This window comes from Prionailurus bengalensis, chromosome D3 (assembly GCF_016509475.1).
Source record: "Prionailurus bengalensis isolate Pbe53 chromosome D3, Fcat_Pben_1.1_paternal_pri, whole genome shotgun sequence".
Taxonomy (NCBI): Eukaryota; Metazoa; Chordata; class Mammalia; order Carnivora; family Felidae; genus Prionailurus; species Prionailurus bengalensis.
The window spans coordinates 34,518,874-34,742,200 of NC_057356.1; the positions used below are offsets into that span (position 1 = coordinate 34,518,874).

Genomic DNA, 223,327 nt, shown 5'->3' on the forward strand with positions numbered 1-223,327 from the left:
CCAAAAACAGGAAAACAATATTGCTTCGATATTGTTGACTAGCCCATAGACCTTCTTGCAATTTCTCCAGTTTTCCCATTAATGTCTTCTGACTTGTCCAGGGTACAATTCAGGTCCCCATCTTGCATTTAGCTGTGATCTCTCCCTCATCTCCTCCAAACTGGGACAATTCCTCAGTCTTTTTTGACTTTCATAACCTTGATATTTTTGAAGGGTATTGGCCAATTATTTTCCAATGCCCCACATTTGGGGTTTGTCTGATTTTTTTTCCTGATTGGGTTGAGGTTCTGCATTTTTAGCAAGGATACTGCAGTAGTGATAGCCGGCCCTTCTCAGTGCACTCAGTCAGATGTCCATAATGCCAGTTTATTCCTGGTTTTCACAACTTTGTTCGTGTGGTTAAGGTGGTGTCTCCCAGGTTCCTCACTGGAAAGTTGCTATTTTTCCCTTTGTGATAAGTATCTTGTAACAAGACACTTTGAGACATTGCAGCCGCAGTTTCTAATCAAACTTTCACTCGTATATTTTAGTATCCATATGAGTCTTGCCTGGAACCAGAGACTATCTGTTTCCATCATTCCTTCCACATTTGCTCACTGGAATCTGCTGGAAGGAACAACTGTCCCTTTCCCATCATTTCTTTACTTATTCATCCACTTATTTATCTAAGTATGGACCCATGGAAATTTATTTTATTATAACCCACTATTATCATCATTTATATTGTTGATCACCTTGTCCCACATTTGGCCAGTGGGGGCTCCTTCAGGATCATCATATATTTTCCCTGCTAAATCCCTGAAGGTCCTGATCTTGGGACCTTGGTTAGAAACCAAGATTGGCTCCTAGATGTGCTCATGCTACTGGAATGTCATTGCCTTCAGGCCCTTTCATGGACAAAGCTAGGAAATCCATATAGTTTCTATCTATCTATCATCTATCTATCTATCTATCTATCTATCTATATCTATCTATCAATCATCTATCTATCTATCTACATCAAAAATGATGATCATACCGATGCCTTCCATCCCAATCTAACATCCCAGAGTTCGTTCTAGACTTCTTCCTCCTTATTTGCAACTTCTTTCATGTAAGATAGTAGGAGACCTAACTCTCATTACCCACAATAAATGTACTTACTTGCTCAATCCTCGAATGGACGTAGAGGAATCTCAGAATCGCTAACCCATACCTCTGTGAAAAACAGATTTACTGACTAGGGCAGGGTATTTCTGTACAGTTCATATTGTCTTTTACTTTATAGTAAAATTATACTTTATAGTATACAGTCAGCATACTGTTTTCCAAGGTTACTTACGTGTTTTTTTTTTCTCACTTCCTTCACTATGGTTCTATTATTCACTATGATTGTATTATTCACTTATAATACACTTAAATTCATTTTTACTGTTTGTATTCCATTTTGCCTCTCCTCTTTGCTTCAATTACTAATTTTGGGGTATGTGAAGCATGGATATGCTTCTTAGAGTCAAAAAATATTCTTTTTTTCGTCCTTTGGCATAAGGAGCAGATACATGTGTATTTTCTAATATAACCCTCACTTTCACTTGAAGGGCTAAATATTATATTCTTTTTCATACTTCGCTTTTTTCACATAGTATATCCTGGAAATCACTCCATATCAGTTCATAGAGAGCTTCCTCACTCTTTTTTACGGCTGCATAGTACTCCACAGGGCAGATACTATCAACTGCTCTCCTTTGTATGAGTAGTTAGGCTGTTTCTGATATTTTGTGATAAGCAACCAAGGCTTCAGTGAACAACCTTATATATATATATATGTCTTTTCATATTGTTGGAGGTCTGGAATTTGACCTAAAAACTCAAATGAAATTTTTAGATCAAAGGTAATTCTATGTATAGTTTTAGATGTTGACAAATTCCCTTCCCTTTTGCTTTGTTTCCCCCCCTCGAAAGCTATGTGTTTCAAAGATTACTTCAAAACCAGCATATTTTTAATTATCTGATTGATAGCCCCTGCTCCCAAACCTTTTCAAATCAAGTTAAGACTTGGGATGGGGAGGTTGCGGCAAGATGGCGGCTTAGGAGGACGCTGGGCTCACCGCACGTCCTGCTGATCACTTAGATTCCATCTACACCTGCCTAAATAACCCAGAAAACCGCCAGAGGATTAGCAGAACGGAGTCGCCGGAGCCAAGCGCAGACGAGAGGCCCACGGAAGAGGGTAGGAAGGGCGGCGAGGCGGTGCGCGCTCCACGGACTGGCGGGAGGGAGCCGGGGCGGAGGGGCGGCTCGCCGGCCAAGCAGAGCCCCCGAGTCGGGCTTGCAAAAGCGGAGGGGCCGGGCGGACTGTGTTCCGACAGCAAGCGCGACTTAGCGTCTGGGAGGTCAGAAATTAACAGCTCTGCTCGGAAAGCAGGAAGGCTGGAGGACAAAGGGAGGGAGAGCTGCTGAGCCCCCTGACAACAGAGCTCAGTTTGGTGGGGAACAAAGCCGCTCGCCAGCGCCATTTCCCCCGCCCATCCCCCAGCCGAAATCCCAAAGGGAACCGGTTCCTGCCAGGGAACTTGATCGCTCCGCGCAAACACCCAACTCTGCGCTTCGGCGGAGCCAAACCTCTGGCAGCGGATCTGACTCCCTCCCGCTGCCACAGGGCCCCTCCTGAAGTGGATCACCTAAGGAGAAGCGATCTAAGCCTGCCCCTCCTGCCCCCGAGCACCTTGCCTACCCACCCCAGCTAATACGCCAGATCCCCAGCATCACAAGCCTGGCAGGGTGCAAGTAGCCCAGACGAGCCACACCACCCCACAGTGAATCCCACCCCTAGGAGAGGGGAAGAGAAGGCACACACCAGTCTGACTGTGGCCCCAGCGGTGGGCTGGGGGCAGACATCAGGTCTGACTGCGGCCCCGCCCACCAACTCCAGTTATACACCACAGCACAGGGGAAGTGCCCTGCAGGTCCTCACCACACCAGGGACTATCCAAAATGACCAAGCGGAAGAACTCCCCTCAGAAGAATCTCCAGGAAATAACAACAGCTAATGAGCTGATCAAAAAGGATTTAAATAATATAACAGAAAGTGAATTTAGAATAATAGTCATAAAATTAATCGCTGGGCTTGAAAACAGTATACAGGACAGCAGAGAATCTCTTGCTACAGAGATCAAGGGACTAAGGAACAGTCACGAGGAGCTGAAAAACGCTTTAAACGAAATGCATAACAAAATGGAAACCACCACAGCTCGGCTTGAAGAGGCAGAGGAGAGAATAGGTGAACTAGAAGATAAAGTTATGGAAAAAGAGGAAGCTGAGAAAAAGAGAGATAAAAAAATCCAGGAGTATGAGGGGAAAATTAGAGAATTAAATGATACACTAAAAAGAAATAATATACGCATAATTGGTATCCCAGAGGAGGAAGAGAGAGGGAAAGGTGCTGAAGGGGTACTTGAAGAAATCATAGCTGAGAACTTCCCTGAACTGGGGAAGGAAAAAGGCATTGAAATCCAAGAGGCACAGAGAACTCCCTTCAGACGTAACTTGAATCGATCTTCTGCACGACATATCATAGTGAAACTGGCAAAATACAAGGATAAAGAGAAAATTCTGAAAGCAGCAAGGGGTAAACGTGCCCTCACATATAAAGGGAGACCTATAAGACTCGTGACTGATCTCTCTTTTGAAACTTGGCAGGCCAGAAAGAATTGGCACGAGATTTTCAGGGTGCTAGACAGAAAAAATATGCAGCCGAGAATCCTTTATCCAGCAAGTCTGTCATTTAGAATAGGAGAGATAAAGGTCTTCCCAAACAAACAAAAACTGAAGGAATTTGTCACCAATAAACCAGCCCTACAAGAGATCCTAAGGGGGACCCTGTGAGACAAAGTCCCAGAGACATCACTATAAGCATAAAACATACAGACATCACAATGACTCTAAACCCGTATCTTTCTATAATAACACTGAATGTAAATGGATTAAATGCGCCAACCAAAAGACATAGGGTATCAGAATGGATAAAAAAACAAGACCCATCTATTTGCTGTCTACAAGAGACTCATTTTAGACCTGAGGACACCTTTAGATTGAGAGTGAGGGGATGGAGAACTATTTATCATGCGACTGGAAGCCAAAAGAAAGCTGGAGTAGCCATACTTATATCAGACAAACTAGACTTTAAATTAAAGGCTGTAACAAGAGATGAAGAAGGACATTATATAATAGTTACAGGGTCTATCCATCAGGAAGCGCTAACAATTATAAATGTCTATGCACCGAATACTGGAGCCCCCAAATATATAAAACAATTACTCATAAACATAAGCAACCTCATTGATAAGAATGTGGTAATTGCAGGGGACTTTAATACACCACTTACAGAAATGGATAGATCATCTAGACACACGGTCAGTAAAGAAACAAGGGCCCTGAATGAGACATTGGATCAGATGGACTTGACAGATATATTTAGAACTCTGCATCCCAAAGCAACAGAATATACTTTCTTCTCGAGTGCACATGGAACATTCTCCAAGATAGATCATATACTGGGTCACAAAACAGCCCTTCATAAGTTTACAAGAATTGAAATTATACCATGCTTACTTTCAGTCCACAATGCTATGAAGCTTGAAATCAACCACAGAAAAAAGTCTGGAAAACCTCCAAAAGCATGGAGGTTAAAGAACACCCTACTAACGAATGAGTGGGTCAACCAGGCAATTAGAGAAGAAATTAAAAAATATATGGAAACAAACGAAAATGAAAATACAACAATCCAAACGCTTTGGGATGCAGCAAAGGCAGTCCTGAGAGGAAAATACATTGCAATCCAGGCCTATCTCAAGAAACAAGAAAAATCCCAAATACAAAATCTAACAGCACACCTAAAGGAACTAGAAGCAGAACAGCAAAGGCAGCCTAAGCCCAGCAGAAGAAGAGAAATAATAAAGATCAGAGCAGAAATAAACAATATAGAAACTAAAAAAACTGTAGAGCAGATCAACGAAACCAAGAGTTGGTTTTTTGAAAAAATAAACAAAATTGACAAACCTCTAGCCAGGCTTCTCAAAAACAAAAGGGAGATGACCCAAATAGATAAAATCATGAATGAAAATGGAATTATTACAACCAATCCCTCAGAGATACAAACAATTATCAGGGAATACTATGAAAACTTATATGCCAACAAATTGGACAACCTGGAAGAAATGGACAAATTCCTGAACACCCACACTCTTCCAAAACTCAATCAGGAGGAAATAGAAAGCTTGAACAGACCCATAACCAGCGAAGAAATTGAATCGGTTATCAAAAATCTCCCAACAAATAAGAGTCCAGGACCAGATGGCTTCCCAGGGGAGTTCTACCAGACGTTTAAAGCAGAGATAATACCTATCCTTCTCAAGCTATTCCAAGAAATAGAAAGGGAAGGAAAACTTCCAGACTCATTCTATGAAGCCAGTATTACTTTGATTCCTAAACCAGACAGAGACCCAGTAAAAAAAGAGAACTACAGGCCAATATCCCTGATGAATATGGATGCAAAAATTCTCAATAAGATACTAGCAAATCGAATTCAACGGCATATAAAAAGAATTATTCACCATGATCAAGTGGGATTCATTCCTGGGATGCAGGGCTGGTTCAACATTCTCAAATCAATCAACGTGATACATCACATTAACAAAAAAAGAGAGAAGAACCATATGATCCTGTCAATCGATGCAGAAAAGGCCTTCGACAAAATCCAGCACCCTTTCTTAATAAAAACCCTTGAGAAAGTCGGGATAGAAGGAACATACTTAAAGATCATAAAAGCCATTTATGAAAAGCCCACAGCTAACATCATCCTCAACGGGGAAAAACTGAGAGCTTTTTCCCTGAGATCAGGAACACGACAAGGATGCCCACTCTCACCGCTGCTGTTTAACATAGTGCTGGAAGTTCTAGCATCAGCAATCAGACAACAAAAGAAAATCAAAGGCATCAAAATTGGCAAAGATGAAGTCAAGCTTTCGCTTTTTGCAGATGACATGATATTATACATGGAAAATCCGATAGACTCCACCAAAAGTCTGCTAGAACTGATACAGGAATTCAGCAAAGTTGCAGGATACAAAATCAATGTACAGAAATCAGTTGCATTCTTATACACTAACAATGAAGCAACAGAAAGACAAATAAAGAAACTGATCCCATTCACAATTGCACCAAGAAGCATAAAATACCTAGGAATAAATCTAACCAAAGATGTAAAGGATCTGTATGCTGAAAACTATAGAAAGCTTATGAAGGAAATTGAAGAAGATTTAAAGAAATGGAAAGACATTCCCTGCTCATGGATTGGAAAAATAAATATTGTCAAAATGTCAATACTACCCAAAGCTATCTACACATTCAATGCAATCCCAATCAAAATTGCACCAGCATTCTTCTCGAAACTAGAACAAGCAATCCTAAAATTCATATGGAACCACAAAAGGCCCCGAATAGCCAAAGGAATTTTGAAGAAGAAGACCAAAGCAGGAGGCATCACAATCCCAGACTTTAGCCTCTACTACAAAGCTGTCATCATCAAGACAGCATGGTATTGGCACCAAAACAGACACATAGACCAATGGAATAGAATAGAAACCCCAGAACTAGACCCACAAACGTATGGCCAACTCATCTTTGACAAAGCAGGAAAGAACATCCAATGGAAAAAAGACAGCCTCTTTAACAAATGGTGCTGGGAGAACTGGACAGCAACATGCAGAAGGTTGAAACTAGACCACTTTCTCACACCAGTCACAAAAATAAACTCAAAATGGATAAAGGACCTAAATGTGAGACAGGAAACCATCAAAACCTTAGAGGAGAAAGCAGGAAAAGACCTCTCTGACCTCAGCCGTAGCAATCTCTTACTCGACACATCCCCAAAGGCAAGGGAATTAAAAGCAAAAGTGAATTACTGGGACCTTATGAAGATAAAAAGCTTCTGCACAGCAAAGGAAACAACCAACAAAACTAAAAGGCAACCAACAGAATGGGAAAAGATATTCGCAAATGACATATCGGACAAAGGGCTAGTATCCAAAATCTATAAAGAGCTCACCAAACTCCACACCCAAAAAACAAATAATTCAGTGAAGAAATGGGCAGAAAACATGAATAGACACTTCTCTAAAGAAGACATCCGGATGGCCAACAGGCACATGAAAAGATGTTCAGCGTCGCTCCTTAGCAGGGAAATACAAATCAAAACCACACTCAGGTATCACCTCACGCCAGTCAGAGTGGCCAAAATGAACAAATCAGGAGACTATAGATGCTGGAGAGGATGTGGAGAAACGGGAACCCTCTTGCACTGTTGGTGGGAATGCAAATTGGTGCAGCCGCTCTGGAAAGCAGTGTGGAGGTTCCTCAGAAAATTAAAAATAGACCTACCCTATGACCCAGCAATAGCACTGCTAGGAATTTATCCAAGGGATACAGGAGCACTGATGCATAGGGCCACTTGTACCCCAATGTTCATAGCAGCACTCTCAACAATAGCCAAATTATGGAAAGAGCCTAAATGTCCATCAACTGATGAATGGATAAAGAAATTGTGGTTTATATACACAATGGAATATTACGTGGCAGTGAGAAAAAATGAAATATGGCCTTTTGTAGCAACGTGGATGGAACTGGAGAGTGTGATGCTAAGTGAAATAAGCCATACAGAGAAAGACAGATACCATATGGTTTCACTCTTATGTGGATCCTGAGAAACTTAACAGGAACCCATGGGGGAGGGGAAGGAAAAAAAAAAAAAAAGAGGTTAGAATGGGAGAGAGCCAAAGCATAAGAGACTGTTAAAAACTGAGAACAAACTGAGGGTTGATGGGGGGTGGGAGGGAGGAGAGGGTGGGTGATGGGTATTGAGGAGGGCACCTTTTGGGATGAGCACTGGGTGTTGTATGGAAACCAATTTGTCAATAAATTTCAGAAAAAAAAAAAAAAGACTTGGGATGGGTAGATGAACCTGGACTTCTTGGCAACGGTTTTAGACCAACCTTGGACCCCACTGCTAGATCCCTTCATCTCCTTTCCCTGCAGTTTATCTATCCTTGCTGACCCCAAAGCCTTGCAGAGGGGGGGCTACAGGACAAAAGCAAGAGAAGTATACCCTGGGATTCTCATCTCCACCGTGTTTTTTTTTTTAATTATCTTCTCTGAAGTGTGCACCCATATACTGAGCTAACCAATGATGTGTAAACCAAGTTTGAGCTCTTTCCTCTTCTTGAGCTGGTTGTACAGAACCTCCACATGGCCACGGATGTGAGCTGGTGGTGGGGCGCTGGGGCATCTACCACGAGTGGCGTGGAGTTTGAGCTCCCTGTTCAGACAATCTAATGGTACTCTTCTTCCTGCTTGGGCTCAGTCCCAGCGTATCACGCCCATCTTTCGTAATGAACTGCTGCAGGGCCCGTCCAACTTTACGACGTGGTGGATCTGACAGAAATCTTTATGACAGCTCCTAAGGGGCAGTCCCAGGTGTATAGTCACCGGGTGTCCCAGTGACACACCGGGATCTGTTTTTCAAAAAGTGTTGGAATATCTGCCGCAGGTGATATGATCACGCCCCAAAACACCAGGGCTTGCCATCAGCTGTGTGACTGCCTCTTCTCCCACCACTGACACCTCCAACACCATAGACTCTGCTGGATCCTATGGGCCACGTGGCAAGGCTTGGGGCCCCACTCAGAGCTGGAGGCCTTTCTCCTGTGTCATCTGAGCCAGAGCAGTATTCTCGATGTGGAGTGCGTTACATCCAGAAGCCAGACAGACATACCAGGCACTGTGCTTCTGCCTCGTGGTAGGGGATGCAAAAACAAGAATTTATCTTCTAATCCGGAGAACGTATCTCAGCGCCCATCTGATCACTGGACCCCTGAGAACTTTCCTGAATGACAGGTCCCTGAATTTCCAGCATCCTGTCAAGGCCTTCAGGACACTAGCTTTTCCTGCTGTCCTGCTCCATCACACGTCATCAATGTCATGGATCACTGGCATACAGGATGTCCAGGCACTTCCTATTTCTTCATATGGTGTTATAACAGAGGATGGAAAACTTCAAAACACCCTGGAACAGAACAGTCAGTGAATGTTGCTGCCTATTCCACCTGAATACAGGTTACTGTTGGGTTGTTACTGGTTTTTTTTCCCCCAGAATGGAAAAGAACATATTTGCCAAATCACTGGCCATATAATATGTACCTGAAGCCTTATTAATCTGCTTTAGCATCAATACTGCTTCTGTCCGGCAGCCTCAATGGAACTACAGCTTGGTTTAGCTTGTGGTGTTCTACCATCCGTTTTCTGCAGGTGCCAGACTGGCTCTTCAAATGAAGATGTGATAGGAGAGACCACTACCCTGTATCCTTTCAGGCTTTAACACAGGCATGAATCTCTGTGATGCAATATTGCCCTGATTTACCATTACGACCTGGGGAATGGGGGCAGTTTAATAGGTTCATCCCTAGTCTTACCCAGTGCGATGATTCTTACCCCACCGGTCAAGGACCCAAAATTGCCAATTTTCCCCCCACACATTAGTAAACTTTGTTCTGTCTTTTATCAAGGGATAACGAACTCCATTATGGGATTAAATATCTTGTATTTCAAATAGACCTTTTGGGACATGCATTCTATTACCTAATTTACAGTGAGATTGGTAAACATAATCTGGTTACAGTTTCTAAAAATTTCTTAAACAATATGATTTTAAATTTCTGGTGCAGCCCAATGATCTACTTAGAAAAGACATAGTAAGTGTGTTGCTAGGGTGGCACTCAAATGCTAAGATCTTGTACATTCTGACCAAGTCTCTTGAAGTCAAGGCAACCCAACTCTGCATGTCTGCCCCATTCACCAGTGGTTGTCCCAGGTGATGGCCTCCTCCACTCCACACACCCTCCACATGTCATCTCACCCGAGCCAATCTTGTCTCGATGCCCAGTAACCACATTTTGACTTTTATACCCCCTGATCACCCCTATGGTTTGGGCAACTTCTATAGTCCCCTCCTGGTTTCTTGGGTCTCATTGTTAGTGCTTCATTTTCAGCTGTATAGGCATCTCTGCTGCCTGAGACGAGAGAGACCTCTACTCTCAGCCCTTGACCTTCAGGAACTCCCTATTCGCTTGCTGGTCAGCTCAAGCCCTATCCCTCCTGGAGAGGAGACATTTGGACATGTTTCACTTGAATTATTGAAAAGGCATTGAATCTCCATCCCAGGGGATAAACTAGAGTTATCAAGAGTGCGTATTTAAGCAAGTCAATAAAGAATAGGAGAATCCTAAGAATTAAAAATCAATTTATTGATTTTAATTACAAACACAGGAGTTTTCCATTTCATGAACACCTCTAAGTAGGCTTCCCAGAGGACAGCCTATGGGCTCTGAATATTCCCTGCATTCAGAACAGTTCACCCATTGGCTATGAGTAGAGCTCATTACTGACATGTATACCTATCTTTCTGCCTTCAACATGAACACCAGTGGTAAACATGCATAGTATCTGAACCTCACATGATAAATCTCGTGTGTGTGTGTGTGTGTGTGTGTGTGTGTGTGTTTAAGAACATATGAAAAAAAATCAGTACACAGATGGGGCCTGTGGAGTATGAATGATGGCAGCTGGTATCCAACCTATACAACTACCAACTTTATTTTAGCATTTTTCTATGGATATGTATACATCTGAAACTTGCGATCCCGAATGGAGTAGAATTATAATTTGGATTTGTAAATACTTTTTTAAAAACCTCAGATGCCAAAACAGAGATTAGTTGAAAGTAAGCATCTTTATCGTAGGAGTACTTTGGGGCTCACAGAAAGAGATCACATTTATTAGGGAAATGAACATAGGGAGATTAAGAAATCTGATTTAAGGGAAATCTTCTTTAAAGCCTTCCCAGGGAGGCAGCTCACCTCATCTGCCATTTCTAAACTAAGAATCATTAGCTAACTGGTGACTTCCTTCTGTACCTTCCTAAAGTCGGTGAAAGATATTGATCTCTGAGTCATTATGCTTGCATTTAGCTTTGCCTTTCAAACACCAAGGCATTGCGGCCTTCCTGGGGCACAGGAGAGAGAAGCAGCCCTTCTTTCCATCTTCCTCAAGCCCCACTAGGGCAGTGGCTCTCCAGAGGCCAGCGACCCATCAGGGGCATTTAGGAAAAACAGCAACAAAGACCTGCAGAACCGCTCTGTGCCCTTCTCCGTTCTTCCCCAAGCCAGATCTCCCTCTTCCTTGAAATCACCATCTCAGCCCAAGAGAAGATGACTCTCAACTTGCATGTGTAAAAGTAAGACACTTCTAACCGATGTGTGGTAGAACAATCCTGTTTTCTTCCAGTGCTCGCAATTCACGTTTGTTCATTTCAGTCACTGCTTGTCTTTACCAACCTTAACGTCCTCGTGCTTATCATTGTCAAATATCAGCCTTTTCGTTTTCAAGTAAGTCATCTTTTTTCCATCCTGGAATTTGCAAATCCTTACTTTCCCAAACCTTGAAGCTATAGGGGCTTTCTCTCGCTCCCTGCTATCTTGATCCCAACAATGGTCATTGTTGCTCCGGGCAACTATTTTTACTGTGGGTGTTAAAGGATCTCCTGGCTAAAGTGCCACTATTCTTCGAAAATCTGAAGATTCCTCCTGTACCTTTTGGCTTATTTTTTTCAGTTAACTTTTATCTCCATTGACTGTGCCATCCCGCGGTTCTCTTATACGAGCTGGGAAACTTCAAAATCTGCCAAAAATCACAAGAGAATTCTCTAGGCAACAGTATGGAAAAAGTTGTAAATATTTATTGAATGTGATTTATTTGAAATAAACATTTCTGCCTCAAAAAGGTACCCAAGTGTTGAGCACCCAACGAGTATTTTATGTAGACCCTCCACCGTTAAATCGAATTGCTCACACTTAGAGAAAAATAAAGTCCAAAAGCTTCACTTAGAAAAACAGACCCCAACACTGTCTTCTTTGCATCTTTCCGAGCATCTGCTTCGTAAGTGTTTTGTATTCTCTTTTGATTATATTCCATATGACATCTTGGGCGAAACTCACATGTCATCGTTTGTCATTTGAGCAAGCCTCCAAGTTATGACTTAGTTCACAGAGTGGTGTTTAGTTCTTAAGGAAATCAGATCGGATTAAAATGAAGTGAGAAGGCATGTTTAAAAGGAATTTGGTATGTGCATTTGATACGCCTTTTCTCATTGGGTTGAGTTTTTCATAGGAATTCATAAGTTGGGATAAGGGTGATTCTAACTGCGTTTTTAGGGTAGTTCCCGGTCTAGTTGCAGTGGCACCAAATGTGACCCCATGATGTGGGTATGCTTGTCTGGACAGCAAATCTTCCTTCCTCCCACTTGCCATGTAACCGGCTTAGCTCTTGTGGTTTCATGGCACTGTCCCTGTTCCAGGGTTACAGAGCGACCCAGACCTGATCAGTCAGAGTACCCCATATCCGCCAAATACACAGAATGGTTCAGGGATTCTCACATGACCCAGCCAATCAGAGAGAGTCTTTCCAGGGACATTTATTTGGAGTCATGAGGAAACAGACTCACTGTTCATCTGTGATTATGAGCCATGGAAGCAATCAATGATAAAACCCAAATGAGCAGCAGAATTGAGAGGTGGAAAACACCAGTGTCCTGATGATGTTGTTTGAACCTCCACATACCCCGGAAGTAGTTTGACCCCCCCTTAGAATTTCCGGTTTCAAAATCCAATACACTCTCCATTTTTGCTGGAGCAGGTTTGAGTTGGGTCTCTGTCACTCGCCAGCATAAAATGAAAACATCCCCCACGACCTCCTCAACCACTTAGGCACTTGATCTCCAAACAGAAGAACTTCTCAAGATTTAGTCTCTAAGACTGTAACATAAAGCTGGGAAGGCCCAGGGTGCTCAACTAGAACACAAAGCCCCAGGTTAAGTTCTGCATTTGTAGACGCTGCCTGAGTATCCTTGTCCTTGAGCCGCATGCTTACTCCCTCTTATTTCAGTTCTCCCAGATTTTGTTTAAGAAATGTTTTAATGTTTATTTATTTTTGAGAGAGAGAGAGACAGAGCATGAGCAGGGGAGGGGCAGAGAGAGAGGGAGACACAGAATCCGAAGCAGGCTCCAGGCTTCTGAGCTATCAGCACAGAGCCCCACGCAGGGTTGGAACCCACGAACTGGGAGATCATGACCTGAGCTGAAGTCAGGCGCTTTATGGACTGAGCCACCCAGGCACCCCTAGAGTTAGTCTTAATAATCTTTACTGTTCTTGTTAGGACTATTGCCAGATACTTTATTTTCTGTCACTGTTGTAAAGGAGACCTTTTTCCATAATGATACCCAATCACTTATCATTGAATCAAAAGGAAGCGTTTTTTTTTTTTTTTTTTTTTTTTTTTTTTGAAGATTACCCTGAATACTGCCACTTTGTTGAATTTTCTTACCAAACCAAACAGGTTTTCCACTGAATCTTGTTAGGGCTCTAGTTCGATTATCATCATTCGCAGCCAATATGATTATCTAGAATCTTCTTTCTCATTAGTAATGCTTCTTATTTCTCCTGCATGCTCAGTATTAGAGGTTATAACAATTGCTTGGCTCATTTTTTTAAAGCGCATGACTCTTAATTAGCAAAACAGAATGTCCATACTCAAGCTTTGTGCCAGAGAACATGACTTTGACCTGGTTACTGTTTAACTCTTATCCAAACAATCCAGAGAAATGGTGCTTAGGGTGGGTAGTTTGAAGGACGTGAATCGATTCTCTGGTAGTTTAGATTTTGTTCCTGGATCAAATTAGATTGTCCGAGAGCCTCACATTTGCTCCACATTGTATTGGCCCCTCAGAATTGTGCTTTGTCTTCCTCCCTTGATTTATATCAGGAATAGTATAAAACCACCTGAAAAATCTACCACGATTATTTTCAAGGGTTTTCTTTAGGTCATTGTCCATGCCATCACGTAGTAACCTAAATATATAGAAAGACGCAGGATAGGGGCGCCTGGCTGGCTCAGTCGGTAGAGTATGCGACTCTTGACCTTGGGGTCGTGACTTTGAGCCCCATGTTGGGTGTACAGACTACTTAAATAAAGAAAACTTTAAAAAAAGATTTTTTTTTAAAGAGACCTATGATTAAAAAAAAAAAAAAATTCAATACTACAGTCCCAGAAATGGCTGTTGGCGTAACTCACTAATGTTAGATTTGGGAGTCCTTGGTCCTCCAAACTACACGGTCTAAAGTGCTGTGGGGCTAAGTTGTACAAATGGGGCTCTGGTAGCAGAGGGATTGGGTTAATTCACAAATGTCTTAGCAGATAAAGTTATATATGGAAAACAGGAACACATCGGAGAGAAATAAGTCAGAGGAAGGTCTCTCTACCAGAGGAAAAGAACAGATACAATGGATCATTAGCCGAAGTCCATTTATATGAAAATCAAAAGCTGCATACTTGTACACCCTGAATCCCAAATCCTCTCATTGGAAAGTGGTTTATGATCATAGCTTTGGCTTTTAGGAGAGATTAGTACCAGAAATAACTATATGAGAATTGTTTCTGAATTTATGACACAAAATGTTGTCGAGAACGTCATCCAGAAGTTCCCAGACGAAAGTGTTCATGCAAGAATTTCATTATGGGAAATCTTTGACTCCTTTTTCAAGTTCCAATGTTTTCTCCTTTGGGGCGCTGACATCTGGGTATCCCTGAGTTTCCCTTTCCTCACCCCTCCACGTGGCTAAGAGGCTCAGGACAAAATTTCCCACTCAAACAGAACGAGCCTTCAGATGACATCTTACCCATCTTCCTGGTTTTAATTTCCTTACTAATTTGTTTGCTTTATCATTAAAGCTTTTTGTAGGTCATCCCAAATGTTTTTGGAAAAAAGGCCAGGTATGCATGGCATTTTGTTTCTATTGTTAGGGGTTTGTTTTTCAGGGCTCAGAGGAGTCTACTAGGTTGAGATACTAAGGGGGAGTGACTGGGGCAGCCCCCTCCTACAGTCAACTTAAGATAGGGATTGCCACCACAACTGCGTAAAGGAAGCCACCCAGGTTCCTCGCCAGAGGACTGGAGAATGCATGCCCCACCTAGGGGAGGTAATGCCACTCAGCCTCTAAGAGGAGGTTGGTTTCTTGAGGTGATGCAAACCCAGATTGCCAGGTTTTACAATTTTTCAGGAAAAGCTAGAATTCAAGATTTTAAAGGGAATTCTGGTTTTTGAAATGTTGACAACTAGTTCAAATTCTTTAAAACACTTTGGACCCGCAGAAGACAGGATAGGATGGTGGCCGATGAGGAATAAGGGGAAAAAAGAGGAGTTGTTCCTTGGTGGGTAGAAGTTTTGGTTATACAGGATGGATAAGTTCTAGAGATTTTCTGTACAACATCGTGCCTACAGTTAACAACACAGTATCGTGCATTTAAAAATATGTTAAGAGGCTACTGGGGCACCTCGGTGGCTCAGTCGGTTAAGCGTCAGACTTCAGCTCAGGTCATGATCTCACGGTTCGTGGGTTCGAGCCCCGCGTCTGGCTCTGTGCTGACAGCTCAGAGCCTGGAGCCTGCTTCGGATTCTGTGTCTCCCTCTCTCTCTGACCCTCCCCCGTTCATGCTCTGTCTCTCTCTGTCTCAAAAATAAATAAACGTTAAAAAAATTTTTTTTTAATTTGTTAAGAGGTTAGACCTCATATTATGTGCTCTTACCATCACCACCACCACAACAAAAAAGACGACATACAAGGAAACCTCTGGAGGCGATGGGTATGTTTATTATCTTGATTGTGGTAATATCATAAGTCCATGCATATGTCCAAACTCATCAAATCGTATACATTAAATATTTGCTAGTATAGGTGTGCGTATCCCATACAGATTTTTCTTTTGTAAACACAAAACTCTGGACCAAGCCACCATCTGTGACCCAGACCTGGGCCTTTGGGCTCTGAGACATCTGGGAGCAGGTTTTAGAAACCCAGTTACCAGGAGACAAAGTAAGAAATCTGCCACCGGGGAGCTGATGTCATAATGGCACTGAGGATCACCCTGACTTTGACCTGAGTAATAAAGCGCTCGGTCTGAGAAACCAGAAGCTTTGGGCTCTGTCGAGGTTTTTGTGGGCGCGATTAGTAGTAAAAGGCCTGCACTCGAGATCTGGGAAGCTGGCTTTGAGCTTGGCTGTGCCAGCCACAAATCCCACGCGGGGTGGGTGAAGCCATGGGATTTCCAGAGCCCTCCAGAGCACTCCCTGCACCCAGAGGAGGTTAGGCATGATCTGTGGATCTTTCAAATTCTGTATTTCCCAAAGTCTCCTATCAGAAACCCCAAAAGATATGTGAGCATGAGAAAAGTAGTCTCCACTCATCTTTCAATCATGTACTTGTACCGAAGAACTGTCTAAATTTCCACTGTTGCCCCAAACACCAAATGAGCTGGATTTCCAAGGGTGAGTTCCCAAACAAATCGCAATACAAAAATACGAGACAGGTGGACTCCCAATCTCCACCAAAGGAAACTTTACTATCACCCTTTCCTACCAATGAAGACATGGTCACAGTAGGCTTCAGTGCCTTACCACTTTTCGAAAAGGTGGAGTTAATACTTAATAATTTATGAGCAGGGGGCCATTCAGACACACACTTTTGTTACGCCTCACCTTTTCTGGTAAATAAAAAAGCAATCACAAACTATCACGAGCCGACTGTCTACAATGCTTTCAGAATCCACAGTTACTTTAACTCTGCAATGATCGCTTCGAGTTTTTCTGTAACGGCGCCGCAAAATTCGCCCACCTTTTCTTCTTTCTTATAAAACTGAAAGGTTGGGATGCACATGATCTCAAGGTCCTTCACCAGCTCATCACACTCATCAGCATCCACTTCCAGGAACACCACGTCCTCGTACTTGACAGACAAGGAATGGAAAAGGGGCTTGATGGTCCTGCAGGGCCCACACCACGTGGCTGAGAAGTCCACGGCCACCAGCCTCTCCCCAGCCTCCTTAAGCGCCAACTCGAAGTCCTCCTTGCTTAGGATCATCTTCACCAAGTCCACTTCCAGAAGCTCCATTGACCCTGATGCCTTCAGGACGTCTCCTTCTATGGGCCGGATGGCTTCTTTTGAGGACTTGGGGATATCACCTTCCTTAGGCTGGATGCTGTCTTCTGAGCACTTGGTGTCACCCTCTCTGGGCAGGATGTTTTCTTCGGAGGACTTGGGGTTGGGGATGTGTTTGGACAGGGTAGATTTCACTAATAGCTTGGGGCTGTTGATCTGTTTAGACAGGAAAGGTTTTGCTGAGAACTTAGGGGTGTTGGCCTGTTTGGGCAGAATGGATTTTGCTAAGAACTTGAGACTGTTGCCCTGCTTAGGCAGGATGGTTTTGGCCAGGGACATGGGGATGTTATCCTGCTTGGGTGGGATGTTTTTTTCTAAGGAAGTAGACATTCCATCCTCCTGCAGCAGGGTGGTTTTTTCTGAGGAACTGGGGGTGTCACCGTGCTTGGGTGCAATAATTTTTTCTGAAGAATTGGAGCTATCAGCCTGCTTGGGTGGGATCCTTTCTTCTGAGGGATTGGGGGTATCACTCTCCTTGGGTAGAATGACTTTTCCTGAAAAATTTGGGGTGTCAGTCTGCTTGGGTGGGATGGTTTTTGCTGGGGAATTGGGGGTACCAGCCTGTTTGGGTGGGATGCTTTTTGCTGGGGAATTGGGGATATCAGCCTGTTTGGGTTGGGTGATTTTGGTTGGGAAATTGAGGGCATTGCCATGCTTGGGCAGGATCATTTTCGCTGAAGAATTGGGGATACTGCCATGCTTGGGTTGGATGATTTTTGCTGAAAACCTGGGGGTGTCAACCTGCTTGGGTGAGATGGATTTTGCTGAGAAACTTGGGATGTTAGCCTGTTTGGGTGGAATGGGTTTTGCTAAGGGATCGGAGATGCCAGCTTGCTTGAGCGGGATAATTTTTTCTGGAGAATTGGGGGTATCAGCCTGCCTGGGCAGGATCATTTTTGCTAAAGAATTGGGGATACTGCCCTGCTCGCGAGGGATGATTTTTGCTGAAAAACTGGGGGTGCCAGCCTGCTTGGGTTGCATGGTCATTGCTGAGAAATTGAAGATGTTACCGCCCTGTGCTGGTGGGAATATGACCTTGAGCTGTGGACCTTTGGATTGCTTTGCAGGCATGTGTTGTATGTTGTCGGCCTCCGAAGCCGAGGCCTTCTCCTGGATGTGTGCTGTGTCCAAGAATTCTGGGACCAGGGGAGTCACGTGGCTGGACAGGCCCTGTAATAATGGACTTTCTGAACAAAAAAGTAAATAAGTAAATATGCAAAAGAAGAAACAACAACAAAAATTCTTATCACGTACTCCAGGGAAGACCAATGCCATGGTTAGAGCCCACAAATGTAGTTTTGTGAATGACGCATCACTCTGAAAAATCACATTCAACAGAAGGCCAAGCGGCACGTGATTACGCGTATCTTTTGGTAGAGTTGTTTTTTTTTTAAACTACAACTTTTCTCTGCTTTAATACTGCGCTCTGCTCCTTGAGCACGTAGGTCCCTAAGGTGACCTCCCCCCCCCGCCCCCGCACCCCTACCTCCCCCTCCCGCCTTACCATTAGCATCACCTTGATCGGCTTCTTGTTTCTCTGGACTCATGTTCGGATCTTCCGGGGTTCCAGCTCTATCACTTTCCACTTCCTGTTCCTTGTCCATATCCACTCAGACTTCACACGTGCCTCAGAGTGGAGACGAGGCTGTACCCTCCAACTTTCTCCAGCCTCTCCTGCCTGACATCATAATATGAGTAACGACTTGCATTCGGGTGGTACTCACGGCTGGCTTTCCTTCTTTGTACTCAGAGCAGTAGTATTCGAGAGTCTCGTGACAGCCTTGGTTATGGTGGCCGTGCCGTGTGTTAGGCTGTGCCCGGTGCCTGATGTGCATTCATAGGCATTATTTCCTATAACACAACAAACCACTGAGGTAAGTACCATTATGATCCCCGCCTTACAAACAAGAATATTGAGCCCTGGAGAAGTTATGTAACTTGCTCAAGGTCACAAAGCCAGGAGATGGGCGGGTTCCAAGCCTGCTCCCCGAACGCTACGCCGAACTGTGCCATTTGCCAAATCCCTGCCCAGCATGGTAACTCGAAACCACCTTTCCTACAACCTTCCTCTAGGACTCTCCGGCTCCAGCTGTCCCTTTCTGACTCACCCGCTCTAACCATCTAAGTGTTTCCTCCTAATCACGTTACCCTCCTCTGCAAAGTCCTGCCTGACCGTCAGGTGTTCGATTTGACTATTTGGAAGGGAGTAGATTATGACGCAGAGAAATTCCCTGAGAAGAGGTGAAAACGTCACACCTTCCATCCCAATAGATGGGGAGCCAAGAGAACAGGTACATAGATGTGTTCAGAGGGAAGCTGACAGCAGAGGAATATTTGCCTGGGCTCCGTTGGGGAGGCCAGGAAATACCCACATTCACATGGACTGCTCATCGACATGGCAGCGTGGGTCACTGGCAGAGGGTGTGACTGGATTCTTGGGCCTGGCGCAGGCTCCTGGCCCCACAGCCTGCTGTACCCATGCCAGGGATCTGGAAATCCTGCACAGCCAGTGCCGGGGACGCGAGCGTCCCGCGAAGACCGGCAGACCTATAGGAGCCTCGAGGAAGAAGCGAGAAGCCACTATGAAGGGGGATTTGTCATGAGAGGGCAACGACTGGAGTGACAGGTCCAACCAGTGGGTGAGAGCACGGTGCCCCAACCCCTAGATGGGCCCGGTGGTCCTCAGCAGTCCTGAGTCGAGGCAGCAGGCCAGACTAGCCACTTTACATGCCGAATCGGAGCCAGAGGGCCGGGCCACAACTGGGCTGCACGGCCCTGTGCACCCAGATATTGTGGAGAAAGGGGAGGAATTGGAAATACTGAGCTGCTACCAGAATGAGAAAGCGTGCATCAGGCTGAAAGTCCACAAGCAGGCAGATTGAATTCCTGCCCCTCCCTCCTCGAATCCCCATCGAGACAAGGCTCGTGGAGGAAGGAGATCCACTGTAGGAAATTTTTAAAGCCATAGTATATTTGCACATCTTCATGAAAGTGAGGAGATCTGTGACCATGGTACATTCATACTTGGGGACCTGAGCTGTGTTTTAGGTTTGGCAGAGCTGTTCGAATTATTTCTCCTCTTCAGTCTGAAGTTCAGATGGATTCCAAGCAACCGGAAATATCAACGCCTCTGAATCATTTTCATTCAACTTGTCATAAAATGTATCTTTTTCCCTTAAAATGTATTTTCTCCTTTAGCACAAGCTGGCCCCCAAATTGCTCCTGAACCCTTATGTCAGTGGTGGTTCTGTGAGGGAAACAATACATCAGCTATTCTAGGCATAGAAAGATTTATCTAATTATAACGTAGCTGGAAAGGCTGCCTTTGGGCTAGATATCCTGGAATAATTCCTAGAAAAATGAGCAGGGCTTCAGACCTGGCCTGTCAGGGGGTGCGACCTTCATGATATCAGGAAGGCAGGAATCAGAAAGTTGCCGCTAAAATGGCTGACTTCAAGACCTTTCTGTTCCAGCTGCCAACCAAGGGTGAGAGAGCCACCGCTCCAACTCCCTCTCAGCTCAAAACTAGGGCTGAACTGGAAAGCTAGGGCAGAGGGAGGACAAAGTTGCAAGATGATGGCTTCCTTCGCGTGCGGGTCCACCTACTGGTGGAATCGGTTTTGAATCCAGAACCCTAGGGGAGGCCAAAAAATGTGGTCTTCAGATTTCCAGCCTCTGCAGTGCAGGCAGCCACACTAGAAGTTGGAATAAACACTGCATGGAAATTCATTTCCACCCCACGCTCGCCATGACGACACGACAGTCTAGTTTTTACACACTAGGCTGGCACAACTTTTTGGTTTTACAATTACAAAAATAATACATATTCATGATACAAACGTGAGGAAACACACGAATAAAAAAATAAGATTGGCACTCAAAGTGCCAATCTTCAAGGATCACCGTTATCAACACTGTGATGTATATTCTTGTCTTTCTTGGATTTATACTACCGTAATCCTTGTCATGGAAGAATATATTTTGAATCCTCTCTTTTGGATTTTGAACCTCCAGAACAGTGAGACATACATTTCTGTTGCTTAAGCCACCCAGTCAGTGGTATAACAGCCCTAGCAAACTAATATGGCAGCCATAGACGTGGGCATGGCTGTGTCATAATAAAACTTTATTTACAAAAACAGGCAGGTGGCCAAAGGACATAGCTGGCCAATCCCCGCCCCATATAATCATTTTTAATGATTGACTAATGTTCTTTTTAAAGGATGAACTACAATTTACTTAAATCATTTCATATTGATGGATATAAAGGTTGTTTTTATTATTTGCCGGTGTGAGCAATACAACAATAAGGATTTATAGATAAATGTGTTCACATATTCTTAATTATTTTCTTAGAATACAATTCTAGAGGGGCACCTGGGTGGCTCAGTCAGTTAAACGTCCGACTTCAGCTCAGGTCATGATCTCATCGTTCATGGGTTCGAGTCCCATACTCGGGGTGGGGATTATGCTCCATCTCCTTGAGGGAGGGGTATCTACATAATTTTATTTGGAATTTCTCTGTTTGGGAGGTTTGTCTCTCCCATCCTCCATTTATTTGTTCCATTCATTTATTTACGTTAGTGTCGACTCATGGACATTTGTTTTATACCTTGGGTTATAATCCACAACTATGAACTTTATTTGTTGCTCACATCCTCTCAGCTTTGACCACTGAGAACTCTTTCATTTGGCTCCCGTGTCCTTTTGATTTACACACACCTGTAGTTTTGTTTGTTGAGCATGTCCTTGCCTTCTGGAACTACAAGATGCTCCAGCTCATTCTATAGATTCACTGCCATATCCCCAGAATCGTCCATTTCTTTAATGAGCCCTGCTTCCTTTTATTGCAGAATGGTGTTTAGAAAACAAAATCTGAGCTGGGTGTGCTTGTTGATACTGGGTGCCATTGCCTTTAGACTCAGTGAGCATAACTAGGAACTGGATATAGATGTAACTAACCTGTGCACACACACACCTTTATTGCTATTTCTATGTCAGTATCTGTATTAAGCGAACTATGAGTTCATATTGATGTCCTTGACTTTAATTCAGTACCACATGGTTCATTGTAGCCTTTCCCCCAAGCTTGTCTGTAAACTTCTATTCCAAAAGTGACTTGGTCCCCACTGTCTGCCACTCATTTATTTATTTGTCCAATTCCAGTAGACACATATAATGGTTTCAGAATGGTTAACCTGTCCCTCCATGGTAAACAGCTTCATCACCTAGAACACAGCGCTTTTGTACGGTTCCTTTTGTCTTTATAGGCTTATCGTTTCTAGTCATTTCCAAAGTTACTTAGGTCGGCCTCTTCCCCCCCACCCCCACCCCTTCAATGAAATTATGCCATACATTTGTAGTAGGTATTTTCTTTTGTCACATTCTGCATTTCATTCTGGGATCCCCTACCCTCTGGACTGAATTTTTTTCCAAATTTGCATACATTAAGGTTCACTCTGTGCATTGGAGTCCTCTATGTTTGACAAATGAGTGTTATTATTATTCATCACTACAGGACCATACAAAATAGTTTCACTGCCCTAAAAAAAAAATCTGTGCTTCACCTAGTCAACCCTCACCCTCTTGCAAATTCATGGCAGCCACTGATTTGTCTCTGTAGCCTTGCTTTTTCTAGGATGTCACATAAATGGGATCATATAATTTGTAGCCTTCTCAGATTGACTTCTTTCGCTTAGCAATATGTATTTAAGATCCCCCATGCTGATTTTTGTGTCAATGGTTTGTTTCTTTCGACCACTGAACAGATAATAAAGCATTTTAACTAAACTATAGGAGGCAGATCTAAGACAAGAATTTGAGCACAGGTATTTATTTGGGACATGATCCCAGGAGACATTGGTAGGGCAGGGGGGGGAATCAAGCCAGCTGTCACTGTGCGCACTAGGGGTCACTCCCACTGGGGACTGGGGGAGAGTACAAAGCATACCTCAAGCGATCCTTCCTTCCTTTTGGGTGCTCTTTCCGGGAGCATCAAGTCTGGCATTTGTGCTTGCCCGTGCACTTGCTCTACCTGTCCCCTGCAGGGGCACCTGAGCCACCGGAGAGAGATGCAGGTGTTTGCAGTAAGTAGTCATTTGAGAATAGGGATGAGAGCTAACAGGCTGTGCATGGAGCAGGGCATCCTGTTCAGCTGGAAGGCGACGCTGCACAAAGCAGCTGTAACTGAGGAGTAGACAGAAGGGAGTAGGGAGAGAAGGTTTCCATCTTCGGTGGGGTGCACACTGTCTTCTCTGGGCATCTAGAGCTCCAGAAAATGAGCCCAAAATAGGGTCAAGGGCTGGCACTCAGAAAGAATCAGCTGGATGTCATTGCCATGTGCCTTTGGTGGCAACCGTGATATGAGGCAGTCTTGCAATTGCTTTCTGGAGCCACTGCCACCTTGGCAGAGACCCAAGGGTCTCAGGGGCCTGGGTTCAGATGGCCAGAGGGGGCTAGAGCAGGATGGGGGAGGGAAAGGATGAATAAGCATGTGAAACGGGGAGCACAGTGAAGAGACCCAGAAGCCCCCCATAGAAGAAAGAGCTCCATGGCCAGAGAAATGCTATTGGGACTATTCTGGGGATCCAAGTGCATGCACAGGTGTGCGTGTGTGTGTGTGTACCCACCATAGTGAAAACACCAATTAATACAACTTCATAATATTTTATAATACACTGGCAGATATTATTCAGTTCCACATTTGTTGAGTATTTACGTAGGACGCAAATGAGGCTATCCACCAGGGATAAAGAAACGAGCAGACCCCGGGGGCTACCTCCTTAGGGCATTTGTTGTAATGAGGAAAGCAGACACCACAAAATGGGGTTTCTATTCCAAAACGTAAGCAAGACCGTTTATTCAGATATACATGTATATGCATCTGTATGTATTAATATATGTAAATATATAAAATAAAGAGAAAACTTGGCTTTGAAGGCCCTGCCTAACACCCACTATACTAATTGCTTTGAGCAGGTAAAGGGAGAGGAGAAATGGGTTTGAGAAAAAGATCAAAACGGACTTCAGCTTTGTCTATTATATTCAATTTCATTTTGCTTAATTAAATATGTGTGTGCCTGTATATCACAAATGCTTCGAAATCAAATGTTAATATTTGTTAATTCTATATGGTGGGCACTCATACGTGGGTTTGTTGCATTAATCTTTGAGATGTTCTGTAAGACTTCACGTCAAAGAGGCGGGACACCAGCTGGGAGTTATTGCATGTCCTGATGCGGGGCAGTAAGGGCCACCATGGGCCATGAGGATGACATCTTTCATGCAGGTGGCTCATGCTGCAGCGACATGTCAGCTCCTTAAGAACAGGCACCTCTGAAGGGATTTAACTAGAAGGTTCAACTACAGTTTTATGTGGTTCTAATCATATAGTTGTTAACTGATAGAGACTATTACTTCAATAGAGGCGTGTTCATTCACACAGAGTCACTCTGTATTAAGAATTATTTTGTAATCAGATCAAAACAGCATGTTTATTGTATGCCTGGTGCTAAAATAGAAGAATGCTTGGGGACCCTGGGTGGCTCAGTCGGTTGAGCATGTGACTTCGGCTCAGATCACGGTCTCGCAGTTCATGGGTTCGAGCCCCGCATCCAGCTCACTGCCATTAGTGAGCCCGCTTTGGATCCTCTGTCTTCCTCTCTCTCTGCTCCTCCCCCACTCATGCTCTCTCTCTTAAAAATAAATAAACATTAAAGAAAAAATATGTATATATATAAACAAGAATGCTTATCGTCATAAAAGCCTTCATTTCAGTACTGGTTGCTCTAAGCAAAAAGGGATCTACGTCTTACATTTCCATCCTATTTTTTGTCGTCGATGTGACCGCTTTAAGTATTTTTCCCTAAAGAGATCAGAAAGCAATCAGTTGGACAAGTCATTATACAGAGCTGGATTCGGTGTCTCTTGAATTTTACCAGGCTCACCCACGATATCCTATTACCTTTAGAACATCCCCCAAATCTGAAAGAAGTTGTTGTGGGCTCATGTAAAATAAATAAAGCCATAAATCCATTTAAACATCTATTAGAAAATTGTTTTTTACCTGGTTTCTCAGTGTCATAATAGCAAACATTGGGAAAACTCCTAAGACGTTCTAAGTGTTTGTGTGGATTGGTAAATTGCTTACTATTCCTTCTATTTTTCTAGAGTATCCAAAATGTCAAGAATGGACATTTTTTAATGGGAAAGAACTTAATTTCTTAAAGACCAAGCAAATGCTCTTCTTTTCTACCTCCAAATGACTGGGCATACAGAGGATTTGTCATGAACCATCAGTATTTTACCTAAGGTGGATCTTATGCCTTTGTACCTGGCTCTCTGAGTTCAGTACCCCATTCATTCCCCATCAGTTCTAGACACAATGCTATCTATGTTTTGTTCAAGGAAGAGTGGATTATTGGCTTTACTCAGCCCCTTTGTTCTGGTATTTAACGCTCAACACTTTTATGGTTGGAGAGACTTTTTGCATAACGTTAAAAGCTCTCCTGTGTGAGTATTTACTAAAAAACTCTGGAGATGCTTTGGTAAGATTCAGGTTAGTTGTCAGTTTGATGGTGTTTTAATACCCATAGGCTTCTCAGAGACTTTAAACATGCACATGACCCCAGCTCATCACTCCTAGGGCAGGGGCTTTGCTCTGTTATACATGGTTCCTTGGATCTCACAATACCCACCTTCTAAAGGAAGCCAGACAAGCAAGCCAGTGGAATGGCACCCTCAGCAGAGCAGAGCAAAACAATGGCTCCCATTGAACATGTCTCAGCACATTAATTGTGGTTTTGGCGCTCAGGTCCCCGGGAAGGGCCCAAGCTCACTCTCACCATAAGTGAGTGTGGTATTCTGTGGGCTCTTACTGAATGGATGGAGAAAGACATGAATGGGTTACAAGATGGATAATAAGAAACGATCAAAGGTTTACATTAAAACCGTTAACTTAAAATACACTTTTGCTCAAATTATGTTTATTAGCATCTGGCAGACCACCATCTCTAGCTTGGCTTCTGAAGAGAGTAACAGGAAAGTGGCCAAGGAAATTCTCCCCATAAGACTTTTCCAACCCATCCATACCAGGAACAAAATCAGAACACTGCAAGTAAGTGAAATGAAAAACTGAAATGTCACCCCCCGACACATCGTCCTGGCCACCCATCCCTTCCTGTCAGCACCACACATTTAGTGAAGTGATGTCACATGGCAGAAATCCATAGATCCCGCCTAATCCAAGTGTAAGATAAGATAAGAGAGATTGCCTTGGCATCTTCGGTTGGTGGCCTGGTTTGCAATGCAGCAGGCACTCAAGAAAAACTTGCCTGTGAGTTTCCCTTCCTTCCCGACCCTCCTGATTAACTTCCTGACCCTCTGCTACAGCACTGAGTGTGGAGAATTAAAATAAGTTAATACCGGACTCCATGTTTAGCGCAAAAAGCGTACTACCCCAGGGGCGCCTGGGTGGCTCAGCCGGTTGAGCATCAGACTTCGGCTCAGGTCATGATCTGGGCTATTACTCCCCCGGGGGAAGAGGTGAGAAAGCTCCCTGAAACCAAGTGGTGCACTGCCAGGAGAGAGGAGCAAACAGAGATGGCCTTTTTGGCAGGGAAAGAGGGGCCGTGCCACCATGCGGTGAAGGTGGGCAGGAGAGGGCCCCGGCCCATGCTGGGCAGAGACAGGGGCTGGGCCCAGATGAGAGGGGGTATTTCAGCACGTGTCACGGAGTTGGAATGTTACTGGATCTGCAGTAGGGCGTCGCACAAAGGTGTGAGGAAATGCCACGATCTGATCTGTACTTTAGCAGTTTCACGGGCAGCATATGCCGCAGACTTGAGGGCCAAGGACAGAATTCAGAGATCTGTTAAGAAGCCATCGCAAGAGCTGAAAGAGAATATATCAAAAGCCGACACTCGGAGAGGGGAAAGAGAGCTAAAAGGCTCAAGAAATTCCAGAAATAGAATTTCGATGGTTTGGCACATGCCTAGGAGAAGCTGACACGGACTCTCACGTTTGAGGCCTGAGCCACCGAGAGACTGTGGCGCAGGAAGCGGACAGGGGACCAGGTGGAGGAGGCTGTGCGTGCCCGACGGGGCATCAGGACACCACGCGGGCACCCATGGGGCAGCTGGGAATCGAATTCTGCTTGATCTCCGGAAAGAAGCCAGACCAGACTACGACTCAGAAGCCAAACACCTGGACACAGTAGTTGCAATCCTAAAATTGGATGAAATCATAAAAAAGGGGGACACATGGGGTGGAATCAGGACGAGTTCGCAGAAGGGACCTGCAAGGGAATCTTGGCCAAAGAAGGGGCGAACCGCTGGAGGGGAGGTCAACAGCCTCGAGTTCCTACAGGGATGCAGGGAGAGTGAGGAGACAGAGGTCAGCAGTGGGGCCAGGAGGTAGGTCGTCCCTCCATAACCTTTGAAAGGGCAGACTTCCGAATCCCAAATTCCAAATTCGGGTGAGGAGTGAATAATAGAAGATCGAGATTCTCTTTTTAAGGATTTCATTAATGCAAGGCAAGAGTAGCTTGGGGGGGGGGGCAAGGAAAATGGATGACAGCTGATCAAATGGGTAGATGTAAGTTGACCAGAGGTGGGAAATCGTGCAGGCGGGCTTTAAGACAGAAGAAGAAAAGAAAAAAAAAAAAAAAAAAAAAAAAAAGCATGGGACATGCTTTAGAAGTGAGTTGGGATCTTTTTCCAAGGGATGAGGAAAAGAGAGAGAATAGGTACAAATGGAGAGAAAATGCGAGGTGAAGGAGAGCAGAGGAAGCCTGGCCACTCTCGGGTCGTCCAGGCCCCCTTGGGGACACCATTTTGCGCCAGCTTCTCAGGCGCATATTCAGGGCAACATCAGAGTCGCGGGGCCTTGATGCAAAAGTCATTTCAAAAGGCCAGTTAAGAACTTCAGTCAGGGCTGAGCAAATGGTGTCAATATCGAGGTCAGGGATACAGAAAAGATAAATCCCCGAGCTGCCTGAGAGGTGGGGGTCAAGGAGAGCCACACCTGCAGTTCGGGATCAGATAATAGTTCCCTGAAATTAGCAAATCTCACTGATGGAGTGTTTCAGCTCTGGTAGCCTGAGCTGGTTAACCCTGAGCTCCCCCAGCCTGCACTCCCTCCCGAGGTGCAAGGATTAGAGTGTGGGCCTCCGCAGGGATGGATGTCACCCAGCCTACTGACTAGAAAACTGAGAGCCAGGAAGGGCTCCATGCTCCTTCCATACAGATGAGAATAACTGTGCATGCTTCTCAGATTTGTAAGTTTATTTATTTATTTTTGAGAAGGGGGGGGTCAGGGAGGGAGAGAGGAAGAGCATGCACCAGCAGGGGAGGGGCAGAGAGAGAGAGAGGGGCGGGGGGGGGGGCAGGGGAGAATCCTAAGCAGGCTCCACACTGTCAGCACAGAGCCCGACGCAGGGCTCGATCACACGAACCGTGAGATCACGACCTGAGCAGAAACCCAGAGTCAGACACTCAACGCGCTGAGCCACCCAGGCGCCCCTCAGATTGGTTTTAAGGCTGAAAGGAGATACAACTTGAAAGTATTTCGTTTAGGAGAAGGATTCAATGAGTGTAGATTTCCTTTCCTTCAATCCTTTTTGTTTTTGTGTTTTAATTTTTTAATGTTTTATTTTTATTTTTGAGAGAGAGAGAGAGATTGCAAACAGGGGAGGCACAGAGAGAGACGGAGACAAGGAATCTGAAGCAGGCACCTGGCTCTGAGCTGTCAGCACTGAGCCCAACACAGGGCTCGAACCCACAAACCGTGAGATCGTGACCTGAGCCAAAGGTCATCGTGACCTGATACTTAACTGACTGAGCCACCCAGGCGCCCCTTCTTTCAATCTTTTGTATTTATGGTACTTACAATGACAGCAAAGAAAGGAGAAAATAGAAGGTGGCCAAAAGCTCCAGTTATAAAGAATTAAGTCCTGGGCATATGACACGGTAACCATCGTTTATAATACTGTATCATATATTCGAAAGTTGCTAAGCGAATAGATCTTCAAAGTTCTCATTTTTTCTTGTGAAAAACAATTTGTACCATGTGTGGTGATGGCTGTTAAGTAGAGTTATTATGGCGGTCATTTCGCAATGTATACAAACATTGAATCATTATGTCCTGTCCCAGGAACTAATGTCACAGGTCAATTTTACCTCAAAAAGTATTCTTTTTCATTTTTTTTATTAAATTTTTTTTTAACGTTTATTTATTTTTGAGACAGAGAGAGACAGAGCATGAACAGGGGAGGGGCAGAGAGAGAGGGAGACACAGAATCTGAAACGGGCTCCAGGCTCTGAGCTGTCAGCACAGAGCCCGACGCGGGGCTCGAACTCACAGACTGCGAGATCATGACCTGAGCCGAAGTCGGCCGCTTAACCGACTGAGCCACCCAGGCGCCCCTCGTTTTTTAAAATTAAAACACGAGAAAAGACGAACCGTAGCTAACGTTTGACTTCTGTGTCTCTTACTGGTCTATGGTCTTGGGCAATTTAGTTACCCTCCTGTGCCTCAGTTTCCTCATGTGTAGAATGGAGGTGATAACAGAAATGGAAGAACGATAAAGAGGGTTGTAAAAATAAAAAGAGGCAATGGGATGTAAAACGCCGAGGACCATATCTGGCACATGGCCAGTCGCTATATCCATGTTAGCTGTTACTGGTTTTGAGCATTTGGTGCTGGGATGGTAAGAAGTGCTTTCTGTACAATGAAACCCCTGCAGCCCTGCGAGTGGAGACGGCAGCTGCCTGGGAGCTGCCAGATAGGAAGGCCTCTCACACGCGCTCTCACCGAATCCTCGTGACGCACCCAAGAGGCAGGTACGAAGGGCTCTCCGTACCTTACGTGACACCTGTGCCCAGGTGTTGGCAGGATTCCGAATTTTGTTTGGATTTTTTATAAAAATCCTGGGGCGCCTGGGTGGCTCTGTCGGTTGGGCATCCGACTCCGGTTCAGGTCATGATCTCGCGGTCGGTGAGTTCGAGCCCCGCGTCGGGCTCTGTGCTGACGGCTCAGAGCCTGGAGCCCGTTTCAGATTCTGTGTCTCCCTCTCTCTCTGACCCTCCCCCGTTCATGCTCTGTCTCTCTCTGTCTCAAAAAAAAATGAATAAACGTTTAAAAAAAATTAAAAATCCAGCGGAGTCAGGGATGGGATCCTCTAAGCAACCAGTAGTATTTCTGCAACTAAAGGTGTAGATATGCACCCCTGGTTGGATAAATACTCAACGACAAATGGCATCTCATCAGTTCGGATCTAGTTCTACTCCAGATGAGTCCGTACCAAACTTAGAAAAAAAACCTCTCCGCTCGTGAAGCTCTTTGGACTCCAGGATTGTGGACAAGTGTGCATAGGAATTATTTTCTGCATCTTGCGTACGAGGAAGCCGGGGCTCAGCGACATTAATCTGCTAAACATCCCACTGCCAGCACACAGAGCTGGGGGTCGGACTCGGGGGACTAGACCTCTTGATCTTAATCTCCACACCACATGGCTCCAGGGAAAGGAACAAACAGAAGAAAATGACAACTTCACAAATCCAGGGCAGAGGTCGAAGCCAATGGCAATAATCATGGCTACCAGGCGTCTGGGCTAAGTGCCTTACACAACAATTTCACTTAGTGTTGACACCGAATCCGCGATGTGGGCACTATCCCCGTTTTTCAGGTGAAAACTGAGGCTCAGAGAAACCAAGTAACTTGTTCAGGATCTTATGATGAGTAAGGGGTGGGCTGATTCCGAGCCCCGGTTCCTACCCCTGTGGTCACCATGCTTTCCCCAGTCAAGCCTCCCTGTCTGCCTTCAACAGAATGTCTTCTTCTCATTCCTGCCATTCTTGGTTTTCTCGTCCTTTCCCTTATGTCGGTTTCCTCTTTCATAAGCTTGGAAATTGTATACATCTGAATGGGCTCATTCAGCACCGGCTCATGGTAGCCCTCAACAAATACTTGTTGGATAAATGGATGGATGGATGGATGGATGGATGACTTTACCAAGACAGCTGTGATGAGGTACTTACCCAGGAACTCCTGAATTTTCTGTCCCACCTCCCCAACACCCACCTTCCATCTTGCTAGAGGCTGGACCAGAATGACCTTGTGTCCCAATGTGCCTGAGACTATCCAACTTAATCCTGTTGTACCAGCTTGATATTGACAGCATCCCCTTCACTCTCAATAAAGTCTGCAATAAAACAGAGGATTTTGGAACTCAAAAGGGAAAGGCTTGAGAAAGCTAGTGTAAAGTTATGGCCTGCTTCCCCCCACTCCTACACCCCCTGGGCTATGGGAAGGGAGCAGCGGAGAAGCTGAGATAGCTTACATGCAGACACAATCTGGGTGAGGTGGGCCCAGCACCAGCTTCCCACTGGCCTCCCAGAAAGGGACTGAGAACTGTGCTCCCCACCCAGGCAGTCATCGGGGTCCCCAGCAATAGAGGAGGAATGCTGGCAAAGCCCACCCGACACAGTCCAGGCTGCTGCCCTACCAATCTCTGAGGACCCCAGGGGAGCTCATGCTCTCATCCAAAATCTTCCCAGGACCTTTAAGCGGGGTGCAGAAGCAGACTGGAGGGGGCCAGGTGCACAAGGGGGACAGAGAAAGACCTCTGTGTTGGCCAGACAGTGAGACCCAGAAACACTACAGCAGCTCTCTGGGAGCTTAGATGCATCCTTAACACGTCACCCACCCTTGGGAGCACGTGAAGGTTAAATCGTGACAGTGCGCTTAAGCCCACAGTGACGGAAGCCAGAGTTTATGGGGTAAAACTAGCTGGATGATCATATCCAGCTTTCCACATTAGACAGAACAGGGGCTCAAGGTAGAAATGAAGTTATTACAGAAAAAGCAAGAGTACATTTTCATGCCTCTGACTCTTGTAGCCGGTAACGCTGATTTTTAACACTGTAATTTTTAAGGGTTACGGTATTCTATTTTGTGGTTACAATTTATTCGATTTCCTATCATAGGACATTTGCATCATTCCAAGTTTTCATTATTAATAAACGATACTGGGACAAACACTAGTGAATAAATCTGCACTAACCAGCTAGTACATCGTGAGGTCCCTTGAGCAGTGGATGGAGAGGTCCACCCGGTGAGGAAATGGGGCCTCCTGCCTCCCTCCTATTAGGGAATCGGTGAGGGCTTCAGATGCTGCAGCCCCAGCCAACATCTCAAATTCACCTGTTAAAGACCCTGCACCTAGAACCACCCAGCTAAGCCGTTCCCAAATCCTGCCCACGGAAACTGTAAGAAACAGGTGTTTATAGTTGGGGCACCTGGGCGGCTCAGTTGGTTAAGTGTCCGACTCGATTTTGGCTCAGGTCACCATCTCACAGTTCGTGAGGTCGAGCCCCACGTTGGGCTGCCCACTGACAGCGTGGAGCCTGCTTGGGATTCTCTCTCTCTCCCTCTCTCTCTCTCTCTGCCTCTCCCCAGTTTGCACTCTCTCTCAAAATAAATAAATAAACTTAAAAAAATAGGTGTTCATTGTTTTAAGACGCTAAGTTTTGGATGAATATGTTATGCATTAATAGGTAACGTATGTGTGTGTTATATATATAATACATACATATACACATACATATGCACATATATAAATACACATACACACAAACACAAGTACATATACTGAAATTAATTCCTACAAATAGAAGAACAGGATTAGTGGGTCATAGGATGTAGTCTTTCAAATGTCTCAGATACACACTGTCAAGCCACTTTGTAGAAGACTTATCGATTTATGCTCTGACCAGCATGAGAGTGCCCGTCTCCAGTACACCTGCCCATGCTTGGTATTATCTGTCTAGTGCTGTGTCAATAAACACCGGAATAGAGGAGAGAAGGTAGCTTCACATACGTGCAAGAAGCCAGTGGAACGTCATGTTGCTGCACTGTCTTAAAACTTCAGGGAAGACGCTCCTGGAGACAGATGCTCATTAAGTTAGGATGACTCCCTCCTCTTCTAACCAGCAAGCCTTGCTCTTGGGATGATGCTTGTCTGAGCAGGAAATGTTTAAAGACTACTTACAGTAGCCCCAGGCCATACTCGGCTAAGGATAGCTCTAGACTTTTTGCCCTCGTTCTCCAGAGCCCATAAATAACCAGAGTTGTTCTGTAGAAACGTAAAAGGTGCCTCAGTGCACAACTCCTCAGACCGTGCGCTCTATTAAGTAAACCCCCAAGGTGGGACACAGCGAAAGCGAGGGAGCAAGGAGAGAAGGGAATCTCCGTGTAGAATGTTACCGACACAGAAGGCCAAAATTTGGCGGCTAAATCCAGCAATCCATCGGATTGTTCTAAAACGTTTCCCCAAACTGCCATGAATAGGCAACGACTTCCTAGCCAATGAGAAAGAAAGACTCTTCTTCCTGACAAAATTGGAACACCAGGTCTCTTGGTGATGGCGGTTTTTGTTTGGTTTCTTGTTTGATGATATTTTGAAGGCAGCTTTCCAAGCACGCGCCTTGGGGAAACTTGAATGCTGAGAAAGTGGGGCACTACTTTCCTCCCTCTTCACACTCTGTTCCAGGTCCATCCACGAATCGAACAAAGCTTTGCCTGGAAGGCACCGGATGTACAGGTGTGCAAAAAAAAAAAGTCCGCGTGTCTGGCGGGCAGGCGGGGGTAGCCGAGACAGTGGAAGGGGGGGGCATACGTAAGCCTCAGAAAACGTCCTGAGAACATGAAGTTGGCAAGGACACTTAGGAATTCTTTCCAGCCTGTTTACAAAGTCAACCTAATCCTTCTTTGCTTCTTGGCTCCATAGCCTTTCCCTTTGAAAAAAATTAACACGGCAAAATGCACTGATAAAGCACATACCTTGAAATTACCAGACGCTACCATTTTGTCATACTGGCTTCAGAGTCTTCTATCATGAAGCAGATAAAAATTACTGCTCGTTTATTGCCCTTCGTTCCCTTCCCTGATGCTGTTTGCTTGCCTGCCTCCCCAGAGGTAAGCATGATAGAGAAATCGGTGTTTTTCCTTCTAATGCCTCCTTTACACACACACACACATTCACAAACAACATACATTATTGTTTTTGTGTCAATTTAGATGCTTGTGTACTTCTTCAGCTTGCTTTATTGACTCATTCAGGCCACAGCTCTGTTGCTCAGGCTGTGTACTGCATAGCTCCTGAAGGTCTTTCACACAGGCCACGGTGAGAGTGTTTCCCTTGGGAGTGTGCAGTATGTAGCCCCACACTCCACATCCTGGTTTTTTTTTTAATTTTTTTTTTTAATTTTTTTTTTCAACGTTTATTTATTTTTGGGACAGAGAGAGACAGAGCATGAACAGGGGAGGGGCAGAGAGGGAGACACAGAATCGGAAACAGGCTCCAGGCTCTGAGCCGTCAGCCCAGAGCCTGACGCGGGGCTCGAACTCCCGGACCGCGAGATCGTGACCTGGCTGAAGTCGGACGCTTAATCGACTGCACCACCCAGGCGCCCCTTAATTTTTTTTAATGTTTCTATTTTATTTTTGAGAGACAGACATGTTTGTGAGTGGGGGAGGGGCAGAGAGAGAGGGAGACACAGAATCCGAACCAGGCTTCAGGCTCTGAGCTGTCGGCACAGAGCCCGACGCGGGGCTCGAACTCACGACCCGTGAGATCACGACCTGAGCCGAAGTCAGATGCTTAACCGACTGAGCCACCCAGGTGCCCCTCCACAATCCTGTTTTGAGATACATATTGATGTGTGAGAGGTCCTGCATTCATTTTCATTACCCTGTAGTTTTCATCGTGTGACCGTGCCACATTTTATTACTGATTTCCTTAGGGGAAGACACTTTGCTGTTGCAAACAGCGCCAGCCAACACCCTTCTACACGTCCTCGTGTGCACAGGTACGCAAATGTCTCCGGGGAATCGCCTTTCTCTATTCCGAGGTGACTGTGGTTTAAAGAAAACTACCCTGCTGGGCATTAGAAGACAAAGACAGAGCCGGTAAAACTTACAATATTTATTAGTATGAATCAGTGTGTGTTAAACTCAAAATAACAGATACAGTTGGGCGATGTTGAGGGCAATGGCTTACTATAGAATACAAGGTGGAGAGACCCTAATCGTCTGCCGCAGTGTCTTCTATATGTGAGAACTGGGTCCAGCCCAGACAGAAGCCCTTTTTAAAAACACGAGAAAAAGGAACGGTTTACACGGCAGAGCACTAACACTGGATCACTGGGTCTGCTTTCAACGATGGCGGTTGAAAGAGCGCCCTGGACACCAAATGGGTCTGAATACAGCTCCGAGCCCTTTCGTTTACAAGCTGGCTTGTAATTCAGCCCGCTGTGAGCCCTGCAGAGCAAGGTGGCGTCCCGCCAGAGGGGCTCAGCTTCAGCCACCATACGCTGCACTCCTTGATCTGAAAGGAAAGATTTCTGTCATCCAACCCTCCCTCAGAAAATGAGTTCAGGGCTCATTGGGGGCACAGCCCTTTCGTTGGCTAGAAGTTAGTTTTAGGCCTTCAACCCTCTCTCGTCTGCAAGGTAACGTCCCATTCGGCACCCTGATGTACCATTTCAACCGTAAAATGGCAAGTCAATTATGTACCTACATAAAACGTTTGCATGACTCCAGCGCCATCGTGGGGGATCCCACGGGGAAAGAACCCCCGTGAGAACCCGTGCCTACACGGTACAACACATAGGCACGAGCCAGGCCCAGCCGGTGAAATGGATTACGTGTCGGTGGTAACAAATACAAAAATCATATTTACACATATACACGCCCGTGAAAGGAAAGAAAACGGAAGGAGAAAAGCAAAGTTTGGAAAATTATGTGAAGGGTTTCCATCACGTGAAACTTCTTGACGTTTTGGGCCTTTACGTAATATCACGTGGTTATAATTCAACTATCAGAACAGCCAGAACGTGATCGCGAGGCCAAAGAAAGTCGGAAAGCTTCGTTGTGGACAAAGCGCGAGCGTCTGTCTTCAGAGAAGACTCTGTGTTTGCATGAATGCTTGTGCCCAAGTGCCGTGTACTCTCTTCACCAACCGCTCGGAGTACTGATTATGTATCTATTGCCATCTGACTGGCCTGAATAGTTAAGGCGGTACAGAAAGGTAAAGGAGTGGTTCACACCCTCGATGTGCTTCTGGAAGAAAACCCTGGGCTCATACGTGGGTTGCTCGCTCGCTGCATGTGATTAACATCAGCTATTTTCATGCAAGCTGCAACCGCCGAAGGCCCAGACCAAGGCTGTGAACCCCACCGGGAGGTGTTAGCACCTTAGCTGGGCCACCAGAACAGCTGTCTAGAGACAGACCCAGGTTCTCAGGGACCACTGGATGAGGAAAGGCTCCACGACAAGCCCGCGTGCCACCTGGAAAGGGGTCGTTCCATCTGCAGCCCCAGTTGTTTAACTTTCAAAAGGGGCGCGACAGTCACTCGGGATTGACGATGTGGAGAAAACTCTAAAAAGCCCAGCAGGGGCCCTGCTGAGACATCCCAGTGCCACTGGCTACCAGTTTTTGAGGTGCCTGTCTGGGAGAGCTAAGAGGCCCTCTTGAACCAAAAGTAAGTTTCTCCAGCCTGCACATCCTAAGATGGTCACGCTACTTTTTGCCATCGGGGTGTGACAGTTGACGCTATCCGACTGACAGCATATTCTTGAGTTAAAAACAAAACAGAACACCTCAGTCTGCGATTCCCGCCTGTTTTCTTGATTGCAGTCCTCATAAATTAGCGTCAGCTTGGCCGCGGTCTCTCAGCGACTCTCGCTTTTTGTTGGCGGTGATCTCAGCACCTCTAACCTGTCTAGAGCAGGGTGGGCACAGCCATGACAGGACTCGGAAGCAGCAGCTCGCACTGGGTTCCTAGGAGTTTGAGGTCTTCTGTCCGCTCACAATCTCTCTCCTGGCTTTTACATTATAGGTTTTCTACTGAAGTTTGCTGGGTCTTGAATGTTCCTACCAAAAGAGGGAACCAGCCAGCCCTGTCACCAGGCTGCCTGATTACCCCCACGCAAGGCATGGATCCAAACATCCTTTAAGAATTTCCCTCCAATATAAGCCCTAATAGGAAGCCAAGGGCTTCTTGATCCCAGATATTGATGGACGTCCGAATGGTAATAAGATTTGGATTTCCAATGGAAATAGCTTTTCTTCCTTTCCATGCCTTCTCTCCCTTTCCTTCCATCGGATTCAGGCATCTTTAAGTAATTGAGCAGACAGGGCATCTAGAAGGGAAGGTTTTATGAAAGCCTACTGTCAGCTAATTAGCATTCCAGGGTGGGACCTCCAGGTAGCCCTAGCGCCCACCTGCCCAAGCCTGGCGTCTTCTAGAACGCTTTCTCCAATTCTGTAATGGCGGGGGTCTAGAATCTTAAGGTGCTGGTGCTCCCTCTGGCTGGCTTTCCTGTAACCTATTAATTGATATTATTCGGGGTGTGCCCTAAGACCTAGACTCGAACATCCCCTGGTTAATTTGCCCCCTAGATATGACGCCGTGACATACTGTCTTAGTAAAATCATAGTCTGTGCGTTAACCTTCCCTAAGAGGGTAGGCGTTTATTACTGCGGAGACGATCATACCAGACAGTGTCTGGAAAAATATTTATATCCTACATCTGTCACCGCTTACACGGTAACTACTTAAATGATTCTTTCAAACTAGGCCTCCCACTCCCAAAATTGCATGCGATATCTTAGTCAGATTTGGTGTGTTTATATATGACTGAAGGAAAACGGGCACCAAGTAAAAGAGATGTAGACAACAGTTTCTAATGCATCTTTCTCCACTTTCATCATGGCTCAAGTCTGTAGCTTGAGTGATGGGCCAATTACACTCCATTGAAAGGTAAATTAAATGAAATGAAATGAAATTAAATGAACCTTTCAGTGAAGGCTGGTCAGGAAACAGAGGCAATGGCACTGAAGAACTTAAAGAAATGGGGCTGGGGAGCACAGGAAATCAGAATGGATCACCACTTTGGACTCTCACACACATTAAGCCGATGTGGCTGCTGTACAAATTTAAGAATATTTTAAGGTTTTTAACAACAACAACAACAATACCAAATCAGTTGTGCTCGTGACCTAACACCCGTTCCCTCCCGTTTGCATTTCATGCACCAAAGGCCATTTTGTGGCAGTGTGGCGGATTTTTCTAGAAGCCTTTCCCAGGGACAGTTCCTGCCCCACCACTGCAGGTCTTCTGGGATGCCAAGCCAGCACCCCACTTCTGCCTATGTGGGGTGCCAGGCTGCCGAGAATGGGAGGTCGGCTCTGGCTTCTTCAAGTACTGTGGACCATGGCCCACGGGTCAGCAGCACCGCCGGCTGGCTTGCGTGGCTGGCTTCCCAAGTTTGATGGCTCCATTGTTTCCATTTTCATGGGGGTCCAAGGGTGGGATCTGGCGACCTGGAACAAAGAGGAGGCCAGGGTTGAGTTTCTTCACTCTAGTCGGTACCACATACGCATTGCGCCCCTGCTTCAACACCTCCCCCTAGTGTTTGGGTTGTACAGGGAGTAGAGGGGCCCGGGCTCTTTTCCCTCCCTCCCTCCCTCCCTCCCTCCTTGCCTCCTTGTTCTGCTGCATGAAGTTGGACTCCTGTCTAGGAAGTTGAGGAAAAACAGAAGCAGCCTCCTGAGAATGTGGATTTCCCTGGATCTGGAACCCCGTGCTCACCCAGCCACCTTCTCCACACCAGCAAGGGCCCACTGCTTCCTCTCCAGCCCTCCCACGGGTCTGTCCTACCGGAATGAGCTCCTGCATGGCAGCAAGGCTTCCACAGTAACTGTGAGGGCTCATCTTTTCTGCTTCTCCAAGTAGAACCCGACTGGGAATTGTAATCTTCCTAAGAATATCACCTGTTAACACCTAGCTCCCCATCCTGCATCCTGCCGTGTGCAAATAAGCTTATTCTTACTTAGTGTAATTTTAAGAAGTGTCCTAGAGTCTCTGCAAAGAAACACAACGTAAAGATTAAAAAGGCGATCGTGGAGGACGGGGAGGTGGTAGCGAAAGGGTATGTGGTTTCTTTTGGGGATGATAAAGATAGTCTCTTTTTTTAATGTTTAATTATTCTTGAGAGAGAGAGTGTGCACGCTCGCGCGTGAGTGGGGGAGGGGCGGGGGAGGCGGGGACAGAGGATCTGAAGTAGGGCTCCACCCTGACAATGGACAGCCCAACGCAGGGCCCGAAATCAAGAACCAAACCGCGAGATCCTGACCTGAGCAGAAGTCAGCCGCTCAACCGACTGAGCCACTCAGGCCCCCCGAGATGATAAAGATGTGCCAAAACTGACTGTGCTCTTAGATGAACATCTCCGTGAATATGCTAACAGCTACTGAATTGTACACTTCGAACTGATGAAAATGTATAGTATGTGAGTTTTAGGTCAATAAAGCGGCCTCTACAAAAGGCGACGGGATCCGGAAATAAAATTTGTTTAGAACCTCGCAGTTTGCAAAGATGTTCACAGACACTGTCTTCACTTAATCCTGGAGGTCGGCGTGATGGCTGTTAGTATCATTGTTTTACCAAGCTTCAGACATCTCCGGTTACATGCTGAAAGGCACATCCACAGCAAGCGGCGCGTGTGGCTCTTTAATTATAACCTACATCTTGATTTTCTGATGGGTCCCGAAGCCCGTGTCCTTCTAACTGCCCCGCGTTAGCCCTCCGTGCTACATTCCTAGGCCCCGTAAAAAGTAAAGCTTGTTCAGATGAGCTCATCAGCATATCAGTTCACTAAATAATCAGGGATTAGAAATGGAAGGGAAATCAGTTCCAAAGACAAAGTCCTTCAGTGCCAGTGGATGTTACCTGCGGACTATAAAGAGTCAAACTGCCTGGAAGAGGCAGAAAGAGTCGATGACAAAGATATTGATGTATTGCGCAGATCGGGTGATATGGCCACTCATCAAAGCCCGAGCAGAGAGGTTAAGGTCATTGGCAGTTGGCCCAAATCCGAAATCAATGGTAGAACTCTTCATCTCACTATGAAGCGGATGAGAAGATTCCAATAACTTCTGAAGCTACTACTCCAGTCAGTTCCCGGACAGCCGACCAAACTATGCAGAGCTATTGCACACGGGTCTCCAAACAGCTCAGTCCTGATCCAGAAGCAACTGAGAATGTCAGTACGTACTCTTCTCCTTTGGACACGCTGTGGTGTTTTTTTGTTTTTTTAATTAGTCATAATTAAAAGGAAGTAAACAAAATGCTCCTTCTAGTTTGTCAATCTTAAGCGATAGAGGGGAAAGTTCCCAACGACTACCCATAGCCTGATTTGTTTAGGTCAGATCTTGCCAATCAAGCGTTACTTCCTCCCCAAGAGGAAGCGCTGTGTTTGGGAGGAATGATGGTGCCCAGTTATATCATTATTTAAATGTGTAAGATTTCAGGTGCCTCCTGGATGTGTTCGGTGCTGCAACAGGGGCTTTTGCTTTTGCATCTGGAACGCTTGGGGCCAAGATTATAACTCTGATTGGTGGAAGCCGTTGCCCTAGTTAACTAAGACAAGTACCATTCACTGATTACTATTTTTGACAATATCAGAATCAACATCCTATGCCAACATCAACTTCAGGGTATTCTTCGGTTGTTACCTCTAAAGTCAGCAAAGTAGAATTACGCTATTAGCCCTCTCATCTTTGACTTTTTCCACATGCCTCATGCTGTAAGTTTGCGTAAGGTTTTTCCTATGAAATGCACCCCAAATACAAAAGAACCTTATGCATACAATACACATTGAAGTCACAAAGGTAGAGTGAAAATCTAGAGACAAAGGTAGAGTGAAAATCTAGAGACAAAGGGCATATGGAAGGCACAATGGGAATGAATGTCCGGGCAACCCATCCCCATCTGCCTTGCTCTGTCCTTCCTCCTCCCTCTTTCCTGCCTCCCACTTCTCTCCTCCACGGGCAGTAACCACGACAACGTTTAGAATACAAGGTTCAGGAGACCCACATCATGCCTCAAGCAGACTCCTTTGTTTTAAACTGTTAGCAGTGTTTTCGAATCAGTTGTTCAGCCTGGCTTCGTAGAGGCACCGGGTCCCATGTATCTTCAGAATATGCAAAATCTCACTGATTGGAACAAAGTATTTCTCAAAGACAGAGTTAGACTTCATTCTTCTCCTCTGATAAAAAGAGTGCTGAGATCTGAGAGGTGGTGTCGCGGTTACGTGAACTCGGACAAGCTAGTTAGTGTTTTCAAGACTTCCTTTCCTCGCCTATAAAAAGAATGTGAGACAGTAACTTGACAGCTGCTGTCCATATCCCTCCATGGCCACTACCAATGTGGGAGGAACTAATGGCAATAAACGGGGCCTGGGTGCCCCTCGGGTGGAGTCTGCATGGGGAGCAGAGCTCAGGTACTAGGAGCGGGACCCGTCCTGCTCTCCTACAAAACACAACCTGGGACGGGGCCACCCATCCCCGCTTCAAACAGTGAGAAGAAAGGAAATGCTTCCATTTTAGGGCAGAGGTTGAGGAAAGCTGAGTCATAACGACGAGGCAAGCACCTGAAAAAGAGAAGGAAGCCAATAGTGCTGTGAAAACACAAGAGCTCCGATCTTGTGATCGGAGTTATTTGGAACTTACTGAAAGGTGAAATGCACTTAGACAAAGGAATGGCTCTGGAAAACAGCCAAGGCATTTTGTACCAAGGTGATCACACAACTGAATCGGTATTAATTACATGGGCATAGAATAGGACAAATATATTAGAGACACAAACATCTGAAAAGGCCCTGAGCATCATCCTCTGTGGGTTTCCACTCTTAAAAATGTCCTTTGAGTACACGATCTCCGTAATGGGTCATCCTTGAGCAGAAATCCCAGGCCAGGGTGTTTATTTTAACAAGGTTCAGATTGTGTAAGATTCTGCTTGGGAAAAGTTCAAGGGCCGTTTTTTTGTTTTGGTTTGGTTTTTGGGTTTTTTTTTTTTTTTTGTCTTTTTTGAAATTCAGTTTTCCCGAAAGTTGACAGCCCAGAGGAAAAACAGGTTTTATAAACGGTTCCTCAGGAATGCGATACGTGAAAAAACAAATTGCAAGCCTATAAATGTGATCATGGCTCTGGACAGGGGACCGTAAACGCTTTCACACACAACAAAAATAAGACAGCGTGCTTGGCTACAGCTGTCCTTCCTTCTTGGGTGCAGGACGGGCCATTCCCTGCACGAGCCTGGAGGCCTCCCCGGTTAATTCTGCTGTTCACATTCTTCTCCCCTTTCATCGCAGTTTAGGATTTACTTGGCTCGGCCATTTTCTGTTGAGTGTGAGAGGTGCTGCCATAATTGCTCTCTAACTTCCATTTCCTGATCCTGATTTTCCGAATCATCCTGATTAGTAAACTGACCAACGGGACTTGAAAGTAGTTAGCCTTGATAATGGCCTTCAAGCCTCTCCAGTTAGAGAGGGGCGTCTCTATGGAACACTGCCCTTACAGTGGGGACAGGGGGGACACTCATGCCACTTGAGTCGTTCAAAACTGCCCTTTAACTGCTGTAAAGAAGATAATCTTGGAATTACCAGATGACCTTGAATGTCAGAGTCTAGACCCAAGAAATGAGCTAACATTCTATATAGGATCAGAATGACTCAGGAGACACAGAGTGAGTTTCGCCAGGAGGCTTGCAGGAAGTCCAGGTCAAAGATGAGGACAGCCTTGACCTTGGTGACATTAAGAGAAGTAGAGGAGCACCTGGCTGGCTTAGTTGGAGGCGTGTGGGACTCTCGATCCCAGGGTTGTGAGTTCAAGCCCTACATTGCTACATTGCGGGTAGAGGTTAAAGATTAATAAACAAATAAATATTAGAAAGAGAAGTAGGAAACAAGGATGGACGGGACTGCAGGAAGATACTTGGGAGGATGTGACAATTGACTGGCAGTAGGGTGGCGAGAGGGATAGAGAAAAGCAAAGATAGGGGCCCCTGGGTGGTTCAGTAGGTTAAGCTGTGCTCGCAGCTCAGAGCCTGGAGCCTGCTTTGGATTCTGTGTCTCTCTCTCTCTCTGTCTCTCTCCCTCTGCCCCTCTTCTGCTCTGTCTCTCTCTCAAAAAATAAATAAACATTAAAACAAAAAAAAAAAGAGAGAGAAAATCAAAGATAAATGTCTAGGCTGCTGAAGGAATGGTGACATTCACAGAGAGGGAAGAGGGGGAGGTCACCACTGGCTGTTAGACCAAGATGCCAGTTATCTTCAAAACGGGGAGGCCTAAGTTACTCGAAAATCATTAGGCTTCCTTACCATTCAAGGGCATCTTTCCCTTTTATTTTTCTTTTGAAATTAATAGACTCCATTGATTGAATAGTTTTAGGTTTACAGAAAAAGTTGAGCATATCGTACAGAAAGCTCCTAAGACTCCTCCCCCTCATTCCCAACTTTCCCCCTTTTAACGACTTGCACAACTGGGGAACATTTATTACGAGTGACGAACCACCATTGATTATTACGAACTAAAGTCCACAGGTTACATTAGGGCTCATTTGGGGCTCATTTTATCAACATCCTCTGGGTTTTGATAAATGCATAATGGTAGGCATTCACCGTGACACATAGAATAGTTTCACTGCCCTAAAAATCCTCTGTGCTCCATTATTCATCCCTCCCGCCTTCCCTCCGTGAGCCTGTGGTGACCACTGATCTTTCTACTGTCCCTATAGGTTTGCCTTTTCCAGAATGTCACGTAGTTGGAATCCTATAGTATGTAACCTTTTCGGATTGGCTTCTTATCACTTAGTAAGACGCATTTATTCATGCACATCTTTCTATGGCCTGATAGCTCATTTCTTATTACTGAAGGATTATTCCATTGAATAGGATACGTCCCCTCCATTTTTTTATTTTAACACTTAAAACATGACACAAAAACACAAGCCACAAGGGGTGCCTGGGTGGCCCAGTCAGTTAAACATCCAACTCTTGACTTTGGCTCAGGTTGTGATCTCACAGTTTGTGAGTTTGAGCCCCACATCAGGTTCTGTGCTGACGGGGCAGAGTGTGCTTGGGATTCTCTCTCTCTCTCTTTCTCTTTTTCTCTCTCTCTCTACCCTTCCCCTGTGTGCATGCTCTCTCAATCTCAAAATAAATAAGTAAATAAACAAACTTAAAAAAAAAAACACACCACAAGCCACAAGGGAAAAATCTAACAAATCAGACTTCATCAAAATTAAAAACTTCTGCTCTTCCAAAGACATTGTCAAGAAAATGAAAAGGTAAGCCACAATCTGAGAGATGATATTTGAAAAAACAAATATCTGATAACACGTATCCAAAATATACAAATAATCTTTAAAACTCAACAATAAGAGGGATGCCTGGGTGGCTCAGTCGGTTGAGTGTCTGACTTCAGCTCAGGTCATGATCTTACAGCTTGTGAGTTTGAGCCCCGCGTCGGGCTCTGTGCTGACAGCTCGCAGCCTGGAGCCTGCTTGGGATTCTGTGTCTCATTCTCTCTCTGCCCCTCCCCCACTTGTGCTCTGTCTCTGTCTCTCAAAAATAAGTAAATGTAACAAAAAAAAAACCCTAAAAAATTAAAAAAAAACCCTCAACAATAAGAAAGCAAACAACTCAATACAAAACAGGCAAAATTTAAACCAACACTTCACCAAAGAAGACACAAGGATTGCAAATAAGCACATAAGAAAGCACTCAACGTTGTTAGTCATTAAGAAGATGGGCATTGAAACCACAAGGAGAGGGGCGCCTGGGTGGCTCAGTTGGTTGAGTGTCTGACTTAGGCTCAGGTCATGATCTCGCAGTTTGTGAGTTCAAGCCCCACATGGGGCTCTGTGCTGACAGCTCAGGGCCTGGAGCCGGCTTCGGATTCTGTGTCTCCCTCTTTCTCTCTGCCCCTCCCCGTGCACATGCATGCATGCTCTCGCTCTCAAAAATAAATAAATAAACTTAAAACAAACAAACAACGACAAAAAGAAATTGCATGATTCCCTCATGGAGAGGCAATCTCTTGCGCAAGAGGCTTAAAATACATAGCAACTGATCACTCTGTGTGAAATTTATTTGCATCCTGATCCAGACAAACTGTAAAATGCAAACAAAGAAACCATTTAGGGCAAACATGAGCCATATTTGGCGATATTAATATGATAATGGTATTGTGATTACTAATGTAATAATGAAATTGTTATATAAAAAAAGTTACATTCTGAAAATATTTACAGGTGAAATCTGGAATTTCCTTCAAAATAATTCAGGTGGAGGAGAGTGAGGGGGAATGTGGGGGTAGAGATGAAATCAGCTTGGTTATGAGTGCATGCTGGTTCACTATGGTATTTGGTTTACTGATGTATATTTAACAAATTTTCCAAAATAAAGCCCGATTTAAAAACAATTTTTTTAAACATTTTTATTTATTTTTGAGAGAGAGACAGAGCACAAGTAGGGGAGGGGCAGAGAGAGAGGGAGACACAGAATCCGATGCAGGCTCCAGGCTCTGAGCTGTCAGCACAGAGCCCAACCTCAGGGCTCGAATCCACCAACCATGAGATCATGAGATCACGACCTGAGCCGAAGTCGGACTTACTTAACCAACTGAGCCACCCAGGTGCCCCAAAAGCAAAAGAGAGAGAGAGAGAGAGAGGAAGAGCACATGAGCAGGGGAGGGGCAGAAAGGGGGGGGGGGAGGAGAGAGAGAGAGAGAGAGAGAGAGAGAGAGAGAGAGACAACGCAAAGCAGGCTCCACGCTGTCAGCACAGAGCTGGAACCCACAAACTGGGAGATCATGACCTAAGTGGAAACCAAGAGCCAGCCGCTTAACCAACTGAGCCACCCAGGCGCCCCAAGTCTGATTTTATTTTTGGTTTTGTTCCTGTTCCCTGGAATCTCACCACCATGAAACAACCACTATTCACATTTTAAGCCTACGTATGTATCCCTCCACCTGTTGCCCAGGATACATTGTTTACTTACTATATACACTACATGGTTCAGACTTTATAAAATCAAGATATTATACGAACCAGTCTGTAACTTCTGTTTCACATTCAGCAATTTCTCTTTTCATGTCAGGAATACAGATATACATCATCATCTTACATCACTAGTTTATACTGGTGTATCGTGGTTGGCTTGTTGTTGTTGTTTTTTAAACGATTTCCCACCTTTGGGACGGTTAAGTCATTTCTTGTTTTTCACCATTATGAATAATGTTATCCTAAACTGCCATAGGCAATGAGCAGTGAGGCGGACTAGAAGTTGCAGGCATGGTTCCGGAGGCCCTGTCAGCCTTCTAACACCGGCTGCTTGCTTAGTAGCTCTGTGACCTAGAGCAGGTTACAGACCTCTCCAAGCCTTAAGGTCCGAGTGTGTAACACAGGGATGGCAACAGCGGCCTATTCCACAGGACAAATGGTGTACTGATGAGTTAATATACATGTAAGCAATTTCAACAATGGGGCAGAATGCGAACTTGCTAGGTGTCAGACATTACTGCTACATTTTGCACCCCTGATCAGTGTCTGCCTCGGAATCATCAGGACAAAAGATAACGCACGTTCAGGGCTTTTGATACCCCCATGTGTCCATATTCTGAAAACTACATTATTTCACAGACATCCCCTATTATTGCGGTCCCTAAATGAACTTTTTGGATGTAAGAAAGTAGACAGGAGATGGAGGTCTTTGTCCTTTCCTGCGACTTAATGGCCAAACTTACCTTCATTGGACAGCTTGCTACAGTACTATGAAATTTGCAAATGCTTTGTTTTGTTTTTAAATTTCTTTCTCCTGCTCCAAACAAAAAGTAACTACTGGAGAATTTCAAAAATCCAGAGCACTTAAAATAGCTAACACTCCGTGCAAAGAATGATCACAGAACAAAACCTGATCACTGCCCACAAGTCTCAACTTCCTGCCTGTCGAATGAACACTCTATTCGGATTTCTCCAAACCAATATGCTTGTACCTCTAATTATATTCACTTGTAAAAATATTTCTCACCTCGTTCTCAATCTGCTAACCAACCAACAAAAAACCTAGTTTGATGTCCACAGTGTCTCCAGATGTGATTTTCAGAAGAAAGCCTTGTGTTCTCTTGTCCATTCAAATTAACCAGAACAAAAGCACAGCTGTCTGGCCGAGGTCCCACCCCCAAACAGACCTTCTTCTGGTGAGCCTGCAGCCCCACCTCTTTTTGCCCTCAGGGAGAGTTAAAAACACCACCACCACCAACAAAATGGTATTGGAGTTGAAATGATTAAAATCCACAAACCAAAACTTGTGTTTCTCACACTCCAGAATCCAGTCGGCCAAGCTCGCAACAGATGCAGCCCCAAGAGAACCTGCTCATTGGCTGGCCGTCCTCATTCCAGGATCGGGGACCCAGGGAGCACGGAGCACACGGCTCTCTCCCTCGGCCTCCCAGCCCGGCCTGTTCCCCGTGTTACTGGCTCCACTTCTGAAAAATTTTTGAAATTCGCGTCCACGCCCCTCCCGGTCCCAGCCTCCTCTCTCCAGTGTGACTGCAGCGGCACCCTAATCGGGGAGCCATTTCCAACCTTCCTCCCCCTGTCCACTCCCCAAGGGTGATCGTTCAGCGTGTACTGGCTATGCCACACCCCCCTTAAAATCCTCGAGAGCCTTCCAGAATATCACCTCCTTCTTCCCAATGCAATGCCCGAGCAAGGACCTGGCTCCGTCTCCACCCTCCCCACCCGGGGGTGCCGGAGCTCGCCACCTGCCGTCCTGCGGCCTCCTTTCTGCTAAATGCAGCCCACTGCTTCCGGCCTCAGGAACTCAGCTCACGGTGCTCACTCGACTTGAGGCTCCTCCTGAGCTCTTTGCCCAAGTGGACTCTCCCCATTTTCCAGGTCCAGCTTCAAATCATTTCCCTGGGAAGATCTCCCCCACCGATCTCAAGTCCCCACCTGCCACTATTCCTGCAATCCTTGTTCTTTGGCTTCAAAGCACTTATTACAACGTGTCGTCATATACCCATTTGGCTCTCTGCCGACAGGTGTCATCCAACCTTAAGTCCCCGTAGAAGACTGACTGTGTTTCACTTGATCTGGTGACCACGCTGAATTACTACCTCCGGGAACATCATGAGGCGGGGAGGAAGATCCGAATTCAAAAAACCGAATTTGGCACTATCCTGTCTACGCGTCTTAGCTTCACGGGGAACACGACAGAGCAAGACCTGCTCGCGGAGAACTTGCATGAGGTGCACACCATGTTCTTTTAAGGCGCTCACTGAATTTAACCACTTAAAAGTGTTCAAGTGTCAGAACGACGGGGGAAACCGGAGGTAACCTCGGGAGCCACCCACGAGAGTTGGGGCAGGTGAAGACTTTGTGAAGGAAAAAGACATGAACTGGACCTTCGAGGAATTAAGGTTTGCAGGAAGGAGAAGAGAAGCATCGCATTGATGGCCGGAGAAAGCTAGTGGATGGAAGAGGAGATCGAGGCAAGGCCCGGAGCTCTGGATCCTGCCTTTCAGGATTACAGAGTCAGGCAGAGAGTAGTTGGCCAGAAGCGTTGGGTTTTCATTTGTGACACTGTAATGAGTAAACGGCAACAAGAATATTCTTTGTGCTTTCACACACCAACCGGCACACTCAAAGGTGCCACAATTTTCTCGGCCAAGAAGAATTATGTCTTAACTCAAAGAGGAAAACTGATGTTCAAATTAAAGGCATGAGACCTCAAGAAAGGAACAGAAACAGCTCTGGGGAGAAATGCATGGAAGGGAATGAGCCATATGCAGTGGGGCAAAGGAGATCCAAAAATGTCATCGAGGAGAGGGTCCCTGGAGGAATGCCAGTCAGAGCACAGTGTGGGGACATACCGTGTGCCAATCCCGCCCCCCCCCCCAAATAAAACAGGACAGCACCTTTACAGGCTCCTTTATAGGGTAGCTTTAGCCTTTGAAAACAGATAATATTTCGTGAAACAATTTCCTGTTAGTAAATACATTAACTCCTGCTCAGAAAACACAGTGGTCTCCTTTCTGCTTTATGAACACCCTGGGAACACAGAAGAGGAACGTTGGTCTCTTCGCCCAAGTCGATACGAATTAATTTTGCTTAAACACACCTTCTTAAAGGGCTTTTACTCTCACCACTTTTACCGTATCCTTTCTCCCAGGCACGTTTGTCTCTGGAACACTGCTTTGAGGAGCATACAAGTCAGCAATACCCCATTCTATTTTGAGCACAGGAGGATCACATGTAACACAAGTAGGAGCAGGAGAGAAAACATAAATGCAAAGTCGGCCGCAGTGTATTTAGTTGTACTTGGTACTGCATTTCAAGTCAACCTGTAATTAGGCTACAACACCCTGTTGTGAAGAAATTCACCCGAAGGAGTGAAGACGCCCCAGCGCTTACAGCACCTACCTACGAGGTCTTGCTGTGGGCCGAGTATCTAGAAGCTTCTTTGCTAAGGCAATTTTTTTTTTCTTTTTTGAGAGAGCGGGCGAGCAGGGCAGGGGCAAACGGGGGAGAGAGAGAGTAAGAGAGAGAGAGAAAGAATCTCAAACAGGTTCCGCAGCCCTCGTAGAGCCCAACGCAGGGCTTGATCTCACGACCCTGGGATCACAACCCAATCAAGAGTCAAAGGCTTAACTGACTGAGGAACCCAGGTGCTCTGTAAGGCAGTGTTAACCAAAGTATAATGAAACAGAAGCAAGAACTTGTTTCTTTGACCTGTAAGACGAAGTGATACAGCTGTTCTACGGCTTATACAGGAATTAATTATTGGAAGCCATCATTACCCACTGCTTTAAGCAAAACATTTGCTTTTTCTTAAATGAAGCGGACCACCAAGATCTTGGGAATTCCTTACTCAAAGTCCCCATCACCTTGAGCCATAAAGTCCTCCTAGGGGTGAACAGGTGTATACTGGCTGGACCGCCCAAAAAAATATCTTTCAAGTGGAGATGTTGACACTTTCGGCTTAGGCTTATTTTCTTCCTTGCAGTTCTTATTTTGCTCTTCGTTTTAATAACGATCTGTGTAAGCCTCAGGAAGTCTCCCAGCTCATGAAGAATCCTTAAGCTGACTCTCAGGTATGCACAGCGCTGTGTTTCCTTCACTGGGCACTGCTGGCCACACCATCTGCCTTCCAGGGCTAAAGCTGGGGGAAGGGCTCTAGAACATATAAGGAGCTGCACAAAGGGAAGGGGTCAATGTCATCGGGAGCTCTCTAGCATCACTAAGCAAAACCTTTAGCCCAAACAAAGTGCTGAATGGTCGCACCACTTGCCTAACACACCAGAAAAGCCAGACGCCGCCAGAAGAGAATGAGTTTGATCCGAGGGAAAATGAGGTTAATGGAATGACTTCAAGCCAAACTCTCTTAAGAGGCCGCCCAGCATTCCACAGCTACAGAGGACAGCTGAGCATTCCATCTATGGCCCATTTTCAGGACGGAGCAGGAGTCTGGGGATCCAGGGTTTCCAACATAAAATTACAGCCTACCACCCTCAAGTTCAACCACTAAGGTCAATGCACTTGGATTGACGCTATTTTGTTGAGAGGGTGAAATAACAGCGGGCGAACGAATCCTTCCGAAGGAGGACGGGAGGGAAGGTGACGTGGACCCCCATGAACACGTGAGGCTGGGCCGTGTAGGCCTTAGCTGTGCGTTCTTGCGCATTTCCGTATCATGTAAGTAACCCCAGTCAGAGTTCCCCATCTCCAGTGAATTCTCCACCAAGCCAAGAGAAACAAACACAATAATCCCTGCTGTGGGTTCTCAGAGCCTAAAGTAAGGAACCAAAACCAGTTAAAAGGAAATCAAATCCGTTCTGGGAAATGAAGGCCCCTCGGACGTTGAGAGCACCGCCAACTATGACCTCAGGCAGAAGAGAGATCAAACCGTCAGTTTCCCCTCTGGAATTCCCTTCTGGAATTGTCTGGGGCCAGATAAGATCTTTGGGAACAACTGCCAACTGTTCAGGGGTTCAACTTTTCATGAGGCGGGGACCCTGGGCCTCTGCACCTCAGTAAACATGGACGCCTCTGCAAAGTCCCCGATTATGCTCTGGAGGCATCTCAGGACAGTTTCTCAAGACAGCTGTCAGCAGGTAGCTCTCTGAGGGAACCCAGCGCAGACATCTTTACCAAAGAAGCTGTGAAGGGGAAATCTGGCCATCAGCTGGGAAACAGCTCTGAAATAAAGCTTACATATGGGGAACCAGCATAAAGGAAGAGAATTATAATGTGACCCTGAACAGGAGACAAAGAAGAGAGCGGACCTTCCACTAACTGATCAGAAATGAGAGAAACCTTTACAAAATCGACTGTCTGCCCAGTCCCCAATTTCTGGTTTTGAGGGGTGGAGACTCAGTTTTTGTTGATGACCCCCAGGCAAAAGAAATCACTAACTTATTTTTGGGTTTTTTGTTTTGTTTATTTTGTTTGCTAGAGTCCTTCCGTTTAATGCACGACGTTAGTCTTCTATACCTTATCGCTACTTATTTTATTTCTCTTCCCCTCAACATACGAACATAAAATGCTATCACATACACAACCTTTTTTAAGTTTATTTATTTTAAGACAGAGAGAGAGAGAGAGAAGAGAGAACCAGCAGGGGAGGGGCAGAGAGACGGGGAGACAGAGGACCTGAAGGGGGCTCTGCACTGACAGAAGAGAGCCTGATGTGGGGCTCGAACCCACGAACCGCGAGATCACGACCTGAGCCTAAGTTGGATGGCAACTGACGGAGCCACCCAGGTGCCCCATACTCAACCGTTTAATTAAAATGACTTATTTTGCAACAGAGGTACTTCGTTTTGATTCACAAAACACAGAATCAACAGGTCAAAGCACAGAGCTATAGAAATTCAGAATCGGGAGGCACATATAGGTCCAGACTCACGAGTACAGACTGAGACTTTTATGTCCGCGGCGTCAGACAAATTCACGCCGAGGGAAAGCCTGAGTGCAGCCCTCTGTGATTTTATGCTTTGACTCCCAGAAGCATACAAATGCAGGCAAAGCTGAAAATGCAGTTCAGGTACTTACTGATTCCTTGAAAGAGCTCTTCGATATTAATAGCATTTTTTGCACTTGTTTCAACCACGACAGCACCTATGGATTCGGCATATTCCTTAGCGTCCTTCAGGGGAACTTCCCTGGAAAAGAGGTCACACCCGGACAGAAATGAATGCTCATTTGTAAAATATAAATAACCCAACAGACCAACAAAAAGCTCACGTGGAAACAGCTCCTTTACTGTCCTGCAGGATGACTCGATTGCTCAGCAAGTATCGAAAACCTAGCATGGGGAGAACACTTTAAAATCTGGCCTCTGGCATCCCTGGAGGTTAAGATGTGCATGCATAAAATGCTGTCCCTGGTCACAGAGGGGAAGAATTCTAGATCATTAGAAAAACTCGTTATGAAGATGGCAGCATATATTCCAGCTTTCAGAGTTAGGGCTGATTGCAATTCTTTTCCCGTAAAAATGACTCATTATATATTTTCAAAATTTTGTGCATGCGTGTGCATGGTCCTGCACACACACATGCTTTTGTAGAATTTTTGCATGTTGTCTTTCACAAATCAGAGAGAGTATGTGACATGATTTGAAGGTCTGGTAATTGATGGGGTCATAGCTACAATGCAATATGACATAACCGGACTTTCACCCTTAAGAGGCTGTTCCTGCAAAGGACGTGAACTCTATATTTAAATGAATAATCCAGAAAGACATTTATTGATCTATTTTTAACGTGCAGATGCCGTGGCGGATCTGAAGGTTAAAAAGACACCGGTCCCATTCTCTAGAAGTTTAGTCATTTATTCAACAGGTATTTATTGCGCAGCTATTATATACCAGTCTCTCTGGTAGGTGCTAGAGAAAACAGTAATCCCCATCTTCCGGAACCTACCTGAGAGCAAAGACAAACATCCAGAGTTACTCTAACCCACAACACGGTAACATCTGCAATATGGGGATAATAAAGATGCAATAAAGCACTTCAGCATCATCGGAAGTGTACAGAAATACAGGAAGTACAGGAGTACAGGAAGCGATGCATTTCGATCGATGGAATCTGGGAAGATGAGTGGAGTGCGGCCAAGAAGGGCGTAGAACATGAATAAGAATTTGTGATGCCACCACCTGAAAAAGGCCCCAAGGCAGGGGAGTACCTCATCCCCCGATACTGTTAAAAATCAATTCTGCACCCAGCTCTGCCTTGGATGGAAAGGGTGGATTTGCAAGTGAATGGTCTCAATGGAGAGGAGGCCCTGAGATGGAAGGGGGTGGCCAGGAGGAACCACAGCAGATGGGCTAGAAGACACCCCACACCTGTCTCATGCCCAGCTGCCACTGGAGGACAGGAGGGCAACAGGGTCAGCACCACATTCTAGGGGAAAACGGTACACAAAATAGGCTACAGTGGGGAGTGAGGAGAAGAATTTGGAAGCCCCTCTCATACTGTGGCCGAGAGAAAATACAATGCTGGACTAGATGGATGGCTACAGAAAAGAAGAAACGTGGACAGAAAATCAAAACTGGGAGCAGGGTGACGAGACTGTATCCCTCTCCCACCTCCTTCCCGTTGCTTCACCCCCTCCAAATGCCTCCTGAATGGTTTTAACTGGCTTATAAAGTTACTGGGGAAATCGTCCTTGGCATTTAAATTCTTTGCGGACCCCAAATCATATGAGAGGAGGGCTTTTCGGGTGCCAGCTGGAGAAGGGCCCAAGGAGGCAGCCGTGGTAAAGGCAGCTGCCCTTGGATTCCAAACCAGAGAAAAAAAGCCTCTTGAGTCATGTCCCTTGGAATCTGTTCTTCCATAATCTTTCTTACCAAAGACCCACTGGGAAAAACCATGCTCCTGAATCTATACTCTCTATTGTTTTCAACATACAAGCCCCAGGCTGCTCACTAAGATTGAAGGGGGAAAAAAAAAGAAACTTGAGTTCTTTGATGGCAATGAATTTGACATTTAAAACATTCCAGAAAAGGGCTCTTCTGCCTTCAGGTTGGCATGTTACCCTAGTTTTCATTTCTTTCTGGCAGTCTTTATCAAACCACAAATAGAAGGGTGGGGCTCATCTCTGCCCAAAGGTGGTTTCAGGTAAGACAAGCCATGTCCTGCTAATGTCTACCTGGGGTACGGGTGATTTTGGCCAGCAAGGAAGCTTTGGAGACCCCTTAAGTGAGAGCAGATTACCAATACAGTTAAATGCTTCCTTAGCCCCCCTTTCCTGAGTCCCTTTGCGAGGGAAAGAGGAATAGCATAGTTTTTGCCAGGATTAAGGCAAGTGGCTATAACACACAATCCAAAATATCCGTCCTGAGCATAAGAGTAAAAGCTCACATGGGCTGATTATCTCACAGTCTACAACACCGGACCTTGAAATGGAGAGATAAGAAAAGTGTGTGCTCACATTCTTCCATGTTTAGAAATGGTCTCATGAAATAAATGATTCTTCCAAAGGGACACAGTGAACCAGGGGTGGAGGCAGGGTCTAATCGAAGACCCTCTGGCTCTGCCCCACTTGGCTCCCATCAGGCCTTGAGCAACATAACCACCCAACGGGCACCCGTGTTCCTGAGGCCATTCTTTCCATCACTATAGACAAAGAATATGTGAGGTTCAAAAGATCCTCACGCTGTAATACACTGGAGTCAAGGGTGGAGGCAAGGAAAGGGCATAGCCCATCCTAAAGAAGAGGTTCTTACTCTGAGGCTGGAGGGCCAGCGAAAGTCCTTCTAACAATGAACCGAGACCAGAAGGACCAACCACTCTTGGGTCTGTCAAAATATATTTCCTCTACAGTGATATAAAAAGAAATACGTATGTGCTCCTTCTTGCTTCTCGGCACAGAGTTCCCGAAACCAGGAAGTTTCCTATGTGGCAGGCGTGTCTTCTGTTATTCACAAAGGCCCCCCCTTATGCCACACCTGAGTTTCTTATAGGAAGGGGCCCCTAGGGAGCTTCAGATGGGGGCTGGCTGCCAAAAAGATCCAACCCCACGATTAGAGGGTTGAAACTCTCAGCGCCGCTCTCCAACCCTGGGGAGGGGAGAACTGGAGACGGATTCAATCCTGACTAAATAATAAAACCTCAGGGGAAACTCGCGAACACAGGCTCGGAGAGGTTTGAGTTGGTTGGTGAACACGTTGAGGTGCTGGGATGGTGACAACCCATACCCGGCTCTATTCTTCCCTTCCATTTGCCTGGTCCTGAGTTGTATCCTTTATAGGAACATTGGAATCCTAAGTCTCATGCTCCAGACTGAGAACTCTGTTCTAGTGAGTTATCAAAACCGAGGTGGAGGGGACATGGGAACCTTCAAACTGGTAGTCTGCTGGGCAGAAGTGGGGTTAACTTCTTAACCAAGGCCTGCATCTGGTGTGGGAAGTGGACGGGTGGGGACAGTCCTGTGGGACTGAGTCCTTCGTTTGCGGGATCTGTGCTAACTCCAGGGGGTTACCGTCAGAAGGGAACTGAATGGCAGGACACCCAGCTGGTGTCGGCAAATGGTGCTTGGAACAAACAGGTATAGCTACGGTCTGAAGAAGAACCTTACAACCGTGAGGATTTCCTTCCTCAGAGACTCTTGCAGGCTCTTAAAAGAGCAACCAACTGGGAACGCCTCCAGCTGCAGTTCAGCAGAGGCCCATTGCACGACCCTCAAGGCTGGAAGGCTGCCATCACTGGCCCGCGATAACGATTACAGGGGACTGTGGCATCTAGTGGCTTTTGTTCATTCTTTGCGGCAACTACTTATCAAGCGTCTGCCATATGCTGGGCATCGTGCTAGGCATTGGAACAGGTGAACGGAGACTAATTAATTTGCCCAACCCAAGGTTTCAACAGAGCTAGTCAATTTTGATGGAAAAGACTGTTTTTTCGACTTTCTAGACCAACCCGTGTACAGAATTGCGGACTCCTAGAAATCACCCACGAGAGTTATTGCACAGCAGCCAGGAAGTGTAGACTGGGAGTCCTCCCTGGGTGCCCCTCCCACCGCTGCTCCTTCGCCCTCTTTTCAGAGCTGATGGTTTTCTGCCTACCTTATATGTCAGCATCACATCACCCGGGGTTTCTTTCTTGACCATCTGCGGTCCTACCCCCACTGGAGAGCAGCCACAGGCAGGCCAAGTAGTCAGGATAGAGGTTAGGATGCCAAACCAGGCCTGGTTCCCTCTGGAGCCCGTGGGAGACATGCAGGGCAGAGAAAGTGGGAAAGCTGGCGACCATGGGGGAGGCTACTGTCCAGTTACCAGGAAAACACTAAATTCAAGGCACTGTCAGAAGACACGAGAGTCAGGGTCAGAACCAAGAACTGAGTGATGGGGAGAGACAGCAATACTGGCCAGGCTTAGGGGTAGAAACACACAAAAGGGGAGTCTTTCTCTAACCCATTTTGTATTTGAACGCGGTCCACACCAGCAACCTGTCACGTGTCTCGGGCCACAGCACTCAGAGGCTCTCCGTGGCAGGGGGGGGGGGCGGGGGGGTCAGGAAACAGCATTCTTGTGGGCTCCAGAGTTTCAACAGTCTGTGCTGCCCCACCAGGGTCCTTGTTTTGTTGTTCGTGATGTAACCTGGCAACATGGCAGCTGACTCATTTTCATTTCAGAGGTATTTAATTCTCCATGGTCCTCCTCCTTTGACGGCACAGACAGAGGAAGGCACGTACCCCCAGGAGTTCCTGCAGCCCTAACCGGAGAGGGAGGGGGATCAAACCAGCAGGCTAAAGGCAGAGTAATGCTCTATCCCCACTAGGGGTTCATTGGGAAGGTTCAGTTCCATGGGTTCCCCCTGAAAGTCAATGGATCCAGGCGACTTCCACTGAGCCTCCACGCCTGTGTCTCCCCCACCCCACACACCTGTGCCTCCCCTGCCCCAGGTCTTATGCCCCTCATTTCACCAGATGGGGCGAATGCTCTACAGCCATTCTACATGTTAAGAAATTTGATCTTGGGGTGCCTGGGTGGCTCGGTCGGTTAAGCGTCCGACTTCGGCTCAGGTCATGATCTCGCGGTCCGTGAGTTCGAGCCCCGCATCGGGCTCTGTGCTGACCGCTCAGAGCCTGCGGCCTGTTTCAGATTCTGTGTCTCCCTGTCTCTCTGCCCCTCCCCTGTTCATGCTCTGTCTCTCTCTGTCTCAAAAATAAATAAACGGGGGAGCCTGGGTGGCTCAGTCGGTTAAGCGGCCGACTCCGGCTCAGGTCACGATCTCACACTCCGTGAGTTCGAGCCCCGCGTCGAGCTCTGTGCTGACCGCTCAGAGCCTGGAACCTGTTTCAGATTCTGTGTCTCCCTCTCTCTCTGACCCTCCCCCATTCATGCTCTGTCTCTCTCTGTCTCAAAAATAAATAAACATTAAAAAAAAAAAATTTTAAATAAATAAATAAATAAATAAATAAATAAATAAACGTTGAAAAAAATTAAAAAAAAAAAAAGAAATTTGATCTTATAAAGTGCCCAACACAATACCTGGCACATAGTAAGTACTGTATCAACATTTCATTAACAAATCGTGACAAAGCTCCATCAGCAAGGATGGTGACACAGCACCAGTTTCTTAGAGAATGCCACCAAAAGGATCGAGGAAATGATGCAAGTGGAGGAAACAAGTAAACACGAGGCTCTAACTACTTCAGAGCTTGAAGGTCCTTCATGGGTTTATTTGAGTCAACCCCTGTACTTTACGACACAGGAAGGCCTCCAGGCCCGTCATCACTGTTCCACAGAAGAATGGGTAAATACAGGCTAGATCAGCCAACTCATAAGATACATTAAGTTTGATAAATTACCCCAAGATTAAGTTGTAAACATATTTTGTAAACATAAATCCAACACACTGGAAGCCCTTTCTGCATGAAAAAAATCTGACATTAATTCTAAGGAACCTGTATTCAAAGACAGCGAGCAACTTTTCGTAAGCCATGAATGTTTCTTGTTCTGTGACGTTCTTGTACATGTTTTCTAACCACTTTGGTTTGGATGGTTTGGATTTTTTTATTTATTTATTCATAAGTGCTCTTTGCATATGAAGAAACCTAGCCCTTTGTAATATATTTTCCACATTTCTTCAGCTTATCACTTGTGTTTAGATCTCTGCCACACAGTAGTTTTTATATAGTCAGATTTATTGATCATTTTCCTCTATGGTTTCTGAGTTTTGTATCATGATTAAACAGTTCATTACAATTTCAAGATTATTTTTAACAGTCATCTGCTTTCTCTAACTTTTATGGTTTTGTTATTTTACACTTAAATCCTTGTTCCAGGGGTGCCTGGGTGGCTCAGTCAGTTAAGCGTCTGACTTTGGCCCAGGTCATGATCTCACAGTTTTGTGAGTTCAAGCCTCGCGTCGGGCTCTGTGCTGACAGCTCAGAGCCTAGAGCCTGCTTCGGATTCTGTGTCTCCCTCTCTCTCTGCCCCTCCCCTGCTTGTGCTCTCTCTCTCTCTCTCTCTCAAAAGTAAATAATTATTTTTTAAAAAACCCTTGCTCCATTTTGAATTTATTTTTTTCTCGTTTCCCCTGATGACTAGCTAATTATTCCAAAACCATTAAATGATTTATCTCTTTTTATATTTACTTAAATATCATCTTTGTCACATACTGAATCTATGTATTTCACCCTATTTCTTGATTCTCTACTCTGTTCATTGATTTTCTGTCCAATTCTGTGACAATGTTATATTGTTTTATTATCGAATCATTAAAATAGATATCAACATCTGCTGGGATTAGTCCCTCCAATACTATTTTTATCTGTTTATTTTTTCTAGATGAATTTTAGGATCATTTTGTAAAACTTCTTGAATGTTGTTTTGGTAATTTGAGTGGAATCCCAGTAAATTCATGGTTTAATTTAGAGCAAACTGACATTTTTGCAGTATGAGTTTTCCTATCCGAGGAAAAAGTACACATTGTCATTTATTTAAATGTTTTATGTCCAACATAGACTGTTAAGTTTTATCTATAGAGTTCTTGTTCAATTTTTTGCTAAATTCATTCCTAGGATTTAAAATACTTCCAAATTTTAAAAACTACACACACACCAGAAAAGTTTATTTCTAGCTATTTGACATTTGTATTGCTAGCATAAAGAGAGTTTTAATGTCAAATTGATTTTCTAATTGGTTATTATTTGTACATAGGTGAAGAATAATTATGAGGTAGACAATCATGGTTTTCCTAATCCGGCTAGCGATTCAGAAACTTCCTATGAAAACGAGGATCACATGATTCATATATCAGATTGGCCAAGCTGTAACAGTTTAATATCTGCAGTGTTAGAGCAGAGAGAGAGAGAGAGAGAGAGAATGTGATGCTCATGCACTGTTGGCAGGCTGGCCATGTGATCTCAAAGAGCTCATGGAAGGTTAAATGCAGAAAAACCATATCCTCTAAGAAGTTTCCAGGTAGCTTAGAGCAGGTGCAGAAAACTCCTCATTTTCTTGGAAAATTAAACACATTAAAACAACAACAACAACAACAACACCCTTGATGCTACAAGCAAAGAGACAAAATGAGAATAAACACCCAAGATTCCTATAGTCTGTCACGTGCAATTCGGCCTTCTCTAGATCTCCCCAGAGGACATCTGTGAATCTTTCAGGGCCTTGTTTCTCAGGTGTGTTTTACAGACCGCCCATCTCGGTGATTATTTGGGGATCATTAGAAATGAACACCTCCCTGCCTCAGACCTACTGAACCAGAAGGTCTATTAGGCAAGTCCCAGAAATAAGCATTTGAGCAACTTTCCAACAGCTTCTTATGCATTCTATAGCTTGAGAACAACTCTTTCAGGGGGTGGACTATAAAATACTGAGTTTGGTATTTCTGCTGTCTATCCAATTCATAACCTGACACTCTTAAGTTACACGTTTGGAAATCTGTACTAAGATGACTAGACCAGGACATAATCAAATAAAAATGTTCAGACACTATTTTACAGGTGATACAATAAAAGAATAGTGGCCTCGTGAGCTCTTCCCCAAAGAAACTTTCTGGTGGTTCAGGTGGGTTCTAGAGTATATGTTCCATTTCTAAACTATCATAACAGCAATAACCAAGCGTTTCATATTCTGCCGAATTCCCGGAATAAAGCCATGAACATTTCACTTAAAAAGGTTTGCCCTAGGGGCGCCTGGGTGGCTCAGTCAGTTGAGCGTCTGACTTTGGCTCAGGTCGTGATCTCACAGTCCGTGGGTTCGAGCCCCAGGTCGGGCTCTGTGCTGACAGCTCAGAGCCTGGAGCCCATTTCGGATTCTGTGTCTCCCTCTCTCTCTGCCCCTCCCCCACTCTTTGTCTCACTCTGTCTCTCAAAATTAAATTAAAAAAAAAAAAAAAGGTTTGCCCTATATTGTTCCTCTCTCCCCCCGCCGCAGCCCCCTTCCAAGGTCAAGCTCAAGAGACCCATGAGTAAGTAGTGGGGCAGCAGTAAGCAGGACACAGTTGTTCAATGTCTGGTGGAATTCTTTTTTGTCAAAGCCATCCCACGTGTTTTAGGTATCCTCGCCAAAAGCAGTGGGAATCATTCACAACATTCCATCAGAATCCAGCAGAGAAGGGCTGCTGTCTGAGAAGGCTGCTGTGTGCCACGAGATGGTCTCAGCCCTCCCCATGCCCTCAAGCAGCCACTGAAATGAATAAACAGGGCATGTTAGGTCACATTAGCACATACTTTCTCTAAATAGGCAAGATATCTGTGTCACACGTAGACGAGGCAACCATTTTAGCAATAATCAACGCGGCAATAATTAAAGCAGTTTAAAACGCCAGTTCTTCTAGACAACCAGATTGGTTCCCCTGTGGAGTGCAACTAAAACCAAAATGAACTTGCTTTTAAAAAACGAAGACTAATTGCCACCTTCCCAGTAAATGCCTGACTGGACAGTAACACTTCATAGCGACCTAAGTGCTTACAGTTAAGCACTTGACATGTGTACCCTGGAAAGAATTTCTGTTCCCATGGGGCCTTGCTTCCTTATTAATGTGTATCCATAACTGCTATTCACCTGGGGCCAAATTCCTGGTGTCAAGTTCAAACAAGCAGTGTCAGGTTCTCGTCACAGACTTAAATGGATTGTTTCTCATGGAAAATGTCAGAGTGAGAACTGAATGAGAGCTGAGCAGAAAACATGGGTTTCTCTAGGGAGATCCGGCCATTCCTTTGCTTCTTAACATCCCTTTCTCCAGACAGAAACTTAGGCTAGTCCTGGGAAGCCAAAGAGAACCACAGGAAAAGTCTCTAGCTCCAAACCTCTGAGCAGAATATGATCAGCTGCCATTTTCCCTCGGTAGTTTGCAAATTATTCTCCCTCACGGATTTCTACTTGAACTTTTTTCAAGAACACTCGTTCTGGAGAGGACTATCAGGTTTAAAGCGGGGCTCTACACCATCGTAGGCGCAGGACCCGAGACAAGCACCTTAACCTTTGTGCCTCAGTTTCCTTATTGACAAGGAGGGAGAAGGAGAGTGACTCTTTCACTGGATTATGAAGATTAACATGAATTATTTATAATAGTGTGTGTGGCACAGAGTAAGAATTCAATTCCTGCTAACAATGATGATGGTGATAATGACCCTGTTTTCAGTCCACTGCCTAAGTAAACAGTACATAAACAGAAGTAAATATTGTGCCATTTGAAAGAAGTCATTGAGATGCTATAATTCTTAATGGAAGTGACATTTTGAAACTCTGAAACTTTGTGCAGCATGTAAAGGAAAAAGGAAAAAAAGATTATTGTGTCTTCTTTTTTTTTAAATTTTTTAAAAGTTTGTTTTTGAGAGGGAGAGAGAGAGACAGAGAGGGTGAGTGGGGGAGGGGCAGAGAGAGAGGGAGACACAGGATCCAAGCAGGCTCTGAGCTGTCAGCACACAGCCAGATGAGGGGCTCGAACACACGAACCGTGAGATCATGACCTGAGCTGAAGTCGGCGCTTAACCAACTAAGACACCCAGGCGCCCCAGATTATTGTATCTTCTAAGAAAATATCCAGGAACAAAAAGCTTACCTCTTTGTTTAATAATATATCTGTTAATAACTTTAGAAAACATCCTTCCCCTGCTCGCTAAAGAAGGTTAGAATCAGCCATGTGGTCCTGAATTAGGGTCCAGAAGCATCAATAGGAACTTATGTTTATCTTACTATAGATGCAGATGGACAGATACAGAAATAATTAGAGTTGACTTTTATACAACATGATTGGAAGTACACGGGTCCACTTATATGTGGATTTTTGGGTAAATACGGTATAGTACTTAAGAATGTATTTTCTCTTATGATTTTCTTAATAACATTTTCTCTTCTCTAGCTTGCTTTATTGTAAGAATACATACATAATACATAAATAAAATATGTGTTAATCACCTCTTTATTTGGTTGTTAAGGCTTACGGTTAACATCAGGCTATTAGGAGTTGAATCTTTGGAAAGTCAAAGTTATACGCAGGTTTTCAGGTGAATGGGGGGCTGGTGCCCCTGACCCACACATTGTTCAAGGATCAGATATGTGTGTACACTCAAGTTAGTCTGTATGCATGCATTTCCTAGCTCTGCTCACTGAAAGGTCCTAGAACCAATGACACCCAGTGGCAACAAGCCAAGGCAGCCCAGATCTTGGTTTGCAAATACCATTCTTCGATAAAAGGAACCAAAGCTCCTTGGAGAAATGGCTAATTCTAGGGCTGAAGCCTAAAATATGCAAGATGCGCCGATAATATCTTGTTGTGTCAGAAAGTAAGGAAGTGCTCAAAAACCAAAAGGATGAGCATATGTTAAAGGGACACAGAAGCCAACAGGAAGAGCTCCCAGTGGCCAAAGCTGGAAGAATTTGAGCCACAGATTAAATAACACAGCACTGCATTATAACCTAAAGCATCAACTAAATACCTATGAGTCCGTGCTGATATAAATAAATGATTGAATAAATCAGTTAAGTGGGTAGAGGTGACAAGTTTCACCTGCAGAAGAATTCCAAGCGATGTACGTGGATATTCCTTTCCCAAGGAGTGGGGCGTAATCCCTACCCCTTGCGTGTGAGCTTAGACTTTCTTCCAAAGAGTATAGTAAGGCAAGCGGATGGGTAACTTTACAGTGAAGAAACCTGACAACCAACACCTCAGCTTGGGTGACCAAGGTCAACAACACCAGTAGAAAGTGGTAAGTGGTAAGTAACGAAAATAGCACTTTACCACTGTGGTGTTTCTCCCCCGAGCCCCTAACCCCAGTCTAATCAGGAGAACAGCATCAGACAAACCCCAATGGAGAGATAGTCTCTAAAATACCTGACCAGGACTATTCAAAACTACCAAGGGCATCAAAAACAAAGGAAGTCTGAAAACCCGTCACAGCCCAGGGGAGCCCAAAGACACATGACAATTAAATGTATTATGATATTCTGGATGGAATCCCAGAACCAGAAAAAAGAAAAAAAAAAAAGGATATTAGGGAAAAGCTAATGAAATCGGAGTAAAGCATGAACTTTAATTAATAATGAAGTATCAATCACAGTTCCTTAGTTGTGACAAATGCACTGTAGTATAACAATAGGGGCAGCAGGGATGTGGGGCGTATGGGAACTCTCTGTACTACCTTTTTAACTTTTCTATAAATACAAAACTATCCCCAAATTAAAAATTTTTTTTAATTAGCCATAAAAACAAACACACACACACCCAACACACACCTCACCACATGGAGATTTAGGTCCTACCGCTCCCCTAACTGCCACCAGACTGCCACGTATCTCCTTCCAAACCAACCTCATGAGATCCTCTCCGGGGCCAACTATGACCATTGAGTGATGATAGACCATTTATCAAGGCTTATAATAAAGCTGTAAGAATTCAGTCAGCACGGTATTGGCATACAGATGGATAAACAGGCCAACGGAACAGAACAAAGAGCCCCCGAAACAGCCCCATTCAGGCGTGACACATGACCTGTGAGTGATATGGCATGCACATCAGTGGGAAAAAGTAGGCACTTTACTTACAACAAATACAGCTAACCAATGAATACAGCTTACAACTGGGATAACTCCGGCAGCATACACAAAGATCAATTCCAAGTGATTTAAAGACAGGTAGGGACATAAAACTAAGGTTTCTGTTTTTGTTTTTTTTTTTTAAAGATCATCAATATAGGAATGTCTTCACGATCTCAGGGATGGGGAAAGATATCTTAAATAAGACTCTTCCCTCAGGCAAAACACAAAAACAAAACAATAACAAAGGAAAAACATTGATAATTTCTATTACACAGGAATTGAAGCCCTCTGATAATGCAAAGCCAAAATAAAGAGTGGAAAGCCAAAACATAAATTTGAAGAAGCTATTTCAACACATACCTATGTGAAGGGAATAGCATCCTATATATAATATATACACATATGTATATACATATATATACATATTGTATATGTATATACATATATATATGTGTATATATATATATATATATATATTAAATCCCTTGAATAAACAAGATTAGGATAAAGAACAGAAAACAGAAAAGTGGCAAAGACTTGAATAGGCTCTTCACGTAAGAGGAAACTTGAATGGCCACTAAACATGTAAAAAGACGCCAACTTCTTTATTGGTAACTGGGGAAATGCAAACTGAAATTGCTCTCAGATGTCACTCCACGCCTCAACATCTTATGGCACCAAGACCTGGCAAGGACACGGAGCAACAGGAGGGCTCATGCACCACTAGTCCCCACTTTGGAAGACACTGGCATTACCCAGGAAAACTGAGCATGTGCACACCCTGCGACCAGGCACACTCTTACACAGCAGAATCTAGAGAAGTGCTTAAACATGGCACTATGAGATGTAGACGACTATCCAGGGGCTCCTGGGTGGCTCAGTTGGTTAAGTGTCTGACTTTGGCTCAGGTCATGATCTCGTGGTTCACGAATGAGTTTGAGCCCCACATCGGGCTCTGTGCTGACAGCTTGCTCAGAGTCTGGAGCCTGCTTTGGATTCCGTGTCTCCCTCTCTCTCTGCCGCTACCCGGCTCATGCTCTGTCTTTCTCTCTCTCTCTCTCAAAAATGAATAAGCATTAAAAAAAAAAAAACAAAGAATATCCAAGAAGTCATATTCACAGTAACACCACCACAGAAATAACACAAATATCCCTCAACCGTAGGATGGATAAATGGTGTCATACTCATAAACTAGAATAGCATACAGTGATGAAAATGTACCAAATCCAGCTAACATTCTTTGGGATGAATCTCCCGGGCATATTCACAGCAAGACGCAAGTCGTCACACAATACATACGGTGAGATTCCAGTTCAAAAACCAGAAAACCCAAATCTGTTACTACATGAGTGGTAAAGCATAGAGAAAACAAAGAAATGCTTATCCCAAAAGTCAGGGTTACTTCTAGAGGGAGAGAAGGATATATGGTTGGGGAGGAAAGCTTACTCAGAGTTACATGGCTGTTCATTTTATTCTTTAAAATTCCCATTTTCTTTAAATATACATCAATGTTTTACATATTCTTCATTAAGAATATTACTGAAAAAGAGAAAAATCCCAGATGTTCTCCCTCAGCTCTCTGGGGAGCTCAGCCTTCAGTTCCTTCCCTCCTGCTTCCAGACCAGCATCAAATGCAGGCCCAGCCACCTGCACAGCATCGGAAAGAGGTACAAACAAGGAAAGGCTCATCTCGGAGCACAAAACACACAATTTAACAGCACAGATTCTGCTCATCTCATGTAAAGAAAACACTGTGTGCATTTTAATGCTGGTCATGATGTTTCCAGACCTTTTGGCGGCTTTTGATGTTCACTGGCTTTTGTGCTTTTAGGATCTGAATAAGTTGGATTTTTATTATCCAGCATCTCAAGTTGTGTTTCTTGGTTAATATAATTTTAAACAAACTCCTATGCTCACTGTGGACCCACTATCAAGACTGGAACGAGTTTTGGAGTCACATATAAGAATTAAAAGCAATGTATATATTCTTAGCAAAACATATTTATTTCCAAATCTATTTTTATCTGCTAAAGAGCTCAAGTTTATCCAAAAATTTGAAACAACCAATGCCTGGCAATTCCGGAAATGGTTGATGTACTCGTGGGAAAGTCTAAAGGGGTATGAGGCTGGCAAACAGGTTTCATCTCTTTAACTGGTGGTAACCACAGGAAGCATTGTGTTAAGGAGCCCGGGGCCGCAACGGGATCAGGAGAAGACAGTGCCATGACCGACGGGCAACGGTGCCATGGGTACGAGAGATGGGCAAGGAGGAGGCAGAAGCGCCAGCACATCAAGCTCAAACCTCTCACTCTGCATACGTTTACACTGTGCATAAACTGTCCCCTCAGTATCCACCTGCCTTCCACCATTCCCCAGGCTAACGATCAGGTAGGTATTCTTCATGATCTCTCCCCCATAACACGTGCCAAACTCCCTCCCACCTCCACGCCTCTGGCTATTGTCTTCCCTTCCTGGAATTTCCTCCTCCTTGACTGATCCTTAACAGTGCAGTGGCATACTTCGTCGGTAAGCCTTTCCAAATCACTCCAGATGACCACAGACCCTCCTTTTCCTGAATTCTTTTGTCTGTTCTGCACCATAACATTTGGAGCTTTATTGAATGCAGTCTTGGGTGCCTGGGTGGTTCAGTCGGTTGAGCGTCCGACTTCGGCTCAGGTCATGATCTCACAGCTCGTGAGTTCGAGCCCCGCGTCGGGCTCTGTGCTGACAGCTCGGATCCCGGAGCCTGCTTCGGATTCCGTGTCTGCCTCTCTCTCTGCCCCAACCCACTCACTCATATTCTGTCTCCGTCTCTCTCAAAAATAAACATTAAAAAAATTTAAAAAAAATAAATGTAGTTTTGTATTGCTTGTTAGGTATTTTCCTCCCATGTGTACTACTCTTGGCTTTCCAAAGAGAAGTTAACAAGGAAAATACTTTCTTCTCCTTTTTTGTACTTCCCATAGAACTTTGCTGCACACAAAAAGCTACCAAAAATTATTTGTTAATCAAATGATTAAAAACTGATAGGACAAATTTCCTTCCTCCTAACACCCCCTAGTTTCACTTCTACTTCAGATGTTCTTTTCTTGGAGCACAACCTCTTCACTTCAGGAAGACTCTTGACTCAATGGGAGCGTCTCCACCAATCTCTCTTGGTGTTGCTCTTACAGATACCAGAGCTCAGAGACTATGGTTCCAAGAAGGGCAAGAGGACACTCAGTCCCTGATTATCTCCTGGGAGGACCTTTGGGTAGAAGAGCCATTCCCAGGTCTTTCAGAGCCCACCACCCTTGAGTAGAAGGTCTCTCCCGATCTCCAACCCCTTGTTTCTATCATCACTTTGGTTGGGTAACTTCCTACTGCTACCATTTGCAAGATAAAATATATTAAGCCTGAAGGGCCCTCTCCTGTCAACACGTCTCCTCCATGATCCCTCCTTCACCCTTTCTGATTTGTTCATAGCCTCAACGTACTGGTGAGGTGTGGGATTCCAAGGTAAAGCCAGTGGGAGACCCCTGAGCTTGAAGGATTGGTCAAATTAGAATCCATTAAAAGAAACCAAATGTCTAAATGATCAAGAAAGGAAAGGAGAGTTCTAATATGTGGCAGTCCAAGGGGGTTCACATACAAGGTCATGAGTTCAAAATCAGGGAAAGAAGACCGAGCAAAAGAAACAGGCCTGGGATCTACTACAAGGTAGGGGTAGGACAGAAGTAATTTCTCACAGGAAAGTACTTATTTTGATGGCTACAGGTCAAGGCTTGGTTATAAAGCTGACAGGGAAACGTGAAGGGGGTAATTCTGGCTTAGGGGTCAGGGGTAGAATAAGATAACCTCTTCTTCCTCTGAAGACTTGGAGGATCTCGCCCCCATTGCCAACTAGGAAGATGGTTCCTGAGATACCTGAAGCCCCTCTTGTGAAAGTGCCATAGTCAGGTGACCCTAATCATTTGCCCAAGCTGAAGTCAACCAACTATAGGCTGGATATGAAGAAGACCCACCATCCAGGAGGCGGCTGGGTACAAGGTGCTGACCTAAGCAGGAACCTGATGTTAATTAGATGGAGACAAACCCAATCATATCTCTTCTTCTGGTGACTCTCAGTGTGAGGGGGGCCAGAGAACTGGCCGTGCTTCTAAAGGGATGACAGGATGATGAGTCAGGGGTGCTGGATCCTGAAAGGTGAAGAACCACTGTTTCCATTCTCCCTGAGGTCTGGAGAGTGGGAGGGAGGCAGGTGTGGCCTGTACAGGCTGGACATGTGCCCAGCTAGTTCTAGGACTTCCTCATTCCCCCCTGTCATCAACCCTATCACCTAAGGCAATGCTTTTCCAAGGATGGTCCTTGGACCACTTGTAAAAGAACCACTTTACAAAATGCGTATATCCCCAGCCTTCTGATTATTGGATCAGAATCTCAGGAGCTGGATTCTGGAATCTGAATTTTTAACAGGTGCCCTCTATGATTCTTACGTTTGTGGAACTTTCAAAACTACTGAAGCAAGGTGACCTCTTTCTCTTTTTCCTTTCAAGACTCGTCTGCTCCAATTCTCTGCCAGGCCCAGGACAGGGCCATGCAGTCTCTTGTGGGCTCCCCAGACTTCCTGAGAAGGTTTCTTTTCTAGCTAGACCCCAGGCCAAATCTGCCCTCCTTCGAGCCACCTGGAATTAGCCCCATGCATCACTTGTTCAAAAACCCAGTGACCCACCACGACGTGGCACTCATGTCAGCGTTTCCTGCCACCCATGTGAGGCAAATTGCACAGCTCACTCTCTCTGCTCTGAGCTGCCCCTGTCCTTTTAGTTCGTGGGCCTCTCAGGTCGTGCATAATCAATTCAGCTGAGGTTCTCTTATTTTCTTGCAATTCTGTATTTCCCTAGAGTGTCCCCAACTTTGCAATCCCTACCTCAGCACGACCAGATGGTAGGGCCCAGGGGGTAAGGAGATGGGGCCTTGTTTCTTGGGCCCCATCAGGAACCGTATACTCTCCTGTGATCAGAGCTGTGATGAGAGCTTTTCTCCAAGGCACATGTTCACTGCAGGAAAGAAAAGTGACAACCAGCACTTACTGCATGGGCGGTCATACATACAGCATGGCCAATTCCAGTTTGCCTCCTTGCCTCAAAGAGGATGCATATGACTCCAATTTCACAGTAACCTGAGCACAAGGACATTTTGTCTAGAATTCATCAACATATTCAGGAAAATCTCACAAAGGTCAGGAGCCTAATAAAACAAGCTAGAAGGCCTGAATTCACTTGACCAGATGCTTCTGAATGCCTTTCACTCTGGGTAGTGTGGTCAGACCTTTATATCGTCTTCTGGAACACACAAGAATTCAAAACACAGTGACTGGATGGTCGGGTACCTCCTCCGTGAAGCACTTCTGTTCACAAACGTCTCAAGTGGGCTAAGTCAAATTCACAGCGTTAATTCCTTTTAAATTCCGCTACGCTCTCAAAACACGCCAGTGTTACCTCTTCTTCTGGACTCACAAGCTTACACAACCAAAGTCTGTTAGAGGACCCCGGCTCCACCTATATACACGCTCATACACGCATGTCAAATCTACGCATGGTCCCTCTCCAACCCCCCAGTGAAAAATAAAATAGAGCCTTCTGGCAATTACAGAAAGGCAAAGTGTTTTAGGATTAGCATAAAAGAAGGTCAAGCTCTAAATAAGGTCTGGAGTATAGAGAATTGGCTAACTCCCCAGAAAAATCATACCAGCAGGCACAATCTGGAGCAGCCAGACGGGCTGACCAAGAACCTGATTCCACTGCCATGGAAAAGTGTCAACAGCAGATGCCCATTAGGCCCTATCATTTACCAGACTATTCCTGTCCAGTGGGAGGCAGTTTACATTCTGAGCAAGGACTCCCTGCTTTCCTAAATGGGAGTTTTAACACAGTTAATCTGTTTTTCTTTTGCACCCTATGTGTGTTGGGAATGGTTGAATTCATCATTTAACCCAATGTGCTTATGAAACTTCAGTCCACCATATATAATATATACGATATGCATATATGTGGTGTGTGTGTATATATGTACACAAATCTACGTATATACCACTGCTCCAATATTTACTTATTATTTCTAACTAAATCAACCTTTTGTTCATTAATTTTTTTGAGATAATTATAGATCCACCCTGCAGTTATAAGAAACAGATTCCTTGTACACTTTGTCCAGGTTCAAATTGTAACATTTTGCAAAACTATAGTATAATATCACGAATAGGATACTGATATTAATACACTCTTATTCAGATTTTCCCAGTTTTATTGGTACTCATTTGTGTGCGTTAAGCTCTATACAATTTTTTTTAACTTTTTATGTTTATTTCTGAGAGACAGACACAGAGAGAGAGAGAGAGAGAGAGAGAGAGGGAGCATTAGTGAGGGAAGGGCAGAGAGAGAGGGAGACACAGAATCCAAAGCAGGCTCCAGGCTCCGATGCTGTCAGCACAGAACCCGATGCAGGGCTCGAACCTACGAATCGTGAGATCATGACCTGAGCCGAAGTTGGATGCTTAACCGACTGAGCCACCCAGGAGTCCCATAAGCTCTACACAATTTTAACCCCTGTGTAGGTTCACGTGTCCACCACTGCAGAGAAGAACACCAAATGGTTCCAACATCACAAGGATCTCCCGTGTTGTCCTTTTATAGCCACGCCCACTTTCCTCCCCATCCCCTGCCCACCAAAGCCCCTGGCAACCACTAATATGTCTTCTTTTTTTTTTTTTAACTTTATTTATTCATTTTGAGAAAGACAGAGACAGTGCAAGTGGGGGAGGCAGAGGGAAAGGAAGAGAGAGAATCCCAGCAGGTGCCCCACTGTCCGAGCAGAGCTCCAGGCGCAGCTCGAACTCACAAAACTAACTGCAACCAAGAGACAAGATGTTTCACCGACCGAGCCGCCCAGGCGCCCCTGCTAATATGTCCTCTATTTCAAAAATGTTCTCCTCTCAAAATCTCATATAAATGAAGTAATACACTATAAAACCTCTGAGATCAGCTTTATTCACTCAGCATCATTTCTCTGGAGGTTCATCCAAGTTGCCTGTACTTTGTTCCTTTTCACTGCCGCATACGATCCCATGGCACGGAAGTACCACATTGTGCTGAGTCATTCACCTTTCAAAGAATATCTGGGCTGATTCCAGTGTCGGGCCATCATAAAAAAAAAAAAAAAAAAGCTTCGGTGAATCCTCACGTGTGGGTTTTGTGTGAATGTAAATTTTCATTTGTCTGGAATAAGTACCCAAAGTATGATTGCTGGGCATATGTAATTGCATATTTAGTCTTAAAGGAAACTGCCAAACTGTTTTTCCAGAACGACTGTGCCATTTTACGGGCACCCCAGCAGCACAGGAGTGCTCCAGTGTTTCCCTGTCCTTGCCAGCATTGGGTCTTATCACTTTTATTCTGCCAATTCCGACAGGTCTGCCGATGATGCCGAGCACCTTTTCAGGCCCGTGCTGACCATCTTGATATTCTCTCGGGTGGGACGGACTCTCCCCATTTTCAAATTAGGGTTTTTTTTTTTTTTGTTTTTTTTTTTTTTTTAAATTTTTTTTTTTCAACGTTTATTTATTTTTGGGACAGAGAGAGACAGAGCATGAATGGGGGAGGGGCAGAGAGAGAGAGGGAGACACAGAATCGGAAACAGGCTCCAGGCTCTGAGCCATCAACCCAGAGCCTGACGCGGGGCTCGAACTCACGGACCGTGAGATCGTGACCTGGCTGAAGTCGGACGCTCAACCGACTGCGCCACCCAGGCGCCCCTCAAATTAGGGTTTTTAACTGTTAAGTCTCAGTGCTAATCCTTTGTCAGATACAGTTTGCAGATCATTTTTCCCAGTCTGCAGCTTGCTTTTCATCCTCTTCACGGGAGCTTTCGCGGAACAAGTGTTTTTGTTTTGTTTTGTTAATGTTTATTTATTTTTGAGACAGAGAGAGAGACAGAGCACAAGCAGAGACAGGGAGACACAGAATCCAAAGCAGACTCCAGGCTCTGAGCTGTCAGCACAGAGCCCGACGCGGGGCTCGAACTCACAGACCGCGAGATCATGACCTGAGCTGAAGTCGGACGCTCAACCGACTGAGCCACTCAGGCGCCCCCTACGGAACAAATGTTTTTATTTTGATGAGGTCCCGTCTACCAACTTTTCCTGACATGGAGGGTACTTTTGCTGTCAAGTCTCACAACTTTTTACCGAGTTCCAGATCCTCAAGATGTTCTCTTGGCAACTTTTCTAAAAGTTTTCTAGTTTGACTTTCTACATGAAACTCTAGGATTCATTTCAGAGTAATTGTTACATATGGTGTGAGGTTGGCTTGCACGTTCCCCTCCACTATGGCTATCCAATTATTCCAGCACTGTTTATTGAAAAAGCTATCCTTCCTCCATTGAATTACTTTCGCATCTTTGTCAACGATCAGTCGAGCATATTTATTTGCTGGGCTCTCTATTCTGTTTCGTTGATCTGTTTGTACATCCTCCTGCCAACACCACACTGTCTTGATTACCGTAGCTATACAGTAAGCCTTAATAGAGAAGACAGTGATTTCTTCCACTATATTCTTCTTTGTCAATGTCATTTTAGCTTTTCTAGTACCTGTGCCTTTCCATATAAGTTTTAGGACAAACTTGTTTCTGTTTACAAAGCAAAACAAAACAAAACAAAAAACCGACCCTTGTTAAAATCTTCATAGGGACTACACTGAACCTATAGGTAGATCAATTTACGGAGAACTGACATCTGTTCTATATTGAGACTTCCAACTCATCAACATGGTATGTCTCTCCATTTATTCAAGTCTTGTTTGGTTTCTTTTGTAAGAATTTTATAATTTTCAGCATACAGATCCCATATGTGTTTTATTAAGTAGATATCGAAGTATTTCATTTTCTTTGTAGCAACCGTCAAGAGTTTGTGTTTTTAACTTCAGTTTCTGCATATTCATTTTTAGATACAGAAATATAATTGATTTTTCTGTGTATACTGCATATCCTGAAACTTTGTTGAACCCAGTTATTAGTTTTGGAATTTTTTGGTATATCCCTTTGGAGTTTCCATGTAGACAATCATGTCATGTACATACATCAACTTTTTAAACATTTTGCAAAAAAATTTATATCATTATCACAAATGGAACACGAGCATCACTTGTCATAAAAATGTAATTCTAAAAAATAAGTACAATAAAGACAAAATATAATTAAATTCCAGCTAAATACAGTTGCCTGCGGAGGCCCTCAATGTTAAGCCTGAAAGCTTGCTCTTTCTCTTTCTCTCTCTCTCTCTCAAAGGAAGAATAGCAAATATAGGGGCGCCTGGGTGGCGCAGTCGGTTGAGCGTCCGACTTCAGCCAGGTCACCATCTCGCGGTCCGTGAGTTCGAGCCCCGCGTCAGGCTCTGGGCTGATGGCTCGGAGCCTGGAGCCTGTTTCCGATTCTGTGTCTCCCTCTCTCTCTGCCCCTCCCCCGTTCATGCTCTGTCTCTCTCTGTCCCAAAATAAATAAAAAACGTTGAAAAAAAAATTAAAAAAAAAAAAAAAGAATAGCAAATATAAAAATAGGTGTTGAAAATTTATTAGCCTCAAACTCATATGGAATATTCTCCAGGATCAACCATACACCAGACCATACAATAATCCTCAATACATTTAAAATAATTAAAATCATACAAAGTATGTTTTAAAATTACAATGGAATTAAATTAGAAACCATCAACAGAAATTTGGGAAACTGGGGCGCCTGGGTGACTCAGTCAGTTAAGCGTCTCACTCTTGATTTTGGCTCAGGTCATGATCTCACGGCTGGTGAGTTTGAGTTCCGCATCTGTGCTGTTAGCACAGAGCCTGCTTGGAACTCTCTCTCTCTCTCTCTCTCTCAATCTCTGTACCTCCCCAACTCACGTACACACACTCTCTCACTCAAAATAAATAAATAAACTTTAAAAAAGAAATTTGGGAAATTCACAAATACATGGAAATTAAACACTACACTACCAAATAAAAAAAAATGGGTCTGAAAATAAATTAGAAAATACTTTGAATTGTATAAAAACAAAAATACAACATACCAAAACATATGGGATGCAGCTATGGCAGTGCTTAGAGGGCAATTTATGGCTGTAAATGTCAAAATTAGAAAGGAAGATCTCAAATAAATATGCTAACTTCTACTTTGAAAAACTAGGAAAAAAAGGGAGCAAAGTAATCCCAAAGCAAACAGAAGGAAGGGAATAATGAACAGAGGGAAAATAAATGACATAGAAGAACAATGGAAAGAAATCAGTGAAACTAAATGTTGTTCTTTGAAAAGATTAACAAAACTGATAAACTTTTAGCTAACTGAGCAGGAAATAAAGGCTAAAATTTCTAAAATCAGGAACAGAGGCGTAGACATTACTACTGACCTTACAGAAATGAAAAGGATTATAAGAGAATACTGCACTACACAAACAAATGAGATAACATAAATAAAATGGATAAATTCCTAAAAACATACAAACTACTCTAACCCAAGACATAATAGAAAACCTGAGTATATCTACAGCAAATAAAGAAGCCGAACTGGTAATTAAAATCTTTCCACAAAGAAAAGCCTGGGTCCAGATGGCTTCACTGGTGATTTTATCAAACACTTAAGAATTAAGAAGTAACATCAATCTTTCACAAACTCTTCTAGAAAACAGAAAAGAACACTTTTCCACTCATTCTACAAAATCTACTGCTTTGATATATCAACATCAAACAAAGACTTCACAAAAAACACAAAAACTACAGACCAATATTCTCATGAATACAGACATAAAAATCCTCAATCAAATATGAGCAAGCTGAACCCAGCAGCGTATAAAAAGTGTCAGGGCTAAGTGGAATCTGTCCCAGGAATGCAGGGGGTTTAACATTCGAAAATCAATTAATGTAATACATTATGTTAACAGAATAAAGGACAAAAACCACATGATCACCTCAGAAGATTCAGAAAGAGCATTTCACAAAAATTCAACATTCATTCATAAGAAAAAAAAAACTCAACAAACTAGGAATAAAAGGGAACTTCCCCCACATCGATAAAGAGGACCTACATAACCCATACCACCAATATCCTACTTACTAAGAACAACTAAATGCTTTGCCCCTACAACCAGGAAGAAGACAATAATGTCCACTCTCACCATCTCTATTCAAATTGTATTGAGGGTCTAGAAAGGGTAATTAGACAAGGAAAAGAAATAAAAGATTTCTTTTACTGGAAAGAAAGAAGTAAGACTGTCTGTATTCACAGACAACATAATCTTGTATACACTAACAATGAACATACCATAAACAAAATTAACAAAACAGTCCCATTCACAGTAACATCAAGAACAATGAAACACTTAGGGACAAGGCTAACAAGGAAATGCAAAACTTGTACACTGGCAACTATGAGATATGGGTAAAGGATATTAAAGAAGACTTTAAATAAAATAGAAAGGCATCTTACAGTCATGGATCAGAAAACTTAATATTATTGAGATGCCAATAATCCCCACACTGTTCTAAAGATTCAACACATTCTCTATTAAAATCTCATTTGCTTTTTCACAGAAATTGAGAAGAGAATCCTTTTCACATGGAAATGGAAAAGACCCAGAATAGTCAAAACAGTCAAACCATCTTGAAAAAGAAAAACTAAATTGGAGGACTTATAAATATTTCGAACTTAGCAATCAAAATCACGCGGCATTAGCATAAGGAAGTATAGATCAACTAAATAGAATCAAGGGCCCGAAATAAGATTTTACATTTATCATCAACTAATCTTTGACAAAAGTGCCAAAAAAAATTCACTGGGAAAAAAGTTGTCTTTTTAACAAATAGTGCTGGGAATTAGATATTCACACAAACGATTAATTTGGACCTCCACCTCATAACACACACAATAATCAACTCAAAATAGATGACTGATATAAATGTAAGCTCTAAAATTACAAAATTCTTAAGAGAAAGCATAAGAAAAAAAAGAAGAAAGCGGAAGAGTAAATCTTTGTGATCTTAATTAGTCAATCACTTGAGCATAAGAGATAAAAGGGAAAAAAATCACAAATTGGTTGTTAAAGTTTTGTACTTCAAGAGACACAATAAAGATTGCAAAGATAACTCACAAAAAGGAAAAGAAAATATTTGCAAATCCTATATCTGATAAGGGACTTGTATTCATAATACATAAAGAACTACAACTCAATAGTAAAAAGACAAATAACTCAATTAAAAATTGGGCAGGGGATTTGAAGAGACATGTCTCCAAAGAAGATATACAAATGGTCAATAAGCAGATGGGAAGATGTTTAACATCATTAGTCATTAGAAAAATGCAAACCCAAGCCACATTGACACAACTTCACACCCATTAGGATGGCAATAATGCAAAAGACAGGTTAAAAACAGTGCTGGCTGAGAACATGGAGAAATCGGAACCTCATACATTGCCAGTAGGCATAGAAAATGGTGCAGCCATTGTGGAAAACAGTTTGGCAGTTCTTCAAATTGTTAAATACAAAGTTTCCGTGACACGGAAATTATACTCCTCGGAGTATACCCAAGAGAAATGAAAACATATGTCCACACAAAATTTGTCCATGATCGTTTACAGCAGCACTTTTTAAAGTAGCCAATGAGGCACCTGGGTGGCTTAGTCACTTAGTGACTGATTCTTGATTTCCTCTCGGGTCGTGATCTCACGGTTCGTGGGACCGAACCCCCTGTGTCCGGTTCTGTGCTGATCCGGGCCTGCTTGGGATTCTCCCGGTCTCTCTGCCCCTCCCCTGCTTATGCTTGCTGTCTCACTCTCTCTCTAAAAATAAAGTAAATAAATAAAGTAGCCCAAAAGTGAAAACAACTCAAATTTCAAGTTTCATTCAACCAGTGAATGAAAAAGTACAATATGGTACACCCACACAATGAAATATTATTCAGCCATAAAAATGAATGAAGTGCTAAAGCGTGTGACAACACAGACGAATTTCAAAACCATTATGGTAAGTGAAAGAAGCCAGTCACAAAAGACCACATAAGTGCATGACTCGATTTATAATACAAAATGTCCAGAAAAAGCAAATTTATAAAGACAAGAGAGTACATTAGTGGTTGCCAGGGGCTGGAAGGAGCTGGATGTTGGGAGAGACTGTAAATTGGCATGTTCTTTGCAGGGTGATGGAAATGTTCTAAAATTAGACGCGATGATGACTGTACAACCCTATAATTATACAAAAATTTATTGACCTGTACACTAAGAGACAGGTGGATTTTATGGTGTCTAAATGAGTTCAATGAAATATATTTATAAAGAAATTAAAATTTTAAATTACGTATTAATAAATATTTAAAAATCAAAAATTTATTAGATCCATCTAGTCTTCCTCTGTGACTTAATCCAACGAGCCTTTCTCATTGAGGGTTTGAAAGAGAATTGCAAAGGGAGTCATTTCCTTGCTGCATGATTCCAGTGACAAGTAGCATCTAACATAACTTTGCGTGTAACAAAGGATACAATATACTCCATACTTTAAACCACAACTGCAAGAGAAGTCACATTCCAACCTCACTGAGGCCAAACTAGAGGCGAAAGGGTACTTATCCACAAACCGGAACTAGTGGGACAGCAGGCCCATGATGTCACCACAGGATGTAGTACCTGGACGGTCTCCCACTGGGGATGGAGGGGCTGTGAGTGAATTTACAGTTCAAAGTGAGATGGATGGGTTCTGTTAGGTGGGACATTTTGAAAATTATATATATATATATATATACACACACACACACACACACGTATATGTATATATATATACACATATATATGTGTGTGTGTGTATGTATATATATATATATATATATATATATATATAGGCTTATATAGGCTGGCCACAAAGCAGAATGCCTTCTAAGGAGAATACTATACCAGTGCATTTTTAAAAGTGAATTCCTGGGGCGCCTGGGTGGCGCAGTCGGTTAAGCGTCCGACTTCAGCCAGGTCACGATCTCGCGGTACGTGAGTTCGAGCCCCACGTCAGGCTCTGGGCTGATGGCTCAGAGCCTGGAGCCTGTTTCCGATTCTGTGTCTCCCTCTCTCTCTGCCCCTCCCCCGTTCATGCTCTGTCTCTCTCTGTCCCAAAAATAAATAAACGTTGAAAAAAAAAAATAAAAGTGAATTCCTTTTAAAAGGAACGTACGGTACGTCTCCAGGTATGAGTAGCCAAGCCAACATGTCACAGACACGTTTTGTCTGACCAGGCTGTACTTTTCTAGGAGCTGCCCCTCTTCAAGACCACCTATCTCCCTATTCTCATGATTACGGGGGAAAAATCATCTTGTACCTCCCAAATCCCCTCTCTTGGCCACAAATGCCTTGTCATGATATGGGGAGATCCTTCCATTGGCAATTTAAACTAGAAACAGAGAGAGAGTGCCAGAGACTAAATATGGAGCATATCAAATGCCAAAGCTAAAGGCAGCCTTGCTTTTTTTTTTTTACCGTGGGGATACTAGCACCTTCCAATAAGTTCCCCTTTTCCTGAAAATAATTTCAAGTGGGACTCTGTTTCATGTCACCAAGAATCCTAAATAATCCCAGTCAACTTTAAATAACTGTCTGCTTAACTTCCACTCTATCAGTTCTGCCACAATACACAAAGCTTGGTACCATTACAGCCATGCTTTTGCTATAACTCAATGGTGTCAGATGATAGAACCTTCCCTAGCAAAACACGGTCTCTAGCCACCCGCCCTCCCCCAACCCCATGACAAAAGTTAGTGATTCTGTTGCAATTCTAGACAAGCAAGCTGTTTTAGGGTCACAGTAAAGAATGGAGAGATCTGACCCAAGTCTAGGGAGTTTAGACATTTGTCCAGTCCCCAGAAAAACAAATGATTAAGTGGTGTTTATGGCTGTTATTGTAAACCAACCTGATGCAATGTGATACAAAGTGTCTGAAATCCCAAAGAAACAGAGGGATTTGCCAAAGGCCATGTTAAGAGCTTTTACAAGATCTATTTCCATTGTTTATCAAACGTTGGCTGAATCACCCTTGGATTAGCAAAACCTGAGGCATGATGTCTTTGTCTTCATGAAGATCACCGACTGAATTGCTGAGAGTTGAATTAACCAGGGGAATACAGATAGATGATACAAATTGGCTCTTCCTTTTTTTTTTTTTTTTTTTAGTAGGCTTCACGCCCAGCTTGGAGCCCAATGTGGAGCTGGAACTCACGACCATGAGACGAAGACTTAAACTGGGATTAAGAGTAGGACACTTAATTGACTGAGCCACCCAGGTGCCACTCACTATTCCTTTTTATAGCATTTTTATTTAGTAAAAATAGCTAGCTTATCAGGCTCCATAGAGCTATCATCAAATCTCTAGTCCCTACAGACTGGGTCCCTGCAAATCTCATTTCTGGTTAAAAAAAAAAAAAAAAAAAAAAAGGTGAACAATCCAGTATCTCTGAGGGAAACCAAAGTGTTTGGTTTGATACATCACCTTAAGATTATACGGAGAACAGCCTTAACAACACAGGTATGACAGCTTTTTACATGCGGACATTCAGAGACGGAGGATGTTAACTATCCAAGAACAGTTTTTAATGTGTCTTACCTAATGTCTGAGAGATCACACTTGTTTCCAGCAATAGCCATTACAATGTTTTCTGGACCATGCTCCTTCAGCTCTTTCACCCATTTCTTCAGGGTATGAAATGAATCCTAAACCCAAAGTGTAAATCAATCATTGGAAAGACCCACCAACACAGTATTTCAACCAAGTAGAAATGTAAACTCAACCCAATTTAATAGACGAAAATATTTTCAGGAAACTCATGTACATTAACACCCCACCCCTGTCCTGGCACAAAACTTATTAGCTAAGTTACACTTAAATAACCTGTAGAACTTTCCTTTTCTAAAATTGAAACTTGATGAACTGAAGAAAGTCATGTTAGTAATTTTCTTCTATAAATAACATCAATTGAAAATTACAGCCTTGACTCAGCATGAAAAAGACTCAGTCATAGGACTAGACATGTTTGTGCTTATTTCAGGGAAGAAAAAGAATACACACACACGAGAGAGAGAGAGACACAGAAATCCTGATTTCCTTTCTGCCCTTACTCCCAACCTTCCTCCAGCAAACCAGCCAAGGTAGACAGCACATCTAGGTAGAAGTGGTCAGGAACTCATGGACGGTAACAGTGATGGATCATTAAACCAGCAGTCCTGTGCGCTGAGTCAGCACTCCAGGAGTGGAAAAAGAAAGTCAGCAAACCACTGCAGTTACTTGATGGATAGCCTAGATCCCCGACGTGATAACTAAAAATGTGGTATACTATATATATACAATACATACATAAACATTATCCTTGACATTTTAAGTAGTGTGATGGAAACACTAATAGAAAATAAGTATTCCATAATCACAAAACATGCAGAACTTAACCAAATCATTTTCCTCCACTTAAAAGGCTGACATTCTGGAGAGGGGTACTTGGCAGACATGACCTTGCCTCTACGAGCAGACGGTCAATTTGAAAAATGAATGATCATTGTTGTTTACTTAATTTGGTAGAAAAATTTGAAATGCTTCACTATATACAGGTGAATAAACTCAATAGATGGTGTTGATTATCCCTGGCTACCATGCTATGAAATCTCATTCCAGGCTCCTGGCATGACAAGCAGTCAAGTCTCTGTTTTGGTCTTTTGAAGACAGAGAATCAACACAAATGGGGCCGTTTTGAAGGGGACATTCTTACCTGTTTGGTAATATCATATACTATGACAGCTGCAGCGGATCCACGATAGTACATGGGAGCCAGTGAATGAAACTGTTTAAGAACAATGAATAGTTTTAGGCCAAAGTCAACACATTTCATGCAACTTCAAATTAAAATATAAAAGTTTCATCCTACATTATCCCTATAAGATCCCTGAACTCCCCTTAGAATTCTCCCAGGGTTCGTATTAGGCAATAAATTCTCCTCCTTGACTACACATGTGCTTGTGGCTTATAGACCATGAAATTCACTTTTGGGAAAAGGCCAAAAATACGTTTTACTTTAAATGTTACTCTTCTATGAATTTTCTTTTCTCCACTGCTCATCACTTATCTGATACGACGGATCCACGGACATCTCATTAGGATGACAGAGTGGTAAGAAAAAGATGCTTGCCAAGGGGAGGACAAGAAGAGACTGGCACAGATCACAAGACCCTCACTGAGCCTTTAATGAGGAACATTGATCCAGGACACCTCCCCAAGCCACCCTCAGCCTACACGGCTGCCATCCCTCAAATGAACACAGTGACACAGATGAGCTCCATTCCAAAATGTGAGCACATCAAGTCCCATTGGTCACTAGAACCCTTTATCTCTAAACATGATAGATAATTATGCTGAGGATACATACAGAGTCTACGAATATTTTGAAGGATAGATCTTTGGATACGTCTGGATACATCATGGAAAGGTTTTAAAAGCCAGTAAGAAAAAGATAGCTCAGGCGAAAAATGGTCAAAGGATACACGTAGCTAAATCTCCAAGGAAGAGATATAAATTGCCAGTAAATATTTTGAAACATTCAATTATAGTAAAAGAAATGAAAACAAAAGCAATGAAGAGGCATGTAGTAACTTATTACATATTAAAAAGATTTACTATATCCACAGTTGGTATGGATTCGGGCAGGGGAGCACTCTCATATGTTACCTGGGAATGCATTTGAAGACCTTCGTATAAAAAGACATTCAATATCACTAATCCTCAGGGAAACGCAAATCAAAATCACAATGAGATATCACACCTGTTACGATGGCTGTTATCAAAAAGAAAGGGGGGGGGGTGCTGGGTGGCTCAATCAGTTGAGCGTCCAGCTCCTGGTGTAGGCTCAAGTCATGATCCCAGAGTCGTGGGATTGAGCCCTGTGTCGGGCTCCGTGCTGAGTGCAGAGCTTGCTTAGGATTCTCTCTCTCTTTCCCTCTGTCCCTCCCTGACTCATGTGTGCATGCTCTCTCTCTTTAAAAAAAAAAAAAAGATAACAAGCATTGGTGAGAATGTGGAGAAAAGGGAAAAGGGAACCCTGATGCACTGTTGGGAATGTAAACTGGTGCAGCCAGTATTGAAAATAGTATGCAGGCAACACAAAAAACACAGAACTATATGATCCAGCAATCCCCCTTTTGGTTATATGCCTAAAGGAAATCTCTTCAATACCTTGAAGAGATATCTGCACTTCCATGTTCACTGAAGCATTATTTGCAATGGACAAGACATGGAAACAACCTAAGTGTCTATCGAGGAATGAAGAAAGGAAGAAAAGATGATGTGTACACACACACACACACACACACACACACACACAGTGGAATATTACCCAGCCTTAAAAAAGGAAATCCTGCCATTTGCAACAACATGGATGAATCTAAAAGATGTTATGCCAAATGAAATAAGCCAGATGCAGAACCAAAACAACCTGCATGATCTCACTTATACATGGGATCTAAAAAAGTCAAATAAATACATAGAAGCAGAGAGTAGAAAGGCGGTTACCAGGAACAGGGAGGGGAGGGGTTGGGGTGATGTTGGTGAAAGGTTACAAAGTTGCAGTTACATGGGACGAATAAATTGCAGAGATACAAGGCACAGCCTGATGCCTATGGTAAATTATAGTGTATTGAATCTGGAAATTTGCCAAGAGAGAAAATTTCAGGTGTTATCATCCTTTAACAAAGGGAAAAGGTAACTATGTGAGAAGATATATTAATTACTTTGACTGTCGTAACAATTTCACTATGTGTATGTACATCAAATCATGTTGTACACCTTAAATATATAATTTTTATTTAAAAAACAGAGAGATACTCTCTTCAAAAGCCGCTGTTGGTAATATATGCCAAAAGTTGAAATGTGCCTATTGTTCCGCCCACCAACGCCACTTAAAGGAGCTCATCACACACACAATGGCCCTCATCCCTGTGTTACACATGGGAGCAAATATTTGAAAACGACCTAACGGTTCATCACAGAGAATCCACTAATGGTGTCCGTATATAACAGAATATTCTGCAACAATTAAAATGATGGTGAGGGTTTTTATTTTTAGGAAACGATTACATACAGTTAAAGGGGGAAAGAAACAGTCTCGAAGCTGCTTATGAAGCATACTATGATTTAGAATAGAATGTGAGGTGTTCTGTCTATGTCTCCGGCTACAACAATGTTTCTCCAAATGTTCACAGTGGGATTTCTAGTGACTTGTACATTCTTCTCATGAGAGCCTGTAGAGCATAAATGTTTGCAATGATTTTCTTACATAGGTTTTTAAGTTGAAAAGAAAAAGCAACCATTTTTATTAGAGAGTAGGATAAGGAGCAGGGAGGGAAGGAAGAAGGATAGATCCTGAAGCTTTTCCAACAAAACCATCTCACTCATTCGTGTTGGTTTCCCACATAATACTTATCGCTGAATAAAGCCTTGCCAAATTGAAATGATCCTACTTGGAGATTTAAAGTACGTTAGTTCCCGAGGCATCCCTTGTAATGCGCTGTAGGGGGCTAGGGCAGCACTCTCCAGAGTGTGGAAGGAAACAGGCTCTTTCTCAACCCTCCCGCCCTGGTGCAAGCCTCCACCTTGAACAGAAATAGCCATGGGGCCTCTGTGGTTTTTCAGAAAAGGGAACGGGTTGAATGGAGCTCAGGATGAACCCAGGAGTTCCCAGCTGATGGGCCCTGGCCACTTGCCAGGACCCCCTGGAGGACAGCAGGCCATTTACCATGTGTGCCTTTCATATTCAGTGCCCAACACTGAGTGTCTGTTGTAATTGTTAGACATCACTAAATCTATTTTTAATCTGTCCTTTAGCAGTCCAATCCACATGTAGAGAATAAAGTTAGAATTCCTGCCCAAAGGGAGGATACAAGGAACGTATTTCTGAAACACTCCTGCTTTGCTAAGGGTTAAGAATGCATATAAAGTGTCCTTTTAGCCCAATTATATAAAACGCCCATTTTTTTTTCAATATAGCCTCCATAATAAGAAAGGTCCATATAAACACACCACGTAGGAACACAATCTGTATCTCAAAAATCAAGATACTTGTGGACTCAAGCACAAAGAGGAGCAAATCGTGGATATCTTCTTAAGACAGTTCATTTTCAGCTACAATACTATGAACTGAATCTAAAATGGTCACTGGTGTGCAGGTCTCATGAATTATTGAATAGATCTTTGTATATAATGCATTACTTGTTCTTTCCTTCCCCCAAATGGAATCATTTTGAAATAAATCTGTTGGTGAAGCCACTTAAATGACTTTATTGCCGGGGACTTGGGAGTTTTAATGAGTTAAAGGTTCAAGTCTCAGTTCTGAAACCCGATAATGCATTGACCAACGGATAATATTTGTGGAGGACAAAACGATAAATCACTTCTAGCCTACAATGTGTATACTCTTTCCCATACAAATATAAAAACAAAAGCACCACAATTAGCTTCAATACTCGACATGACATAACTCAATTTCCGTAGAGTCTGAATTAAGACTGATAAAAACACTTACATAAAAAGGTTCTTCCAGAAACAGTTTCCCGATCATGTGAGGTTGATATAATTTTTAAATCTCACCTTGAGAGGTTCTTTGAAAATGAGCATGACAGAAGCCAATTCAAAATCCCTTCTTTCTTAACTATCCAACAAAATATCTAGAATGCCAAATTAAAGGGCTCAGATAACTCTTTAATTATTTAGAAGCAGCGCGGGGAATTATGAAAAGCCAATCTGACTCTCAAAAGAAATGGCTGTGTATGTCCTTCGTGTGTGTGACTGTGTGTTTTTTAACTGTTGTATGTCCACAGAATAAGAGGGAGGGGAATGGTCTTCTTCAAGCTGCTCAGACTTAGCTTTTACAGATGTATGCTAACCTTGCCCCCACTTCCAGCAACTGGGAGAAGGATAAAGTGGGCATAATCTTTCTATAAAACAACCAGACAAGGAATATCAAGAGTCTTGAAAATGTTCATACACTGATTCAACAATGGCACTTCTGAAGGGAATGATCAGAGATGGGCACAGAGTAACCAAAATTCACTCCAGAATCATCAGTAATGCTGACAAATCGGAACCGATGTCAACGTCTAACGATCAGGGACCAGAAACGTAAATTTGGCTTAGCCATACAATGGACTTCCAGGCAGCAGTGAAATTTACATTTCTGAAAAAACAGAAGATGACACAAGAGGCAAGATAGAGCAGTCTGGTACTTCCCTAGGGTCTTCTGCAGAACCCTGGGCCCATGAGGTGCTTTTTGGGAAAAAAGGTTTCTTGGCCAAGTAAGTTTGACCAACGTTGTACATGATAACGCTTCCTCGGAGATTTACAACGTATTATTAGTGAGTGAGAAGCTCTGAAAATTAGTATAGTCAAGAAACCTATTTGTTTTGGTTTTAACTCAGAATTCTCAATTTTCTTTACCTTTTTCCAAGTAGCATTTTTTTTTTCAACGTTTATTTATTTTTGGGACAGAGAGAGACAGAGCATGAACGGGGGAGGGGCAGAGAGAGAGGGAGACACAGAATCGGAAACAGGCTCCAGGCTCCGAGCCATCAGCCCAGAGCCCGACGCGGGGCTCGAACTCACGGACCGCGAGATCGTGACCTGGCTGAAGTCGGACGCTTAACCGACTGCGCCACCCAGGCGCCCCCCAAGTAGCATTTTTTAACATCTCGAGACCAGGTATGCTCAGAACCCACCTTAAGGGCAAAGTACAAAAAGATCTAGACTCAAAGGGAGTCGAGACATCCATGCCTGGCTGCCTGACTCTGTTCTGGTTTCTTTATTCTGTAAACTGTGGGTAGCTGTGGGGGTTGGGGTGGTGGTGGTGATAACTAAGGTTTTTCCAGCTCTGTGATGACACTCACGGCCAAGGCAGGACAGAGTCTGGATGAAACCTCTTCCCTTTGCCCTGCTCTTGATTCTTCTGAGTGTTTTACCTATAACACAAATGTCCTTTCTTCCCATCCCACACCACCCTGTACGTGTGTACATTCACACACTACTCAGCACACAGTGGAAATTATTATTCCAGGAAATATCCAAATCCTCCAGACCACCCAGTCTGCTTCAGGCAAAATTCCTTAAATGCAGGTTTGTGGCATCATAAATTCCACAGCAGCAAAAAATCGTGCATGTCAAGAATGAGCAGTAGTGGAAAATCCATCAAGTTTCCAAACAAGGACAAGTTCCAGCTGGGCTCTGCCTCCCCAGATGAGAATTATCCAAGCCAGAGCGCTCTGGCATCAGGTCCAGGAACTTGTAGGGATTGGTTATGTGTTACGATGTTCAGAGAACAGTGTCCTTGGTGAGTCGCTTCAATGCAGCCCGGGAGTCAATGCTGTTCTGCCTCTGGTGCCAGCACAGGATCAGAAATTCTCACCATCCCACAGAACCCTGAGGCCAGGGACAGTCGAGGGCAGAAGCCAAAACATATCCCGTGGTTCATTAGGATTCAAACAAAGAGGGAAGTGGTAGAGGAAAATTCTTGACATTCCCAACATTCCCAGCTGGCAAAAGCTGAATGGAAAAACCATCGCTGAATGTTCTTTATGTGCCATTCAGAAGAATGTTTCTGATTTTTACACAGACCCTCTCTCTCCACAGAAAAGCAGAGGCCTATTTAATATGCCCACTCAGATGTCCTAAAACCCGTTAGCAGGTAAAGTTGAAAAGAAAAAGGGCTGGGAAATTATACAGCAGACTATTAACGATATGATTTCTGAAAACTGCCATTATAGGCAGCCCGTCACTTGTTTTGATGCGTCCAGATTTTTTTTTAATTTTAATAGGTTACATTACTTTTACAATGAGAAGGGATTTTTTTCCCCTCCCCTTCCTTCTTCTTTCTTTCATTTTGCCAATTAAAGTCAAACAGCGTCCTCAGCATTAGGGGATCAAAGTATTGAAGCCAAAGTATCAGAAGGAAGCTGGATTTGAGAGGTAACCTGACCTCCATGTGACTCCTTTTTGACAAGGTACAGTGCAAACCTTCTCTAGTAGACAATGAAACAACCCAAATCCAAACCTCTTTCCACAAAAAAAACGGTGTTGGTGGGGAGGGCATGGATTCGTGTTTTGTAAAAGACAAGGCAATGAACTAGGCTATTCTGATCCTTAGAAGAATGTAGGAGACAGAAGTCAAGGTCTTGAAATGATGCAGAAATACATTTTTCCCCACCCATGTAATACCCAACTGCAGAGAACCTCAGCTCTAATTCCTGTCTGTTAGCAAGCCAATGGAATTTCCTCAAAGTCCAGAACTCTGCCCCACCCTGTCCCTAAGTTATCTGTGTTTCTCATCACACACAGTCACCATTCATTTGAAGGAAATGCCACAAAGGTTGGTCATGGCTCTCCCTCTCTCTACTCTGCTCAGGTTGCTTTGGTCTCTCCCACCTGTGTGTAGCCTCCTGTTCACAGAAAACATCCCATCTTCGAGAGGCCTCCCTGCAGGATGGGACAGCAAGCCAACATCACCTGGGATTACGCCCAGAGCAGAAGACACTTTGCTCTGTGGGCCCCACAGTGGGGCCTAACCCAGTGCCCCCCGGCTGTCCCGAAGCCCTGCCACCACGGTGCCCGCAGGAAAGCCTGCCTTGCTGGGCACCCTTGAGGAGCTTCCCGAGTCTATGACAGCACCTTGCTAGAAAGGGATTAGAATCACACACTTGCAGGCGTGTGGTTTCATTCATCCCCAAAGCACCGGGCACCCAGGACTGTGTGCTGTGTTCACTGAGTGCAGCCTGAGTGCATCGTTCCTGGACTATCTGGAAGTTTCCATTACGGCATGTAAATACTGCAGTGGCCTCCATACTGGCCACACAGCACCCAGAGGGATCCTTTTTTTAACTTCCGAGTTGTGTTATTTACACATACCATCGAATCTATTTTTAACTTTTTAATTGTGGAAAATTTCAAACATACGCACCAGAAGAGAGCATGGTACAATGCGCTTCCAGATTCTCATCCCCTAGCCTCAAGATCACCCCGAATACATGGCCATGGGCATGTTTCCACCTCCCTTCCCACCCCGCCGCTAAAGCCTTCTGAAGCAAATACCTGACATCATATTATTTTAACTGTAAAGCAACTGACGTTTTTCTTCCAACTGTGTCACTTTTCAAAACCCTTCCAAAGTACTAAGCATTAAATCCAAACTGTGTCCTATGGTGTCACTAGGGCACTAGGCTCGTCTCCCCCGCCCTCTCTCTCCAGCCCCTGGCCTCCTCCCTGCTCCCTGAACATGCAGCCACGTGGAGCCCTCAAGCTTATGTCACATGCCTTCCCCAGCCTGGACCACCCTCCACTAGATATCCTCACTCCCTCACTTCATTCACACCTTTTTCAAGGGTCACCTCCCGTGCGACCCTTCCCCGGCCCCCTATCTGGGCCATAGCAGGGACTCAACAAATATGTAACGATGGAACACCTGTGATGAGTCCCTAATCCTGTGAAGGCAAGTTCACTGGATAAGACTGTTTCCATTTTACAGATGAGACAATAGGCTCAGAATGGTTACATCAACTGCCCACGGACACACAGCTCTTCAATGGTGTGACTAGACCTTGAACACAGTCTTCTGACTCCAAATTCCATGCGTCTTTCCATTTCTCAGTTGCTTCTCTGCAACGAAATGTTGCTTAAGTTGACGTAATGCAGATACGGGCTTACACACGTATTCACTCATTCAACAAGTATCTGCTGAACACGTGGTACATGACAGGTACTAAGCGATGGGGAAGCAGGAGTTGGCAGGTGGAATTACAGCCCCCAAAGATGTCCACACCCTAATCCCTGGGACCAGGAAATATGTTATGGTACATGGCAAGGGGGGGGGGGGGTTAAGACTGCTAATGGAATTAAGGTTGCTGACCAGCTGACCTTGAGCTGGGAAGATTATCCTCCATTATACAGTGTCCAGTGTCATCCTAAGCGTCCTTACAATTGGCAGAGGGAGGCAAGAGAGTCAGAGCATGGAAGAGCTTCTGCTGCCGGCCTTGAAGATGGAGGGAGGGACCACAAACCAAGGAATGCGGGCAGCCTCTGAAAAAGGCCAGGAACGGATTCTTCCCCGAAGCCTCCAGAAAGGAACACGGCCCTGCCTATGCCTTGGTTATGAGCCCGGTGACACTCTTCTCAGACTTGTGACTTTCTGAACTGTGAGCAAGTAAACTTGTGCTGTTTCGAGCTACCAAATGCGTGGTAATCTGTTACAGCAGCCATAGGAAACAAACAGAGAAGGGGAAGGACGGGGTGGAGTCAGGCCCACCTTCAAAGAGGCTGCTCTGGATTTCAGTATCTCCAAACAGGGAGCTCTGTGTTCTAAGCACACTCCAGCTATTCCTGCTTAGACACGTCCTTCTGGCCTTCAGGAGCACCCTCTTTTGTTATTAAATGAAGTCCATGTGCCTCATTTCCTTGTCAAGAATGGCATTCGCTGGCTTCATACACCCTTTGGTTTGTATCTTGACCAGACTTGGGAAATTAGGTGCATAAAGAAGTGAATAGGGACGGGGAGGGGCAGGAAGGCGAGGGTGAGGAGGGAATGGGGGAGTGGGGGGGAGGAAAGAGGAGAAAAACACAACCAGATACAGTGCTTCTTAGATTCTTAACAAGCGCAACCCCAGCCCCGGGGACGCCTGTCTCCGGCGCGCTGCCTGCAGTCCTGGCCCTCTGAGCGTCGGAGAACGGAAACTGGCCTCAACCCAGGAGGCAGAGACAATGCTTCATAATTAGAAGCTACTTAGGGCGTCCCAGACTAAAACACACTCCAGTAAAATGTCGTTGCCCGATTTGTGAAGCATCTTCATTTAGCGGCGTCACGGTCCCTCCCAGACCCTGTCCCCACGGAGGGGGCAGGGCAGGCCGCCCTGGAGGCCCAGAGAGGAGGGGGAGACACCCACCGGGGAACAAAGAACAACAGTGAGGTCTCTTGTGACAGAGAGGGTGTAGAAGGGGCAAGGGGCAGGGGCTACTTGCAGGCAGGGGCGGCCCAGCCTTGCTTTTTAAGATCAACGTAGGCTTGAGCCTCTACTCTCCACGCTTCCTGTCTGTTCACTTCCCGCTTCCGGTCCCTCACTTCCGGCTTTCCCAGCGCACTGGCTGAGGGCAGAAGTGCTTGGAGAGTTTCCCTCAGGGCTTACTACATTTATTTTAATATATGGACATGTCCTTCCTCTTTCCCTCCTGCCAGTGGCATTCTGCACCGAAACTCCTAATTTCCTAAATGACCCAACACCCCCAAATGGGAACCAGATATGCCGTTAAAGGCGGCTCTCTGGCTGCCCACACCTCTGCCGTCCGGTGCCCCTCTTCGAATGCCACAGTCACACTTCCTTGGGCAGTTTCTGTCACCAACTTTTATTTATTTTCTAAAGTTTATTTATTCTGAGAAAGACCAAGGGAGCGAGTGGGGGAGGGGCAGAGAGAAGGAGAGAGAGAATCCCGAGCCGGATCCACACTGACAGTGAAGAGCCCCCGCCCCGTGGGGCTTGAACCCACAAACCGCGAGATCATGACCTGAGCAGAAACCAAGAGAGGGATGCTCAACTGACTGGGCCACCCAGGCGCCCCTCTGTCACCAATTTTTAAATACCGCTGGACCTCTTCAGCCGTACCACTTTTAAATACGGTGATTCCTGAGGCTTCTTCTCAAAGCAGATGTGGTGGCACCGCCCTATCAGGAGCTGTTGACTTCATTTTTAACAGCATATGCCAGATTTGCAAGCTTCTGATGTTTCTCCTTGCCGCATAATCTTAATCTGGTTTTCCCTTCCCGGGAGTGTTAGGGGAGCAAAGGGTGGAGAGAAGGAATATTTCCCTTCTCAGGATCTCAATTTGCACTAATTAAAACACTGTTCTCTTGTGATGGGGAGAGGAAAGCAAAACCGGGTACTGACCCTCTTCCACTGCAGGTGAATTCCTACAAAAATCGTTCTCTAGTGAGTGGGTACAGGAAAAGGTGCAATAGAGTGAAGCAGTTTCCCTCCGGCAGTGGGTGAGGAGCAGATTCTGTGTGTTGTCGAATCAGATTCTGTGTTCTGTCGGCTCCTAGCCGGCGCCACTTGGAGCTGGGCCTGTATTTCCAGTGGCTGCAGGGCAAGCAGAGGAGAAACAAAGAGCAGCACATTCTGAGCTTCTGAGAGGCCCCATTCTTCAAGGACTTCCAAAGGTCAAAATTTCCTCTGACTTTAGCTGCAGTCTGTGAAAAGTGAACCATTTCCTTAACCACAGAGTCCGGGACCAAGGAAAGAATGAAAGATGGCAAAAAGCGTCTTTGGGTGTTTGTCCAGGCTGAACCCGACCTCCTCTATCGGCCGCCTTCATTCTGTTTTTCTGTCTCAGGGACCCACTGAGACCCAGCATTTCGGCCACGGCCCTGCCTGGCTGTGTCTCAGCTGTCTCTGCTCACATCGTCCAATCACCTAACCTTTCCAATTTGGTAGGTGCCGCAAAGGTCAAGCCAAAGGAGGTGAATAAGCATAATGTCTCAACAGAGCAGCTAAACCGTCAGCTCCTAGAGGGCATCAGCGTCACTTTGCCTTCTTCAGGTACCCAAGCTTCCGGGAAAACTTCGGACAGAAGGAACAAGGGAAGATTAAACAAATCGGGGTGGTGTAAATATATTTATTATATTATTTCCCGGAGTGCTTGAACTATCTCAAAATTGGAGGGAAAAAAATGTTTGTACACTCACTAGGAGAGTCACTGTAAGCCTTTGAATCAATGGGTGTCAGCATATCACTTTATCTTGAGTCAGTATGTATTAAGGAATAATATCTGGTCCTGGGTTAGATAATAGCGCTGATAAAAGCTAAACCAGCTGCAAATAATAATATTTTGAAGACAGATTCCTTCTTTTAAAAAAATAATTTAGTCAAGTAAAATACATTTCGAATGTAATGATAAGTTTGGTAAGTTGCAAGTGATAACTTCACAAATATAACCTTATGTACAGTTTTATGTGAACTTGTTATGCATTTTAACATTTCAAAGATTTAATATTTTATTCAGAATTTTTTCTTTAGGTACCATTCAGAGGTCAAGGCTGCATTTCCAGTCCACAATTAGAAATGAACAACAGCTTGTAACTTGCTTATCGCTTAGGACTTAAAGGTTTAAGGAGTAGGTAACCCTCAAATTCATCTACAGATTCAACACGATCCCTATCAAAATACAGCTGGGGGTTTTGCAAAAATGCACAAGCCGGTCCTAAAATTCCTCTGGAAATGCAAGGGATGTGGAATAGACAAAATAATCTTGAAAAAGAAGGACCAAGTTGAAGGACTCATACTTCCTAATTTCAAAACTTGCCCCAAAGCTACAGCAATCAGGGAAATGTGGTACTGGCAGAAGGGTAAAAATTAGATCAAAGAAACAGAATTGCATCCGGAATTAAACCCTCACATTTGTGGTCAACTGATTATCAACAAAGGTGCTGAGAAAACCAACTGGGCCAAGAATGGTCTTTTCAACAAATCGTGTCGGGACAGCTGATTTTGCACGATATCAATGTACAGAGTGAGGTGGAAAACCCTTCCTTGTAAGATATGCAAAAAGTAACAACAGATGGATCATAGAGCTGAAGGTAAGAGCTAAAACTATAGAACTCTTCGAAGAACATACGGGAGTAAATCCTTGTAGCCTTGAGTTCGGCAAAGACAAGTGGTGGGAATGTGGAGAAACTAGAACCTCATACATTGCTGGTAGGAACAGAAAATGGTGCAGCCACTTTGGAGAATAGTTTGGTAGACCCTCAAAATGCTAAATATAGGGTTACCACATGACCCATCAATTTCACTCCTAGATATGTTCCTAAGAGATTTTGTTTCGATTCGTAAACACAACTATCTATGCAAAAACTTATTTACTCATGAATGCTTGTAGCAGGCTTATTCATAATAGCCAAAAAGTGAAAATAACCTAAATGTCCGTCACTTGATGGAGGGATATACAAAATGTAGTGCATCCATACGATGGAGTATTAATCAGCCATGAAAAAGAAAGAAGCACTGATTCAAGTTACAATGTCGATGGACATCGATAACATTGTCCTAAGTGAAAGAAACCAGTCACAAACAAAACAAAACAAAACAAAACAGGCTGTATGATTCCATTTATATGAAATGTCCAGAGTAGGCAAATCTACAGGCAGAAAGCAGCCAAGGGCTGGGGGACTCAGGAAGAAGTGGGAAATGACTGTTAATGGGTTCGGGGTTTCTTTTGCGGATGATGAAAATGTTGTAAAATTAATTGCAGCAACACTTGCACAGTCAACATACTAGATCCCACTGAACTGTACACGTTAAATGGGTGTATTTATGGTCTGTGAATTACATCTCAATAAAACTGTATTTAAAAAAGGGAGGTAAGGGGCACCTGGGTGGTTCAGTCGGTTAAGTGTCCAACTCTTGATTTCGGCTCAGGTCCTGATCTCACACGGGATCTAGCCTCTCGCCAGGCTCTGCACTAACAGCACAGAGCCTGCTTGAGATTCTTTCTCTCCCTCTCTCTCTCTGCCCCTCCCCCACTCACACTCTTGCTCTCCAAAATCAACAAAATAAACTAAAAATTTTTTCTCAAAAAAAAAAACCAAAAACACTAGAGGTAGTACTCTACATGCTGATAATCCACACAGAAACAAATATAGACAAAAGCGTTTATCAGCTAATTTTATTTCTAACCACTAGAACTCCAGGATGGATTATCCAAAAAAAGATGAAAGCATGGCTCAACGGCTTCCGAGGTGAACTGGGCAATGAAAACAAGAAGCTTATGAGACTGAAGCACTGAGTGAGTCTAGAACAGGTGAGGAAGTGAACAAGAAAAGAGTTCCAGAGGAACAGGTAAACAGAGAATTTCACACCACAGCTATCTTCATTGGGCTGTTTTCAGAAACACAGAGAGGGACCACCTCAGGCACCAGGAAGTAATGAATATACAGCTCACCCCTGAACAACACGGGTCTGAACTACACAAGTCCGCTTAAATGCAGATGTTTTTGCAGTACAGAACTATGCACGCATTTTCTCCTACGATTTTCTTTTTTAAATTTTTTTAATGTTTTTATTTATTTTTGAGACAGAGAGAGACAGCATGAGCAGGGGAGGGGCAGAGAGAGAGGGAGACACAGAATCCGAAGCAGGCTCCAGGCTCTGAGCTATCAGCACAGAGCCGGACGCGGGGCTCGAACTCACGGAGTGTGAGATCATGATCTGAGCTAAAGTCAGATGCTTAGCCGACTGGGCCACCCAGGCGCCCCTTCTCCTATGATTTTCTAATACATTTTCTTTTCTCTAGCTTACTTTATTGTAAGAATACAGTATATTACATGTAACATACAAAATATGTGTTCGTTGACTGTTTATGTTATCAGTAAGGCTTCCAGTCAACAGTAGGCTATTAGTAGTTAAGTTTTAGGGGAGTCCAAAGCTATACATAGATTTTCAACGGCGAGGGGTCAACCCCCCTAACCCCCACATTGCTCAAGGATCAACTGTATTTTAAAAGCCACAGGGGGGCAAACGTTATTTCTATAATTTCAGATTTCTTAACAGGAAATTCATTTGGGGTAAAATACCATAGAGTGTGTAAAAGTAAAGTTCAGTGGGAAAAGATGGAGGTAGATGTCTGAAAAGAAGTTCCAGGCTGGGAGACGTTGAGCCTCCAAGGTACACAGAGCAAGAGAACCAGATGCCTACGGAAGACAAAATTACGACCACCAATTCTTCACTTCTCCATGAATTCATGCCCTGTTTATGCCAATGTAGTATTTGCACTTCCCCTAAAGGCCATGTTTCTATCTTTTGACTTTGGGCTCTGCCATGTGACTTGCCTTGGTCAACGGGATGTAGGCCATGTGACATGTGCCCATTCTAACCCTAGCATGAAGAGGCCTCACGTCTGCCCTTTGTCCCTCATGCTTCTGTATTGCCTGAGAAGAGCTTCCTCGGGGAGCTGTTGTCTCTCTAACCCCAGAATGAACAAGCAAGCGAAGTCCCCCCTGCCAGCGCACAGACCCACACCTCGAAACAGAGCCACCTCAGCAAGAGAGCTCTTGTAATATTTTTGTAACTTTTCTGCAAGTACAAGAATATTTTCAAATACGGAGATAAAAAAGAATTCACACACAACAAACGTGTCATTTTCAGTTAATAATCGTATTCTGAAGTCTACATAAAGTTGTATTTAAGATCATATTTAGAATTCTACAATAGCTCAATCTTTTATTAGATGATACTCTCTTACTCAGTCCCGTATAGTGTTCAATTTGTTCTTACTTGGCATTTCTTTCATTTCCAATGTTTTGTCAATTTTCTTAAATACCCAAAAGAGGGGCACCTGGGTGGCTCCATCAGTTGAGTGTCCGACTCTTGATTTTGACTCAGGTCATGATACCAGGGATTGTGGGATTGAGCCCCTCATCAGGCTCTATGCTGATCGTGGAGCCTGCTGGAGGTTTCTCTCTCTCTCTCTCTCTCTCTCTCTCTCTCTCTCTCCCGCTCTCACTCTGCCCCTCTCCCCTGTTCGCTGTCTCCCTAAAATAAATAAATAACCCCCAAAAGACAGTAGTAATAAATTATATAATTTCCTACACATATCTTTGCATCATGTCATTTTTACCATTAAGTTCAAAGCTCCATAATTCCTGGTAAATATGGGGGGGGGGCTATTTTTTAGTCTGTATGTGTGTTCTCCAATTTCATCTTAAAAAATATATAACGATGAGCTTGATTTCAGAAGTCAATCTATTTAACTTAAGATGTGTTAAGTAGAGTAAGGGGAGAGTTTTCATGCTCCCAAAAGAACTACCAATTCACCTTTGTGGAATTTGACCGTGGTGCATTTGAAGCCCAAATTTTATACATGCAGCCATTACGACTGAGGCACTAGGGCGGACAGACAGCCAACCCAAGCGAAACAAGAGAATAAGATGATGCTAATATCTGTTCATGTTAGGTTCTTAGAGTAATATTGCTCTGATGGATCAGATCAAGAAAATGAAGCCTGAAATTATTCCAAGACACCAACATTTTAAGGGAGTTATCTTATGGATTGTGATAGTGTTTTAAAGCAAAAACAGAATGACTTGGAAGCAGACAACTAGAACATGAAGGTTGCATTTCCTACTGATGAGGCATTTTTTTTTTTATTTTTTTTTATTTTTGGGACAGAGAGAGACAGAGCATGAACGGGGGAGGGGCAGAGAGAGAGGGAGACACAGAATCGGAAACAGGCTCCAGGCTCTGAGCCATCAGCCCAGAGCCTGACGCGGGGCTCGAACTCACGGACTGCGAGATCGTGACCTGGCTGAAGTCGGACGCTTAACTGACTGTGCCACCCAGGCGCCCCTGATGAGGCATTTTTAATAACAATGAGGATATTCTAGTTTATGTGGAAAAACAAAGAAGGGAGTCAAAAGGAAACCCAACGGGAAAGATGGATGTGCTGCCACATTGGGACAGAATCCCAAACCCAGACTAGTGGGAGATAGGAGGACGAAGCTGGGCAGATAAATTCCTTTCTCCCCTCTGGGACCACTTCCGCTCCTGTGTACATCCTTCCAGAGGCATCTGCTAACCTACTGTTGAGTCCTTGTCACAGCTTGGCATAAAGCAGAAGCCAGAACCACTCATTCCAGGAAGAAAGGATGAAAACCCCCAAAAGCCCGCACTGATACTACAACGCGGGCACGGCAGTGGCACTCTCGCCCCCTGGACACCCCTCTTGGTTGCAACAAACTGGAAGCACAAATCTTCCAAACGTTACGTTTCTAACAAATTGGACTCAGCAATCATCTGGTTAATTGAAAATGATTAAATTTTCAAACACTTTCTTACAGAGGCAGCCTACGGATTAGCATTTGCCATTGAAAGAATCCTAAGATGGCCGTCATATATGGTTGAATGAAAAGCATTATCAGGAATGAACACTCCCTTCTACGAAGAGAGGGAGGAGGAGAGTGATCCTTTTACATTTCCAGTGCTCTGACGGAAAAGTAATTTTTCAAGAGTACGAATTTGTGCCAAAATATAGTCCAGAGTTAATATTGTGTACGCGAGGCAGAACTTGGTTGAATCGTCCCGCAAGTAAACAAATACTGATGCAAAGCACTGCCCTGAGCATTATCCCCCTTTGAGGACACAGAAGTCTATGTCTTTATATTATGAAACCGTAAATCCAAAGAGATTTTGTTTGTTTAAAATTACACAGACTTAGTAGAAGAGCAGCAGATTTCTACACAGATAAGGAGGGATAATAAAGTGCACTGGACTCCAACAATTAATGAGACAGAACAAATAGCGTGAGGCACAAGCAGCAGCAGGGCATGTATTTTTAGCTCCAACATTAGGTAACGTCATTACAAGCACGATTAAATCCAGCAACAAGCTGCCAAAATGATTGAAAAATTGCCATCACTGGAGAGATGCGAGACCGCACGGAGGGACACCAGACAAGGACAGTCTGAGGATAACTAAATCAGGCCTTTGAGGGTTAGAGGGATCGATGACCACAAAGGCTGAACGGACATTTTTCACCCGCTCTCCACAAATCTACATTCTAAAAAGCATCCACCTGAAGTTATCATCCAAAACTCAGTCCCTCTTCCCTGAAGCACTACTATGGAATCAAACCTTGCACCTATAATACTAACCGTTATAATAATAGATAACACTCCGAATACATATAGCACTAACACAATAATACTACATATAATATGTAACAAGTATAATATAATAATCTATACAATACTATGCTTTTAAAATTACAGACATAGCAATATAGTCACAGATGCCTATAACCTCTAACAAATTTTAGGAAAAGCAATTAGAATAATTAGAAATATGATCATACGAAAAATTTTCTATTGCTATTTTGCTTTGAGATGGTCAGTGAGTCAAGCTACAAACTACAGTTGTCACTTTCGAGTATCAGATTTCATCAAAAGCAAACACTTGAATATTATATTAGAATAGGTAAGGAGGGGCGCCTGGGTGGCTCAGTCAGTTACACATCTGACTTTGGTTCAGGTCATGATCTCACAGCTTGTGGGTTCGAGCCCCACGTCAGGCTCTGTGCTGACAGCTCAGAGCCTGGAGCCTGCTTTGGATTCTGTGTCTCCCTCTCTCTCTCTGCCCCTCCCCCACTCACACTCTGTGTGTGTGTGTGTGTGTGTGTGTGTGTGTGTGTGTGTGTGTGTCTCTCTCTCTCTCTCTCAAAAAGTAAATAAACATTAAAAAATTTTTTAAAAAATTATAGGTAAGGAAATGTCAAATACTCTGTTTAGATCATACAGAAATCTCTCTTCAGGAATACCGTTGTTATCAAGTGAAAACAGCAGGTTATAAAGAACCATGACCCCTTTAATATGAAGTTATCAACACATATAGTGAGATATCTGAAGAATGATCATCTAATGTCAATAGTGGAAATTAGACTTCTTGTAGGGATCATTTCATAATGTATACAAATATCAAATCGCTACGATGTACACCTGAAATGAACAGAATATTGTACGTCAAGTATACCTCAACTAAAAAAATAAATTAAAAAAACGGTGCAAATATCTGGGTGGTGGGATTCTGGCCAACTTCACTTTCAGCCGCATGGCTCTTGGGTGATTTTTCTAGCGGAACAGAACTACAAAGCTCGGGACCCAGACTGCCGGATTCCTATTTCGGCTTTACGCCTAATTGGCTGTGTGATCTTGAACGAGTTACTTAACTTCTCCACCCCTCAGTGACTTCACCTATAAATAGGGATGAAAGTAGTCCCCACGTCAGAGTGCAGTGAGAGGGCTAAGTGCGTTATTAGTACACGGAAAACATTCGGAACAGGGCATGAAACATAGCAAGCCCTTAGGAATGACCCACCAATTGTAGAAACAGTAATACTTCTAATACAAAGCCAGCTATTTGTAAAAGTGAGTTATTATGCACATTAAAAGCAACTATTTCATGGCCAAAAGTACAAATGGGAGCAAGAAAGCCTCTGCTTCAGTTTAAATAACAACCAAAAAACCAAACCCCTCCCCCCCCAACCAAAAACCTAGCAGATCTACGTACTGCAAGTATGCATACATAGTATGTAAAGAGGTAGATACGTAAAGAAGAGATCCCTGAGCAGACATTTCTTCCTCGGATTCGTCACCTCATTTCGGGAGTCAGCATGCACAGCTGACCCACAGAGTTAAAGAGGTGCTCGTGGCAGCAGCTTCGTGTGTGCAAGTTGGTGCTCTCAATTTAGCAGCAAAATAGAAGATGTTCTAATGAGGTTAGCATTTGTAGGCCACAAGATTCGTCCTAATTAAGAAGAAAGAAATCTTGAACACCTGAGTAGCCTTAATCGACAAATGCTGGGACAGGGATTTATAGGAAGTGAAAATTATAGAAACGCACACTTGATTTGTTAGGAGCAGATAATGAAAATGCTGCATTATCCCGAACCCCGGATTCTCTTCCTTTGAGAGAGAGACAATCAACAGAATCAGTAAGTGAATTAAATAGCATATTAGCAGGTGGTAAGGGCTGCGGAGAAAAATGGAGTGGAGCAGGGAGTGAAAAGGGGGAAGTGATATTATTTAAACAGGGTAGGTAGAGAAGGTGACACGTGAGCTTGGACCATTTTACTATTTTACTCCGTGATCATTAGCTCCGATGAAAGTTTTGAGCAGCCTGAAAGCTCCCAGTGAAGGCAGGCTATTGGTAATCCCTGTGTGTCACTTACCCTGACCACCCTTTTCGACTTTGATAATATACACCCTAGTTATTATATGAATAATCCTATTATAGACAGTCTGTGCTGGTATTACCTCACTTTTTAAAATCTAAAAACACAAGGGGAACCTAGGTGGCTCAGCGGGTTAAGGGTCCGACTTGGGCTCAGGTCTTGATCTCGAGGTTGGGCTCTGTGTGAACAGCTCAGAGCCTGGAGCCTGCTTTAGATTCTGTGTGTGTGTGTGTGTGTGTGTCTCTCTCTCTCTGCCCCCCAGCCCCTGCTCATTCTCTCTCTCTCTCTCTCTCTCTCTCTCAAAAATAAACATTAAAATCTAAAAATATAAGCTTTTTAAATAATCTTCCCCATAAATATTTTCAGCACATAAAAGGAATTAAGAATAAGAGAGCAATAGCACTGCTAGGAATTTACCCAAGAGATACAGGAGTGCTGATGCATAGGGGCACTTGTCCCCCAATGTTTATAGCAGCACTTTCAACAATTGCCCAATTATGGAAAGAGCCTAAATGTCCATCAACTGACGAATGGATAAAGAAACTGTGGTTTATATATACAATGGAATACTACTTGGCAATGAGAAAGAAAGAAATCTGGCCATTTGCAGCAACGTGGATGGAACTGGAGAGTGTTATGCTAAGTGAACTAAGTCATACAGAGAAAGACAGATACCATATGTTTTCACTCTTATGTGGACCCTGAGAAACTTAACAGAAGACCATGGGGGAGGGGAAGGGGGGGGAAAAAAGTTACAGAGAGGGAAGGAGGCAAACCATAAGAGACTCCTAAAAACTGAGAATAAACTGAGGGTTGATGGGGGGGGGGGAAGGGGGTGATGGGCATTGAGGAGGGCACCTGTTGGGATGAGTACTGGGTATTGTATGGAAACCAATTTGACAATAAATTTCATATTAAAAAAAAAAGAATAAGAAACAAGTCATTGGCTGTTTCTAGTAAACCGATGTCCATTGGCCCATTGTGCAGTAAAGGAACCCAGATTTTCCTTGGGTAACTAAGCCTAGTAGACTTCCAACCAGTGTGGCTCAGGTGGGGCTGATGGCAGCCCTACCTCTAGGGGTAAGTGTATTACCTGGCTCTACAAATAGGAGCGCCAAATATCCCTTAAATGCTGCTACACAGCGTCAAGTTCAAGAGTGGAACACGTGACCCAAACCCGGCCCATGAGAACCCACAGGCACTGAAACATGGGGTGCAACTCGCGGAAAAGAGGTACTGTCCTTTGTGGGACTGCTCAGGTGGCAGAATACAGGCGTGGAGTCACCGACAGAGCCATCCTGGCCACCCTTGGGGAAGGGAAGGAGGTGAGTCTGCCTCAAAATGAAGCCAGTCTAGAGGTAAGCAAGCAAAGAAATATGAATGGAGTTGGGTGCCTCCGACAATACATTTGGAGGACTTGAACTCAGCCCTACCTCAAGAGAGCCACCCCCATACATCTTTTTCACAGTGGAAAAGCACATTTCCTTTTTTGCTTAAATCACAGAAGCTGGGTTCCTGGTCGCTTACAACCAAGAATCTTGCCAAATACAAATAAACCTTCAGGAACCAGGCTCAGTATTTTCCCTAGAAAGCCAACAACCACGTACACTTACCCGTTCCTGCCCAGCAGTGTCCCAGATGAGGAACTTATGAAGCTCATTTCCACAAGGCACAGTTTTGGTCATAAAAGATGCCCTGAAAAAGAGAATCAACATCTCCACGTTACCAGGTGCCCTTACAATCTTCACAGAGGCTCCTGGTTCAGACAAGTTAATCTTGCCTCAGCAAGAGGTCATAAGGTCCCTCCTGGGGCCACCAAGAGGAAAGAAGGGCTGTTAGAGTCTTATCACCCACCCCCGCCCCCAAATTCTACATTTTCTGTTAGTCCAACTGAACGTTTAGGTTAGGGAAGGAAAACTTCTTTAAAAAAGCAAAGAATGCATTCAAATCACTGTGTTTCCAAAAACATTGTCTTAAGATAATATGTCCAATTGTTCTAAGATAATATGCCCCCAATCTCAGGAAAAAAAATAAAACCTCAGATTTTAAAAACTTATTATCACAACAATGAAGAGTGACAAGGGCATCTAATATTTGGGCAAGTCACACTTTGGGCCTTGCAATGGCGCAAACAGAAAATCGCCTTATATATTCACCTATGCTACGCATCCAACACTAGCTACAACTAATAAAATACGATATCTCATTCCCACCCTGCTTCTATACACACAGGGATAAAGGCTGGTGGCTTACCAAATATATATGTTTTCTCCATTAAAAGAAAGAAAAAGGAAGGATTTGGAACTCTCAGTAGATAATGAAACACTTGATGCTTTCTTTTGTGTACTTCTTGTTAATAAACTTTTCCTTCATGTTCATGAAAGATGTAAAGATACAATACGTGGAAAGTTTACGCCCTTGACTTTTTTTTCTGTGAGATAAAGCTCCCCCTTCATCAAAAACTAACGAGTATCCCCAACAGTGGGGCAACCAGACGTGATAACCTCCTGACGTGATGAACGCCTCACCTGTGCAGCATTCTGGCCCAAACCATTTAACCCGAATTTAATCAGGAAGAAACAAATCAGGCAAATCCAGAATGCGGAGCACTGTGCAAGCATTCTACAACCGGCCCGAATGCTTCAATAAGTCATGAAAAGCAAACAGAAGAAAAGGCAGGGAGATTGTTCTACCATCTAGATTCAGAGAACACAAAGAGATAAAGCAACCAAATGCCTCTTGGCTGGATCTGGAATTAGGAGGGAAATAGCTTTGAAAGACATTTTTAGGACAATCGGAAACATTTATATTTAGACTATCTGTCATGTGTTATCATTAAATCAAAATTAATTGATTTATCACACCAGGTGTGATACTGGTGTCCTCATTATGTTCTTATTCCCAGGAGAGGCACAGTAGAGTTTTTAGGGTTAAGGTGTTAGGCTGTTTTTCTCTTGCGTCCCATGGCCCAGCCGACCACCGTTTCCAGTACGTAGTTCAGCCCTGCACCACTCAGCCCCCCTGCCAGTAAGGTTTCCTCAACTTCTCCGACTTTTCCCCAGGACTACGAGGCAAACTACACATGTCCCAGGCAGAAAAGCATATGTCCCTGCAATTCCCACACGACCCCCACAATACACACACACACACACACACACACACACACACACACACACACACGCGCGCGCGCCAGAAGTTAACAGTTCTATTTATCAACCTACGATCGCACTAAATGGAAATTCTAAGTATTTTTCTAAGTGATGTGACCCAATCTTACCAAAGCCACAACTGTCCCATGAGGTCTTCTCTTATAAAGTGCTTAAAATATGCAAGGACTACTAATAGGAGTAAACATATTTAAAAAATGGAAATACCTTTGTTACTTTTCCTATTATAAAAGCAGTATATGTACATCACAAAAATGAAACTCAAAAAATGAAAGCAAAGGAGGAAACAGAAATCAACTGCCATGTCAGCACCTAGCCACCATCAGCTAGTAAGTTGGTACACATCCAAATTACTTTTATACAATGTTTACTCCATAATTGATCATACTCTGTATACATTTTATTTCCCCTCCACTCTATGTATCATGGACCCCTTTCCATTTCTGTGAATATGGATCAACATCATTATCTAAAATGACAAAATATTCTTCTTTTTTTTTTAAATATTTATTTTTTGAGACAGCGAACAGGAGAGGTGCAGAGAGGGAGGGGACCGAGGATCCAAAGCAGTCTCTGAGATGACAGCGGAGAGCCCGGTTGTGGGGCTCAACCTCACAAACTGTGAGATCATGACCTGAGTTCAAGTCGAAGGCTCAACCAAATTGAGCCACCCAGGCACCCCTAAAATGACTAAATATTTTACACCATGTTATGGCTTTATCCACTACCCCCGCTGAAGATAATTTTCGTCACCTATTTTCCACGATATGGCAATGATTAAATAAATACCTTTACTTACATCTTTGTGTCCTTATACAACTCTTTCCTTAGATTTAATCTCAGAAACAGACATGACACCCCGTGGGTGAGACCAGCCTACACACCCATGACCACGTAGAAGATGACCTTCTCCCCAGCCAATCCTCATCTTTCAAGTCTTTCCCAGCATGATTGGGAGAAAATGATACATCATTCCCATTTTTATTATGCTTATTATAAGTTTGAACGTCATTTTAGTGTTTATTGCTCATTTGTATTTTTCTTTTGTAAATATTTAGTTCGTGACCTTTCCCCACTTCTCAGTTGGGATGTTCACCCTTTTCTTATTCACTTTTTGAGTACTTTATGCTTACCTCTTGTAATAGTATATTTTAAATAATATTTTTTTCTGGCTTAACCTTCACCCTTTAACTTTGTTTAGAAATTCTTTCCATAAACACCCTTGGTTTTGTTTTAGCTCTGATGTAAGCCAGATTTTCATTCATTCCTCAATATATTCTAGGCACTAGGATAAATAATACATCAACCCTGCCCTTAAAAAGTTTTCAGGCTTACAGGTCACGATCTCGCGGTCCTTGAGTTCGAGCCCCGCGTCAGGCTCTGGGCTGATGGCTCAGAGCCTGGAGCCTGTTTCCGATTCTGTGTCTCCCTCTCTCTCTGCCCCTCCCCCGTTCATGCTCTGTCCCAAAAATAAATAAACGTTGAAAAAAAAAAATTTTTTTTTAAAGTTTTCAGGCTTAGAAAACTAAGTTCATGCCTTTAAAATCTTAGAAACAGGGGCACCTGGGTGGCTCAGTCGGTTAAGCGTCTGACTTGGGCTCAGGTCATGATCTCACCATTTGTGGGTTCAAGCCCCGTGTCGGGCTCTGTGCTGACAGCTCAGAGCCTGGAGCCTGGATTCTGTCTCCCTTTCTCTCTGCCCCTTCCCCACTCACACTCTGTCTCTCTCAAAAATAAATATTAAAAAAAAATTTTTAATAAAATAAAATCTTAGAAACAGAGGAGCACCCAGGGGGCTCAGTCTGTTGAGTGTCCAACTTCGGCTCCGGTCACAATCTTGTGCTTGTGGGTTTGGGCCCTGTGTTGGGCTCTGTGCTGATAGCTCAGAGCCTGGAGCCTGCTTTGGATTCTGTTTGGGCCCTGTGTTGGGCTCTGTGCTGACAGCTCAGAGCCTGGAGCCTGCTTTGGATTCTGTGCCTCCCTTTCTCTCTGCCCTCCTCCTGTTCAAGCTCTCTGTAAAATGGATAAATGTTACTAAAAAAAATTTTTTAATAAAATCTTAGAATCAGAGACTTTTAGAAATGGAAAAAACATGAAATATCCAGGCTGACCCTTTCATTCTACAGATAAGAGGGGGGGGGTGGAATCTGAGCCCCAAAAGACTGCCTTGTCCATGGTCAAGAGTCTATCAGCACAGTCAGGAACAGAATGCAGAGGACTAGGTGGAATGAGCACTTAGAAAGCCCCTCAGTTTCCTCATCTGAGAAACAGAACCAATATCTACTTTGCATGATCTGGAAGGCTGTTGTAGGATCAAATGTGGGAATGACATCTGTGAAATTCCCCCTTGATGTTCAGTAAGTCTGTGCAGAACAGCTTTAGTAGAGTCGTAACGCCTACCACATATATACATAAACACACACACATACACACAAATGCACAGGTATACACCCCTCTCTGCTCCTCATTTCCTGCCACGAGAACAGTCTTCCAAGATTTGAAATTATAGCTCACGATCCTTGCTCCTTGGGTTATTCAGGGTCTTTCTTAACAGCTTCTTTGCTAGCATTCAATCTTACGAACCCCAAGCATCTTTTCGTCTCTACAGATTTATCTTTCAGAGTGGTCGAGGGGGGAGCGTTGGCAATGCTGAACTGACTTCGTTATCTGTGGGAACCGAAATCTGGCAGAGAATTCACACAATTACCTTGTAAAAGTCGAAACAGAAAGGGAGATACACACACACACACACACACACACACACACACACACATATATGTTCAAGATGTCAACACAATCTGCTTGAATAGCAAAGCCAAGATTTTTCATTGTGAGTCACAAGAGACCATAAGAATGAGTGCTTTCCATTGCTGACACAATGGCATTTTGTAGCCTTTCCCCAGCGGTAGTTTGACCACAGCGGGAAGAACAAGAGTGGACTTTGAAAGTGGACTCACTGGGTCTGAGTCCTATGTCCGCTATTCGCTGGCTGTATGTGCCCAAACAAGTCACTGCGTTGCTCTGATTCTTAGGGCCAGCGACATTACTGTGAAAAATCAGGCCCTGGGCCGGGCATGAACTCAAGCGTCTACGGGACCAGGGAGCAACCATATAAATGAGCCACTCAGGCTAGGTGTAAACGTAATACTGATAAAAATAATAGTGACGATAAACAGGGGCAGCGACACGGAAAGGAGAGAGCCCGCCCACTCACACGGAGCGCCTGCGGCTCGGGTCCAGCTGGCTCCTGCCACGTGAGCGTGTCTATGCCAAGTCTACAGATTTTTTTAAGAGAAGCCAGAAATGCAAGTTTATTATGTAAAAATCTCCCAAGTCTTCGCTATTGGCTTAAAAATTTTAAAGCACTGTGCAGCTAAACAAAACGCATCTAAAAGCCAGGTTCTCAGCACACCAAACCCACCAGCTGCAGGCTAAGCACCATGACCTATATAGAACATCTTCCAAGAAATGTGTATGTCCTTTGCTAACTTTATTTGTCTGAAGCTGGAGTTTGGGAACATTTTCTCAAAATCCCAGAGGAGAGGATACATTTTGAGTGGGTTTTGAAACTGGGGAATTGAACGGCATCAGGTAAGCACAACAGATTAATACTGGAAGAGCCCATCTCAATCTTGACTCCAGAGGAAAAGTGAAGGATGAAGTAGAAAGAAAGCAGATCAGCACATCATTGAATGCTAAAAGCACTTACCACTACATTTACGGAGAAATTTTAAGGTATGAGAAAATGCGTAAGCTTTAAGTTTAGAGGAAAATAATGGAATTCAGGATGATATCTATCTCTATCTCTATCTCTAGATAGATATAGATATCTCTAGAGATAGAGATAGAGATAGAGATAGAGATAGCTATCTTTTAGGTAAGACCTAAAGCTGGTAAGTATACAGAAAAATAAGGACAACCTTTCTGAAAAACAATTTGGCAATATCCATCAGGAGCCTTCAATATGTTCTTATTCTTTGACTAAATTATTCCACTGCTATGAATGTAACCTAATGAAATAATCAGAGGTGCATGCAAGTATTTACGCCCCAGGACGTACATCATACATGATCTAAAAGGTAAAACAAAATTATAAATAACCTAAATGGCTTTAATGGAAAATACAGCCATTATAAATCCTTGCTTTGTTATACAATGATGTATGTCAATTCTATATTCCTAACACCGAGGCGGGGGAAATCCTTGTTTTTAAAGACCATTTAATAACATGGAATTCACAATATAACGTTGAATTAAAAAAAAGATTTTATATACACATAGCAAAAAGACTGGAAGAAAATATACCAGCTGATTATGGGTGGTTTTTAAATTTTTTTAATGTTTATTTATTTTTGAGAGAGACAGAGTGCGAGCAGAGAGACAGGGAGACACAGAATCCGAAACAGGCTCCAGGCTCTGTGCTGACAGAGGGGCTTGAACCCACGAACCGTGAGATCATGATCTGGGCCGAAGTTGGACACTTAATCGACTGAGCCACCCAGGTGCCCCTCTGGGTGGTTTTTATATTTTCTTCACAGTTTTCTTCATTTTCTGTTTTTTAAGATGAGTATATGATACTTTTCTAATCAGAGAAAATAGTATTTACATCGTATTTCTGAAGATTATTTGGTATTATAAGAAAATGTTCAAAATATATTAAGTAGAAAACTGGATTAAAACCATATGTATACTATGATTCCAATTTTTATAAATTCTGGGCATTTTCTTAGAATGAACATAAACTTTTATAAATTGAAAAATTAGGCTTTAATCTTGACTTTGTCAAGGAAATGCACAGACAGCATGCAAAGTGTTCCATTTATGGTCTTTCAAGAAATCTGTGCTCATGAAAGAAAAATAAGGCAGATTTAGAGGATAAAAAAATGTATGCTGTGGTGTGTCAGGTAGAATGCGTTGGCATTTTTGGTTTTAGAAATTATGTATTTGTATACCTGCATAGACACAGAAAATACAGGAAGTATGTTTAACACGCACTTTGGACTCTAATGATAATGTTAATGAAGAAAATGGGACCAGAGAGCTAGTAAAATCCTCTAGTGTCACTTTCTGTTTTCCATATTTATGGATGGTCTGAATTTTTCATAATGAGCATTATAATTTGAGGAATGAAGGCATGATTTTTTAGTTAATGGACTATTTGTTTTAGAGAAGTATTAGGTTTACAGAAAAAAAAAGATCATTAAGTACAGAATTTCCACACAATACATACTTTTTTAAAAACCCCAAACCACCACAATATATTTATTAGACAAAGCAGAGTTAACAGGGTTTGACTGGTTATCTCCACAACGGCTACCAATGATCCATACCGCTCTCTCTCTGAATGCCGCCCCTCCCACCAGGCGGTGGAATTTATTTCCTGTCCCTTGAATCTGGGCTGGCGTTATGACTTGCTTTGACCAAGATGCTATGACCAAAATGATATGCCTACTAGAGGCACAAGGATGCTTACACCTACGTGTAAAAGTCATGCTTAACACTTATGTATTTACCATAATTTATGGTAAGAACATGCATTGCCTTTTTATTTAGAAAAATCATTACAAAAGGAATACAGATTGGTTATTAAAAATGACTTTTTTTAAGTTTAAAAAGTAAAAGGTGAGAGTCTCCTCCATCTTCGAAAACCACGCTCAGAGTCAATCACTCTCAGGGGTTTGGCTTTTATTAAACACCCAAAGGTGGAAAATTAAGAAGAATAAAAGTATATCACAGGGCACCTGGGTGGCTCAGTCGGTTAACTGTCCGACTTCAGCTCAGGTCATGATCTTGTGGTTTGTGAGTTCGGAGCCCCACGTCAGGTTCTATGCTCACAGCTCAGAGCCTGGAGCCTGCTTCAGACTCTGTGTCTCCCTGTCTCTCTGCCCCTCCCCTGCTCTCTCAAAAATAAATAAACACTAAAAAAAATTTTTTTAAAGTACATCACAGAGAAGAATAAAAAGAATTTCCTCTATAAAACTGTCCCCGATCTATGTAAGTGCCTATGTCGGGAGACAACTCCCACGGATCTCTACCATTGTCCACATTGTGCAAGCAGAGGCACAGTCTTTTTTCCAGACTGTGTTTTCAAGGATGTTTGTATAGCAAATAGCCTTGGAGGGGAGAAATAAGGTCTCCCTCTGGAGTGAAGCACAGACATGCTTACCGCCTATTATGAAAGATCCTATTATGGATCTGTACACTTGGGGGTCCTCTCTTGTGACTCAACCTACTGCATGTAGGGCGTCATCTGACCCTCTTCGCGTTACACTACGGGACTAGTGCTCGGAGAACCAACAAATTGATAATATTCCAACAACTGCTACTTTCCCCGTGTCTGATCCGGGAGTCGTGTGTCCTCTACCAGCATCCATAAACCAGGCACAGCTAACTTCTTAGCTTGCCGTCACAGGTCTTGATGCATATATTTGTGAACGTGTTTCTTTAAGCCATTTTTAAATTGCAAAAGGCAGTGGATTTTCTCACCTACCCCACTCCAACCACTGGCCTATCAACCAACCGCTGGAGCTTCTCCACTTACAAGTGATAGAGACAATCGCTCCTGTCCTCGTCAATCCTTGCTAAAATATAGAAACACACATTTCCCTTGAAGACAAAATAAAACCTTTGCTCTCCGCAAAGAGCATGATATGTTCAGGGAGAAAAATCAGCGAGGCCAAGTTCTAAGAGAACGAAAAACCAAGCACCTGCAAAACGGCCCAGCCAAGCACATCTGGCAAAAGCGTCTGTAGGGAAGGGGAAAATGGAATAGGAAAATGCTCCCATAGTCCAAGGTTGGGGTCTCAGAAGTGAATAATCCACCTCCCCTCCCCAAGCATAAGAATGACATCTGATTAATCCAGAAAAGAAAATCAATCTGCCCCACGGACTGCATGGACAGCTGTGCTGTGTGAGCAGACAGTGTTTCCAGGTTTATTGGCAGGGTACCTAGAGCAGGACCTCTGGGGATTTGTCCATCTCAAAATAAAGCTGGCACGATTTGCAGAATAATGCTCTTGGAGATGAAGTAGATGGTTTTAGGCTGCAGCCTAAGAGGACGGTTGGCTAGGAAAAAAGAATTACTGACAGGGACAGCGAGGCAGGACACATTGCCTAAAAGTCCCCGCATTTCCTTCAAAGTCTTTACAGTTGGGATTGATTCTCACTGGCTGGGATGCAAACTGCTTTCAGATTCTGCAGATCTGGATACTTGGAAACTCCCTGCCCCGGCTAAAAGCCATGTTGCACCAGCTTGCAGGCTCAGGCACAAAGTGACCTCTCCAAGTGCTTTTGAAGGGAAGAAATGTGAAAGAGAAGAACATACGGGAACTTACCCAATGGTCGGGCTGATGTTGTGGTCAAAGTGATCCTGTACAAATCGACACACAATGCTTGATTTCCCAACCCCGGTGTCCTGGAAAAGAATGAAGACAGAGCCATGAAGACCAAGGGTATCAGTTCTAACCTAGTATAATACACCTAGAACCAGAGGGCAGGAAAGGCTATTTCTGGTTGGTGGGAGTAGGGGAGGAGGATACTCTCCTCTGTTTCTTACCAGTATTCTCCATAATGAACCTGTATTGCTTTCATAGAAAGAAAAGAAGTATGGTAAAAATAAGCTTTAGAAACACGTCCCCTAGGTTAATAATTAACCTAGAATTGGCATGGTTACAATATACGTATTTCCAGAAATTTGAACATGTTTGAAAGGGCCTGGAGAAGTATGGTAAGCACAACGCATTGTTTTGGTAGAGATAGAACTGATTTTATTCGAAACCTTAACACTCGAAAACTATGTAATCTATTTTTCTGGGTATCACCCTGTAAGACCTATGAATGCTAATTTCTGCATTTCTAGCACTTTTTCTTCAGAATCTGATGGCTGCATAGTAACCTCCAATTTTGCTTAATTATATAAAGGTCTCATCTCAGTGCTTTCCCTGTTAAATAATTCTTTAAAGCTGATTAGGATAGAGGTCTATCATATACTGGAAATGGAACACATGCATTCATATCCACTCCCTCCAAAACCCTTGTCAAATGGTTTAAGGAATAAAAGGTACAAATTCACAAGGTCAAACAAATCTGGAGACAACACCAGACAAGTGACGTCAACCAAAAGCACGTGGCCAAGTGGTCACTGCGAAAGAAGCAGCTGGAGCCCTCAGGGCCGCCGGGGAGGAGAGCCACTGAGAAGCAAGACAATTCATGCCACAGAATCCCTGAAGGAATCAGGAACTGGAGGACAAGGCTGAAAACAGCATCAGCTGAGAGGCTGCACAAAAACATACCCTTGGTGCCCCTGGCCACAAAACCAGAGGCCAAACCCTCCTGAACCCCAGGAGGAGGTGGGAGCTGGGTCTCCAGGAAATCTGTATCAGACAGGGCTGGGCTTGGGAGCTTGCGACCCCCGTTGCCCTTTGTGAGCCCAGACAGAAGAGGTGAGGAGTCCCCTCCGGGTAAGAGGAAAATCCTACAGATCCTGATACTTGGAGCCACCCAACTAAAAGCCATGTTGCACCAGTCTACAAACCCCAGTGCAAAGAGACCTTTCAGCGCACATTTTAATCTTTTAAAAATAAACGTTCAGCTAAGAAAGACCAGATGTTTAAACCCACACAAAAAAAGAGTAGGATACTATTTCAGAAGATTATTCAGAGAGTAAGACTGACCTTAGAAATTAACAATACAATGGTAGAAGTGGAAATTTCAAAGGAAGAGGTATAAGGTAAAATCCGAGATTGCCCAGAAAGTAGAACATACTAGAACAAAGCAACTGGCCTCAGCTGCAGGTCACTGCTCTTCTGAGAGGGGTGGCAAGGCACAAAGACGCCAGATTCACAGACTACTGACACAGAGAAGGCCTCCTCAACACGTTGCTTATCTGAAAGATCATGGGGACATTTTGAGGTCTGTAAGTGAACGGGCAACCAGACATAGCCCAAGAAGAACAAATAGCGGTATGGTTCTCCTCTATTAAAGGTGTAGATCTGAAAGCCTAAAGATCCAGGAGGAAATGCTGAAACTTGGGAAAACGTGCTTTTCCTTACACTGTGATGTGAAGTGAGATCTGAAATACCAGCTGGAAAGCTGAGTTATTTTTATTCCTCACCCCCCGTGCTTAGGGGACAATTCCAGCCAACATAGAGCAAGAGGGGCCCCAGCTTGTGACACTCATCAGAAGATCACTGTCCCAAGGGTGTCCTATCCCAGTGAGAGTGGCCTTCACTGGTTATGAGCCATACTGAAAAAAAGCCCCAAAGCCGCTTATCGGCAGCATGCACAGCGATGCGCAGAGTTCAGAGAGGTGGCGACAGAATTAAAACATCAGCTCCTCGGATTCCAGATCAATATGCCGCTGCTATTTCTGAGCTGAGCCTTCCGCATGGATTCCGGCTAACATGCCTCACAGTTCCCCCAAACCCACAACTCCACTCAGTTGTTTTCATCTCCGTTGCTTTTAACCACCCTCTGCCCCACCCCCCTGCCCCGTGGAGGAGGGGATCTTGCAGTCCCTTCGGCCCATGCAACCCCAGAGACACTGAAAAGCCAGGGGCGGGGCTGCCCTGCCCTTGAAGTCTCACGAGGCGAACTGCTCTCTGCAAACCGCCGGGTAGATGGCTACCGCTGACCACGCTGATCTGTATTTTTACATATTTTATGTCCCCAAGCTCACGGTCAGAACTCCTCCACCCCGCAGAGACAGGTCTCGGGTTTATTATCTCACGAGGAATGCCAAAGGATTCATCTCTGCCGTCTGTGCACCCCACCCATGGTAGGGAGGCAGACTGATGCGAGCACCTCTCCCCTCCCTCTCTAGCATCTCTCGAGCACAGCGTAGGAATCCTCTTTCTCCGGCTCTTCGCTGGTCCTCCCGCAGCCGGGAGAGGTGCCTGGCGGAGGGGGTACCCGCACACCCAGGTGCGCAGGACTGCTCTGCCCCGGGCTCAGGAGACAAATCCGCCCCTCCCGACTTTTGCCCCGATCAGGCCTTCTTTGATGTCCTTTTGGCTTACCCCCAAGCTCACCCTGCTTCCAAGCTGAGAAAAACCACCCCTCCGGAATACCTCCAGTTTTCGCGGGCCCCCAGAGGCCCTACCCCCTGTAACCACCGTGGCACTTACTCTCTGTGACTGGCCCTCGGCCTAGAGGGCTTTGGCGAGACTGTGCATGCCACGGTGAGGACTCTGCTCTAGAAAGCCCGTTTTGGGTGTCCACCCTTTCACTTTACCCAGGGGCCCTGCTCAAAACAACCAGCTCCAGATCCCCAACAGCCCCCATGATCCTGCAAGGCGAACCCTCAAAATGCCCTTGAGGATGAAAAAACTCAACAGCCATCTGGAAATGATTCCTTTCAACTCATCCTCTTCTACTGATAACTCGGGCTTAAAATACCAGCTTTTCTGAAGAGTTAAAGCAGCAAGCCTGCTCAAATTCAGATTGAATAGTTCATTTTCCAGCCAAACACACTCAGTGTTTCTTTTCTTTTTACAAACTCACTCTCAAAATTTCCCTCGACAGGAAAAGAAATAAAAGGACAAAAGGATAGGCAAGGTTTTAGTCGGTCTCAGAAAAGGCGGTGTTCTTACAAAGAACTGCTTCAAGTAATCTTCTGTGGCCAGTGGCTTTGTGACGCTCCAGAAGTGGCCAGCTGTTCCCCAGCTGGCCACCAGGGGAAGGCCCTGCTCCAGGTTTGCTGAGGGAGCCTGCCGCCGGGAGACAGGGCCGTGTCATGAATCACTGGGCTTTGGGAGTTCCTTTTCCTGCAGGAACCTCGCGGGCACGGTGACACACAACCGCAAGAGGAAAACGCCAATGAGTCATGACTGTCGCATGGGATAACATAAAGGTTTAAAGCAGGAAAAGCGGAAAGCATACCAGGGGAAGAAGGGCATCTGAAGAAGAGAGAGGATGAGAGAGGGGGACCACGGCTGCCCACCATTCTCCAAAGGCTACTTTATTTTTAGTGGACTTACACGGACGGAAGGAAACTCATCTCTGCCGATATTTTTCCATTTCGTAAGACTATGAGACTAGCATAGTCCATCTTGTCCAGTCTCTTAGGTTTGCAAAAGAGGAAGCTGTGTGACTTCCTCAGAGTCACACAGCGGGCTGGTCCAGTCAGAACCTAATTTTCTGAGCTCCAGTGAAATCCCCCTGAGGCTCTTACCAGGTTCAAATCAACCTCCCTGGCAAATGTAAGTTTCTTGCCCACAAAGTCCATTTTCTAGAACTCGCAAGGAGGACTTGCATTACTGCCTTTCACTGTAGCATCGTGTGTCCTCCAAATAAACCTGCTGGGGTTTTTACTTGTAATAAAAGGCGGACATACCACCAGCTACTGAAGAAGCACTAGAATAAAACCAGTCCTGATTCCACAAACCAGGAATAAGGTTTAGTAGAATCCTCCCTTGGGGGTAATCAGTGTTTTGTTGTACTCTCATTTGTATGGTTGATATCAGACACAGGCTGAGGCCTAGCGATGGGTTCCATCTTCTTAAAAGGAAAATGCATCCCTTAAAAGATATTTTCTGGGGCTAATCATGCAATCCCCTGAGAACCACCACTTACTCTAACATGACAGTCTCTGCTGTTCGAACTGTCACATTTATTAATCACACGTAAATCTGTAGTTATGAAATCACCAACCACAAACTTGCAGCTGCTATCACGTAAAACACGAGGCATCCATTTGCTTCACTCCCGGACTATTGCAACAGGCTTCAAGGAAGCATTCCTACGTCTCCAGAAAAAGAAGGGAAGGTCCGAGGCAACGTTAGCACCACCGCTAATCCTGCTCTAATGGAAGACATCACTAATCAGTTGAGGACATGTTATTTTATTGAACCTGAAAAAGGCCTCCAAATCTCTTCAGCCCAGCTCTGCAGGCAGTCCGTAGGACTCAAACAAGGTGTGTTTCCAGAACAAATGGCCATCCCCTACCATTGCCCTTCTCTTCCCAACAGTCAACATGCTCCTACGTTCTCCTCCTCTCCAAACTCACTAAGCACTGTCCTGTGGGTGTTTTGGATGTCTTTACGAGTTGGAAGGGTTTTTTTTTTTTTTGGAAATTAAGAAGGAACGCACATTGGTGACAGCATTATAAGCCAACATGCCTTCTATGGAAAGGAAATGAGAGACAATACCAAGAATCACAGACCCAGCAATTCCATTCCTAAGAAGATAGTTAAAAGAAGAAAAAAATAAATAAACACAAAAATTTCACTGAAGTATTACTTATAAAAATCAGAAATGGCCCAAAAAACACACTCTAAGTTAAATAACTTGTGGTATAGACAGTAATCTCTTAAGCTTTAATTTCACACCTACCAAAATATCAAAGGGGCAGAATATGATTTGCCTATAATGTGAACTCTGGAAATGATCCTTTCAGCACCTGTCTCTAGGGTTTAGAGAGAACCCACATGGCAAGGGTTTGTTTTTTTTTTTGCATTTATTTATTTGTTTTATTCAGTCATCCATTTATTTAAGTGTTCGGCCTTTGAGCCTTGCACACTTCTAAAAAATCCTGAGTGTCTTACACGTTGATAGGGAGCTAAGTTAGGATTTTAGGAGGACCGTGGAGGCCAGCCAGATTTGATGCATGGAGAGAAACAAAATAAAGAGAGAGGCACAGGGAGAACCTTGGGATGGTAAATGGCTTGACCTTTTGACCCCAAAGGTAAGCGAAGTCAAAAGCTTCGCAGAGACCGACCCAGGGGAGCAAAGGTCTCTTCAGGGACACTGGACACACCTCCCTGAGCGCCTGAGATGGCCTTGTGGTGACAAACCACAGGAAGATGCAGAGAGTAGCCACTAGTGATTTGGGGTAGTGTTACGTGCTTATTACTTCCACTTTGGGGCAGATGGGGGAGGAAGCGTGTGTGGCCGACACTGAAGAGAGGAGGTCATGGAGGAGAGAACGTCCATTTCCTGCGACTATAGGGCGCCCGGCCCACGGCCTCACCAGCACGCCCCGTGTCAGCTATCCCGGCCAGGGCTCCCCGATGGCACCACCTGTCCTTCCCATGGCCCAAAACGCCAGATCCACCCAGAACAGAGAACAGGAGCTGACACAAAGGAATACACCCCTGTCAAGCATATCCCAACCCGCGCAACTCCACAGTCTGCACCTAATTCCAAAGAAACCCCACGGAAAGGCCGTACAAATTCCATACGAACCCACCAAGTTTTGTTTTTTTTTTTTTAAAGCTTTGGCTAAGGTGGAAAGGATACACACCCCCATTCCACTCCTCTGCGTGTCAGAAGTTTATGTCAGAGCAACCTGCAGAAGAACCCAATCACACACACCCCTTACAACAGAGGTCACTGCTTCTGTGGAACCTGAATTGGCCAGCCTAAGGACTCAAGCCCAAACACTGCACATCACCCCCGGAGCATCCTGTAAGCTCCCTGGAGATCTCCCGTGCATCCCTTCAGTTCTGTCCCTACAACGCCAGTTCTGTCCCTACAACACTCTTTCCAGGGGAGAACTGAAGTACTTTGTTCCTGGATGACATTTAAAGCTTTATCGTAATTACAGATTTAATGGGCCTGTTTGCCCCGGAGCCCTAAATCTCTTTGGCACCGAAAAGAAAAGGGTTCAATATTTGTAAATCACAGTGATCACTACCAAAAAAAAAAAAAAAAAGTGCCATAAAAGCAAAAACAAACAAATAAATAAAATAAAAATCATTAAACTCAAGTCTATAATATGCTTGTTTTATTATCACACATTCTACAAGATGTCCTTTGGTGGTGTGAGACCTCTGTCCAAGCAGAGTAAATCTCAGCCTTTACACTACGTTCTAGGAAACAAGTGAATTAGCAATGCAAGAAAATTCAACTACAGGCATTCCACTGTATTTAGGAAAGAATACCATACAATTATTTGATGAAAATACAATACAAATTAAAAGCCCCTAAGCATTCCCACAAATAACTTTGCCATACCTTCGGCCACAGTTATTTTGAAACATGTCAGTGATTTGTGTTACAACAAACATCTCGAAATCCATTTACAAAGAGAACCTAATTACATGTATGACAAAAGGAAATCTTTCATATTGAAAGAGGTCGGTTCTGTCCTGAGTCTGAGAGTCACTAAACTATCTTCTCTACCTACCTCATGGGGACAAAAATGCTTATGGACATAATGTTAAGCATGTAAATAGCGCTAAGTGAATTTATGCATTTAGATCAATGCCCCGTGGGCACTAATGAACCTAGCTTGGACATGTCCACAGTTTTCTAGATGTATATGAGAATAATGGAAAGTATACATACAGAGAATAAGATGTCATGGCTTGGGATACAAAAAGTGACCAGAAGAGATGTTAAAAACATCCTCTTAGATAACAGAAAGAAATAAGCAGGAATGAGGAGCATGAAACCCACAAGGAGATAATGAGATGGTTCAATAGGGAACAGACACGCATATTCACTTACTCTATCTCCCCGGGTCCTCACAACAGCCCTTTGTAAAGCAGAGGACAGATGGCATTGTCCACACTTCTCATGTAAGGAAATCATGGTCTAAAAGGTTAGGGGTGGGGCACCTGGGTGGCTCAGCTGGTTAAGTGTCCGACTCTTGGTTTTGGTTCAGGTCATGATCTCACAGTTTGTGAGCTCCAGCCCCAAGTCGGGCTCTGTGCCAACAGTGTGGAGTCTGCTTGGGATTCTCTCTCTCTCCCTCTGTCTCTCCCCCTCCCCTGCTCGTGCTCTCGTATCTCTCAAAATAAATAAATAAATTTTTAAAAAATAGAATACTAGGGGCGCCTGGGTGGCTCAGTCAGTTGGGCATCCGACTTCAGCTCAGGTCACGATCTCGCGGTCCATGAGTTCGAGCCCCGCGTCAGGCTCTGGGCTGATGGCTCAGAGCCTGGAGCCTGCTTCCTATTCCGTGTCTCCCTCTCTCTCTGCCCCTCCCCCGTTCATGCTCTGTCTCTCTCTGTCTCAAAAATAAATAAACGTTAAAAAAAAAATTTTTTTTTTTTTAAATAGAATACTAAAAGGTTAGGGGAATTGCCTGCAGTCCTACGACTAGTAAAAGCATCATCAAGGTTCAGACACCCCTTCCCCACTTCCAGGGCTGTATTCGCTGACCAAACCATGTCTCTCCAGAAGCCGTGCGTCCATCAGTCTATTCACTGCCTGTATGGTCAGCAATATGCCAGGATGGGAGATGGAAAGATCAAGCCCAACTCCTACAGCCAGGACACTCACATTCAGGCTTAAGCTTTACAACGGAATCAAAGACAGGAAGTTAGAGTGACCAGACCAAGGTCATTGTCCAGGCCACCCCCAATACATGACTGATGACTGATGGCTACGTTCCAAGACTGTATTTGCTGGCTAATCATTTGGGAGTCAGACAGCATTCTTCCGTGGAAGTAATGCTGGAAATAAATAAAGATTACTTCCCAAACTCGCCGCTGAACTCTACACGGCGGAAGAAACCGTTGTCTGTTTATATCTATAGGATAACTTATTGTTTCCACAGGAAAACTTACTCTAATTTCAAGCTGGGGATTTCAGACAGTGGCAAGGAGACACCCAGGCTTTCAGTGCAAGCAGAACGCCCTGGGAGACTAAGGAGATCTTGTTGAACAAATGGTCTAGTGGATTGGGACGCCAGCAATACTCCCTAGGGCACAAATCTTTCATAGGAGCAGGAGTGAGCAAAATAGTAATATGGGCAATAAGAAAAGCTGACATTTACTGAGCACATAGAGAGTTCCAGGCACCAAGCTAGGCATTTCATATGGAAGGTATCAGCTCAAGTATTGCCTCCACTCTACTATATCTCTGCTATCCTTCTGGGATTCCAGTTGTGCCTATACTGAACTTTTTCACCTTATCATACATATCTCTTACATTCTTTTCTTTTCCTCCCCATCTTTTTGTCGGAGTATCAGTTTAGAGATCTTCTGACCTAATTTCTAGTTCTTTCTACAGACGCAGCTAACATGGTGGTGATCCCATTAATCGCTTTCCCAACATCGATTACTGTATTTTTTTTTAAGTAGTCTTCACACCCAGGAGCCCAGCATGAGGCTTGAATTCACGACCCTGAGCTCAAGACCCGAGCTGAGGTCAAGAGTCAGACACTTAACCGACTGAGCCACCAAGGAGCCCCAATTTATTATATTTTTTTCTTTCGTAACATTTTCCTTTTTATAAAGTTTTCAATTCCTTGCTCGAAATCATGACTTTTATTTCCTTGAACATATGAAACATATTTATATTTTACATATTTTAAAGTCCATGTCTGACAATTCTATAATCTACATCCTCTGTGGGTCGGTTCCTACTGTCTGTGGAAAGGTTAAACTGCCTTGTCTCTTCATATCTCTGGTCACGTTTGATTAAGTCTTAGCATCCTCATTTCAGAGGAGGAAATCACAGCAATTTGTCCAAGGACATGGGTGTCGAGGCTAAGACTCCATCCCAGATCTTCTGTGACTCTTAGATAACTGTCTAAATAGAAGAGATGGCCATGTTTCTGGGACATCATACACTCCAAAGAAACTAATGCTAGTGTGAAACTATTTATAATATTTAAAAATATTGTCCTCTTTCCACTTTTTTTTAAAGTTTATTTATTTACTTAGAAAGAGAGAGAGAGAATGGGGGAGGGGCAGAGAGAGAGAGAGAGAGAGAGAGAGAGAGAATCCCAAGCAGGCTCCATGCTATCAGCACAGAACCCAACTCTGGGCTCAGGCTCACTACTATGAGATCATGACCCAAGCCAAAAATCAAGCGTCAGACACTTTAACCGGCTGAGCCAACCAAATGATTCGAGAGGTGGCAGATCCGGTGGGCTCTGAAGTTTAGAAATCGGTCAGGCATGGGTGCTCTGGCCCCCACAGTAGAGTGCCTTCTCGGCCCTGCTGGTGGCAGAGGAATGTTCTAGAAGTTCCAGGGAAGCCAGAGTCAGTGACGCACTGGGAGTGAGGAAAGATGAGCACCAGAGGCTCCATCCCTCTCCTCCCCTGGCTCTTAAAGAAGTCCTCTCAGGGGCGCCTGGGCGGCTCAGTCGGTTGAGCGTCCGACTTCGGCTCAGGTCACGATCTCACGGTCCGTGAGTTCGAGCCCCGTGTCGGGCTCTGGGCTGATGGCTCAGAGCCTGGAGCCTGCTTCCGATTCGGTGTCTCCCTCTCTCTCTGCCCCTCCCTCGTTCATGCTCTGTCTCTCTCTGTCCCCAAAATAAATAAACGTTAAAAAAAAATTTTTTTTTTAATGAAAAAAATAAAAAAAAAGAAATCCTCTCAGATCACCACCTCTCCTCTCGCCTTACTTTACAGATAAGTGAATGAGCGAAAAGAAGAAGGAAGACAATTTTTAAAAGGGGAAGGGCAAGTTCCATAGCTCCTTCACTTCCGTTATTCTTACAACAGCCCCCGCTGCTTCTTGGCATTTTTGAGAGAGCAGTTTGTCCCAATGTACAAACTCTGTGCAGCTAAGCAGAAATTTCAGTTTATCTAATGAGTCTTAGAAGGTGTGATCTTAACTGTTTAAAAAAAAAAATTAACACTTTTTTTTTTTTTTTTTACTTATATCATACTTCCTGCCAAAGGAACTAACTGTCCTCTGGCCACCTTTCCTTCCTCACAAGCAACATATGTGTGGGCTCTCAGTTGGGCAAGATGGGTCACTCAACAAATGACAGAGACATAGGCTTCCCTCCTCCCAGGGAGAAAATCCACTCATTTCATAAAATATCTAGCCTTGCATCCCGCCAGAAACCAGCGAGGGAGCCCGGAGGACCCGTAGAACTGTGCCCAGATCCCTGACCCACAAAACCGTGAGACAATTAAGTGCGTGTTGTCTTAAGCTGTCAGATTCTGGTGCAACTTGTTACACAGCAATGGATAACTCATAGGGATGTAGCAGACAATGTGTATTAAGCACTGACTCTGAACAAATTTTATTTAACCCATGCAGCAACCCTAATGAAGTAGAGTTAAGCCTACTTTGCAGAGCAGGAAATGAAAGTTAAGGGCAGATCAGGAGTATGAGAAGTTGGCCCCCAAGGGATGATGACGGCAGAGCTGTGTGGGACTCACGAGGCTCTGCCCCAAGAGCAGTGATTCTGAGTACTCCTCCAGGAACCTGCTCTCAGGGCCACGAGAAAGGAAAAATATTACATTGCTTAAACTGACAAAACCTGTTTTAGAGTGATTTAAGCACTGAGGATAACCCCAAAGTCAGCCAATGAAGTTATGGTGGACACAGGGCTACAATGTAAAGCAATAATTCAATCTCAAGGGTAAACCTCTGGGGGAAAGATCACAGCATGCAAGATCAGAGAGCAGAGAACTGGGGACTTCAGAATTTGCTTTCAAGATCTCATTAGAGACATTTCACAGTTGCTTGGAGTAACCACTCACACAGCTCCCTGTGAAGGGTTGCCTCATTTTATTAAGCATCTTTTCATCTCATTAGAAACCTTCTCCTTCATTTGGTATCACTTCCACCTAGTGAGTCAACAGGGAATCCAACACCAGTGGGAGGAGGCAGAGACTGTTTCAGTTCCTCTCCTCCTCGTCCTCCATCCACACACCCTTACTTGGTCCTTAGGAGCCATGACAAGACATTGCGGGGGAAGCACAGGAATGTTCTCCCACCCAGCAGATGGACCATGGCCTGGATGGTTCATGCTCTGTGGGAAGCCCGAGGGAGGAAGGACACATCCGGGAGCTCACTTCCTCACCTCTGTGCTTTACATAATCCGCACCTTAGGTTGATGCTTCCCCTTTCTAACCACCGCCTCCCCCCTCTAGCCAGGGGGCCTCAGATGCAGACACAATCCTAATAACAGACACGTCAACACATCAAAGCCACAACACGCAAAGACCATCATCTCCACTCCTGTCACCCTTCTATAGGATGATTCATGGGTGTCAGCCACCTGGCATCCCCAAAATCACACGTTACCTTTGTGGGTAGGTAAGGTTCTCTGGTGAGAAGGTCCCTCATCAGCGTCTCACTGTCACTTATGACCTAAATATTTGTAAGATCTGCTGAATCCATACGCCCTCTGACTCCCTTCCCTTCTGAATACTGAGCAACAGGCTAGCCACCAACCCCCCCTCAATCTCTGAACATCTGTGTTTAAGGCAACACTGAGGCCAACCCCTAGAAAGGACAAAGTTACCACTGCCGGTTTATCTCTAATCCGCACACTGCTTGACCTCAAAGATTATGAGTTCTGCTTAATCTTCTCCTGCCCCACTTCCTGTCCCCATCTACCAAGGCTATCTGGCAAACTCTGAAGATGTTAGAAGTTACACGACCTGAGGTCCTGCCCCCTGTACTGCACTTTCAGAGTGAGGGCCTAGTAGCAGGGGTCATCTGGCCATACCCACAGGGGGACGGGTGAATCATCAATACCCCCACATGCTCACATGCATAATGCTTGCACGCACAGCTCAGAACTTGGAATCGGGAAGGCCAGCCACTTATCCCCGTATGACACTGGGAAGGGAAGAAATGGTGACTGCTGATCAGTCCCAGCAAGGTCATATGTCCCAACCCCCACGGAACTCCTGTACCAGTGAAGAACAGACAAATAAACTGGACAGTGTCATATACCGTGATAAGTGCCATGACGAGGAAACAAAAGGACATCGAACCCACATTTGAGAGATCAGGGAAGGCTTTGTGGAGGCAGGGACATTAAATCTGAAACCAAAAGGAGGCATTAGCCAGGCAAGGTAGGGAATAGGACCGGAAAACAGAGGAAGGGAGGTGGGGGAGCTGGATTCTAGCAACAGGAACAGAGCATGGGGAGAAAACAGTCTGTCCAAGAATTCAATTTAGTGGACGTTTGAGGTTTTTTTCTTCCGGGAGGCAAAGATCCAACAGCCCCCCAAGAATATACGGATGGAGGGCCTCGGGACTGGCAGATGCCCTTTCTGCCCCTCCTCTGGCCTCTCCTGTTGATCCACTGACCTAAAGAAGCTCTCAAATCCAGGGGCTCTATCTCCCTATTTCTGCTATTCTCACACATTTCCCTGTAGCGGATGCGAAGCACATGTGTGCGTGTAACACGCGCACCATACACCCGCAGGTGTGCACGCATACAGATGCATGACACACACGCACAGCTGCCTACATGCACACCCATGCACGCGTGTGTACACACCCCCACAGGCTCAGCGACCCTGGCTTGCCGTGCACCATCCTGGATTACCCTAATGTCAACCTGGCTTAAAGCAGGGACGACATCTCCCAGGATCCCTTTCTCCCTAAGGTTCTGGGTTAGAAATGACCAAAAAGGGAATTTGCAGGAAGTCAAGATTGCTGTTATACACTCCCGAAGGTTTCAGCACACAGGTAGAAAGAGGTTCCCGGCAGAGCCCCCTTCGGTACCCGCCTTTTCTCCCAACCACAGCCTCAGCAGCTGTCCACAGACAGCTGCCACCCCACCCCGCTGCGGGCCACTTGCTGTTGGCTATGTCGGCTTCTCAGAGCTTCCGCGAGAGCCCCCATGCAACCACCACGCTGGCGATTCTCTGGCTCGAGGGGTTTCCTCTGATTTTCAAGCTCCTTCTTCCAGACCTCCCCTCACCGCACTGCCCACATTCATATCAAGGGCAACAAAGTGCAATAAATCCTGTCCCATGACGTAGTAGCTCCCCTTTCCTGAAGGAATGCTGATACACTCACTAGGAAGAAGCACCTGCAAACAAAGGAGCAGGAGAATGCAAAGGAATGTTCTGCAGGCTAGAGAGAGAGGTAAGCCCGGCAGGAGTCAGGTCAGGATGATTTAACGACCAGAGCATCACTCACTCTAGACAGAGTCCAGAACATCCACAGGCCAAGGGCGCGGTCTTAACCCTGTTAAGGAGTCTGGAAGTTGGCCGAGGAAAGTGGGAACCAATGAAATCCACCCTGTTGTGGCACTTTAAGAGGATCAGAAGGAAACCAAAGGAAGAAAGGCCATTTAGGAGGCTGCTCTTTCACTGGCTGCATTTTTATTGAGCACCTACCGTGTGCCAGTATAATCCACAAGTGACGGTGGCCAAAGTCGATCATGTCAGTGCTAAGACTCTCCAGGAGCTCAGCCTGTACTCTCTGCTCGATTCTGCAGGGCAGACAAAAGGAACAGTTCCTACATCCCAACTGTAATAAATGTGAAAAGTTAGCATCCTCAGACAACTCACTCACGTGAACTAACACTCAAGGCCCCGCAGGTCACCAAGCCGAAACCCGGGGTAATATAACTACCCGTAGCAAGCCCTTAATCAAGATACTCGCTGACAGCGACTTCGATTTCGTCAAACAGGGCACACGCACACTTGCAGGCTGCAGAAAGAGCAAGCCGGGGACGCGACAGTCTGCTCACAACTTCCCCATCCTCCTCACCCTAGCACGGTTCCAATTAAATAACGGTGTTGACCTATGATGTATTAGGAATCTTCCCACACTTAGGAAGACCAGCTAGATCAAGGGCTAGACTCATGATCACAAGAGCATCAGGAAAGGCATTTGCAAGAAAGGAAGGGAATGTGTCCGAGGAAGGGGAGTTGGCCTCCAGAATGTGAACAGAAACATCCCCCCGTCACCATCATGCTAGCCTGACTTCCTCATGATTTAGAATTCTGGCTTAATGTCCACCGGTGCTTCCACAAGTGATTAAAAGACTACAAAATACAAATAAAAGCAATGAATTACTACCACCCTCACTTTCAATCTATGCACCTTGGAAATAAATGCTAAAATATTATACTTATTAGCTTAACAATGTGTCCAGGAGGGGCGCTGGGGTGGCTTGGTCAGTTAAACATCCGGTTCTTGATTTCGGCCGAGGTCATGATTTCAGGGTTCGTGAGATCGAGCCCCGTGTCAGGCTCTGCACTGATAGCACAAAGCCTGGTTAGGATTCTCTCCTCTCTCTCTGCCCCTCCCCTCCTCACACGCTGTCTCTCTAAATAAATAAATAAATATACAAACATTTTTTTAAAAATGTGACCAGGAAACACAAAATTGCCTACATCACAGCTCCCTGAAGAATCCTGTCCACACTGCAGCCTCCAGGCAGAGGTCAGCAGAAACCCCCACCCCGCCACCGCTGCCGAAAATTCCAAGGTCAAAGATGAGACACTTTTGCTCTTTCATCCTCCAAAGGAGAGAAAACAAGTGTGTCTGCAGATAAAAACAGACTCAGATGTGGACAAATTTCCCAGGAACAACCTGAACAGGTGTTGTGTTGACAGTAAACAGTAAAGCCATGGAAATATACTCTCTGAATGAAACACACTCTCCTATATAGCATCCTCAACTGCTCCTCACTCAAAGACCAGCTGAAGGTCAAGAAGAAAGCAAGTGACTGCAGGTCTGCTCTTCACTGCCGCGCTGGGTATTAACTTGTGGAGTCAACCTCACGCCCTCAATGCTCTGGTGCAACCCTTGTCTAAACAAACACCTGCGACCCCTCCAGCACGGAAAAGTAACCTAAAACCTTGCTAGAGAATAACTTCCCACAGACAGAGGTCAAGATCAAGGGCACTGCACTGAACCTGCCCTAAAAAGCAACTGCACGTGTCCAGGTAAGTTGAAACTGCAACACAAAGGATGACCAAGGGAAAACTGAATGGAAGACAGTTAAAGACATCAAGGCGAAAACGGAGCTTCTGAGCGTCCAAGTTCCAAATCACAACACCGATGAGCTCTTAATCATACTAATCATGTTATTCAGCACGACGGTGATGACAGTTGACATTTTGTTAAGCTAGACTCTGTGTTGTTACCCTGCATCACCTCATTTAATCTTCAACCCAGATCTATGAAAGACTATTATCATGCTTCACAGTTGGGAAAACAGACTCAGGGAGGTTCAGCAATTGAATGGGTCTGTGCTCAGAGGCCCGAGCTCTTGATCTCCATCCCATACCCTACTACCCGGTGACGAACACCGTCTGGGCTCCCAATTCTGTGACAAGTCCTGGAGATGCAAACAAGTTTGATGATGCACTTCTCTCCCACCTGCTAAGCACACCCTGCATGTCTAAGCCATACGTGCCACTGTGTTAGGCACTGGAGATTCAATAGAATACCTCTTGTCTCAGAAGTACACGGGTTACAAACCTGGGAACAAGGAACGGAGCCGGACTTCAAGGTCTTAACAGCCCAGAGAGGTGGACTTTTGTCTTGAATTCACCCTCATGACACAGAGAGGCAACTAGCCACGCACCATACTCGCGAACAATCTCTCGCCCACCCTGGGGTGTGACTGCTCAGATCCAGTGGTGAGTTCCTTGGCACCCCACAAGTCCCCTCAAGCATGTTGTGTGAGAATATGCCCTTCCTGAAAAGTCCATGAGAAACGAACACAATGGCCCATCTTTACCTTAACCTATGTTCTAAAAGCTCTGTGGCTTATAGAGCAGACAGACTCACATTATTGTGTCTGCCCTTCATAGTGACTCTGAGGTATCATTATTCCCATTTTATGGATGGAGAACTTGAGGCCCAGTGCAATTCACAGTCACACGGGAATGGGGTAAGGCCAATCCCAGGCCTCCATCTCCTGGTTCTTTCTTTCCCCATCACTAAACCATCTTCAGGCCACATTTGAGTCCTAAGACCTTATAGAATCTCAGTATGTGGGACCTTCAAACACTGAGAAGGAAAACGTCCAGAGCTACGAAATCTCAAAGTGAAGTAACAGGCAGTTTGTAACTTGTAAATGAACACCTTTGGTTAACTTTGGTATTAAAAAAATAATTGAATGCAAATAAGAACAGACAACTTGGTAATCCCACACGCTGGCCAACTTTCCACTCAACGAAGATGTACAGGTATCAGTGCACATTTGAACTTCATGTACCGACACTGAAATTCCACTTGTGGGTGCCTCGAGATCTGTGGAGACAGATCTCTTTAAGAAGTCCATTTTTGAGAGGAAAGAAAATGTGTAGTTTATACTTCTCAAGATAGAAACGGTCCCTTGTATGAATCACTGAATATTCCCAGAGATATTGTGGGGGAAAAAACCCCAATATGTAGTATCACCATTCCATAAAGTAAGAGTCTCCAAACTGCTCTGATTGCACATCCCTAGCCACAAAAGACGACTGCGTACATCCTCTAATATGTGTATATTTACTCACAACCTGTATACATGTGCTCCTGTACTAAGATAGTATACGACATATAAAACATATGCAGAAACTGCAGTTTTAAAAGAACGGCGTATCAGTCAGTTCTCAAAACCCAGAAATCTACTGGATGCTCAAGCTGGTGAGCTGCCCCCTCCACATCACCAGATTCCACATTTCTGTTCATCAAAAAAGGCTCGCTGGTGCAGCAAAGAGACTTGTACTACAAGCAAGCACTTGGGAAGGGACCCTCAGCGTGTCCTTCCACACAGAGACGAAGCTCCCAGGAGCTAGACCTGTGTCACGTGAGCTGGAAGCTGAGGGCAACCATCTTTACACTCCCTCTGACGGAAGAAGGAAGGAAGCAGCCCAAAGACACAAGCCCCAGGGCTGCTAGTGACCCAGGACGTTCCGTTCCCTATCATCTTGAGGCCCCGCTGCATTCCTGCCTTTAGGTTCCATGAGACACCCTGTATCTTTTTTAAGTTGGACCTTCGTATAAACTGTCCCATGTGAAGCTTGACATGCCCCCCCCCCACCCCCTAAAGGAAACATCTCTAAGGACTTTCTAGATAAGCCCTGGTCACATTACACCATCACCACTCTCCTCTCCATTCGACCTCTTCACTGCCCTATCACAGCATCACACAATTGCTTTTTTATACGCATTAGCTGAAGTCAGTTTCTGACATAAGTATTATTTCATCATGTCCAAACCATAGCTTAATAATGTGCTGCTCTACCACTGTGGTTGGAGAACAATACATCAGAATAACGAGTTCTCCCACCTAGAAAAAGTCGACGTGCAGCGCCTGGAAAAGATCTCCACAGCCTGATGTCCAGGCCTTGCCAACAGCAAAGTCCGTCTGCCTCTGGCCAAAGCATCAGGAGCCCTCACTTGGCCACATGTTACACTCAAGCATATTTCATCCACGCTGCGGGCCACAGGCATGACTGCTACGCATGCACGAAGAATCTAAGTTACAGAAAGCTATGTGCATCCTCTAATTTGCCAGCGAATGTTTGCTTCTGTATTCTAGCTTTACAACAATACAACTGATTGACTTTATTTTGACAAGGAAAGGGAAGGGAGGGGAGGAGAGGGGAGGGGAAGGGAGGGGAGGGGAGGGGAGGGGAGGGGAGGGGAGGGGAGGGGAGGGAAGGGAAGGGAAGGGAAGGGAAGGGAAGGGAAGGGAAGGGAAGGGAAGGGAAGGGAAGGGAAGGGATAGGAAAGGAAAGAAGGATGCCTAGCTGGCTCAGTTGGAAGACTGTGTGACTCTTGATTTCAGGGTCATGACTTCAAGCCCCACAATGGGTGCAGAGATTACTTAAATGATTAAAAAAGAGAAAAGAAACTTGAAAGAAAAGTAAATGTGCAAGGAAAGACAATGAGGTAGGAAAGACAGGAGTAAAATCATTATTCTGGTGTCAACTTGGACCCTTTGTTCATGTTTTGAGTCTGGGGACCAACGATACTCTGTCCCCACTTCCCGCACCGGATTCTATCTCAACCAGGCAGGAAGATTACAGCTCGACTGAGGCAACCAGACCAAAAGCTTACAGATAGTAATTTGGTCAGATGAGCCAAAGGAAGTATGTTTCTGCACTTAGTGGTTTGGACCACTTTGGAGATCGAGAAAGATATTACAGACCTTCTCTGAACTCTGAGCACAAACTTCTGCTCCTCCACGACTTAACCATACGATCACAGCAGCTAATTTCAAACTCTGGCTTCCTACCCATAAATCTGGTGCCTCGCCCACAGTGGCACAAAACAGACCCTCCCAAGTGTCTGATGCATATGAAAACATGCGGACAAATCTGCTTAGAGTCCCTATTTCGTGTGCCTGCCCTCTCCGAGAAAAGACCAGTACATTGCAGAACGAGTCCCCAGAGCCCTGGCGTATGCCAAGCCTGCATTTTCACCACACGACAGGATCCCTTCCTGTTAAATGGATCGAAACGGCAAACTGTATCTGCAGCAGCCAGGAACACAGGGTCAGCCGGGACACACGGACGGCAGGAGCATCCTGCCATTTTGCTGACCGAAGGAAAACCGTTTAGGAGCCTTGAGTTTTCTGTTACCTTCTTTCTTGATTCTTGACACGCACTGGCTGGCTGCTTGGGCTCCTGCAACGCTGTACCAACAGGCTGGCGGACATCACCACGCTATCTGTTTTATTCTTTCTCCACGAAAGCCAAAACCTAAATCCCCAGTACACAATTGCTCTTGCCGACGCGTATCTCCGAAAGAGCCCTCATCTGTTAATATGCCGCAAATTCACAAAGCATCCCAACCCCCACCCTCTGACCTGTTCCAAGTCACGCCTGTTTGTTAGCTGAGCCGGAGCTCGGTTTGGGGAGACGCAATGACCTCATATAAAGGAAAAAGAAGAAAGAAGCGGCCAACAGCCCACTAGCCCAAGGGTCAAAGGACCCAGTCAAGGTGCTGCAGGTGAGGCAGAGACCAAATACAGTGTGTTTCCATACGGCATCCCACAAGAACAACTAGGCCCCTACAGGTGAGAATAATGGTCGCCAAAGATTTCTTTTCGGGGGCACCTGAGCGGCCCAGTCAGTTGAGCACCCGACTTCGGCTCAGGTCATGATCTCATGGTTCATAGGTTTGAGCCCCGCATCGGGCTCTGCGCTGACAGCTCAGAGCCTGGGAGCTGCTTTGGAGTCTGTGTCTCCCTCTCTCTCTGCCCCTCCCCTGCTCGCTCGCTCGCTCTCTCTCTCTCTCTCAAAAATAAATAAACATTAAAAAAAATTTCAAAGATTTCTTTTTGTATGCACACCAAGCTATAAAAATTAGAGACACTCTCTTTTCTGGGCCAAGAAATCAAGGGCTGGTAGCCATTCTGGGGAAAAAGTTTGCAAATCTTAATGATAATTGTTTTACTCTCCTTGGTTTTTCGCTAGATCTCTTAGGAGGAGAAAAACAACAATAAAACACAGACCCCAAGAGGTCACGGGCTGGAGCGTGAGATGCACCGCACACGTTTTAGGGAACAAACACTTTGGCAAAATGAAAACAGAAAACAACAATCAAGGAGAAGAATGTATGGATGCTGTACATAATGGTAAACCCCAGCTCCCCCATGCGCTGTGAAGGGAAGCCGACTGTTGTCATGGTCAGAGCAGGGGTTTGGGATCAGACATGAGGAATTTAAATCTCTTGCTGAGTCTCTCCAGGCTTCAGCTCCCCCGTCTGTAAAATCAGTAGTAAGGCCTCTCTCTCAGAGGATTTTTGTGAAGATTCAATGAGGTGATATATCTACAGCACTTAGAACAGCGCTGGCACATTGCAAATGTTCAATAAATGCTAATCATTATCATGATGATTAGGCAGCCATTTAGAAGAATGACGTATATCAGCAGTGCTTGTATGTATGAAAAGAGCTCCCAGATACGCTGTTTGAAAAAAAAAAAAAAAAAAAAGCCGGAACAGATTGTTGGCTGGATCGAAGGTGGGGAAAGTAAGGGAAGGTGGTCAAAAGGTAGAAAATTCCCGTTATAAAATAAATAAATCCTGGAGATGTAATGCACAGCATGGTGACTAAAGTTACCAATACTTTACTGTATATTTGTAAATTGTGAATAGAGTGGATCTTAGAAGTTCAAACCACAAGAAAAAAAATTGTAACTATGTACGGCGATGGATGTTAACTACCCTTACTGTGGTGGTCATTTTGCAATATAGACATATATCGAATCATTATGTTATACTCCTAAAATTAATACGTTGTTAGATATGAATTATATCTCAGAAAAATAGAAGAAAAGTCATATGTGAGTCTGCAATGACTTCTTTCTTTCTTTCCTTCTTGAGAGAGAGAGGGAGCATGAGCAGGGTAGGGGCACAGGGAGGGAGAGAGAGAGAGAGAGAGAGAGAGAGAGAGAATCTCAAGCAGGCGTCACACTCAGCCTGGAGCCCAATGCGGGGCTCGATCCCAAGACCCTGGTATCATGACCTGAGCCGAAATCAAGAGTCGGGTCACTCAACTGACAGAGCCACCCAGGCACCCTTTTCTTTATTTCTATTTAAATCTATGTGTGTAAGCACAAACACACAAGCATGAAACATTGCTTTAAAAAAAAAAATCACAAGAACATATTAACAGTGATTGTCCAAGGTAGAGAAGCCTTCCCTTTTCATTCTGTAACTTCCTGTATCACTTGAATTTTGTAATCCTACAGAAAGTATTCCTTGTATTTCTTTCGCACAGGAACAGATGTGACCTGGGTGGAGGGATTAGGGTGTATAGTTTGTATTCTTCCTTAAATCTCTCTAAACAAATATAACATTTTACACTAACATTTCTCCCGACACTTGTGGTTCCCTTCCCGCCACCTTCACATGATCAAAAGTTTAAATGAATCATCACCTAAATCACAGATCCTTAACTCTGTGAGATATGTCATGAGTAATGTGTAACAAAGCTGGGAGGTGGAATTATAGGAAACTCACTGCAAATTGCACATAACCTTGGAAACCCCTGGGAGTGTGCTTCCTGTATCAATGCCATTGGCCATAGGTGTTCTATGTGGTTTTGGTGGGAAAACACTAATACTGCTGATCTAAACTTAAACCCTCTTCCTCCTAGGAACTAATGCCTCGCATTTAAATGATATCGAATGTGTAAATCATCTAAACCTGGGTTTTTTTGTGGTAGTTGTTGTTGTTGAGGTGCAATCTGCATAACACATAATTAGCTATTTTAAAGTCAACAACTCAGGGGCGCCTGGGTGGCTCAGCTGGTTGAGCATCTGACTTCGACTCAGGTCATGATCTCGCAGTTCGTGGGTTCGAGTGCGGAGCTGTGTGCTGACAGCTCAGAGCCTGGAGCCTGCTTCAGATTCTGTGTCTCCCTCTCTCCCTCTCTCTGCCCCTCCCCCTCTCCCACTCTGTCTCTCTCTCTCTCAAAAATAAATAAACATAAAAAAATAAAATAAAGTCAACAAGTCAGAGGCGCCTTAGGACATTCTTAATGTTGTGCAATCACCTCTATCCAGTTCCAAAACATTTTCTTCATCCCCAAATAACTCCATGCTCATTAAGCAATTTACTCTCCATTCTCCCCTCCCCCACAGCTCCTGGCAATCACAAATCTACACTGTCTCCGGGTTTATCTCTTCTGGATATTTCATACACAGCTAAATGCAATCGTACAATATGTGACCTTTTGTGACTGGCTTCTTCCAATTAGCATAGTGTTTTCAAGGTTCATCTACATGGTATCAGTACGTGATTCCTTTTCAAGGCTAGTATTTCACCCTTGTATATAATATATTGCATATACCACGGTGTGTTTATCCATTCATCTATCCAGACAACCTGGGTCGTTTCCACCTTTTGGCTACTATGAATAGTATTGCTAGGAACATTCGTGTACAAGCATTTGTTTGAGTACCTGTTTTTCAACTGTTTGTGTAGATAGATACCTCAGGGTGAACGTGCTGGGTCATATGGTAATTCTATGTTTAACTTTTTGAGGAATGGCCAAACTTCTGTTTTCCACAGTAGCTGCACCATCTTATTTACATTTCCACCAGCTACCTATGAAAATTCTAACAACACTTATTATTTCCCTTTTATATTTTTTTTATTTAAAAAAAATTTTTTTTAACCTTCATTTATTTTTGAGACAGAGAGAGACAGAGCATGAACGGGGGAGGGGCAGAGAGAGAGGGAGACACAGAATCGGAAGCAGGCTCCAGGCTCTGAGCCATCAGCCCAGAGCCTGATGCGGGGCTCGAACCCACGGACCGCGAGATCGTGACCTGAGCTGAAGTTAGACGCTTAACCGACTGAGCCACCCAGGCACCCCTATTTTCCTTTTAAAAAAAAAAATTACAGTCATCCTAGTGGGTGTGAAGTGGGTATTTCACTGTGGTCTTAATTTGCATTTCTCTAAACTGGTGACGTCAAGCATCTTTTCATGTACTCTTGGCCATTTATAGACCTTCTTTGGAGAAACGTGTATTCAGATCCTTTGTGTATTTTTAAATTGGTTTTTGTTGTTGTTGAGCTGTAAGTCTGTTTCACATATCCGGATGCTAGATCCCCACCAGACATTTGATTTGCAAATAGTTCCTCTCGATTCTGTAAGTTGTCTTTCTACTTTCTTAATATTGTCCTTGGATGAGCATAATTTTTTCAATTTAAATGAAGTCCAACTTCTGCATTTTTTTTGTTGTTGCTCATGCTTTGGTTGTCATATCTAAGAATCTATTGGCAAATCCAAGGTCATGAAGATTTAACCCTGTTTTCCATTAGGAATTTAATAGATTCAGGTCCTATATTTAGGTCATGGATCCATTTTGAGTTAATTCTTATATAGGGTATGAAGTAAGGTTTCCATTAAAGCATGTGGCTATCCAGTTGTCCCAGCACATGTGTTGAAGAGACTACTGCTCTCTCATTAAATGATCTCAGGACTCTTGTCAAAAATCAACTGCCCCTGGATGTATAGGTTTATTTTAGGAACCTCAATTCTATTCCTTGATCTACATGTGTCTTCTTATGCCAGTACCACACTGTTTAGATTTACTGCAGATTTGTAGTGGGTTTTGAAATCAGAAAGTGTGAGTCCTCCAACTTTGTTCTTCTTTTTTTTTTTTTTTTTTTTTTTAATTTTTTTTTCAACGTTTATTTATTTTTGGGACAGAGAGAGACAGAGCATGAACGGGGGAGGGGCAGAGAGAGAGGGAATCACAGAATCGGAAACAGGCTCCAGGCTCTGAGCCATCAGCCCAGAGCCCGACGCGGGGCTCGAACTCCCGGACCGCGAGATCGTGACCTGGCTGAAGTCGGACGCTTAACCGACTGCGCCACCCAGGCACCCCTGTTCTTCTTTTTAAAGATGATTTTGGCTACTTGGAGGCTCTTGAATTCTATATGAATCTGAAGATTGGCTTTTCCATTTCTGCAGAAAAAAGCCTTTGGAATTTCGATAGGAATTGCACTGACTCTGTGGATCACTTCGGGAATTATTGCCATCTCAACAATAAAAAGTCTCCCCCAGACTCTTCAACAAATGGTGTTGGGAAAACTGCTCAGCAACATACAAAAGAATGAAACTGGACTACTTTCTTACACCACGCAGAAAAATAAATTCAAAATGGATTAAAGACCTAAATGTGAGACATAAAACCATAAAAATCCTAGAAGAGAACATAGGCAATAACTTCGTTGACATCAGCCACAGCAATTTCTTTCTAGACACGCCTCCTGAGGAAAGGGAAACAGAAGCGAAAATAAACTATTGGGGCTACATCAAAATAGAAAGCTTCTGCACAGTGAAGGAAACAACCAACAAAACTGAAAGGCAACCTACAGAATGGGAGAAGATATCTGCAAATGACATATCCACTAAAGTATCCAAAATATATAAAGAACTTATACAACTCAACACCCAAAAAAACCCAAATAATCCCATTTAAATGGGATTTTAAAAATCCCACTTAAAAATCCCAGACATTTCTCCAAAAAAGACATACAAATGGCCGACAGATGTTCAATATCACTCATCATCAGGAAAATGCAACTCACTACAATGAGATACCATCTCATACCTGTCAGAATGGCGAAAATCAACAACGCAAGAAACAACAACGTGTTGGCAAGGATGTGTGAGTGTAGTCACACACTGTTGGTGGGAATGCAAACTGGTGCAGCCACTGTGGAAAGCAGTATGGAAGTTCCCCCAAAAAGTCATAAGTAGAACTACCCTACAATCCAGTAATCACACTACTGGGTATTTAGCCAAAGAATACAAAAACACTAATTTAAAGGAATATATGCACCCCTGTGTTTATAGCAAGATTATTTACAATAGCCAAAATATAGAAGCAGCCCAAGTGTCCATCAATTGATGAATATATTAAGAAGATGTGGTATATACGGACAGCGGAAGACTATTCAACCATAAAAAATGAAATCTTGCCATAGGCAATGACATGGATGGCGATACAGAGTATTATGTTAAGTGAAATAAGTCAGAGAAAGACAAATACCATATGATTTCACTCATATGTGGAATTTAAGAAAGAAAACAAACAAAAGGGAAAAAAATAGAGAGGGAGAGGAACCAAGAAAAAGACTCTTAACTATAGAGAACAAACTGATGATCACCAAAGAGGAGGGTGTGGGGGGATGGGGGATGGAGATGAAGGAGTACATTTGTTGTGATGAGCGTAGGGTGTTGTATGGAAATGTTGAATTACTATACTGTACTATACACCTGAAAGTAATATAACACTGTGTGTTGACTAATGCAATTTTTTTTAACTTCAAAGAAAAAATACAAAATTCTGAGTAAAGGTCAAAATTCTGAAAATTTGATTTTAAAATTTTATACCTTATTAGATGGATTTTTAGAGATTTAGTTAAAAGTGCTGCTGACTTGGGACACCTGGATGGCTCAATTGGTTGAGTGTCCCACTCTTGATTTCAGCTTAGGTCATGATCTCAGGGTTGTGGGATCAAGCCCCACACTGGGCTCCACGCCAGGCACGGAGCCTGCTTGAGATTCTCTTTCTCCTTCTCCCTGTGCCCCAACCCCCTTCTCAAAAAAAAAAAAAAAAAAAAAAAAGCATTTACTTTATTAAACTTTTCTCTTTATGAAATAAATAAATAAAAATTAAAACACATATACCTTAAAAAATAATAAGTCTCAAGACACCTGGTGGCTCAGTCAGTTAAGTGTCCGACTTCAGCTCAGGTCACGATCTCATGGTTTGTGAGTTTGAGCCCCGCGTCCAGTTCTGTGCTGACAGCTCAGAGCTTGGAGCCCGCTTCGGATTCTGTGTTTCTCTCTTTGTCCCTCCTCTGCTCGCACTCTCTCTCTCTCTCTCTCTCTCTCTCAAAAATAAGTAAACATTAAAAAATGATAATAATAGTAAGTTCTTCCAGTCGATAAACATGATATATATTTCCATTTACTTAGGTCTTTGATTTCTTTCAGCAATGTTTTTAGTTCTCAGTGTACAAGTCTTTCACCTCTTTGTTTCAATTTATTTCTATGGATTTCATTCTTTTGGATCCTACTATAAATGAAAGCATTTTTTTAGTTTCCTTTTCAGATTGTTCATTGCTGGTATACAGAAACACTACTGATATCTGTGTTTATTTTGAACCCTGTGAATTCCTGTGAATTGAACTTTCCTGAATTCATTTTTTTAGCGCTAGTAGTCATTGTATCTGTGTGCATGTGTATGCATTCTTTCCCATTTTTTATATCTATGATCATGTCGTCTGCAAAAAGAGATAGTTTTACTTTTCCCTTTCCAATTTGGATGCCTTTTTCTTGCCTAATTGCTCTGACTAGAACTTCCAGCACAGGAGCAAAAGTGCTTCTTCACCTTATTCCTTGTCCTAGAAGGAAAGCTTTCAGTCTTTCGCCACTGACGATGGTGGGTTTTTCATAAATACCTTTTATCATGTGGAGGTAGTTCCCTTCTGTTTCTTGCTTTTTTCGTGTTTTATTATGAAAAGGTGTTGGAATTTGTCAAATGCTTTTTCTGATTGAGACGATCATGTGGGTTTTACTCCTTCATTCCATTAACATGGTGTATTACATTGATTGAACTCATGTTGAACCACTCTTGCACTCCTGGGATAAATCCCTCTTGGTCTTGGTATACAATCCTTTTAATATGCTGCGGAATTCCATTTGCTGAGTATTTTTGCATCAATATCGTAAGGAATCTTGTTCTGTAGTTTTCATATCTTGACCTTGGTATCAGGGCAATGCTAGTCTCATAAAATAAGATAGGAAGTGTTCCCTTCTCTTCTATTTTCTGGAAGACTTTGAGAGAGATTGATGCTATGCTTTGAATGTTTGGTAGAATTCACCAACATATGGTCCTAAACCATTCGTTGTTGGGAGGCTTTTAATAACTGATTCAATCTCTTGTTATAGGTCTCTTCAGATTTCCTATTTCTTTTTGGGACAGTTTTGGCAGTGGGTTGTTTCCAGGAATCTATCCATTTAATCTAGATTATCTAATTTCTTGGCATACAACCGTTCATGGCATTCTCCCATAATTCTTTTCATTTCTGCAAAGTCAGCAGTGATATCCTCACTGTCATTTTTTTTTTAATTTAGTTATTTGCTTCTTTTTTCTTAGCAATCTAGCTAAAAGTTCATCGATTTTGTTGATCTTCAAAGAACCAAATTTTGGGTTCAGTAATTCTCTCTATGGTTTTTCTATTTCCTGTTTCATTAAAGTTAGGTTATTGATTTAAAACCTTTTTAAAGGGGGGCTGGGTGGCTCAGTTAAGTGTCCGACTCTTGGTTTCAACTCAGGTCATGATCTCACAGTTTTGTGGGTTTGAGCCCCACATCGGGCTCTGAGCTGGCAGTGTGGAGCTGTCCATCCCCTACCCGTGCTGTCTCTGTCTCTCTCAAAATACATAAATAAACTCTTTAAAACTATCTTTTTCATAGGCACCTACAGCTATAAATTTCCCACTGAGCACTGCTTTTATAACATCCCCTAAGTTTGAGGATGTTGTGTTTTCATTTTTTTTAAGTACTTTTTTTCTAGTTTATTTATTTATTTTTGAGGGGGAGAGGCAGAGAGAGAGAATCCCAAGCAGGCTCTGCATTTTCAGTGCAGAGCCCAACCTGGGGCTCAAACCCACGAACTGTGACATCATGACCTGAGCTGAAATCAAATCAGAAGCTCAACCAACTAAGCCGCCCAGGCACCCCCCGCTGCTGTGTTTTCATTTGAATTCATCTCAAATTATTTCCTAAATTCCGTTGTTAATTTCATCTGTAACGACATTGGTTGTTTTTGAGTCTATACTGACTTTTACAATTATTAAGAGAAAACCTGCCAATGTCCTGAACCCCTTAGGATTAGTTAGTTCTTCTGCTTTTTGGATCCAAGTTCCTCTTACGAGGGTCCATTCCTGTCACTGGTTAAAAGAAGCACAGCACCTTTGTTATTTTTAATCGGGACCATAAAACGTTATGTTAAAGAATAATTACCGAAGGTAGAACCATGACCCTCCTAAGATATAAAATACACATATTAAAGACTTTATTGACCTCATTATTAATGAGGGTGTTAGTAAGACGTTACAACAGTTCAAAAGAGAAGTTAGAGAAGCACGAATTTCCGAGGATTAAAGGAATGATCGAATTAAAGGTTGAAACACATTTACAGACAGACAAGAAACTGGATATTTTTTCATAACGGGGGGGAGGGGGATAATCATTTTAATCACACAAAGAGCTTTTCTCCATGTCTCTGGACAGTAACTGTTTTGCCTTGCTACCAGTTACCGACGACTTAAAGAGCTGTAAAACATACCAAAGGCAAGAAAAAGGCTAGAGTCGGATACTCTTGAAGGGTGCGCTCTCTCCACACAAAGGACAGTTTTCCACTGGAGGAAACACCCAGGAATCCCCTGCTTATTCCAAATCTCGTCACAATATGACATAGAAAAGAAAAAGAAAAATGAAAGGTGTGGATGAGGAAAGGAACAAGCAGGGGCAACTCTGCCATGAAACAAAAATGAGAACTGAAATGAAAAACGATTAGCAGGCCCAGGTGCCCCGTGACGCCCCACCACCCGCGGTGTAGCTGGGCGCTGGGGGTTGTGGGGGGGAGCCCTGGGCGTTGAAAGGGAAGTGAGTCTGCAGCCCCGAAGGCACCGATCACCCCAGGCCACGCGAGTCCTAGGTGGAGGAATCTGTGGGCCAACATCCAGATCTCTCTGCACCCTAAGACCCAGGCCTCAAAGGCAGGGGCCCCCAAGGCACTGGGCACAGGACACAAAACACAATTTATACTGCAAGATGGCAAAACGTGATGCTGGTTGTCGCCAGCGAGACCCCAAGACTTGCCCTTTACTGCCCGCCTGCTTGTACTCGCTAACTTATGTCTCACAGCTTTGCCTTAAGCTCCTCTTTCTGGCTTACCTCTTAGCTCAGCAAATGGAAACCAAAACCACCCCTCAAGTGATAGTGACCGCCCTGAAGAGAACTCCAGCAGGCCCAGACCACCCAGACTGCTTGGGCTAAACCCCAGATTCGCACCTGGGCAGATGGACCATGGAGTGACCCCTGGGACAACCGGCAACTGCTTTTACCTCGTTATACTACTAAAATCTAGGCCCAGGGAGGCGCGCCAGCCTCATTTACATAACCTACCGAGGGTGTGTGGGCATGTTTCCTTAGGGCGCATGCGTGGCCTTACGGCCCGCCTCTACATACAGCAACAAGGTTTCCCTATCTAAACATTCATCCTGACCCTAAATAAAAGACATCCATCTCCCCCTTCCCCGTGATCTCCTTATTTGCTGCAAATAAGTTTTCTTTGTGCGACAGCTCAACCTGGTACAGTTTCTGGCTCGCACTCTGGTTACACAGTGGCTGTCACTAAAGTCTCATCACTGCTTCCGGGAGGAGGGCGGGGAGGGGTTGTGGGGACTCAGAGTGTATCAGGGATGACTAACAGAACTGGTTTTGCACATGGGCTGGGAAGGGAGGTTCCCTGGAGCCCAGAGGCAGGACGCACACGTGGGCAGTGAAGTCCCTGGCAGTTTCCCACCCGGAGCCCAACTCGACATCCATCTGGGAGTTGGGATAAAGATCAGATGGGCTTCAGTCTTCAAACCAATCAGACCCGGCGTGAACCAGTCCTGCTAGAAATCAAGAAAATAATAATTAACTTTCAAACACTTTTCAGACGGGCAAGGTATAAACATTCAGGTTTTATTATGTGACTGAAGGCGACACACTTCATTTTCAAGTCATTGTGATATATACTTCAGATATTACGTATATCCTGCTTATTTTCATGAATGAACACCGGCTTATAACTTTCAAGCACATTTTCAAACATATAGGCTATCTGTACATCTGTCAGTCGTTCCCTCATATGCCAGTAATGCCTGTTTAGGGAAAGTTACCACACAGAACTGGAAAAAAAAAAAAATCACGAAATTCAAGGAAAACAAATGATTTCAGACAAAACTGTATCAAAAATAGGTCTAGGGGGGCGCCTGGGGGGCGCAGTCGGTTAAGCGTCCGACTTCAGCCAGGTCACGATCTCGCGGTCCGTGAGTTCGAGCCCCGCGTCGGGCTCTGGGCTGACGGCTCGGAGCCTGGAGCCTGTTTCCGATTCTGTGTCTCCCTCTCTCTCTGCCCCTCCCCCGTTCATGCTCTGTCTCTCTCTGTCCCAAAAATAAATACATGTTGAAAAAAAAAAAATTAAAAAAAAAAATAGGCCTAGGGGCTACCGTCACAGGTCCTCATTGCACTGGTAAGCATGTCAGGGCCTGTTTGCAGCTGCTTTATAAATGGTCATGTGCCCCATCTACATTTATGAATAAAAACATATCTTTTATCAGAAGACAAAAGCCACGAAGAAAAAACACGCACCCTTGCCCCCCTCCGGGCTACTTCAACAGGACTTGGCTGTTGCTCTGTCACATTAGCATTTCTTTACCCTTCCTGCCTGGACGAATGGGATGATTGTTCCGACAGGAACTTCCCAGAAGGCCCAGGGACTCTTCAATGGGACGCATCAACAGACAGTTCGCACCCTAGGATTCTTTGAACCCCTCTAAAACTTCATCTTGCCGTGTCCTCTTTCGGAAAGACCGCCTTAAATCACACTTGTCATTCCCAACAGTCAGCCCGGGCCTCCCGGCAGGGAGAAGCTGTCAAGACTTGGGTTTCGCTGGGTGCTCAGCAGTGATGAGGTCAACTCTATGTGACCAACAGGCTGTCGGTGAGATCCAAGGTCAGCTCTGGACAGGAGAGAGGGCAGTGACCCGGAGCCCCCCCATGACACCACAGGCCCGGAAGCCGCCTTGAGAGGCTGCTGACTCACTTTCCCTGCCTGCCCCAGGGACCCCTGTAGCATCAAGAGGCCTGTGTGCCCTGAGTGAGGGATAGGCTCAGTTCATAAGAGACGAAGGAGCCATGTGGAAAAACCAGGTGAGAGTTTCCAAATGAAATCCCCCCCGAAAAATGGCAATCTCAGGGTTCATATGAAAAGTCACCACACCCGAGGGAGCTACCAGGCTCCTGCCACTTCCCAAGGCTGGAGCAGCAGCAGGGGCTGCCAATGGGCCATAAGGCAGACGGGGAAGCTACGCGCGGCAGGTGCAGGACACTCTGGTCAGGGCGCCATGACGCCCACTGCCCCTCACAGACAGCTGGAAGCCAGCAAAGCCCACTGGAGAACTGGCTGTGTGCACAGGCGTGCCCCCTGCTTGGGGAGGGGGGAGGGCACGCACACAGGACAGCAGTGAAGAGGAAGACTGTGGCTTCCCTGTGGCCTGCCCAAGGGGGCATGAATCCCTGCGGGGCCACGGGGCATGGAAAGGAAGACCCTCTGGACAAAATGGCAGGCCATTCTCAGCGCTAAAAACAAACAACCCAACTAAGTACATTTTAATACATTTTAAAGATCTTCCTGGCTTTATTCAACCACTCGTGAACGGGACAGCGTCCCATCGAGCAGATAGAAAGGAGTTCCAAAGAGCCGTACAAAATACGAGGATTTTATGGGCAGAAGAGGGCAGGAAAAGGAAGTTTCTAGCATAGAGTGGGTTGTTTCAGACAAGGTCACCTACGTATTCGGGACGAAAGGGATCTATCAGGTGGATTACCTCACCAGTGCTGGCAGGTAACTCCAGATTGTCCGGGTGAAGGTTACATACAGTCCTGGCAGAGACTGAAACTGTAATTAGGGAAGCTATGAGGTCTTAGTTGGCTGACCTAGGCCTAACACAGGTGACTCCATTGTGGGCCTGTTGTCTCTTTTCTAACCCAAGGAAAGCCTCATAAGTTCCACAGCTTCAGCTCTCATGATGGTCTTTGTCCCTTAGCGCTGGGCACCTGATTCTGGAGCCACCTCCCTAGGGACCTCGTTTGCCACATCCCATGGGTGCCATTAACCACCTCTCATGCATCACAGCACACAGCGCTCCAGCAGAGTGTCACCTCCTCAAAACAGCACCTGCCAGGGGCCCACCTGGGACCACAGGCTGCAGGCCGCAAAGAGCACATGTGCCCTTTGGTGTGGGCTGCACCTCATGATGGCCTGGAAGCTTCCACGTGCCGCCCCTCGGATCCCTGTGAGGCAGTGTCACACATCATTTCCCAGAGAAACCTGCTTTTCTATTTCCCTCTCTCAGGCTATGTATTTATCCACGTACAGCATCGGTATGACAGAGCCTAAGGATGTGTCACGACACTATGAGTTGCCTCTGGGTGAGCATTACTAGCCCATCAACAGAATTTTAAAATTTGCATTTGGAAAAGCAAAAATATCTTTACTGTAAAGTTATGCAATCCTTGCGCACTAATGCAAATTAAGTCAAGTTTGTGAGCAAATCAACTTGTGAGGTAGACATTGTCAGCAAAATTTTACAAGTGACAGATCTGAGTCTCAGAGAGGCTCGACAGCACAACCGAAGGCCACACAAATAGCAAGTGACACAGTCAGGACTCGATCAGGTGGGTCTCACTAGAGTCATCTGCTCTTCCACGGGCCCATCTTGCTTCTCTCCCCTTCGAGTCCTGAATCTGAGAGAAGAACCAAGTCAAAGTTCCAGTCAAGGCATAAACTCATATTCTTTGAACTCATATCCTGGCAGTGACCTGGTGGGAACATAAAAGGTGCTGATGGAGGAAACTGTCGGGGGTCCGTGATACCCACTCTCTCTTCATCTGTTAGAAACAGAACCCTGAGGTTTAGCTGGGCACTCAGTCACTCTTGCTGGTACAGGCGACCACGGGACTAAGCTCCGGCAAACAGGACAGAAGCAGAGACGATGCGTTGACCCCATAAGCCACCAAACCCACTCTGAACCAGCTACCAGGACTAACAGAGAAGAAAGAAATGATTGCCATCCTGCTTAAGTCACTACACTTTGGAGTCTCTTGCTTCAGCAACATGCCCAGATCCTAATCACTGCTGCTCATCCAAGAAACTTAAAAACCTGTATACTCCTTTAAATAGGCGAAGAATTATCCTCACAGCTTGTTGAACCTATTCACTTGCCTAGCGCCCCACTTCTTCCGAAGGGGTGCAAGGTAAATGCATCCTGTGTCCTGTGTCTGAATTCTCACAAATTCCAAATCCGAACTTATCAGGTTGCACTGTATACTATGACACTATACCAGTATCACAATCCAATTCTTTAAACCCATATTCTTCCCAATGTCCTTATTTGGAAAATGCCACCCACCCATAGCTACCGGGCAGGTGGCCACCATGGTTTCCCCAGGCAGGCATGACATCGTTCGAACCGGGGCCTTGCTCACTGCCCTGCCGGGCCACACTTCTTCTTCAGCAGCCACATCTATTGCACACGCGGAAGGCCCAGCGAGGTTGCCATGGCAGCAAGCATCATTGAAATGCTGGCAAACTGGCTGCCTGCCAGGACCAAGTTGTTGGTAATCCTGTCTTGTTGGTTAAGCATTCGGACAGACAAAACTCTTTTTATGACCATTCAGTAATAAGAGCTTTTAAAGGAAGCAGAAGGGGGTGGGGTAGCTGTTGGAACCCTCTGACCTATTTAGAGACCCCGGCCTGGATGCCTTGTGCAATGTGGTATTTCAGCCCCTCCGAGCAGAACCGACCGTCATTACTTGAGATTATATAATAAGTATGGGTCCATTTGTTCTAGCCTGCCGTTTTCTGCCTTCGTGATCACCTATTACCAATCCGAGATTGATTTGCTGTGACACCTGCTACTATCCCATGACTGGAATAATAAACACAAGCAATGCACGTTGGCCATTACATTTTTGGTGAAGAGCTACAGTAGAGAATGACATATGTCTGCTCATTGGAAGGAACACGTAATTAAAAAATTTTTTTTCAACGTTTATTTATTTTTGGGACAGAGAGAGACAGAGCATGAACAGGGGAGGGGCAGAGAGAGAGGGAGACACAGAATCGGAAACAGGCTCCAGGTTCTGAGCCATCAGCCCAGAGCCTGATGCGGGGCTCGAACTCATGGACCGCGAGATCGTGACCTGGCTGAAGTCGGACGCTTAACCGACTGCGCCACCCAGGCACCCCGGGAACACGTAATTAACAGCATTATTTATCCACCCAACACCAAGCAGTATACAGAAAACAAGTTGTTTCACAGAAGGAAAGCAGAGCGTCCTCCATATATGGGGTTACAGACACTCTGCTCTACCAGCCACTCAAGCCTTTCCTACAACCTAAAAAAATATACTTTTATATCTATATTGCATACAAAACCTACTTACATTATATGTGCTGTGTATTCGTAGTATATTATATAAGGAATTCTGTTGCATTAGGTGTTATCACCTGCTGCAGAAGCATGACCGAGGCCAGTCTCCAATTGAAACAGGACTCACCAGCTATGCTGCCCTAAAAACTACTACGGAATTAGCTGACATACGGAACTGTGCTTTCTATGGCATTTGATTGGGATTTTTACGTGCTTGACCTTGTCACAGTAGCAGAATCCATCATCTACGGAAAGTCATAAAACCGAGGGTGTCACCTTGGCACACCATTCAAAACCAATTAACAGAACCTCTGTTAGACACATAAATCCATTGATCCGTTCTTACAACTGGCACAGAAAACATTTAAAAGGCAAATAAGGTAGTAAATTTCGACAGATATTTGAAAGAGCAAGCCAGAGAGAGCACAGATTTAAAAACAAAAATAATGAGCCCTTGCCCCATCTCATCCAACAATAATTCAAAACACTGCCACCAAAGCCTTCCTAGCACAAGGCTAAAACTTGGAAATTCACACACAAAAAAAGAGTGCTGTGCTTTCAAAATAAATTATTGTGTTCTAACACAGATTATACACAGTTTGAAAGCAAATTAATTATCACCATGGTCTGAAGGCTTTTTAGAAACTGAAAGCGTAACCCACTTGGGACTCCCCTTGCCTTTGGCAAATCTGATTATTAACAAACATCTACCGAATTGGCTTTGGATACGTGCTATCATTTTAACACAAACTACAAATATTTCCAAAAAAAATTCCCAGGACGAATGCCACTCTTTTGACGTTTTGAGCCATCAAGGAATTTATAAATAAACAAGTACGAGCTCACGAACAGGGGGAAATGTCGGCTCTACTGGCCAGCAGATGAACAGGAGGAAAGCAGAAGAGTAGGATGCCCAAGAAGGCCCCTCCACACAGCCTCCAGTGTCACTGAGGGCCACCTACAAGGACGCCCTGGGCCAGCTCTGGTCCTGTACCATCCCCCCGGGGAGAAAGGACCCGTGTTAAACGATCAGTAACAGCAGTGGATGGCATGCTTCTAGAGCATAAGTTCTAGGTTGACCATCTAGATACTAGAATGAAAATTAAATGTTTTAATAATGACAATGAAGACATTACTTTCTACATCAAGAGGGTCAAGAATGAGACAAAAAGGGATGCTTGGGTGGCTCAGTCGGTTGGGCGGCCGACTGCAGCTCAGGTCATGATCTCTCGGTCCGTGAGTTCCAGCCCCGCATCAGGCTCTGGGCTGATGGCTCAGAGCCTGGAGCCTGCTTCCGATTCTGGGTCTCCCTCTCTCTCTGCTCCTCCCCCACTCACTGATCTCGCAGTTCGCGGGTTCGAGTGCGGAGCTGTGTGCTGACAGCTCAGAGCCTGGAGCCTGCTTCGGATTCTGTACCTCCCTCTCTCTCTCCCCCTTCCCTGCTTGCTCTCTGTCTCTCTCTCTCTCTCTCTCTCTCTCTCTCTCTCAAAAATAATAAACATTAAGAAAAATTTTTTTAATTAAAAAAAAGAATGAGACAAAAAACACTCTTTTTAAAAAGACGACATCAATTTTGAGAGAATAAAATCACACGCAACACATCTGGCACACGCTGCTGAGGCAAAAGAGACGGGCTTGTGATCACTTGGTGAGTCCTTCCCTGCAATGAGGCCCATGGTCATGGTGGTTTGGTCTTAGAGCAAATGGTGGCCACCCCTGGAAGCTTTCATGGCCAAAGCCAAGGACTGCCTCCCAGCGCCCCTTCTGACTTAAGACTCAGTCATCCCCTGGCTGTGTTCACTGTTTCTTCTGCATCGGTCACTGAAACCAGCTCTTCAGAGGCCGTGCAGCCTCTAGGCCCTGAGCCGTGTACGTCTTACCTTGCCAGGCCCTTATCCCTACGTGGGCTGGTCGGGACACTGGGGGCTGACTAGAGGCCAAGAGCAGGTTGAGGGGCCATGTGGTCAGGACATGCACAAATGCTTCTTCCATGGGGATGATTCTCTGGACCTCCTGGGTAACTCTTATCCTCTTTCCATCCCCGCCCCACCTCTCCTTTCCTAGCCCCGCTCAGGACAGTCGCTGAATTTGACTTATTCCTCCACACTCGCACAACTGCCAAACTGGGTTGCTGGTTACACTTCTTTAAGCCCGTGCTCACACTTCCCACCCGGCCCCACAACCTCACCACCCTCCGAAGTTAGGGTTGGAGGCTAAAATGGTGTCTTTAAGCAGGGAAGAAATTTACTCCAAAAATACTGGCACAGCGGGGCGCCTGGGTGGCGCAGTCGGTTAGCGTCCGACTTCAGCCAGGTCATGATCTCGCGGTCCGTGAGTTTGAGCCCCGTGTCAGGCTCTGGGCTGATGGCTCGGAGCCTGGAGCCTGTTTCCGATTCTGTGTCTCCCTCTCTCTCTGCCCCTCCCCCGTTCATGCTCTGTCTCTCCCTGTCCCAAAAATAAATAAAAACATGGAAAAAAAATTAAAAAAAAAAATACTGGCACAGAAACAAAAAGACACAATGAACACACTGGACTGGTCAGAGCCGGGTAGAGGGACTGGAGTGAAGAAATAACAAATTAATTAGAATTGAAAAAAAAATAATAAAGGCCGTACGGGGACCTAGGCTAATAACTACAGCATGAACGGCAGAGTATGGTTCATTGAACCCTCCACATGTGAAGGACACGAACATGGGGTGGGGTTAGGCCTATAACTCGGGTTAACTCACGGGGTTTTCAGGAAAGTGGAGAGCACAGCTGGAGAAACTGCTTTTGGTGCCAGCCAAAACCACACCATGATGTCAGCCCGGCAAGGTTAAGTCTGCCAGACACAGTTCCCCATGGCCTGCCCGCAAAGGTCACTGCCGTTCCCAGACAATGCATCCTCCTCCATCCCAGCTCCTCTGCGCCTGGTTCCCGGGCAGATTCCAGGACACGTGCCTCCAACTGGTCGTGCCCATAACTGAGCTGCCGAAGAGGCATCTGGCCTCCCTAGCCTCTATTCAGAAGGCAGGATCTGCTTCCCTCAACACTAAAAGGAATTTCCTAAAGTAAAAGGCCAACGTCTAGCACATTCCTTTCGTCTAATTTTGTGGTTTGTAAAACTCAGACCTGGTCCGGCACTCACCTCCAGAAAACACTCAGTTTAGTTCACAGGGACAAGCAGCAGGACACCTGGGTGGCTCAGTGGGTTGAGCATCCGACTTCAGCTCTGGTCATGATCTCACACACAGCTTGTGAGTTCCGGTCACATATGGGGTGAGCATGAGCCCTGCTTCTCTTTCTCTCTCTCTCTCTCTGCCCCTTGCCTACTTGCACCCTCTGTCTCTCAAAACAAAAAACAAAACAAAAAAAACCCAAAAAACAACAACAAAAAAAACACTGGGGGTTGGGGGAGAAGCAGCTCCTTGCTTGGACACCTTTCAGGCTGAGAAGCGTTCTCTACGTGTGATCTGGAAACTGATCCAACCAAGTCTCCCATCCCATGCTACTGGAGGATTACAGGCGACCAAAGCATGAACGTCGCGGCTAAGATAAGGCCTCTCAGTGCAGACAGCAGTGAGCACGTGTCCTATGTGTGAGATGTCACCATTCACGTGCAGGAATTTCATGTGTGAATGGGAAATTGAATGGGAAAGTGTTGGGTTCCACCTTAGAGCGAAGTAATACACGTCCGAGCTCACAGTGACTCCATTTCCCCACCATTTCACAGAAGAGAGTTCCACGGCAAAAAAATAACGGTACTAACTCGGTAACTCTTGAGTAGCCAGAGCCGAAAGAAAAGACCCCGACGCCAATCCGTAACCGCAGCAGGCGCGAGCCTGAGGAATCGCCGTAAAACAGTGTTTAGGTCAGACCCTTACCGATAAGTCTTTCCACTCTCGCACACTTACACTGAAATTGGCTCTCATAAAAGATCCGGCTATTTTGGACTATTCTTCTCAACAAACTTGAACAAGTTTTAAAAAGAATGTTGCAAAAGACCCTCAACGTCTCGTTTCAAAACCCAGCGTCTTAATCCCTCTAGGAGGCCAGCATGGGAAAGGCAGAGCAACGACTTCCTGTTAGCACCCAAAGGCTGCATGAGGGCCCGGGCCACTACTAGAAGGTTCCCGGCAGACATCTCCCAGCCCAGAACCACGGTCTTCCTTCTCCTTCCGCCAGTGACCAGAAATCTGCCTGTGCAAAATGCTACCCTGAGCTTAAGAAAATAGCTAGTGAGCATGCCCACGCTCCCCCAGCGTGGTCACCCAGCTCTGTTTCAACATCTCCCGTAACAAAGAATTCCAAGGTCACCTTCAAAATCCCTTCAGCCAAATGTCTTCATTCTTCAAATGTCACCACTGAAGTCACCTTCATCCAGATAGTCTCCATCCTGCATGGCACGTTAGCCTTGGGAGCAGACACGACAGGCATACGGGTTTCCCCCTCCCTCACTGAGGACGGGCACGCCAATAACCAAACCTGGCAGGGAATCAACCCTGGCCGCTACCATTTTTGAGGCTTCTCCTGAGCTTCCACACAACTTACGTACAAAACCCTGACCACACTCCCTGGCGAGATGGGTCACCTCATCCTGCCCCTTTACAGGAGGCGGTCGGCATGGTGGCTTAACAGCAGTCATTGGAGTCCCCGGACCTGGAGGTAAACATCAGTCCTGCCGTTAACTGACCACAGGGCCCTAAGCAAGTTTTTAACGTCTACGGGCTTCCATTTCAACTGGACGACCACGATGATAAGAGTTGCACCTTACTGGTTTGGGGTAAGATGAACAGGCAGAGTATGCCCAGTGCCCAGCATGGGCAGTTTGATAGATACGATTACAGCTGACCCTTGAACAATGCCAAGCCCCTGCACACAACTTTTGACTCCCCCCAAATCTTAACTAATAGCTTGCTATGGACTGGAAGCCTTACTGATAACATACACCATGGATTAACCCACATTTTGTATGTTCTGTGTATGACACGCTGTATTTTTACAATACAGTAAAAGAGAAAGGAAAATGTTAAGAAAACATATGGAAAATACAGCTACAGTACTGTACTGTATTTACTGAAAAAAAATCCACACATAAGTGAATGCGTGCAGTCTAAACCCGTGTTGTTCAAGGGTCAGCTGTATTTACTTTCTACAATGGGTTTGAGAGGCCCGAGGTCTTCACCTTGTCTTATCTCTCCCCCCTTCCTCCCCTCCTTCAGTCCCATTAACAGGTGCAGGTACCCTGCTACATAGCAATCCTCTCCTATAAAACAGAACACATTCCTTCCCCTCTTCATTTTTATATACTCCTCTCTTCTCAGTTAGGGAGAATTAGACACATATCAGCAACATCCACCTATTTTTTGTGTGTGCATAAGTATAAGAAACAGAAATTTGTTTTTAAGTAATTTATATATTTTTATATTTTTTTAATGTTTATTTTTGTGAGAGAGAGAGACAGAGCATGAGTGGGGGAGGGGCAGAGAGCGAGGGAGACACAGAATCTGAAGCAGGCTCCAGGCTCTGAGCTGTCAGACGCCCAACTGACTGAGCCACCTGGGTGCCCCAGTAATTTATATATATATTTTTTAATTTTTTTTCAACGTTTTTTATTTATTTTGGGGACAGAGAGAAACAGAGCATGAACGGGGAAGGGGCAGAGAGAGAGGGAGACACAGCATCGGAAACAGGCTCCAGGCTCCGAGCCATCAGCCCAGAGCCTGACGCGGGGCTCGAACTCCTGGACCGCGAGATCGTGACCTGGCTGAAGTCGGACGCTTAACCGACTGCGCCACCCAGGCGCCCCTATATTTTTAAAAATAATACCTTCACTTTACCAGCCACTCTTCCCCACCCCCACTCCTAAAAAAAAAAAAAAAAAAAAAAAAACGTTTCTCTAGTTGCTTCTTTCTGATTGCTACCACCTCCAACCTCAGAGGCCTAGTTACCTAGTAGAACACCAGGAGACTGTGTTCTGAGGCTCTCTCAGTCTAGGAGGGAGGGTGGGCCAGAGTCTAAAGACTAATGGAGAGGCCAGCTGTGGAAGGTGCCAGAAGGCACATGGATCTGACCAATCGAGCAGCAAACAGAGGCAGGGAGTTGGGAGGCCCACCAGGGTGCACGGTCCCAGGAGTTCTGGCCGCACCCACTTTGGGCTGACTCCTGGAGGTAATGACAGCCCAGGAAGATGGGATGGGACTTGGGGTTCAGTTGGAACTCCCAGGCAGAGAGTGGGAGTCAGAATTCTAGGCTAACAAAGTAATCAGAATAAAGGGGTGCCTCTAGAATGGCTATTGATACTGAAGAGTGGGGCAGCTCCGAGCACAGAAAGTGCCATCTTCCTGGAAGCAGCCTATCCCTGGTGTGACTGGCAACAAGCAGCGTGGGACCCGATGGAGTGTGGGGCCATCGTTTCATTCACCAGAGCACGCGCCCTACAGTCCGTACACGACAAGCCTCGGAAACCTGGTGCCAAGATGACCGCGGCACTGCTCACTATCTGGGGGACAGAAAGAAGCTAGGATCTTGTACCATCTTAAATGGACCGTGTTACACGTGAAGCTCAATTTATCCCTAACTCTTAGACTCACAATTCCCACTGACACAGCAATTTCTGGACTAGCTCCAGTGGAAGCGATCCTGCTCACACATACCCAAGTGCTGTAGATGGTGGAAAGTGCACATCATCACTCCACTTGCCTATTTTTCTACCACCGATCCAAACGCTCGAGCCACCACACTTCAGAGCCAGGTCCCACCCCAGCTAAGACTCCGCTCCCAACACCACTCTTTCCATTTAGCTACCCTAAAATTTTCACTCATTGAAGTGTCTTCCAGTAACCACCAAATTAATTCAATATATGCAGTGTTCCAGGTTATTATTCTCAGTGAGATGAGCATTGTCATAGGTAATCAAAACTCACCATCCACTCAGCACCTAGCAAAACTCTTGCATGTTAATAGTAGCTAATAGTGTTAATAGTGGCTCCATAAATATTTGTTGAATGAGCAAATCAATTAACGAGTTCCTGTTTGCCGCCCTGGGTGTTTAAGGCGCCCTATGCTGTTCAGCACCACGAACTGACTCCTTTACACAATTTGTAAGTTTGCCTGAATATGACTGATTCAAAAATCAATGGAGGGGCGCCTGGGTGGCTCAGTCGGTTAAGCGGCCGACTTCGGCTCAGGTCACGATCTCGCGGTCTGTGAGTTCGAGCCCCGCGTCGGGCTCTGTGCTGACAGCTCAGAGCCTGGAGCCTCTTTCAGATTCTGTGCCTCCCTCTCTCTCTGCTCCTCCCCTGTTCATGCTCTGTCTCTCTCTGTCTCAAAAATAAATAAACGTTAAAAAAAAAATCAATGGATTTTTTAATAGAACAATATAGAATGCAGAAATAGACGCATTTACACATGGCGGTTTCATTTACGACACAAACAGCATATTAGATCAGTAAATAAAGATGAATTACTCAATAAACTCAGACACTCGAAATTAAAAAAAAAAAAAAAAGTAAATCCCAACCTGTCTCTTTGTACCAAAATAAATTCCATTTGATCAAAAAATTTTTAATTAAAGCAAAAATGCACTATTAAAGAAGCAGAGCAAAATAAAAATATAGGTAACAAATTTTATAATATGAGAGTGTGGAAGGACTTTCTAAGCAAGACATAAAATACCAAAACCACAAAGGAAAAGACTGACATATTTGACTAAATATTTTTAAATATCTGGTATGGTTTTTAAAATACAGTAAACAGGGGTGCCTGGGTGGCTCAGTCGGTTAAGAGTCCGACTTCAGCTCAGGTCATGGTCTCACAGTTCATGAGTTCAAGCCCCTTATCGGGCTCCGAGCCTGGGCCTGCTTTGGATTCTGTGTCTCCCTCTCTCTCTGCCCACCCCCCCAACTCATGCTCTGTCTCTCTCTGTCTCGCAAAAATAAATAAACATTTAAAAAATTAAAAATAAAATAAAATACAGTAAACAAAGTAAAATATAAACCAACGAACTGAGGAAAATAAGTGTAATATAAATGTCAAAGGGTTCGGTTTCTTTGTTTTTTAATTAAAAAAAATTTTTTAATGCTTATTTATTCTAGAGAGAGAGGGAGAGAAAGCGTGCGCATGAGTGGGGGAGGGGCAGAGAGAGAGGGGAAACAGAATCTGAAGCAGGCTCCAGGCTCTGAGCTGTCAGCACACAGCCCCGAACTCACAAGCCTTGAGATCATGACTGAGTAAAAGCCCAACCGACTGAGCCACCCAGGAGCCCCAGGTTTGGTTTCTTAATTTCCAAAGAGTTATCACAAATCAATAAGAAAAACAATCCAAATAAAAATGGATAAGTGATGTGAATAGGAAAAAAACCAGTCAATAAACTTATGAAAAGATATGCATTACTAAGTAGAAATCAGAACAGGTTATTATTTTTAACTCATAATATTAGCAAAGATTAAAAAAAACCCTGATGATATTCAGTGTTAAAAAGGTGTGAAAAGTCATATTCTAAACACTAAACGGAATGTAAATTGGTACAATATTTTGGAGGTTACTTTTACAGTATCTTTTTAAAGATATAAAGTTCACATATCTCTGATTCAACATTCCATTTTTCAGGTAATTATCCTACAAATAAATTTCACACATGTATATTAAAATTTCGATACAAAGACTTTACTGCAAAATATTTGTAAAAAACAAAATGAAACTATCCAAACGTCTGTCATTAGGGCATGAATTAAGTAAATCATGATATACTGTTGTGAGAGAATTCTATGTAACTCTTAAAATAAATGAGGTAGATCAGGGGCGCCTGGGTGGCACAGTCGGTTAAGCGTCCGACTTCAGCTCAGGTCACGATCTCGCACTCCGTGAGTTCGAGCCCCGCGTCGGGCTCTGGGCTGATGGCTCAGAGCCTGGAGCCTGTTTCCGATTCTGTGTCTCCCTCTCTCTCTGCCCCTCCCCCGTTCATGCTCTGTCTCTCTCTGTCCCAAAAATAAATAAACGTTGAAAAAAAAAAAAAATGAGGTAGATCAATACATACGGACAGAAAAGATGGTCAACGTTTAGCTCTAGGTGAAAAAGGCAGGAAAATAACATTTGCATATGCATAGACCATATCTAGAGAACTACATAAGAAACATAAGGCATTTCCGGAGAAATGTAGTCTTTTCACTTTTCCTTTTGTATCTTTCTGTACCATTTTTATTCTTTACAAGTATGTATTAAGGTTAGTCATTAAAAAGAACTTGAACGAAGAAGGGTCTTTAAAAAGTTTTCTTCATAGGAAGGTTTTCTTCATTAAAAACAGGAACGATATTTTGAAAATTTGCCAGAACTGCTTTCAAACACCCTTGAGCACCTTATTTATCTACAACTAACAATGCTTCCTATTTAATTAATTGATTAAAATGGGCCTCCGTGGGGGCTCCTGGGTGGCTCAATCCGTTAAGCGTCTGACTTCGGCCCAGGTCATCATCTCACAGTTCGTGAGTTCGAGCCTCGAGTCGCGCTCTGTGCTGACAGCTCAGAGTCTGGAGCCTGCTTCGGATTCTGTGTCTCCCTCTCTGCCTCATCCTCGCTCACTCTCTCCCTCAAAAATGAATAAACATTAAAAACTTTTTAAAATAGGCTTCCAACCTCTTTCATATCCCAACAAACACAGAAGATGATATTAGTTGTCTAGCATTGGACAAATGGGCACAGGTGGCTGCAGCCTGCCCAGCCCCACCTGCCAAGGCCAGCCTCCGAGTCCCTGCAGCCCTGTGACCCGATGGCAGCCCCTGCCCACCAACTGGGAGACCCCTGTCCTAGGAGCATAGGAAGTTTTATTAAATACCACTTTAAGATAATTACTTTAAAATAATGCAGATCCTTCGGTTAGTATGTTATGATAAAAACAAGCAAAAATACAGTTGACCTTTGAACAACACAGGTTTGAACTGTGCAGGTCCATTCACACACAGATTCTCTTCAGTAAATACACTACAGTACTGTAAATGCATTTTCTCTCTTTATAAGTTTCTTAATAACATTTTCTTTTGTCTAAAGCTAGAGAAACTTTAGTACTATTATTGTAACAATTCAGTATATAATACACACAGAACGTGTTCATCGACTATGTTCTTGGTAAGGTTTTTGGTCAACAGTGGGCTATTAGTAATTCACTCTCGAGGGAGTCAAAAATTAAGCACAGATTTTTGACTGCAGGGGGTCGGCACCCCTAACCTCCACATCGTTCTCGAGCCAACTATAACATCATGGTATTAGAAGTCAGGCGAACAGGTTAGTTTTCTTTCTTTCTTTTTTTCTTTTCTTTTTTCTTTTCTTCTTTCCTGTCTCTTTGACAGCTAATGTCAGGAAGGAGGAACAGGGTGGGCTTCTGGAGGACTGGCCCACACTCTGTTTCTGGATCTGCCTGTCTGCATGGGTCTATTCAATTTGTGAGAATCCATTCGTTCACCACATGGAAGATCTGTGCACCTTTTTTGTATGAATATTATACCTTGATATAAAAATTTAAAGAGTATATTATAAACTTCATCAAGTTAGTAAAAATAATGCAATATTTTTCTACAATATCATATACTAAGTCAAAAGCCATTACTTAGCACTTATGCCTTGCAGATCGCATAACAGAGAAGATTAAAGAAAACTTCCAAATTGGAATCCTCTCACGGAAACCATTTAAACTCCCCTAAGCCTTGAGGTTATCAGGATGTCAAATGGTTCACTGTGGAAGAGGTAAAAGAATTTTCTGAATCTGATATGCCAGGCGGGATTGATTCCCTGTCAGAAGGGTTACGTATGCAAGGCGTCAGCATTTTCCAACGGAGGAAACTGAGCCCCGGAAGTTACGTGATTTGCTACCATCATCGAGTTAGTTAAGTGGCAAAGCCAGGAAAGGTACTCCCGTCTGCCTACCCAGAGGCTTATGCACGCTCAGCAGTGCCGCCTGGCAGGAGGCCGGCACAGCTGTGATGACAGTTGTACTGGCAGACCTAGAAACTTCTAACATCTAACAGGCCCCACCAATCTAGCAGGTTGGCCTTCCTGATCGACTGATCTCTGCAAACTGACATTCCTGACAGAGCGCTTACTATGCATCCAAAGGGAGAGTTAAAGGAATAAAAGGAGCAAAGTAAAACGCTGCTTCCTGGACAGGTGAGCTGGGAAACGCAGAAAAGGTCAGAAAGCCTGGGCTCAGGGCCACTCCCCACACACAGCCAGCCTCTGGACCCTGAGCATTCAACACCCTACGCCTCAGTCTCTCACACCTGCAAATCAGGGACAGGAGGCATACTGCATTCACAGACCGCACACTACAACCACACCAGGTGCTGTTGCTGTGCTGTCGATGTCGCTGTGCGTTAGAGCTGCTGGGGACGCATTAGGACCTCCCTGCCGTCATCAAGATCCTGACACCGCACTTGGCCTTTTCGTGTTAATACATTCCCGGAAGTGAGAATCAGTCCTCCCAAACACCTGGCCAGGACCTTGACATGGCGGTCTGCCTCCTTTTCTTCCACGGAAGTACTTCAAACCTGGTTCAATTATTATTAGTGTTTAAACACAATACTTTTAAAAAATATTTTCTGAAGTTTATTTATTCTGAGAGAGAAGAGAGAGAGCATGCACAAGTGGAGAAGGGGCAGAGAGAGAGAGAGGGAGAAACAGAGAATCCAAGCAGGCTCCACACTGTCAGGACAGAACTGGACACAGGGCTCAGTCCCACGAGTCATGAGATCATGACCTGAGCTGAGATCAAGAGTCGGTGGCTTAACAGACTGGGCCACCCAGGCGCCCCCAAAACACCTTGTATTTTCTAATAATTCCATTCTATCGAACCAGTGGTGCTCTGCTGTAAAGAAGTAATTTGTGACTAATAACAACTAAGGTTTGTGGCACAGCAAAGTAGTTAAACGCACCGAGTTCTGGGGTCACACAAAGCTAGTTCTAATCCATGGAGCCTCACTTATTAGCAGAGAGTGTTTGTTCATGTTACTAATCCCTGAGCTTTCGTCTCCTCATCAGCAAGGTGGGGATAATAATACAACTCACCCTTACAAGTCCCAAAGTACCATAATGTATATAGAGTACTTACTCAGTGGGGGAGACTAAAGATGGCCACAGATTCTTGCCATTACTCCCATTAAGAGGTAGCGTGCAAATCTCCTCCCTTTGCTTCTAGGCGGGCCTTAGTGACTTGCTCCATCAATTACATATGGCAGAAATGACATTCTGGGATCGGTGAGGCTAGGTCACAAGAAGCTTCTGCCCAAAGCTCATGGAACACTCCCTCTGGAGACAGCCAGCCCTCAGGCTGCCTACCTGAGACTCTAGGTTATGAAGAAGCCCAAGGTAACTGCATGGAGAGGCCACATGGAAGGAGACATTTGGGTAGCCCCAGCTAGTCCAGCCATCCCAGCCCAGGCACCAGACACGTGACTGACCCAGCCTGCAGATGGCTCCAGCCCCGGCCAGCATCCGACTGAAACAGCAAGGAAACCCCAGGCAAGGGCTGCCCTCTGACCCCAATCAAACCACAGAACTGTGAAAAAATAATGCACTGTTCTTTTAAGCTACAAAGTGTGGGGTAGTTTGTTATACGGGAACGGATAACTGAGACACTCAGATGGTGTGTGGCACATGAGTTACACTCAGTACGTGGCAGCTGTTGGGATTACAGAGATACTCATACACCAGACTCAGGCTCAACCGTATAGCAACATCCTTCTTAATCGAAGGCATTCTGAAGTGCTTTCTTGATTGGGGATGAATGGATTGTGTTTTGGTTTCAGCTCCAGGACTGTGTACCAATCTTGCTCAACTATTACTGACCCTGCAGGGATTGGAGCAGGGGCAATTATAAATTCTTTTCGTGCCTGTAAGGAGGAAGCCAAGCACGTACGAAGACGCAGGCAGAGTGTAGCTACCCTGCTCAAAAGCGAGGACGAGGATGTGCACATGTGGTTAGCTGTGACACAACAGTGGTGATTCACAAGCCACAAGTGCAGGGCTGACGGAAGTGAAATGTCCAATAACGCAATACACATTAACAGCAGCAACATACTCAAATCAGTAAATCATACAATCAAAAGGTTAGCAACCATATTTTATTTTATTTTTTATTTTTTGTAGCAACCATATTTTAAAAATATGTCTATTTTTATTGTACATTAGGTTACATTACTAAGATTAAGTCATGAGGTGGCAATCTACAAATAATACAATTCATCTTTTTAAATAAGTATCTTTCTTCTGAAAACGTATAGACTGTATTTATTACTAGTTCCTTTTAAACCGAATTATTCTGGAAGGTCTTTATTTTATTTTATCTTATTTTGAATTTTTTTATTAACATTCATTTAGTTTTTGAGAGTCGGAGAGAGACAGAGCACAGGCAGGGGAGGTGCAGAGAGAGGGAGACACAGAATCGGAAGCAGGCTCCAGGCTCTGAGCTGACAGCACAGAGCCCGGTGCAGGACTCGAACCCACGAACCGTGAGATCATGACCCCAGCCGAGGCCGGTCGCTTAACCGACTGAGCCACCCAGGCACCCCTATTTTTGTTTTTTTTTGAAGATCTTTAAATGACTGAGTTCATGACTCCCATGCCTATATAAATAATGCTTTTATGAGAAGAACGTTCTTTAAAAAGCCTAATGCATTCTTTGCTTTATTTAGCCACATACCCTCTGAGGCTTCAACAGAATCCAGGTATCCCTGGGAAGGTCTAGGATTATCAAGGCTGTCCGTGGCCTGCGTCACATCAAAAAAAGGAGCAAGACAGTTGAGGCCTTACTCCCCTAGGAATAGCACCCTAGGCCAGCACTGGGCACAGCTCAATACACACACCTCCACGTCGCAACAGGCATGCCCAGGGACCCTGATTCCTGGAAATACAGCCTCCTTTTCCACAGTCCTGCCAACATACTTCATGAAGGACAACAGCTTCCATTAGCCCCCAGCCAACCTCAGCGGTCAGAGTAGTTTTTCTCAGGCCCTTTGAAGACTCCATAGGCTTTTTTAAGGGGAAAAGCAATCCCATGGATCCTAAGGTAAACATTAACGACGGAGTAAATACATACAAATAATAAACGTACACACAAACTGCTTATGCTATTCTGAAACCACAAAATAAAGGTAAACATATTAATTAAATACAAATTAAACTCCAAAGCCAACAACATTCAGATGAGTATCCATCTCCTGTGATGGATAATGCTGCTCTGTTTAACGGAAACAGCTCAGGGCTGGGGAGCACCCTGAGGTCAGCGTGCTGTCACCATGTGATGGTGTAATTCTCTCCTACTCCACACATAATCTGTCAGCAAAGGGTTCGCTTCTACCTTCAAACAGCCCACGCAGGACCCCGTGCACCGCTGAGGCTGCCGCGCCCTGGTAGAAATCACCACGACCTGGTCTTCTGCCAGTTCCCTGCCTGCGGACCACCCTCCACGCAGCAGCTGCGACCATCCACATAAAAGGGAGGTCAGACCTTGGCTACTGCTCTGCCCAAGACCTTCAACAGCACCCCCTGCCCACCAGAGGCCCAGGAAATGCCACAGTTCCCAACCTGCCCACCAGACGCCATGGGCTCAGGCCCCAAACCGCCTCCTGCTTCCTTCCCAGTGATCACTGTGCTCTCGCCCCACTGGGCCACCCGCCGGCACACAAACTCACCAGGCGTGCCCCTCCCACCCCAGCCCTGGGGTCCCCTCTGCCAGCTCAGGAATACTGCCTCTGTGTCTTTACTCAAGGGCCTTCCTCAAGCCCCTACTTAACCACCCCCTAACCAGCCCTCCCAGTGCGCCCACCTGCCTTCTCTCCATAGCACCTATCACCATCTGCCGTACTAGGTATTTACAAGCAGTAAATAAATTTACTCCTGCTGGATGTCTGCTCCACAAGGTCAGGACCGTGGGTCTGATTTGTTATCTCTGTACTCTGCCTCCCTTCTTATCTCATTAGCCAGCTTTTACGGGCACCGAAGCTGTGACACAGTTTTGCCACACGGTGATCACCCTGAAGATCCATGATGTACTTTTATCTATTTTTTTTTTAAAGAACAGCATTGAAATGAACGGGCACAGAAAACTACAGACCCCATGGGACAGAATGACAGACCCGCTACTTTCCGAAACCCCATCTTGAGAAACCCTAGATTCGGGAACGGTGGGGAAGGCAGAGTTGTTGCGACTGAAGTGGTCACCACGAGGCTATATAATGACCCGCACAGATAAGAGCACAGCGTGACCTGAGAAGCCACTCGAGTGTCTGTCCTGTTGATGACAGAGCTGGCATGCCACAGCTTACAGGCACAACCTTCACGTTTCAACGACCTCTCACAGTCTGACCCACATTACTTTCCGGTTTTATTACCAATTTGTCAGTTATTTCCAGTAACAACCAAACGGATCTCTACCCGTCAAACATCTCCTTGGCCCTGCAAGAAGTTTTTATAGGTTTTAAATTAATTACACGAGCAATGCGTGCTCATTAAATAAACCAATGAAGAGAAAGAAGTTATTTATAAGTGCAAATTAGTCCCTGCCCCACGGGGATAACCACTTGACAAATGAGTCTCTTTAGAACCTTTTCCTGTCCGTGGATGTGTATGGTAAGCATCGCCTCTCCCACTCACTTCCCAACACTTCCCTCCTCTGCGTTGGGCCAACGTGGCTCAGCAGCGGGCACCCACATGCCCTCCCTGGCCTCTCCCAAACTCCTTGGCCCTTCCTTGGAAACATCAGGCAACGAAGCATCATGTGACATCCCGCAGGGTCGCCTGGGGTTGTTTCCCATGTGCGCCCTATCACACCAAGTACATTGCTGGAGCGTAAACCTCAAGGACATCGTCCCTTCCTCTCTGGGAAACTGTTCTATGCGCCTACAGCCTCCCAGCCATGCAGCAAGCTCCATTTATCTCTCAAGGCACACGGCTCTCAGTTAAACCCTCATTTACTATGAAAAATAAACCCACTGCCCCAAACAAAGGAGGGTCGTGGAGACTCAGAGCACAGTGAAGGGAGGCTTTAATCAACATTCTTGGAAGAGCGGATGTCTGATGGACAGGCACACTCGGGGCAGTTACAGCAGGCAATTTACCTCCTAGTGTGCAAGCCCCTCCCCTGATTCCTCATTGGCTGAGTACTACAGACATTACAGCCTTACCCGGAAGTCGCCTATGCCCATGTAAGGCAAAAAGTAGTCTGATGGGAACAACTGTACATTCCTTGAAGTGCCACAGACTTCAGTTCTTTGGGGCATGCTCACTGCGGAGCACATGAAAAACAAGCCCACGGAATGGAGAAGGGAAGAAGAACCAGGAAGTGAAGGGTCTAAGGGTTTGGGACTCCACTGGGCGGAGGTGGGGGGAGTCATACCTATTTCCAATAGGTTTTAAACCTACTGTTAACTAGACAGCACAGCTTTTATTTGGTATTTCTGAAAATGAATCATCTTACTTCTCGCATTTACTTTATACAGATCCCTGTTTGCCAGCATTACTCTCCAAAGGGTAAAGCTGGCCGGGTTTTCTGGTCTATCCTGGCAGAAGGGAAGGTCACCGGGATCAGCTCAGCATACACTCCCCACTCAGCAGTGGGGGAGCAAGTGAAGAGCAGGCTAGAAACATTCCCTCTGTGAGCTAAGCCCTAGATGCCTCTTTCAAGAAGAACAGTCTGATGATTCATCGATGAGAAGTGGGGAGAATAAGAAAACAAATTAAGACGATGGGAGAAAATGATCCTGCAGGGCAGGAAAGAACAGAGACAACGGAAAAAACACAGAGCAGGACAGTGAGCTTGATGGTCGACCATAAAATTACAAGTGGTCATCTGAACATAACACCAGAGACAAGGAAAGAACAGGAGTTGCAAGATGGGGAACAGGAGGTGAAGGAGGTAGGACGATTTCCTCATACCCACAGGATTTCCAGCTAACGACAGGAAACAAGACTGTGGCAAGTTTGTACAATGATATGTCATTATAAAGAAATGAGGCTCAAGGCGTCATCCTGGATCCCTCATCTTTGTGATCACAAATGAACATTTATCACTTCACTAATCAATCATTGTCCCACCTCATAGTTAGATTCAAAATTTAATTAAGATGAGCATGTGTTGGGGCGCCTGGGTGGCTCAGTCGGTTAAGCGTCTGACTTCGGCTCAGGTCATGATCTCGCAGTCCGTGAGTTCAAGCCCCGCGTCGGGCTCTGTGCTGACAGCTCAGAGCCTGGAGCCTGTTTCCGATTCTGTGTCTCCCTCTCTCTCTGCCCCTCCCCCGTTCATGCTCTGTCTCTGTCTCAAAAATAAATAAACATTAAAAAAAAATTAAAAAAAAAAGATGAGCATGTGTTACTTTATAATGAAGAAAACAGCTCTTCAGAAGATTATTATGGAAAAGGTTAGAAAATTTTTCACTTCTGAAATGAGAGGTAAGGCCATGAAATATGTAGGATTGATGCTATGCTTTTTTTTTTCTTAAAAAAAAAGACTTTTTAAAAATCATTATTAGAGACAGAGAGAGAGCACGAGCAGGAAAGAGAGGGGGGAAAAGGAGGAAAGAATCTCAGGCAGCCTCCATGCTCAGCATGGAGCCCAATGCAGGGCTTGATCCCAGGACTCTGGGATCATGACCTGAGCTGAAATCAAGAACCAGATGCTCAACAGACTGAGGTATCCAGGCACCCCCCAAAAAGACTTTCTTAATTAAGCTTGCCATAAATCTAAATACCCTGGCTGATAGTCTGACCAGAAAAAAAACAAAAAACAAAACTTGCCCTTTGCCATCAGAGGGCAAGTGGGCAAGTTCTAAGTGATACTCTTCATGCACAGGTGTGTGCATGGGTGTCTCTCTCCCCCGCCCATCTCCCCCCACCTTCCCTACTCTTGTCTTTCTTTCTCTGTCCCTGAACCAGCTCTCCCTCTCTCTCCCTTCGTTTCAGGGGAATCTTTGATAGAGGCACCTTTTAGGACTAGGCATTCTATCTGCAGATCCCAGTTAGAATACTGACTCCACGAGAGAAGAAAGGAAGTGATACTGGATAGTGCAGGTATCTTTTTCTTCTAGAAAAGCAAATACTGTTGATAAAAAGGGATCCAGCTCTCTGCTACCCTTTGCAAAGCAGAGAAAATAGGAGGGAACCGATTTCCCCTATATTCTGTTGGCTCTCCAACAGGGCTCATTCAAATTCCGGTAATCCAGCTCTTCCAGGAGCCTCCCAGGGAACTGAAAGCAGCCTAGGCTACCTTCTGGGTTAAATCCTGAGCGAGCAGAAGGTTCATGACCTCCAGAGAAGTCAGAGCAGGTCTGAGGTATTCGAAGCAAGGAAATAGATCAGAAAAAGATTCGTCGAAACAGAAGATTCCACAGTGAGAAACCCATCCAGTGACCCCGATGTTCAGTCCCTCTTTTCTTTTCCTTATTTCAGCTGACAAAGAGTTAGACATCAAGAAAGACAACTCTGGGGGCGCCTGGGTGGCGCAGTCGGTTAAGCGTCCGACTTCAGCCAGGTCACGATCTCGCGGTCCGTGAGTTCGAGCCCCGCGTCGGGCTCTGGGCTGATGGCTCGGAGCCTGGAGCCTGTTTCCGATGCTGTGTCTCCCTCTCTCTCTGCCCCTCCCCCGTTCATGCTCTGTTTCTCTCTGTCCCAAAAATAAATAAAAAACGTTGAAAAAAAAAATTAAAAAAAAAAAAAAAAGAAAGACAACTCTGGTTCCTCAGGACCTAGTCAACTCTCAGCAGCTCAGGGGTCACACCATGCGACTCAAGTCACAAAACCGAAGTCAAACCCCAGGTAAAGCAGAAGCCCCATGTGGTCTCTGACAGAGACAGAGCATCCTCACCACCACCCTACCGACCTGCTCCTCCCCTCCTGGAGCTCCTGTGCCCCTCCCCCAACTCCGGGCCATATCTGCTGTTCCATATAACACTTACCGCCTTCTAACCAGCCAGAGAATCTGTTTTCCCACCTTTCTGCTAAAACGTAAGCTCCATAAGGTCAAAGCCCTTTGTCTCAGACATACCACTGCCTGGCACTTGTAGGAGCTAAGAGATAATTTGTTGAATGAGTGCCATAAAGGTAAGTGGGAAAGAAAACTGTAATATACACGAGCACATATAAGACCGTTCAACATCAAGTATGTTGTCTGCTCACCAACATGCACAACCCAGAAGAAGCAACGAGGTGGCAACTAGAAAAATTGAGACCTTGGGACTTTCTACAAGACAAGTGGCCTGGATTCGTGGCAGAAAAAAGGAGGGGAACTGTTTTATCAACGTTTATTTATTTTTGGGACAGAGAGAGACAGAGCATGAACGGGGGAGGGGCAGAGAGAGAGGGAGACACAGAATCAGAAACAGGCTCCAGGCTCTGAGCCATCAGCCCAGAGCCTGACACGGGGCTCGAACTCCCAGACCGCGAGATCGTGACTTGGCTGAAGTCGGACCTTAACCGACTGCGCCACCCAGGCGCCCCGGAGGGGAACTGTTTTAGATGAGGGACATGATAAGCAAATGTAGTACATGGTCTCTGTGGATTTCTTAAACAGCTATCAAGGTCATTTGGGGACAACTGGAAACTCTGAGTATGAACTACATACACGATACCATTATATCTGTGTTCAGTTCTGGGCATTACAGTTGTGAAGGAGAACGTCCTTTCTTCTAAAAGATACATAATTATATAGGAGTCAAGTGTCATAATGTCTGCAATTTACTTTCAGAGGGTTCAGGGAAAAAATACATTAGAGAGAGAAAGAAATAAAAAGCAAGAGATTGGCAAGATGTTATTCCACTGAATCTAGGGGAGAGACTTACAGGCATTCGTTGCTCTGCTCTGTCAAATGTTTTGAGTTTGAGACGTTTCAAAATAAAAGAAGGGAAAGAGGGAGTTAAAAATAAAAGACCCCATTCTAGGGAGGTAGTGGGGTCAGCAGGACGGTGGTCAGCCCAGGAGTGGAAGGGCTGTGCTCCCTGCCTCCCTCACCTTCCAGTCACCTCAGCCCTCCAGAAAATACCATGAGAACCAGAGTCCCACCTGCTCTCCCCAAGGCCTGAAGTCCACACCCACTTTCCATTCTTGTCAAAGCCCTGGGTGTTCTTTGAGGCACTCTTCAAATCCTTCCTTCTTGGAGATACCTTCCCAGATTCCTCCTTTCCCAGCCCCCCTGTATTCAATTTAACTTCCTTGTCTCCCGCTGTACCATGTGACAGGATCCCACTCATCGCCATGGCCACGAATGTTAGTTCCTGTGCACGTGCCTGTCTTCCCTGCCCGACCAGGAACCTCTCCATCACCAGCAGGGACCAGAACCCCGTCTTCCCTGTCTTCTGTCTCCAGCAGAGTTAGCCCAGCAGGCAGTCAAAACAGACGTGGTGCAAAAACTTTCTACCCCTCACCTGTCCTCACGTCTAATAAGATGGATGGCGGTCAGTATGTATCATAATCTTACTCTATTCCTTCTGCTGCGCTTGGCTCTGTGGTAAGTGCCGTCACAGGAGTACAAGTGATGTCATTTAGGTCACTGCTTTTGTGCTCACATCCCAGGAAAGGTAGAGGGCTTCAAAGACAAGGCTCATGGCTGTCCTACCTACCTGCAGCCACCCACAGCAGCTCCTGGCATGAAAGAATCACTAGATAGATGGTGAGCGGTTGAACAGATGAATGCCTATTCCATTTTCAAGCACGTATTGGAAATTGTAAAAATAAAGATAAACCAAAGTGTAGTATCTGCAGAGACAGGCAAGCCCTAAAAGTAATCTAACTTGTTGGACACAACTAAATGTGAAGACCTTTTGTAACTCACGAGCTCAAAATCTTTTTGTGCCCTAGCATCTTAGAAAGTAAAGTTTTATATTTTCCAATGGCAATGGCCTTGGAGCAGTCCCGAGGGATACGACAGACACATTCATGAGAACAGTGACACCGGGCCAGGGGAAAGGGTGGGGGCCACATGCCTCACAAGGGATGGGGAGGGACCACAAGAAGTTTGAAAGTGCCTGCAAGTGACTCTGACGCATAACCCAGGGAGCACTGAGCTCAGAAGGCTGAGAGAGAGATGTAGCCATTGTTGACCCTGAAGAAAAAAGGAACAAAGAGACCCTGGCGGAGTCCATCAGACCCTGGCGGAGTCCATCGACCCTGGCGGGTGCTCGGTGTTATCATAGTTCGGGCGCTCCCAGAAGACATCCCACTATGTCATTCATATTTATTTTCAACCCAGTACCACGCTTTCCACAAAGGGTTCAATTTAATACAGGAATCAGGTTTGGTAAGAAACAGATTAGATTTCTAGCCTCTCTACATCCTCCCCCACCAACCCCCCCACACCCCAAGAAATGGGGTTTCTGGGAAAAAATGAAAATGACCTATGTTAGAATCTCTTGAAAGGAATTCGGATGAGTGCCTGGCCCAATCCTCCCCGTCCTATGCATTCCATCCTTCCACGATGACCCAACCAGATGCACCTAGTCTTATGAATGCTTTCGGTGATGGAGTGCTCACTATCACTCAAAGTAGCCCATTTGAGGGTCCATAGCTCTGACTGATCTGCTTATCTGTCCCACCCTTGGGTCCTAGAGCCTCTGGGGATCACACAGTCCCCTCACGGGAAGGCCCTGCACACAGCTGAGGTCTCTGCTGCCCAGATGCCACACCAATCCCAGGTGTTTGCTCTGTGATGAACCATCACCCGGATCCTAGCAGAAAGATGAGCACCAAGCTCCTTACCAGAGGCAGGGACACCCTCAGCTGTGTTTTAACCATGCCACTCAAGCTGTTGAGGAAGTGGCAGAAATCTCTAAACTGTCGTCAAGACAACCAAAGCCCAAATATAAATCTCTTTGGGATTCCATCCGGAAGCAGTTTTTAAGCATACACACCCAGAGGAAATAATAGAAGAAAAGGAAGATCCTCTCCGCCCCCTCCTCCTCCTCCTCTTCTCCCTTCTCTCCCTCTCTCTCCCCCTCCCCTTGCTTTCTGCCACGTGGTGATGTCTGTTAAAAATGCACACTGGGAAGCTTTCCACCTTTGGGGTTGGAACAGCTGCTGCCTCGATATTGTTTTTGTTAGTTTTTTTTTTTTTTTAACATACTTCGCTCTTTTTAAGGGCATTGTTTTCAAGCTACATGTTTCATAATACTAATTCAGATTACAAAGTGGGATGACTGGCACTTTATTGACAAGAACGGGACCCACGGGTCCTGGGTGTCTAATAAGGACCCCTTTTCACCGTGTGCCCCTGGCAAGCACACCATCCTGCGTGGCTAGCTGGTTTATCCCAGGAAAGGGCATTCACAAAGGCTTAGGATAAACACGAGAAAAGCCACCCATGACAGCAACGAGAGCCAAGAATTTATAACAGGTAGCCTAAATAAACCCAATGCTCTTGAGTCCTTGGTTTGAATGCACAAAGCATTCAGGGAATGCTCCCCAGACTGCTGTTGACTCCATCTGGGAGCACTGACCAAAAGAAGCAAGACAGACATGCTGAACTGCATGGTCGTGAAAGGCACAGGTACAGGCGGAGAAGACCTGTCATCTGGCTTATTCCACCTGTCGCGAATGACCCTCCCGCTGGGAACCTCCGACCCCGCAGAGGCTGCAGACCACAGCTAAGAGGGATAAAAGTCTGCACTGCCCACACTTTGTGCCTTAAATGGGAAGTGCATCCTCGAATAGCCACGGAACACTCAAGGCCGATGGCCGGGCACAAAAAGACTAGCCCCTCAGCCTCCCCAATGAGACAGCCAGACTTCAGTTAGGAGCTCTGCATTCTCCATCACCTTCTCAAGGGGGCACAAAAGAAAGTGACATGACAGAGGGCATGGCTTCTAAGGTCTCAGTCCGACTGAGACTTCAGGAAGATGTCGTGGCTGAAAAACAGGAAGCTGAGTGCTAGCCATGTGTAAGACTGCCTCTAGAAAAGAGACTTCCTGACAAAGAGAACCCAAAAGAGCCCAAGGCTCCTGCTAAAATTTTGAGGACTTTTGGCCTTGTTCTTGATTGCTTCTTTTAGTCACCGACCTGCAAGGTTCTCTCTCAAATTAAGAGAGTGAACCCAAGGTGGTTAAAATGGCTTTGAACTCACCCAAATGCTATCTCACCCAGAGAACCCCCCTATAGGAATGAGCAGCTAAGAATACAGCCTATCACACACATCTTACCCAGGACAGGCCCAGGCAAACCACAGGACCTAACAAATTTCACTCAGTGTGGGGGATAAGGTCACTGGCCCTCTGACCTAAACAAGACTAAAACCTAGAGCCACTCTCACAAAAAAGAAGGCCGCTGGGGTGCCTGGGTGGCTTAGTTGGTTAAGGGTCCAACTTGGGCTCAGGTCATGATCTCACAGTTCTCGTGGGTTCGAGCCCCGCATCGGGCTCTGTGCTGACAGCCTGGAGGCTGCTTCCGATTCTGGTCTCCCTCTCTCTCTGCCCCTCCCCCACTTGTGCTCTGTCTCTCTCTCTCAAAAACAAATAAATGTAAAAATATAAATAAATAAATAAAAGAAGGCCGCTGACATGGTGTTACAGGAATGATGCTTCAAAGCTTCCATCCGCCCAGAAAAACCTTCTTGCTCTGCTCTGGCAGGGCTGTGTCCTCGCAAGCCAAACTACCAACAGAGCCACTGCAAAGAACCAGGGTGAGGCACGGTCTCCAGGAAGCCCACTAAAAGGATATGTTTCATTCGCAGAGATAAAAGAAAAGAAGTAAAGGGACTTCCTCCAGCTCTCTCATACACCAGGCTTACTAATTGTCACCCTGGAATCACAGGTTAGCAGGACATGGTACCCTGTATCTTAGCAGATCATCTGGTATAGTCCTCTGCCTTAAAAGGGAAGATGTTATGACGTCCATTTTATAGATGAGGCGACTGAAGTACTTGCCCAGAATTGCACGGCCAGTGATCCATTTCCTTGTAGAAGGATACAGAGACTCATCCCTGAACAGTGAAAATAATTCCTATTGATGAGTAGCACTTGTGCCTCCTAAGCAGATGACAAAGGAGAAAGCGTGGGGTGGGGGGACTTGGGGGCAGCCAAAACATCTCCTACTTCATTTACTCCCGAGGCCCATCCTGGCACACACAATACACATCAAAGTTGCTCTTGATTCCTTGGGACACATGAGGCTGGAATGACCCCTCGCAAGGAAAACACGAGATTCCCGGAATTTATGTCGAAACCATGTTGGAGAGCCCCGCAGAGGGTAAAACCCACACTGCAACACAAATAAAGGTCAGCGGAGGAAGACCGGGGCAGGATCCTTTTCCAGATCCCAGCTGGGGCTGAGCAAGGCAGGAGGGCAGGAACACTGGGTAGTCTGTGCCCAGGGTGACAGAGAAGGGAGGGCCTTTGCCAGGTCCCCTGGAATTCTAGGCGAACCGGACAATCTGGTGTGAATGACAGTGATGGAAGACAGTCGAGAACGTTGTCCAGCCAGAAGTGCCAAAGAAGCCTAGATGGGGCCTAGACACCTGGCTGGTCTGGTCCAATTCAGTCCTAACCTGGGACCATTTCCTCAGTATAGGCTTCCCGTACATCCAGGACATCCGTCTCCCATCTCGACAGACCAGTGAGCCTTTCTTCTAAATAACGACGGGTCTACCCCTCTGCTGTTCTTTTTGTAGGAAACGGTTTTCTTGGGAGACCAGCCTTGCCAGGGGCAGTACCCCAGGCATCAATGCCGAAGGCTGCTGAAAACACGGCTTAAAACCATCTCTTTCAAAAGAAGAAATTCTGGAATTTGGTGTGGGCACCCCCGAAAGGAAATGACCCTGACTATCATCTGAGCTCTCTGCCGCGGGTCTTCCAGGGCCTGCCCTGTGTCACCCGGCAGGTCTGCCCAGAGCAAAGGGCTTGGGTATTTCTGTCTTTGTTTCTGGCTTCTTCCACATTTCCTCAGACTCCTCAGAAAGACCCACTCGGGGAGGGGAAGCGGTGATAGGGGAGAACTTTCTCATCCTGCACAGAAGTTTTCGGGCGCAGTGCTCTCCAGCACTTTTCTCTTCACCTTCCAGCCGGGGCATCCCCTCGCATTTTCTCGCGTCTGGCTGGGCTTTCTCTCCCACCTACCCCCCCCCCTGCCCTCCCCCTCCCCCTCCCGCTCCCCCCAAAAAGTGAATAAACCAATTGCTCCCGAGACGCAAAAAGGATCTGGAGCCTTGGCTGAGTAACTTAAAGTTTCCGCCGGAAGGAAATTATCAAAGGCGAAGGAGAAAGCCCTCGGAGGCCGGAGGGACCGCGGCGGCGGCGAGGAGCGGCGGCCGCTCTGCGTGTCCCAGCGGAGGGTCCCGCGGCGCGGCGCGGCCCGGCCCGGCCCGAGCGCGGCGGGGCCCCAGCGGCTCCCGGGCGACGGGCCGGCCGCGGTGAACGAGCGCGAAGCTCCGGGGCAGGCTCGGACCCGACCCCCGCCGGTCTGGGAAAAGAGGGCGCAGTGGACTGGGGGCGCAGGGGCCGGGGGAAGGGGGGGGGGCGCACGGACGTGGGTGTCCCCGGCGGAGGGCGGCGCAGGACTCACCCCGAGAAGACACACTTTGAGCTCCCGTATCGCCATCATGTGCTCGGGGCCGGACCGGGCAGGGGCTCAGCATCCTCCGGGGCCGGGGCCGCGCCGCGCCCGCGCCCAGCCTGCGTCCTCCAGTCCCCGCCTTTCGCTCGCGGCAGCCCGCGGGCGGGACCGCCGCCGCTGCTATTTCTGGGCCGTCGGCCCCGCCGCGGTCGGTCACGTGGCCGCCGGCCGGCTCCTCCCGGGACTTCGGGTCTAACCTCGGCGGCCCCCAGCTCCCAGGAACGCCCCCAGACGGCGTCAGCCACCAGGGGGCCGCCCCCGGGACCTGCGGAGTCCTTGGCGGAGTGCCTCCCCGGTCAGACCTGCTCAGCAGCCGGACCCCGCTCTGCACAGCCCCTCCGCCGTCTGCCCCTCCAGCCTCGCCCGGCTGCAGTGCCCCGTGGGGTGGAAGGAGGACAGGGTCCGCCGTGGGGAGACCCCACGGCTGGCTGCGTCCCTGAGGATTTCATTCCTCGTCTCGAAGGGGATGCTGCCAGCCGACGTCCTTTATATGGGAACACTTCGAGATCGGCCTGCAGTCCCGTCGTTAACGGACACTCTAGGATCCCAGCAGAAATGAAGCCCCAGAACAGTTAACTTTGCAACCCACCTGCTCCTGCAGTTCTTCATGCCGGGGCTTCAACGTACTCCCATGCACTTCTTAACTGTCAGCCCTGAGTTCATTTTTCTATATGTAGTTGAAAATGGTTCCCGAAGCAATGATCTCTTCCTCCCTCCAAAACAGATGTGTCCCTGTCTGAAAAAGGAAACATGCATTGCAGAGAGGAAGCTGCCTTGCTCAGTATAGAAAATGCCTGGGCAGACACCCAAGCCTCAGAAGTATAGCTAGAAATATGTAGCTGCTGGCCGATCTTCTGCAACTTTCCTTAACCAGCAAATAAAAAGAGGCTCTGGCTTGAGACAGTCAAGGAAATCTTGTGGAAACTGTCCCCTTTTCTCCATCCATAGCCCAGAGAACCACACCCACTCAGACAGACTCACTTGTTGCTACTATATACTTGTCAGCTTTTTGGACATATCCATCTGAATAATCCATTGGTATTTCAGATTGGAAGTAACATTTCTTACACTTCATCCCCTGTCCCAAACTCTCAAGCCTCTCTCCTGACTTGCTAATTTTTTTTTTTTTTTTTTGAGAGAGAGAGAGAGAGAGAGCACAAGCAGGGGAGGGGCAGAGAGAGAGAGGAGAACAGAGGCTCTGAAGCAGGCTCCGTGCTGACAGCAGTGAGCCCATGTGGAACTCAAGCTCATGAACCATGAGATCATGACCTAAGCCGAAGTCGGGCAGTCAACTTACTGAGCCACCCAGGCACCCCTGACTTGCTAATTTTGATCAGTGACCCTTTCATTCCCCCAGCAGACCACCCACTTTCATTATCTGGTTTTGTTCCTCCTGCAGCCATGTTGAAGCGACCTAGAACCCACATGACCCCCTACAGTGGGGGCTTCTGAATCGATACCTCCAGAGAAAAAAAATCCTACATCTCTAGAGTCAAAACAGGCCCCAAGCTGACAATTGGCAATTAAATTCCCCAGCGCAGCAGGGTCTTTCCTGGCCAAGTGCAGGCTTGTGGGGGGTTATTCACACAAATCTAGACTACGTGGTTCAAAAAATAGCCGTGGACAAGATACGCGTCTTATTTAACATGAAGATTGTTGTATCAGCCCCTGTCCTTGGTTTAGTATCCAAAGTAAGGGTAGTCTTTCATGTGGGCAGCAGGAAAAGAGGTCCACCCAGTATTACCCAGCCCTGGTCATAATACCTCACTGTCTTCAGATTTGCTGAGCAGAGACAATGGCAACACAGTTGCAGAGAAACGTCCTGGTAAAGCAGTTCCCTGGCCAAGGTCCACAGCAGCCCTTCCCTAACACCGGCGCTGTCCCTGACAGTATGGCTTGAGTCTCCATGTTACAGTCACTTGCCTTTGGCCTTTCTTCTCACTTCCCGAAAGCCGACTGGACCAGAATGCAAGCCTTTCCATAAGTGGGAATTCATACACTTCAATAAGTCACAGAGGGCAGGACCATTCCCAGACAAAAATGAGCTGACAAAATTTCTCTTCGATTCCCTTACCCTCTTTCATGATCCCTCCCCTTCTATGCCACTCTCCACTAGCTTAGGCATCTGGGATGCCCGTGTGATGTCTAGGCTCTCCCAAAACAATCCCTTATCCAGGCCTCCTCTCCTGCACCCCCAGAATTACTCCCGTCTGTTTATCTTTTTCCCCACTCCCAGCTCCATTAAAAATCACCTTGTGTGTGTCACGTTCTGTGCTCTGCCTTACAAAGTGGCAGTCCTCGTCTGTCAACCGGACTGCCTTCATGGGTATATTCCCCTTCTCAGCCAGGTCACCCCGAGGAGCTTAAAATTGGCCTCATGGGACACCTGGGTGGCTCAGTCGGTTGGTGGCCGACTTCAGCTAAGGTCATGATCTCACAGCTCATGAGTTGGAGCCCTGCATCGGGCCCTGTGCTGACAGCCCAGAGCCTGGAGCCTGCTTCAGATTCTGTGTTTCCTTGTCTCTCTGCCCTTCCCCAGCTCACACTCCGTCTCTCTCTGTCTCTCAAAAGTAAATAAATATATTTTTTAAAAATTGGCCTCATGAAAAACCTGCTCCCCACAATCACCCCAAGGTGATGCATAAGGCTCTCACCCAGAAGGGAGGACGATGGCCACTACAACGCATATTTTGGGAGTGACAAGGTCCTGGATAGCTCTCAACTTTTTAAAGATATAATGTTCTCTATGAATGCTATTATTATACTCTTTGATTACTGTGCTAAGGGCCTGTCCTAACTCTTCTGGTATTTTCTGCATATGAAGTAGTTCTGATATAACCTAAGCAGGGGTAAAAATTCACTGATGCATAACTGAGAATTTATTAAATAAAATAAAATAGGACGTGAAGGTTTTCTTGAGACCTTTGTAAAATAAAAGGTCATTGGACTAATTCAGAGTTCCGCCCTTCTGCTGCATTAAAGTCTTCAATGGCACCAAACAAGATGAAATCTAAGCTTTTCAGCACATCTTGCCCAAACCAGCCTCTCTCCTCTGCCCACCTGGTGAAACCCTGTCATCCTTCAGAGAGCTGCTCAAATTTCACCTCCTCAGTAAAGTCTGCCCTGAGCTTGTACACACTTGTTCACGCGTCTCGTAGCGTTTACTCAACATAAATAAAGGAATTAACAGCTAAATCCCTTTTATAAGAAGTCAGGGTCTAAACGGATACACAGGTGGAATTACCCATCTATATGAAAGGTACCCTTATATTATGTGAAGGATCCTTTCTGTTTTACCAGGGTTAAAAAAGTAACTAGTAATGCTCTAAAAAGAAAAGTGACTAGCAATGATTTTTTTTTTTTTAATGTCCATCTACCTAGGACTTTTCTCCAGCAGGATCTTTGATCTCTTACACTATGCAAACTGTTTTGAATATTGTTTTGTGGATGTCCGGGTCATGCACAATATGGCCCTAGGACCCAGGGGCTTTGCATAATGGATGGTTGAGCCTGAAATGCTCATCCTTAGACTTCATCTCAGATGGTTCTGCATGGGGATTTTTTTTTTTAAAGAGTAATTCACAGAGACGCCTGGGTGGCTCAGTCGGTTAAGCGTCCAACTCTTCATTTCAGCTCAGGTCGTGATTTGTGAGTTCGAGCCCCACGTCTGGCTCTGTACTGACAGTGCAGAACCTGCTTGGGATTCTCTCTCTCTCTCTCTCTCTCTCTCTCTCTCTCTCTCTCCCCCCCTCAATCTCTGCCCCTCCCCCTACCCCGGAAGTAAGTAAACTTAAAAAAAAAAAAGGAGTAATTCACCAATGAGTATTTTGCAAAAGTCTACCAGATGACTGGAAAATGCCTGGGGAAACCACCGCATCCTTTCCTTAAAGATTAGCAAAAGCCAGTAAGGGCCAGAAGCTTGGTCATGTTTTTTGAACCAACAAATCCCTTCTTGGACCATAACATAGAAATAAGTACAAAAAGGGAACCAACACAAAGCCTGCCTGTTTGTACCCAAACAGGCACACAAAGAAACAAAGACAGGGGCGCCTGGGTGGCGCAGTCAGTTAAGCGTCCGACTTCAGCCAGGTCAGGATCTCGCGGTCTGTGAGTTCGAGCCCCGCGTCGGGCTCTGGGCTGATGGCTCAGAGCCTGGAGCCTGTTTCCGACTCTGTGTCTCCCTCTCTCTCTGCCCCTCCCCCGTTCATGCTCTGTCTCTCTCTGTCCCAAAAATAAATAAATATTGAAAAAAAAATTAAAAAAAAAAAAGAAACAAAGACATATGCGAAAGGAACAAAAAATCATCTCGGCTGAGATAAAGGGAGGACAGCTGTACTCACTGCAACGTTGAATGGATGAAACAACTGAAATCCCTTCACATTTGGGGAATGATCACGGCGTTGAAAATTACGGCGCTTCGCTAGGGTATGTTTAATGGTGCACATCTCGCTTAGGTAGTAGATAAAATGTGTATACCGATGCGGGGAAACAAAGGCAAAAGAAAAAATTAAATTTCCTTACAACTTACAGCCCATTGACAAGCCCTCAAGACAGGCAAAGTGACATTCCTCTAGGAGCTCAGCTGCCTAAGGGCAAAAGGCAATCTTAGCCCAACCACCTCCCCACCCTCCAGAATCCTGTAAATCTACTTTAACATACAAAAATTCCGTCGGAAACTTCCTTTACCTCTACCCCCCCCCCCATATATGTTAGCAATCATCCTCCAAGCATATGGCCCACTGATAACGTATGTGAAGGGTTTCAAGCCTGAGGTTGTACTAGACAGTAGTAAATGACCTTTTCCTAACAATAGCTAGCCCCCTCAGGATCCTGGAAACATTGCTTCCAAAATTCTTTGGAGACTTACACTATCCCCAACCCCTTCCCAACTTGAAAGTGTGTAATCAGTCACCCATCACAAGCCCAGTGCAGCTCTTTCTACCCACGGGTGGTGTCCCCATGCTTTAATAAAACCACCCTTTTGCATCAAAGATGCCTCAAGAATTCTTTCTTGGCTGTGGGCTCTGAGCCCTAATATTCTCGACATCATATGCTGTGTAGACTTCTCGGGAAGTTTGTAGCAAATAAGTTTCTGTGGGAATAACATGACACAAAATTGGGGCTGCATGTGAAAAAGGATAAGCCATTCAAATGTGTTGCAGCTCATCAGAAAGGGGCTCACAGTGCACCCACAGACTTGGAGAAGGAGAAAGCAGCCTAAAAGCGATTCTGAGTTTCGGGGAATGCCTGAAAACAGAAGGAGCCTCCATGTGTAGTGAGGAGAACGGTCAGTCCCCAGGCACCGGGAATGGGCCAGCTTGGTAGGTAAGAGGATACACTTCCTCTCTGAGTGACTGTTCTCTCTTCGCAACTCTTGTCTTCATCTTGGTGGGGAAAGATGGCAGCATCTCTCAGAAGTTCAGGAGCAGCAGCTGGAGAAGTCAGTGAGTTGTCAGCTCTTCAGACAAATGGATGAAGGAGGGTCAAGACCCGCTTTCTACGTTTTCTCCTTTACCAACAGAATGGGAGTACTCCAGAGTGCTCAAGAACAAGCAGACCACCCTAACTTAAAACGAGGGAGGCCTCTGTTGGGCTCTCCCAAAGGATTGGTGTTGACTGGTAGTTTTTAGATTTTCCAGATACACCTTCCTGGTGATATCAACACTGAGCACCTCCTCCCCTAACCAGCCACTTCACAGACACTCCTGCCTATTGGCCTCTAAAGTCTTTCCAATCCCTGAATCAGCTGAAAGGGTTGGGTTAAAAGAAGATACAAGATATATATTAACGCCGTCAACAAAAATAAATGAGTGGATTCAATGGGGAGACCACCTCCCGAAAGCCATAAATAGTATATAACCCAATGAGTCCTGTTCGCTCTCATTGCTTACTTGTAAACTGGGAAGTAATTACAGTGATGCAGACCACAGTCAACCCAACCCAGTTTCATTTCTTTTTTTTTTTTTTTAAGTTTATTTCTTTATTTTGAGAGAGACAGAGACGGCATGAGGGAGGGAGAGGAAGAGAGAGAAGGAGACACAGAATCCGAAACAAGCTCCAGGCTCTGAGCTGTCAGCACAGAGAGAGCCTGATGCGGGGCTCAAACTCACGAACCTGTGAGCTCATGACCCGAGCTGAACACTCAACCGACTGAGCCACCCAGGCACCCAACCCAGTTTCATTTCTTAGGCCATCAGTGGATTGTTTTTTCCCATCATTCACGTAAGTTTTGCTGCCATTGCTGAGAGTAATACCGTAGAGTTTAGGATATACTTTTTCTTAAAAGAGACTGTGTTTGACCTTTTTTTTTGCGGGGGTGGGGGGAGTCTTTAACATTATTTGTTATCAAACTAGAAAACTGATTTTAGATGTTGGAAGCAACTCTTACATCTTCAGGAATTTCTATCTTTAATTGCTTACATACCCATTCAGCAAATGGTAGATGCTGGTTATGTGCTAGACATTGGGCGTGGAACCAAGTAAGGTAGAGAACGTCCACGGGCATAGAGCCCACCATGGAAATGGGCAAACAAATAAGCAGGCTGTTTATAGTACGCTGTTAAATGCCTGAAGTTTAGTACATCTGTTTTATTTTTCTTGCTCTTCTGATTAAGAAAATGAGTGTAATTTCCAGAGTCGGCAAACCTGGAACACAGTGAAACCTAGTCCTCAAGTAAGGGGGAAGGTGATCAAGATGGCTAGAGTTTGAACCTAGTCAACCAGGAGGGGGGTGTGTGTGTGAGAGAGAGAGACAGACAGACAGACAGACAGAGACACAGAGATCTTTGTTCTGTCTGAATTCCCAACACTGCCTTGGACTAGGAAGAGCCTAATGCCAATAATCCCCTAACTCCAAGTGCCTCTCAGAAGATCTGAGTACCTGGTCTAACGGTTAACCGAGCTGCCTTAAGGGTCCAATCACATTGGAACTCTTGCAAATTGTGTTTCTATTATTGTGGTTATTGTTGTTGAACTCATTGTTATTCACTGATTTCCTTGATTTGCCCATGTGACAGAACCCGTCATAAACCAACATCTGAAGATGTTTAAATGAGTAGATGAGAGAGTGAGTGGTAGCATAGGAAGGGCACTGGAGCAGACAGCACAAGGTTTAAATGGAGGTTCCTTCATCCCCTGCTTGTGTGAATTTAAGGAAGTTCCTGAATCTCTTAGACCTGCAGTTTCATACTCTGTCAAAGGTGGTTATAGAAAAGGCTGTTGCATTATTTGGGGGGAGGGTTACATTAGATGTGGGAGGGGAGGGGGGTTCCTAGCAGATCTGGGCAACTAACCGTCCCAGCTTGCGTGGGAGCGTCCAAGTTTTAATCCTGAAAGTCTCGCATCCTGGGAAACCCTCAGTCCCAGGTAAAATGCGCAGGTTGGCCACCCTAGTCCCTTCCCCAAGCCTGTGAAGCTGTTTCTGGGTTGCTGTTATCCTTAAAAAGGAAGTGTTAACTTCCAACCAGCCTCACTTCCTTCCTCCGTTTTTCAGCTCTGAATATAGAAAGGACCCTAGGTTAAAAAGCAGCACCAACACTTTACACAGAGCCATAAACATCTAAATTACCTATAAGCTCTCACCAATTTGCACTCTGCTTACATGGAAGACTTAAATATGCAAATTACAACTTCAGCTAAATAACGGCGAAATGAACGACATACTAGGTTTTTAAAAACAGGAAATGGGAAAAGATTGCTTTGTTTCCAGCCCCCTAGTAAGGCCCCTTTCCCCCTTTTGGTGGTTTATAATTTACTCTTGTCTCTCATTTCTTTTTTTTTTTTTTTTTTTTTTAATTTTTTTTTTTTTTTCAACGTTTATTTATTTTTGGGACAGAGAGAGACAGAGCATGAACGGGGGAGGGGCAGAGAGAGAGGGAGACACAGAATCGGAAAGAGGCTCCAGGCTCTGAGCCATCAGCCCAGAGCCCGACGCGGGGCTCGAACTCCCGGACCGCGAGATCGTGACCTGGCTGAAGTCGGACGCTTAACCGACTGCGCCACCCAGGCACCCCTCTTGTCTCTCATTTCTGATGCCCACTCCATACCTTCCCGCACACATGTCTCAAATGTTGTTTTCTTCTACTGAACTAAAACTTCCCTTCAGAACCAACCCATCGTAGCTCTGCTGGAAGGGATTTTTGAGGCCAAAAAGGCCTTTCTCAGGTAAACGTTCTGGGAAGTGGACCAAACAATTATTCCCTTTGCCCACATGTGGCCACCTGAATTTCAGGCTATGGCAGCTCTCTTGGGTCTGCCGTCAGCAGTTGTTCAAAAACAGTGTGTCAAAATTATCTGATGGTATGCTGTGGAGAGGCTGAGGTGGGAGGGCTCTGGCTCTATTTCTCCTAAATGGAGAGAGGAAAATGCAGATTTACTTTCAGAAGTCACAAGAAGAAAAGCTGATAGATTTGAACACATAAAAGTTAACTCCTTCTGGGGCACCTGGGTCCCTCAGTCGGTTTAGCATCTGACTCTTAATTTCGGCTCAGGTCATGGGATCAATCCCCATGTCAGGCTCCACGCTCAGTGTGGAACCTGCTTAGGGTTCTCTCTCACTCTCTCTCTCTCCCTTTGCACTTCTCCCTTACTTTCGCTCACTCACTCTCTTTCTCTCTCTCAAAATAAAAATGTTTAATGTTTTTTAAAAAGTTAACTCCTTCTTTATGCAGGAAATATTATAAATATAATTTGTAACTGCAGTTGAAAGGGTGTCTGGGTGGCTCAGGGGCTTAAGCATCCGACTTGGCTCAGATCATGATCTCACAGTTTGTAGGTTCAGGCCCCACATCACGCTCTCTGCTGTCAGTGCACAGCCTGCTTTAGATCCTCTGTCTCCCTCTCTCTCATCCCCTCCCCCTGCCTGCCTCTCTCTCTCTCTCTCGAAAATAAATAAACATTTAAAAAAGAAATTAAAAAATAAACTTCAGGGGCACCAGGGTGGCTCAGTTGGTTAAGCGTCCAACTGCAGCTCAGGTCATGATCTCACGGTGCGTGGGTTCAAGCCCTGCGTCGGGCTCGGTGCTGACAGCTCAGAGCCTGGAGCCTGCTTCGGATTCTGTGTCTCCTTCTCTCTCTGTCCTTCCCCCCCACAGGTTTTGTCTCTCTGTCTCTGTCTCAAAAATAAACATTAAAAAAAATTTTTTAAACTGCAACTTAAAAGAATATTTGGCACATACATGATTCAGTTAATGATCTTAATATGAAAAGAATCAGTATATTAAAAAGAAAGAAAGAAACTAAGACCCCATTAGAAAAAATGAACAGACACAAAGATTAGGTATGAAGCAAAGATACTCCCTCTCACCACTCCTTGTCAATACCAAACTGGAAGGTCGTGCTAATGCAATAAAAAAAGAAAAGGAAATTAAAATATACAGATTGGAAACAAAGACATAAAACAATTTTTCCTGTCAGATGACATTATTGTTTATGTAGAAAATCTGGAAGAATTGACCCAATAAATAAATAAATAAATAAATAAATAAAATCAAACCTGAAACTAACAAGCAATTATACCAAGGTTGCAGGATACAAGGCTGATATACAAAAGTCAGTCACATTCTTTTATGCTAGCAGTGAACAAGTGGAATTTGAAATTAGTAACACAATATCATTGGGGCACCTGGGTGGCTCAGCTGGTTAAGCATCTGACTCTTGATCTCAGCTCAGGTCTTGATCTCAAGGTTGTGAGTTAGAGCCCTGCATTGGGCTCCACTCCAGGCATGGAGCTTGCTAAAAAACAAACAAACAAACAAACAAACAAACATAACAAACAAAAAAACACACTGCCATTTATATTATTACCTCAAAAGATGAAATACTTAGATATAAACCTAGCAAAATAGGCATAAGATCTATATGAAACTATAAAGCTCTGATGAATGAAATCAAAGAAAAATTAAATAAATGGAGAGATATTCCATGTTCATAGATAGGAACACTCAATCTTGTCAAGATGTCAGTTCTTCCCAAATTGATCTATAGATTCAACACAATGGATGCGACAAACATTCTAAAGTTTATATGGAGAGACAAAAGACCCAGAATAGCCAACGTGATATTAAAGGAAAACAATTTAAAAAAATTTTTTTTAATAAATAAATAAATAAAAAGGGGGCACCTGGATGGCTCAGTTGGTTGAGTGTCTGACTTCGGCTCAGGTTGTGATCCCACAGCCCGTGAGTTTGAGCCCCGCGTCAGGCTCTATGCTGACAGCTCAGAGTCTGGAGCCTGCTTTGGATTCTGTGTCTCCCTCTCTCTGACCCTAACCCACTTGCATTCTGTCTGTCTCTCTCAAATATAAATAAATACTAAAAAAAATTTTTTTTATTAATAAATAAATAAGAAGAATTAATTTGGAGGACTGACACTACTCAACTTTAAGGCTTACTGTAAAGCTATAGTAATCAAAACAGTATGGTACTGATGAAACAGTAGACAAATAGATCAATGGAACAGAATAAAGAACCCAGAAATAAACCCCCATAAATATAGTCACTAATCTTTGTTTGACAAAGGAGCACAGGTAATAAAATGAAGCAAAGATAGTCTTTTCAACAGATGGTGCTAGAACAACAAATTAATGGATTGTATGGTACTACTACTCTACCTATGAGAATTACAAAAATCCAGAACACTGACAACACCAAAAGCTCTTGAAGATGTGGAGTGACAGGAACTCTCAGTCGTTGCTGGTGGGAATTCAAAATGGTACAACCACTTTGGAAGACAGTTTGGTAGTTTCTTATAAAACTAAACATATTCTCACCATACAACCCAAAATCATGCAGCTTTATTCATAATTGCCAAAAGGTGGAAGCAATCAAGATGTCCTTCAGTAGGTGAGTGGATAAACTGCGGTACATCCAGACAACAGGATGATATTCACTGCTAAACAGAAATGGGCTATCAAGGCATAAAAGACACGGTGAAACACTAAATGCGTATTACTAGGTGAAAGAAGTCAGTCTGAAAAGGCTACACGCTGCATGATTCCAACTATATGACATCCTGGAAATGCAAAACTATGGAGGGTATAAAAAGATCAGTGGTTCCTAAGGGTTAGGGGTTGGGAGAAGAGATGACTGAATGGAGCGCAGGGATTTTTAAGAGTGAAAATACTTTGTATGATAATGTAATGAGGGATACGTGTCATTATACATTTGTCCAAACCCATAGAATATACAACAGTAAGAGTGAACCCTAATGTAAACTATGGTCTCTGGGTGATTATGATGGTTATCTAGGTTATTAATTTTAACAATCGTACTCTCTGGTGAGAGATTTTTATAATAGGAGAAGCTATGCCTGTGTAGGTATATGGGAAATCTCTGAACAGCAGTCCCCCCCCACCTTTACTCATGGTTTTGTTCTCTAAGGTTCCAGTAACCTATGATCACCTGTGGTCCAGAAGCAGATGATCCTCCTTCTGATGTATCATCCAAAGATCAGTAGTGGCCTAAAGCTATGTCACAATGACTAAGTCATTCACCTCACTTCATCTCATCACATAGGCATTTTATCATCTCACATAATGAAGGGGGAGTACAGTGCAATAAGATGTTGAGAGAGAGACAGACCATATTCACACTTTTATTACAGTATATTATCATAATTGTTCTATTTCATTATTAGTCATTGTTGTTAATCTCTTACTCTGCCTAATTTATAAATCAAACTCTACAATAGGTATGTGTATGTAGGAGAAAACATAATAAAGACAGGATTCAGTTCTATCTGTGGTTTCAGGCATCCACTGGGGGTCTTGGAATGTATCCCCCCTGGGTAAGGAGATGCTACTGTACCTTTCGCATAACTTGGCTGTGAACCTAAAACTGGTCTAGAAAACTCTTCTTAAAAAAAAATGAGCAGACACAAGTAGGAAGCAAATAGACAAACCAAATGTTCAATTTCACAAGTAAAGATTAACCATTGAGAAACTATTTTCTACTTATCAAGTTAGCATAGTCATAAAACCTAAAACTCCATGCTGCTGTGAGTGGGGTAGAAAGCCAAATGGTCATTTCGGACTGTAAGCTGGCTTGACCTTTTTGGAATCATGCATTTTTTCTTCCTTTTTTATTTTTAATTGAGGTATAGTTGATAAACAATATTACATTAGTTTCAGGTGTGCAATGTAGTGATTCGACATTTATATCCTCCCGGCCATTCTGTCAGGTGGGTGCCTTCGCACATCTTTTCTCTGGTGCAACGTCTGTGTATTTTCTCCTCTACTCTCCATGAGAAGATTTATAGTTGTATGAAGCTTACTTTTAGGTTCTGGTGAGAAGGGGGATCCAGAATCTGAACATTCTCTGCTCTTTGCCAAATATACCACACTGGCAGATAGAAGATAAGGAGTGGTGGAAAGGACCTAGGAGGTTTAGGTCAGAATAACTGGGAATTCTCTCCTCTTTTGAATATGACAACCTCGAAGGGAAGAGGACTCTTAACAACAAGAGCGAACACTAATCGAGTGTTCATTGCTAGCTACGTGCCAGGTACCACATTGCCAAGTATCTTTTATCAATTATGTCACTGTCCCCTTGCCTAGAGGAAGGTGCAGTTGTTCTGGAAACTGAGGCAAAGAGGTCTCTGTAAAGGTCTGCCTTTATGGTCACATCCAGGATTCAAGCCCAGACATCATTACTATTTAGGGAGCCCTTTACTTGGTTTCTAGTTTGAGCCATTGACAGAGATATGCAGGTAAAATGATGAGCAGAATAGAAAGCAAAATATCTAAGCTAGATACAGAGAATACAGAATTTGCTGCAAAGATGAGAGAGTCAGTGCTGGCTGGCATTTTCACACACACACACACACACACACACACACACACTGCTGTCTGAACAGATCCCATTCCTCCCTGTTGTCTGGAAGCTCCTAGAGGTCCAGGATAGTATTCTGAACATTTTGGTAATCTCTTCAGGGCTAAGGAGTTTCTCCCAGAGAGTAAAAATAATAAATATTTGTTGAACACGTGAGATCCTATCTACAAAACACAGCATTTTCCACTCACAGTATTATTCTTGACGCCCTAGAGTTCTTACCTAAAGAGCAAACAATAAACCCAACAATATTTATAATGGTGAACTTCACGTGTTAACTTGGCTAGCTCGTAGTACCCAGATATTTGGTCAAACATTATTCTAGATGTTTCTGTGGAAGTATTTTTAGATGAGATTAACATTTAAATGAGTGGACTTTGAGTAAGGCAGATTACCCTCCATAATGTGGGTAGGACTCATCCAATCAGTTGAAGGCCGTTACAGAAAAAGACCGACCTCCCTAGAGGACAAGGGAATTCTGCTAACAGATAGCCTTCAGACTTGAACTGTTTTGACTGTTCCCTGAGTCTTCAGCCAGCTGTCCTACCCTACAGATTTTGGACTCACCAGCCCCCAGAATCACATGAGTCAATTCCTTAAAATAAATCTCTTCATATATATATGTGTGTGTGTGTGTGTGTGTGTGTGTGTGTATAACACACATCCTATCAGTTTGGTTTTGTTTCTCTAGTGAACTCTAATACCCTAACACTATACTTAACTGATTTTTTCTACATACTGGTCCTGATTATGTTCCCCCAAATATTAACTAGCACCCACTGTGTGGCCAGGAGCTAGAGTTGTAAAAGGTCAATGAGGAGACATCAAGAACCCCACAGTCTGAACTTGCCTCTGACCATGACCCTTTGAAGAAATAGACTACTTCTCAAAGCTCTATGGCTGTGGCCACAGCGTGGGAATTTGTGAACATAAATGTAGGTTTGGCCCACACCACTGCTGTGAGGAGAGGGCCATGATAATTTAAAACTAAAAATAAAAGGGACGCATGGGTGGCTCAGTCAGTTAAGCATCCGACTGTTGGTTTCAGCTCAGGTCATGATCTCACAGTTTGTGAGTTCAAGCCCCGCGTCAGGCTCTGCACTGTTAGTGCTTGGGATTCTGTCTCCCTCTCTCTCTGCCCCTCCTTTCCTCTCTCTCCCTCTCTCTCTCTCTCAAGAATAAATAAAATAAACATTTAAAAAATTGGGGCACCTGGGTGGCGCAGTCGGTTAAGCGTCCGACTTCAGCCAGGTCACGATCTCGCGGTCCGTGAGTTCGAGCCCGCGTCGGGCTCTGGGCTGATGGCTCAGAGCCTGGAGCCTGTTTCCGATTCTGTGTCTCCCTCTCTCTCTGCCCCTCCCCCGTTCATGCTCTGTCTCTCTCTGTCCCAAAAATAAATAAACGTTGAAAAAAAAAATTTTTTTAATAAAAAATTAAAAATAAATTAAAACTAAAAGTGGAGATAATAGATCCAGGTCTAACACAGAAAAGGTATGGCCTTTAAGGCTATAAGGTTTAAACTAGTGACCAAGAAGTGGCAAAAGTAGAGAGAAGCTTGTGGAGAAGCAGAGATGAGTCAGAGCTAAATACGCCAGCTCAGAATAAAGTAGCAGGGCTCTTCTGTGGGAGTGTTGTACTCAAGGAGGAGAAGGCACCACTTGGGGAAGATTTTACTGACCATGCCATCAGGATGTCCAGAACCTCGTCTGGATTGCAATAGCCAGCCTGAGTCAAGGGCACGATCTGAGAAGTGGAACAGAAAAGGCATTACTTCCTCACTATCCAGGGGAATTGAGAGAGAGGGTTGCACCCAGGACCAGGAATAGAAAACAGTTTGGTTGGGGCGCCTGGGTGGCGCAGTCGGTTAAGCGTCCGACTTCAGCCAGGTCACGATCTCGCGGTCCGTGAGTTCGAGCCCCGCGTCGGGCTCTGGGCTGACGGCTCAGAGCCTGGAGCCTGTTTCCGATTCTGTGTCTCCCTCTCTCTCTGCCCCTCCCCCGTTCGTGCTCTGTCTCTCTCTGTCCCAAAAATAAATAAACGTTGAAAAAAAAAACTTTAAAAAGAAAACAGTTTGGTTTAGAAAATGAAAGAGAAAAGCAATATAAAACTCTGCAGTGTTAAAGAAGACCCCACTGGCCAGTATAACAAGACTGTGCTTGCAAAAAAAAAAAAAAAGGACTGAGTGCTCACAACTTAACTACTTGGATAATGTATTAGAGGCACACAGTAGATGCTTAACAAACATTTGTTGAGAAAAATGAATGAATGAACAGGAACGGATGAGACATGCTGACAGCTGAACGAAGGAAGAAAACCAAAGAGAAGTAGGGGAAAAGACTGAATGCCAAGGAGGAGGCCTCTACAGAAACCTCAGTGCTCTCTGGTGCGTGGTGGACAGTTACCACTTCTGCCTGGGACGGCTTATTTCTTCATTCTGGTGCCCTCCCAGCGTCTGGGACACACATCTGTCCCAAAGCTCACGCTCAATCGTGCCTTTGCCGATAACGCTCAGATATTCTCAGCGAAGTTATCCTAGAGCTGGTACCTTCCTTTTCCTCCCCTTCTAAAACATTTTTCTAATTGGATAATTAATATCTGGTTATTTATTGAAAATTAAGAAATGCTCTGACAAGGGAGAAATCGCACATTATTTTCACCATCCAACACACACACACACATACACCCAGTTAATGGTGAGTTATTTCTGATCTTTTTTTCTATAGGTAATGTTGCATCTTGAAATGGTTGCAACCATTCTATATACACAGTTTTGTGCTGTTCTACCTATTAGCATTACATCCGTAATAGTTTTCTAAGAAATATGACGCTGGGGGGTATTTTATTATAAAGTGAAATACACAGAACATAAAATTTACCATCAGTGACATTTAGTGCCTTCACAATGTTGTGCAACTATCACCACTATCCAGTTCCAGAACATTTTCATCACCTCAGAAAGAAACCTTATACCCATCAAGCAGCTATGGTCCACAGCCCCCTCTCCACAGCCCCTGGCACTCACTGATCTATTTTCTGTCTCTATGGATGTGCCGACTCTGGATATTTCACATAAATGGTATCATACAATACGTGGTCCTTTGTGACCAGCTTCCTTCCCTTAGCATAAAGTCTTCAAGGTCCATCCGTGTTGGGCCGTGGGTCAGCACTTCATTCCTGTTTATGTGATTCTGTTTTAAATTTGACACTTTGGGGACGCCTGGGTGGCCCAGTCGATTGAGCATCCAACTCTTGGTTTCAGCTCAGGTCATGATCTCGTGGGTCATGATTCAAGCCTCGTATCAGGCCCCACGCTGGCAGTGCAGAGCCTGCTTGGGATTCTCTCTCTCTCTCCCTCTCTCTCTCTCTCTCTCTCTCTGCCTCTCTCTCAAAGTAAATAAATACACTTTATTTTTATAAATAAATAAATACATAAATAAGACTCTTTGGCTCAAAATTCTGGTATGGCTCCCCATTGCCTAACCAAATAAAATCTGAGCTTCCTCACATGGCATTCACTTTTCTACAAAATCCTGTCTGCCCCTCTTACCTGTACCAGCCCACACCACTTATTGGCCTCTGTGCCTCTGCCTAAGCCCCAGTCTCTGTATCTCTGAGTCCACGGTTCTCAAAGCATGGAGCCCTGCCCTGCCCTGGAGCAGGGCATTACCCGGGAAACTTTCGTACTAACTCAGAGCCCCAATTCTGTGTTTCAACAAGCCCTCCAGGTGATTCAGATGCACCTAAAATTTAAGAACCATTGGTCTACATCACACCAGTTCTCAAGTCTAGTTCATATGCTGTGGCCTTGAAATTTTAGCTTTCTCTCCTCTCTTACTTCCCATTGGACCTTATCATACCTCCTTGAGAGGACTTCTCACTTTTTATACTATGTTGTGGTCATCCCTCCATTACCAGACCTCGCTGTGCCATTTATTTTATGGAAACACTGAGAAGGAGGTTGGAGAAGATGATTTTGAAGGTTGTCTCTGGCTGAGATTCCAGGCATGAGCTCCCAAGGACAGGCCTGGCAATTTCCTATACTTTCCATTGTACATTGTAGCTGGAAGGGTGGGTCCCAAGTTATATATGACAGACTTCCACCAATCTGCAGCAGAGTGAAAGCCCTAAGATTTGTCTTTAAAAAAATCCTACTCCATGGCCCATATCAGCAGAGACTGGCACATTATACCACAGCAGACATTAGGCAAGCAGGAGAAAAGTTCAAGATAAACAGGACGAGACGGGACAGATCTCATTCTCCCAACCGTGACCGGCGAGAGAATAATAGATTATTTACACTATTCGTGTTTGAGTTAACTGATGGCAAACTCAACACAGCTCGTTCAGAAAGGAGTTTAGTTTTCCTCGCTCATTCCTACTGCTATGTTTACAAAAAATCTTAACTAAATTAAAGGAGCCCACAGCAGATGCTTTTTTAGAAATTCCACCCAGTTTAGAAAGACACTTTCCTCTGAGGAATGTTCCTTCCACCAGAAATCAGTGGGGAATTGGGAGGATGGGAGGGCCAGGCAGCTATGGTTTTACTACCCACCCAACTTCTGGCCACTGATCTGACCCCAGGTGGGCACGGGTGGATATCTGATTGAAAACAGGCCAATGAAATTCTTCTCACCGGAATTTGGAACTGATGCTCTGAGGTTCTATTCAGTGTCTGCGTGCAGCTGGAATAAAGGTGATACAAACCCAGGTGCGATAACACGAGCCACATGCATGAAGTTGAAGAGGGCGTGAGGCCAATTTGTAGAGAGACAAATGGGCTTTGACCATGTTTCAAGGGGGAGAGAGAGTCTACGAAAAAGCTGTTCCACTCAGCCCTCCAGGTTGGGCTTGAATGAGGTTATCCACATTCACTGCCTTGGATTTCTGAAATACCCATGAAACCTAGTATATTCCCCTTCCTCACTCAAGTGAGTGGGAAATGAGGTTCCGTTTCTCATACCCCAAAGAAATTCAGTTAAGACAGATCCTTCCAGGCAAACCCAACCCTGAATGACAATCCCAGTCAAGACTCTGGTGTCCCAGGAGGGCAACCCAGGCGCCCATTACTAGTCTAGGAAGGAGACTCGCAGGACCCCAGACACACGGGCATGACACCAGTCCTACCAACCAGTGGAAGCTCAAGAAATAGTGAAATATCAAGTAACCAACCTATTGCTTAAGAAGGATATCTGAAAGACTGGTGCATTACAACTAGAGATGAATTAAGACAAGACAGCCACCTCCAAATATCACAAGCGTATTCAAAAAGAGGGGGACAGATGGGTACCCAGTTTATTTCTTTTGGGATTTATACCTTACCTCATTTGAGGGCAAAAACTGAGCTAGCTAAATCCTGACATCCTCCAGATGGCAAAGTAGCAGTCAAAGAGTAGAAACCACAGAGTGACCCATTTCAGTTGGTCCATAGGAGAGACAACTCTCAGAGAGGTGTCTGAGTATGTTCTGAGCAAAGATTTGACAGTCTTCTCGTCTCTCTCAGAGGCTCCAAGCAAAGCCAGCTGGCAGGTGCGACTCCCTCCTGGGAGGGTGGTGGGACTCCATAATGGTCCCCAGTGACTACCTAGCAACTTACAACAAGCATCTTGGCTTGTCCACTGTGAACAAGAACACTGTGTGCGTTCACACGGCCGAACGCAGCCGGTTTTTAAAAAATTTTCACCCTGAACTCATAGACCGCCTTTTTCCTTGAGGTCATTATTTCACTAAAATGGCTTGTGTAATGACACAAGTATGATAACAGATGGAATAATGGATGAGTTTTTAATTTTTTATGTCACTCTTCATAGACAAAATACGGAGCTAGCGACATTACATCAGTTCCCCCATTTTTTTGTTTTGTTCTTCTGTGTGTGTGTGTGTGTGTGTGTGTGTGTATTTCTTCATGGAATCCAAGAGCCTGGAACCACTCTGTCTTCTTTCTCACCTCCGCCATGACTTATTCATATATGAACTGTATGACCTTAAGCCCCCTTCCAACCACGGATTCTAGACTCTAGGGTTACACTTTATTTCCAACTAACCTTGCAATCTGTCTTAACACCTAATGTAGGCAAACAGAGGATAGCATCAGGGTCTCCCTCTAGAACCTCTCTTGCCTTGCCTGAATGTTCTAGCCAAGCAGCTGCTGCCAAATGGAGAAATTTATAGTGTTACACTGGAAGAGGCATTGGAGCTTTGCCTCAAACTTTCCATTTTGAAAATTTTCAGACCTACCAAAATGTTGAACAAATTATTCAGATACCCTTCACTTAGTTTCACAAACTGATAACATTTGCCACATTTACTTGCTCTCTCTCTCTCTCTTTTACTGTATTATATAAAAAAACTTTTTTTTTCTGGCTGACTATTCGTAAGTAAATGAGGGTAATCATGACATTTCACCTCTAAGCACTTTCGCAGGTATCTCCCAAGAACAAAAACATTCTCATATAAAACTACAATAACATTATCATTCTCAAGATATTTAACTTCGATAAGCAATTTATTAATATGTTGTTGGGCGCCTGGGTGGCTCAGTCGATTAAGCGTCCGACTTCAGCTCAGGTCATGATCTCACAGTTGGTGAGTTCGAGCCCCGCATTGGGCTCTGTGCTGACCGTGCGGAGCCTGCTTCAGATTCTGTCTCCTTCTCTCTCTCTCTCTCTCTGCTCCTCTCCCACTCACACTCTGTCTCTCTCTCAAAAATGAGTAAACATAAAAAAATTTAATAAAAATAATACTGTTACACTAATAAATTGTTATAATAATTTGTCACTGTAATTAACTAATATAGAATATACAAACCACAGTTTCATGCCTTGTTCCACCTTTCGAGATTTTTGACATTTTTGAAAAGCGAGTTGTCTTGTAAAATGTCTTCTACGTTGTGGACTCATCTGATTGTTTTCCCTTAATTAGATGCGGGTTAAACCTTTTGGCGAGAATACTACACGGAAGGTGCTGCATTCTTCCCATTGCCTCAGAGCAGGGGGCTCAGTTGTAAATGTGTCCCATTACTAAGGATCTTAATTCAGTTAAGATAGTATCCACCACTTTCTCCATTGTAAATGTAGCTTTTCCCTCTGTATTTAATAAGTAATCTGACACCGTGAGGGTTTCAGATTCACCTTTCGCTTTTCCTGCCCCAGCCCTGCAGTCGGCTATTTCTCTAACGATCCCCGATCTTTTAAACACCAAGATTTTGGTGCTAAATGTTTAAGTGATATTGAAAAGAGCATATGGGCCCTTTCAATGAATTAGGTTAAACGAACAAACAAACCTGAGTTCATCCTATTACAACTACAGCCCTTCTTTCTCACCCCGCCCCCATGACTTAGTGTTTCCTCTTCCCTTCAGTGAGAACCCTGGTTCCCAATAATACAAAACATGTCTATCCTACAATGTAGAGAAAATAGTTCCACCATCGCTAAACCAATACCATTAACTACAACAGACCTACAAAGCCTATTCATGTTTTCTCTGCAGATCTTTTTGTCCTCAAATCCACTAAGATTATACAGCGCGCATAGTTGAAGTTAATGGCATCCATTGCTTTCTCTGTGTGGTTGTGTAATTTGATGTACAGTTAGGTTTGGTTGTTTCTGTTTATATTCAGTTTGGGGTTAATTTTGTTTTGTGCTATGGACTGAATTTTGTCCAACCCGCCCCCCCTCCAAATTTGTGTGTTGAAGCCCTACCCCCAGTGAGACTGTATTCAGAGATAGGGCTGATAGAAAGGATAATGATGGTTAAATAAAGTCATAAAGGTAGGGCCCTGATCTGATAGGATGATTGTCTTTCCAAGAAGAGACATCAGAGAGGATGCTCAGGCTCTCTCTCTCTCTGTCTGTCTCTCTCTGTCTCTCTGCCAGAATGCTCTGAAGGATATGGGAGGATGCAGCAGGCAGGGGGTTGTCTGCAAGCCAGGATGAGAGCCCTCACCAGAAATTGAGTTGGCCAAACGCTGGTATCATTTCCAGCCTCCAGGACTGTGAAAAAAATAAATTTCTGTTGTTTGAACCAGGACCTACTCTGTGATATTTTGTGGTGGCAGCCTGTGCTTTGTTCTTTTACATATTGTTGGTTTTTTATGGGAGTTTGGGACATCTGCTTCTTTGGAAGAGTAAGGTCGTGGCCAGAATGAACATATAAATAAAAAACAACAATAATTAGCAAGCATATACTCATCAGATGTCTGTATGTAAATTGTGTGTAATAATACCCCATAGCACTGTTGGAGTGAATCAGACAGTATATGAGATAATTCTTTAGTGAAACCAAACCTAAATGAGAGGTTAACCTGAAATATCAGCTGGTCAGTGATGAAACCAGGACTGAAGTCACATTTTCCCTAGACTCAAAGCTTGCTTTTGAATATCATAATACACTACAAGGAAAAATAGGGGTTAATAAAGATAAACAAGAGTTTCAGGGATTTTGATGAGCCCATGGAAAAAGTATTCAATATGCATTTATAAATAATAGGTAAATATATACACATGTATATATATTTTTTCCCGTATGCATAAAGAAAAATGAACAGGTTGACTTGTATTTATCTGCAGAAGGGTGAGAACATGACTAAATGCCTTGGGATTGATGGCCAATCTCCAATACCAAGTGTACCCCTTATCTTAGTCTCTCAGCAATGCATCTTTTGAAAAAGAACTCACTGTTAGGTGACAAAGAATTGCTAAATCCAGGTCAGTCCAAGAAAGCTCAAGGTTGTTTCAATTTCTCTCATTTCAGAGAGCTGGGAAAGAGCTGTGATGGCCATGCCAACACCTGCAGTGGAAGAAAAGAGAGGTGGCACAAGGTCACAAATTTTACTTTTGCAAAGCATGGTCAGGGGGCCACGAAAATTCTCAAAGGAGACAACATTTATAATTAAGATTTTAAGCCAGGATTGGGTCCCTTTCTTGGTATCTGTTTTAGAAGTATTAGAAGTGCCAATATTGATCCAAGAGACAGAGGGACTTAAAGTGTCTGAGTCCAAGACTGCAGTCATCCCCAAGACCAGATCACCTCTGCTTTGACTGACCTCGGCAACAAGAGCCAATAAATCCTCTCTGGTTTGGGTGAGGTGTGGTTGAGTTTCACTTGCAAACAAAGACCCCTGATTAGTACATACAACAACATTAACCCTCACAGTAGCTGGTGAGAAAACTAGTAACAATTTGCTGTTTTGTGATGAAAAAACTAAGTTTCAGATACTGTAAGTAACTTACTTAAGGTGATATTCAAGGTGATATTTAGCAAATGGCAGGCAAGATTTGAACCAAGATCCTGTGAGGCTGAAGCACTTTTCATCAGATTACATAATGGAATACATTATATATTCAACAGCTCTGTTAACACAAAGTTTGTTTTCTGAAAAAAATGCAACTATAACATGTGTTTTTTCCTCACTTCTCAGTTATCATGAAAGAAACAAGGGTGCCATTGAGTTGAGCACCCATCACATGCTACATGCTTTCGAATATGAGGTCATTATCCCTCCTAGCAAGCCGATGAATCGTCCCCATGGAGAGTTGAGAACACTGAGCTGTAGAAAGTATAATTAGTAAATCTCCATAGTCACTCAGTAAGTAGCAAGACTAAGGTACAATGTCTTCTGAACAGCATTCTGGTGTTGTCTTAACGCTACCAAATTCCTTCTTTCTGGTGTAAAGTTTGATTGTTTTACCCCAATTCCACAATTCCAGGTGCTGACAATCACTGAGTGACCTCTATCCAGGGCATAAGTGAGGGCTCATGAGAAACTAACAAACTCTATGGACAACTTTCCATGTTCAACTCTGTTTCAGTGGTAGAAACCATCACAGCATTTCTGAGCAATTACCACAAGCTCAGCTGAGAGCAACTCATGACTTCAATATGCATCAACAACAAGAAATTTATAAAAACCAGAGTTAAGTGTCCAGGAAAATAAATTATTTCATTTATGCGTTATTGTCCTGGCTGACAAAATTTACGTTGATGAGAACCAACAGTAGAACACAGTTTGGAGGCCCAAGTGTTTTCACTCATGACCCGATAAATATCCTAGACCATTTCTGAAATATTTTTATCATTCCATGACCATCAATTAAGTTTTCTCCTCACAACAGTATTATGTTCCGAGTTAAAACATCAACATTTTAAATGTCTGACAAGTTTTTTATTAGTAGTTTCCTTTGCTCTTATAATGCCTCAGAGACTCACACTCTTTGGGGCACTGAAGAGATGGAAAAAGAGCTTTACTACTTCCTTTTGGAAGACTCCAAACAGATTTATCTTTTTCTTTCTAAATACATTTTTTAATTTATTAGGGCAAAAACATGCATACAGAAAAAGCTCACAGTCTATGAAGTGAACACTCTTATGAATCACCACACATTGAGCACATTCATATAACCAACACCCTGTTCAGGAAATACCAGAACCTTAGAATCATCTCCACTTTGATCCCCCTCCAAATAACTACCTCTCTCCAAAGGTAATGACCTACTGGCTTTTAATGCAATAGGTTTGTTTTGCCGGTTTTTGAATTTTATATAAATAGAATCATAAAGTCCAACGTATCAGCCTGTTGGATACACACCAAACAATGTTTTGAAATGCTAGGTCATAAAATATGAATACATTCAACTTTGGTTGGTGTCACCAGTTTCCCAAGTTGATTGTATGAATTCACATTCCCCCAAGTGGAGTAAGAGCATTCTTGTTGCCCAAGTCGGTTGTTTGAATTTACAGTTGCCCTAGAAGCATTCCAGTTGCTCTACGTCCCTACCAATACTTGATATTTCTAGCCCTTTCAAGATTTTTAACCATGATGATGAATATGGGGTAGTATTTCATGGTGGCTTTTTTTTTATTGCATTTCTCCAATAACTAATGATGTTGAACCCCTTTCCTTATGATCTATGGTCATTTGATTAGTCTCTTCTATCCAGACATTAAATTAGCGAAATCCTCAAAATCTTGGTCCTAGATAGTCTCTTCTCATTTCATTCTTATACTGTCTATTTCAATAATTAATCTCTATTCACAACTTGGATTACCTGCCATTTTGCTTCTACTTCTTCATTCAGTTAATGTACGTTTACTCAACTCTTACTAAGTATAATCCTAGGCACTGGGTATACAATGGTGAGCAAAATAGAACAAAAAAGAACCCATAACACTCAACAGAAAATGAACAACCTAATTTATAAATGGGTAAAAGACCTGAACAGAATCCTTACCAAAGAAGATATACAGAGGGCAAAGAGGCATACGAAAGGATTCTCAACATCGTACATTATCAGGAATTGCAAATTAAATCAACAATTAGATACCACTAAAAATACCAGCTAAAATTTGAAATACTGTCAACACCAAATGTGGGCAATCATGTGGAGCAAGAGGAACTCTCATTCATTGCTGGTGAAAATTCAAAATGGTACAGCCACTTTGGAAGACAGTCGGTGGTTTCTTATAAAACGAAGCATACTCTTACTATATGATCCAACAATTGTGCTCCTTAGCATTTGCCCAAAGGCGTTGAAAACACGCCCACACAAAAATCTGCACATGGGTATTATAGCAGCCTTATTCATAATTGCCAAAATTTGGAAGCAACCAAGATGTCCTCCAGTAGGTGAATAGGTAAATGAACTTTGATACATCCAGACGATGGAATATTATTCAGCACTAAAAAGAAATGATCTCTCAAGCCATAAAGAGACATGGAGGAATCTTAAATGCATGTTGCTAAAAGTGAAAGAAGCCAATCTGAAGAGCCTCACACACTATATGCTTCCAACTATATGACATTCTGCTAACGCTAAAACTATGAAGACAGAAAAAATACCAGTGGTTGCCAGGAGTTGGGTAGAGGGAAGGATGAATAGGGCAGGTAGAGCACACAGGGTTTTTAGGGCAGTGAAACTACTCTGTGTGATACTGTGATCGTGGATACATGTCATTAGACATTTGTCAAAACCCCCAAAATATACAATGCCAAGAGTGAATCCTAATACAAAGTATATACTTGGGTGATAATGATGTATCTGTTGATTCAGTGGTTATAACAAAGGTACCACTCAAATTCAGGAAGTTGATAGTGGGAAGGCTGTGTGTGTTGAGGGGGTCGGGTATGTACAGGAAGTCTCTGTCCTTTCTGTTCAATTTTTTTCATGAACCTAAAGCTGCTCTAAGTAACAAATAATGTCTAATAAGAAAGAAAGAAAGAAAGAAAGAAAGAAAGAAAGAAAGAAAAGACTCAGTCCTGTTTTTACATTCTAGTGACAGAAACCATGTAGACCAAAGAATGGAGTATGCACAGATGGTTTCAAAATCATCTTCAGTGTTAACCTTTCTTCTGAGCTCTAGACTCTTATATCTAACCAGCTACCTGACATTTTCACCTTGCCTGTCTCTTGGACCCCTAAACTCTACATGATCCTCTCTCAGAGGCTGGTCTCCTTTATGCTCATCTTGGTGCAATGTTTGGAAGCTTCCCCTAATCCCCTCTACAAAGATCTGTCTTTTACCTACCTGACATATCTCTGCATTTCGATTGCCACTCCTGGGATGTGTGACCCCGTGGCCTCCTGTTGGGATTCCTGCACTAGCATCCTGTGTGGTGTCCCCAAAGGCACCTTTTTGCCATCCTCAGGGCACTTTCCACACTATAATCGGAATGACTTCTCAAAACCGGAATCTGATTACATCATGTCCCTTGCTTAAAATCCAGCAATGATTTCTCATTGCTCTTAGGATAAAGGCAAAAAAATGTAACCTGGTCTAACACAACATGTATGATCTGGCCCTTGCCCACCTCTCTGCCCCACACTGCACCACCTTCACCACCCCACACTTCAGGCCTGGAGGTGTTCTCTCAGTCCCCAGAATGTGCCAGGCTCCTGCAGCCTTTGCACCTGTACTCTCTTCTCCTGGGATGGTTCCCTCTCCTTGTGGTCTGTAAGCACCTATACGCCTTTCAGATCTCAGCCCAAACATCTTTGCCCCAAGGAAGGTTTCCCCAACTCCAGCCTAGATCAAGTCAAAGGATCTGCTGTCATCACTCTGACTTCCTTTCCTCCATAACATTTATGTCTGCATGATTCTGACAAGTGCTTCTCTCCCTCAAGAGACAGTAATGTCCATCAACCTGGAAAATGTTGCCGGTTTTATAACTTCAGGTCTTAGCATAGTCGTAGATAATAGAAATGCAATTGATAATTTTCCAGCCAATAATGAGTACTCTTCTGTCTATCCAGAAGTTTTGGAAGGCTCCTCTCATTAGAGAGCCCACCTTATGAAGGAGTAGAGGTATCTTCCTTTGCACTATGGTATCATAAGAAGATTACCCTTGGGCCCCACTTCCCTTGAAACAGTGTCTATCAGTTCACTATGGCATTTTAGATTCTCACTGTTAAAGTCGTTCCTGTTTGGGAAAGCCACCAGAACCATCCAATAGCCACTAACGACGTGTGGCTGTTGTGCATGTGAAATACAGCTGGTCCAAACTGAGATATGCTGTATGAGTGAAATACCCAAAAAAAAACTTTTTAAATATCAAATTTATCATCAAATTGGTTACCATACAACACCCAGTGCTCATCCCAATAGGTGCCCTCCTCAATGCCCATCACCCACCCACCCCTCCCTCCCACTCCCCATCAACCCTCAGTTTATTCTCAGTTTTTAAGAGTCTCTTATGATCTGGCTCTCTCCCTCTCTAACTTTTTTTTTCCTTCCCCTCCCCCATGGTCTTCTGTTAAGTTTCTCAGGATCCACATACAGTGAAAACATATGGTATCTGTCTTTCTCTGTATGATTTATTTCACTTAGCATAACACTCTCCAGTTCCATCCACGTTGCTACAAAAGGCCATATTTCATTCTTTCTCATTGCCAAGTAGAAATACCCAAAATTTTGAAGAGTTTGTATGAAAAAAGGAATTTGAAATATCTCATTAACTTTTTTTATTGATTGCGTATTGAAATGATAATATCTTGGATATTGTGGGTTAAATAAAATATATTATAATATTAATTTAACCCTGTTTCTTTTTACTTTTTGAAATTTAGCTACTAGATAACTTAAGATTACATATATGGTTCACATTATATAGCTATTGGACAACACTTCTCTAGCATATAACTTTCAAAATATAAAAATTAATACATAAAAAAACAAAAATAAACAAAAATTTAAAAATAAAAATTACTACATCATTCACATCCCCCCAGGAATTAACATAATTTATTTTTTAATAATCCATTGAAGTGAAACATTTCTGGGAGCAATTTTGTGTCATGTAATAGGAACCAGTTTGGGAGCTCACTTAGTCTTGAAAAGACTAGTAATTAGAGGGAGATACTGATTGAACAGCTTCAAGGATAGCTCATGGAAAACACACGTAAGACGCAGTAAGGCACTGAGCTTGGAAGAACGAAGTCATCTGGACCTTCCTTTTTGCTTCTGTCAGCATTCTGATTTCTTCTTTCAGTCTACAGCCTGCTGGGCGTCTCTGCCTGTCCCATCTACGTGGCAGGTCTTGACCTGAGCTCCACCCACTAAAGTGACAGCCACACACAAACCAAGAGACTGGACCTCAACCTCCCTTGCACCGCAGGCTGGCTGTGCTGGAACAAGGCATCAGCCTCTAGAATGGGGCACTTACAGCAGAGAGCACCCAGAACTGGGAACAATGGGAGAAGAGTCCCAAAATACAACACAGAGGGAAACAGTTTGTCCACTTAATAGCCTCTGTCTCAGCTTGAATTGGGTCATCATGGAAAGAACCTAGGAGACCCAGTTTTTTTCTGGACATAGTTGGGAAGGGATTAGGAGCCAGAGGAAGGTCTCCAGAAAATCAGGCAGACCAATGAGAACCTAGACGTACAATCAGAGCAGAGGTGGGAAGAGAACTGACATTGTGACCTTTGTGACCTCTGAAGAAGAAGAGAAACAGACTGAGAACAAATGAACAAAGACATGAAGTAGTTAAATGTGACTCCTAAGCCCTTCTTTTCCAGGAACTGACCTAAATTCTGTTTGTCTGCCTACATGGAGTTGTGGTTAGGAACACATTTCTGAGGGATTGGTGTGGTTTCAATGTTTTCCAGTGTCTGGTGAAAACAGAACTATGAAAGTTGAATGTTCAGAGACTTTTGTTTGGGTTTGGAAACAGGAACATTTTGAAATACTGAATATGTTATTCTTTCATATTATTGTTTTACTTAAAGAAGTACTCTTTATGTAAAGCCAAATTTTCAGCTACTAACATAAACACTTTAACTAGTTCCCCTTTTTGCTCTAAAGCCAGTTCCAGATATTACAATTTTGGTGGGAGGGAAAGGGGGAAGAAAGGATAGAGAGGAGGAGAGAGACAGAGAACACAAGTGAAAAGATAATTTGTGACAGTTATGTGAGTTCTTCCTGAATGTTCTAGCTGATCACTATATCCCTTTCTTCCTTTGGTTGTGCAGGTCTTTCCCTGGAGTGCAACCTACTAGGAGAGGTTAGAATTTATCTGGAGCAGCTCTTTGCACTTGATTTTTAATGTCTTTAAATAACATGTGTGACCACATGCCTTTCCCACTTATACATAAAGGAACCTCACTGTGTATGCTTTCTTATTTTCTTATTGGAATGTAGATCTAATATTGCTTCATTTACTATATTCAGAAAGAAATATAGAAATTTTAAAAGGGGTTCTAGACTTCTGTTTCTTGCCAAAATGGAGTAACAGGAACCTGATTTATGTTCCTGCCTGTAATAACCTCTTCCCCATCCCCGCCCCCTCAAAAAAACTAGATCAAAAAAAGTTTCAAGACCCTGGATTTAGGCAACAAATGATACCAGCTAGGCAAGAAGTTTCTAAAATGCAGTTTCCTGGGCTCCAATCCAAAGATTTTGTCTCTATAGCTCCGTAGTGTAACTTGAACATGTGTGTTTTATTTTCATAATTTTGCTTACTTGTTTTAATGTATAACATACACATGCTAGAAAACATAAATGGTAGCAAAATGTTAGTAGTCATTGAAACTGGGTAGTAGATACATGGAGGTTCACTATACTGTTCTCTCTATTTTTGTATACTCTTGAATTTTTCATAACAATTTTTTTTAATTTTAGAGAAAGAAAGCATGAGTGAGGGAGAGGGGCAGAGGGAGAGAGAGAGAGAAAGAGAGAGATTCTCAAGCCCTGATGCAGGGCTTGACCCCATGGCCCTGGGATCATGACCTGAGCCGAAATCAAGAGTTGGAAAAACCAAGAGTTGGACACTCAATTGACTGAGCCACCCAGGTGCCCCCATAATAAAAAATTTTAAGGTAAAAAAAAAAACTGATGCAGGCTAGAAATTTGGATCTACACAAGGGAATGAAGAACACCAGATATGGTTTCTTATATGAGTAAATATGTAGCATATTCTTACTATTTAAATATATTTTAAAGATAATTGGCTACATAAAAATGAGACTGATTTAGTACAGAGAATATAACATATATAAAAGCAAAATGTATGACAATAGCAAAAAGGTTGAGAGGGGAGAAATAGAAGTACACGACTGTAATACTATAGATGCAGTGATATAATATCACTTGAAGGTAGATTGTGATAAGGTGAAGATGTATCCTATAAACCCTAAGGCAATTACCTCAATAATACAAGAGTTATAGGTAATAAGTCAACAAGGGTATAAAATGGAATCATAAAATATACTCAGTTAATCCAAAAGAAAACAGAAGAGAAAGTGGAAAAGCAACAAAGAAAAATGAGTCAAATAGAAAACAAATAGCAAGACAACCTATCTAGCCAAATCATTTCAAGAATCACATTAAATGTGAATGGTTTAAACACTCTAATTCAAAGGCAGAGATTTTCAGGCTTGATTAAAAAAAAAACAAGATTCAACTGTATCATGACTATAACAAATACACTTTAAATATAAAAACAAGAGGTTAAAAGTAAAATAATGGAAAAAGATATGCCATGCTAGTCAAAGGAAAAATGGAGTGGCTGTATCAATATCAAAGTAGATTTTAGAGCAATGAGTATTACTGGGGATAAAGAAGGTCATTTCATGATAAAGGACCAATTCATAAAAAAGACAGAATAATCATAAATGTTTAGGCTCATAACAACTGAGCTGAAAGATACATGAAATAAAAACTGAAAGAATTGCAAGGAGAAATAGACAAATCTACAATTATGGTCAGAGATTCCAACAACCTTCAATAATTGGTAGAACAAGTAAACAGAAAATCAGTAAGGATACGGAAAACCTGAAAAACACAGTCTACTAACTTGACATATTTATCTCATCACAGTTCACATTCAAGTAATAATATATCATATTTCTTCCTAATAAAAATTATTGGTTAACTACTAATAGAAGGAAATGTTTTCAACTTACAAAACATCTACAGCTACAAAAACCTACAGCTAACATCATACTTGATGGTGGAAGACTGAAGTTTTTCTTCCCTAAGATTAGGGACAAAACAAGGATTTGTGCTTTTACAACTTTTATTCAACAAGTATATTGAGCTTCAAGACAATGTGATAAAAGCAAAATATAAAATAAAAATAAGCAGCGGTGCCTGGGTGACTCAGTTAAGTGTCTGAATCTTGAGTTTTGGCTCAGGACATGATCTCATGGTTCATGAGTTTGAGCCCCACATCAGGCTCTGCAGTGTTAATGCAGAGACTGCTTGACTGTCCCTCGCTGTCCCTCCCCTGCTTGTACGCTATCTCTCTCTCAAAATAAATAAACTTTTTTAAAAATCTAATAAATAAATAAATTAATTAATTAATTAAATAGCCAGATTGGAAAGGAACAAATACAACCCTTTCTTTATTGGTCATCTGTGTAGAAATTAAAAGAAATCTGCTAGAACTAATAAATAAGTTTAGCAGGTTGCAAGATACAAGATCAATATTAGGAAATCAATTGCATTTCTCTGTAATAACAACAATAAGAAAGTGAAATTTTTAAATGCCGTTTACAGTAAGATAAAAAATTATGAAATTCTTAAGGATAAATCTAACAAGGGGTGCCTGGGTGGCTCAGTAGGTTGAGTGTCCAACCCTTAATTTCGGCTCAAGTCATGATCTCACGTTTTGTGAGTTTGAGTCCCATGTTGGGCTATGTGCTGACAGCGTGGAGCCTGCTTGGGATTCTCTCTCCCTCTCTTTTCTCACCCCCCCCCCCTCAAAATAAATACACATTTAAAAAAGGGATAAATCTGACCAAAAAAATGGGCAAGACCTATACACAAAACTATAAAACATTGCTGAGGGAAATTAAATAAGACCTAAATAAATGGAGAGGTATACTTTGTTCATTAACTTAAAGACTTGATATTGTCAAGATGTCAATCCTCCGCAAATTGCTTTATAGATTTAACATAATCCCAATCAAAATCTCAGTAGACCTTTTTGTAGAAATTGAGGAAAGGATTCTAAAATTCATATGGAAATACAGAGAACCCATGTAGACAAAACAACTTTGAAAAAGAAAAAGAAAGTTGGACGCCTAATACTACTTGACTTGAAGACTTCTTTTATAACTACAGCAATCAAAACAGCATAGTATTGGCACATAGACAAATAGCTCAGTAGAACAAAATAGAAAGTCCGGAAAGACCCACACATATATGAACACATGGTTTTTGACAAAGATACCAAGGCAATTCATGGAAGAAAAAAATCTTTTCAACAAATGGTATTGAAACAGTTGGATATTCATGTGTAGAAAAGAAAGAACTTTGTTTCATACTTCACACTACATATAAAACTTTACCCAAAATAGGTCATAGACCTAAGTGTAAAAGCTAAAATCATTGAACATCTAGGAACAAACAGAAGAAAACTTTTGTGACTTTGGGTTATTTAAAGGTTTTTTGATCCCACATCAGAAGCATCACCTACTAAAGAAAAACTGATAAATTATATTTTTTTCAAAACTAAAAGCTTCTGCTCTTCAAAAGACACTATTAAGCTAATCAATAAAGACAAGCTACAGCATAGGAGAAAATATGCAAATTGTGTATCTGATAAACAACTTGTATGTAGCATACATAAAGAACTCTGAAAACCCAATAATAAGAAAGCAAACAATTTTAGGGACACCTGGGTGGCTCAGGTGGTTAAGTGTCCAACTCTGGATTTCGGCTCAGGCCATGATCTCACGGTTTGTGGGATCGAGCCCACGTGGGGCTCTGTGCTGATCGCGGAGCCTGCCTGCGGTTCTCTCTCTCCTTCACTTTTCCTTTGTCCCTTCCCTGCTTGTGCCCTCTTCTCCCTCTCTCTCTCTCTCTCTCTCTCTCTCAAAATAAATAAATAAACTTTAACAACAACAAAAAGAGAAGAAAACAAAAACAATTTTAGAATGGGCAAACGATCTGAATAAACATTCACCGAAGGTTTGAATAGGAAATTTAAAAAGCACGTTAAAAGATATTCGACATCGTTACGCATCAGGGAAACACAAATTAAAACTCACCTATTAAAATGACCAAAATTAAAAAGAGATTATTTCAAGGGGTGGTGTAGAGGTGGAATGATTGGAACCCTCACACGCTACTGGTGAGAATGCAAAATGTTACAGCTCTTTTGGAAAACAGTTTTGCCATTTCTTAAAAACTTAAATATTTATCTATCATGTGAAACAGAAATTTTACTCTTAAACACCAAAAGGAATGAAAACATATGTTTATAGCACTTTATTTATAATTGCCCCAAACTGGAAATAGCCCAAAGTCCATCAACAGGTGAATGGATAAACAAAAGTTTTGTTGTGATGTGTGATATATAACAAGAAATATATATTTGATCTTTGTCCCCATTCCTGGCACAGAGCTTTTAAAACTCTTCAAATTTCCTAAATAATAAGAGTTGTAGGGGCAACTGGGTGGCTCAGTCAGTTAAGCCTCCAACTCTTGATTTTGGCTCAGGTCCTGATCTCACAGTTTCTTTCATGAGTTCAAACCCTGCATCAAGCTCTGCGCTGACCACGAAGAGCCTTCTTGAGATTCTCTCTCCCCCTCTCTCTCTGCCTCTCCCCTGACTCTCACTCTCTCTGTTTCTCTCAAAATAAATAACTAAATTTAAAAAAAAAAAAAAAAAAAAAAAAAAAAGCTGTGAAGGTTAAGTCTTCTGTTGGACCTTTCCGGTTGACCCTTTCAACCACATTTGGGCTTACATTAGTGAGGCGAATTTTGGAAAGCCCTTAGATCACCAACCACAGGATGGGGCTAGTTGTCAAGGTAACCAACCATGGGATTAGTGAGGGTGGAACTTTCAGGAGCTAGAGGTTGTCTTACTCATTAGCGGTCAATGATTTAATCAAGCTTGTCTATGTAATGCAACCTCCATAAAACCCCCAAAGGCCAGGGTTCCTCAGAGTTGGGCTGAGGTCGTGTGCCTGAAAAGGGCATGAAAGCTCTGGGCCTCTTCCCCCATACAGTGCCCTCCACATTTCTTCCATCTCGATGTTCATGTGTATCCTTTGAGTTATTCTTCGTAATAAATCGGCAATAGTAAAATGTTTCCGGGAGTTTTGTGAGCCTTTCTAGCACATGATGGAACCCAAGGAGGTGGTCATAGGAACCTCTGATGTACAGCTGCGGGCCAGAGGCACAGGTAACAACCTGGACTTCGAATGGGCATCTGAAGTGGCATCTGAAGTCTTGTAGGACTGAGCCCTTCCTCTGTGGGATCGGATATTACCTCCAGGAAGATGGTGTCAGGATTGAGTTAAATTGTAGGACACCCAGGTGGTGTTAGAGAATTCCCTGGTGTGAGAACCGCCCCCCCCCCCCCCGCGCATTTCATGACCGGAAGTGTCCAAAATGAAGAAGCATTCTGAGACGAGAATGTCAAGGAGACACAGTAGAGCTCTTCCCAGTTGGTGGTACAGTAGCCAAGTCCACTGCCACTGCCCCTTCCTCCTGCCAAGGATACGAGAAGTCAAGATGGATTCCCCATCCGATGTAAACAGGAGGCAAGTGTCCAGTTGGGCCATAAATGAGTTGCAGACTCTTGGAGTTTCATCCCTGTGGAAGAAGATACTCAAACGGTATCGGGTAAGCATGCTGGGTAACAAGTTTTGAGGAGAAGTGGGTAGTCGAAGGCAATTTGAAGTCCCCCTGGGCCAGTCTCCCACTTCTTATCATTTCCCGATAGGACTTGTCTCCCTTTCCGGTATCTAAAATTCCCTTTTTCAGCTGGAATTTATTTGTCCCCACACATTTTCAATAGACCTTGGCCTTATCTATTATTTTTGAAGAGGAGTACTCCCGGGGGCCAGAAAATTCCACTGACCCTTGATCCAGTCAGGGCTTTCAAATGCTGTCTGTCCAGTGAATACCAAACGGTCAGCAGTAGATGCCCCAAGGTAAAAACCCTGTCACTTGGTATTGAAATTCTCTTGGTGACCTAATGCTGGAGTACGCGGAGGAATATAGGAAATAAAAATAACGGACCAGGACTTCGGTTAAAAATAAGTTTGCTGCTTTGAACTGTCTCCAGAGAAATCACGAAGATGATGTTCAGTGGTGGAAGCAAACAGTTGCACGGGGAGGGCATTAAGTCCCCTAGAATCTTCCTAGCATCTCCCTGCAGACAACCCACAAAATGATATTTCTTGTATGGAAAATTGACCTTTGTTTCCATGTTATTTGAAGGGAGTAAAATCTTTGCCATCGTGAACGATGTGCAAGTAGATATGATATGTAAGTAAAAAGTGGGGGTTTACTATGAAATACTGCCCTAATTTCACCTAAACATTTCTCCGATGGCAATGCCAGCCCATTAGTGTCATGAGATAAGTTAAAAGTACCTAAAGTTCTGGGGTGCCTGGGTGGCTCAGTCGGTTAAGCGGCCGACTTCGGCTCAGGTCATGATCTCACGGTCCGTGAGTTCGAGCCCCGCATCGGGCTCTGGGCTGACCGCTCCGAGCCTGGAACCCGTTTCAGATTCTGTGTCTCCCTCTCTCTCTGACCCTCCCCCGTTCATGCTCTGTCTCTCTCTGTCTCAAAAATAAATAAACGTTAAAAAAAAAAAAAAGTTAAAAAAAAAAGTACCTAAAGTTCTGCAATCCAAGACTGTTCTATTTTCTTTACCATCTAATTCTAGGAACCCGGGACACCATGACCGTTGAAGCATTGCAGATCCCAGGTATTCAGGTGTCCGCGAAAGTTGTAAAAATTTAAGCCTGCACTTACTGGATGTGATACCCCTGTCACTGCACTCAGTACTTTATATGTGTCACCCTGTTTATTACAGTAATAGCATCACCCAATGCTATGATTGCTCTGCTTTTACAGAGGAGGATATGACACCTTCTGAGGAGGCTCTGAGAAGAGCAGAGCCTGGGAGATTCAGAACCGGAACCACCCTCTTCCTCAAACTCCCCAAGTCCCTGGGCAGTTCAGGGGGGTTAGACCCACCTCTGTGTGGTTTCTAACCTCTAACATTAGATGGCAGTGACTCTAAGCTAACGGACCCATGCAGGTTCACTATTCTCCTATTAAGCAATAAGAAGGAAACACCTGCGTCACAGAAACTCTGAGATGAAAGGAATATCTTTTACTGCCTTATGAACGGCTCCAGTAGGAAAGTTTATTTCTGGTTGACATCCATTTGCTACACATACGAGAAATTATTAAATTGCTTGAGGAAATATGTACGAAGACAGCATGGCACTTACACAGAGGCAGGTGAGTACCATTTGGATGAGATGTTTGTATTTGTTGGTATCTAACTACCTTTCATTGGTAGCCAGAGAACCATATGTCTTATGATTACCCTCTCTCCTCACAAGGGTATGGTTCAGAGGTGATGCAGGTCTGGAGACACCAGTGTGAGAGAGCCATGACTAAGGCATCTCAGAACAATCCCTGTGAATTATTAACTCCAGCTCTAAGAACTCTGTTATTCCATTAAAGACAGGGAGGTCATAACTAAGGAAGCCATCCAGGTGATTATGAACAGAGCCAGAGAGAAGGCAGGGCCTGCCAATTCAGGTTTAGAATTTCCAGAAAAGCATTCTTGTGAATCTGATAGTATTTCTATGCTGGACTATTTCTATTTCATTATAAAAAAAGGATATTTTAATTTCCCTCTTGTCTAGCATCTAATTCAAGACGTTAAATATGATTCAGTGAATGAGTGAAAAAAAACACTTGTTTAAACTGCAAACATATTTCTCATACACAAGCACTTTTTCTTCTAATTCCTTTGTCTCTAAGGAGAACAAAGGAAGGGAATTTTGCAGTCAAAAGCAAAGATGAATAAATTGGAAAACATAAAGCTATACATTTGTTTTTTTTGTTTTTTTTTTTAATTTTTTTTTCAACGTTTATTTATTTTTGGGACAGAGAGAGACAGAGCATGAACGGGGGAGGGGCAGAGAGAGAGGGAGACACCGAATCGGAAACAGGCTCCAGGCTCTGAGCCATCAGCCCAGAGCCCGACGCGGGGCTCGAACTCACGGACCGCGAGATCGTGACCTGGCTGAAGACGCTTAACCGACTGCGCCACCCAGGTGCCCCTTCATTTGATAGACAAATATAAGAACCCTAAAAAAAACAATTTGTGGACAGATGTAAACAAGAAAACAAGTGACACCATTTCAAGACAGAGTAAGGGAATATAACCAGAGTTAATATGTGAGATTTCTTTTTTTTTTTTAAGTTTATTTATTTATCTGAGGGACAGAGCACTCATGTGGAGGAAAGGCAGAGAGAGAAGAGAGAGAATCCCAAGCAGGCTCCATGCTATTTGCACAGACACGGGACTCGATCCCATGAACCATGAGATCATGACCTGAGCCAAAAATCAACAGTCAGACACTTACCTGACTGAGCTACCTAGAGGCCCCAATATGTGAGACTTCTGTGAAAAGAAATTATGTGTATGGAATAATTTTCTAAAAATATATAATCATCAAAATTTATATAAGCAATAAAAATAGTAATAGGGTTACTTAAAAGTAAACTATTGTTTTCTAAATTTCACAAGAAAGGCAAACAAATGATAATACCCGGGCAAATCTGAAAAATTAAAAAAAATATATTGAGAGGAGGGTGTTCCTATTAGATATTACAATATATTAAAAAGCTACAGCGATCAAAATTGTGTGATACTGACACTTGAATAGAGAGATCAACGGACTGGAGCATCATGAGGTCCAGACTAGGCTCAAATAAATATGAAACTTTTGTATAGGAAACTAGTAGCACTTTAAATCATGGAGGAAAGATGTTTTATTGAATACATAATGTTGGAGACAAAAAGAATCATAAAGAAACCTTAAAATGGATATCAATAGCAATAATGTTAGCATTGTTTTTAAATTATTTCACACACATAGTAGGATATACACACGTGCATGTTTATATGTGTATATACACATATGCATGTACATATACATATATGTATAGCTACATATGTACGATGTGTGTATGTATGCACCATCAGGAATCAATCACAAAAGCAGAACCACTAGAAATGATGTAGCATAAAGAATTCATGTATAAGAATTGGGCCTTACACAAGTGTGGGATCTGGTTAACCAATCTCAATTCAGCTTTTTATTCTGAACCTCGTATTAAGCCTGACGTCATGGGGCTGTGGTCAGGCAAGAAGGATGCACGCGGAATGGGGGAGAACAAGGACTTACCTCTGACCCTCTTCCCCTCACACCTGGCACCCAGACGGATCCCCTAGGTGCTGGAGGACCCTGCCCATGACAGGCGAGGTGGCAGATTCACATAAATGTGCTTGAGCTCCAACAGGGCCTAGTCTACACAGACTGTCTGAGACTAAGCATGGCAACTTCGAAATGTCTTGCAAATTTCTCCTGTGTCCAACTCTGAGCAGAGATCTACTGGAAAGGGAATTCTGGAAAATGAAGTTCTGTTTAGCCAAGTTGGCATATTATTAAGCCAACACTATACACACACACACACACACACACACACATACCACACACACACACATATGTATGCCTGCATAGTATGTATTTATATATATACCTAAGTATATATAAAGTAATTATATTAGTTCAGAACCAAGCTATTTAATATAAGGATACAAACATAAAAATCAAGAAGTGAAGCCCATGAGGTATTTAATTTGAGTTGAAAGATAAGTATGAACTCATGACGCATTTCTCTTTTTGAGAACAATTAATATGCATTTCCTAGCTCTAAAGTGAAAAGGCCTTGAAGCAATGACAACAGTAACAATGAGTTACCCAGCATTCATTCTCTGGTCTCCAAAGACCATTTCTCACTGAAAGGAATCAGGGTTTCTTTTTTTTCAACGTTTATTTATTTTTTTGGGGGGGGGAACAGAGAAAGACAGAGCATGAACAGGGGAGGGGCAGAGAGAGAGGGAGACACAGAATCGGAAACAGGCTCCAGGCTCTGAGCCATCAGCCCAGAGCCTGACGCGGGGCTCGAACTCACGGACCGCGAGATCGTGACCTGGCTGAAGTCGGACGCTTAACCGACTGCGCCACCCAGGCACCCCGGAACCAGGGTTTCTTAAACAGCTGTTAACAGGCCCGGGGCAGGAGAAGTATGAGATGAGCCTCAAACGTCTTATATCAGAAAACAAGGAAACTGCGAGAGACTGCGAGGTTAATGTCAAAGACACAGGAACCAACTTGAAGGGAAGATCGAAACACATTGGATATATGCAAATTCATTAGCTCATCACGATCCTGACAGAAAAAAGAAAAACACACACGCACACACTCAACAACTCGCTGGATACCCCTGGGAAAAAATAAACGAGTTTCTGGAGAACTATCTCCAAAATAGGTACTTTCATCCCAAGTCGGAAAAGAGGGGAAACGTCACAGTTCATTTTAACGTATCCTAAACCTAATATGAAAAGCTGACAAGGCAGCACAGAAAAGTCAACTATCATCAAACATCCTTTATGAGAGAAGCAAAGCATTAATAAAACATTAACAAATGCAATGCAGTCACATCAAAAGGCTAGTAGAAACCTATCATTCTTAGAAAATCCTGCCACGTTTTTGATGTTACAAAAGAATCCTCCCATGGTTTCTTCCAGCGCTTTTCGGTTTCCGTTCTTACAGTTAAGAGTTATTTATTCCCAGGTAGGATGTGAGGTATGTTACCCAGTTTCCCCAAAATAATTTGTAATGTCAAAATACAAAACATGCAAAAGCTGTCTGCACGTGCAGAACAGAACGACTTCCTGTCATCCAGCTTTAACGATCATAACTATTCCACGATTTCTGTTTTAGCTACACCCCTCTCACCTATCTCCTCTGACTCAGCTATTTTATAGCCATGAAGTCTGGACTTTGTGATATTTCAGTCCACTGATCTCTCTATTCGGGTGCTAGTATCACGTAATTTTCACCACTGTCGCTTTTCAATACATTTTAATGTTGTGTAAAAACCATAACAGTCCCTCTGAAATACTTTGGGATGTACTCTAAGAGATGAACATTCTTTTTTTTTTTTCAAACATAACCACAACATTATCTTCTCAAAAAATTGCTTTAATATCATCAAACACAGAGTCCATGTTAAAAGTTTCCCAACTGTCTTACAAATGTCTTTCCACGGTCAGGGTGTTCAAAACAGGGTTCAAACTAGGTCCAGACAATGCATTTGATAGGTCTCAAAGCTCCTTGAGACTTTAATAATTTAACCTCTCCTCTCCATTTTATTCCTACCACGTATTTGTTAAAGACGTTGGGACACTTTTCCCGTAGAATTTCTCACAATCTGATTTTGGTTGATCGAATCCTTGTTGGCCATTTAACATTTAATGTACCCCACATTGCCTGTAACCTGATGGTTAGATCCAAAAATTTGTTGACAATCAGATTCAATTTGGTCAAGGCAAAAATACGTCAAAGGTGGGGCTGTATGTTTCCTACCACATCTCATGAGGAAGCGCCCTCAGTTCTGGTTATCTGACTGCTAGTCACACCAAGACTGGTCAGTGATTCAGGTGTGCTCAGCCTGACCATCCAGTAGAACATTCCCCATCAACTGTTCACCAACTGGCTTTAGAGACCATTCTTCAGTGCCTACATCTATATTTCATTAGAGGAGACATGCAGTGATTTTCCCGCTCTCTCTCCCTGCAATCATTAATGTTGATTCTTCTATAAAGAAGAACTTGTTGGGGCGCCTGGGTGGCGCAGTCGGTTAAGCGTCCGACTTCAGCTCAGGTCACGATCTTGCAGTCCATGAGTTTGAGCCCCGCGTCGGGCTCTGCGCTGATGGCTCAGAGCCTGGAGCCTGCTTCCGAATCTGTGTCTCCTTCTCTCTCTGCCCCTCCCCCGTTCATGCTCTGCCTCTCTCTGTCTCAAAAATAAATAAACGTTAAAAAAAAAAACTTAAAAAATAAATAAATAAAAGCTTTATAAAAAAAAGAAAAAAAGAAGAAGAACTTGTCCCATCATCTATTGTCTACTGTGAAACAACCCATCAGGGAGGCAGGATAAATGCTTGACCTTTTCCCTCAATGTCCCAAATTTTTGAAATAGCAGATCAGTGTCATATCAAACTTAGGTCTGTCTCACTTTTTGTTCTTCTGTCCTGTCCCGTCTTCACCTAAGTCAGCTTTTATCTATCCTTTAGAGGCATTCCTTGGAGATGTCCGTGGTCAAATCCCCCACCATATGCTTTTGTAACACTCCCTACCTCTTCTAGAGCAGTTAAGAATTCTTTTGGTTACAAATAACAGAGCCCAATTTGGAAAAGCTTGAGAAAAAACATGTAACTTATTGGAAAGATACTAGCTATTGCAGAACCATAGAAAGAACGAGCCCAGAAGGAAAAAGAGTCAGCTCTGAGCATCTCAGCAGCAGGCATTTGTGGACCTTGTCCTCAGACAGTCACCACTTACATGATTCAGCAACATGGACTCCCAGAACCTGTGGGCAGGAATTTACTCCACAACCCAGTTAGAGAGAACAGTTCCCACAAGAGAATGTCTTTCCTTCTGACATCAATTATAAGCTGGAGACATTCCCAAAACCACCTTCAGTTTTTATAATACTGATAGTCCTAGTAAATTATAGGAAAAAAAAACCAGATTGGGGGGCCAGGTGGCTCAGTCACTTAAGCGCCCGAATTCGGCTCAGATCATGATCTCGTGGTTCGTGCGTTCGAGACCTGTGTCATGCTCTGTGCTGACAGCTCAGAGCCTGGAGTCTGCTTCAGATTCTGTGTCTCCCTCTCTCTCTCTCTCTCTGCCCCTCCCCCATTCATGCTGTCTCTGTCTCTGTCTCTCTTTCTCTCTCTCTCAAAAATAAATAAACATTTTTTAAAAATTTAAAAAGAAAGGGGCGCCTGGGTGGCGCAGTCGGTTGGGCGTCCCACTTCAGCCAGGTCACGACCTCGCGGTCCGTGAGTTCGAGCCCCGCGTCGGGCTCTGGGCTGATGGCTCAGAGCCTGGAGCCTGTTTCCGATTCTGTGTCTCCCTCTCTCTCTGCCCCTCCCCCGTTCATGCTCTGTCTCTCTCTGTCACAAAAATAAATAAACGTTAAAAAAAAAATGTAAAAAGAAAAAGAAAAACAGTAAAATCAGCCAGGGGCCGGGACACATGGGGCAGAGTCCAGGAGGGTCCAGACACAGAGTTTCTGTATGGACATCTTCTCCAGATTTGCTACGGATCGTGTTAACTCCTCCCAGCCATGATATGACAATATGCCTGGACTACTGCCAATCAGGAAAACTGACCAGAGACTTTGGTGTCCAAGGTTTTTATTGGGGCTCCATCACCCACTGCCTACATGCCTGGCCTCTAGTCTCCAGCCCCTGCAGGTCTGTTTGATACCCTTCATTGCCAGTTCCTTCCAGAGGCAGGGCTGATACCACGTAGCCCAAAGTCCCCATCATAAATCACATTGTAAGACTGTACAGTGGCCCAATCTCTTAGGCAAACAAAGACACTCCCATCAGGCAGAACATTCCAGGGCCAGGAGATCACCTCCCAGTAGCTGAGGGCAAAGGCCAGACTTCCTTTGGGGTTAGGTTAATTCTTCACCGCACATTGGGTCTCTCAATTACAAATTTAAAATTACACAAGAAACAGAAGCCTATTAGTCTAGTTTATGCAAAATCACCTAGTTCAGACATGGCCACTGGAAAAAGACCTTGAGAGGCAGCCTTCTCTATTTTCTGTATACACTGCTTCCTTTGTCCGGTTAGAGATGGCCCTGTCTAATACAACTGAGCTAATCTCCTATGCACCCCTCTCTCCCCAAGAGGACATAACCCAAGTTAAATTCAGCAGCTGCCTACAAAAGTCATTTCATGGAGCCACATTCCCCAAAGCCAGGATCGCAGGCCAGGCCCATGCTTCTCCAGTTCTGCTGAGATTCTGTTTCAGTGTTCTGTTCCTTAAAGTCATTGGCTCATTCAAGCAACAATATCACATTCACCATGACGTAGAAGACAGAGGGGAAAAAAACAAGTTATAATAACTTCTTTTAAAAAGGGAAAAGGGTAGTAATTAGTTCACTGGCAATAAGCAATAAAATACAGATGAAAGTACTTTATTTATTTTTCCGAAGCTGGTTATGAGATTGGGCTGGTATCATGAGTTGAATTGTGTCCCCTCAAAAAGATATATTGAAGTCCTAGGCCCTGGTACCTCAAAATGTAACTGGATTTGGAAATAGGGTCTTTACAAAGGTAATCGAGTTAAAACGGGGTCGTTAGGGTGGGCTCTAATCTAATAGGGCTGGTGTCCTACTAAAAATGGGAAATTTGGGCACAGAGATAGCCCCTTACAGAGGGAAGATGATGTGAAGGGACACAGAAAAAAGACAGTCATCTTACAAGTCAAGGAAATAGACCTGGGACAGATCCTTCCCCAACACCCACAGAGAAAGCATGACTTGGGGGACATCTTGATTTCAGACTCTGGCCTCCAGAACTGCAAGACAATAAATTTCTGCTGTTCTAAGCCATCCAGTTATAGTAACCCTAGTGAACTAACCCAGTTGGTATTTATGACTTCCCTCTGTCTATCCCATGTAGATTGACTATCTGTCTATCTCATGGTTGTGGCCCACCCTTCCCGACTGGGTTGCTTTCTGGGCGAGAAGGCCCAAATCTTACTTAGGATCTAGCTCTTCAGCCCAAACCATGATAACCTTGGGCAGAAAGAGCCTGAAAAAGCCCTGTGGCCGTTTCATCTTCTAATTCAAAGGACCCAGCATCGTGCCTTGCTGCAAATTCCACTTTGACTCTTTGGATGCATTACAATTAAGGACTTACTGCCTAACTTCAGAACTAACCAAATTCCAGAGCAGTCTTCTTTGAAAGTTGGAACCTCCCTCACAGCCTGGACTTCAGATTTCAGAGCATATGTTCAGAATAACCTGTCTTTGATGTTCCTGGTCTCTTGAGACCCAGAGGGGGAAAAAGGGGAAAGAAAGCCCATGAGCGGAGTTTAGAGTCACAGTATCTCTCCCTTTAGGCAGGTTCATTCCAATAGCTGAAGGTCCCCAAGTCCGTGCCATATGTCCGTGACTGGCTCTGAGCAGGTGCAATAAAAGCAGCCCCAGGTGAGTCATTTGCTGTCACCTCAGGCTTTCTCCTAAAGAGAGGGCCATTGTGGGGGGGCCTCCTCTTTACAGATTGGTTGAGTCTAGCTATGACTCTTCTCAGGAGGGGGCAAGAGTTCAGAAGCCTGGATTGATCAGGCCAAAAATCTCACATACATTTGTTTTAAATATATTTTAAACATAGGGTCAAAGCCTAATATTATACTACGATTAGGCTATGCCAGCCAGTTTTACATCTAACACATTCAGGAGTCTTGTCTTCAGAGAACAGTCTAGGGACCAAAGAAAGAAAGATGAGGTGAGCATCTGAGCAGGCTTCTACAAACACACAAACTTTCTGGAGAGATGCATGATTGAGTGCTAAACAGGACGTACTGTGATGAATGCCAACAATAAAGAGGAGCAGAAGACTTTGGCTTTTTTATTTTATGCTTTTCTCAACTGTTTGCATTTCTAAACGTAAACATGTATTAGTTTTACAATATTACAAAATGGTTTCCCCATTGGTGGATGAATGAATGAATGAATGAATGGATGAACCAGATGTGGTCTACACATACAGTGGAATATTTTTCAGCTTTAAAAAGAAGGGATATTCTGACACATGCCACAACATGGATGAACCTTGAGGATGAGCGAAATAAGCCAGTCGAAAGAAATACCATATGACTCCACTTACATGAGGGAGCAAGAGCAGTCAAATTCATAGAGACAGAAAGGAGAATCGTGCCAGGGGCTGGAGGGAGTCAGTTATCGCTTAATAGATGAAGAGTTTCAGTTTTACAAGATGAAAAGTGTTCTGGAGATGGACGGTGGTCATGGTTGCACAGCAATGTGGATGTACTTGATGCCATTGAACCGTATACTTAGATATGGTTGAAATGGGGGCATGTCGGTGGCTCAGTTGGTTAAGCATCTAACTCTGGATTTTGGTTCAGGTCATGAGCTCAAGATTCGTGGGATCAAGCCCTATGTCAGGCTTTGTGCTAACCGGTGGAGCCTGCTTGGGATTCTCTCTCCCTCTGTCTCTGCCCCTTTCCTGCTTGCAGTCTCTCTCTCTCTCTCTCTCTCTCTCACATACATTTCTTTCTGGAACCCTCTCCAATAAACCTTTTGTTCTTTCAGCTTTACTGAAGTATAATTGACAAATAAAATTGTAAGATATTTAAAGTATGAATGTGATGATCTGATATATGTATACATTGTGAAAAGATTCTCCCCCTTTGTTTTTTTTTTTGTTTTTTTTTTTTTTTTTGGTAAGAACATTTAAGTTCTATTCTGTCAGCAAATTTCAATCATATAGTACAGTGTTATCAGCTATAGTCACCAAGTCATATAGTAGATTTTCAGATCTCATTCTGCTTATATCTGAAAGTTTGTAACCTTTTACCAGCCTCTCCCTATTTCTTCCACCCCCAGCCCCTGGCAGTCACCATTCTGCTGTCTGTTTCTATGAGTTTGACATTTTTTAAAGATTCACATGTAAGTGATACAATGCAATACCTGTGTTTCTCTGTCTGGTTTATTTTACTTTGCATAATGCCCTCTGGGTTCATCCACGTTGTCACAAATGACAGGACTTTCCTCATTTTTAAGGCTGAGTAATAAACATTCTGCTGTATATATCTATCACATTTTCTTGATCTGTTCATCCATTGACAGACATGTAGAGCCAAGAATACTTGTAGACCAAAGCTTTATCTGAGCCAGTTGCCAGGAAACCTGATCTAAGGCAACAATTAATCACTTGTTTCTCATTGACCTGTGATATTTTCCAATCTTTTCTTTTTTCACCTTTTTTATTATTTGCAGATATTGAATTTCAAAATATGCACGCATATCTATCTTTTTTGCTGTGTGATTTCTTCTAAACTTAAAGGACTTCCTCATATCCACACACCTGAGATTTGATTAGTATTCAGTGATATTTTCTTCCAGTTTTCCTATGGTTGCATTTTATTATTAGCTGCTTCTTCTAATGAAGTTAATGTTAGTAAAGGATTTGAAGCAAACAAGTGAATGCCATTGCCTCTCTCCCTTCATTTGTGATGCCCCTGTTACATCTTAGATGGAGGCTGTGTTCTTGCCATATTTTTCGGCTGTGAGAATAGTGCTAATAAAATGCTGTTTGGAAATGATTGGCGATGCTATCAACAATTTCCTCCCTGTACATGGATTTTTCAAGGGTTCTTGTCCTGTTGATGAAGCGTCCGGGCCAATTCCCCCTCTCTGCCTCGCTTCAGCACGGCCAAGCACGTTACCATGTTTAAGAAAAAGGTTGGATCCCGGGGCACCTGGGTGCCTCAACTGAGCATCTGACTCTTGATTTCACCTCAGATCTAATCCCAGGGTCATAGGGTAGAGCCCCATGTCGAGCCCCAAGTTGGGCTCCACGCTGAGTGTAGAGCCTGCTTGGGATTCTCTCTCTTTCTCTCTCTCTCTGCCCCTCTCCGGCCCCTGCGCTCTCTCTAAAAAAATTTTTTTTAAGGAGAAAGGCAACAACAACAACAACAAAAACAAGTAAAAGGTTGGATCCCAACACTGACCCTCTTTTACTTTCCAAGAAACTTACCCATACATGAGGGAACTGGTAACTTTGCCCCCAAACACCAAATGGAATGTTACGTTCGATACAAATGTTTACTGCCAAATTGCCACGAAAACGTTCACAGTTTCGCTTCTTAATTAAACCAAATACTGCAAATGAGGGGAAAAAAGAGTACTAAGTTACGGTCAGAATTTTATCGTCCCGTAAACACACTTTTTGTGTGTATTGCCGAGTGAGGATAATATGCTCTTTTCATACAGTCAGCACATTCACGTTTTGCCAAGCAGGCATGAGGCTTCTTTCAAAAGATCCTAGTGTCTCTTGTGCCAACCAAGAAGCTTTTATTCAGATCTGTCGGCAGAGCCCCAGCCAATGGGGTGTTTTCACTTGTGTGTTTTTTTCCTCCTAAGTGTTCATGAGAAACCTACTTATAATGTTTCCCAAACTAGAACTTTGGAACAAACCTGAATGGAATTCACACGTTCAAAACTTAGGTACAGTCTAAACAACCCCTGTAACCAAATGATGTTCGGAGAGCTGGATTTTCCACAAAGCCCCCTTGATGAACTGTGCACACCTGTGCAACCCACAGACGTGTCCTGAGTGCTCCTGGGCTGTGGGGAGTGGGGGGGTGGGGAGGAAGGTGGATGTCCGGGGCATTCGTATACATCACACCGGACTCAAGCAAACTCAGGGTCTCCAGCATTAATACCCACATGGTACAGAGTTTGTGGGTAGAGTTTAGGGAGAGGATGATAAAGACAGCAGTTCAGACTTTCTATTCTTACTAACACATCCCTTTGTGTCATACTAGAGAGCCCCGACTCACTGCCCAAACTTCCCTTCATAGAAGAAATTCTTTGGGTGAACACACTTTCTTCCCAATGCTGTTTGCCTTTTTAGTTTCTTTTCTTCCCCCCAAATCCCTACCCACCCCCCTTCTTGGTGGCACCATATTCCTCCTCCTTTGCCCCCAGATGTCAGTAGATCCCAAACCTTCTGTAGCATTGTAGAGATTTTCCCAGCCCCTTCCTTGAGTTGTAAATCAAAACTAGTCTCATCTCTGCCTATGTCTGCTAAATAGAGGGGAGGTACAAACATAGGAGCCCAAGACTGCGCCCAGTGGGGAGAAGGGGGCTTGGGGTGAGTCTCCACTTCCCAGATGTAGTTTGGCTTTTTGCTTTTCTTTGGTTGTTTCCAAGTAGATATGTTTTAAATTACATATGGTTCACACTGCAAGATCTAATCTCTTTATCATTGCCCTCTTTGGGTTTTCTTGTGGACTCAAAGCTCCATCCCAACCCCTGCTGGCGTGTGTGAGGTTACTATGAAAAAAGAGTATTGGGTTCAATGCTGGCCTTCAGTTACATGGCAAAGCCTCTTCCATCAACTTGGCATTGGTAGAATCCAGGCCAACGGACACTTCCCGAAGTCCTGAGCAAGGCAACCACGTGGTTTTGCTGCCATCTGTGCATTTCCACTCACAGACGTGTTCTCACTTCTTCCCACCTCACCATTTGCCCTCCTCCGTAACTGCCATTTAAGTGCATGGCGCAGGGAATCAGGACAGCTGATTCTGAGGCCCACAGATGTCTTTGGGTAGCCACTGTACCCAATCTGAGAAGTAGGTAACCACATTCATGGATGACCCAAGAGGGTTTGGTCAGGACACTGTGACAACTTCCTGGAAAGGTTTCAACACATTTTTGAAATGCTGTTGAAGAGTGAAGGGTCACGCACGGTATTTCACAAAGGCATGACTTAGGCCATCGTGTACCAACCCTGTCAGCAATTCTTCCCCAAGACCTGAATAAAACTGTCCTACTCACCCTTGGGTCATGCAGGTACTTACTGACACATCTCAAATGTTGTCATGTCTTATGTAGAGAGAACCCCGTAGACTTAGTCAATCTACACATTTGCCTGAGGGGCAAATTCAGCATGAGAGCCTGAAACCGGTGCCCGACTTCCCTGGGAGACACTGCCCCAGGCCCTGGGAATATGTTGCCGAAAGTCAGGACAGGGTAAGTGGGTGATTCAACAGTTCCTCGCCCTAGGTGGAGGTTCATTTATGCCGCTGTGAAAATCTGCCCCACCAAAAAATCACCGGGATAGTCAATAGCATCTTGCGGTGGAGACTGCTAGTAATCCATCACCCTGTCCTCTGTATTAATAGAGTGTAGCCTGAGCACAGGGAGGCTCCGGGAGGCTAGGTGTGGCCAAGTGACTAAGTTAGTAAGTGACTAAGCAACGAGCAACTTCCTCGTTGCTTGAAAGGAAATTGCTCATCCTGAACTTCTGCTTTCTGTCCTTCCCTAGAGTTGGAAAACCAAAGTGCCCAGTTTTGACCAGGCATTTGACCAGGTCATAGCTGGACCATGACTGTGACCTAATACAGGGTTCTTAGGACCTTTTGTGCAATGCACACCTTAGAGTCTGGTGACACCTAGGGATGCCTCCTCAGAAGATTAAGTGCATAAAATAAAATACACCACAAAACACCCACGGGAGTGGCTGAAGTTTAGAAGACAGAAAACCCCTTATATCTGTGAGAATGTGGGGCAACTGGAACTCTTATACGTTGCTTGCTAGGAGGAGTATAATTTCATCCAACCACTTTGAAAAATAGTTTGGCAGTATCCACTAAAGCTAAACATAGGTTTATCCATGACCCAGCAACCCCACCCGTACGTGTATATCCAAGAGAAATGAGCACACAGATATACTAAAGACATAGATGTTCATGGTGGCCTTATTTATGTCAAAAACAGGAAGTGACTCATGTCCATCAACAGAAGAATATGTAAATCGATTGTTTCTATTCATAAAATGAAATACCACACAAAATAAAGAGAATGGATTAACAATAGGCACAAAAACTGGGATGAATCTCAAGACATTAGGTTGAATGAAAGAAGCCAACACAAATGTGTACATACATTTGCTAGACTTTGTGGCTATCATTTTGCAATATATACAAGTATGAAATCACGATGTTGTATACCCTGAAATTAATGTAATGTTATATGCCAATTATATCGCGATATGAAAGGGCTCTGGGGTCACAGGGGAAGACGAAGAGGCATAGCATAGATTTTGAGAGCAGTGAAAATATTTTGCATGATATTATAATGATAGATCTACATCATTAAGCATTTGTCCAAATCTATAGACTGCACAACACCAAAAGTGAACTCTGAAGTAAACTATGGACTTCGAGGGATTGTGATGTGTCAACATAGGTTCCTTCTTGGCAAAAAATGTACCATCCTGGAGAGCCGTTAATGGGGGAGACCGTGCATGTGTGGGAACAGGGTAGCTATGGGAAATCTCTGTACCTCCGTCTTAATTTTGTTGTAAACCTAAAACTGTTCCAAAAAATATATATATTAAGTCTTTTAAAAAAGTATACATACTACATGGTTTCACTTATATGAATGTAAAGAACAGATAACACTAATTAATGATACAGGGGTCCGAATAATTTGCAAGAGGGGTGCCACAAAAGGACACAGGACATACCTGAAATAATGAAAAAGTTCTATATTTTGATACCATTAAAACATATAATTTCACTTACACACTTAAGATCTGTGTTTATTTTATTCACCTTACTATATATATATAAAGCAGTGAAAAGGTAGAATATAAAATAAATAAATAGAATATATCATTCTTGGGGCACCTGGCTGGCTCAGTTGGTGAAGCATGCAACTGTTAATCTTGGGGTTGTGAGTTCAAGCCCCATGTTGGGGGTAGAGTTTACCCCCCCAAAATTCTTGAAAATTATAAAGAAATTATATTGGAATGCACTATTAAAATATCATAAACGTTTTAAAAAACTGTTTCTTGGGGTGCCCAGGTGGCTCAGTTGGTTAAGTGGCTGACTTCGGCTCAGGTTATGATCTCGCAGTTCGTGGGTTCAAGTCCCACGTCAGACTCTGTGCTGATGGTTCAGAACCTGGAGCCTGCTTTGGATTCTGGGTCTCCCTCTCTCTCTGCCCCTCCCCCACTCGTGCTCTGTCTCTCTTTCTCTGTGAAAATTAAATACGCAATAAAAAAATTTTTTTTAAATACCATACGTGTCTTTAGTGATGTATCAACTAAGTAGCAACAGGTCTGATAATTACCATAATTTCAAGACGATGATGAATACAAGTGATATTTCAAGATGATTGAAACTGATATGAAATATCTACTATTTGTATTGGTGATAAATTCATAATCATGAATTCATTATAAATTCATAATCATAGTACTTTTAGCAGAATAGCACTGCTAATGGTACTATGGTTCGCTGCCTATACTTGGAATTGAAGAAAATGCTACATATAAAGCAGAGACGTAATTTTTTTCTTATTCCAACTTACGGAGCTTCTGAACTCTATCCATGGACTCTCTGGAGGTCCAAGAACCCCAGTGTAAGTAGTCTTGAGGGGTGGTAGAGCAACAGCATTTGGGTACCTGGGTCACACAGTCGTCACGTGGGACAGAGGCTCTTGGGTCAATCTGGCCCATTTTCCATAGGGCTCTTAAGTGAAAGTCAAATAAAGCCCTATTTTTGATAGGGGGCTCTTTGTCATAGCAGCTTAGCCTTTACCCTCACTGATACAGACCACTCTTCGTTGAATTCACAAATTTATGACCCTCTTTCACCAAATCCAGATGGAGAACTACTTCTCAGACCCTGGTTATTTGGGAATCCGCTGCCTATTGTCCTTAAGGGGATATCCGTTATGATTACCCTCTCCTAGAAGGCACATTTACCAGGTGAGAGTCCTAGCATCCGGCCCCTCCTCCCATCTCAATCCCCAGGTCTTCAGATGGAAGAGCTCTGACTTAAAATGACAGTATCACTTCCATATGTCTTAAACTATTAAAAAAAAAAAAAAAAGAAAAGATAAATATATATATAATTTTGAAAAAGTATAACCCCACATACTCACTACCCTGTGGTGCCTAGATCCGTTGGCTGGGACACACAGCCCCATTGGTGGAGGCCATGGGCTCCAAGTCTCCATGTTACCACTGCGGCAGTGGTGACCACTGGCCCCACGAGGGCTGTCGCCCAGGATCTCTAGAAAAAAAAAAAAACCTCTAAACCCTAATATATATATAGTGACTAAAATGCGTCTTCAGCAGACCCCATCCGCTGCTGTTGCTTCCCTAATCTCGGACTGACAAGCAAGGAGGACATTTTCTCCCCGAGAGGAGTTAGAATTGTCTAGAAATGTTTAAGAAAATCAAGTCTAATGGAGGCATTTTTGTGTTGTGGAATTTGTGAATTCGAATTTTATATGCTTGCAAAGTGTTCTTGTTTGCTTTGTTTATTTGCATTTAGTTCATGTCTTTCGTTACCCCACATACAATTACGTGTCTTCCGGTTTGTTGAAGCATTGGTCAGACAACGTTTGCCACAATAACGTCTGTCAAAGTGGCCAGCCATAAAAACTCCAGCACCACGTTCATCTGAAGGGCGCTCCCAACAACGACGACCAATTTGGCCATACTTATCCAACCTTATAGTATTTCAGGCCAGCCAGCTTAGCCTTCTTTCTCTCATGCTTATTCTTCTCGGGAGTGGTGTAAGACTTCTTCCTTTTCTCAGCACCACCACGAAGTCTCAACACGCGATGAAGAATGGACTCCTTTTGAATGTCGTGGTCAGTCAAAGGATGTCCATCTTCCAATTGCCGGCCAGCGAGGATCAGTCTCTGCTGAACAGGAGGAATTTCTTCCTTATCCTGAATCTTGGCCTTTAACATTTCCTATTGTATCCGAGGGTTCCACCTCGAGAGTGATGGTCTTCATCCTAAGAGTTTCCACGGAAATCTACATCTTGGTGGCAGGTCCACCACAGACGGTGGATCAGAAAGGAGGTCTACTTGCCAAGTGTTTAACGATTGGGTGGTCAGAGTCAGAGAAATTAGCACAGTGATTCAAATTTAAAATGTGTAGCTATTTGATCTGTGACGATTTTGGTGAAATCTCACGGTGCTTTTGTACTGTTAGAATACTGAAGACAATCGAAGTTCAAATTTCAAGTTAAATTTAAGAATTTGAGAAAGTTTGAAAGTTTGAGGTCCTTAAAAAAATCAAGTAGCTTATAATTAAACAAATAGTTGGAAATATCTAAGGGAATTTAAATTGTAAAAATCCCTCTGAAAGTGATGGCTAGGGGCACCTGGGTGGCTCAGTCGATCAAGCATCTGATTCTTGATTTTGGCTCAGTTCATGATCTCACGGTTTGGGAGATCAGGCTGGACATTGGGCTCTGCGCTGACAGTGCAGAGCCTACTTGGAATTCTCTCTGCCTCTCTCTCTCTCTCTCTGCCCCTCCCCTGCCCATACTCACTCTCTCTCTCTCAAAATAAATAAATAAATGAACATTTCTTTTTAAAGCGATGGCTAAAATGTGTCCAATTACCAAATAGAGTAAGATAAGTGAATTGAGTATAAACACTTAGGAAAGAACTACCTTTTTACAAATTGTAATCTATTGTGATTCATTTTCAACATGAAGATACATCTCTAGGGTCGCCTGGGTGGCTCAGTCAGTTGAGCATCAGATTCTCAATTTCAGCTCACGTCATGATCCCACGGTTGTAGGGTAGAGCCCCGTGTTGGACTCCGTGCTATATGGAGCCTGCTTGAGATTCTCTCTCTCTCTCTCTCTCTCTGTGTGCCCCTCTCCCTGGCTCACACCCTCTCTCTCTCTCTCTCTCAAATAGAAAATTAATAAAAATTAATAAAATAATAAAAATAAAAGAGCAGGAAAAACTCTTATTGAACCAAAACCAAACTGAGACACCATTTCTGATGACTACCTACCCAGACCCTTGTTTGCGAGATTCTCACATTGGCCTGGCTCTTAGCAGCGCCTGAGAAGCTTGTGTAAAACATGAATTGCTTAGCCTCTACTCCAAACTCAATCAGGACCGGGGGTGGGGAGTCCAGAAGCCATGGGTTTCCCCTTCCTGTACCAGAGATGAGGGCACTTCTAGGGCATTGAAGTTCATTTGATACGAAGGTCATGCTTCCAGTGAGAAACTTAAAATGCTTTCGCATCATATCCGATCCACGCGAATACCTGAATGTGTGGTATTCATAACTCCAGGCAGAGTGGACTTAAAACTGTTTCCATGGTAACAGTTTGCGCTCTGGTCTCCATGGTGAGGCTTATAAGGATCCTCCAATTTACTTTATTTAAAATTCTAGATTTATTTGCTGTTGATCAGATGCACATAAAGAGCTGTGCTTTTAAAAATAACTCTAGCCCTATTTCAGGAGTACTATAAAGAAGGAAATAGAAAGAAAAGTAATAACAATAAATTGGTCTCTCTCATGAAAGCTCATTTCATGTGACAATGAATCAGAATATCAAGGTCAAATGATGTGAAACTGAATTAAGTAGCCCACGTATTTTTTTTAATCTGACGC

The 223,327-nt window shown here is 44.1% G+C and overlaps 2 protein-coding genes and 1 pseudogene across 4 annotated transcripts; all 3 read right to left on the reverse strand.

Annotated features, from left to right (window-relative positions):
- Window positions 1–16,577: 16,577 nt before the first annotated feature.
- Window positions 16,578–21,183, reverse strand: TXNDC2 (thioredoxin domain containing 2). 2 transcript variants are annotated; one of them, XM_043558280.1, is made up of 2 exons: window positions 18,653–21,183; window positions 16,578–18,323 (listed from the first exon to the last, which is right to left on the reverse strand). In XM_043558280.1, exons 1-2 carry the CDS (start codon window positions 18,738–18,740, stop codon window positions 16,750–16,752), a joined length of 1,662 nt encoding a protein of 553 aa, XP_043414215.1. In that variant the 5' UTR covers window positions 18,741–21,183; the 3' UTR covers window positions 16,578–16,749. The 2 variants fall into 2 exon arrangements, with proteins under 2 accessions (XP_043414215.1, XP_043414214.1); XM_043558279.1 differs by having other exon boundaries at window positions 18,641–21,183.
- A 13,919-nt stretch (window positions 21,184–35,102) lies between these two features.
- On the reverse strand, window positions 35,103–170,180 carry RAB31 (RAB31, member RAS oncogene family). Of its 2 annotated transcripts, XM_043558281.1 has the most exons (8): window positions 169,902–170,108; window positions 110,381–110,460; window positions 101,493–101,574; window positions 80,858–80,929; window positions 79,705–79,811; window positions 52,097–52,206; window positions 49,164–49,271; window positions 38,415–38,521 (listed from the first exon to the last, which is right to left on the reverse strand). In XM_043558281.1, exons 1-7 carry the CDS (start codon window positions 169,938–169,940, stop codon window positions 49,168–49,170), a joined length of 594 nt encoding a protein of 197 aa, XP_043414216.1. In that variant the 5' UTR covers window positions 169,941–170,108; the 3' UTR covers window positions 38,415–38,521; window positions 49,164–49,167. The 2 variants fall into 2 exon arrangements, with proteins under 2 accessions (XP_043414217.1, XP_043414216.1); XM_043558282.1 differs by lacking the exon at window positions 49,164–49,271 and having other exon boundaries at window positions 35,103–38,521; window positions 169,902–170,180.
- Window positions 170,181–221,256: 51,076 nt separating this feature from the next.
- Window positions 221,257–221,725, reverse strand: LOC122469990 (annotated as a pseudogene).
- Window positions 221,726–223,327: the final 1,602 nt, after the last annotated feature.

Excerpts from the sequence above, each read along its gene's own strand:
- TXNDC2 (XM_043558279.1), bottom strand. The coding sequence starts at position 18,740 with ATGGACAAGGAACAGGAAGTGGAAAGTGATAGAGCTGGAACCCCGGAA. Across the intron at positions 18,324-18,640 it reads CGATCAAGGTGATGCTAATG|AAAGTCCATTATTACAGGGC; the intron begins GTAAGGCGGGAG and ends TTTTTTGTTCAG.
- RAB31 (XM_043558281.1), bottom strand. The coding sequence starts at position 169,940 with ATGATGGCGATACGGGAGCTCAAAGTGTGTCTTCTCGGG. Across the intron at positions 79,812-80,857 it reads TATATGATATTACCAAACAG|GATTCATTTCATACCCTGAA; the intron begins GTAAGAATGTCC and ends CTTTGGGTTTAG. Across the intron at positions 49,272-52,096 it reads AGAGCTCTTTCAAGGAATCA|AATGGGGTATTGCTGACTTG; the intron begins GTAAGTACCTGA and ends TGCTCAAAATAG.